This window comes from Schistocerca cancellata, chromosome 3 (assembly GCF_023864275.1).
Source record: "Schistocerca cancellata isolate TAMUIC-IGC-003103 chromosome 3, iqSchCanc2.1, whole genome shotgun sequence".
NCBI lineage: Eukaryota > Metazoa > Arthropoda > Insecta > Orthoptera > Acrididae > Schistocerca > Schistocerca cancellata.
The window spans coordinates 868,592,682-868,832,613 of NC_064628.1; the positions used below are offsets into that span (position 1 = coordinate 868,592,682).

The following is a 239,932-nucleotide window of genomic DNA, read 5'->3' on the forward strand; positions in this document are numbered from 1 at the left end:
CCCATGTTGGCCATGCCCACTGAGCTAATCCCAGTGGGCATGTCCCTGGCACCGGGCTGGCCCAGAATAGTGAATCGCTGCAGTACTATACTAATAGAATTATCATATCTTATCCTACGTCTAACCTAATACTAAATCCTACAGTCACGTCCGGTAAGTATGTGAATCAGTTAGAATGTGCACCCCCCCCCCTCCTAATTCTAGACGTGCCGGATCCCAGCCATGCAGCGGCTGGCCAAGTCCACGCCCCATGTTGGCCATGCCCACCGAGCTAATCCCAGTGGGCATGTCCCTGGCACCGGGCTGGCCCAGAATAGTGAATCGCTGCAGTACTATACTAATAGAATTATCATATCTTATCCTACGTCTAACCTAATACTAAATCCTACAGTCTCGTCCGGTAAGTATGTGAATCAGTTAGAATGTGCACCCCCCCCCCCTCCTAATCCTAGACGTGCCGGATCCCAGCCATGCAGCGGCTGGCCAAGTCCACGCCCCATGTTGGCCATGCCCACCGAGCTAATCCCAGTGGGCATGTCCCTGGCACCGGGCTGGCCCAGAATAGTGAATCGCTGCAGTACTATACTAATAGAATTATCATATCTTATCCTACGTCTAACCTAATACTAAATCCTACAGTCACGTCCGGTAAGTATGTGAATCAGTTAGAATGTGCACCCCCCCCCTCCTAATCCTAGACGTCCCGGATCCCAGCCATGCAGCGGCTGGCCAAGTCCACGCCCCATGTTGGCCATGCCCACCGAGCTAATCCCAGTGGGCATGTCCCTGGCACCGGGCTGGCCCAGAATACTGAATCGCTGCAGTACCATACTAATAGAATTATCATATCTTATCCTACGTCTAACCTAATACTAAATCCTACAGTCACGTCCGGTAAGTATGTGAATCAGTTAGAATGCGCACCCCCCCCCCCTAATCCTAGACGTGCCGGATCCCAGCCATGCAGCGGCTGGCCAAGTCCACGCCCCATGTTGGCCGTGCCCACCGAGCTAATCCCAGTGGGCATGTCCCTGGCACCGGGCTGGCCCAGAATAGTGAATCGCTGCAGTACTATACTAATAGAATTATCATATCTTATCCTACGTCTAACCTAATACTAAATCCTACAGTCACGTCCGGTAAGTATGTGAATCAGTTAGAATGTGCACCCCCCCCCTCCTAATCCTAGACGTGCCGGATCCCTGCCATGCAGCGGCTGGCCAAGTCCACGCCCCATGTTGGCCATGCCCACCGAGCTAATCCCAGTGGGCATGTCCCTGGCACCGGGCTGGCCCAGAATAGTGAATCGCTGCAGTACTATACTAATAGAATTATCATATCTTATCCTACGTCTAACCTAATACTAAATCCTACAGTCACGTCCGGTAAGTATGTGAATCAGTTAGAATGTGCACCCCCCCCCCTCCTAATCCTAGACGTGCCGGATCCTAGCCATGCAGCGGCTGGCCAAGTCCACGCCCCATGTTGGCCATGCCCACCGAGCTAATCCCAGTGGGCATGTCCCTGGCACCGGGCTGGCCCAGAATAGTGAATCGCTGCAGTACTATACTAATAGAATTATCATATCTTATCCTACGTCTAACCTAATACTAAATCCTACAGTCACGTCCGGCAAGCATGTGAATCAGTTAGAATGCGCACCCCCCCCCCCCTAATCCTAGACGTGCCGGATCCCAGCCATGCAGCGGCTGGCCAAGTCCACGCCCCATGTTGGCCATGCCCACCGAGCTAATCCCAGTGGGCATGTCCCTGGCACCGGGCTGGCCCAGAATAGCGAATCGCTGCAGTACTATACTAATAGAATTATCATATCTTATCCTACGTCTAACCTAATACTAAATCCTACAGTCACGTCCGGTAAGTATGTGAATCAGTTAGAATGTGCACCCCCCCCCCCTCCTAATCCTAGACGTGCCGGATCCCAGCCATGCAGCGGCTGGCCAAGTCCACGCCCCATGTTGGCCATGCCCACCGAGCTAATCCCAGTGGGCATGTCCCTGGCACCGGGCTGGCCCAGAATAGTGAATCGCTGCAGTACTATACTAATAGAATTATCATATCTTATCCTACGTCTAACCTAATACTAAATCCTACAGTCACGTCCGGTAAGTATGTGAATCAGTTAGAATGCGCACCCCCCCCCTAATCCTAGACGTGCCGGATCCCAGCCATGCAGCGGCTGGCCAAGTCCACGCCCCATGTTGGCCGTGCCCACCGAGCTAATCCCAGTGGGCATGTCCCTGGCACCGGGCTGGCCCAGAATAGTGAATCGCTGCAGTACTATACTAATAGAATTATCATATCTTATCCTACGTCTAACCTAATACTAAATCATACAGTCACGTCCGGTAAGTATGTGAATCAGTTAGAATGTGCACCCCCCCCCCCTAATCCTAGACGTGCCGGATCCCAGCCATGCAGCGGCTGGCCAAGTCCACGCCCCATGTTGGCCATGCCCACCGAGCTAATCCCAGTGGGCATGTCCCTGGCACCGGGCTGGCCCAGAATAGTGAATCGCTGCAGTACTATACTAATAGAATGATCATATCTTATCCTACGTCTAACCTAATACTAAATCCTACAGTCACGTCCGGTAAGTATGTGAATCAGTTAGAATGTGCACCCCCCCCCTCCTAATCCTAGACGTGCCGGATCCCAGCCATGCAGCGGCTGGCCAAGTCCACGCCCCATGTTGGCCATGCCCACCGAGCTAATCCCAGTGGGCATGTCCCTGGCACCGGGCTGGCCCAGAATAGTGAATCGCTGCAGTACTATACTAATAGAATTATCATATCTTATCCTACGTCTAACCTAATACTAAATCCTACAGTCACGTCCGGTAAGTATGTGAATCAGTTAGAATGCGCAACCCCCCCCCCTAATCCTAGACGTGCCGGATCCCAGCCATGCAGCGGCTGGCCAACTCCACGCCCCATGTTGGCCATGCCCACCGAGCTAATCCCAGTGGGCATGTCCCTGGCACCGGGCTGGCCCAGAATAGTGAATCGCTGCAGTACTATACTAATAGAATTATCATATCTTATCCTACGTCTAACCTAATACTAAATCCTACAGTCACGTCCGGTAAGTATGTGAATCAGTTAGAATGTGCACCCCCCCCCTCCTAATTCTAGACGTGCCGGATCCCAGCCATGCAGCGGCTGGCCAAGTCCACGCCCCATGTTGGCCATGCCCACCGAGCTAATCCCAGTGGGCATGTCCCTGGCACCGGGCTGGCCCAGAATAGTGAATCGCTGCAGTACTATACTAATAGAATTATCATATCTTATCCTACGTCTAACCTAATACTAAATCCTACAGTCTCGTCCGGTAAGTATGTGAATCAGTTAGAATGTGCACCCCCCCCCCTCCTAATCCTAGACGTGCCGGATCCCAGCCATGCAGCGGCTGGCCAAGTCCACGCCCCATGTTGGCCATGCCCACCGAGCTAATCCCAGTGGGCATGTCCCTGGCACCGGGCTGGCCCAGAATAGTGAATCGCTGCAGTACTATACTAATAGAATTATCATATCTTATCCTACGTCTAACCTAATACTAAATCCTACAGTCACGTCCGGTAAGTATGTGAATCAGTTAGAATGTGCACCCCCCCCCCTCCTAATCCTAGACGTCCCGGATCCCAGCCATGCAGCGGCTGGCCAAGTCCACGCCCCATGTTGGCCATGCCCACCGAGCTAATCCCAGTGGGCATGTCCCTGGCACCGGGCTGGCCCAGAATAGTGAATCGCTGCAGTACTATACTAATAGAATTATCATATCTTATCCTACGTCTAACCTAATACTAAATCCTACAGTCACGTCCGGTAAGTATGTGAATCAGTTAGAATGCGCACCCCCCCCCCCCTAATCCTAGACGTGCCGGATCCCAGCCATGCAGCGGCTGGCCAAGTCCACGCCCCATGTTGGCCGTGCCCACCGAGCTAATCCCAGTGGGCATGTCCCTGGCACCGGGCTGGCCCAGAATAGTGAATCGCTGCAGTACTATACTAATAGAATTATCATATCTTATCCTACGTCTAACCTAATACTAAATCCTACAGTCACGTCCGGTAAGTATGTGAATCAGTTAGAATGTGCACCCCCCCCCCTCCTAATCCTAGACGTGCCGGATCCCTGCCATGCAGCGGCTGGCCAAGTCCACGCCCCATGTTGGCCATGCCCACCGAGCTAATCCCAGTGGGCATGTCCCTGGCACCGGGCTGGCCCAGAATAGTGAATCGCTGCAGTACTATACTAATAGAATTATCATATCTTATCCTACGTCTAACCTAATACTAAATCCTACAGTCACGTCCGGTAAGTATGTGAATCAGTTAGAATGTGCACCCCCCCCCCTCCTAATCCTAGACGTGCCGGATCCCAGCCATGCAGCGGCTGGCCAAGTCCACGCCCCATGTTGGCCATGCCCACCGAGCTAATCCCAGTGGGCATGTCCCTGGCACCGGGCTGGCCCAGAATAGTGAATCGCTGCAGTACTATACTAATAGAATTATCATATCTTATCCTACGTCTAACCTAATACTAAATCCTACAGTCACGTCCGGCAAGCATGTGAATCAGTTAGAATGCGCACCCCCCCCCCCTAATCCTAGACGTGCTGGATCCCAGCCATGCAGCGGCTGGCCAAGTCCACGCCCCATGTTGGCCATGCCCACCGAGCTAATCCCAGTGGGCATGTCCCTGGCACCGGGCTGGCCCAGAATAGCGAATCGCTGCAGTACTATACTAATAGAATTATCATATCTTATCCTACGTCTAACCTAATACTAAATCCTACAGTCACGTCCGGTAAGTATGTGAATCAGTTAGAATGTGCACCCCCCCCCCCTCCTAATCCTAGACGTGCCGGATCCCAGCCATGCAGCGGCTGGCCAAGTCCACGCCCCATGTTGGCCATGCCCACCGAGCTAATCCCAGTGGGCATGTCCCTGGCACCGGGCTGGCCCAGAATAGTGAATCGCTGCAGTACTATACTAATAGAATTATCATATCTTATCCTACGTCTAACCTAATACTAAATCCTACAGTCACGTCCGGTAAGTATGTGAATCAGTTAGAATGTGCACCCCCCCCCCTCCTAATCCTAGACGTGCCGGATCCCAGCCATGCAGCGGCTGGCCAAGTCCACGCCCCATGTTGGCCATGCCCACCGAGCTAATCCCAGTGGGCATGTCCCTGGCACCGGGCTGGCCCAGAATAGTGAATCGCTGCAGTACTATACTAATAGAATTATCATATCTTATCCTACGTCTAACCTAATACTAAATCCTACAGTCACGTCCGGTAAGTATGTGAATCAGTTAGAATGCGCACCCCCCCCCCCTAATCCTAGACGTGCCGGATCCCAGCCATGCAGCGGCTGGCCAAGTCCACGCCCCATGTTGGCCATGCCCACCGAGCTAATCCCAGTGGGCATGTCCCTGGCACCGGGCTGGCCCAGCATAGTGAATCGCTGCAGTACTATACTAATAGAATTATCATATCTTATCCTACGTCTAACCTAATACTAAATCCTACAGTCACGTCCGGTAAGTATGTGAATCAGTTAGAATGTGCACCCCCCCCTCCTAATCCTAGACGTGCCGGATCCCAGCCATGCAGCAGCTGGCCAAGTCCACGCCCCATGTTGGCCATGCCCACCGAGCTAATCCCAGTGGGCATGTCCCTGGCACCGGGCTGGCCCAGAATAGTGAATCGCTGCAGTACTATACTAATAGAATTATCATATCTTATCCTACGTCTAACCTAATACTAAATCCTACAGTCACGTCCGGTAAGTATGTGAATCAGTTACAATGCGCACCCCCCCCCCCCTAATCCTAGACGTGCCGGATCCCAGCCATGCAGCGGCTGGCCAAGTCCACGCCCCATGTTGGCCATGCCCACCGAGCTAATCCCAGTGGGCATGTCCCTGGCACCGGGCTGGCCCAGAATAGTGAATCGCTGCAGTACTATACTAATAGAATTATCATATCTTATCCTACGTCTAACCTAATACTAAATCCTACAGTCACGTCCGGTAAGTATGTGAATCAGTTAGAATGTGCACCCCCCCTCCTAATCCTAGACGTGCCGGATCCCAGCCATGCAGCGGCTGGCCAAGTCCACGCCCCATGTTGGCCATGCCCACCGAGCTAATCCCAGTGGGCATGTCCCTGGCACCGGGCTGGCCCAGAATAGTGAATCGCTGCAGTACTATACTAATAGAATTATCATATCTTCTCCTACGTCTAACCTAATACTAAATCCTACAGTCACGTCCGGTAAGTATGTGAATCAGTTAGAATGTGCACCCCCCCCTCCTAATCCTAGACGTGCCGGATCCCAGCCATGCAGCGGCTGGCCAAGTCCACGCCCCATGTTGGCCATGCCCACCGAGCTAATCCCAGTGGGCATGTCCCTGGCACCGGGCTGGCCCAGAATAGTGAATCGCTGCAGTACTATACTAATAGAATTATCATATCTTATCCTACGTCTAACCTAATACTAAATCCTACAGTCACGTCTGGTAAGTATGTTAATCAGTTAGAATGCGCACCCCCCCCCCCCTAATCCTAGACGTGCCGGATCCCAGCCATGCAGCGGCTGGCCAAGTCCACGCCCCATGTTGGCCGTGCCCACCGAGCTAATCCCAGTGGGCATGTCCCTGGCACCGGGCTGGCCCAGAATAGTGAATCGCTGCAGTACTATACTAATAGAATTATCATATCTTATCCTACGTCTAACCTAATACTAAATCATACAGTCACGTCCGGTAAGTGTATAAATCAGTTAGAATGTGCACCCTCTCCCCTAATCCTAGACGTGCCGGATCCCAGCCATGCAGCGGCTGGCCAAGACCACGCTCCAGCGGAACAGGACAGGTGTACGGAGTCCAAATTAGGTATGATCTATTAATGGTTGTTCTTTAGGAATTCTTTTATAACTTTGCTTGATATTTCATTAGGAAGTTTATTCAAGATTTGGAAATGGACCTCTTGCCTGAGCAGGTGGTACGTGTCGCAATTTGGTAGGTGTTGTCTTAATTGTGCCGCTACATCGTCGAAGAGGTGTTACTCATACACCACATGGTCCAGGGTGCCTGGTGTGGCCCAACAGTCACACGTTGGTGTAGCCTGCTTCCCAAACTGGCATATGTATGCCAGGCAGGGTCCATGTCCACTAAGGAAGTGCAGCAGTCCTCTTGATGGCTTGAAGTGTTTTAGCTCTAATCGCTCCTCCCCCCACGTGAATCCCCATTAGTTCTATTATTTTGTCCCTCTTCTCCTTTTTTACCCAATACCACGCCGCCTGTTTCCTAACCTTTATATCAAGAGGACGAAGTCCCATTAATACTGATAGTGCTCTACCCGGAGTTGTCCTACAAGCCCCTACAGAATATAGAAGCATATTTCGCTGCACTCTTTTTACGGCCATAGCAGGCATGACCCTTGTAAGCCTGTGAGCCAAGACTCCTGACCCCTGTCCTACAATTGATGTCAGAATTGTGGTAAAGTTTTATTGATTCTGGTGGCAGGTGGAATCGTTTATACCAATCCAAATCAAATTATTGAGCGTTTCTAGATATCTTTGATTCATGGTGTCAGTATGTGACTTCTCATCAACGACTACACCTAAGTATCAGACCTCATGGTGTCGAAGAACTGGTGAGGCATCTATTCTTACTGTCGGGTTTCTGACAAGTTGTTCCTTTAGTAGTAAGTATGTGGACTTGCTTGGTGGAATTTTCATTTTGATAGTATGGCACCATGTAGTCAGGATAGATATGGCCTTGCAATTTTTGGTTCTAAATCTTCACGGGTATGACCGCCAACGAGCAAGAGGTTATCTGTGTAGGCTGTGCCCTCCAGCACATCATCGCTGTTCTGCAGGTTATCTAAGAGGGGTTCCATGTTAATGTCCCAAAAGAGTGGCCCCAGGACAGAGCCTGTGGACATCCCTTTGTAATCTTTTTACTGATTGTCCCGTTAGGGAAAGATGGCCAGACCTCCCTATCCTCACAATAGCTCCTAAGACAGCCGTATAGCGCCTCTGGACACTCTTTCTCCCACAGGTGGGAGAAGAGCGAAGGCCACCACAGATTGTCAAAGGTGCCACTGATATCCATCATGATGCCGACAACGTATTTAAGCGGGGCTGAGTCACAGACCTCCGTGGCAAGGGCGATGGCTTCAGACGCCAATCTCCCCAATCGAAAACCGAACTGTCACTCATCCCACACAGTACGCAGTGTGCTGCCGGTCTGTCTGCCAGCAACCACTCAAAAAGGTTCCCCAGCAGGTCCAGTAAACTAATGGGCCTGTACGATTCAGCTTTCTTTGGATCTTTATCTGGATATTTTTTGATTATCACTATGCTGGATTTTTTCCAAATGGGGGAGGGGGAATTTCCTGAGCCTCAAGCACTCATTGTATAACTTAGTGAGAGGTGCCACCAGCTGGGTGGCCAGAAATTGCAACACCTCTGCTGTGATACCATCGGGGCAAGGAGCTTTGCCCTTCTTAAGGGACTTTATCTGAGCAGCCACCTCCTCTTCAGAGAAGGGATATACCATATTATTGTTCCTATAGTCCTCTTGGTCTCCTCTTCTAATTCGCTGTTGCACTTCAGTCATCTTACTCCCTATCGTGAGGCAACAAGACCCGAAGGAGGACCTCAGCAGTCTCCTGCCAAGTTTCCATCACTTGGCCCCCATGCCTTGCGGTAGACAACACCATGGGTGATCTTATCTTTTCCCAGACTAACTTGTATGGGATGCCCCATGGGTCTGTAGCTAATTGGCTTTGAACATACATATTTCTCCCAGCTTTCTAGCCTGACTGCCCTTAACTCCTGTTGGAACTGTTCTTTTGCCTCCCTGTATATTTGCAGCCAACATTGCTTTTCTTCCCAGACCTCACTTCGCGGGTAGTATCCTCGCCCTCCTTACAGAATGGCGCATCTGTCCCAATTTGGCTGACCATGGTGACAGGGAAGCCGCAACGGTTCTCCTCCTGGTTGGTATGGCTGCTTTCACTGCCTTGATGACTGCTTTCACCAGCTCCTCAGAGTATTCCTCCAAATTCTCATCACCTTCTGGCAATGTCGGTATGTCACAGTCCCTCGTCAAGCAGTCCCAATCAGTCCTGTTATAGTTGAGCTGTGTCTCCCACCCCATGTCCCAGCAATACTCCGTGTCTCCTAGTGAAAATGTAATGAGATTGTGGTCGCTGGTTGTGATTTTATTCCAGACCATCCAATCTCTTACCTTGGTTACGAGATTAGGTTTCACCAAGGTACCTTCACCCCCACCACCTGTTTAGGTAGAGGGGTGCCCATGCTTATTGGCGACCATTAGTTATAATGCCATGTGGTCTCTTCGGCGTTTTCTGCTCGATCATCTCGGGTGCCTCTGAACCACAGGGGGGATTTCGCATTTATATCAGCTGTGACGATACATCTGCGCCCCCTCAACGCCGTGATCACTAGTGTTAATTTGTCTAGGAATTCATCAATTCCCCACCATACTGGAAGTACATGTTTATAATGTACAGAACTCCAACAGGTGACCGTAGTTCCACGGCGTTGCAGTGGTCATCATAGAACTGTGCAAGGACCGTAGCTCTCAGTGCTCTATTGGTAATCAGAACAGCAGCTCTTGGTTCCACTTCACTGTGGATTACCTGCCAGTTGGCTGCTGCGAAGGGGATTCGCCCAGCTTGGGAGTAAGGCTCCTGCAAACAGAGCACATCCAGTCTCTTCTCCTCCACCACTCTTTGGAGTTCCTGCATGACTAACTTACTATTTTGTGAGTTCATCTGTCCTATGTTTAAATGGCTCACGTGAAAAATATGTTCGAATGTGTGATTCTGGCCAGTTTTTGCTCCAGTCGGGCGCTAGATTCCCATTTGTCATGACAGATTGATTATACAATTCATCTAAATCAAATTTCTCGTTTCGTCTTTCGAAAACTTTCTTAACTAAGTCTCATAGGGCTCCAAAGTTGGTGAGGAGAGTATTCGTCATTAACTGTATTCTGTCCACAACCTCCATTACCGAGAAGGTGACGTCCCTACCGTACTCATGACCAACACACACCACATGTCTCAGAGCTGTAGTGAGGACAGCTGCCTCCACCAGGCACGCTAATTGTATTGCATATTCTAGGTTTTGGTGTACCCTTTTGGGGTCTACACCCAAACCTCTCTGGGTAGATGGATTTATAGATGAATTCATACTGCTCACAGTGTTAACCTGCACTTTACTGATCGTATCATTATGTTTTATCATCGGGAGACTTCCTACCACAGGATTCCCTTTCGCTCGTTCTAGATCTTCAAGTGACCTTAGTCTCCGATTTGAGGGAGAGGGAGCAACTGTCTGACCAGAAGGGTCCGTTTGCACACATGCATCTTTCATTTTCATTCTTTCAGTTTGTGTCTTGGTGAATCTTTGTATAAATTCTCTGAACCTGCTGGCCCTTAGTGCATCCCTCAAACTTTTGCTCGGGAACTTTCTTTTAGGCTTCCTGTATACAGGTATGGCCTCAACCATAATCAGTTCTTGCAATGAGCCTTTGCTCTAGCATCCTGTAGGTAGGGCAGCTTCTCTTTCCTCTCTGTGTGCATAGGATACATATCCCAGTTCTGCTGCAGGTTTTTCTTGTGTGAATTTCGGCCCCACACCTTGAGCAAGCCAGCTTTCGTTCGCAATGTTTATGAACATTATTCAAGTCGCCACAACTGTGGCACCGGGGAACTACTAAATAGTCCCTAACGTTAATCGCATGGAAACCCATGGAAACTCTACCCATAGTGGTAAGCCTGCGCCACATATTCCCCGAGAACTCGGCAACGTGATGCACGACATCATGTTCCTAGGGTCTAGTTTTGAAGCGCAATTTGAATTCATTTTTGAAAGTTTCTAAACTGATATCCTCAAAATTTTGCTGATGGATTGATTCATATATGTCGTTTTCGTTTATTGCAGTGGGTACATCACATAGAATTACAAGAGGGTTCCACTTTTTGGGCAGTGCACTTTTAATCACTTTATTTAGTTTTGAATTATTGAGAATTTTGTTTCTATCCTCTTCAGTGGCGACATCCACTACAACAACATTTTTAATAACCTTGACCTTGTTGATATTTATTTTGTCCATTGCAGGGTTCACAGTTGTGGTGAAGATCTCCTGCACCTTTCTAATACCTCAGGAAGACCCTGTTTGCTTCGTGTGGCGATGTGACTTGCAGCTGTGCCTTGCAAGCTATTAGTCCTAGCTATGAGGTGTAATAAAGATTCTATCTCTAAACGTTTCTCAGACGCCAGAGTTTTCTCATACAATGGAGGTGGTGAGGGATGTGGTTTACTGGCCTATTTGCAGTATTGGTGGACACGAAAACATATAAATTTTTGTTACACGTGGCTCTACACACAATGCCCAGTTCACGACTCCACTGTGTATATGCATTCCTTTAGACTATTGCCCCAGCCCAAGACTCCTGCTGGCGCCGTGGCAGGTAGCATAGCATTGTTTTGCTGGAGACCTGTCTTGATGAGGGTCTGCCCTGTCTGTCCTGTAGGGCTGTGATCCTGCCCAGCAAGATTTGGCTAAGGGATGGGCTCGCCGCCAGTTACTTTCAACTCCCAACAAGCCATTTCTATGAGCTAAGAATCCTAAAAATACCTTATGCTTTTAGTGCCTCTCCTGGGCTTGTGATCATATCGGTCGGTCTCTAGACGACTGGAAAACCGTGGTCTGGTTAGATGCATCTCGATTTCAGTTGATAAGATCTGATGGTATGGTTAGAGGGTGGCACAGCCCTCATGAAGCCTTAGACCCAACTTGTCAACAAGGCACTGTGCAATCTAGTGCGGGTTCCATAATGGTGTGGGCTGTGTTTACATATCATACACTGGGTCCTCTCATCCACCTGCAGCGATCATTGACTGGAAATGGTTATGTTGAGCTACTTCATTTGCACCTATTCATCGACTTCTTATTTCGAAAAAGCCATGGACTTTTTAGGAATGACAGTGCGCCTTGTCACAGGCTACAGTTTTTCGTGAGTGGTCTGAAGAATGAACTGGATAACTTGAGAGAAAGATTTGACCACCCAGATCGCCCAACACGAAACCCATCGAAAGTTTATGGTACATAATCGAGAGATCAGTTCGTGCATTGAATCCTACATCGGGAACACTTTTGCAATTATGGACAGCTATAGTTGCAGTATGGCTCAGTATATCTGCAGGGGACTTCCAACAACTTCTTGAGTCCATGCAACGTCGATATGCTGCACTATGCCGGGCAAAAGCAGTCCGACGCTATATTCGGAGGTGTCCCAGGATTTTTGCCACCTCAGTGTAAATTGGATTATTGTGTCGATCAACAAACTCATCCTCAGGTTTACGCCAAAGTTTTAGAGACATTCTCATCTCGCAAATAGATATGATAATAAATACTTTCATGATCCAACAACTGACTCTGATCAATTACAGTTTTTTAAGACTTGAGAGTGAGAAAACAGCTTGCGAAACAACATTAAAAGGCTTCTCTGGAAGCCATGTAGAACAAATAGTTTGCACGTCCACTCATGGTGAAAATCTATTCGATACAATGGTAACAAACAGAGCTGACCTCTTTGAGGATGTTCACGTTGAAGCTAGTAACATTGGCCATGAGACTGCTATAGCAACGATGACACCAAAGGACAAAGGGTAACTAAAACAAGTAGAGAGGTTATTATGTTCAATAAGGAGGCAGTAGTGCAGTATCTCTGCAACGAATCTTAAACGTATAAAGGAGTTGTAGCTGAAGTTTAATTGACGAAGTACTGGGTAGAAATGTACCTCATAGTGGAACTCGTGATGAGAGGGACGCACCGTGTTATACTTTCACTGTAAAGCAACTTCTGCATAGTAGGTGAAAAATAAAGCATATTGCTACAGATAAAGAGAAGTCATATGAAACAAGCTGTGCTGTTACAAGATCAATGAATATGTTCTTCAGCAGCAAATTATACTCACAACACCCTAAGAAATTGTTGTCATGTACAGGGTGGTCCATTCATCGTGACCGGGCCAGATATCTCACGAAATAAGCGTCAAATGAAAAAACTACAAAGAACGAAACTTGTCTAGCTTGAAGGGGGAAACCAGATCGCGCTATGGTTGGCCCGCTAGATGGCGCTGCCATAGGTCAAACAGATATCAACTGCGTTTTTTAAAATAGGAACCCCCATTTTTTATTACATATTCGTGTAGTACGTAAAGAAATATGAATGTTTTAGTTGGACCACTTTTTCGCTTTGTGACAGATGACGCTGTAATAGTCTCAAACGTATAAGTACGTGGTATCACGTCACATTCCGCCAGTGCGGACGGTATTTGCTTCGTGATACATTACCCGTGTTAAATTGGACCGTTTAGCAATTTCGGAAAAGGTCGATACCGTGTTGATGTACACTCCTGGAAATTGAAATAAGAACACCGTGAATTCATTGTCCCAGGAAGGGGAAACTTTATTGACACATTCCTGGGGTCAGATACATCACATGATCACACTGACAGAACCACAGGCACATAGACACAGGCAACAGAGCATGCACAATGTCGGCACTAGTACAGTGTATATCCACCTTTCGCAGCAATGCAGGCTGCTATTCTCCCATGGAGACGATCGTAGAGATGCTGGATGTAGTCCTGTGGAACGGCTTGCCATGCCATTTCCACCTGGCGCCTCAGTTGGACCAGCGTTCGTGCTGGACGTGCAGACCGCGTGAGACGACGCTTCATCCAGTCCCAAACATGCTCAATGGGGGACAGATCCAGAGATCTTGCTGGGCAGGGTAGTTGACTTACACCTTCTAGAGCACGTTGGGTGGCACGGGATACATGCGGACGTGCATTGTCCTGTTGGAACAGGAAGTTCCCTTGCCGGTCTAGGAATGGTAGAACGATGGGTTCGATGACGGTTTGGATGTACCGTGCACTATTCAGTGTCCCCTCGACGATCACCAGTGGTGTACGGCCAGTGTAGGAGATCGCTCCCCACACCATGATGCCGGGTGTTGGCCCTGTGTGCCTCGGTCGTATGCAGTCCTGATTGTGGCGCTCACCTGCACGGCGCCAAACACGCATACGACCATCATTGGCACCAAGGCAGAAGCGACTCTCATCGCTGAAGACGACACGTCTCCATTCGTCCCTCCATTCACGCCTGTCGCGACACCACTGGAGGCGGGCTGCACGATGTTGGGGCGTGAGCGGAAGACGGCCTAACGGTGTGCGGGACCGTAGTCCAGACGGTTGCGAATGGTCCTCGCCGATACCCCAGGAGCAACAGTGTCCCTAATTTGCTGGGAAGTGGCGGTGCGGTCCCCTACGGCACTGCGTAGGATCCTACGGTCTTGGCGTGCATCCGTGCGTCGCTGCGGTCCGGTCCCAGGTCGACGGGCACGTGCACCTTCCGCCGACCACTGGCGACAACATCGATGTACTGTGGAGACCTCACGCCCCACGTGTTGAGCAATTCGGCGGTACGTCCACCCGGCCTCCCGCATGCCCACTATACGCCCTCGCTCAAAGTCCGTCAACTGCACATACGGTTCACGTCCACGCTGTCGCGGCATGCTACCAGTGTTAAAGACTGCGATGGAGCTCCGTATGCCACGGCAAACTGGCTGACACTGACGGCGGCGGTGCACAAATGCTGCGCAGCTAGCGCCATTCGACGGCCAACACCGCGGTTCCTGGTGTGTCCGCTGTGCCGTGCGTGTGATCATTGCTTGTACAGCCCTCTCGCAGTGTCCGGAGCAAGTATGGTGGGTCTGACACACCGGTGTCAATGTGTTCTTTTTTCCATTTCCAGGAGTGTATGTGTATTGTGATCAAAATGCCCAACGGGCGTGTGGTATGTATGCTGCTCGGTATCCTGGGCGACATCATCCAAATGCCCGGACCGTTCACCGGATAGTTACGTTATTTAAGGAAACAGGAAGTGTTCAGCCACATATGAAACGTCAACCACGATCTGCAACAAATGATGATGCCCAAGTAGGTGTTTTAGGTGCTGTCGCGGCTAATCCGCACATCAGTAGCAGACAAACTGCGCGAGAATCGGGAATCTCAAAAACGTTGGTGTTGAGAATGCTACATCAACATCGATTGCACCCGTACCATATTTCTGTGCACCAGGAATTGCATGGTGACGACTTTGAACGTCGTGTACAGTTCTGCCACTGGGCACAAGAGAAATTACGGGACGATGACAGATTTTTTGCACGCGAAGCGTTATTCAACAAGAGCGGTAACGTAAACCGGCATGATATGCCGGTATGGAATCTCGTATCAGATTCTACCCAAGCGTCTACCGCTTATTTTCGACGTAAACGTGCATGTGGCAGGTAGCAGCACTAGCAATGGAGGGTATATAAAGTCTGTCGCGCTGGGAGGGGGGGGGGGAGGGGGCGGTTCGCGGAAAACAGTGCAGTCAGTCATACAATGTAGGCTTTCACGGCCGGTGTTTTAAATTTCCACGTAATGTTTCGTCTCCATCTGCGGGAGACGTCTTCTGAGGTCGTCCGGCTACTGCCACTGAGGCTCCAGGTATTCTCGCATTTATAGAGCGCATAGAGGGCACCACCATTCGTCACGTGATGCCGACGGTATGCTTATCTTTGGAAGGCGTCATCATTCTCGATTAAGAGTAATCGATTGTCATTCTGCTGACGCAACGTCGACATCCATATTTTGTCCAACTTCAAAACTTCCTCTCTTCTATTAAAATAATTATGGTGTTTGTGAATCTCTATTGCTTCACTATACATGCGCGCATGATAATGGGATGTTCGTGCTAGAACGCTTGTCTCACTAAATTTAATATCGTGGTTCCCATCTCGAAAAACATGCTCAGATGCGTCCTAAGCGACAGTTTCTTTTATGTTCGGCTAAGCGGATGTTTACACTTCTTTTCGTTGTTCCAATATATACTTGTTCACAACTGCATGGAATTTTGTATACCCCAGGTGTTGCTAGGGGGTGTCGGGCGTCTTTTGCAGTTCTTAAATATTGCTTAATCTTCTAGGTGGGTCTGAAGATTGTTTCGATCCCATGCCTGGCCAGAACTTCCCGATACGGTCTGTGACTTTATTAATGAACGGTAGGAACACTTTTCCAGTAGATGACCTTTGTTGCTCTTGACTTCTGGTTTCTTTTCTTCTTTGATGGAGCGCTCGATCAATTTCCTTTCTGGTATATCCGTTTTTCATGAAGGCTGACCGTAAGAGATTTAATTCATCTTGCAAGTAAGCTGGCTCACAGATTTTGTTGTCTCTGTCCACCAAGGTTTTCATGACACCTCTTTTTTGCTTAGGATGATGGTTTGATTCGGCTCTGAGCACTATAGGACTCAACTGCTGAGGTCATAGGTCCCCTAGAACTTAGAACTACTTAAACCTAACCAACCTAAGGACAACACACACATCCATGCCCGAGGCAGGATTCGAACCTGCGACCGTAGCGGTCGCGCGGTTCCAGACTGTAGCACCAGGACCGCTCGGCCACCAGCGGCCGGCTTGGTTTGATTCCTTGTGGAGGTATCGATCCGTGTGAGTGTTCTTTCTATATACCTTGTGGCCCAGCGTCCCATCCACCCTTTTAATTACCGACACATCCAGAAAATTGAGTTGACCGTTGCTCTTTTTCTCCGTCGTAAACTGTACCTTCGGGTTAATGCTGTTCAGATGCACCAAGAAGACATCCAACTCTTCTTCACCATGAGTGCACACTACAAATGTGTCATCAACATAGCGGTACCATTTAGCAGGCTTTTTACTGGCAGTCTGCAGCGCTCGCTGTTCCAAGATCTCCATAAATAAATTGGCAACAGCTGGGCTGAGAGGGCTTCCCATCGCCACCCCGTCGATCTGTTCGTAAAACTCGTTGTTATACTGGAAATAAGTTGTCGTCAGGCAGTGTTTAAATAAAGTCACTATGTCAGTCGGGAAAATATCTGCTATATATGAAATAGGTTCGTTTACAGGCATCATGGTAAACAATGTCACTACATCGAAGCTCACAAGAATATCACCTGGACTGACGTTAATCTCCCTCAGTTTTTCAATAAAATGCGCCGAGTTTTTAATGTAACTGTCCGTTCCGCCAATGTATGGTTGCAGCAAGCAGGCGAGATATCTGGCCACCTCTTGTGTTGGAGATCCTATGGCATTCACAATCGGTCTCATCTGGACCTGTGGTTCATGTGCCTTTGGGCGTCCTTATAGTCTGGGTGGATAAGCTTCCGTTTTGCAGAGTTGTTTTTTATCATCCGAAGAAAGAGAAGATTGTTTTACCAGTTGATTGGTATTTCTCAAAATTTTGGTTATAGGATCCTTCAGAAGCTTTGTATACGTAGTGGGTCCACAAGGTCACTAATCTTCTTGTGACAATCTTCGGTGTTCAGGAAAACCGTAGTATTTCCTTTATCAGCTACAAGTACAATAATAGTCTTATGCGCATTGGTCTCCCTCAGTGCCACCTGAGGCAACATTGCTGGTAGGTGTTTTCGCTTGGCGTAATCTTCTGGCTGTTTCAGTCCCGATTTCATCCGCGGAATGCGATGATAACAAACGGATTCCTGCCTCCACATTCGCTACAATGTCCTCCGTAGGAACCTTTAGTGGTGTGACTTACGGTCAGCCTTCATGAAAAACGGATATACCAGCAAGGAAACTGATCGAGCTCTCAATCAAGGAAGAAAAGAAGCCAGAAGTCAAGAGCAACAACGGTCAACTAATGGAAAAGTGTTTCTACCGTTCATTAATAAAGTCACGGACCGTATCAGGAAAGTTCGGGCCAGGTATGGGATCGAAACAATCTTCAGATCCATCAAGAAGATTAAGCAATATTTAAGAACTGCAAAAGACGCCCCTTTTTTTAAAAGATGGATGACTGAAATCATCGCAGTATTTTTTTAAAATGGCTAGAGAAAAATACCAGTAATAAATAATTCAAGATTGCTACAAAGCAGATAATATTTCTATAAAACAATTAAAGTAATTAACTCACTTAAAGCTTGGTAACCACAAACAGTAGCACATAAGATTTATTTCAGACGGGTAATTAACGTGAGTTTCATCGCAGAACGTCCGGCTGAGAAATAGTTTGCTCTTTGATGGATGGATACAGTCCAGGGTAGGCAGTGATACCTGTGAAAAGTGAACTGGAAGAGGGAATGTTTGTTAGAGTATTGCTTGCGTAAAGAATAAACGAGGTCTTATCCGAAATAATAGGTAATACACTGGTCAAACAAAAGTCAATCACTCAATATTTCATAGCTGTAATAGCTTGCGAACTGAGTAGACATGATACTCCAGTGAGTAAGAAAAGGGCTCGGTGATTTAGTCTGTGTTGAGACAGTGTTAAAAGCGAGCTAGAGAACTGTGAAGGTGGCAGCAGCTGGAGGCCGCTGCGACTGTCGTTTCAGTGCCGCAAGTTTTTTGTGGGTTTGCGACGGGTATCAAGCAGACAGAGCCGCGCGGAAACGCTCTTAGCAGTGTCTCGCGCTAAACGTGGAATAAAAGGCAACGTTATTTAACGAAGGAACATATTCTAAAGCGTTGCAAAGAGAAGTGCCAGCTATTGCGCAAACGATAAAGGAAACCGCTCCAATTAATTCTCAAAATTCGGTCTCAGGTGGGAGGTGGGAACACATAATGTTCCCAGGAACACTGTCGAAAAATGATTGTTTTGGTGGTCGAATAGTCACTGTATGGGGAGGCATAACGTTGCATGGGCGAACTGACCACTTATTTACTCATCGTGTAGAAAAAAATAAATAAATAAAAAGCCAAACAAACCCACGAGGTTTACGTGGAGACACACAACATGAAAACGAACACATATTCCATGTCAGTGAACTGCACTGTACTAAAGAGGAGCATCTATGTGTAATAGAACGTTGTTGTCGTTGTTGTTGTCTGGACTCCAAAGACTCCGATGCACCACTCCATGCTATTCTATGCTGTGCAAGCCTCTTCATCTCAGAGTACCTACTGCAACCTAAATTCTTCTGAATCAGCTTAGTGTATTCATATCTTGATGTCCCTCTTCGATTTTCACCCTCCACGCTTTCGTCCAATACTAAATTGGTGATCCCTTGATGCCTCAGATTGTGTCCTACCAACCGATCCCACAAATTTCTCTTCTCCGCATTTCTATTCAGTACCTCCTCATTATTTACGTGACCTACCCATCTAATCTTCAGCATTCTTCTGTAGCACAACGTTTCGAAAGCTTCTATTATCTTCTAGTCTAAACTGTTTATCGTCCATATTTCACTTCCATACATGGCTACACTCCATAAAAATACTTTCAGAATAGACTTCCTGACATTTAAGTCTATACTCAGTGTCAACAAATTTCTCTTCCTCAGAAACGGTTTCCTTGCCATCGCCAGTCTACATTTTATATCCTCTCTACTTCGAACGTCATCAGTTATCTTGCTTCCCAAATAGCAAAAATCATCTACAGCATTGAGTGTCCCATTTCCTAATCTAATTCCCTCAGCGTCACCCGATTTAATTCGATTGCGTTTCATTATCCTCGTTTTGCTTTTGTTGATGTTCATGTTGTATCCTTCTTTGAAGTCACTGTCCATTCCGTTAAACTGCTCTTCCATGTCCTTTTCTGTCTCTGACAGAATTACAATGTCACCATGGATTTTAATACCTACTCCGAATTTTTCTTTTGTTTCCTTTACTGCTTGCTCACTATACAGATTGAATAACATAGGGGGCAGGCTCACTCCCTTCGCAACCACTGCTTCCCTTTCATGCCCCTCGACTCTTATAACTGCCATCTGGTTTCTGTACAAATTGTAAACGGCCTTTCACTCCCACTATTTCATCCCTGCCACCTTCAGAATTTGAAAGAGAGTATTCGCTTCAACATTGTCAAAAGCTTTCTCTAAATCTACAACTGTTGCAAACGTTAAGTCTGCCTTCCCTAACCTATCGCCTAAGATACGTCGGAGGGTCAGTATTGCCTCGCATCTTCCTACATTTCTACGGAATCCAAACTGATCTTCTCCGAAATCGGCTTCTACTAGTTTTTCCATTCATCTGTAAGAATATATATTAGTATTTTGCAACCGTGATTTATTAAACTGATAGTTCGGTAATTTTCACACCTGTCACCACCTGCTTTCTTTGGAATTGGAATTATTATATTCCTCTTGAAGTCTGAGGGTATTTCGCCTGTCTCATTGCTCACCAAATAGAAGAGTTTTGTCTTGGCTGGCTCTCCCAAGGCTATCAGTCTACTCCATGGGCCTTGTTTTGACTTAGGTCTTCCAGTGCTCTGTCACATTCTTCACGCAATATCATATCTCCCATCTCATCTTCATTTATGTTTTCTTCTATTTCCATAATATTGTCCTCAAGTACATCGCCCTTGTATAGACCCTCTATATACTCCTTCTACGTTTCTGCTTTCCCTTCTTTGCTTAGGACTGATTTTCCACCTGAGCTCTTAATATTCATACAGGTGATTCTCTTTTCTCCAAAGATCTCTTTAATTTTACTGTAGGTGTCATCTGTCTTACCCCTAGTGATATATTCGTCTAAGTTGTTACATTTGTCCTCTAGCCATTGCTGCTTAGCTATTTTGCACTTCCAGTCGATTTCACTTCTGTACTCCCTTTCGCCCACTTCAGTTTTTGCATTTTCATAATTTCTTCTTTTATCAATTAAATCAAATCCTTTTGTTTTACCCAAGAATTTCTCCTAGCTCTCGTCCTTTTACCTATTTGATTCTCTGTTGCCATCACTATTTCATCTCTCAAAGCTACCTATTCGTCCTCTATTGTATTCCTTTCCCCTGTTCTTGTCAGTCGTTCCTTAATGCTCCCTCTGAAACTCACTACAACCTCTGGTTCTTTCAGTTCATTCAGGTCCCATCTCCTTACATTCCTACCTTTCTGCAGTTTCTTTAGCTTTTAATCTACAGTTCATAACCAATAAATTGTGGTCAGAGTTCACATCTGCCGTGGAAATGTCTTAAAATTTAAAAATTGGTTCCTAAATCTCTGTCTTACAATTATATAACCTATTCAGTGTCTCCAGGCCTCTTTCACATATACAACTTTCTTTCATGATTCTTAAACCAAGTGTTAGCTATGATGTTATGCTCTGTGCAAAATTCTACCTGGTGGCTTCCTCTTTCATTCCTTACACCCATTCCATATTCACCTACTACTTTTCCATCTCTTCCTTTTCCTACTATCGAATTCCAGTCACCTGTGAATATTAAATTTTCGTCTCCCTTAATTACCTGAATAATTCCCATTATCGTATCATACATTTCTTCAATCTCTTCATCATCTGCGGAGATAGTTAGCATATAAACTTGTACTACCGTGGTGGATGTGTCTATCTTGGCTGCAATAATGCGTTTACTATGCTGTTCATAGTAGCTTACCTGTGTTCCTATTTTTTATTCATTATTAAAATTACACCTGCATTACCTCTATCTGATTTTGTATTTACAAACCTGTATTCATCTGTCCAGAAGGCCTGTTCCTCTTGCCACCGAACTCGACTAATTCCCACTATATCTGACTTTAATCTATTCGTTTTTATTCTCAAATTTTGTAATCGACCTGCCCGATTAAGGCATCTGACATTCCACGCTCCGATGCGTAGAACGCTAGTTTCGTTTCTCCTGATAACGTTAGAGATGAATTATGGAAGAAGAATTGGCCACTAAAGATCCTTTAAAATAAAGCGAAACGCATGTGGCATAAATAAGACATTTATTAGAGTAACAAAAAGCGGTCTGCGTATATTCTGTATTACTAAAATACTGCGACTTCGGATGGGAGCCTTAAAAATAAAATGAGACACCATATATCTGACGTCACATATAGCATGTGGCAATAAGAGTTGGGGTTGTTACAATACTGAGCGAGGAAATTAAGAGAGATACTTACATTGACTAAAACGATTTAAACGATATACGTAAGGAGGAACATGAGACAATCAATGTACACGTGCATATTTTTTCTTGCTTGTTTAGCGAACATTGGAATTTTTTTGAGTTTTTAATCGCGTGATTGTCAGAAGACAAAGTTTCCAATGCCCTGTCACACTGAAGATTCCATTTTCCTACACAATGTTTCTATGACAGCAATTAGACTTGGGGAGATAATGAGGTTGATGACCTTAGACGTGCTATCTGCCTGAACTTCGAAAGCGAGTGTAACTGTTACGATCGAAACATAAATAATATGATTGTCCTACCACACACACACACACACACACGCGCGTGACCTTAAATATCACTGCCTGCTGCTATCATCAGGGCACAGTTCAACCAAACAGACGAAAATAAGTCGACTCTGCAGTTATGGTCATCGTTATTACAGCGAACGAAACCTGAATACCAAGCAACGACAGGTCTCTCCATATTACATTGCACACTGTGTACGGTGGAAAAACAAAGTAGTTAACAAAGGAGTGAGAAAAGTAGCAACGACGCTCTGGCAATGGCAAAACGTTGTTGAAAAATGTCTTAGTTGAATACGATTATTCTGCATTGAGTAAAGCAGCGTGTATTTTACTCGGGAAAATAAAGATGTCAAAGCAATTGCTCAAAAACTTTCTCGCACATGCTTGCCTTCGAATATAGGTATAGTTTCTCTGTCGACTTATCTAGTGCCCCAAAATTGAGAACACGCGAGCTGGATAACAAAGCGATTAGACAAGACCAATGTAGAATGAGATTTTCACTCTGCAGCGGAGTGTGCCCTGATATGAAACTTCCTGGCAGATTAAAACTGTGTGCCCGAGCGAGACTCGAACTCGGGACCTTTGCCTTTCGCGGGCAAGTGCTCTACCAACTGAGCTACCGAAGCACGACTCACGCCCGGTACTCACAGCTTTACTTCTGCCAGTACCTCGTCTCCTACCTTCCAAACTTTACAGAAGCTCTCCTCGCCCGGTACTCACAGCTTTACTTCTGCCAGTACCTCGTGTCCTACCTTCCAAACTTTACAGAAGCTCTCCTCGCAGGAGAGCTTCTGTAAAGTTTGGAAGGTAGGAGACGAGGTACTGGCAGAAGTAAAGCTGTGAGTACCGGGCATGACTCGTGCTTCGGTAGCTCAGTTGGTAGAGCACTTGCCCGCGAAAGGCAAAGGTCCCGACTTCGAGTCTCGGTCGGGCACGCAGTTTTAATCTGCCAGGAAGTTTCAAGACCAATGTAAACCACAATACATTTAGTACAAAAATGTGACTAAATCACATAATTGGAAAACTTACGTACACGGAGACACATATTTAAAAAAAAAATTACATCAGAAGACGAAAAATGACCCATATAAGAACAAGGGAGTTAACAGAAGAGCTAGCTAGCTACCCGTAATCAGCAAGCAACATATTCATGCACTGCTAGTCAATACTACACGACTACTGCCCTGTGGATGTTTGAGTTATTAATCACATAAAGCCAACAACAACTGGATAGTTCGTGGTTGGCTCTCGAGAATGAGATAATGAAATTGCTCCATTTTTTTCGACTGTGCTCTTGGTTTCAGAGTGCGCCAGCGTTTTATTGTTATTTAATTGTACGTTACTTCAAATGATCTGGAGTACGTACTACGACCCCACGGAGTGACTTCACCACCATTATACCAACTGCTCGTGGGGGGCGACCAAGTCGATAGTCGATGGAGTGAACAGGAATCGTATCTTATTAGCTCATAATGTGACAAAAGTTAAGATGATATAAAGTGCAGATTAACAATAAAAAAAGAACTTCCAAGAAAAAGAAAAAATGTTTACATTGAATATAATTTTAACTGTTAGCATATTGTCTCCTGAAGGTCTTTTTTTCCTTTAATGCAGTCTTGTTTGGAAGTAAATCGCGTACAATGGACGGTTCTGATAAGAAGGAAACAGACATTCTTTAAAATGCTGAAGATTTTGGGCTCTGATAAGAACGAAACAAAGATACTTTAGAATGCTGAAGATTTGGGAAGCAGATAGGATATCTAGCAGTACTGAATCGAATAGGGGATAAATAAATTTGTGGTACAACTCGGCTAAAAGGAGTGATAAGTTAATGTTACTCATCCTAAAGCGTAAGTGGATGGTTAAGTTTTCAATTGAGGGAAGCGCAGGGGTAGGGGTTAAAGTGCCTAGGGGCAAGGGGGGAGGTGGCAAGGTTTGACTACGGGGAACAGGTTCAATTGGGTTTGGGTTCTAGTCGTTATGCAGAGATAAGAGCGTGCAAAAGACATGTGACGAGAGCTGCCTCGAATCAGTATATGGACGGCAGATCACAACAGATTATGTTGATTAAAAGTGTAATCATTAAGCTGCTTGCATTGAATGACAGACCGTAAGGTTTTTTGTGTATACCATTTAACACGAGTTATGTTATTATCTGGTTTCAGATTTTAGTCTGCTACGATGAGGCGGTAAGTTCCTATGGCAACAAACTGCTGATATCATCGGCCCCTAGGCTTACACACTACTTAATCTAACTTAAACTAACGTACGCTAAGGACAACACACACACCGATGCCCAAGGGAGGACTCGAATTTCCGATGGTGGGAGCTGCGCGAACCGTGGCAAGACGCCTCACAGCACTTGGCTACCCCGTGCAGATAGTCTGCTATGCTCTCACAGGCTAGCCATACTATAGCTATGAGGTTGCTTCCTGCCTTCAAGTAGTTAATACAGACCACACTGACCTTTTATAAACACACTGACGGATACCACAACACAAAAAAAGAATAATGTTTGTAGAGTAATGAAATTTCGGGAATACATTCGCCTAGGTAACGCATTTGAGCGATTAACATTGCAAGATTACAGGTTAATGTAAGTGAAAGAAAATATGTTGTAAGTGTGAAATGCTGGTCCATTAATAATCAGTGTAACTGCCAGAATGCTGAATTCAAGAATGCAAAAGTGCATGCATTGTGTTGTACAGGTGCCGGATGTCAGTTTGTGTGATCGAGTTCTACGCTTACTGCGCTTGGTTAGTCAGTACAGGGACTGTTAATGCTCTTTGTGGATGACGCTCGAGTTGTCGTCCGATGACGTCTCATACGTGCCTCGATTGGAGACAGATCTGGTGATCGAGCAGGCCATGACAACGTGTCGGCACTCCGTAGGGCCACTTTTGTTAGAGCAGCGGTATATGGGTGAGCATTATCCTGTTGGAAAACACCCCCTGGAATGCTGTTCATGAATCGCAGCCCAGCAAGTCGAATTACCAGACTGATGGACAAATTTGCAGTCATGGTGCGTGGGATAGTCACGAGAGCGTTCCTACTGTCATCCGAAACCACACCCCGCTCTTTCTCGTGACCACCAATGTCAGCAGTCGGGTACAGGAGCCACATTCCTGCCAAGTCGTTCTGAAATACCGCAGGAGGAACATCCAGCTACTCGCAGTCCTATTAGACGACCACCCTCCATTGCCAGCAATGGAGGGTGAAGCTTTGACAATGCCAGCCACTCGTGCTGGCGAAACATCAGAAAAATCATTAGATGAACGTCGGCCGAAGAACCCGAGACAGAAGCCAATAGGCAGTTTGTCATGATGTTCTTTACTGGAAATGCTCAATATATCCACCGACATTCCTCAGCAATAGCTGTAGTCGAGGAATAATGTTGTGAACAGCACTGTAAAGCATGTCCGGAGTTGTGGTGAGGCATTGGCGTCGGATGTTGTCTTTCAGCATCCCTAGAGATGTCGGTCGATCACGATACACTTGCGACTTCAGGTAACCCCAAAGCCAATAATCGCACGGACTGAGGTCTGGGGACCTGAGAGGCCAAACATGACGAATGTGGCGGCTGAGCACACGATCATCACCAGACGACGCGCGCAAGATATCTTTCACGCGTCTAGCAGTATGGTGTGGAGCTCCATCCTGCATAAACATCGTACGTTCCAGCAGGTGTTTATCAGCCAGGCTGGGGATGATGCGATTCTGTAACATATCGGCGTACCTCTCACCCATCACGGTAGCAGTTACAAAACCAGAATCACGCATTTCCTCGAATAAAAAAGGCACGATAACGGTAGATGTGGTAAATCCAACCCATACCGTGACTTTCTCGTCGTGCAATGGAGTTTCTACGACCGTTCTAGGATTTTAGGTAGCCCAAATTCTTCAGTTGTGGGCGTTGACAGACCGTCGGAGCGTGAAATGAGCTTCGTCGGTCCACGACACGTTACTCAACCAATCGTCATCTCCCGCCATCTTTTGAAACGCCCACACCGCAAATGCCACGTAACAGTTCATGATGCCGATGGATTTTGTACGGATAGCATCGGAGGGTACGCATAGGTGCCAACCAAACAGTAGTGTGTGGAATGCCGGTGCACGAGCACTGACTTGCCCGTGCATAGACGAACCCGCTACAGTCTCCATTTCTTCCTGAACTGTCTCAGCAGCATTACGCCTTGTGCTCGGTCGGTCACTACGGGGTCTATCGTCTAAACAACCCATGGCTTCGAACTTCCAAATCATTCTCGCCACAGCTGCATTTGTCAGCGGACCTTTACCCGTTCGAATCCCCTTCCTATGGCGATGGGATCGTAACGCTCAATTAGCACATTCCCCATTCTGATCATACAGCTTCACTAAAAGCGCCTTTTCAGGTAACGTCAACATGCTGCGACTGATGGCGCATCTGATTCTCTCTCTCATTACAGCTCCTTTTATACACAATTGTCATCCGCAGTCACTGACGTTTTGCCGTCCAGCGCCATCTGTCGGACATTTTGTGAACTTTTTTTTTGTTTTAATAAAACACCATGTCGTTACAAGCATGTGTGTCAATTTTTACCTCTCTATCTACATTTCCGTGGTTTATTGAGTTTTCAAATTTATACTGACTTTTTGATCACCCGGTATAAGATGTCGGGCCTGGTAATAAAACGTGAAGATGGGAACCGACAAGTCACAAGACGGAATCCCTATTGGGCCTTGAAATCTGTCAGTCTGCCTTTAATCTAACCTTCACCTCTCAACGATGTGAAGAGTGACCAGAAACAACACGTTGTTCAGTTGGCCAGCTGGTGGCTGGCTGTAAAGTCCAAGACGTTTGCTTGAACACCTCAGTCTTCATTCTGTTAATGTACGAAGATGAGCTTATATAATCAGTGCAATACGTACGTTGATTTATATAATAGTTCTTTTATGTTTTTTTGCTGATATACTTTTGTTCTCATACTCATGTAGTATCATTCTATGATATGACACGATATAATATGCATTTGATCAAGATTCAGTAAAACGTACTGCAAAAGGTATTTTATATTCTGTGGTATAGTCCATGGATACGTAAAATTGCATTACACCGTTTTGAAACGTCCCCTTTGAAAAATTATGAATTACTGTGCTGGTAAACTTTTACTTTATTTGATACAAAGACGGCTGAGTAAAATTTAACGTACTCAGACTCTCTTTACTTATTCTGATCATCACTAAACTGACACACAATATTTTTTTAGCGCAACGCAATCTGACTTTCAATAATCCCTTCAAAAGAATGGCCGTGACTGACAATAACCTATACCTTTCATGAATTACTTGCCTCACAAAAATCTTCGTTACTCGAACAACTGCAATACGACGAGCGCCAATACTGCCAGCTAAATAAAATATTCTAACTACTGAAGGCATTAACTACTGATAGGCATAGTTAGCAAATCGATGATTTTGATAGTTTTGTGACATCCAATTAAACAAATTTCCTTTTTGTGACGACCACACGTCCAGATCGTCCGCTCAAAACTCTGGCATCTCTCTCTCCACATCCACCACTGCTGGTGGCTCACCTCCAACTGCACAACGCTATGCGCTGTTCACATCCAACTGCCCAACACTAAAGAAGCGAATATTCCAACAATGCCAATTAACCACAAACTGCACACAGCACAGTCAGTGATATTCATACAGAGCGCTACGTGGCGTTACCAACATAAAAATCTAAACAGCCTACTTACACCTTTACATCTTTTATGTCGTCTCAATGTCTCTGTAGAGCTGTAGCATGGGAAACAAAGAGAGGATGTTGTTTGGTGGCCTGTATACTCTTTCTATGGCACGAATTGCACACATAAATTAACTGGGTTCTATATTCACAAGAATGGAAAGTTTACTTAACTCAAGATAGTTGTGGTACAAGCTCTTCTGTATAGTCCGCATTAGCCTTACTGCTGGTGATGGACAAAGTCTTCTACGTTCACAATTATTGTCGCTATGTGCTTCCTGTCTCTGAGTTCACAGCAGAGCTAACTGCTACTGTTATTCCCTCTGGGCTGCGACTGATGACACTGGAACTTACTCTGTGCAACAGACTCGAACAGACTGCAACTAACTGGCGCTTCGGTCCACAGCGGCTATCTAAATGCTAGCGGCTGAGAGGACGTTGGCGGCGCGTTTCCTGTGAGTCCGTTGTTGGCCTTTGTCGATCTTCTCACAACCTCTTTGCCGCATGGTTTGCTGGCGCCAGCTTACAGCAACAGAACATGTGCTCACAGTTTGCTGGAAGGCGTTAATCTATGCTTCACATATCGGACAATGACAACGTAGTTTACTGAAACTGGTCATCACAATAAATGATGTAAAATAGCAATCTTGACTGTCTGAAGTTGTAATTCTGTTTCTACATCTCCATCCCTTACAGCTTATTTTCTACAGATCTTCTATGATCCCATCTACCCACCTGGTTCTTATTCTACACTGTCCTCTTTGACCCTCTGGATTTCCATCTTATGTTCTCTTAGTATCACTCACTCATACGATCTACCTGCCCATCTCAGTCTGGCTGATTTCACTATTCTTCTAATAGGTGGATCTGTATGTACAGTGCACAGCTCATTTTACCTCCTCCTTCCTCTTCCTCTTTCACAGGTTGGGCTAATGATTCCTCAAAGTACCTTTCTCTCAAATGCATCTAGCAATCCAATATCTTTTGATGCCAATACCAAGTTTCCAAGAATTATGTAAGCACTGGTCTTGTAAGTCTTTCATAAATGGTTGATTTGTTGACACGAGCTAAGAGCCTCAACGAAAACAGTTTTCTAGTGTATAATAAACTTTCTTTTCTGTTTTTTCTCTATTTAACTTCATATGAGGTGTTATTCGAGTGGGTGACTGTCGATCCCAGATATTTAAACTGTTCCACTCTCAAAAGTATAACCGCCCAAAGTTGCTGAGGGTGGCATATCCTCATTACCTGCATTCCCAGCAGACATATATTTTTTTTGCTGCTGGTTGACATTCAGTCCATTATTTCTAGTGGCTTCCTCAAGTGCGATGAATGTGTTCTCCATTGCTTTCCGAGATCTTGCAACTATATCTATGTCATCCGCCTGTGAGAGTTCTATAAAAGCTTATGCCACTGCTCAGTAGCTTTGCATTCCTCATACCCTTCTCCCAGGCAACATTATAAAGAAGACACGTCAGAACATTTCCTTGCCGTACATCATTTTGTATATCTGGTAGATCAGACTCCATTCCTCCCATTCTTATACTACTCTGCACCTCACTCATTGTCATTCTCACGAGCCTTTACAATTATCCAGGACTTCCTCATTCAATCAAGGCATTTTTCAGTTGTTGTCTGCCTATGCTATCAAACGCTATTTTGTAGTCAGTGAAGAAGTTATGCGCGCCAGCCCGGAATTCGATTGTCTTACCTAAAATTGAAAGAAATACAGTAGAAGAAGAATGGGTAGCTCTGCGGGATGAAGTAGTGAAGGCAGCAAAGGATCAAGTAGGTAAAAAGACGAGGGCTAGTAGAAATCCTTGGGTATCAGAAGAAATATTGAATTTAACTGATGAAAGGAGAAAATATAAAAATGCAGTAAATGAAACAGGCAAAAAGGAATACAAACGTCTCAAAAATGAGATCTACAGGAAGTGCAAAATGGCTAAGCAGGGATGGCTAGAGGACAAATGTAAGGATGTAGAGGCTTATCTCACTAGAGGTAAGATAGATACTGCCTACAGGAAAATTAAAGAGACCTTTGGAGAAAAGAGAACCACTTGTATGAATATCAAGACCTCAGATGGAGAACCAGTTTTAAGCAAAGAAGGGAAAGCAGAAAGGTGGAAGGAGTGTATAGAAGGTGTATATAAGGGCGATGTACTTGAGGACAATATTATGGAAATGCAAGAGGATGTAGATGAAGATGAAATGGGAGATACGATACTGCGTGAAGAGTTTGACAGAGCACTGAAAGACCTGAGTCGAAACAAGGCCCGGGGAGTAGACAACATTCCATTAGAACTACTGACGGCCTTGGGAGAGCCAGTCCTGACAAAACTCTACCATCTGATGAGCAAGATGTATGAGACAGGCGAAGTACCCTCAGACTTCAAGAAGAATATAATAATTCCTATCCCAAAGAAAGCAGGTGTTGACAGATGTGAAAATTACCGAACTATCCGTTTAATAAACCACGGCTGCAAAATACTAACACGAATTCTTTACAGACGCATGGAAAAACTGGTAGAAGCTGACTTTAGGGAAGATCAGTTTGGATTCCGTAGAAATATTCGAACACGTGAGGCAATACTGACCTTACGACTTATCTTAGAAAATAGATTAAGTAAAGGCAAACCTACGTTTCTAGCATTTGTAGACTTGGAGAAAGCTTTTGACGATGTTGACTGGAATACTCTCTTTCAAATTCTAAAGGTGGCAGGGGTAAAATACAGGGAGCGAAAGGCTATTTACAATTTGTACAGAAACCAGATGGCAGTTATAAGAGTCGAGGGGCACGAAAGGGTAGCAGTGGTTGGGAAGGGAGTGAGACAGGGTTGTAGCCTCTCCCCGATGTTATCAATCTGTATATTGAGCAAGCAGTAAAGGAAACAAAAGAAAAGTTCGGAGTAGGCATTAAAATCCATGGAGAAGAAATAAAAATTTTGAGGTTCGCCGATGGCATTGTAATTCTGTCAGAGACAGCAAGGGACTTGGAAGAGCAGTTGAACGGAATGGACAGTGTCTTGAAAGGAGGATATAAGATGAACATCAACAAAAGCAAAACGAGGATAATGGAATGTAGTCTAATTAAATCGGGTGATGCTGAGGGAATTAGATTAGAAAATGAGACACTTAAAGTAGTAAAGGAGTTTCGCTATTTGGGGAGAAAAATAAGAGATGATGGTCGAATTAGAGAGGATATAAAATGTAGACTGGCGATGGCAAGGAAACCGTTTCTGAAGAAGAGAAATTTGTTGACACTGAGTATAGACTTAAATGTCAGGAAGTCTTTTCTGAAAGTATTTTTATGGAGTGTAGCGATGTATGGAAGCGAAACATGGACGATAAATAGTTTGGACAAGAAGAGAATAGAAGATTTCGAAATGTGGTGCTACAGAAGAATGCTGAAGATTAGATGTGTAGATCCCATAACTAATGAGGAGGTGTTGAATAGGATTGGGGTGAAGAGAAGTTTGTGGTACAACTTGACTAGAGGAAGGGATCGGTTGGTCGGACAGGTTCTGAGGCATCAAGGGATCACCAATTTAGTATTGGAGGGCAGCGTGGAGGGTAAAAATCGTAGAGGGAGACGAAGAGATGAATACACCAAGCAGATTCAGAAGGATGTAGGTTGCAGTAGGTACTGGGAGATGAAGAAGCTTGCACAGGATAGAGTAGCATGGAGAGCTGCATCAAACCAGTCTCAGGACTGAAGACCACAACAACAACAACAATTCCTAAAATTTGCCTTTACCCTCCACCAGTCTTGGTTACATATATGTAGCTTAAGGTTTATGAGGATGTTACTGGTCTCTATCCTGTGCTAGTTAACAATTTCCCACTGCTATACATTTTTACAAGCCGTGCAGAGCGCTGAGGAATAACAGGAACTGTTGTAGAAATACCATCTTCGCCAATTTGTCGCTATCATATCGCGCAAGGTAAGAAAGGCAGCTAATAACAATTAGAATAAAACAAGAAAAGAAGCCAAGGAAGAGAAACTTCCACTAGTACACTTATTGTTCGTTAAGGGCGTCAGTGGACGGCTATGTAAAGTCCTCCGCCAATGAGGCTTCAAACCAATTTTCTGCAGCAGCCACAGGTACCACCAAGGATGCAGTGAACGGAGTTGCCTGCAAAGGTGAGACAGAGAGGCCGTTCTGCACATGAGTAACACAACATGAACTGTGCGAACAGCACAGCACAATAAATCGGCGGGAGGTCCGCCGCTCGTGGTCTCGCGGTAGCGTTCTCGCTTCCCGGGTTCGATTCCCGGCGGGGTCAGGGATTTTCACCTGCCTCGAGATGACTGGATGTTTGTGTTGTCCCCATCATTTCATCATCATCCAGGAAAGTGGCGCAATTGGACTGAGCAAAGATTGGGTAATTGTACGGGCGCTGATAACCACGCTGTTGAGCGCCCCACAAACCAAACATCATCATCATCACAATAAATCGGCGATAGCGGAACACCACCGCCACTGTGGACAACCTATCATGTTCCAGGAAAGCCGTGTGCTGGCGAGAGAGTCGTGGACGCGCCAACCCAAAATACAAAATGCGACTGAAATTGCGAGCCTTAAGCAGCCTGACAACATTAATGGAGAGGACGGCTACAAACTTGCGATGTCCTGGCTGGCGGGAATCACAGTCCGACGGACCGCGAGAATTGGGGGGACAGAAGCCTCGTCAGGCGACAACCTAAAGCAGGCACTACCAGTTTTTGGTGACCCGCGGGCTTGATTCGTAATACTTCCTTAAGCTCGCGGGAAACCTCATCACGTGACGCGTCAGCAGCGCTCCTAGCGCATAAAGTTAAACCTATAGCGTCCGTTACGTGAATGTTTATGGGGTAACACACCAATGTCAATGGCAGCTCTTTATCGACACGACAACAAATTATGAATGAAAACGGGCGTTTTTGAGAGTAGATTCATTTTATGTTCACATCATCTTCAGCTGTTTATTTACGTGTTGTGAATATTGCATCTTTATTTACATTTTACAGTAGCTGGCTTAAAAAGAGCCGTTCTTCGTTGTCAACAATTACAATGTTCTAACATGTCCGTAAAGGACAGAATTATTTACTAAAGTTAATACGAGAAAGAATAAAATAACAAATTAGGATAATGACAGAGGCAATCCTTGTTGACAAGCAATTAAGAGTTACTTTGCGAATTTCTTCGGCGGACGGCATTGAAACCAATCGACGGATCCAGCCCGCGGGTCACTGGTTATCACCCGTGGCCTAAAGAAACGGACAGAGGGACTGCGTTTCTGTGCCCGCCAAGAAGAAAATATGCCAGGCTCTGATTTGCATACAATGCCAATCATTGACAAGCCGGAAAGTCCACGAATAGCTTCTTTCCTCAGTTCTCGCTTTCTTCATAACAAGCCTGTTATATTCTAAGGCCAAAACAGTTTCACAAATTGGTGTATTGAGAACGACTGTCGGCCATAAATACGGCCACCTTCCGTCCTGCAAAACTAGTTTCGCACTGAGGAAGGCCGTCGTAGCACAGTCGAAACTTCGTTTTTATTATTTATATAATTCAAGCTACTTCATACAATGATGCAATTCAGTACCCAGAGGAGTTTTAACCATTAGAATTTTCATGTTTGACCACCAATGTAGCGTGAATGGATTGTGATAAGATTGACCTTATACTCGATCCTTCACAACATTCTGCAAAGGAAATATGTTTTTATATCTGTATGTATTTTCATCATATACCGTTAAATAAAGGTGCTTCGTACATGTAGAACAACCCTTTTAAAACAAACAGAAATCGGTTGGATAAACATAAATTTAAAGCCAAGTAGTAGGTGATAGGAGATGGGGAAATCCCGCGGAACTTTGCTACGAGGGTAAGCTTTTTCTACCTCTGATCAATCGCGAAATAGAACCCACAGTGAAAATAAAAAAAAAATGATTTATTTCCAACACTTAATTATATTTTGCAGCTACATATATACATAGTCGCTGCTCCAGCTTACACATTTGTCGTTGCGTTGAACCAATTTTCCAACATCCTCTTCGCCGGCCGCGGTGGTCTAGCGGTTCTAGGGGCGCAGTCCGGAACCGCGCGACTGCTACGGTCGCAGGTTCGAATCCTGCCTCGGGCATGGATGTGTGCGATGTCCTTAGGTTAGTTAGGTTTAAGTAGTTCTAAGTTCTAGGGGACTGATGACCACAGATGTTAAGTCCCATAGTGCTCAGAGCCATTTGAACCATTTTGAACCAACATCCTCGTCTTAGAAACCAGCCGTCTGTGCTTTCCGCTAATTTCTTAAACTGCTCTTCACCTTGTCTGTGCCAAAATGTTTTCTTCATAGCCATCCATTCATATGAGCGAAGGTACGAAAATCGGAGGGAGCCAAATCCGGGCTGTACGTGTATGATCAAGCACTTTCCATCGAAAACGCTGCAGGACCGTCTTGGTTGCACCTACAGTGCGCCGCCGAGAATTGTCCTGAGGATGCAAACGCATGACAGTTACGTTATGTGGGCTGAATCAAATAAGGCGAAACCCTTTCAACAGCCACACTGTTGTTGTGGGCATCTTTACTTGCTCACCGCGCATTCAGAAATGAAAAGTGTGAAGTGATGCGATACACGAGCAAGCTAGAGACACGGCGCATTGTCAAACCGTCATTCTAGATGCGCCAGCTACCTGCCAAGGGTACTTCCTGTGAGGGCTGACTTCTGACCTGCACTTGTGGTTCTGTTTGCCCAGTTCAGTAACATTAATGTAAGCTAAATAACCCTCTTTTACAGAGCGGACAACTGCGAGACGTGCCGAGAGTCAATGCATACAAACTGGACTTTATGTACAACTTTTACAAACAAAAGTAGAGTCACCAAATGTAACATCTTCAGGTTTACTTCAGAATAACCGAAATAAGCTTGTAGTAAAGAAGAAGAATCACTAATTAAGCAATTTGCAAGTTACCTAGAATTATTCACTGCGAAATGTCATATAATGACGTGTTCCATGCTGCGGACCCGACTGAAAATAAGAGTCAAAGACGTTGTGGGAGGCAGCAACAAAGATGTGGAGCAACGTCGACTCCCTTGCCATGGCCAGCTGCGATAGGTTTCTTGCTTGAGGATCCATGAAGCAAACAATCCCCTCTACATCTACATCTACATCCATACTCCGCAAGCCAGCTGTCGGTGTGTGGCGGAGGGTACCTATCGGTTCTCCCTTCTATTCCAGTACTCGTATTGGTCGTGGGAAGAAAGACTGTCGGTATGCCTCTGTGTGGGCTCTAATCTGTCTGATTGTATCATCATGGTCACTTCGCGAGATATACGTAGGAGAAGTATTATACTGCTTGACTCCTCGGTGAAGGTATGTTCTCGAAACTTCAACAAAAGCCCGTACCGAGCTACTGAGCGTCTCTCTTGCAGAGTCTTCCACTGGAGTTTATCTATCATCTCCGTAACGCTTTCGCGATTACTAAATGATCCTGTAACGAAGCGCGTTGCTCTCCGTTGAATCTTCTCTCTCTTCTATCAACACTATCCGGTACGGATCCCACACCGGTGAGCAGTATTCAAGCAGTGGGCGAACAAATATACTGTAACCTACTTCCTTTGTTTTCGGATTGCATTTCCTTAGGATTTTTCCAATGAATCTCAGTCTGGCATCTCCTTTACCGAAGATTAATTTTATATGGTCACTCCATTTTAAATCACTCCTAATGCCTACTCCCACATAATTTATGGAACTAACTGCTTCCAGTTGCTGACCTGCTATATTGTAGCTAAATGATCTTTCATTCTATGTATTCGCAGCACATTACACTTGTCTACATTGAGATTAAATTGCCATTTCCTGCACCATGCGCCAATTCGTTGCAGATTCTCCTGCATTTCAGTACAATTTTCCATTGTTACAACCTCTCGATATACTACAGCATCATCCGCAAAAAGTCCGCCCCCGGTAGCTGATTGGTCAGCGCGACAGACTGTCAATCCTAAGGGCCCAGGTTCGATTCCCGGCTGAGTCGGAGATTTTCTCTATTCAGGGACTGGGTGTTGTGTTGTCCTAATCATCATCATTTCATCCCCATCGACGCGCAAGTCGCCGAAGTGGCGTCAAATCGAACGACTTGCACCAGGCGAGCCGTCTACCCGACGGGAGGCCCTCGTCACACGACATTTTATTTCATCCGCAAAAAGCCTCAGTGAACTTCCGATGTTATCCACAAGGTCATTTATATATATTGTGAATAACAAAGGTCCTACGACACTCCGCTGCGGCACACCTGAAATCACTCTTACTTTTGAAGACTTCTCTCCATTGAGAATGACAGGCTGCGTTCTGTTATCTAGGAACTCTTCAATCCAATCACAAAATTGGTCTGATAGTCCATATGCTCTTACTTTGTTCATTAAACGATGCGGTATGGAGATGCGTGTGGTCAGCACATCACTCTCGCGGCCGTTTCGCAGACTTTCCACAGTGTGAAGCCGCTATGGAGGCCACTGGTCTCCGTTAGGGCATTTCGTAGTTCATCAATGGAGGTGACGCGTCTATGCGGATTTTCTGCTTCATCGTTATATAACTGGAGGGTTAATCTACTGTCCATATACTGACGTTCAACTTTCGACAGGAAACGTTGGTCTCACTGACATTGAAATGAGGCATTCCAGAGGCGATATTGCGTTGTTAGGAACTCGCTAGAAGCTGTTTTTAGATATGACTCTCCTTGACTCTGACCTACGAGTACTCCGCAGATGCTATTTGTGACTCGTTGCATAACGCTTACATTATGAGTATACAGGCTTAAAGCTGTTTGAAGGACAGAGAGTGCCACTAAAACAAACAGAACAAGGGAGATCATATCTCTGACAAACACAGCGACCGCTCTCTCGTTCTTGCTGTATCACCTCCAGCTATCGCCGGCTCAGAGCCCTCTCAGCCCACTTGCCAATCTCAGTCACGTGGTACATTATCAGCTTCGAGGCTGTTGTCTCACCCTGGGACCTAAATATGTTGCCTCTACTTCGCTTCAAATTACCACAATACCTTTCCTGAATGGAAAGAAGCCAGGCCGAAGAAGGCATTATTGGTGAGAGTAATAAAGGGCTCTAAGGGACTAGGGGAGAGAAAAAAAAATCCGTGGCGCAGCCTTCTGATTGTTGCATGTTCAAATCACGCCGAGGTCACAACTAAATTTTCGTTTACGGAAGCCATAGACGATTGTGCCACATTAATGAGATATCAAACGATTACAAAAACGGACGAACAGATCCTCCACGAGAGAGGTAGGGTGTACATAAGGAATCACCCGATTTACAAAAATCGTAACTGTTATGTTGTTTGAGATATGTGCGTGAACAACGTACGGTTGTAAGTAGGCTGTTTAGGTTTTTATGTCGGTAACGCCACGTAGAGCTCTATATGAAATTCACTGACTGTTCTGTGTGCAGTCTGTGGCTGGTTGGACTCATTGTTGAAATATTCGCTTGTGTAGTGTTGGGCAGTTGGATGTGAACAGCGCATAGCGTTGCGCAGTTGGAGGTGAGCCGCCAACAGTGGTGGATGTGGGGAGAGAGGTGGCAGAGTTTTGAGAGCGGACGATCGGGATGTGTGTCCGTCAGAAAAAGGAAATTTGAAAGACTGGATGTCATGAACTGATATATATGAGGTAAGTGATTCATGAAAGGTATAGGTTATTGTTAGTCAGGGCCATTCTTTTGTAGGGATGATTGAAAGTCAGGTTGCGTTGCGCTAAAAAAAAATATTGTGTGTCAGTTTGGAGGTGAGCCGCCAACAGTGGTGGATGTGGGGAGAGAGGTGGCAGAGTTTTGAGAGCGGACGATCGGGATGTGTGTCCGTCAGAAAAAGGAAATTTGAAAGACTGGATGTCATGAACTGATATATATGAGGTAAGTGATTCATGAAAGGTATAGGTTATTGTTAGTCAGGGCCATTCTTTTGTAGGGATGATTGAAAGTCAGGTTGCGTTGCGCTAAAAAAAAATATTGTGTGTCAGTTTAGTGATGATCAGAATAAGTAAAGAGAGAAATGTCTGAGTACGTTCAGTTTTGCTCAGCTGTTTGAAAATCAAATAACGTAAGAGATTTATCAGCACAGTCATTGATAATTTTTCAAAGGGGACGTTTCACAGTAGAAAAGCGAAAACTCTCGAGTTTTACATGATCCAACATGAAGTTGTACAAAATGGGAGGGACTCTCCAAAATGTACTGTGTTTTGTGCAATTTCACGGGAAAAGGTGTATAGTTCATTTTTCTTTGCCGAGATCACTGTTACATGGCGTACATATCTCGACATGCTTTAGAACTTCGGACTTCATTTTCCAACAGGATTGGGTACAGTCACACTGGCATCTGGAAGTGCAGGAAATTTTAAATCAAAGGATTACCGAACGATGGATCTTTCTCACTGGACTAAATGATTCGGCCTTCAGTACTGGCTTCCAAGGTCACCGGATCTGAGTGTATGTGATTATTTCTTGTGGGGGTTTATAAAAGACTCTATTTATGTACCTCCGTTGGTGGCTCATGTCGGGACCAATGACGTGTGTCGCTTTGGATCGGAGGAGATTCTCTCTGGTTTCGAGAGGTTAGCGGAAATCGTAAAGACTGCCAATCTTGCTGGCGAGATTAAGGCGGAGCTCACCATCTGCAGCATCGTCGATAGAATCGATTGTGGCTCTTTGGTGCAGAGCCGAGAGGAGGGTCTGAAGCAGAGGCTCAGGCGGTTCTGTAGGCTGCAGATTCCTTAACTTGCGCCATCGGGTTTTGGGTCTCCTGGTTCCGCTTCACAGATCAGGAGTCCACTATACATACGAAGCGGTACACCGGTAGCAGGGGCTGTATGGAAGGGACTGGGCGGTTTTTTGGGTTAGAGGATCTCAGGAAACCACAGGAAGGGCGTCCGTCTAAAAGGGAGTTGGTAAAACACAGTAAGGTAGTTGCAGAGACCATCGGTATTGTAAATTGTCATAGCTGTGTTGGGAAAGAACCAGAGTTCCAAGCCCTAGTAGAAAGCACTGAAGTTCAAATAGTTGTAGGTGTGGAAAGCTGGATAAAGCTGGAAATAAGTTCAGCCGAAGTTTTTTCAAACGACCTAACAGTGTTCAGAAAGAATAGATTAAGTACTTTTGGTGGAAGAGCATTTATTGCTGTCAGAAGTAGTTTACCTTGTAGCAAAATTGAAGTAGGTAGTTCGTGCGACCCCCGACTCAGAACATATAGTTGCTGAACAGTTTAAAGAAAACTTGAGTTTCATTTCAAATAGGTACCCCAATCATACAATTATAATAGGTAGTGACTTCAATCTACCCTCGATATGCTGGAAAAATTAGACGTTTAAAGCCAGCGGCAGGCAGAAAACGTCATCCGAAATTGTACTGAATGCTTTCTCAGAAAATATTTTGAACAATTAGTAAATGAGACCACTCGAAGCATAAATGGTTGCGAAAGCAGGCCTGACCTCTTAGCAACAAATAATCCTGGACAAATAGGGATTATCATGACGGATACAGGGATTACCGACCAGCTGCTAGGCTGAATACCGTAACACCCTCAGTCATCAAAAAGAAACGCAAAGCTAATAAAAATGCTCTTAACGCCTTTTTAAGAGACTGTCTCAAACTCCTTCCGTTCTGATCACATAAGCGTAGGAAAGGTGTGGAATGATTTAAAAAAAGGCAGTGTCGAGTGCAATTGAGAGACATATACCAAAGAAATTAATAAGTGATGGTACTGATCCTCCATGGTACACAAAAAGGGTCAGATCGCTATTGCAGAAGCAACGAAAAAAGCATCCTCAATTTAAAAGAACGCAAAATCGCCAATATTGGCAAAGTTTTGCAGAAGCTCGAAAGACAGCGCGTACTTCAATGCGAGATGCTTTTAATAATTTCCACAACGAAACTCTGTCTCGTAATATGGCAGAAAACCCAAAGAGATTCTGGTCATACATAAAGCACAACAGAAGTAAGACGCAATCAATACCTTCACTGCGCGATAACAACGGCGAAGTCACTGATGATAGTGTCATCAAAGGAGAGTTATTAAACAAGGTTTTCCGAAACTCCTTCACCAAAGAAGACGAAGTAAATATTCCTGATTCCAATCCAGAACAACTGTCCAGGTGAGAAACATAAAAGTAGATATCGTCGGTGTAGCAATGGCAAGGCCTCCGGTCCAAATTGTATTCCAGTCAGGTTTCTTTATGAGTATGCTGATACAGTACAATAGCTCCACATTTATATACAACCGCTCGCTCACAGAAAGATCCACACCTAAAGACTGGAAAATTGCTCAAGTCACACCAATACTCAAAAATGGAAGTAGGAGGAGTGCGCTGAATTATAGGGGCATACTAACGTCGATTTCCAGTAGAGTTTTGGAACATATACTATGTTCGAACATTATGAATTACCTCGAAGAAAACGATTTATTGACACACAGTCAGCACGGATTCAGAAAATACTGTTCTTGCGAAACACAACTAGCTCTTTATACTCATGAAGTAATGCGTGCTATCGATGGGGGATGTCAAATTGATTCCATATTTTTAGATTTCCAGAAGGCTTTCGTCACCGTTCCTCACAAGCGTCCTCTAACCAAACTGCGTTCCTATGGAATATCGCCTCAGTTGTGCGTCTGGATTCTTGATTTCCTGTCAGAAAGGTCACAGTTCGTAGTAATAGGCGGAAAGTCATCGAGTAAAACAGAAGTAATATACAGCGTTTCCCAAGGAAGTGTTATAGGCCCTCTATTGTTCCTGATCTGAACGACATAGGCGACAATCTGAGTAGCCGTCTTAGATTGTTTGCAGATGATGCTGTCAAATGGCTCTGAGCACTATGGGACTTAACATCTGAGGTCATTAGTCCCCTAGAACTTAGAACTACTTAAACCTAACTAACCTAAGGACATCACACACATCCATGCCCGAGGCAGGATTCGAACCTGCGACCGTAGCGGTCGCGCGGTTCCAGACTGAAGCGCCTAGGGCCTCTCGGTCACACCGGCCGGCAATGATACCGTCATTTACCGTCTTGTAAAGTCATCAGATGACTCGTATTGTATTATTGTGAAATATGGGAGATAGTGCCACAGATATGATACGTGAATTGGAGTGGCAATCATTAAAACAAAGGCTTTTTACGTTGCGACGGGATCTTCTCATGAAATTTCAAACACCAATTTCCTCCTACGATTGCGAAAACATTCTATAAGAGAAATCAGGGCTTGCACAGAAAAATTTAAGTGCTCGTTCTTACCGCGCGCCGTTCGTGAGTGGAATGGTAGAGAGCCAGCTTGAAGGTGATTCATTTAACACTCTGTCAGGCACTTTACTGTGAATAGCAGAGTAATCACATAGATGTAGATGCATATATAACCAACAACCACCAATGAACTGAGACGTCACGCAATAACAACTGTGGAAGCTGTAACTCAAGACATGCTCGCTGTGGGAGTAATCTGAATACCGCATTTGCATACGCTATGCGTCTCAAGGGGGGGGGGGGGGGCATATTGAACACCTATGGAAATGTATGAAAAAAACTTTTTCAGTTTCCCCTTCATCAAAAAACAAAATGCATTGTATATGTGGAACGCCCTGCTAAACCCGCAGGACAGGACAGGTTGGAATTGTGGAAAGGGGCCAAAATGAGCTGCTGTCAGTTACACTAGAACACATATAACTTTATTTATTTGACCAAACGCTACAGTACAAATTCTTGAACTTAGTTATCGGATGAATACGCCACACTGTCTTATGCCTTAAGGACACAATCACTTCAATTAAAAAATAAACGGCTAAAAGCCATTAACTCATAATTCAGACGCCAAAAGAATATTTAAAAGGCAGAAGGCCTCACGTTAAGTAAGTTCTATAACTTGGCTGAAGTCCCCAAAATCTAACACTTGAAAAGCAACAATCCTAATTTAAAGACGGTTGAAGGCCGTTGATTTAAGACTAAAAGTAAAATTAAATAAAAAACACAAGGCAGAAGGCCTTATCTTCAATTAGGCTGAAGGTCCCAAACAGTCTGATGCTTGAAATACAAAGATCCTTAATTTAAAAACGGCTGAAGGCCCCATGACTTGAAACACCACTAAAAACAAAATTGCCGGCCGGTGTGGCCAAGCGGTTCTAGGCGCTACAGTTTGGAATAGCGCGACTGCTGCGGTCGCAGGTTTGAATCCTGCCTGAGGCATGGATGTGTGTGATGTCCTTAGGTTAGTTAGGTTTAAGTAGTTCTAAGTTCTAGGGGACTGATGACCTCAGATGTTGAGTTCCATAGTGCTCAGAGCCACCTGAACCATTTGAAAAACAAAATTCAAAACCATCGGCTATGAGCCATACAAATACACACAACAGAAAATAAGAAAAGACAGTGCAGCTAACGACGCTCAGAAGTGTCGGTGGTCGGACAGCACTTTAAATACTACCGATCACTTGGGTGAGACAGGCAGTCGGCCCAACCATTCTCGATCCGACGACAACCCAACCAACAGACACTCAATGGACCTACTGACAAGATAACTTCTGCTCCACCCGACCAGCATACAACAGGGAGTTCAATGCAAAACGTAAAAGGCATGGACGCCTACAACCAAGGAAGCTGTGAAACTAAACACCATGCTGGACAGCGACAACACGCTGAGGAAAGGACACTGCGTGAATTTGCGTCAACGGCCAGGGCAGGTAACCGGAACGTTAACGACCGCAAGGCAGAAAATTACGCTGGTGCACTTCAATCGCAAATAACCAAATACAGTTAGACTTCGCAAACTCGAACACACACGTTGTTGCTCGCAGGAATGTCCCAACAGCCAACAATGAGAACCAGATGGCACAATGTGAACAGTCTTGACTTGCTGATAAATTAAATCCAAACTCAACTTTCGTGTCCAGGGTCAGTGAGCCACGGGCCTCGTAGCAATGGGAACAGCCCCACACACTCCGACACTGCGTAGAGACCCCCAGCGGGCCCGGCCACACCACGCCCCGCAGACATTTCCTCGCTGTTCCACGCCAACCGACCGACTGCCTTACATCAGCACGGAGACAGCACTAAAATAGCTGAGTAGTCGACATCGCAAGCTACACACAGTTCCACGAACACTTGCACGAAGGACTAGACAATACTAATGGCAGCGACTGTACAATAACAAGGACGAGTCACGAGTCGGCACACGCAAGCAACCCATGAGAGATCGCCGGCCAACGTACACGTCGTCTGACAAGACGACCGACCGACGACCAACCAAGGTGGTCCGCACTCAACTGATATCTATCGGCAACTGTCGGGGGAGTCATGGCTGTCCAGACCTCACTGCAGCCGCGACCGAAGTCAAACACTGCCAGGTCCCAGGTGCACTGCTAGCGCCTCCCAACTCACTGGCAGGCCCAAACTAACTCCGAACACACGACAACCGGGAAGTAATAGCAGCAGCAAAGATACAACGCCAGGGCTTATATTGATAACCAGTGACACCAGTAATTGAATTAACATAACGAGGTGGTAGTACAGTAAAAACAGGATGTCTAATGAGATATGGCACGAACACGAGCCAGGCATGGCTCAGTATGTTTATTAGTTTCAGAAATATAGACGTGCCAAATTGGACGATTCTTTTTGATACATCCTGTATATTTACTAACTGCGAACAGTGAATCCCACCACTTAGAGATCTACGAATGGATTCCCCACGAATCAGTGTTAGACATCATTTTGTACGTAGTCTATACGGACGACTTTGATGCTACACCACACATAAACAAAAACTACTACGTAGATGACACCGCAGTCTTACGTAAAAGCCGATCGTCCGTCGACATAGAGGTCACTTGAGAAGGTAATCACAGGCTGTTACTCAACACCGACTGTAGGATGCTTGCTGAGATTTCGAAAAGTAGGCAACAGACTGACGAGTGGGTTTCGATAAACCAAAATGCTAGGGACTCGTACTCACCAAGAGACGGTCACAAGAAGCTGAACAAGTAAGGCTGTTAGACGTTACAGTTCAACGGACATAACAAGCAAATACGAAGCGCTGACCATTACCGGGGCAAACACTTGTAAGCATCTGCGAATCCAGAGGTGACCGTTCAGCCTAAAGCGAGAGGTGCACAGTTTGCTGCTGTGACTACACGTGGAGCAGCTTCTATCCTTCCAATGTGACTCAGCATCTCTTTTCTACGCTGGCTATTGTCCACTGTTTTCATCAAACAGAGGTGCCCCATGATGGACAAGTAGTACCCATGATGAACGGTAGGAGGATGAATTCTCTCAGTTATTAACGCGTTGATGTGACACATTGCGGCGCCACTCCACCTTTTGGACATTATTATTTAAACAGACATCAGTAGGAGTCGTACCTCTGACGGAAACATTCAATCAGGTACGTATTATAATTCAATTTGACCGTTTAAGATTCTTTTCAGGAGGGAGCATCACAGCAGATTTGAATTATATACAGGGTGAGTCACCTAACGTTACCGCTGGATATATTTCGTAAACCACATAAAATACTGACGAATCGATTCCACAGACCGACGTGAGGAGAGGGGCTAGTGTAATTGGTTAATACAAACCATAAAAAATGCACGAAGTATGTTTTTTAACACAAACCTACGTTTTTTTTAAATGGAACCCCGTTAGTTTTGTTAGCACATCTGAACATATAAACAAATGCGTAATCAGTGCCGTTTGTTGCATTGTAAAATGTTAATTACATCCGGAGATATTGTAATCTAAAGTTGACGCTTGAAACATTGTCCTCACTTCACTGCAGGGGCCCAAACAGCTGCAACATACATCGCGTTTTTACAGAATGATCTTCCAACGTTGCTCGAAAGTGTTCCGCTGGAAACGCGTCGACGTATGTGGTATCAGCATGATGCTGCACCTGCACATTCCGCAATTAACACTAGGCTGACCCTTGGCAGGATGTTCGACGGGCGTTTCATAGGACGTGGAGGACGCATAAATTGGCCGGCCCGTTCTCCTGATCTTACACCTCTGGACTTCTTTCTGTGGGGTACGTTAAAGGAGAATGTGTACTGTGATGTGCCTACAACCCCAAGGGATATGAAACAACGTATTGTGGCAGCCTGCGGCGACGTTACACCAGATGTACTGCGGCGTGTACGACATTCATTACGCCAGAGATTGTAGTTGTGTGCAGCAAATGATGGCCACCACATTGAACATCTATTGGCCTGACATGTCGGGACACACTCTATTCCACTCCGTAATTGAAAACGGAAACCACGTGTGTACTTCTACCTCACCCCTCATGGTAATGTACATGTGCGTCAGTGAAAAAGACCAATAAAAAGGTGTTAGCATGTGGACGTAATGTGCTGTTCCAGTCTCTTCTGTACCTAAGGATCATCACCGTTCCCTTTGGATCCCTACGTAATTCGGTGCTCTCCGATACACGAGATCGAACAGCGGAGGAGTGGTACTCAAGCGTCAACTTTAGGTTACAATATCTCCGGATGTAATTAACATTTTACAATGCAACAAACGGCAATGATTACGTATTTGTTTATATGTTCAGATGTGCCAACAAAACTAACGAGGTTCCATTTAAAAAAACGTAGGTTTGTGTTAAAAAACATACTTCCGTGCATTTTTTATGGTTTGGAGTAACCAATTACACAAGCCCCTCTCCTCACGTTCGGTCTGTGGAATCGATTCGTCAGTATTTGATGTGGTTTACGAAATATATCCAGCGGTAACGTTAGGTGACTCACCCTGTATATGCAGACTGAGACGATGAATGGAAGGCCGGCATTCGAACCCGGTCTCCTGCTCAGCAGCCAGATACCCTGATCACTGTGCCACCCTGGCTGGTGAGTAGACCCACGTTCAAATCTTGCTCTTAGTACAAGCTTTCATCCGTAGGCTCAGTCTGCATACATACATCATAGATGTCTCAGACTTGAGAAGATCTCTGGAACCATATAGTTTCACTTGATTCAGTGACTTGGTTAAGTTAACTTCCTGCAAGCTCGGATGTAGAGAGAGACTTGCGTAACCTAAGTTTCATAAAAGTTTGGTGGCTTTTCAAAAGTTGACATCTGGGATATTATCGGTGCTCTTGCCTTTAACTATCGATTACCGATTCTCTTCGAACTCCAATTATACCAGTATTCCCAACGAAACTCAGTCATACAAAAATTAACCTCCTCCTCTGGAAATCAAGTGCAAACTCCATCTACCATCGCCATACAGACACTCACTTTAGAAATCTTGATGGTTGAATAAATTACTTCTCGCTTTCAACGGTGTGTCTCATTAGAACGTCGTCTTTACAATAATGTCGATGTTGATCAATGTCCATGCATTTATTGTATTTGCATCACGCCGACAGGATCTTGTAACGCGCCGTGGCCTTCACCTGGTGGACAATAGCGTTCAACTCTCTGATTGGCGGCTGCGCCAAAGACACTGCCGTCGACGTGTTCGCTCTCCTACAACATGAAACAGACACAAAGTAAACCCTTTATACACTGCTCCAATTTTACAAGCACACAAGTAACATTAACAATAATCTTTCTAAATTGTACCACACGCCCGCGGAATACATACATGATACGGTTACCAGCAAACTGGAACATGGTGGAGCTGTCTTGGTATTTAGTTACACCACAACTTCTTAGTGTTAGCCTCAAATCATTTCCTCTGACCTCCTGCACATCACTTTTAACTGAAATACTTGTATGGGAATGTGAAGCATTACTTGAAGAATAACATTTCTTTTTAATGTATAAATTACTTTAAAATAATTTTCTTTTACTAACCCTCCATCTCTCGTGCAGATGACACTCGTCATCCACATGACTTTCGCGCTCAATTATGTCTGACAGGGCAGAATTGAGATCGCGCCATTTTCAGTGCCTTTCTGTTAACTCTCCAGCAGTTAGCTCCAATCATTGTTGGCTTTCAGTTACGAAAGATACATTGTTTATGAAACATTATTACAGTCTGGAGGACACCAGTCATCCGCGCGAGCTCTGCTGCCACAATCTGAAACAAAGTAAGTCTGTATTACTTTATTGCTTTCCTAGATTCAACTGATCTTTCATTTGCGTAAATTTGTACTTATTGAAACTGATTGCAGTTACCTTCCGTGTTACCTAGTATTCTCTTTATTTTTAGATTGTGGGAGAAATGTCAAAAGCAAAATAACCACGGACATAGTAGAGATCCTAATGTATGGTTGGAATGGTCCAATGAGCTGAGTGGTGAAGATGCTCACAGTGATAGCGCTGACTTAGAGACTGAGGACTGTCTTCATGAAAGTGGTCATGATTCAGGAACAGAACAAGAAGTGCCAGAGAATGATGAATATGAGTCACAGGAAGAGGTAACTCAAGAGGATGTATTCCTTTTAGGGAAAGATAGAATAACTAAATGGAGGAAAAATAAAAATTCTACCATTGATAGAAGCAGATCTTGTAATATTATTACGCATTTGTCTGGACCAAAAAATCAAGCTCGTATAAAAAAGACAGAAATAGAAATTCTGAATTTGTTCTTGGATGAAAACATAATAAGCATTATCGCAACATGCACTAATATATCCATCAGTGAATCTCATGGTTAACTTCTCTAGGGAAAGGGACGCGATAGAGATCAGAGCTTTCATTGGTTCGTTATATCTGTATGAGATGTTCTAGGTAGAGTATATCGAAATTGTGGGATAACTCAAAGGGAAACGGACTTGAATCATGTTATTTATGCACAAGTGAAAACCGATTCAGGTTTCTGTTGAGATGTCATAGGTCTGATATTATCCGGGATAGAGGTGTTCGCAGAGAAACTGACAAGTTGGTTCCTATCAGAGAGGTACTTGAACTAATCACGAACAATTCCCCAAAATATTTTTCATCTAGTGAATATCTTACTGTTGACGAACAGCTTTTGACATTTAAAGGAAACTCCCCATTCCATTGAGGCAATATATCCATAGGAAACCAGCAAAGTATGGGTTAAAATTGTTTGCTTTGGTTGATATAAAAACAGCTTACACTTTGAATTTACAACCGCACGTCGGTAAGCAACCAGAGGGACCATGTAATGCCAGTAATTCAGCTGAAAATATTGTTCTTCGAATGGTCGAACTGTTTCAAACGTTAGAATATATTATACTGTGTACGAATATTAAATGTATTATATTTTGATTTAATAAAAAATTATGAAATCAGTCATAAAGACCGTTCAGAGAATACAAATAGACCGCTTGCTTTATGGATGACACCTGTCATCCGTGCGAGTGACCATGTCACCAATTTTCGCGCGAGTAATGGAGGGTTTAAAAAAGTATCTTAAGTTATCTAAGAAAAATGTAATAAAACGTCTATTAACTAATTCAGATCAACGATATCATAGAAATCAATTTGTGGTTAAAACAAATTGGAGAAACTGTACTTTCATATCTTTAAAACACGGTGGGATGCTACTAACACGGACACAAAGTCTACAACCAATGCACACGTAGCAAATCTGTGAGAGATCTCCGGTGGAAATTGCCGCTGATAATACTGGGCTGTGCTACGGGAACTGATTGTTAGAGTGTGGCTTTAAGTGACTGTTAGAATTTAAACCAGTTGTCTGTACTCGAGTGACACTGTAGATAGGACAAAACGTTCGTGCGCACACAGATATTAGTTTACTGTGAAGTGAAAACATTAAATAATGAGCTGTTGTAGCAGCAAAAAGAACTAACTTAGTTTGAATATGTGGTTTGTGAAGCCACGGACACGAGTGAATGCGACCTCTGGATCTGTGTGCAGCAACAGATCCCACGCCTACATATCGTGGTCACATTAATTAACTGCGAACTCATTTTACGTCAGTATACGATTTGACAGTAATATTTATGTTGGCAGCTTAGTGCTTTAGAATCATTGCCATACAGTTGATACTGCTGTTTCATCTCTCCATAATCAAACGTGGACGTCGAAGGCAACACTCAAGGTAGCTAGACATATAAGGAAGGCCAGTCCGGCAGTGTCCGCGAACAATTTACCCACAGTACCCTTCGCGCTGTGACCTCACTGAGTGTTGAGCATTGAGTACGGCAGCAGTGTGTTGAATAGAAATACGAGTAATTGTGCAGCTGCAAACTGTAAAAATTATGGAACTAAGACTAGTGGTATAGTGTGTCATCGTTTTCCCAAGAACTCCCTACAAAGGAAATGGATATCTCGGTGAAAGCGAGCTGACGAAATTAGTGTTATTAATGCCCGTATCTGCTCCATTCATTTTCTTCCTGAGAATTACGAGCGGGATTTGATGAACGAACTCCTGGGGTTGCCGCAAAAGAAGAAACTTAAAACAAATGCAGTTCCATCTCAACATTTACCCAAGTGGCACAGAGATTTACGTACTGCTGAAAACAGCACTGAACCTGACAATGAGGTAAGCAAGCTGCTGTATTATACTGATCAATTAGATTAAGATACTAATTCATTTAATTTTTATCTTCTCAAATGAGTTATCATTTTAGTACTAATTATTAATCATAAGCGAAACAATTAACAGGCTTTTCTGTTCCTGTAGGATGCTCGTGAGCGAGCTCTACATTATCAGAAGAGAGATGTGCGCAAGAGAGCAATTAATACCTTGCAGTCTGTGTCCCCCAAGGAAAAGGAAACTGGACCAAGACACAAATACAGTGCCCATTTGTGAACTCTCTGATTTGAAAGCGAAGGGCGAAGTAATAAAAAGACTGAAATCAGAAATAGAAGTTCTTATAAGAAAAATGTCGTGCTTGAAAGTATCCTTAAAAAGTGTGAAGCATCCCTGAAGAAAGCCAATACTGTTAGACGCGCCTTATTAAAGAAGACAAAATTAAGTACTACAGTGAAAGAAAGTGTCGTAAAGAAAAATACACTATTATTTTAACACAACAGTATGCCATCTTAGGCAATGTATAACACTTAAAACACTTGGTAAAGGCACTTTGAAGCCGAAATCATGATTACGTAAGTGTAAATGTAACACTATAAATAAACAACAGTCTAATGGTGGTACTGACTTTAAAGAAATATGCTATGACTGTGTCTCCACATTATGAAAAAGTTATTAAGTGTGTAAATTCCCATAAAGCAAGAAAATTAACTGCTCACCATTTGTTATAAAGTCAAATGAAGGAACTCTTAACAAAAAAGAAAAAAGGAAGATTTGTTTTCTTGTCAGTAATTCAATATGTACCAACTTATAAGATCAGACTACATGTACATCTATGTAAATTATTGTTTTCACTTTCCACATACATAAAAGAAGTTGCCATTAGATTTGTGCATACCAGATATTTGAAAGTAAGCGTAACTACTTATAGTACAATTAATAATCAGACATCGAAATCAAAAACCTTTTTTCTCAAATGGACTAAATTTAATAAACATTTCCTAAGGTTTTGTCAAATCATTGAAGGCAAGCCTTCAAGGGGGCGTTGAAGTATTACTTGAAAAATCTCAACTCTTTTTATGTATAAATTGTTTCAAAGTAATTTTATTGTGCGAAAATGGTTGAAATGGCTCTAAGCACTATGGGACTTAGCGTCGAGGCCATCAGTCCCCTAGACTTAGAACTACTTAAACCTAACTAACCTAAGGACATGACACACATCCATGCCCGAGGCGGGATTCGAACCTGTGACAGTAGCAGCAGTGTGGTTCCGGACTGAAGCGCCTAGAACCGCTCGACCACAGCGGTCGGCTGTATTGTGCGAATGTGCGCTCCCTTGTTAAAGAAATATTTCAAGTTGTCTATGAAAAATGAAATAAATCGTGTATGAAATGTAAATTCAGATCTGCTACATAGCATAAACCAGCCTGTGACTGAAATGAAACTCCTCTGTGTAAACTGAATTTTCCCCACTTCTCTTGTCACCATATAACTGAAATGAAATGATCGTATGGCATTGCTGACCGGGAGGCCCCATGAGGGTAAGTTCGGCCGCCGTATTGCAAGTCCTTTTTAGTTGACGCCACTTCGGCGACTTGCGAGTCAATGATGATGAAGAACACACAACACCCAGTCATCACGAGGCAGAGAAAATCCCTGACCCCGCCGGGAATCGAACCCAGGACCCTGTGCGCGGGAAGTGAGAACGCCACCGCAAGACCACGAGCTGCGGACTCCATTGACCCGAGCAGACATATTTTGTGTAAGTGTCTCTGTAGTATATATAGATTTGATTTTTAATTAAATATGTTATAATGGGTTATATTCTTTTTATAATTTATAGCTAATAGTTATCGATGCAATTATTTAATTGTACATGAATTGTGGTTTTTTTGTTACTTGATTCAGAAAAACTACCGGAAACCGCGAGCTCAGCATATCATGGCGTAGAGACGCAATGTACCGAGAGCAATTCACCTTCAGTCATTGATTTCAGTCTGCTATAAGCAAAGCGCGTCCCTGAGATTATCTGTGGATCATTTAACAGTGACTCGCGATTATTCTGAGGAGGTGGAAATTATCTATGACCTGGCCATTGTCTCCGAACTCTGTATCTGCTGCTCTCGCTTCTGTCAGATAGGTCTAAGAAAAGTGAGGGTGGTGTTAAATTACTACGGGTCGTAAATGGTAAAAGCTTCTGGATTCAGTTTTGTTATGAAGTCATTGCATTCATTTTAGTTGCGTATGAAATGCAGTTTGAAGAATGCGCGCCACCATCAATAATGACCGTTGTTGCATTGCTCAATGAGAAGGAAATTAAATTCGTTTAACAAGTTGATTTTTTACACATTTTGCTACTTTATTCAAATACCAGAGCAAAACGCTTCGAATGTGATGATTAGGCATGCGGTTACATGCCCTGCCCATTGTAATTGGTGTCTTTCTGGTTGCGTGTGCTTCTTCAAGGATGCTGACACTTGTGTGTCTCTCTTGTCATGTTATACGCAAATCTCGATCAGGCATCTCTGGTGATACTGTTCTATTTTTTGAGGTGCTGTCTGTATCATGCCAAGTACTCAGATCCATAAAGCAGGCTGGGAGTTAAAATTGCACTGTACACCAGGATCTTTGCTGAAGCATTGAGATCGTGGTTGTCAAGTTCAAAAATGGTTCAAATGGCTCTGAGCACTATGGGACTCAACATCTTAGGTCATAAGTCCCCTAGAACTTAGAACTACTTAAACCTAACTAACCTAAGGACATCACACACACCCATGCCCGAGGCAGGATTCGAACCTGCGACCGGAGCAGTCCCGCGGTTCCGGACTGCAGCGCCAGAACCGCTAGACCACCGCGGCCGGCCGGTCAAGTACTCGAGATGTTAGTATGGCATAGGATGCTCCAGCAGGACTGATTCTTGTTTTGTCAATTGACGGTGGAGGAGGGAGAAAGGAAAGCAAAGGGAAGAAACTGTTGGTGTCAGCTGCATCAGTACTTTATGCGGAATCCGCGGCGACGAGTGAAAATGTGCGCCAGAGAGGGATCCGAAACTGGGATCTCCTGCTTACGAGGCAGTTGTTTAACCACTACACCATCCCAACCTGGGGTAAACGTGGGTAGGCCGTGCGGCGTGCTCGGATAGTCTGATAACCACTGTGTCCAGGTGGTGCAGTGGTTAACCCAACTGCCTGGTAAGCAAGAGATCTTGGGTTCGATCCTGGCCTGCATACATTTTCACTCATCGCCGCTGATTGTGCATAAATTATCGATGCAGCTCACATCAATAGCTCCTTTCCTTTCTCTCCCCCCCTCTCCCCCCCATCTTCAATTTACATAATACGTATCACAGCTGCAGATTCCGTGTGATGTCTGTTCTTTCGGAAATGTCCGAAGAACAGTCCGCCCCCGGTAGCTGAGTGGTCAGCGCGACAGGATGTCAATCGTAAGAGCCCGTTTTCGATACCCAGCTGCGTCGGAGATTTTCTCCGCTCAGGGACTGGGTGTTGTGTTGTCCTGATCATCGTCATTTCATCCCCATCGACGCGCAAGTCGCCAAAGTGGCATCAAATCGAAAGACTTGCACCCGGCGAACGGTCTACCCGACGAGAGGCCCTAGTCACATGAACAGGCACAACGCATTCGTATAACTATTAATTCTGTACTGAATCTCTGAATCTAGGTTTACATTTCACCGGAGGATGCTGTCAAGGTGCGAAAAGGTGTTAACTACTTGAAGAGTCACACTATCGACGGTGACACTGATATTTTTTGTCCTTCCTAGGTGATGTTTGGTGAAGAATCGGTGTTTTGCTGGTATTCAGTTTGAGAGTAATCTCTGCTGCCGAGAAGGCAATCAGAATTAACACTAGATATTTTTCGGACTGAGCTACAGCTGCATTATTATCAGGTATTAACTGATGGCCAGGTGAGGTAATGTGGGAGAAGACCTCCCAAATACTGGGCACTCACTACCCCCTATTATTGTTGTTGTAATTTGTCCTTCAGTCTTGTTTGCTGCAGGTCTCCACACTGGTCTATCCTAAGCAAGCCTCTTCATCTCTGTCTAGCTCCTGCTGCATTTACTCAAGCGTTCTTATCCTCCTACAAATTTCACCCCTCACAGTGGCTTCCATTGCCAAATTTAAGATTTTTTGTTGCCTCAGTGTGTGTCCTATCAATCGACCCCTCTTTTGATCAAATTGTGCCAAAGAAACTGGTATAGGCACGCCTGTTCAAATACAGAGATATGCAAACAGGCAGAATACGGCGCTACGGTCGGCAACGCCTATATCAGATAACAAGTGTCTGGCGCAGTTGTTAGATCGGTTACTGCTACTAAAATGGCAGGTTATCAAAATTTAAGTGAGTGTGAACGTGATGTTATAGCCGGCGCATAAGCGATGGGGGACAGCCTCTCCGAGGTAGCGACGAAGTGGCGATTTTCCCGTACGACCATTTCCCGAGTGTACCGCGAATATCAGGAATCCGTTAAAAAATCAAATCACCGACATCACTGCGGCCCGAAAAAGATCCTGCAAGAACGGGACCAACGACGACTGAAGAGAATCGCTTAATGTGACAGTTGTGCAACCCTTCCACAAATTGCTAGAGATTTCAATGCTGGGCTATCAACAAGTGTCACCGTGCATATCATTCAACGAAACATCATCGATATGGGCTTTCGGAGCCGAAGGCTCACTCGTGTAGCCTCAATGACTGCAATACACAAAGCTTTACACCCCGCCTGGGCCCATTAACACTGACACTGGACTATTGCTGACTGGAAACATGTTGTCTGGTCGGACGAGTCTCATTTCAAATTGTATCGAGCAGGTGGACGTATAGGAGCGTGGAGACAACCTCATGAATCCATGGACCCTGCATGTCAGCAGGGAACTGTTCAAGCTGGTGCAGTCTCTGTGGATAATGGTGAAGGGCGTGTGCAGTTGGAGTGATATGGGACCCCTAATACGACGACTCTGGCAGGTAACACGTATGTAAGCATCCCGTCTGATCACCTGCATCCATTCATGTCCATTGTGCATTCCGACGGACGTGGACAATTCCGGCAGGACAATGCGACACCTCACACGTCCGGAATTGCTCCAGGGACACTCCTCTGTGTTACTTCCGCTGGCTACCAAACTCCCCAGACATGAATGTTATTGAACATATCTGGGATTCCTTGCAAAGTGCTGTTCATAAGAGATCTCCACCCCCTCGTACTCTTACAGATCTATGGACAGCCCTGTGGGATTCATGGTGTCAGTTCCCCTCCAGCACTACTTCAGCCATTAGCCGAGTCCGTGCCACGTCGTGTTGCTGCACGTCTGAGTGCTCACTGGGACCCTACACGATATTAAGCAGGTGTATCAGTATCTTTGGCTCTTCAGTGCATACATATCTTTTTCTCGATTCCACCTACAAGTAAACCTACCCAACGGGTACACTTCGATTTTGATCAGCTTTGAATATGTTGTAATATAGAGCAAAAGAAGAGACACATATTTCTTTATAGGTGCCAATACTGTCAAGGAGGGATCCACCAGCTTGAAAAAAATTGAGTTTAATATTTGTCAATGAATACCGTTGAAACGGTAACATATATAAAGATTTTCAATGGCTTTTAAGGTATGTCACTACAGTACACCCAATTTGTCAGAAAAGGTCACTTTTTTCAAAATACCCTCCTCATCACTAACTTGTTCTTCATTTTGACGTTCGACTAATAGCAAAACGTATAGCATCGTTAGTATCAAATTCAATCATATATGATGAAGTGGTATTCTGAAGACTCATTTGTCAGAAATAAGCTAGACATATCTCCATATTGCTGAACGCGCGCCCGAAATGTGTTTGTTTCAGTGTGTACTGTCTTGTTGGCTTGTTTAATAAGTCCCCCCTAGGTAAATAAGTTCTGAATGTGTATTTTTTTGTACTTTGTTTTATATATTTCTATTTTTATTTTATGAAATATAAAATATCTTTAGTTGTATTTGTGTTTTCTTTTACATTTAGTGTATTTCGCTCTTTTGAAGTTTAAGATATAATTATGTTAAATTTGAAATTGTTTGTATGTTGTTGTAACACTGTTGTGAATTTGTACAATAATGAGGAAGCACACATTGTTTGGGTCAAAACAATGCTGCATTCTATTTCTGACTGCTATCATGAAACTTCAACTTTCCAATGTGCTTGGAGGGCAAAATCAAAGTACATTCAGCATTTTTTTTTTCCAATCCGAACAATCTGTTTCAATGGTATTCATCCGGAAATATTAACCGCAAGGTTTTTGAAGGCGATGTTTCATCCCTTGAACGGCCGTATGGGCACGTTTGAAAAGTATGTATGTATCTTTCCTTTGCTCCACTGCAACATATTCGAAACCGATCAAAATATAAGTCCATCCCTTGGGTAGGTTTACTTCTTAGTATCTCCTAGTTATTTATCGGATTTACTCATCTTATCTTCAAAAGCTTCTGTAGCCTTCCTGACTGAATTGTTCATAGTCCACGTTTTACTTTCGTACAAGGCCCCTACAGATAATTAGTTTCAGTATGTCTATCTCTTAAATCTGTTTGATGTTAACAAATTTCTTTTTACAGAAATACATTTCTTACTATTGCCAGCACGCATTTTATATGCACTCTCTTGCATCCTGCATTAACCTGAAAAAAAAAGAAGGGTTGCATTTACCCGTGTGACATCGCTAACCTCTCTCATGCGTGTCTTACCACGAAATACTTTTCGTGGAAAGTCGATTTCTACATTTCAACGCAGAATTTCACGTGCCCCATTCGTTAGAATGGTCTCAAATTACTCTAGTGCGATATTCGTTTTATCGATATGTATTACAGCACTACTCAGTCGCTGCTGGACTATGATTATTGTTCGTTTATACAGGGTGCAGTTAAATTCCCTATACAGACTTTGAGTACAGGTTCCTTACACCAAAACAAAAAACAAATATCTAGTAAATATGAGCCGTAAATGCATACCTTAAGACTTTTGACCATTTGTTCATATTCCATACTGTAAAACATGCTCTTTGCTTCCATATTTTGGGAGGAGATAATATGTAACAAACCAAGAAAAAAATGCCCACTAAACATCGACTCTAAAATGCGTACTGTAAGATCTATGATCTCTTGCTCATGGCCGCGCCTGGTAGCCGCGCGGTTTAAGGATCCTTGTCACGGTTCATGCCGCTCACCCCGTTGGAGGCTCGAGTCCTCCCACAGGCATGGGTGTGTGTGTGTGTGTGTGTGTGTGTGTGTTGTCCATAGCATAAGTTAATTTAAGTTAGATTAAGTGGTGTGTAGGCTTAGGGACAGAAGACCTCTGCAGTTTGCTCCCTAAGACCTTACCACAGATTGCCAATTTTTTCTTGCTCATGTTCGCTATTGTGAAACACATCTCTTCTATTGAACAAGTGCTGATAGCACTTAAAGTATGAAATTTAGACCTCAAGTTTACAGGACTTTTTTTCTTGTTTTGGTCCATACTACCTGCTTCCAAAACAAGAGCTTACAATAGAAGAGATATTTCATACTATCGAAGATGAACAGGTACACATAGCTCTAATGACATTTGTTTCTTGTTTTAGCGTAAGAAACCAGTCCCCAAGGCCTCTAAAGGGGATTTAGTTACGCCCTGCATATTTCTAATACTCTCTCGATACCATCTAGTTCGAAACGAAATCTATGTCGTCGCTTTCGGCCTCAACTTTTCTCCGAAAACGTAGTGTCCTAAACAGCTTCGGAGGCATTACCAAGAGTGGCTCTCGACTAGCCTACCGAAAGTAGTCGAAATCGGAGAGTCGCAGCGTGTGTGTTCTCTTTGTTGGCCTCATTGTAGCACCAGATTGCCTCTGTTAAAACTACAATTAGTATTATGGGCAGAAGTGAAATCTGCTTTAAAGCGTGAGACTTAATACGATCGTCAAACTTGAGCGTAGGATCTTCAGAAGCCGCTGCGATTTGGAGTCCTGTCTATGGACGACAAGGAGTGATGAGGTTACGTAAGCAAACTATTTGCTTCACAAGTCGTTGATTATCGCGGCTACCTGGCAGCTGTAGCTTATGCAGTCTGCGACCCTGAAACTTGCCAATGGTGTTAGCATTCAGCCTCCAGCGCGACAGCGCGAGATAGATTACGTGCCAAAGACCTTGGCTGTAGGAGTCTTCATTTCGACTCTTCAAGAGGCGTCACATCTCGAAAATCACTTGGTCGTCATTCTTGCAATGGCAGCCACGCAGTGGTTTCTTCATCCGAGGAAAGAGGAAGAAGTCACTGGCTGTCATGTCAGGACAATACGAGGCAACTTTATAGTCCAAAGAATCGGCCTGTGTAACTGCTTCCTGTGCCCTGTGGCGTTACTAAGAGACCGCACCTGCTCGTATTAGTCACATTTAACCTACAAATTTATGGTATATGCAGGACGTCGCCAGAAATGAAAGTGGCAGGATAAGCGTTTAAAAAAATTAGTATTTAAGGTGCGAGTCGGATGAGGCACGAGCGATTTATGTTGAAGTACTTTGGAGGCAGTGATTAGTGTACCGGAAACAGTACAGAATGGTAAACCGAGGGTCGTGGGGTGGGGTCCCTCCGCGGAAAGTATTTTTTATTTTTTATATTTTCAACTTTAAAGTTTCTTATAGAGCAAAAAAAAAAACACAAATAATGCACAATATAATGTGTGTATTAATATTTTCATAAAAGGCATGGAAGGACAGGCAAAAGAAAATTTGGGATTGCAAATAACGAGGTCTGTTCAAAAAATTCCGGAACATTCGTAATTTCGCGCCAATAGTGTGTTGGAGCGAAATGCGGTTGGCGCACACGTCTGTGTTTAAAGTGTATCTGCCGGAAGGTTGGAGCAACGCGTCTACATTAAACTTTAGGTGAAATTGGTCCGCACCTCGTGGTCTTGCGGTAGCGTTCTCGCTTCCCGCGCACGGGGTGCCGGGTTCGATTCCCGGGTCAGGGATTTTCTCTCTCTCGTTATACTGGATGTTGTGTGTTCATCATCATTTCATCATCTTTGACTTGCAAGTCGCCGAAGTGGCGTCAACTAAAAAGGACTTGCAATACGGCGGCTTAACTTCCCCGCAAGGAGCCTCCCGGCCAACAATGCCATACGATCATTTCATTTTTTTTACGTGAAACTAAGAAAAACATTTACAAGCACACATCAAACGATGCAGGTAGCCTGCGGTGACAAGTGTTTAAGCCATACTCGATATTGCGAATGGTTCACACTGTTTACAAATGGCCGGACGGAATTTAAAGGTAACCCCCGTTCAGGATGCCCTTTAGATGTCTACCGACGACGCTCATGTCAGGAACGGACACGAAATGGCGCGTGCCAATCGAAAACTGACTGTCTGAGAGAGTGCAGAAGGATGTAACATTTCAGTTGGAGTCCGCAGCTCGTGGTCGTGCGGTAGCGTTCTCGCTTCCCGCGCCCGGGTTCGATTCCCGGAGGGGTCAGGGAATGTTGTGTGATGTCCTTAGGTTAGTTAGGTTTAAGTAGTTCTAAGTTCTAGGGGGACTGATGACCATAGCTGTTAAGTTCCATAGTGCTCAGAGCCATTTGAACCATTTGATTTCAGTTGGATCATGTCATGAAATCCTGACACAGTATCTTAGAATGCATCGTATTTCCGCCAAGACCGCCCCCCGGCTCATGAGTCAAGACTAGAAAGACCCTGGCCTCGCCATCTGTGAAGAGCTTTTTGATCGCGCAAGGGGGAACGAGATATTCCTCCAGAGAATCATAACTTGCGATGAGACGAGGGTCTACGGTTATGCTGTTGAGACCAAGGTTCAATCTTCTCTGTGAGCCGGGGAATGTTCTCCAAGACTAAAAATAGCTCGTCAGGTCAGGTCAAATGTCAAAGCCATGCTGATTGTTTTGTATGACTCTGAAGCATTAGTTCATCACGAATTCGTGCCGCAGGGACAAACTGTTAAACGCTGGTACTATTGAGACGTACTGCGACATCTGCGAGAAAAAATGAGAAGGAAACGGCCTGAAATGTGGCGAGATAATTCAGGATCTTGCATCACGATAGCGCACCCGTACATTCATCTCTGTTGGTGCGTGACTGTCGCACAAAAAATGAAATCACTGTGCTGCCTCATACTCAGTACTGTCCAGACATGGACCCTGCGGACTTTTTTCTTTATTTCCAAACTTGAAAACCCTGTTGAAAGGACGAAGATACGCAACGTTAGACGAGACAAAATTCGCAGAGTGTGCTTTGCGCGATCCAGCAAGAGGCGTACGAAGCCTGCTTCCGGAAGTGGAAACGGCGTTGGCAGCGGTGTATTAATTGTGGAGGAGAGTATTTGGAAATAGACCATGCACAATAAATAGAAGGTAAGCGAAGAAAAATTTTGTGGACAAAGTTCCGAAATTTTTTCAACCGACCTCGTACATGGCAAGGAGTGGATTGTGAGGCGATTCGTATATAAAATTAGGAACTTTTGTCACTTTAAAATTGAAGATTTACACCTACTGGGGAGATATTCATCGTGAAAACAGTGTAAGCAGTACAGGGTGTCCCTGATTACATAAATTGATAACTCAGGCTAGAAGTAAGATACAAATATGAAACTTGTGTCGAATTGTTTACAAACTATCAAAGTTTTTTTTCTGCTTTAGGTGCGCAGTACGTAAGTAGTGGATGACGTGCAGTGCCCAAGAAGCCATGTTAACCAATCAGGAGAAGGCACAGTGTATCCTGTGGTAACATGAGACACGATCAGCAACCACAGTGCAGAGACACTTCCAGACAACATTTGGAAGGAATCCACCTGCTGTCAAGAGCATTAAAGCCTGGTATGAGAGGTTCAAGAACACAGGATCGGTTGCTGACCTTGCGAGGTCTGGTCGACCGAGAACCTCAGCAGACAGGGTGGAAGCTGTAAGGCAATCCTTTCTGCGAAGCCCGAAGAAATCGGCGCGCAGGGCCTCAGGTGAATTACAGATGCCAAACAGCTCTCTCCATGACATATTACAAACGTTTATTGTTTTGTGCATACAAAGTGTAAATCGTTCAGGCCCAATGACAGTACACGTCGATATGACTTTGCGGTCGAAATGCTATCACGTATTGAGGACGATGATGGTTATCTCAGACGAATTGCCTTTCCGACGAAGCGACCTTTTTTGTCAGTGGGGTAGTGAATCGCCATAATGTGCGTATTTATGGTTCACAACCCCCTGGCGAGGTCTTGGAGTGCACCAGAGACAGTCCAAAGGTGAATGTTTGGTGCGCGTTATTTCACGATCGAATTATCGGGCCATTCTACTTCGCTGAGGCTACCATCACATCTGCAGTGTATCTGGACATGTTGCAACTGTATGCTGTTCCTCAGCTGCTTCGGTATCACCCCGATGTCTTGTTTCAGTAAGACGGTGCACCGCCTCATTGAGGTTTGGACGTCCGTGCCTATCTCGATATGACTTTTCCTGGGCGATGGATTGGTCGTGATGTGCCAACGGTTTGGCCCCCACGCTCTCCTGAGATAACCCCATTAGACTTCTTTTTATGGGGTTATGTCAAGGACGAGGTCTATCGAACACGTGTATCAGATCTTGAAACCCTGCGGCAACGGATAACCACAGTCGTTGAATCGATCCCTCCAGTGATGTTGACTAATGTGTGGACGGAAATTAAATATCGCCTAGATGTGCTACGTGCTACCAAGGGTGCTCATGTGGAAGTTTACTGATGTGTGAAAAAAACTTTGATTGTTTGTAAACAATTAGACGCCAGTTTCATATTTGTATCTTACTTCTAGCCTGAGTTATCAATTTAAGTAATCAGGGAAAGACTTTTCGGACACCCTGTAATTTTCTCGGGATCTTGCTGAGTATTTATAATTACGTGCATCTTTTGAAGCGTCTATATAAAAAAACAATATTCTCACTGTGTTCTAACAATATTATCGAAGAATTCACGTTTTTCGATCGAGAGTCAGCAAGCGAATGAGCTCCGCAGCCATACCAAGCGTCGTCCCAACCGACCGATGGCGCGATTTTACCCGTGCCTCAAAACCTACTGCTCGTGTGCACCTGCCCGGAGCACCTCGAAGGTCACGATGAAACTAACGGAATACGGAGTCCTACACGTATTAATTACAGCACCTTCTTGGAAAATTATCTGCAGAGGCCTCCTCGACATTCCAAGTACAATCCTTTCTCGGACATTTACTTATAATCCCAAGTTTTCCATTGCCCTTCGTTCTCACATCTTTTACGAAAATACTAGTTTAGTGCCCGCTGCTTCGTTCACATACACTGTATGGTCTGCACAGATTTTTTTCGTTTTTCTTTAATCGAATTTGTCTGTCGTGCACAAATTGCAAGACCTTCTAACCTTTTCACGCTAATTAAAGCCATGGGAAGCATGGTCTTTCCCGAATGTACTTCTGACCAAAAAGCGAGTCTGATAGCTTGAATTTACGATTTTTGTTATGACTTTTTCATTCTTGAGGTGATATTACCGTAGAAAGTTTCATCCCCTAACACATAATTCCTTACATCGAACCGTGAAGTGAAATATCAGTTTTCATAGATTTAACTTTACCAAAATGATAAGTATAAATAATTTCTTAAAATTTTTCGTCCCCTATTTCACGCCTTTCGGGGTTGGATTTCATAAAACACTGAAACATTTTTTTAAATTTCTAACACACAAACCAAATACACATTTTCGTACATTTAGCTTTGAAAACGCTTTCATAACGAGATAGTTTCGTAATACTTTTTATCCCATATTTCACTCCCCTAAGTGCTTGGATTTTCAACAACACTGAAACACATAATTTTTTTTGTTTCCAGCCGAGAAGTGAAATACGAATTAACTATGTAGGTTTAAAAAAATCTTTCAGTAGTTCTTCATTGATGACTTATTTTTTTAAAAAAAACTTTCTGCTACTATTTTACCCACTTAGAGTTTGAATTTTCGAACATGCTGAAACACGTATTTCTTTAAATTTCTGACTGAGAAACCAAAAACCAATTTTCGTAGTTCTAGGTTATAAATTGCCTCAATAGCGATACTTTTAAAAAAAAAGCTTTTAATTCCCTATTTCATCTTCTTAAGGGTGAAATTTCGAAAAAAGATCTTAAACGATGCCTATAGTATAATATTTACGCCCTCTCCACATTTCAGCTTTCTATCCTTAGCGCTTTTGGGCTGGACAATGATGGGTCAGTCAGTCAGCACATTGCCTTTCATACATAGAGATTGATAAATACAATTTACTGAGCAATATCACGGTTTATTTGTAGTGCAACATAAAAAATTGGACCAAAAAAAGTTTCCCCGTAGGAAGTCGATCTCACGATCCTCGTATAACACTTCAGTATTCTTTCTGCAGACTACGCTAACATTAATGGCACCTATATCGCCCGGCCGCGTCAAATTAGCTATTTTTTCTCTAATCGCTTTCCCGTCTGGCGCTCCCACTTCCGTCACTTTTTTTTGGCCAAGCCCTACGTATACCATAAATATGGACTAAATGGCGAGGAACAGTTTGCCGCTTACGAGCAGAATCTGTCAGCACTGGAAATTCCAGAAAACATTCATCATCACCTGAGACAGTGCGTCTGTGCCTTTTGCGGCTGTGATCCATCCCTAACTTTACAGTTGCACTTACTACATTGCTTCTCTGTCTCGGGGTTGTAATGACACAACCAGCACTTCTCTACAGAGATCAAGTGGCTCAAGAATTCATTCGCATTGGCCTGACACAGCCGAAACATTTCCGCTGCTGCCTGCGCAGGGTGCGCTTTTTGAATGGGTCCGAGCAGTCGCGGAATCCACCGACCTTTCTAGTGTTTATACTTTCGTGCAAGACGTTGATAACTAATCAACTGTTGCTTTTCACATTTTACGCTGTCGCCCCGATTGTGACACTGTGATATTTCAGCACCAGAAACTCCACATCTCTCGTGATTTCAGAGCTTCCACACCCCCTTCTCTCGTGATCCCCGTTTATTTACAGACTGATGGTCTGTCGCTTTATTAATTGTCATTTAGACATGTTTGACTACAGGGGAAGCGTCTCCTCCACATAAACACCGTGTCGTTTAATGTTGCCTTGCTACCTACACTTTCACCAGCTCAGCATGAATTGCTGCGGCGTTGTTCCCCTTCAAATACAGAAAACTAGTTATCCACTCTATCACAGGTGTGTAGCATTTGTTTTGGCTCCCTTAGCGCCGAGCAGTGGTACTGTGACGCGGGTAATTAATTGTGTACCACGACAACAGCCACGTACCTGCAAGAAATTGATTACTTAGCTTTACATTTAGAGATGATAATTAAGATATTATGACTGCTCCTATTATGTGTACGCTACCAATAGACTGCCACGCACGAACAGTATGGTGCTCCTCAAATTTATTTGTCGCATTCTTGGGCCAAGAAAAATTTCATGAGCTGTTGGAAATTGCTGTCGAAATAGGTTTGGCAACTGAAATGTTCTGTTCCAAATAATTCACTTTAATACATTTATTTTCGAAAGAAACCTCTCTGAAAGTAACATGCCAAACTTGAACGAGCGAAATAGAGCACAAAAGCAGGAATTACGGCGCATCAACATTTCAACTTCTCGTCATAGAGAGAATAATCACAATTTCGCTGATACGGAATTTCAACAATAATTTCAGTTGGTAACACTTGTTTCTGCAGTGAGCACGTACGATAATGGGGGTTTTCTCACGCATGAGATGGTAATTTCCAACCAAAAATTCTACTACTGCTCTCTCCTGTTCAACGAGCCTGCCTGAAGACCTAGTATTCACTCATTGCTACTAGACGCTGCCTCTAAGGTGAGATTCTGGCATTTGCTGTGCCTGAAAATACTCCTTCAATCACAGAAACCACTCGTGGACCCTCCAAACGAGAAAAATATTTTCCAGTAGAATTTATTTCTCTTCATGAGGTCTCCGTTATTTCCTCTGTGAATGTGCATTTTTCATTGTCAGATACCTACCGCTTCAATAGCAAAATTTTTCGCTCAGTTCCTTCCGTTCCTAGTGAAAAGTCGAAGATGCTTTGAGAAGGTAGTGAATCCCAACGTCAACTATATATGTAGTGCATTTATTCATCGAACTTGCCTATCAAAGTATTACAAAAGATATAACCTTGTTAAAAATAATTCCGTGATGAAACTATGATGGAACCCTGTTCGTTTTTAGAGCCTATAAAATTTATTTCACACGTGAGGCGGCAATTACTACCACTGATGTAGACCTAATCATTAATACGAAAGTGGCGTAACAAAAGAAACAGAGTAGTGTGTCTTTGTGTGTAACTGGCAGTCATCAATAGGTTTCACGCTGTTGCGAAAATAATGCCACGTACATTTAAAGTACGCTAGAATGCTGCATTGTAACACGAGCTTCAATACAAGATGCAGAAAGAACATACAGGTATCTAACAAAAGTGGAAAGTTTCAGTAGACACGAAAAACTTCCTAACTAGTTTGAAGCACAGATTTTGCACATGAAATTTTTCTACAACTTTTCAGTCGTATTTTGTCACAATTCTGAAAGGAAGATTACTCCGAAATGTGACGTATCAGGCAGTCATTGTTCATTATATATACTGTCTATTGTATGTATCCCTTTTTGCAAAGTATGACTTTCACAATCATAGAAATATTAGAAATTGTAATGAAATATACAGTAAACTGTCAGGAAAAGCTTTTATAATATTATTTCACATTATAGAATTAACAAGTAAGCAAAACTAATAAGAATCTTCAGAAAAACATATGAACAGAGTAATTACGAGCAATTTTTTTTTCATCCTCTGTCTTTTTCTGTGTATGTTGTGGGCCGCTCCTCTTCATAAGCTCACGGTATTTCTCCACAGTACGTATTCTGTCGCTCCTGTCGAAAAACTCATTGTATCCTGCAGGAATAGTAAATTTTCTACGATTATTGGAACACTGCCAGTGATATATGCTTTCTTGTAAGGAAGACTCGGAGGGATATCGTAACATTTAAGAGAAAATGTGTGCTTGGCTGTTCCATCAATATAATCAGAAACAACTACCTTCCCTTCCATATTTTATTCGTATTTAATATGCTTCCACTTGGGCGGTTGATAAGTAATATTATTTTCCTTAGGGCTAACTCTTCACGCTGTTTCATCTGAAAGACACATTTTTATAGTGCCTCGTCCACCATTTCTTGAAAGCTAGAATACCATGTGAACTCACCATTATGATGACGACACATCCAGACACACCGCTCCTCTTCATAAGCTCACGGTATTTCTCCACAGTACGTATTCTGTCGCTCCTCCTCATGAGCCGTTTAACAGCTTCGAAGTCCCGGTCTACATCTACATCTACATCTACATTTATACTCCGCAAGCCACCCAACGGTGTGTGGCGGAGGGCACTTTACGTGCCACTGTCATTACCTCCCTTTCCTGTTCCAGTCGCGTATGGTTCGCGGGAAGAACGACTGTCTGAAAGCCTCCGTACGCGCTCTAATCTCTCTAATTTTACATTCGTGATCTCCTCGGGAGGTATAAGTAGGGGGAAGCAATACATTCGATACCTCATCCAGAAACGCATCCTCTCGAAACCTGGCGATGCAGAGTGCCTCTCTTGCAGAGTCTGCCACTTGAGTTTGTTAAACATCTCCATAACGCTATCACGGTTACCAAATAACCCTGTGACGAAACGCGCCGCTCTTCTTTGGATCTTTTCTATCTCCTCCGTCATCCCGATCTGGTACGGATCCCACACTGATGAGCAATACTCAAGTATAGGTCGAACGAGTGTTTTGTAAGCCACCTCCTTTGTTGATGGACTCTCCCAATGAATCTCAACCTGGTACCCGCCTTACCAACAATTAATTTTATATGATCATTCCACTTCAAATCGTTCCGCACGCATACTCCCAGATATTTTACAGAAGTAACTGCTACCAATGTTTGTTCCGCTATCATATAATCATACAATAAAGGATCCTTCTTTCTATGTATTCGCAATACATTACATTTGTCTATGTTAAGGGTCAGTTGCCACTCCCTGCACCAAGTGCCTATCCGCTGCAGATCTTCCTGCATTTCGCTACAATTTTCTAATGCTGCAACATCTCTGTATACTACAGCATCATCCGCGAAAAGCCGCACGGAACTTCCGACTCTATCTACTAGGTCATTTATACACTCCTGGAAATGGAAAAAAGAACACATTGACACCGGTGTGTCAGACCCACCATACTTGCTCCGGACACTGCGAGAGGGCTGTACAAGCAATGATCACACGCACGGCACAGCGGACACACCAGGAACCGCGGTGTTGGCCGTCGAATGGCGCTAGCTGCGCAGCATTTGTGGACCGCCGCCGTCAGTGTCAGCCAGTTTGCCGTGGCATACGGAGCTCCATCGCAGTCTTTTAACACTGGTAGCATGCCGCGACAGCGTGGACGTGAACCGTATGTGCAGTTGACGGACTTTGAGCGAGGGCGTATAGTGGGCATGCGGGAGGCCGGGTGGACGTACCGCCGAATTGCTCAACACGTGGGGCGTGAGGTCTCCACAGTACATCGATGTTATCGCCAGTGGTCGGCGGAAGGTGCACGTGCCGTCGACCTGGGACCGGACCGCAGCGACGCACGGATGCACGCCAAGACCGTAGGATCCTACGCAGTGCCGTAGGGGACCGCACTGCCACTTCCCAGCAAATTAGGGACACTGTTGCTCCTGGGGTATCGGCGAGGACCATTCGCAACCGTCTCCATGAAGCTGGGCTACGGTCCCGCACACCGTTAGGCCGTCTTCCGCTCACGCCCCAACATCGTGCAGCCCGTCTCCAGTGGTGTCGCGACAGGCGTGAATGGAGGGACGAATGGAGACGTGTCGTCTTCAGTGATGAGAGTCGCTTCTGCCTTGGTGCCAATGATGGTCGTATGCGTGTTTGGCGCCGTGCAGGTGAGCGACCGAGGCACACAGGGCCAACACCCGGCATCATGGTGTGGGGAGCGATCTCCTACACTGGCCGTACACCACTGGTGATCGTCGAGGCGACACTGAATAGTGCACGGTACATCCAAACCGTCATCGAACCCATCGTTCTACCATTCCTAGACCGGCAAGGGAACTTGCTGTTCCAACAGGACAATGCACGTCCGCATGTATCCCGTGCCACCCAACGTGCCCTAGAAGGTGTAAGTCAACTACCCTGGCCAGCAAGATCTCCGGATCTGTCCCCCATTGAGCATGTTTGGGACTGGATGAAGCGTCGTCTCACGCGGTCTGCACGTCCAGCACGAACGCTGGTCCAACTGAGGCGCCAGGTGGAAATTGCATGGCAAGCCGTTCCACAGGACTACATCCACAATCTCTACGATCGTCTCCATGGGAGAATAGCAGCCTGCATTGCTGCGAAAGGTGGATATACACTGTACTAGTGCCGACCTTGTGCATGCTCTGTTGCCTGTGTCTATGTGGCTGTGGTTCTGTCAGTGTGATCATGTGATGTATCTGACCCCAGGAATGTGTCAATAAAGTTTCCCCTTCCTGGGACAATGCATTCACGGTGTTCTTATTTCAATTTCCAGGAGTGTATATATTGTGAAAAGCAATGGTCCCATAACACTCCCCTGTGGCACGCCAGAGGTTACTTTAACGTCTGTAGACGTCTCTCCATTGATAACAACATTCTGTGTTCTGTTTGCTAAAAACTCTTCAATCCAGCCACACAGCTGGTCTGATATTCCGTAGGCTCTTACTTTGTTTATCAGGCGACAGTGCGGAACTGTATCGAACGCCTTCCGGAAGTCAAGAAAAATAGCATCTACCTGGGAGCCTGTATCTAATATTTTCTGGGTCTCATGAACAAATAAAGCGAGTTGGGTCTCACACGATCGCTGTTTCCGGAATCCATGTTGATTCCTACGTAGTAGATTCTGGGTTTCCAAAAACGACATGATACTCGAGCAAAAGGAATGTCCTCAGGGCAGAAAGGAATGTCCTCATGCCGGGAAAGAGTAGGTTATAGTTTTTAATGTATCATTGTCAACCACATGAAGCTTTAAACAAATCAGTGTATGATTTCTGTTTTCTCGAGGACATGCGCCAGTGAACAATTTTAGATGCTGCACATTTATTGCTATCAACTTGAAGAGTTCCCTTGGCCGTTCCTTCATTGTAAACATACACTGTCGCATGGCCGGTCTTCGTAGGTTGTCTATGAAAAACATTGTGTCATGCTATTTTATATATTTCGTGCTACTGCTCGTGGATAATAGCAATCAAGTTACTTTACTTAAAAGAACCAGTAAACTAAATGATATGACCCTGTCGGCTGGGTACAGACTCTCTAACCACAAGAGTGAACGACCTTCTAACGTACCTGACTACGTTTAAAATTTTTCAAGTAAGATTCATAGGTTTTGGGTTGCTCTGTAATCACTCACACGCTTGTGAATTATAGCCTCATAGATGTAAAAGTAGTGCACTCCGATAATTACGCAATATGGGTTACACCTACCCATATTTAAATCAAACCCTAAACAGTTGTAGTAAGCATTTAGGACTTACTTTGAATACTATATTAGTAACCCGTTAACCTAAAGGTGTGCTTAAGAAAGTTCACTTCACTTTGCAAAAGTTCGTAATGTTATTAATGAGAAAACTATGGAAAGTATAGGCTGCTATTCACCATATAGTGGAAATGTTGAGTCGCAGACAAGCACAACGAAAAGAACTGCTAAACGAATACGCTTTCGATCAAAAAGCCTTCTTCTGAATTAGACAACACACACACACACACACACACACACACACACACACACACACATCCACGCAAATGCAACTCTGTGCCTGTCTACGACTCAACGTTTGCGCTATATGGTGAGTATCAATCTATCCTTTTCATAACATTCTCATTATTCCATCCCGGATTTGCCATTGTTAGATGTTGCTAATGTTTAGGTATCTGTGGGTTGCTAATAGGCAGAAATATTTATTTACTTTTACTCAATAACGGAACTCTAATATTCTGAGGACCATGCCCCCAAGTTTACAATCTTTTTCTCTAATATTGCCTACGATCGAGATATCATTAAGCAGACGGTCTTTTAAAATACATCACTAACGCGAGCAAAGATGTTAGGATTTGGGTGCTTCTTGCTATGAAGCTAGCGACATTGACTATTTCTTAACAGTTGTTACTATTTTCCAACAAAATGATATCAAATTAAATCTCTGGCTAGAAATTAGCATTGTTGACGGTCGCATTATCTAGATATTTGTTTGTGTGATTCCTCTCCAAAAAAATTTAATAATTCACTTAACAATTACGTCAACCATAGACGTTACAACTGATTACTGTTTCTATTTCGGTTTTATCAGAACCCGTAGTTTCAACTAAACATTTCTTTAATTTTTATTAATGAAGAGCAAACTAATATTTTCTGTTTACTTCTGTTCCTATTAGATTCTTTTCCAATTAACTACTTTTCATCTTTTGTTAGTAAATATAACTTGTCTTTTCTGTATATGAGAGTGACTTCTTTTTTTTTTTTTTGTTAATGATCTTCACTTTAAAATTATCTTTAATTCCTTTTTTCACATGAAACTTTCTCAGTTTCAAAGGTAGTGTTGAAAGGAATAAACGTACACAGCTTTTCAGTTTACGTATGAGCGTGAATTACATTCGTCGTAATATTTCCAAGTGTACGATATCGTCAGTCGTGATTCTCATTTAATGGGTCCAGTGGGCGGAACGTTACTAAAACTCAAAATTATGGATATCAGTAGAGTGTAAACAGTTTGGCAGTGGTACTGTACACCTGAGTTTCGCAAAATTAACCACATTAGGGCCTGTGTTTACTGAAGCTAGTGACGCATTCACTGCTCACTACAAATGCACGCCAATGTGCAGCTATTGAGACGATACCTTGCTCAATTCTCCACAAACCACCAATTAATGGGATAATGTCTTGCGTGTACCAGACTGTTGGGCGTTACCCTTACAGAACCACTAGGTTCTCAGCTGGAACTCGATCGGTACTACGCCGATCAAAGCCGTTTCCTCGACGTACTAACTTTCGCCACAATGCTGGTCACAATAACCACTATCAATGAACCATGCGAAACGAATTTCACTATAAAATATTATCTTACACTGACCAAGATCTCGGCAAGATTTTCCAGCTTGTCGTAAATATCTCTTCAACCACTTCTATCCTCCGCGGTATCTAAAATTATTCCTGCAAGCGCAACATATTTCGACCAATAAAGCACTAATGCATTAACGGTAAAATACCGTCCGATGATCAAGACTTCAGCTTTAGAACCCAACCACAACCGTATGGTTGGCTGTGCGTCGTATTTTCTTTGCCACTATGTGGGTTAGTTGGCAGTGGTCGTGATCCCGAACGACAGCATCGCGCGTGCCTCTTCTTGCTTCTAAATTTAACAACAAAATATAAGACACACATATTAATAACAAAAAAAGCAGGACACCCCAAGATCCATTACCGTGGACAGATCCGTGGACAGATCGATTTGTCTGCGTTGAGGCGACGTCTTGAGCTACTCACAATTACGGTCAATCCTTTTGACACGTTACTGCGTGAAGGCCATCATCTTTCTTACATAAAATTGTATATCTTGAATTGGGGTGGTTGGTAGAGGAAGGTTTTGCATGAATTCGTAACACAGTGCTAAGTTGTGCTTGTCAAATTCTAGGTCTTTCTGGAGACTCATTTCTAATTACTTTTGCTTCATGAACAAGTAACATCGACATTCCTTACTTTGCAGAAAGGGAACAGTGGTGATAAATATGTCCATTCCGAATCTTTCATGATAACCAACAGCCAGTGGAATCACGTTCCAGTGAATATATGTTTTAATTACACTCCAGCTGTTGGCTGATGCAAACAAACGAAAATTTCAAATTATGTTAGAAGTGCCCTTTCTGCATCTTGTTGCGGCGGAACTGAATAAATTTATTGAACGTTCATCGTATAGCAACACTGTCAGTCCCGACTGCTCTTTGTTGGCTTCAAATTTTATTAACGTTTCCATTACTGAGCCGAAATTCCGTTACTCGCACCACTTAGATCTCGCGCAAAGCTGCGTATGTAGTGTGTGTGTGTGTGTGTGTGTGTGTGTGTGTGTGTGTGTGCATTTCTAAGTGACCAAACTGCTGAGGTCATCGGTCCCTAGACTTACACACTACTTAAACTTAAGCTAAGGACAACACACTCATCCATGCCCGAAGGCGGACTCGCACCTCCTGCGGAAGGGTCCGCGCAATCACGTGACATGGCGCCTAAAACAGCGCGGCCACTCCGCGTGGCATAGGTACGTATGTACAGTGCGGAGACCTACCAAGGGGGGTTCAATAAATAAGGCAACAATTTTTTTTGTCAGCAGTTTGGTTTTATTCAGGGTTCCAATACAAATATTATTCCGCACTCTTTGGCTACAAAACCCTGTTTTTCAACATAATTTCCGTTCAGTGCGACGGCCTTACGCTACCTTATTGGGAGAGCCTGCGTGCCCTGGTGGTACCGCTCTACTGAGCGACGTCAGAGTCAACGACGAACTGCATCAATGACCTACACATTATCCACGTACTGCTTCCCACACAATGCATCCATGTTTGGAGGGCCGGTCGCAGTGACCGAGCGGTTCTAGGTGCTTCAGTCTGGAACCGCGCTACCGCTACTGTCGCAGGTTCTAATCCTGCCTCGGGTATGGATGTGTGTGATGTCCTTAGGTTAGTTGGGTTTAAGTAGTTCTAAGTTCTGAGGGACTGATGACCTCAGATGTTAAGTCCCATAGTGCTCAGAACCATTTCAACCATCTTTGGGCCAAACACATGGAAGTGGGAAGGTGAGAGATCCGGGCTGCAGGGTGCATGAGGAAAAAAGTCTAGTGAAGTTTTGTGCGTTCCTTTCGGTTGCGCAGACGTGTATGAGGCAATGCGTTGTCATGGAGAAGGAGAAGCTTTGTATTTTTGTGGCGACGAACACGCTCAAGTCGTTTTTTCAGTTTCCTGATGGAAGAACAATACACTTGAGAGTTGACCGTTGTTCCATGAGGGAGAACATCAAACAGAATAATCCCTTCAGAGTCCCACAAGACCGTCGCCGACTGAGGGTGCCGCTTTGAAATTTTGCTTCAGAGGAGAGGTAGTGTCGCTCCACTCCATAAATTGCCGTTTTGTATCCGGTTCGAAGTGATGAACCCATGTTTCCTCTCCTGTGACGATGTTCGACAAAAGCTTGTCGCGATCAACCTCGTGATGCGCCAGCACTTCTCCACATATGGTCCTACGTTGGACGTTATAGTCTTCTGTTACATGGCGATGTATCCAGTGAACGCACACCTTTGAATACCCAAACTGGTGGACGCGTAAGTCGGCGCTACCAACAGAGACGTCCAGTTGAGCAGCTAGGTGGTTGATCGTGGTCCGTCGGTCACGTCGAATGAGCGTGTACGCACGTTCCAACATTGGTGCTTTCGTTCGCTGCCAGGTCTTCGTAGACATTCTGCAAGTGCCTATGAATAACTGCGATGCTCTGGTTTTCCGTCAAAATAAAATCAATGACGGCTCTCTGCTTGGAGCTCACCTCTTACACAGACGCCATTTTGCAGGCTACATATAGCGCTGCTATCTATAGGAACTTCATGAAACCACAGAGGCTGAACTGGGAATATTCTACGATGACCCACAACAAACTCCTCATTTTTTCAACTGAAACTGGCGGAGAGAAAAGTGTTGTTTTACCTATTAGACACCCTTCGTAAATGGCGAATGGTATGAGAATTATCGTTTCTGTAAACGAAGCGGGTTCAAAAGTTTATTAATATCAGCGTTCCTGTACGACCGTGCTCGGGGGTCTACGATCGCGGTTGCAGCTGTAGCAAGAGCTCCAGTGTTACTGTAGTTCCCGGTTCGACGAAAACACAGGTATAATGCTGAAGACCGGTCGAAATTTTCTGGGTCCTCTTCAGTCCCTCACCCCATACGGCTTTTCTCTTTCTACAAGGGCGACGGTCTTGCGTTCAGAACGTGTTTCCTCCGTAACCGAAAAACGTCACGCAGTCAGTGGGAACGGCTAAGCAAATATACTGAAGCGCCAGAGAGACTGGTATAGGTATGCGTGTTCAAATAGAGACATGTCTAAACAGGCAGAATGCGGCGCTGCGATTGGCAACGGCTATAATACAACAAGCGTCTGGCGCAATTGCCAGATCGGTTACTGCTGCTACAATGGCAGGTTATCAAGATTTAAATGAGTTTGGTGTTATAGTCGGCACGCGAGCGTTGGGATACAGCATTTCCTAGGTGGCGGTGAAGTGGGGATTTTCCTTATCGACCATTTCACGAGTGTACCGTGGATATCAGGAATCCGGTAAAACATCAAATCTCCGACATCGCTCCGGCCAGAAAAAGAACTTGGAAGAATGAGACCAACACTTACGAGTATCGTTCAGCGTGACCAAAGGCCAACTCTTCCGTAAATTGTTGTGGTTTTCAATGCTGTGCCATCTATAAGCGTCAGCGTGCGAACCATTCAACGAAACATCATCGGTATGGGTGGTCCCCACGTGTTGATCTCACCGCGGACCTCTAGACTGAGCCACACACAACTGATTTCATCAAAGTGTACGGGCCTGAAGATGGCGTTGACGCAACACCGAAACTAGTAGCGAAGTAAATAAAAAAATCTTTAGTACAACTGGAGGAATTTCATTTTAATAAAAATATATAACTAAGCTGATATCGGCCAATGATCCCTTGAGTGAAAATGCACACAAAACTGAGACTCTTACGGCAGTCGGTGAGATAACGTATGTAATGGCCACTGGCAGCCCGCTGGCAGCTAATATATTTAATTGCTTCGTCTCTTACAATGAATTCTATTCAGACGCTACTGTTTTAGAGACGCTGAAACTCGTCAGATATTAGGTCACTTGAGGAAATATTAACTGAATAACGTGATGTTTAAGCTGTCGCCTCGCTGGGCACAGGTGTGTTTCTTCCCAATCTGATGGCTGCTACTCGATTCCTGGCGGTATCGGTGACGCAGCGCACTTGGCGACATCGACTACCGCATAGCGCAATCCCACAAATTCCTTGTTTTCCGACGTCCATTTAATCTGCAAGCTGGAAAGCCACTTTAAGATGAGTTTGGAGGCAGATAACCAAAATAATCACGAGCACATTGTTAAAACTGCTTATAGTCAGTTCAAAAATTCAGTATTGCCCAGTCAACAATTGTATTAATTCATTTGGACACTCCACGTGGAGTGTTCCCAAACGTAAGGTCTCCTTTTTTTTATAAGTACATAGACCTGTTTACTTCTACAATGATTTACATCAGTTTACAGCTTGAACATTTAGCTATTTTTCGACTTAATCACCATTTCTGTCGATGCATTTTTGTAGACGCTGTGGCGGTATTTGTATGCCCATGTCATACCAGCTAGCCGCCATGCTGTTCAGGAAGTTATGAACCTCTTCTTTCACCTCGTCGTCGGAGATGAATCGCTTTCCGTCCAAATGTTCTTTTAACCTAGGGAACAGGTGATAGTCCCAATCGCCAAGTCAGGACTATAGGGTGGGAGGGTGATGATGTTCCACTGAAACTGTTGCAGGAGAGCAACGGTTTGCCGAGCGATGTGTGAGCGAGCGTTGTCATGGAGAATGTGTACGCCCTTGCTCAACATTCCTCTTCTCCGGTTCTGAATTGCCCGTTTGAGTTTTTTCAGAGACTCACAGTACCTGTCAGCGTTAATTGTGGTCCCAGCAATTCAGCTCCGACGACGAGGTGAAAGAAGAGGTTCATAACTTTCTGAACAGCATGGCGGCGAGCTGGTATGACATGGGCATACAAAAACTGCCACAGCGTCTACAAAAATGTATCGACAGAAATGGTGATTAAGTCGAAAAATAGCTAAATGTTCAAGCTGTAAACTGATGTACACCATTGTAGAAATAAACAGGTCTATGTAATTATAAAATAATAGGAGACCTTACTTTTGGGCCGGCCGGAGTGGCCTAGCTGTTCTAGGGACTACAGTCTGGAACCGCGCGACCGCTACGGTCGCAGGTTCGAATCCTGTGTCGGGCATGGATGTGTGTGATGTCCTTAGGATAGTTAGGTTTAAGTAGTTCTAAGTTCTAGGGGACTGATGACCTCAGAAGTTAAGTCCCATAGTGCTCAGAGCCATTTGAACCATTTTTGAACCTTACTTTTGGGATTACCCTCGTACCTATTGAACGAGATGTTGAAGCCAACTGCGTGTACTTTTGATCGAGTTCCATAACGTATTACAGTCTTCATACTATTACCACGAGTCAGTTCACTGTTTTGCGTTGCAAGTGCGTGAACAGTGTCCTTGCCGTGAGCGTCCCATCCGATGTATGAAACTGCTTTAGAAAGTGCGCACAATTGAAACTCCGCTCTCACCCCTCAATCGAGGCACGTACATCGTCTTGAATTGCTAAAAACGTTTGTCCTTCGACTCGCGCTCGTGACCGAACTCTTTTGCAATCTAACACATCTTCCCCACATCCGGCACAAGTGTGACGTTCTACCAGCTTTGCTAAGCCGTCGGTTGGTGGGTTTGGGAGACAGCGAGGTCATCGGCCCCACCGGATTACAGAAGGATGGGGAAGGAATTCGGCCGTACCCTTTTGAAGGAGCCATCCCTGCATTTGCCTGAAGCGATGTAGGGAAATCACGGAAAGCCTGGTGTTGGTTGTTTCATATACCTTGCCGGAATGTCTTCCACACATTTGCTTCCATTTGGTTTGGTATTTTTCCTGCATAAATGTGATTTACCTAGAAGTCTTTACCGTCTTTCTATAATTTACCTTTTATATTCCTTACTTTTGTTCTCTTTTCATATGTAACAGTAAGACAAATTACTTCAAACAATCAAATGGGCTCCCCTTTTGTCTCCCCCAATCAGTGAGATCCCTGAAGCATTGTCTTATTAGGTCGTTTAGCCGGCCGCTGTGACAGAGCGGTTCTAGGCGCTTCAGACCGTAACCGCGCACCTGCTACGGTCGCAGGTTCGAATCCTGCCTTGGGCATGGATGTGTGTGATGTCCTTAGGTTAGTTAGGTTTAAGTAGTTCTAAGTCTACGGGACTGATGACCTCAGATGTTAAGTCCCATAGTGTTTAGAGCCATCTGTACCATTAGGTCGTTTCGCAGACAACACAGCATCACTTGGCTTATGCACCACAACATTGCGCAGCGTATCACCATCATAAACAAATCAGCTTCTTTTCTTCGTATAAAAAGACCACTGCTTGTCAGTCAATTCCTTAATGACGATGAGATGGCCGGTCGCGGTGGTCGAGCGCTTCTAGGCGCTCAGTCCGGAACCGCGCGACTGCTACGGTCGCTGGTTCGAATCCTGCTCCGGGCATGGATGTGTGTGAGGTCCTTATGTTAGTTATGTTTAAGTAGGTCTAAGTTCTAGGGGACTGATGACCCCAGATTTTTTTTTTTTTTTTTTTTTTTTTTTTTTTACGATGAGATGATTTTCGAGGCGGAACGGTTGCTGTACAGTAAAATGAAAATGCAGACTTCTAGAACCAAGGTCTCCGCCGAGTCACCCACCGTTGGGAATAACGAGTCCCATTGGAAGGTGTAGACTGTAGAGGAGGACTGACACTATTACAAACTTTCATAGTCGTAGTTTAGCTTTTAGAGATGGTAACTGTAACTTTATGTCTGACTGTAGTACAGGAAGGTTCATACAACGGTCTTACCTTGACAATATTACGTAACACGAATTTATACATTTGTTTTCCACTAATGTTGATAATTGTCACATCCCTTACATGACTGAAATACGGACTCATAAACAAAAGATAAGAAGATGATGAAACGTAGAGCGCGAAATATGGCCGATGTTAAGAGCATTTGTTATAGACAACGATATGTGTTATCAACATCGAACAAACAGTATTAAAGTACTAGTGGCTCATCTGTTTAGAGATGGTCTCGTTATTGCCTTATCGTTTTAGACTGGTGACACTCTTTAGCCATTACAAACGAGATAAGTTAGTGTCAGATAAGTACCGTGAAAGTGCAAACATACACATGATATTCTGTCAGTAAAAACATCTTTATAAGCGCTTCTAACTTTTCTTCTTTACTGTGAACTCGCATATTTCTTGCGACAGTTGTAATACCCACACATGTTTTTCTGTGTCTTTCCTTCATTTCTCCAGGCAGAGAAGTGCAGTCACTATTTTCATTTTTAACGTTGTTCAGCAGAGAGATATTGAAACGTCCCCTTAGGAAAATTATACATGACTGTGCTTAAACTAACACACAATATTTTTTAGCGCAACGCAATCTGACTTTCAAAAATCCCTACAAAAGAATGGCCCTGACTAACATTAACCTATACCTTTCACAAATCACTTACCTCACAAAAATCTTCGTTACTCGAACTACTGCAATACGGCGAGCGCCACTACTGCCAGCTAAATAAAAGATTCAAACTACTGAAGGCACTAACTACTGATAGGCATAGTTAGCAAATGAAAGATTGTAATAGAGAACAAACTATGTATTTACCTTAATAGTCATCAAAAGTCATAATATATACAGCAGCTCATGACATCCATTTTTACAAATTTCAAATCTGCGCCATTTCTCTCCCCACATCCACCACTGCTGGCGGCTCACCTCCAACTGCGCAACGCTACGCGCTGTTCACATCCAGCTGCCGCTCCCCAACACTACAATGGCAGACAACAATGCAAACTAGCCACAGACTGCACACAGCACAGCTAGTGATTTTCATACAGAGCGCTACGTAACGTTGCCAATAAGAAAACATAAACAGGCTACTTACAATATTACAAACACAAAAGTTGATCTCAAAGTATGTAAAAGAAGGATAATTAAAAAGAAACAAATTAGTTTAAGAACAGCTCTTGTCTGGTGACGTACCACACAACTGTTCGTTGCACCACTGGTGTTGCAATCTGCATTTTGTCCTTGCTAACGTTGTGGTGGGCACTTAGCAAGTCCGCTAGAGCAAACCCATACACGGAGGTGACAAAAGTCATGGAAAGACTCCTAATGTCGTGTCGGGGCGCCTTCTGCCGCAACTCGACGTGGCGTGGACTCAACAAGTCAGTGGAATACTGAGCCATCCTGTCTCTATAGCCGCCCGTAATTCCGAATGTGCAGCCATTGCAGAATTTTGGGCACGAACTGACCTCTCGATTACGTCCCATAAATGTTCGATGGGATTCATGGCGGACGATCTGGGTTGCCAAATCATTCTCTCGAATCGCCCAGAATGTTCTCCAATGGTTCAAATGGCTCTGAGCACTATGGGACTTAACATCTGAGGTCATCAGTCCCCTAGAACTTAGAACTACTTAAACCTAACTAACCTAAGGACATCACACACATCCATGCCCGAGGCAGGATTCGAACCTGCGACTATAGCGGTCACGCGGTTCCAGACTGAAGCGCCTAGAGCCGCTCGGCCACACCGGCCGGATGTTCTCCAAACGAATCGCAAACAAGTAGGGCCTTGTGACATGGCGCATTGTCATCCATAAAAAATTCCATCCTTGTTTGAGAATATGAAACCCTAGAATGACTGAAAATACTCTCAAAGTAGCCGAACATAAGCATTTCCTGTCAATGATCGGTTCAGATGGACCAGAGGACCCAGTCCATTTCATGTAAACACAGACGGCCCCATTCTGGAGCGACAATCAGCTTTCACGTCGCCTTGTTGACAACTTGGGTCCATAGCGTCCTGGGGTCTGCGCCACATTCGAATCCTAACATCAGCCCACGAGAGGCGCTCAAAACGATGGCGTGCTATTTGCAAAGGAACTCGTCTACTGCCATAACCCATTAACGCCAAATTTCGTCGTACTGTCCCAGTTGTGGGGCAACCACTAGTGGTCTGGCGCAAAGTGCCCATTTCACTTTATTAAGCATTAATGACTAAAGTCCTCTTTTGACATAACTGGTACTAGGAGCAGCGTACAGGTCGTCAGGGCATCGCATTAATAACAGCGCTTTGCAGCAAACCCATACATTCAATTAACAAATGAGTATTGTCAACTTATTGAAGGCGTACAAAGTGCTACAAAGTGTTACGATACACGCAAGAGATTTCGGTTTCGCACCAAGCATGTCAGTGACAGGACATACTCTGCTCGTGTTCAGAAGTGAGAGTCGACAATAGAATACATTCAGGTACTGTTCATATACACTGTAGAGCCAAAGAAACTGATACATCTGCCTAATACCGTGTAGGACCACCGCGAGCACGCAGAAGTGCAGCAACATGACGTGGCATGAACACGACTAATGTCTGAAGAAGTGCTGGAGGGAATTGACACTATGAATGATGCAGGGCTGTCCATAAATCCGTAAGAGTCCGAGGGGTTGGAGATGTCTCCTGAAAAGCACGTTGCAAGGCATCCCAGATATGCTCAATACTGTTCATGTCTGGGGAGGCTGGTGGCCAGCGGAAGTGTTTAAACTCAGAAGAGTGTTCCTGGAACCACTCTGTAGCACGTGTGGAGTGTCGCATTGTCCTGCTGGAATTGACGAAGTCCGTGGGAACGCACAATGGACATGAGTGGATGCAGGTGATCAGACAGGATGTTTACGTACGTGTCACCTGTTAGAGTCGTATCTAGACGTATGAGTGGTCCCGTATCGCTCCAACTGCACACGCACACACCATTACAGAGCCTCCACCAGCTTGAACAATCTCCTGCCAAAATGCAGGGTCCATGGATTCACAAGGTTGTCTCCATACCCGTACACGTCCATCCGCCCGATACAGTTAGAAACGAGACTTGTCCGACCAGGCAACATGTTTCCAGTCATCAACAGTCCAATGTCGGTGTTAACGGGTCCAGGTGAGGCGTAAAGTTTGTGTCATGCAGTCATCAGGGGTACACGAGTGGACCTTCGGCTCCGAAAGCCCGTATAGCTGATGTTTCGTTGAATGGTTCACATACAGAAACTTGTTGATGGCCCAGCATTAAAATTTGCACCAATTTGCGGAAAATTTGCACCTCTGTCACTTTGAACGATTCTCTTCAGTCGTCATTGGTCCCGTTCTTGCACGATCTTTTTCCGGTCATGGCGATGTCGGAGACTTGATGTTTACTGGATTCCTGATATTCAGGGTCGTGAAATCGTCGTACGGGAAAATCCCCACTTCATCCCCACCTCGGAGATGATGTGTTCCATCGCTCGTGCGCCGACTATAACACCACGTTCAAACTCACTCACATCTTGATAACCTGCCCTTGCAGCAGTAGTAACCAGTCCAACAGCTGTACCAGACGCTTGTTGTCTTATACAGGCATTGCCGATCGCAGCGTCGTATTCTTCCTGTTTATGTATCTCTGTATTTGAATATGCATGCCAATACCAGTTTCTTTGGCACATCTGTGTACAATATTTAGCTCTACCATGCTCTCGATACTTATTAATTTTGGGAAAGGAGTTATTTCATTATACTAAACTGTTACTATTTTAGAGTGTTTGCAAATAAATGCATTTTAATGGTATCCCAGGACTTATTTCACAGAAACTAGTTTCCTGCACCACTAATTAGAATCACAGGTCGCCTGCCTCCCTCTTCTGTAGAATCCAGTGCGCTACCAGACGTTGTAAGGGGTCCACTTGTACGTGGAGCTCGATTTTTTAATATATTTCGTGAAAAATGACATGTAATGCTCCACTGAACCAAAGATGTTGCCCGAGCGGCAGAAATGATTGTAAGTAGGAGCACGCGGAGTGCAAAGTCAGTTACAGTTGCGTTCTGTTAAAGGTAGGATGTAAGACTTTAAGCTAATGGGTAGCTATGAGAATTTAGCTGTTGCTGAATACACTAGTTATCAAAATGCTGTCTCTTGTCAGTATGCCCATACATTTCGTTATCGGAATCAAATCTTTTATTTCTTTTGTTATGGAATGGGCGGGATTGCTAGTTGTAACCGAATGAGTTGTTACCTTGATTGCTGTTGTTAAAGTTCTTATTGACAAATGAGTAATCCGATTGGTGAATTTCTAATAATTGTAATAAGTCCCCTGAAAGCTGAAATGCTTTTCTTTTGCTGTCCAGTGAGAAGGGAAACTCGTAATGAGTGCGGAAGTTTTGAGATGCATAATTGTGTGAGTACACATGGGCTATATGGTACGGTCAGGTACTGGCTTTTTTGGACCATATACACAAAAAACTGGGCGATAGTGGGTGAAACGCCCGATAAACCCGCTGGGCAGAACATGTAATTAGGATTTTCGAAAGGGCCAAATAAGGTTGGGGTCAGTTTCACCTTCTAATTGTAATTTATTGTTATTTAATAGCACATTTACAACTAAAGCGGCACATAGCTGAACCTTTACCAAATGCAACTCTTTCACGGCTGAAGGCATCCAAACAAGAAATCTTAAAAATCAACAAGATAAAAATGCAGTTAAAATCGCAAATAAAATAATAAAAAGAAATATCACAGCTAGCTGGACATCCTCAAGGTAAAGTAGATAGAACAAACATATGCAAGGTGCAATAGAAATGGCTGAAGGCCACAATTAAATTTCAAAAATTTAAAATATATTACTATGGTCTTTTAAAGGCAGAAGGCCGCAATGTTTAAGCTTGAAAGATAATTTTAAGAATAAGGTTGCAAGGCTGAAAGCCCACAATTAATTTTCCAATTTTTTTTTGAAAAAAATACCATAAGCCTTAAATTCTAAATAGCTGAAAACAGATAAGCAAACACCAGTGGGGAAGACAGTAAAGACAACTGCACTCAGAAGCCGCAAGGGAGGTCGGTCTGCCCTCGTTCACTTAGGTGAGACAAGTGGTGAGCCCAACTACACTTGATCCCTCGGAACCCAACCAGGGGACAGCCACGGACCGATCGACACAACGACTTGCTTGCCATCAATCAGTACATGAGGACTCAAACACCAAAGGTTACGAACGTGATAATCCACAATGATGTATGTATTAGCTGTCAAAATTACACACCATGTTGGACAGTGACAACAGATGAGGAAAGGATGCTGCCTGTAATTACGTTAGTGGCCAGGGCAGCAGGTAACCGGAACACTAACGGCCACAAGTCAGAAAATTCAGCAGGTGCATTTGAATTTGAAATACGGTAATATAGTTAACTTCACCCGAAAGAACACTGCCTGAATTTATGTCAGTGGCCAGGGCAGGTAACCAGAACCCTAATGGCCACAAAGCAGAAAATTCCGCTGGTGCACTCGAATTGTAGTCAACCAATATAGTTAATTGCTCCGCATGATGGCTAAATTTCAGCAATAGAAACACTCGGTGTTGCTCACCGGAAAACGTCCCCAACAGCGAACCACCGAAACGACTCACCACAACATGAATGGATGTGGCTTGGTTAGTTGAAACCACTACTCAACTTCGACGTTCTGGGTCGGTGAACCACGAAGCTCATAGCGATCGGACAGCTCCACACACGCTCCGACACTGCGCAGGGACCGCCAGCAGACCCAGCCAACTTCACCGCGTGGAGATAACTTCCCTGGTCCGCAGCAGCTGACCAACTCCCTTCACAATGCCGAGACAACATCTAAAATAGTCTTCAGTGGAAACAAAGCCAACTACACACACAACCTTGAAACGTCCCCTTTCAACAATTATACAAGACTGTGCTTAAACTGACACACAATATTTTTAGCGCAACGCAATCTGACTTTCAGAAATCCCTACAAAAGAATGGCCCTGACTAACATTAACCTATACCTTTCACAAATCACTTACCTCACCAAAAATCTTCCTTACTCGAACTACTGCAATACAGCGAGCGCCACTACTGTCAGCTAAATAAAAGATTCAAACTACGGAAGGCACTAACTACTGGTAGGGATAGTTAGCAAATGAAAGATTTTAATAGAGAACAAACAATGTATTTACCTTAATATCATCAAAAGTCATAATATATGTAATTTCAAAACTCCGCCATTTCCTTCCACACATCCACCACTGCTGGCGGCTCACCTCTAACTGCGCAACGCTACGCGCTGTTCACATCCAGCTGCCGCTGCCCAACACTACAATGGCAGACAACAATGCAAACTAGCCACAGATTGCACACAGCACAGCCAGTGATTTTCATATAGAGCGCTACGTAACGTTGCCAATAAGAAAACATAAACAGCCTACTTACAACCTGACAGAAACTTGCACGAGGACCTGATCGATACAACAGCAACTAAGCACGTGCGAAGACAGATCGGGAGTCAATGCACACACACATATCCGACTCATGAACGATCGGCGAGCCAAAAAGCTTCCGCCGGTAGGACGACCGACCGACGACCCACCAAGACCATGGTCTGGCTCAAGTGAGGTGTGGCGGCAATGGTCGGGCGAGCCATGTCGACACAGACCTCCCTGCTCCAACCCGACTGCATTAGTGCCGCATTGCAACTCACTGACTGGGAGGTCCGGACTGCGCTCCAGATGTGTTCCAACTGACTGGCAGACCCAAACTCTCTTATGTCAGGCAACGACCAGGAAGCAAAGATACTACCATAGGGGATACATCGATATGTGCTGCTAGTGCCGCTGATGGTCAGGGAAAGCAGCAACTCATTGACAGCAGTAATTTAAATTAACATAGTAGGTGGAAGTACGTTAAAAACAGGGTGTAAGATACATGATGGTGGGGACACGAGCCACGCGTGGAGCAGTGGGAAAACTGGATTGTTCCAAATTGGGTAAACTCATGTCTCGCTGAGTCGTTTCCAATCAATACGCAGATAGAAATGCATTTTGGAACTCTTTGATGGAGTGACATTGCTTTGCTATGGGTCTCATATGCGTCAAAGGTTCGCCCTCTAAAAAGCTACAGTCGAGCTTGTGTGTCACTGACCAGTTTGGTGGCAGCGAAAATGACAATTGGTGCACACTGTCAAGTGGATGCAGATCTGTGAGGTTATTTCTAAATACCTTGAATTTCTTTACAGATAGGAAATGTTTATTGTCGAACCCTTTGCGTTGTAGATTTTGAGAGGGTTCAGTGGCGTAGAAGCACTGATTGTGAGATGACTGGCTTGTATCAAAGTCACGCACTCTTTGTAGTCTGCTCATATTACTGTGAGGCTGAAAAGTAGGTGACTGTTGCTGTTGCACGTTAGTTTGAAACATGAAGAAAATTTTCTGATATTGTCTACTTCCTGACGTAAACTGTTGACTTTCCTATGTAGTGTTATGTGCACCAAGCTGGTTTAATGTTTGCTGCATGGACTGATATTCTTGAGATTCAGTAAATGGAATGGTAGCTGTGTTGTCAGATTTATTTTCGGTTTGATTTTCAAGTGTTTCTAATCTTTCTGATAGCTCATCACATCTTTCCGTGAATGTAAGCATGTGTATGGAACTGTTTGAATCTAAAGCGTCTACTTGCTTCTGTAGCTTACGTGTAGTTTTGTTGGGGTCCTGCACCAGTTCTAATTGTTCAAGACGGGAGTTTAATGACTTAATGTCATCTGTACACTTTCCTTCAACTTTCTGGATTCGTGAGTCAACAGTGTTTTGAAATCAGTTACGTTCGCCTGTATTTGGTTCTGTGATTGTTTTACTCTGTTAACCTCGTCTGTAACGGAATTTATACTAGCGTCAACATGGGTTGTAAGACTAGTGAGCAACTGCTGTTTTTTAATTATTATTTATTGTTATTTCACTCCCCAAAAGGGGTGGGCTGGCAGCAGCACAATACGCCATTCAGCCAAGAGAGAAAAGGACACATGACAGAGAATGGTATAAAGTGATGAAAAAGAAGCAAGAACAAAAAATAGATAAGTATAAACTGTAGATTTAAAAACAACATAGACGAGAGCCACACATACATGCGAAGAATGAACAATGTGAGTCGACACAAAAAACAAAGAAACACCAGTGGGAACACAAACGAATGATGCTGGCGACACTATTGGTGCTGGTGGAACGTAGCACTGCACATGGCACTGGAGTAACACAGACACCAAAACGAAAACGTTAAAAATCACTACACCGAAGGAGACCTACCACTGGGTGAATGGAGGAGGGGAGGGAGAAAAGGGAGGGGGGAGAGACGGTAGGGGGAAAACCAGGAGAGGGTAGGAGGGGGTCACTGGAGGTGTGAAGGAAAGGAGCTAGAAGCCTGGGGGCAGCGAAAAGGAGAAAGAAGATGTTCGGCAATGGAAAAGGCGAAAGAAAGGAAGGGTAAGAAGGAGGGAGGCAAATGCTGTTCTACTTCCTGTATTTGTAGACCCTACTGCTAATACTGTAACAACTGATTGTTTTAGTCAGTGTGTTTACGGAGAAAGTCTTGGTATCGCTTTCCTGAGGTCTCAGTGTGAACTTTAAGACGTGCATCTAATCGAGCGTCTTGTTGATCATTTCTTTCATTAACTGATTGGATTTCTCCAGAATGAGATTTTCGCTCTGCGCTGATATGAAACTTCCTGGCAGATTAAAACTGAGTGCCGGACCGAGACTCGAACTCGGGACCTTTGCCTTTCTCAAGCAAGTGGTCTACCAACTGAGCTACCCAAGCACGACTCACGCCCCGTCCTCACAGCTTTACTTCTGCCAGTATCTCGTCTCCTACCTTCCAAACTTTACAGAAGCTTTCCTGCGAACCGTGCAGAACTAGCACTCCTGAAAGAAAGGATATTGCGGAGACATGGCTTAGCCACAGCCTGGGGGATGTTTCCAGAATGAGATTTTCACTCTGCAGCGGAGTGTATGCCGATATGAAACTTCCTGGCAGATTAAAACTGTGTGCCAGACCGAGACTCGAACTCGGGACCTTTGCCTTTCGCGGGCGTGAGTCGTGCTTGGGTAGCTCAGTTGGTAGAGCACTTGCTGGACTGTGTAAAACTGTCAAACGAAATGTGTCGCGAGGCTACGACGATGTAGCTCTGGACAGACGACATTGTAGTTACTGTGTTCTGGAAAGTATTGTGCTCGCTGTGACTATGCCTTGTGCATTTTACAGACTTTATAATTTCAATGCATATTCGCGCCGTCGCTGATTACCGTGTGGATGAACCGTTAATTGTGCTACAGGCGTATAGTAACTGTTTATTATGAGTCAGCTTATTACCGCCAACAGTGGCGAGGTAGCGGGCGCGTTATTCGCTTGGTAGAGGAACACACCGTAATTACACGATCGAAATAACTTTAAAACCCTCTGTTGAACTGTGTTACTTCAGCGTTGTCCAAGAGAGACATAATAAACCCCTGAATGTTGGCAACAACTGTAACAACGTCCAACTATACGGTGGTCTATAAAAACCCACTGATGAAATCGTCGCCGAGTGGAACGTAAAATTCCATGTGAGATAATTCATCTGCAGCATCTATACACGACAGAACTGATTTCAACACGCCGTCTGCAACGATAACCTGCAGACGACATTGCTCCTTACTGCCTGCACCGTAACAGATAAGGATAGCTGCGCCGGCCGCTGTGGATGAGCGGTTCTAGGCGCTTCAGTCTGGAACCGCGCGACCGCCACGGTCGCAGGTTCGAATCCTGCCTCGGGCATGGATGTGTTTGATGTCCTTAGGTTAGTTAGGTTTAAGTAGTTCTAAGTTCTAGGGGAGTGATGACCTCAGATGTTAAGTCCCATAGCGCTCAGAGCCATTTGAACCATATAGATTGTTGACCTCCATTAATGTAGTTATTTCCAATCTTATGCCTATTTCTTTCATTCATAATTTTAGCGCTGTTGTCATTGGCTGCTATTTTAAGTATCTTTTGGTGAGTGTGAAACATGTTTGCACCATGATTTCTTATAGTGAATTTAATGTGCAATCATATAGGCATTGTATCTGTTCAGAATGTGGCGTCTGCCATTAAGTTGAATACGTCAGCCCATGACAACAAAGCTGCTTACACCTGACTGGTGCAATATACTCAGTTGCGAGTGTCAGACTAAGCATTGTGTGTTAGAAATAAATGCCTTTTGCCACATCATCATAGCCATATATCCATACTGTTGTACCGTAGTTAACTGTGTATGCAGAGATAAATATTAACAAAACTGTCAAACTTTTGTTAGTAGAAATCAGAGTGTGTTTCTTTTCGCACATCAGATTTGCAACGAGGATGGACTCAGTGTTTAATGGTAGTTTGGCGAAAATTTACAAGCAGTGTTGAGTCACGATCACTACATATGGCTTGATTCAGAACTGAACTAGATAACATAGCAGGATAGATCTTAATTTTGTTAGCCGTGTCTAGCTGGATCACTACAAGTTCATCACAAATATAAGACTTTTCTTAGGATTTTTGGCAGGTTAGAGAAAACGAAAATAAATATTTTTATACAAAATCTTTTTTTTCGAATGCCACACGCACTTTTACACACAGAAAACAAATTGGTTCAAATGGCTCTGAGCACTATGGGACTGAACATCTGCGGTCATCAGTCCCTAGAACTTAGAACTAATTAAACCTAACTAACCTAAGGACATCACACACATCCATGCCCGAGGCAGAATTCGAACCTGCGACCGTAGTGGTCACGCGGTTCCAGACTGAAGCGCCTAGAACCGCACGGCCACACCGGCCGGCCACACAGTAAACACTCCTTTCTTCATTTTTGCTGGGTATAGCTTGTTTTTTTAACTTGTCTGGACATTATTATATGTAAGCTGCAGTGCCGAAGCGCTGTGTGGTATTTCACGAAGCAGAACACTACGTCACCAACACATAAACGCAGGCATCTCGCCATTCCTCGCGCTCCTAGCCTCACTTGCAAGTGATATATATTCGGAGAGAAGAAAAAACTGGCTCTGAGCACTATGGGACTTAACATCTGAGGTCATCAGTCCCCTAGAATTTAGAACAACTTAAACCTAAATAACCTAAGAACATCATACACATCCACGCCCGAGACAGGACTCGAACCTGCGGCCGTAGCGGTCGCGTGGTTCCAAACTGAATCGGAGAGAAGATCACAGTATTTGGAATGCAGACTGGTGTAGACGACTGTTACTTTTCGGATGTGAACATAACACTAGAGTTAGCTGGTATTTTTAATAAACGATGATGTGTGACTACCTAATATCAAAACACAGCTTCTGTATGGAAGGAGACTGCCAGGGAAGCAGCAATGTGACTGTGGACCACAACCAGATCGTTGGGACTGGCTGCTTAATGTGGTTGACCTCCACCTGTCGAGTAAAGTATACAACTAATCTTGTACGTCACATGACAATCCCGACAGAGAACAAAGCTATTGGTAACTATCTTACAGATTTTCTAAAGTATCCAAACATGTAACTGTGAGAAACTTTCACGTCTTCCTTGGCTAAAGACCATTGTACGGAATGTGGTAACTACACAGGAATCAGCTTCTTGAATGTAACGTGCAAGGTGCTGTCCATCATTATCAAAAATGGTTCAAATGGCTCTGAGCTCTATGGGACTCAACACCTAAGGTCATCAGTCCCTTAGAACTTAGAACTACTTAAACCTAATTAACCTAAGGACATCACACAACACCCAGTCATCACGAGGCAGAGAAAATCCCTGACCCCGCCGGGAATGTCCATCATTATCCTCGGAAAATTGCAACCATTCATAGAGAACAACATACAGGAGTACCAAGCTGGCTTTCGACCAAACCGATCGACAATAGATCACATTTTCACACTAAGACAATTGCTTGAAAAACACTGGGAATATGATAAAGATATCTACAGCCTGTTTGTCGATTTTCAGTGTGCATATGACAGCATCCACAGGAATAGCCCATACAATGCAATGCGTGACTTCAGAATACCTAAGAACCTAGTGAGAATGGTGCAAGCTTGTATGGAAGGGTCAAAGACAGCAGAAGTTTCCGATGAGCCATATCAGAAACATTCGAGACTGAGACAGGCCTCAGACAAGGGGATGATCTCTGACGTGTTCTGTTCTTAGAGAAAGTAATAAAAGAGTGTAGGCAGCAGGAGTGGGCTGGAGTAGAGATGGACAGTAACTTCAACTGTCTCGCATACGCAGATGGCGTAGTACTATTAAGTGAATCAAAGCATGAGTTGAAAGAAATGTACCAGAAAATGGACAATTATGCACAGAAGGTAGGGCTCAAAGAGAATCGAGACAAAACAGAGTTCATGCAATTAGGAAGAAGACAAGAGCAGGAAGAATTTCTTGAGATAGATGGCAAGAGGTTCAAGAGAGTACACCTGTTCAGATACTCAGGATCTTGGTTTACCACGGACAACAACATAAAAATGGACATCAAGGAAAGAATAGCAGTGGGAATGAAATGCATGCACTCCCTCAGAGAGACGCTCGCTGGCCGCTGTGGCCGACCGGTTCTAGGCGCTTCAGTCCGGAACTGCGCAACCGCTACGGTCGCAGGTTCGAATCCTGCCTCGGGGATGGATGTGTGCGATGTCCTTAGGTTAGTTAGGTTTAAGTAGTTCTAAGTTATAGGGGACTGATGACCTCAGATGTTAAGTCGAATAGTGCTCAGAGCCATTTGAACCATTTTTAGAGAGACGCTAGGCTCTAATTCGATCTCAGTGAACACTAAGATGAAAATCTACAACACAGTGATATGTCCAGCAGTAATGTACAGTTGATAGACATGGAGCATGACTAAACGAGAAAGGGAAAAACTATTAATATTTGAAAGAAGAGCAACGAGGAAGATACTGGGACCAGTTTTATATAACAGAGAATGGAGGAGGAGGAAAAACGAGGAACTCTACCTTCTGATGCGAGAACCAACTATCCTACAGAAGATAAAGAGCAAAAGAATACAATGGGTGGGCCATGTAGCCCGAATGCCAGATGGAAAACAGGCGAAGATGGCACTAGCGGGGAAACCAAACATTAAACGCCCCATTGGACGACCGAGGCAACGCTGGATGGACGACCTGGCGAAGGACCTAGCAGCCCTGGGAATTGAAGACACCTGGAGGACCCGGGCACAAAACAGGAAGGAATGGAGGCAGTCTGGGGAAGCAGCACGTGGTCTGCAGGGCCTGTGATCGCTGAATATATCTATTACCAGGCTCGAGCTACAGAATGGATCATGTGTTTCATTCTGTTCAAGACTGTTTAAGTGTATCAGATACCAACAAAGAGTATTCACAATATGCTCCACTCTACTCTTTGCCAGTTGCTTCCATGTGGCATCAACGAATAACTTACGGAACAGTTGCTATATGGCGTTTAAAAATATTCTGCAACTTTGTCTAGTGGGGTAATACGAATACACGAAAATTGACTGGCGTATAATTAAGTCTTGTAGACACTCAAGAGCAAGAAAAACTTATTAACTGTGTTCCGTCTGCATGCAGTTCTAATTATTTACCTGTAAACTATGTGGAGATTCTTAACACGGAGTCCAACAAAGACGATATGTGTGTTGTACAGAAGTGCTATACTGAATCAGGAGAAACATATCTCTCTCAGTCTAGTACCGTATTCTCCACAGTACTATCAATATAGATATTGCCAAGTTAGCATTGGTTGCTATCAAAATCGTTAAGAAAAAGAGTTGGTGTATCACACAGACTTCAACGATTCCCCATTACAGAAATTACAAATCTAAGTGCAGTTAATGTGCGATGCACACGAAAAAGACAACTGGACATCAAGGCTCAAAGTCAAAAAAGAAAAACTGGAGTATATGGCAAAAAACAGTTGCCATAAAGGAAAAATATAAACTGCAACTGGGAAAAGAAGTTACTACAGATTTGCAGACAAGGTTTACTGATGGCGTTAAGCACACTAATGGAGAAATCTGGCTACGACTGGATGTTAGCATTTACTGTAAACAGCAAGAGTAAACGGTTATATGTTAAGAGTTCTGGCTGAAAATGACGGACGAGAGTATGTTTACTACGTTAAAGGATACACGGAAAATCTGTTTATAAGACTCCATTACCACCTGCATAAAAGGGGTTGTTACATTGTATCTAAATGCGGTGGACTGGATATTGTGCACCTGCAACGGAACAATTGACTGCAGACTGAAAAACCAAGGGAATAACGGAATGACGGTTACTCGTTTGCTCAAGAATGTGGAGCAGAGGAGTTGGTAGCGTACACACAGGAAGACTGCGTGCTGTGACAATAGTGTTATGGAGGAAATAAGAGGTAAAATAAGACTCCTCTAATGCTCTCGGCTAGAAGACTTGCAGGAAGGAACGGAACTAATGGTTAAAGCCACAAAACTGATATTGTATAGGACAAAAATTAGATGCATATTAGAATTCGAAAACACAGATACCTTCTCTGTACTTGTCAAGTTACTGGCTGGAGAAAGAATTACAAGGTTCCGATGTAGATTTCTGTTAACTGTCCATTAAAATTAAGTTGGATGTTATTAAAACTACACCAAGCATGAATAAACAGTTGTTTTCTTTGTTTAAATGTACATATGTAGAGTTTAATAAAGATCTTTTACACACACACACATATATAATTCTGTATTCTTAATATACAAGCGTCACTCCAAAAGAAATGCACACTATTTTTTTTTAAGTCCATCTTTTATTCTACATATTTGAAAGTTATGCAGAGTGTAGATACATCCTTTAGGAACAATATTTTCATTTCTCCACATAATTTCCATCCCTCTCAACTGCCTTACACCATCTTGGAACCAGCGCCTGTATACCGGCACGGTAAAATTCTGGATGAGCCTGTTGGAGCCACTGTTTGGCAGTGTGCACAAGTTTGGCAGTGTGCACAAGGGAGTCATCATCTTCAAACCTTGTTCCACGAAGAGAGTCTTTCAGTTTCCCAAAGAGATGATAGTTTTTTGACTGACATGTGGCCGTCCATTGTCGTGCAACAGCAAAACATCCTGCTTTTGGCGATGTGGTCGAACACGACTCTGACAAGGTTGAAGTTTCTTCAGTGTCGTCACATACACATCATAATTTATAGTCGTTCCACTTGGCATGATGTCCACAAGCAATAGTCCTTCGAAGTCGAAAAACACTGTAGCCATAACTTTTTCAGCAGAAGGTGTAGTTTTGAATTTTTTTTTCCTTGGGTGAATTTGCATGATGCCACTCCATTGATTGCCTCTTCACCTCTGGTGAAAAATGATGGAGCCATGTTTCATAACCTGTCCCAATTCCTCCAAGAAATTCATCTCCAATATTAGCGTACTGTTCCAAAAGATCGCTGCATACCGTTTTTCTTGTTTCTTTGTGAGCCACTGTCAACATCCTGGGAACCCACCTGGTACAAACTTTTTTAACGGTAACACTTTGAGTATTCTGCAAACACTTCCTTCCCCTATCCCAACTTAGCGTGACAATTTGTTCACTGTGATGTGTCTGTCAGCAGTCACCAATTCGTTAACTCTCTGCACATTGTCTGTAGTGTGTGCAGTACGAGGCCTGCCGCTGTGAGAACAATCCTCAATATTGTCGTGCCCGCTTTCGTCACGTAACCTGATTGCCCACCTACTAACTGTACTGCAATCGACAGCAGCATCTCCATACACCTTTTTCAACCTCTTGTGGATGTTTCCCACTGTCTCGTTTTCACAGCACACGAATTCTATGACAGCACGTTGCTTCTGACGAACGTCATGCGTAGCAGCCATCTTGAAGGCATGCTGTGACGGCGCCACTCACGGGAACAGCTTGAACTAAGCTTGAAAACAAGCGGGAAGGATGTATCTACACACTGTAAAACTTTCACACATGCAGAATGAAAACTATATTTTTACAAAAAGAGTGTGCATTTATTTTGGAGTGACCCTCATATATATATTCTGTATTCCTACCAAAAATCTTAAAAATCCTGGGAAGGAAGAAGTTATTGCAAATGCGCAAGCACAGTTTACATATTGCTTTAAACACAGGGAGATATTAGCATTTACTGTAAGCAGCAATGGTAAGTAGCCATACATTGAAGTACTGTTCGAAAATGTCCTAATCGCGATCGTTTACTGCATTCAGGTACGCACGAAGAAAATCTGTTGATAAAGCGCCATTCGCATCATGGTCTGCTTGTACGTTGTACTCCTAGCAACATAACAGCCATTTGCAGAGTTAAGAACCAAACGAATAACAGATTTTATCGGTAATTCGTATGCAAACAAAAAATTTGACCTAAAGTTCAATATTATTATGCAACGTTTGAAGTGGAAGAGGTCCACAGCAGCCCGCTTTCATATTAAAATTGGGGTCTTCTCTGCATACAGTAAAATGCCAATCTGTGTGTGGTGTTTAACAGAGTTTTGCAGTTTATCGACTTTTTAATAAGCCCCTAACAACGGTTATTGTCCTACAAATATGACAAAAACTGAAAATGGAGCACATCGAAGTGGAGAAACCAAAAACTAGAGTGTAAACCATAGGCAACTGCCATAAAGGAACGGAGAGCGGTCGTTAATATTAGGCTGATGCATAAGTTCGTAAGGTTTTTGTTTTGCAGCTTAGTATTCCGGTTGCTATGGGTTTATTTATCGATTGTCATTTTTTATTTGTAGTTCACTGTTGCTATTTGAGTTTAGACATTGTCGTTTTACCATCTGGGGATAGTGAGTAGAAGTGTGGATGCTAGAAAATGGAGTGTTAAGTGGAGAAATCGGAACATTTCCGCCATATTCTTCCGTTTGAGTTCAACACAGGAGTGGCAGCAGCGAAGGCGGCCAGAAACATTTTCACCACGTATCGGAACACCACTGGGCAGAGCACGACGACAACTGTTTCTTTCGTTTTAAGGAGAATCGTTTTGACATAAGTGATTCCACATGTCTGGGAAGCCCTTCGTGGTTTGATGAAGATCATATAAACGCATTAATCCACAATGATCAAAGTCCGTGTACTCGAGAACTGGCAAATGTGATTGACTGTGATCATAAACATAGCCAAAGCCTTGCAGACAAACAAAAATTACGCGAAGCGAAATGTAGTGTGAGGAGGGCTATGTGCAAGGCGTTCAGTGAATTCGAAAGTAAAGTTCTATGTACTGATTTGGCAGAAAATACTAAGAAATTTTGGCCTTATTTCAAAGCGGTAGGCGGATCAAAACAAAATGTCCAGACACTCTGTGACCAAAATGGTACTGAAACAGAGGATGACAGACTAAAGGCCGAAATACTAAATGTCTTTTTCCCAAGGTGTTTCACAAAGGAAGACTGCACTGTAGTTCCTACTCTAGATTGTCGCACAGATGACAAAATGGTAGATATCGAAATAGATGACAGAGGGATAGAAAAACAATTAAAATCGCTCAAAAGAGGAAAGGCCGCTGGACCTGATGGGATACCAGTTCGATATTACACAGAATACGCGAAGGAACTTGCCCCCCTTCTTACAGCGGTGTACCGTAGGACTCTAGAAGAGCGTAGCGTTCCAAAAGATTGGAAAAGTTTTCAAGAAGGGACGTCGAACAGATGTGCAGAACTATAGACCTATATCTCTAACGTCGATCAGTTGTAAAATTTTGGAACACGTATTATGTTCGAGTATAATGACTTTACTGGAGACTAGAAATCTACTCTGTAGGAATCAGCATGGGTTTCGAAAAAGACAATCGTGTGAAACCCAGCTCGCGCTATTCGTCCACGAGACTCAGAGGTCCATAGACACGGGTTCCCAGGTAGATGCCGTGTTTCTTGACTTCCGCAAGGCGTTCGATACAGTTCCCCACATTCGTTTAACGAACAAAGTAAGAGCTTATGGACTAGCAGACCAATTGTGTGATTCTATTGACGAGTTCGTAGATAACAGAACGCAGCATGTCATTCTCAATGGAGCGAAGTCTTCCGAAGTAAGAGTGATTTCAGGTGTGCCGCAGGGGAGTGTCGTAGGACCGTTGCTATTCACAATATATATAATTCCCTCAGCATCACCCAACTTAATTCGACTACATTCCATTATCCTCGTTTTGCTTTTGTTCATGTTCATCTTATATCCTCCTTTCAAGACACTGTTCTTTTCGTTCAACTGCTCTTCCACGTCCTGACATAATTACGATGTCATCGACGAACCTCAAAGTTTTTATTTCTTCTCCATGGATTTTAATACCTATTCCGAATTTTTCTTTTGTTTCCTTTACTTCTTGCTCAATATACAGATTGAATAATACCGGGATAGGCTACAACCCTGTCTCACTCTCTTCCCAACCACTGCTTCACTTTCATGTCCCTCGACTCTTATAACTGCCATCTGCTTTCTGTACAAATTGTAAATAGCCTTTCGCTCCCTGTATTTTACCTCTGCCACCTTTAGAATTTGAAAGATAGTATTCCAGTCAACATTGTCAAAAGCTTTCTCTAAGTCTACAAATACTAGAAACGTAGGTTTGCCTTTCCTTAATCTTTCTTCTAAGATAAGTCGTAAGGTCAGAATTGCCTCTCGTGTTCCAATATTTCTACGGAATCCAAACTGATCTTCCCCGAGGTCGGCTTCTACCAGTTTTTCCATTCGTCTGTAAAGAATTCGCGTTAGTATTTTGCATCCGTGACTTATTAAACTGATTGTTCGGTAATTTTCACATCTGCCAGTACCTGCTTTCTTTAGGTTGGAATTATTATATTCTTCTTGAAGTCTGAGGGCATTTCGCCTGTCTCATACATCTTGCTCACCAGGTGGTAGTTTTTTTGTCAGGACTGGCTCTCCCAAGGCCGTCAGCAGTTCCAATGGAATGTTGTCTACTCCCGGGGCCTTGCTTCGCCTTAGGTCTTTCAGTGCTCCATCAAACTCTTCATGCAGTATCGTATCTCCCATTTCATCTTCATCTACATCCTCTACCATTTCCATGATATTGTCCTCAAGTATATTGCCCTTGTATAAACCCTCTATATACTCCTTCCACCTTTCTGCTTTCCCTTTTTTGCTTAGAACTGGGTTTCCATCTGAGCTCTTGATATTCATACAAGTGATTCTCTTTTCTCGAAAGGTCTCTTTTATTTTCCTGTTGGCAGTATGTATCTTACCCCTAGTGAGATAAGCCTCTACATCCTTACATTTGTCCTCTAGCCATCCCTGCTTAGCCATTTTGCACTTCCTGTGGATCTCATTTTTGAGACGTTTTATTCCTTTTTGCCTGCTTCATTTACTGCATTTTTATATTTTCTCCTTTCATCAATTAAATTCAATATTTCTTCTGTTACCCAAGGATTTCTACTAGCCCTCGTCTTTTTACCTACTAGATCCTCTTCTGCCTTCACTACTTCATCTCTCAAAGCTACCCAAAATTAATCGTCGTTAAAGCAGATGCCAGACTGAGATTCATTGGAAGAATCCTAAGGAAATTCAGTCCGAAAACAAAGGAAGTAGGTTACAGTCATTTGTTCGCCCACTGCTTGAATACTGCTCACCGGTGTGGGATCCGTACCAGATAGGATTGATAGAAGAGATAGAGAAGACCCAACGGAGAACAGCGCGTTTCGTTACAGGATCATTTAGCAGTCGCGAAAGCGTTACGGAGATGATAGATAAACTCCAGTGGAAGACTCTGCAAGAGAGACGCTCAGTAGCTCGGTATGGGATTTTGTTGAATTTTCGAGAACATACCTTGACCGAGGAGTCAACCAGTATACTGCTCCCTCCTACGTATATCTCGCGAGGAGGCCATGAGGATAAAATCAGAGAGATTAGAGCCCACATAGAGGCATACCGACAATCTTTCTTCCCACATACAATACGAGACTGGAATAGAAGGGAGAACCGATAGAGGTACTCAAGGTACCCTCCCCCACACACCGTCAGGTGGCTTTCAGAGTATGGATGTAGATGTAGATTCCACCATCGTGCGGCATTTGTATGCAATGGGGAAGGGTGAAAAATCAAGACAATCAGCGCGTGGCAATACGTGTACCTCTGCTTGCTCGTCTTAAATTGGCTCGTGATCAACACCAACCACTTCTGTGCTGCATCGTTACCAGTTACGAGAAATTGTGCCTTCATGCTAACACAAGAAATAGAAATTAACGGTTGAGCTCAAAAAAAGACACCAACTCCCCGTACAAAGATCTGCGCGCATCCACTGTGCATCTGGTTCAACAGCGACGGTGTGGCCTACCAGGAATTGCTTCCTCAAAGTGTAACCATCACTAATGACATTTGCACTGAGGAGAAAAAAAGCGATGTGATAGCGATATGCACAGATAAAGATGGGGACAGTGTCGCGTACACAACATATATAAGGGCACTGCGTAGGTACAGCTGTCATTTGTACGCTGGTGATTCGTATAAAAAGTTTTCCGACGTCAACACTACCGCACGACGGAAGTTAACAGACTTTGAATGATGAATGATAGTTGGAACTAGACGTATGTCAAGCATTAGCTCTCAGTGCAGAAAATGCAGTGGCCGACGACCTTCACTTAACGACCGAGAGCAGTGGCGTTTGCATAGAGTTGTCGGTGCTAACAGACAAGCAACCCTGCCAGAAATAACCGTATAAATCAATGTGGGATGTATGAGGAACTTGTGTTTTAAGTGTAGGGGTGCCATAACGATGCAATTTTCATCTCCCACAGTCTTATACACTGAAGCGCCAAAGAAACTGATATAGACATGCGATATTTAAACAGGCAGAATACGGCGCTGCGATCGGCAGCGCCCATATAGAACAACAAGTGTTGTTAGATCGCTTATCGCTGCTACAGCGGCAGGTTATCAAGATGTGAGTTTGAACTTGCTGTTATTGTGGGCGCACGACCGGTGGGACACAGCACCTCCGAGATGGCGATGAGGTAGGGATTTTCCTTTACTACCATTTCACGAGTCTACCGTTAATTTCAGGGATCCGGTAAAACATCAAATCTCCGACATAGCTCCGGCCGGAAAAAAATCCTGCAAGAACGAGACCAAGACTGAAGACAATTGTTCAACGTGACAGAAGTGCAAATTGCTGCAGATTTCAATGCTGCAACATCAACAAGTTACGGTATGCACACCATTCAACAAAACATCATCGATATGGGCTTTCGGAGCCGAAGGCCCACTCTTGTACCCTCTGTGATTGCACGACGCAAAGTTTTACGGCTCGCCTGGGCTCGTCAACACCGACACTAGACTGTTGACGACTGGAAACATGTTGCCTGGTCGGACGAGTCTCGTTTCAAATTGTATCGAGCGGATATACGTCCACGGACATGGAGACAACCTCATGAATCCATGGACCGTGCATGTCAGCAGGGGACTATTCATGCTGGAGGAGGCTCTGTAATGGTCTGGGGCATGTGCAGTTGGAGTAATATGGGACCCCTGATACGTGTAGATACGACTCTGACAGGTGACACGTACATATGCGTCCTGTCTGATCACCTGCATCCATTCATGTCCATTGTGCATTCCGACAGACTTGGGCAATCCCAGCAGGACAATGAGATGTCCAGAATTGTTTCAGAGTGGCTCCAGGAACACCCTTCTGAGTTTAAAAACTTCCGCTGGCTGCCAGTGTGTCCAGACATGAAAATTATTGCGCGTATCTGGGATGCCTTGCAATGTGGTATTCAGAAGAGATCTCCACACCCTCGTACTTTTACTGATTTATGGACAGTCCTGCAGGATTCACGCTGTCAGTTCCCTCCAACACTACTTCAGACATTAGTAGAGTCCATGCCACGTCGTGTTGCTGCACGTCTGCGTTCCCGCGGGGACCTCACACGATATTAGGAAGATGTAGCAGTTTCTTTGGCTCTTCAGTGTAAGAGTAACTAATCATTTTTCTTATCTATGTAGATGAAAACATTACTCCTTAAATCTTGCGCAATACTGCCAGGTAAATGTAATGCGCCCACGAATGTATGTGTGTACAGAAGTTCAAATGGAAAGTTACTCATCTTACTATTACGATTATGCCATTAATTTAATGCATAGGTAACTAAAACACGTCGCACAATATTCGCAGTATCAGAACCTGTAAGAGAAATCCTCAAGTGAACAGCATTGTTTTGTCAGCTAATTCGGTTTTAAGTTAACAAACACGTCTCGAGTAGTTCAACTTCTTCGTTGCTTGTTTAGTACAACGAGAAGCCAACTGTGGACTTAACGCTTCACCATCAATTCACTGTCATTAAACTTTGAAAAAACCCACTATATGCAGTTCAGAATCCGTAAGAGATTTCCTTCCAGCATGCGTATAAAACGTGAAGACGTACATGTCCCTGACGTTGACACTGCTAATCTCTGGAATTACAACTCGGTAATAAATTTAGTTGGGAAGGGCATACCACAGAATTGCTGAAGCGCCTAGTGTGTCTGTATTTGAAGAGTGAATTATGTCAGATGTAAGAGATATAAATACAAAAAAAAACTTGCATACTGTGCTTATTTTCATTGGTGTGAGGCGTCCTGTCACGGTTGGCGCGGCTCCCCCCGTCGGAGTCGGAGGTTCGAGTCCTCCCTCGAGCATGGGTGTGGGTGTTGTCCTTAGCATAAGTTAGTTTCAGTTAGATTAAGTAGTGTGTGAACTTACGAGACCAATGACCTCAGCAGTTTGGTCCCATAAGATATTACCACAAATTTCCAAATTATTATGTCATATGCGATCGTATGACTCGTCAAACCGGGCAAAAGGTTTTAGATTGCAAAAGTGTGTAATAAGACTCATTTGTGGTGTAAGTTCAAGAACGTTATACAGAAACCTGTTCAAGGAACTGGGTATTTTAACCACTGTTTCTCAGTATATTTATTGCTTAGTGAAATTTGTTGTAAGTAATACGTCTCTATTTCCACCCTGTGGTGTAGTACATAGTATCAGCACTAGGAATAAGAACAATCTACATGAAGACCTAAAATCACTAGCGCTGGTCCAAAAAGCGGTCCACTGTTCAAAAATACACATTTTCAAAAACTGACAGCAATCATTAAAAACTTGGTTTCAAATAAAGCATAGTTTAACCAAAGTTTGATAGACTTTTGATAGGCAACTCTTTCTCCTCTATAGATGAATATCTTAACAGGGGCCGTTCTGACAGCTTAAGTAAAAATGTCTGAAATGTCTGATAGCTTTCAGTTTTGACAGCACTTGGTCACAACAGTATGTAAAAGCGTACAACTATGTTTCATTCGGACTGTATTAATTCTCTAAATATTAGTAGCTCCAGTTTACTGTAACGTATTCACGTAGTTTGACAATCTCCTGACTAATGGTCAGGGAAGTGAGTATTACATTCAAATGTTTTGTGTTATAGCTCTGACTTTTTCACACCAACGAGAATCATCTCATTTTTGGGTCTGTGGAAAAAAAATGAATTTAATCTAATTTAATCAAGATTCTACACTAAGCAGTATCTGCTAAGCCAATAAATATCTGCAAATAAAAAAATGATAGCGCAGAAGAAACAATAGTGCTAACTTCATCGATGAATTTGTTGCATAACTCAGTTTACGTATTTAACACTCGTACGAGTATGCAACTGAGGAGACATTTATAGGTTTTTTAAATGGTATAACTAATTATTTGCTGCACGCAGATGTTCGCTCGAAAGCTGGTAAGCACACTGTTTCGAAGGATACTGTTTCGATTCTCGGTCGCCAGGTGGCAGCTGGAGTACTGTAGTACAGAGGTGGTAGAGAGCCTATATGCAGGAACCGTAAGCGGTGAGACAGGAGAGCCGAATGATGTTTTTTCCTTTCAATTTATTGTCTTTCAGGCAGTCCGCCTTCAACCATCTCAACAGTGTGATGTCAGTTATGACGATACGAGCGTAAAGACAACACAGGACTCAGTCCCCGAGCGGAGAAAATCCTCGGCCCGGCCGGTAATGGAACCCGTGTCCGTTCGCTTAGCAATCTGCCGCTCTGACCGTGAAGCTAGCCTGGCGGACAAAAATGACGTTAACAAGTTGCTCGCTGCCAGTAGAGTGACGCGAGTGTGAAGCAAAAGTACTTCCGACAAGAAATACCACATGCATAATCGGTATGCATGCAACAGCATGTGTACATAATACGTTCCGTACGTTCCGAAACGCCGCACATAAAAAGGTGGTTTTCCGGTGCTCATGTCTCTATTGGTGATAAAAAGGGAGGGTAAAGCGTTTTGGATAGCCCTTTGGCTAAGGACCTTTCGTCTATCCAGCAGAAGGATCGTCTTAGAGTGAAACGTCCCCTTTGAACAATTTATACAAGACTGTGCTTAACCTGACAGACTGTGCTTCACCTGACACACAATATTATTTAGCGCAACGCAATCTGACTTTCAAAAAATCCCTACAAAAAAATGGCCCTGACTAACATTAACCTATACCTTTCACAAATCACTTACCTCACAAAAATCTTCATTACTGGAACTACTGCAATACAGCGAGCGCCACTACTGCCAGCTAAATAAAAGATTCAAACTATGGAAGGCACTAACTACTGATAGGGATAGTTAGCAAATGAAAGATGTTAATAGAGAACAAACAATGTATTTACCTTAATATTCATAATTGACATCCAGTATTACAAATTATCAAAACTCCGCCATCTCTCTCTCCCCACATCCACCACTGCTGGCGGCTCACCTCCAACTGCGCAACGTTACGCGCTGTTCACATCCAGCTGCCGCTGCCCAACACTACAATGGCAGACAACAATGCAAACTAGCCACAGACTGCACACAGCACAGCCAGTGATTTTCGTACAGAGCGCTACGTAACGTTGCCAATAAGAAAACATAAACAGCCTACTTACATAGCCCCCATGCTCCCCACAAAAAATTTTACAAAATATTTTTGGGCAGTGGCCAATAATGATTTGAAAAATTTTTTCATAATTACAATAACAAAGATATCAAATGCACACACTTATTTATACAATGTTGGTCAAAAGCTAAAATTTTCTCACAGTCCATAAAGACACTCCTGATCATTCATCACAGTAAAACTGCCGTTTCTTTTATCAAAGTCTGAGCAGTAAAAGACAATGCACACGGAAGTAATGGATGTCCATGCAGTCTTGAAGAAGTAGTGTTGTCCTTCCAACAGAAAGATAGTGCTGACTCTTGACATGCAGACAGGTAATGGGCCACAACAGAGCAAACCCACAGCAGAGTCATTCGACGTTTTGAAGAATATTGGTAGGTAGGTCATCACAGAGCAGACCCACTGCAGTCCTGGTAGAGAGCATTGGTGGGCCACCAGAGGTGCAGACCCACTGTAGTCCTTGTAGAGATTGTGGACAGGCCCACTGTAGTCCTGGTAGAGATTGTGGTATTGGTTGTCCATCAAAGATGCAGACCCACTGTAGTCCTTGTAGAGACGGCCAGCAGCCATCTGTTGTGACTGTGCGGGTGCACAATCACCAGTGAAGAGTCTTGCAGTTAATATAACAAGTCCATAACCACCACTTGTGCACTCACAAAGTTTTTTGAATTGTCCTTAGAACCAGCAATGCTGTTATCCAGTCTCTTGCTGAATTATTAACACACGTGCAAACACTAACAGTCCCTACTTCTCACATATTGTCCATATACTATGACCAACAGAAAAGTGTGCAGTGAAATGAATGCTTACAAGTTAATAACATGATGAACTGGTGTCAATTACAATTATATAACATAAGAATACAATTACAAAGATACAAAATATATCATTAAAAACATAACAATACAGATAACATTTGTAGTACAGGCTTTACAACAGAATAGAAATAAACATATACATCAGTGTTACAGGAATTATGACATGAGTACATACATAAAAGATCAGAATAACTTGCGAAACATCAACTTCACATATGAGCAACAAAACAGAACAGATAAATAATGTCTAAGCATATTAACAAGGTAAATAACATATTATTAATGCCAATTATATTCGAGGATAACAGTATTCCTCATCATAGTGAATGTAGCTTAGTATTAGAAGAAAAAAAATTCTATGAAACTACACAGAGACAGGAAGAAAACAAATACACAAGGGTACACAAACACATAGTGGGATAACACAAAAGGAAAGGACAGGGTTTGTTTCATTGCAGAATTTTGCAAACAAAACTTTCTTTGCTTCTTGGAGATCTCCCTTCATTCATCATTATTCCCAAAAAGTCCTATCTATACCTCCTTCCTGTATTCTATTCACATCCTCTGTTAAAAATAGTTTTTCTCCACTGTACACTACTTTTTTTTGCCAAACCTTTTTCGTATAGCTTCTCAATGCATTTCTTCTAATTCGTCATAACTCATTGTCTTATAGGCTACCCCCTCTTAAGCTAACTTAAATCTACTGAGCTCAGATGCTAAACTAAGGGACGAGGCAATGCAGCAGCACATAACAAATTAACACAAACAGCAATGCAAAAAAATTGAAATTTCAAAGCAAGCTACAGTAAATCTAAATTACCAAGCAATGCAACATTACAACTAATATGAGCCAATGTGCAGCAACAAGAAAACTAAATCCGTAGTAAAACTGGCTTAACAGCGTAATACAAAGTCAAATTCTGTAACATTATGCCTGGCAAACAGCTGCAGCAAATGCACTTATATCTAAACATGACAAAGCTCAAGCAGAAAAAATATTACACTAAAATGGCCATGTCTAATACCTATGTCACATCTTAACACTAGAGTGTTGCATCACGAGAACTTACACTAGCAGATAAGTTACCAAATCGTAAAGAAATTATTTATGCAATTCCTGTGAAGGGAAATGTCTATTTATGTGCCCTCGTTTTCTTGTAAGTAGATCATAAATTTCTTATTGACCGGATCTGTAGGCATAAAATAACTATATTAGTACATATATCAAATTTTATTTTAACCAATGCTGCAGTGCAGCTAGGAACTAGATATTAAAGGAAATGAGCAAATATGTACAGAGGACGGCATGAAACATCATTCATTAGCCATATGGCATTTCATAATGCAGTAAAAATTCCCTCAATTCTAGAGAAAGACGCTTGTCATAATCAGGTGTGCAGATGTAAGTATCTTTCCAAGTAATGAGGATGTCGCATTTGCAATGTTTTCTCTAAAGGAATGTCAACAGCGAGGTTAATGTCTCTTTTTTTTCTCCACCTCTGCCTCTGAAATGCACATCCTAATGGCTTTTTCTCAGGCGTCTGTCGCGCAGCTGGGTGCACACGACGCATTACGTGCTGGTGGTCACTTAACTTTCTTACGGAAATATTTACGACAGCAGTTTCCGCTACAGTGACAGTCTCATATAAAAATTTCACAGGTCGAGAATTTACGTTGCAAATGTGTAGAAACAAAATCTTATGAATATAACATGTCCAAAAATTTTCGCTGGCATTGTGATACATTCACGCATTTACCTACATTTCATAACTCTTAAAGTACGATTCTTGATTTCCAACATCCTTTTTCACAAGTCAAGAGTCCCTAACTTCTATTCATTATTCATATACATATAAACACGTAATCACATTCCTCATATATGGTAGCATCATCTTATTGACATAAACATACCTCAACAGCATAATACACATCGTCGTCATAATAATAACATCATAACACCTCAGTCAAATCTCAAAAACGTCGTAGCTTTCTGCAATAATTTCAAAACCTAAGGAAAATTCTCTGCTCATTTCAGTAGTGTCATCTACCTCAAACGTACTTTAAAAATCATGATCCCATACCAAATACATCATTCAAAGCTCTCATAGTATCACAATGGTTCCGAAAAAATATGAACAGTTCACAAAGTACAGACAAAATACAATTTCATAAGTGTGAAGTTACCCAACTGTGTAATTGCGTAAACATCTGTCACTGACGTAATAAAAAAGTTTTTCTCTCTCAGTTAAATAATCGGATAGCTGTGTAATTTATGTGTTAGAGAAATATGGTACCGATGTGTTAAATTGTATAAGCATTATACCATATTAGCTAGGGCTCCTTGTGCTTGCCACACACATGGTACACAAAGTAGGCGTGTACCCCCCTGAGGATTATTGTAATTATACCTTCAGGTGTTAGAGATTACAAGAATGGAATGAAATGTATTACGGAAAACCTTTGTATCATTGTATTTCAAATATCTTTGAAAATAAATGTTTTTAGTACAAAATTAATCACTCAAATACGTGTCCTGTAGCGCTAAATATGCGTCTTGCTGTAAGATAATCTCTGTGGAAGTGTCGTAGTTATCGTCCTCCAAAAGCTAAGTTCTGCAGAAGCCAGTGTACTTACCTCATGATAAACAAAGGTGAAACGCTTTGCGTATAGATATCTTACTTATTACGCTTATTGCCGTGATGATGAAAGTACTGTGCTGTAACGTATTGTTGTGCTATGTAAAAGGCTGTCTCCTTGTAGCTATACCACAAAAGTTACTGATAAAACATGTTTTGCTTTCCAGAAGAATTCAGAAAAACTGTGCAGATATAAAACAGATACACCGCAAAAGCAACACTGTAAATTGTGTCACACATTAGTAGTGTCGTAATATAACCGTGTAGCTGTCAAAGAAACCAAATACTAAGTCATCTTTAATCTCACAGAAAGTACTTTAAATCCCAAATGTATTTTCCAGTAAACCAAAATTTTGCATTAAAATCTCATTAGCAGTACTGGTAAATGTTCTAATCGTGCAACTAACAAGCAAGAATGTACACACACAATAACACTGTGTCGTCTGTTCGCAATCACAATGCAGTGGTAATTACTGTCTAAATATGTACCCTAGGTTCTAGACTGGATAGTTAACTTCAAAACATAGTTGCATGATAATAGTTTCTAAGTGTGACAATGCATACTAGAAATGTGAAGCGAAACGTTTTATGGCAAAGACAAAGTTAAAAAGCAGATTATCTTTCAATAAACGGTTTTACATGTGAAATGTGGTGTAAACCTTTTGCTCTCCTCAGTACGCAGAGTTTCAACTTGAATGCAATTATCATGCGGTATTCGTCCGTAAAGACTACGGGAATTTTGCTCAAGGTTAGCGTCTATGTTATTTTTCTCTGAGCCAGCCGGCGCACGCGGGTGCCTGCGGTGTGAGTCATTGTCTGCTACCTATTTGTTGGCGCGCACCGTTATTGGGATTTGGAGACCTGGGCCCTGCCCTGTTTAAATCCCGCCAGTTCTGATGAAATTCACGTCTGTCGTTACGATCACATCGTCTGTCGTCATGTCGGTAGTTCCTGTAGTTTCTTTCTTGTCGGTTAAGTGGTGGAGAATTTCTTCCTGTATTATCACTGCACGGTGAACTGTTGCGTCTGAAGTTATTCTGTCTCCCGTGATAATAATAGTTCTGGTTGCCATATTGTCTGTTTCTATGATTCTCTCTGTGATAGTCATTACCGCGGAGAGGTGATCTTTCCCTGTAATTATTACTCTGCCAACGGTTGTCATACGGGTGGTGTCTGTTTTGGTCACGATTTGTGTTGTGAGAATAGCCTTGTCGTGTCCAGTTATTGTTTCTGTCGTCACGGAATTGTGACGGATGTGACCTGTAGTAATTGTTTTCCTGTTTTCGCATCCCGTGACTGTCAGTGTCAATTTCTAGTTCTTGTAACAGTCCCTGAAAAGTTTCAATGTCGTCTTTGCAACGTCCTGCTAAAATAATATGCCGTAAATGTTCAGGTAATTTGATTAAGCAAATGCGGATGAGTTCTGAGGGGCTGTATGGGTTTGACAGGTACTGATTCTTGTGCAACATGTCTTCAAAATATTTCACAAGACTGGAAAATTCAGATTGTTCAAAGTGTTTCATCATCATGATGCTATGTTTTACTTGGTCTTGTGTAGCTTGAGACCAATACGCTGAGAGGAAGGCATGATAAAATTCTCCTTCACTGTGACAATCGTGAATGACTGATCGCATTCTTACAGCTGGTTCATTCTCCAAGTAGCCACACATAAATTCTAATCTGTGCTCCAATGACCAGTTAGGAGGAAAACAATGAGAGAATTGATGGAGCCACGCTTGTGGATGAATGTCGTTGGCAGAATTCTTAAACGTTTTGAATTTACGTGTAGTAATGAACAGCTTATAGTCAAAATCATCGTGTCGGCGAGTAGCATATCGGTCATTGTTACGCCGTGTCGGCGGTTCCATCTCAAAATTCGGTGTACCTTGCCAATTTCTTTCATAATTACCGAAATGCCCTGTGTTATTATTTTGTGGCTTTTGTGTATGTCTAAGTTCCTCTTCCCGTGTTGGAGCGCGAGTGTCCTCTGAAATACATAATTCTTGTATTACCTGTGTCAGCTGATCTTGTACTTCCCGGATTTCTCTTTGGTGTTGCGTATTAATTTGATTCAGATTTTGTTTCAGTTTCCTAATTTGTTCGCACTATTCTGTGTCATTAAAGACTACCGGTTTTGTGTCATTCAGATTATCATCTACCTTCGTAGATAAGTTAGTGACCTGATCCGAAAGTTCGGCTACTTTCTCTGATAATGAACTAATTTCCTCCATGTGTCTTTCTGAACCAAATTTTCAGAGTATCTACTGTGTCCTTTAAGTTTTCCTGAGTTTTTGCAAGTTGCGTAACTGAATCGGAAGATGCAACTGAGTCCATTTCAGCTTGCAAAGTCTCATGATTTTCATGAACAATAGTTTGCAGTTCTTTTATGGCTGCTTCGTGATTTTGTAATGCATTTTCATGCCGCGAAAAAATAGGCTGAAAATGCTCACAAATTTGTGTTTTTACGTCATTACAGACTTTTTGACATTTCGATTCAATGTTATGTATCTCAGTAGTTAAATCTTCACGTGTTTGTTCAAGTGTGGTGTCTAACTTTTGAAGATTTTGTTCCATTGTGACTAACTTTTGAAGATTTTGTTCCATTGTGTCTAACTTCTGAAGATTTTGTTCCATTGTGTCTAACTTCTGAAGCTTTTGCTGTGTTTGTCTCTGATTTTGTTCCATTGTGTCTAACTTTTGAAGATTTTGTCCCATTTGTTTCTGATTTTGTTCAAGCGTTGTGTCTAACTTTTGTAGCCTTTGTCCCATTTGTTGCATTAACTGTAATAACAATGTACTGGTGTCTGAAACATGTTCCTCAGTGCTTTTCGGCAGTGAATTTGCACCGGCAACATTCACATTTTGACTCATTTGAGAAAACGGTGAGGACGCAAAACCTGAATCTACAGTATTTGCAAAATTGTGTCCTATCATTTCGGATTCCTGAGGCGAGCTGTTGCCGACCGATCGATCGATAATGCTTCCCTGTTCACTACCTGTTTCACTGCCTACGCCATTGTTTGACGCCCGCTCCATTTTCCTATGCACAATTACCAAATTACTACTTTGAATATTAGTTAATTCATTACATGGTGGGGCCAACACACTGCTTTCGTCTTCACTGTCATTTCTCAGTTTACTTTGGAGCCGAGTGTTACGTTTTTCACACGCCATTATTGTCACAATATTTCACACGATAACACAGAAAAGCACAATTTGAATAGCAAAAATAAGAGAACACATTAACATAGCACTGAAAATAATATGTAGTTAATTACAAGCGCAGCTGCGAAATACTTGGTGCAAATCTACATGCATGCCACAACTGTTTTACAGTACAACAATGAAAGACTGCAACTACAAAGGAGATTCTCTACAATTACACGCTAGCAATAAACAAAAGCTACACTAAATACACAAACTACAAGAAAAAATCAGAAGATTCCAGTGAGGTATCCTAGGCTAAGGGTCGACATATGAAACGTCCCCTTTGAACAAATTATACAAGACTGTGCTTCACCTGACACACAATATTATTTAGCGCAACGCAATCTGACTTTCAAAAAATCCCTACAAAAAAATGGCCCTGACTAACATTAACCTATACCTTTCACAAATCACTTACCTCACAAAAATCTTCATTACTGGATCTACTGCAATACAGCGAGCGCCACTACTGCCAGCTAAATAAAAGATTCAAACTATGGAAGGCACTAACTACTGATAGGGATAGTTAGCAAATGAAAGATGTTAATAGAGAACAAACAATGTATTTACCTTAATATTCATAATTGACATCCAGTATTACAAATTATCAAAGCTCCGCCATCTCTCTCTGCCCACATCCACCACTGCTGGCGGCTCACCTCCAACTGCGCAACGTTACGCGCTGTTCACATCCAGCTGCCGCTGCCCAACACTACAATGGCAGACAACAATGCAAACTAGCCACAGACTGCACACAGCACAGCCAGTGATTTTCGTACAGAGCGCTACGTAACGTTGCCAATAAGAAAACATAAACAGCCTACTTACAAGAGTCATTATACTACAGTATAGGGTCAAAGTACGAATATTACACAGTTCTTCCTGCTTACGCAAATGGAGCAAAGCGGTTGGTTCGCATGCCAAAATTATTTGGAATTTTTAAAGTTGCTGAGGAAGGTCAAATGCGACAGCTGGTACACCACTTTTCAGTCAGAGTCTTTTAAATAAACAGGAACATATTAGCATTTCTTTTTTTTTTTGTGCTCGATTGGAGCATTTTTCCGCTGGTGGACTTACCCGCGGTTTCTGTCTTAAGAGTCTTACCTGTCGTCAGATCAAGAAACACGCATGCTACAGAATTGGAAGTTATGTTACATTTCGCGTACTTGTAGACAAATGTTTAGGATTACAGAATAGACTTGATTATGATGTTGTACTCTGTGGATAATTTATGCCACCACTCACTACAATACGGAACTTAGAATTCAAATTACATTTCTTCTGCGAAACATTGGTTCGTTGCTGGCTATCTACAAAACTGGATTTTTACTCCAATCAATAAAAATTCAGTAAATGAATCCCAATCACAAACAGATATTATCTATTACGAAATTCATCTACAGAGTAGGAGCAGTTGATTATGAATTATTTCAATTTGTTTTTAAAATTTTACTAACGAGCTATTTTAAAAGTGCAGGAGAACTGGTAGATTAATTGTGCTATGAGGCTGTTGTTAGCATGGCTGTTTTTTCCAGTAGTTGCCTGCATGGACATCAGATTTTTTTCCATGAGTGCTGTCTGCGTCTAGAGCTATAGCTACAACTTCACTCTGCAAGTCACTTTCCGGTGTATAGCGGAGTGTATCTGTGGCATCTCTCACCCCTTCCCCTTTTCCGTGTTACGTTCGCAAATGGTTCAAATGACTCTGAGCACTATGGGACTTAACATCTGAGGTCATCAGTCCCCTAAAACTTAGAACTACTTAAACCTAACTAACCTAAGGACATCACACATCCACGCCCGAGGCAGGATTCGAACCTGCGACCGTATTTTCGCAAATGATGCGTGGAAGAACGACAGTATGTAAGACTATGTGTAGAATTATCCCACAATTTTATTCCATACAACACTGGAAAAAATAAATGAATGGAATTTAACTCAACTTTCTGATGCTTGCATCCACAGAATTAACAGTTACAAGTGGAGCAAGTATTGCGGAAATTAAGCGACATAGAAGTTCTATAACGTGTGATTTCCAATTCTAGTTGTGATAAATATTCACACTTAGCAATTATGAACATTCAGTTTAAGTAATACACTCTGTTGTTCTTGTTGAGAACATAGTTTGCTTGCTACGTAACTGAACGAACTGAGTTTTCCTAAGTGACAGGCGATTTTTCAGGATATTTCATTTACTGTTGTATTCGCCTTGATCGTCATGCTAGATTCATCAGAGCAAAGCACTCTCTCTACTTTCGCCGATTAGAATGGAATGTCATTAATGTATAACAAGAACATGACGTTGCTACCAATACGACATGGATAATGTTCTTTGGAATTTCCTTGTCGGCAGTTTGTCCGTAATTCTACAAAAAATCAACAATATCTGCTGGAGGATCGCGATGAACACTATACCGACTACTAGTATTCTAAATTTCGATGGACGACATGTCAGGCGAACCCGCAGTCCTTGAAAAAGGACTGCACATTCCTTTCCACTTGTGGCGTGCAAAAACTAGAAAAACTGGTTTTCTTGTGGCATGTCACATTGCGAAAGAGAGCAGTACGTTTGCCGACGCTGAGTTCTTCAAGAAACGTAGACTTGATGTTGATCCAGTCGTCTGTCAAGACAACAAAACAACTTTTCAAAGTATCAGCTTATTGCGAAGAATATCACACGCCGAAAAGAGGACATAGACCCCAACTTGTATTAACAGTTGCTGAGGAAATGTGATGAAAGTAGAAATATGGTTACCACTGAACAACTTTATTTTTATCCATGATGTCAATCACGACTAAGGCACAAACCAGGAAATGCTTGCAGTAGAGCCAATGAAAGGTGCCGCAACAGAAGGTGTGCTTCTTTAAGTTAAGGGTTGCATCAACAACCCTGCCTTTCCACTGTTAAAGTTGAGGAGCGTTACCATTGGCAGGTCTTCGAATTTAATTGGTATGGATGATGGTATTCTGAGCAGAATTCAGCAAACTCCTTGTAAATATGTCACGATCAGGAATCCACGTTTATCCGCTGTATTATGTACCAGGAAGCACTGTCATGGACTATGTTGTGGGTATTGTAATATAACTTATGGATGTTATTAAAGCAAGAGGGTTACACTATCGACATTTTTTCTTGTTTTTGGAAGAAACTGCAGCCGATCATAAAGGCTCATTTTCGTTGACTCATTTCGGGAAAAGTTGTCAAACGAGTGTAGAAAGTGCGAGACTATATTGCTCCGTTTTTGAGAATGAAGGAGGAGAGAAATACTTTATCAGAATCTTTTTTTTTGTTTCGAACAGTGTACGTACTTTGCTTCGTCGATATCATAGACCATTTGAGTAAGCTGAATGTGATTATGGAAGGCAAATCAACCACAGTGAACAAAAAAATCACGCACTTCTTAGAAGACATCAACCTAATACTGTGTAACTCTGCCTCCAGACATTGACAATGGCTCCAACTGGGCGAAGAGAGTTGGCAAGTTTCTTCTGGTATGCCGTAACAAAGTGAAGCCAATCATAGTTGGTTAGACAACGTAGGGACAGTACAGTTTAAGGAGTCTCCAGCGGGTGTCCGTAGTGTGAGCAGCTACGATGAGCAAAACTGTGTTTCATATTTTAAGTTATCTGGAGCAAATTGTGTTTCAATCAAAGAACAAATACAACAGAGGCCAACCGTATGAGGCAGTGCAGTTGCTAAAAACCGGACCTCATTTTCAGAAGCATCTGTGTTTGTGGAGCTATGCTCAGCAACTGCGGATTTTTCCAGCTATCGATTTTTAACGTTCCGTTGATGTTGTGCACAGCGGTCGGAAACGGTACCGATAGATTTTCCGATTTAATTGCTTCCGCACTCATAAGGGGTGTTATAAATCACAGGGATCCTGAGGCCGAGAATGTCCTTGACAGGGCGTAGCATATCCTTTAGCTTCTTAGGAGATCGGAAAATAGGTCTTGTACCCAGTATTCTTAGCACTTGCGTTATTTTGCTGGATGTAGCGACACAGAAAGGAAGGAATACAACTATTGGTTCATTACTTGAATGTTCAACATTTTCATGTCACCTTTTCTTAGATTAAGCTGACATCACATAACGTGAACCATAGGCGTTCTTTCGAAACACATACTTCGGTTGATTACTTTCGGGATCCAAGCGGTCCCCTGTCAGAGACAGTTTTTGCTCCGTGTACCAATGTATTTAAAACTGCTCGCCTCTGGACTGGATGATGAAAAGTCCGGCCGCTAAGATATAAATCGGTGTGTGTCGCTTGCGGTACAATGAGTGGTCGAGACATTCGTCCGACTTTCGTTGTACCAAAACATCTAAAAATGTCAGCCTTCCTTCTTTGTCTAGGCAGTGTAATGGATGTTCGGGTGCACGCTGCTCATACGTTCAAGGAAGTACTCAAGAGCTTCTAACCCATGCTGGCCAGACGTGTCTTCAACATAGCGATAAAACTAAGTCGGGTGAAGGGGAGCTAAATTAATTGCATGTTGCTCAAAATATACCGTAAAAAAAAATTGGCACTGCTGGAGACAACGGAGAACCTATAGCCATTCCGTCGCTCATTTCATAAAATTTACCTCTATGTGAGAAGTAGATGTTCATCATAACACATGGGAACAACTTCATCGTTTCAGAAGGAAAATGCTCTGCCAACAGTTTCAACGTGTCTTCCAGAGAAACTTCTGTAAATAGTGAGACCATATCCAGACTGACTAAAATATCGTTTGGTTCAACTGTAATCTGTTTAATTTTCTCAGTCATATGGTGCTCGCAGCGGCCAACAGAAGCTGTTTATGGGCTACAGAGGGCCACAACGACAGATGTTTAGACACTCATTTGCTCCTGACGGAGACGATGGAGGTTATCGTCGAAAGCTCGAGGTTTTACCCTCAACTGACACGGCAAGAATACAGAGAATGTTTTATACGATAGCAAAACACAATAATACAGCTGTGTGTCATGCACTTTGTTGTAAAAATAACTAGTGCTGTTATTATGTTGTTTTTATTCCACAGATAATTCTTTTTAGTTTCAGCTCCCATGGAATGCAGGTCGACACGTGTCTTCAGGTAAGCGGGTGTGTATAAATGCTCGTGTATTCTCAGTTTGAGGTGTACTGCGGCTGCTGCACGTGCTGGGACAGGATACCGCAGCAGACCCTCCAACTTGCCGCGCCTCACCGCACTTCCCGCCAGTGGCTGCACTTCCTCTCCCCACAGACCGCACCGTCCGCAAACTGCGGTCCAGTCCAATGTCACGCGCCAGATAGGCTCGCTGTTTTGCGTGGCCCGTCGACCTGCTAAGACTTTCATTTTACTGGACAGCAGTGACCACTTGCGTTCCGGTACTCTAAGACAGGCCACCGGCGGAAAAATGGTTCAAATGGCTCTACGCACTATGGGACTTAACTTCTGAGGTCATCAGTCCCCTAGAACTTAGAACTACTTAAACCTAACTAACCTAAGGACATCACACACATCCATGCCCGAGGCAGGATTCGAACCTGCGACCGTAGCTGTCGCGCGGTTCCAGACTGTAGCGCCTAGAACCGCTCGGCCACTCCGGCCCTACCGGTGGCAACTGGCCTGGTGTTCATGAGGACGGCGATTCAAACACGTGTCCGACCATCCTTATTTATATTTTCCGCGGATTTCCTCTATCGCTAAAGAGAGCATTTTTCTAGCAGACGTATCAAGTTGAAATTTATATCACATACAAAGGCGTATGGCATCTTGACGGCATAATACGCGTTAGCTTCTAAGTCAATACAGTCAAAAGCTACAGCCATTTATGTCCCGCATTTTGACACTCGCAAAGTCACTCATAAAAAACTACAGGGTACTCCTCTTGACCCAGAATCATGAAATTCGGCCAGGATCGAGCTCTAACAGTACTGGAAAAGGAAAAATTCCGAGAATTGTTAATTTGTAATTTTTTTATGATTTGTTGTCCGACTGTCTGTCCGTCTGTTGAGACTCGTTTTTCTTAGCAACGGTGTAATATTAGTAATAGCTTAAATAAACTTACATTCGATAATCTAACCATGCAGGCTCACAAAAGCCATACAATTTGTGTAAAAATTTCTTAGATCGTCGCTGAGCAGCGACCACCTGATATTTCAAAGAATATCGCACGCGCCACGGCGCAGAATACGAATTGTTCATAAATTCTATCGATAGAGATATTTTGTGTTTCTTATTTTTTGACAGCTGAAGAATTGTAATCCTTTTCTGTCACCACAGTCGTGATATTTTTTAAAGACGGCGGACGCGTATATGGCGTGGTCCGCAATCACTAATTAGTTATTATAAAATATTACTATTGTGCAGTGCTTTGTAAGAATTTATGTGTGCAGCTAAGATGAAATGTCGAAAATGTTAAAGGGCTTTGTTTAAAGAAACAGTCAGCAAGATATAAAATTGAAATGTACGGAGCCTATTGTTAGCAATACTAAGGTAATTAAATTGGTTATTGTGCTCTCAAATGCTGTAGTGCCTGCTTATTACTTAAAGTATTTCTGTGCTATCCATCTCCTATTAATAGCAACAGAACTAACGGAGTTTTCATAGTTCTCTTACAGCTACCAGGGACCGACTGCATGTCGGCAAACGTTGTAGTTAAGGCAGAAGGCGCATTGCTGTTTGTTTACCTTGTTTGTGATTTAAATCCAACTTCTTTTAATGTATGGTGTAGTATAGCAAAGAAAATTTCCAGCTCTGTCTGGTCCCTTAGGTTTCTCTGTTCGTAGTTGCTATGTCTCATATACGGTCGTGACTGTACATGATCACGACACAAATAAATGAAGTGGCAATGCGAACTCTGTTCTTAATCTTCTGCAAACGATTTCAGGTGACATATAAACTATCACATACAGTACTTAAGTTTTTGAAAAGTCTTTGCTCTTCTCGCCAAGAAGTGGTGCAAAACTCACAACAGATTCCTGAATCTTCACAAGAGAATAACAAATTAATCAAAATATAATTTTTTTTTAAAAAAGAAAAGAAAAAGAACACCACAACGGGTAGACGTATCAACTTGAAATCTATGTCACATACCAAGGTCTGCAGTCCCTTGGCAACGTAAGAATCGTAAGCTTCTAACTCAATATAGTCAAACGAAACGGCCATTTATTTCGCATATTTCGATACTCGCAAACTCACTCATTAAAATCTCAAGGGCACCTACCGTTGATCTGGAATCACCAAATTTGGCCAGAAGCAAGGTTTCACAGTACAAGTAAAGGAAGGAAGTAGAAAATTGTTAATCTGTTATCGTATCACACGGAAAAAAAATATTTCTTTGTCATTTGTTATCCGACTTCAATCTTAAAATTACGGCAGTCTTGTAGGTCTTGGAATTCCCAGAACCCTTATCTTGCCAGTCTCATTGTCAATAAAAAGTAAAAATCGAAATCCTCGATTCCAGGGACGGCTGTACTGTCAATATACACAATTAAGGTTGTACTGTGAGTCCTATTCACGCCTGGCCAAATTTTTTCTTCTATTGTGTAAATTTCGTCCTTCTTCTGTCCGATACTGTTGGTTGACATGCTTCGCTTTATTTAACGGCACTCTCCAGCGTTCGAGTTTCTCTTTATAGTTGTTTCTATACTCTAAAACAAAGGGAAGATCCGTTGACCAGAAATAACCATATAACATTATAGGTGATGCAACCACATCTGAAAAACTTGTACATAATGTGACGGACAATCAAACAATTTAAAATCATAGATGGTAAAATAGTCTATATTAATCTGAGTGAAAGTCCAAATCTGCAGTAGCTGTTTATTGTATTTTCGCTGTGTGACGACCAGTTTCATACCCTGGATGAATGTCTTCAGATCACATCTGCATACAGAGTGAAACTGCATAAGTAATAGCGCTAATAGTCAGCATAGCCTACCGAACAAAGTAGACAGTAAAGCGATGTACCCACAAAGCTAATACTTCATGTGCCACAACTTCCAAGGAGCAAGTGCGCATAAAGACATGTCATTTTTCGGTAAAACCTTGGATGAAACGGCAGATAGGCATCCGACCCGAACCGTGTACGATCAGTAACACGTCTCCAAAACACAGCCAAAAGACGAGCCCGGACAGCACATAACAATCCACGTTTGACAGGATGAAACCTATGAGCACAAAACGTTGCAGAATTAAAACACAACACTCGTTGTCGGCAGAGTATAAAAGGGGAGAAACCTACCATTGTCAAAATCCGCGGAGGTAACAAAGAATTAAGACACGTAATCCTTGTGAGTCTCGGCATACTAAAATATATCGGCAGGCGTTGAATAGAACTGTACGTCACAGCGCTAGCCACACACTGAAAACTGTGAAGCCAAGCACGCGCCAACTCAACGCGTTGAAGAACGGGACGTCTAGCGGTACAAACCAAATTAAAGGACACGTAAGCTGAAAATCGCAGTTACCAAAGTGGATCTCAGTGATAGATAACAATCCAGTACAAGAGACAGAAAGTATTAACAATTACACTTATGAGAAGTAAGGAGCACTTTACTTACAGCTAAGGAAACTGAACTACCTGTTTACATCCACGACAAGATAGTAGAACGCGACTGAAGTCCTAGTCCTTGATGGCAAAATGTATTAAACCAATAAAAAATATTAAAAAGTGTATGTAAGAAATATAAAAATAAATAATATTAATAGATATAAAAAACAAAATATCTAAAAAAATGTTCAAATGTGTGTGAAATCTTATGGGACTTAACTGCTAAGGTCATCAGTCCCTAAGCTTACACACTACTTAACCTAAATTATCCTAAGGACAAACACCGACACCCATGTCCAAGGGAGGACTCGAACCTCCGCCGGGATCAGCCGCACAGTCCCTGACTGTAGCGCCGAAGACCGCTCGGCTAATCCCGCGCGGCAAAATATCTAAAAGGCTGCTAAGTAATGCTACACAAAGTTAAAGAAAAAATCGATCCCCATCATTTTTTAAACAGTTCAAATGTGGAGATGAATTACTAATCATGCATGGTACGGACCGGATACCCATCTGCCGTTTCATCCAAGGTTTAACCGAGGAGCGACATGTCTTTATGCACACTTCCAACTTGGAAACCGTGGCATATGAAGTATTAGTGTTGTGAGTACTTCGATTTACCGTCTGCTTTGTTCGGCAGGTTATGTTGACTATTGGCGCATTTACTTATGTAGTTTCGTTCTATATGTAGATATGACATGAAGATATACCTCGAGGTATGAAATCGGTCGTCATATAGTGAAAACAGCTATAGCGGATTTGGTCTTCCAATCGGTTTATTATAGACTATTTTACCATTTATGATTTTAAATTGTTTCGTTGTCCTTCACATTATGTACAGACTAAACAGTGCCTTGAAAACAGCTAACAAAATGACCATCAGCAAAAGGAAAACGAGGATAATGAAATGTAGTCAAATTAAGTAAGGTGATTTAGAAAGGAAAGACTAAAACTAGCACATAAGTTTTTATATTTAGGCAGCAACCAGAGAGCACCAAAAAGCGGTGTGGCCGTAGAAAGGAAGGCACTTCTGTAAAAGAGAACATTTTTACCACTGCATAGAAATGTAAGTGCTAGGAAATTTCTCTAAAGATACCTGTCTGGAATGTAGATGCTACTGTAGAATGATGAAGATTAGATGGGTAAATCGAGTAACTAATGAGGAGACACTGACCTGAATTGGGGAAAAAAGAAATTTATGAATGACTTGACAGAAAGAAGATACCAGTTGATAGGACATATCCTAAGCCATTAACATCTCTCCAGTTTGCAAATTCAGGGAAGTGTGGAGGGTAAAAGCAGTAAGCAGGTTCAAACGGATATACGTTGCAGTAATTATACTGAAATGAAGAGGCTTTCACAGAAGAGATAGGCATGATGAGCTGCGTCATAGCAGTCTTCGGATTGGAGACGTCGACGACGAGAACTATGATCCAGAGTATGTCGTTCTTTCAACTCACTCAGTTTTACGTCTGTAACTACTTCGTTTTGCTCTCTAGAATTGTCTCTGACTTCCAAACGTGAGTCAGGAAGATTTTTACCGTCGTGATGCCTTTCGTACCAAGTACGTGGCCGAATACGTTCATTTGTTCCTGATGATACCTTTCCCATCTCGCTAAACCGTACATTATGCTTTGTGATCGTCCGTACTCATTATTTCTAAATGATTCCTAATAATTATCTTCTTATTCTGTATTTGAGATTATTAAGCCCTCTGCTTGAATCTGATCGTTTCTGATGCGTACCCTACCCAGGTATGTCGCCTCTTTACCCGCCGGCCGGAATGGCCGTGCGGTTCTAGGCGCTACAGTCTGGAGCCGAGCGTCCGCTCCGGTCGCAGGTTCGAATCCTGCCTCGGGCATAGATGTGGGTGATGTCCTTAGGTTGGTTAGGTTTAATTAGTTCTAAGTTCTAGGCGACTGATGACCTCAGAAGTTGAGTCGCATAGTACTCAGAGCCATTGAGCCTCTTTACCCCGTGTGCCAATGTTTTCTTATTATAAATGCCGAGTGTTTAAAAATCGTTACTTGTTTCTATAGGAGGTAGTAATGAACAAAAATAGAACAAAAGTTCCTATAATCATATGTTCGGCCACCAGTATCTGTTGAGATATGTGCCAATTAGTGTTTTCGTTCTCATCTATCTAGTACATAGAAGTGGACGCTGTAGGCGTAGCTGCATGCGGTTACCACGCATCCTGGTGCACACACTTTATCAACACGTAAACATCACTGCAGACATTCGGATTTACGTTACGAGATGTTTGATATCGGTGCCATCAAATGGTTCAAATGGCTCTAGGCACTATGGGACTTAAATCTGAGGTCATCAGACGCCTAGAACTTATAACTACTTAAACCTCACATCCACTCTCGAGGCAGGGTTCGAACCTGCGACCGTAGCAGCAGCGCAGTTCCGGACTGAAGCGCCTAGAACCGCTTGGCCACAACGGCCGGCTCCGTGCCATCATTGGCGATGATGTGGTTGAAATGGCTCTGAGCACTATGGGACTCAACATCTTAGGTCATAAGTCCCCTAGAACTTAGAATTACTTAAACCTAACCTAAGGACACTACACACACCCATGCCCGAGGCAGGATTCGAACCTGCGACCGCGGTTCCGGACTGCAGCGCCAGAACCGCTAGACCACCGCGGCCGGCCGATGATGTGGCGCAGACGAATAGCGAAACTCTGCATGACACGCTGATGTATCGGAACAACGATGCTGACGATGACCTCCTGAATGGCTATTTTCAGCTCAGTAATGGTTTTGATGTTATAGCTATAAACCTTGTTTTTAATATAGGCCCACAGAAAGGAGTCGCATGTGTTCAGATCCGGAGAATATGGTGGCCAATCGAGGCCCATGCCAGTGGTCTCTGGGTACCCCAGAACCAGAAGGCGGTCCCAGGGTGCTCCTCCAAGAATCAGACACTCTCCTGCTTCAATGGTGTCGAGCTCCGTCTTGCATGAACCACATCTTGTCGAAATCAGGGTCACTTCGGATAATGGAGATGAAATCATCTTCCAAAGCCTTCAAGTACCGTTTGGTAGTCTCCATGCCATCAAGTAAAATCGCACAGATTATTCCATGACTGCACATTTCACACCACACAGTCACTCGTTGAGGATGAAGAGACTTCTCGAGCGCGAAACACGGATTCTCAGTGAAACACGTATGTATTCAGTACCAGCGATGGCGAGCCATGAGAGAATCTCTGACCAGAGAGTTATTTATCGTTGCTAGTCTGCGCTTGACCGCGCGAGAGTTCAGTTGTAAGTGGCACTCTGTCTGCAGTAGTCAGTCAGTACAGTAGTGTGTGAGGAGTCGGCGGGGGTCGACATGGGTCTCTGGTCACGATTCAGGACGAGGTATATTGTTAAATAAGGTAATGAAGCAGCATTGCGCTCAGCTAATAATGTATTGTAATTGTAATTAATTTGTTCAAGAAATGCCCCAATAATAATTCTGTTTTCAAAGCAATCGTTATTAAAAAGAAAAAAAATTATTACAATTGAATGTTCATTTCTCAATTTTTGTGTCGAGTTTACATTGGGCCATTATTTTTCAATATTTTTGTAGCGAAGGTACAGTCGCTTTTATTTCAATTTAAAGATGTTTTGTGGGAGCTCAACAACATTTGGGCCATTATTATTCAGTAATCTTGTGGGGAAATAACTTTTGGCACGTTTTCATTATCATAGACTTTCCTTTTATTTTTTGCTGGGAAATCACATTTGTCTCTATTCACATTAACATTTGTATTGTCTTGTAAGAATTTGCTGGGAGGTTACGTTTAACACGATTCCCATTAACATTTAATTATTGTCATTATTTTTCAAAATTTTTGCTGGGAGGTTACATCAGTCCCCAAAATGCGCCAATTTTCCTTATTGACGAACCCGTCCAAATGAAAGTGGGCTTCGTCGCTAAACCAAACCATGCATGCGCATACTAATTCCCATCATGTCCCGCTGCCAACCGTGGAGTTTGAATGTCCTAACGCAAACCGTTCAGAAGTTATGATTTTATTTCATATGAGAGTTGTCCAGAAAATAATGCACTGCAATTTTTTTCTCTATTGAACGTAATGAGAATTACACACACGAAAGAATGGTGTTTTATCTACACACCCTATTTTTCCACGTAATCTCCATACCGTTCTTTGGCCTTCCTCCAGCGCTAAACAAGGGCATGTATGCCCTGTCGGTACCAATTCTTGCCTTGGTGACGGAGCCAGCGCTGTGTGAATCACCTCCTCTTCGTCCCCAAAATGTCTTCTACCATTTGCATCCTTTATTGGCCCAAAGAAGTAGAAGTCCGACGATGATAGGTCAAGGCTGTAGGGTGACAGCTATGGATGGTCTCCCTGACCGCTGCAAATCGTGGAGCTCCGCAGAACCGCCTTCTGATGATCTCACCCTCCGTGCCCAGCGACTAACTGCACTTCTGTCGACGATAGATGCTCCATAAACTCTGTACAAGCGATTGTGAATTTTCCCCGCAGTTTCATTCTCTGCAGGGAGAAATTCAGTGACGGCACGTTGCTGGTAACGTACATCACCTGCAGACGCCATTTTGTAACTGTTCTGCAGCTATCTGTCGGAAGATCCGGAAATTTGGCGCGCTCACTCAGAAGACTTTTAAATAATACGTACGTAACGTTTTGCATTCGTGCCATTGTTTTCGGCTGAGGAAAAACAAATGCGGTACAATACTCTCTGGGCAACCCTCGTAGTTCAATAACTGTCACCATGTGCATTCTTCAGCCCTTCTTCGTAATGAACCACGTGCTCTTTCAGACACACCTGGCTCCATGCGTATTGCGTCACATACATCGGTCACACGCTTCTGTAATAGTCAATAGATCGCGCATTCACCAGTTCCTTAGTCTCCATAGCCAGAGGAATTTCACGGATGCAGGAGCGGCGAAAGATGAGGCCATGCTACCGAAGCTCTGCGACCAAAAGTAGCCCATGAAACGTTGTGGTGAGGTTCTGTTGCACGATTCGAAGGAAGTGGAATGGTACCCCAACGTGCATAAACCACATTCTTGGTGTTACTGCGAGGCTGGTGTTCTCCAAGTGCACTGATAACTAATCGCATAGAAATCGATTATACACGGCCCTTGCTAATCTGTTTGGTAAAGTGTATGGCCCTATTAGTCCGTCACTAAAAATTCCTGTCCGCAGCGAAGGGATCCTGATGCTTCAGTTCCATAATTGCTCGAGGATTTGTATCTGCCCGCATGCGTACGTTCTGGTAATTACAGTGCCATATCTTGTGAATCCTGCCTTATCTGTATAAAATGCATGGTGTGAACTACGGATCTCAACAGATATTGGTTTCAGAGGATATAAGAACAGCAACTTTTCTTCTAATTTTGACCAGTCGTGCCTATGTAGCAATGTGAGACACTGTTTTTTTCTTTTTGTTTTTGATCACCCATTATAGAAGGCCTCGTCCAGGCAAATTGTGTGTGAGTGCTGTCCAAAGGACACTTTGTTTCTTACTGCTCCTCATATACAGCTAGTCCACAAAGTATTTGAATAACATGCAGCGTTGATTTCACATTCTTAGCGCTGTTCATGAAGGTGTAAGTCAGTTTTGCACATTCTGAGAAACTGAACATTTTCTGTAACATTATACAGAAAAAAAACCAGGAAAGCCTTCGTAAAGGAATACTGACCGTAATAAGGGATACTATTAAAACTGGAGCAAAAATTAAGCACAGTTGTATTAATACTATCATTATAACTATTTATAAATTGCATGAATTCAGTTTGAATTAACACAAAAATACATCTTCAGGTAATGAAAAACCACGTGATGAACGTGAGGTATGTTTGGTAACAAGTCTAACACGTCCTTTTTCTGCAAATTACTGACTATTCGTATTTCACCGTATAATGGTTCCTGCCTTATACTGTTGAGCTTGGTGTTCGTCCAAGGTGATGTTTCTTGTAATGTATCTTCATAGGTCCTGATCTATACGGCAGTCACTGAATTCGTTGCCAAGATAATGGATACTTTAATTCGTTAGTTTTACACGTAATTACTGCCTTCTCGAAAGCTACCGTCGATAAAAATTCTTCTTGCTTCATCTGTAGTACAGTAAATGGCTGCTTTCTTCCTGACTGAGCAATGTTTTTATACCAGTCAGACTGTTTAGATAGTTCTTCCTTTTGCCTGGAGTTCCACACAAACAAAATCATCATCGTTTGACAGATACGAGTGTCCACTTGTCATAAAAGTATGATGAAGAACATTCATTTGAAGTAGTGGATATCTCATATGTCTCAAACAGGGAAATATCATTTTAAAATATCTATTTTGTCCAGTCCAGGCATCATTGAACATTATTGTGTCTTTTGTTGTTGTAAGCACCTCCTTTATATGTTTCACCATTCATGATGCCGTCTCCTGAGATTCTCTCAAGGATACAGTTTCGCCCTCTACATACATGAAAGTAGAGTCCGCCGCCGGTAGCTGAAGGGTCAGCGCGACAGAATTTCAATACTAAGGGCCCAGATTCGATTTCCGGCTGGGTCGGAGATTTTCTCCGTTCAGGGACTGGGTGTTGTGTTGTCCTGATCATCATCATTGCATCCCCATCGACGCGTAAGTCGCCGAAGTGGTGTCAGATCGAAAGACTTGCACCCGGAGAACGCTCTACCCGACGGGAGGCCCTACTCACACGACATATTATTTTATGAAAGTAGAGTCAGTTGTGAGGTCGTGACAGCCAAGACTATAACGATATAAATTGTGTTTACAATGTGCTACTTGTTGAATCCTGCCTCGTTGTCAAAGCTGGGGTGTGTATGAAACCTGCTTCTCGGATGGCTAGACAACAACTCAGGCAAATCCTACTAATGAGTTTTATTACGAAAAGTACATGATAATAATTAACTTTGTGCTAAACAGGTGTGTCGCAAGCAAAGGGCGACAAACAAAGTAAACAATGTTCTTCAGTATACAGGGTGGTCCATTGTTAGTGACCGGGCCAAATATCTCACTAAATAAGCACCAAACGAAAAACTACAAAAAACGAAACTTGTCTACCTTGAAGGGGGAAACCAGATGGCGCTATGGTTGGCCCGCTAGATGGCGCTGCTATAGGTCAAACGGATATCAACTGCGCTTTTTAAAATAGGAACCCCCATTTTTATAACATATTCGTGTAGTACGTAAAGAAATATGAATGTTTTAGTTGGACCACTTTTTCACTTTGTGATAAATGGCGCTGTAATAGTCACAAACGTATAAGTACGTGGTATCGCGTAATATTCCGCCAGTACGGACGGTTTTTGATTCGTGATACATTATCCGCGTTAAAACGGACCGTTTACCAATTGCGGAAAAGGTCGATATCGTGTTGATGTTTGGCTGTTGTGATCAAAATGCCCAACGGGCGTGTTCTATGTATGCTGCTCGGTATCCTGGACGACATCATCCAAGTGTCCGGACCGTTCGCCGGACAGTTATGTTATTTAAGGAAACAGGAAGTGTTCAGCCACATGTGAAACGTCGACCACAACCTGCAACAAATGATGATGCCCAAGTAGGCGTTTTAGCTGCTGCCGCGGCTAATCAGCACAACAGTAGCAGACAAATTGCGCGAGAATCGGAAATATCAAAAACGTCGGTGTTGAGAGGAATGTCGTTACACGTATTGCCAAATGCATTGAGGTTGACGGACATCATTTTGAGCATTTATTGCATTAATGTGGTATTTGCAGGTAATCACGCTGTAACAGCATGCGTTCTCAGAAATTATAAGTTCACAAACGTACATGTATCACATTGGAACAAACGAAATAAAATGATCAAACGTACCTACGTTCTGTATTTTAATTTAAAAAACCGACCTGTTAGCAATTGTTCGTCTAAAATTGTGAGCCATATGTTTGAGCCTATTATATCGCCATCTATCACAAAGCGGAAAAAGTGGTCCAACTAAAACATTCATATTTCTTTACGTCCTACACGAACATGTAATAGAAAATGGGAGTTCCTATTTAAAAAAAACGCAGTTGGTATCCGTTTGACCTATGGCAGCGCCATGTAGCGGGCCAACCATAGCGCCATCTGGTTTCCCCCTTCAAGCTAGATAAGTTTCGTTCTTTTTAGTCTTTTAGTTTGATGCTTATTTAGTGAGACATTTGGCGCGATCACGATCAATGGACCACCCTGTATACAATTCCTAAATCGCTGAAGTGTCTAATCTTGATGCTGCTGTAGAAGTGGGCCGCGACCAGTCGGCGCTGCGCTTGTGTCCTCTTCGCTTAGAGGCCACTCCCAATGCGTTGTCGTCCTGGAGAGCGGGTCGGTCAGCGTGCAGTTGGTTGACGTCTTCTTCACAGCCCTCTTTGCTCTCTCGTTTCCGAGTGGCGTGCCGGTGCTTGACTTTACGCCGTAATACTACTAACCGTGTTAACTTTGAAAATGCCAGGGCGTTTCCCGTATCAAATGTAAAAGCATAAACATTTTGGAGTTACAATTTGATAATTCCTTACACACTCTCATCGAATATCGTGCAGATGCAGCTCTCCTTGGATGTAATTCATGTTACACTCCTAATTTTGTTTCACTGCATTTTACTGCAAGTCGGACTTACTTACTCATAACATGCATCTTGCTAACCAATTCGCGGTATAACCTGTGGTGCCATCTGTGATACTACTGTGCGTACAAAGAAGAGTACAGTTCCTACTACACGACATAGAACGTAATTTATTTTCGTCCAAATATGGTTTACACCATTACGCGATAAAGCCTTCATGCTAAATGAAGATCACGCAGTTTTTTTCGTTTTTCTTTAAAGTTGAAATTGTGAGTCCTATTGTGCGAGGTGATTCCTACAAACGTTCGGTCTGCATCTTAGTTGACCAATAAGACCTTTCATTACACAAATAATTTGCACTTTGCAGTGGAATGTAAGCTGATTTGAAACTTTCTGGTACATTAAAGCTGTGGCGGAACGTTGCTCTAATTCAGAATGCTTGCCTTTCGTCAACAATAGCTCAACCGGCTGAGCTGTGCAGGCACGTCCCAGGACCCACCATCACAGTTACACTTCCGCCCGTACGTCTCTCCAAACTCCGCTGTAGAGTGAAAATTCGTTCTGGAAACAATCCCCCATGCTGTGCTCAAGCCATGTCTCCGCAATAACCTTTCTTCCAGGGAAGTACGGCGTGGTATGAAGGAGAACTGGTATGTTTGGAAGGTATGTCGTGAGGTACTGGCGGAAGTAAAGCTGTGAGGGTGGGTCTTGAGTCGCGCTTGGGGTAAAGCACTTGCCCGCGATAAGGAAAAGTTCCAGCACACAGATTTTATCTCCCAGAAAGTTTCGGGTCATTCCTTTGTCTGACAGGCAGCTTGATGTCGAATTGTTGCAAGAATTCTTATAGAAACCTGACCTGTAGGTTTGTGTTAGAGTATCTCTGATACTTTTCTAGATCGACAGTTTTTTCTACTAGGATGTTTATCAACGCTTGTCTGCTTCTCAGATCATCGACTTTTTTGGTCTATGAAAGAGGTTTTCTTCCTTAGGCTGTCAAGTTTAATTAATCTTTTGATATTAGGGAGGCATTCAGGATTGAATCCCGCTGCTCTGTTTTCATCTTCGTAATCTACAAGCCTTGGATCGAGTTGTGTTTGAGCTCTGATCAACAGTGTTTCAAATCAGTGCTGTGTATTATACACAACAGCCCATTGTTCTTCGTCTCTTATTGCTTATTGCTATGTCTGTATCTGAGTAATCTAAGTGTAGAGTATGTCTATTGTTTGTGTATTGCCCGCAGAAAAAGACAGTGTGTTCTGGGGAACCTCCTACCCCACATGTGCATGTAGGTGTCTGCCTCAGACTCACGCGGTTTAAGTGCGTGGGATAAGGTCCGTGTCCGGTTAAGAAATGCACAGTCGTGCTCAAAAGTATCCGAACGACCTGAATTGCATTTCGCCTGATTCGCATGCAACCCACATAACGCAGCTGTCTAGCAGGTCCTCTAATCGCTCCTTGGTACAGTCGTTTGACTATTCAAAATGGCTCCAACAAGTCACCACTAGAAGACTCGGCTCTGTATCGCAATAATTCAAGATGTAAAGTAATACCACGATACTACAAATATCAGGGAACACCTTATCACAGATAAGACTGTCCTTAAGGCTTGTAAGCTCACATTTATTGCAATAAATGACATACCTGAAATGTTACCACTCATTATTACGTCAGATAGGTAATGCACGTAGTAAGTTCGTCGTATTCATGATTTCCTCTTCAAAATAACATACCATACTTGTTATTTAACACAAAATGACATTAAGAATTTAAGTTATTCACGAGCAGATAGTTGAGAATATGTATGAACTTCAAATGACACGACGAACCGTCTCGTTCTGCATTTGGATTCAAACCCAGGTCACGCAGACTAAGATTTCGTGACTGACGGAAACTAACAGTCATTCCTGACTAGGCATACAGAGAGTGATATACCTCGATTTTAGACAGTATCAGTTAGCAAATATCAACTTAAAATTACATAACGTAAACATTTTTAACGGACGCGAATTCCTACCCAGCATCTATTGTCCCTGTTAACGAACTACGAGAGATGTTAAATATTGCTTCTTCGCATGTAACTTACTTGAAAAGCCGTAATGTAAAGCTTTGTGTTGGACAGTGATTCGAACCCAGAACCTAATCGGATTGTTATCGAAGCACAATCAACTGTAACATATAGGATTTTCTCGGCAGTAGCTAGATGTTTTAACTGAAATGACGAGACGAAACATTAATTTTTTTCCTTCCCAGGGCTCCAACACGGAACCTATCGCTGTTATTTATTAGAGAAAACGAACGTTAAATATGGTTTTGTTACAACAGCAGCGACATGTGAGCATGTTTGAACTAGAAATAATATGACGAAGAGTTCAATGCTGACTGGGAATCGAACCCCACACATACCGTTGTTGACTACACTCAAAGAGACGTCAGCTACAGAATTTTTCTCCACCAGCAGCTCGGAATAACATCCTTGAACTTAGAGTCATCTCTCAAATAGTTCAGTGCCTCACTGGGAGTCAAAAACGTCAGATATCGTTACTGTTACAACGAATGAAGAAATTGATATTTGAGCTATATTCGTGGACGATAAAGAACAACGATAGGTGTGCGGTTCGATTGTCGCTCAGGCACAAAAATTTGTATTCTTATTTTAGATTCAAACACCTAGTAGCTGGTAAGAAAAACCGATACGTAACATTTGATTTTACTTAGTTAACAATCCGATTAGGTGTTGGGATCGTACCTCCGTCACAGAACTTCACATTATGCACTTCATCTTTAAATGCATACACACTTTGTTACTTCTGAATGGAGGTAAATCAGACATCTTTCGTGGTTAGTTAACAAGGATGAAAGGGTCTTGATAGGAGTCCCGGTTTATTACAAAAACTGTCATCTTTTATTTTCAAGTTTAGATTTGGTGCTTGATATTGGCGAAAATTTCGGTAATTCATGACTCTTCACGGCTAGTCAGCAATATGATTGATTAGATTAGATTAGATTAATACTTGTTCCACAGATCATGAATATGATACTTCGTAATGATGTGGAACGTGTTATTTTAATAAAAAATTTCTTTACATACCGGTATTCAATTTCTTTACAACAATTTATTACCCTCTCTCTCATTCTTCTTTATATTTATTTCTCTCTCTCTCTCTCTCTTTATCACACACACACACACACACACATTCTTTTTTTATTTTTATTGGTTTGGTGTGCTCGACTATCGGCGAGGCACGAAAACATCCGTGAATGAATTTCTTAGGTTTGAGTACAGTTACGAAAGAAATATAAAAACAACTATGAGAGTTACTGATTTGTGATGCTTAGTTTGCAGTCAGTTCTATTATTAGTAACTACGCTCCAGTCCCTAAACCTGGTTACAGAAGTGCGAATCAGACGCATTACCTATTCCACGCCGTTGCAGCCGCGTCTTTGAAAGGCCAGCTGTGGTCACTTCCCAGCCCGCTGTAGGATCACATCGGTTCGTCTTCTTCCTGCTAGTACTGTAACTGAGATTTGGCAACAAGGCAAGGTATATTTGGCAACTCTGTGATCGACGAGTTACTTCCTCGTGTGCACGGAATTAAGCCTCAAAGTTCACTTGATTTTTCCTGTCATTTCCATTGAATATTCTGACTCATTAACGCTTCAGATGTAACAAAAGATTGTAAATTTACGGTTTTCAGCCCAGGAAAGTCGTTGCATGTGTAAATCGCAATTAAACTCGTCCTTCAAATAGCGGTTTACGAGTTCTACACCCTATTGGCCTCGTAAGAGAAATGCGCCACACATACCTCTTTGCTAGCTCTGTGGTGACGTGCTGACCTCTAAGAAAGCGTCTGTTATGGTTCGAGGTTCCAGTCTCGCTGAATTTGACGTTTTTTATCCCTTCTGTGAAAGAGCTACAAGCAGTCAGATCAAACATCGATAAGGAAATCGCAAGAAAATACTTTCAGCTCATAGTGCAATGGTGAAAAACTTACAATGCTGCACAACAGGTAACGTCTCGTTCCGCTGCTGACAAGCAAATTATGGGTCTCTAGGAATACATAACTTTATTTATGAAATGCCACATTTGCATACCTGTTGAGTATGACACAGCATACCAATTAAACACAGACCCAATCGAAATGTAAGTGAGTAGTATTTTACTAATTCGTGCCGATAGAGGCACGCTTGCGTACAGATACTCAGTTTTATCTAAACCGACTTTCGTCGTAAGGTTATCGTGGGTAGCTTTATTTCATTTCTTTTGATACAGTGCACAATTTTCGTAAGGTTTCTTTTAGTGTTGTTAAAACAATACTAAACATGAGAGAGAAATTAATCATCAACGATATATGCGAATTCACTGATGTGATCTATAACAGGCTGAAATCGCATATGCAGTTTATTGATTACATGCACGTAGAAAACTTGTTCTGAGTTAAAGCTGTCAAGCAAGGTTTGAAGAAAAATAAAATGCCACTACCAGACGACAGATAATGTAGAAAATACTTTTCTGACTACTTTGGCATGATGCGCTCTCCCCATACGTAACACAAAAGCTTCGAGATGCATCTGCTGCCTGGCTGTCTATTAAACCTGAAAAGAACAAAATGTCGCAGAAGTTAGCCCTTTTTCCACATGTGGCTATTTTGTGTTGAGAAGTGAAGGAAATTATGTTCAAAGTTCCATTAAATTGGTAAGTGCAGCAGACAGCAGAATTGCGTAGTAAAAAATGTAGCAGTGAATGAATTGGAACTCGCTACATCTTATCTACAGTGCGTGACACTTACCGTGACGCTACTAGCTGTCATCTACCTAACAGCACCTGTAGAAGTTATAGTCCCTGTAGAACTTCCGCATTCCACAGTGCTGTGACATAATGCATATGGCCGGATCTAGACTTCTGAGAGACAGAGAGTTACAGATTTTCTTTTGCAATGCACGACGTTTTCAACAAACAGATAGCGCAATAGAGTAGCTCAAATGGAAAGGAACACTTCCTCTTTAAATTTCTGCATCCTACACTGTTGGCAGAAAATCCTATATGTCACAGTTGATTGTGCTTCGATAACAATCCGATTAGGTTCTGGGTTCGAATCACTGTCCAATACTAAGCTTTACATTACGGCTTTTCAAGTAAGTTACTTGCGAAGAACCAATATTTAACATCTCTCGTAGTTCGTTAACAGGGACAATAGATGCTGGGTAGGAATTCGCGTCCGTTAAAAATGTTTACGTTATGTAATTTAAAGTTGATATTTGCTAACTGATACTGTCTAAAATCGAGGTATATCACTCTCTGTATGCCTAGTCAGGAATGACTGTTAGTTTCCGTCAGTCACGAAATCTTAGTCTGCGTGACCTGGGTTTGAATCCAAATGCAGAACGAGACGGTTCGTCGTGTCATTTGAAGTTCATACATATTCTCAACTATCTGCTCGTGAATAACTTAAATTTTTAATGTCATTTTGTGTTAAATAACAAGTATGGTATGTTACTTTGAAGAGGAAATCATGAATACGACGAACTTACTACGTGCATTACCTATCTGACGTAATAATGAGTGGTAACATTTCAGGTATGTCATTTATTGCAATAAATGTGAGCTTACAAGCCTTTAGGACAGTCTTATCTGTGATAAGGTGTTCCCTGATATTTGTAGTATCGTGGTATTACTTTACATCTTGAATTATTGCGATACAGAGCCGTGTCTTCTAGTGGTGACTTGTTGGAGCCATTTTGAATAGTCAAACGACTGTACCAAGGAGCGATTAGAGGACCTGCTAGACAGCTGCGTTATGTGGGTTGCATGCGAATCAGGCGAAATGCAATTCAGGTCGTTCGGATACTTTTGAGCATGACTGTAGCATACCGCGGATGGGATCGATTTGTCTCATTCTCAACCGCTCCCTTATGTCAGGGAGGAAGTCGTGCAGTCTATGTGCCTTATCACTTACATCCCACTCACCTTGCCATGTATCCAAACGCCAACTTTTAAGGTGACGTATCGTCTCTATGGGCGCACCGGTTATTGTGTGTACCTTATCTAGTCTCCCCACCTTTAACCAGTACCTTGCAGCTCTGCATTTGATCGTGATATCTATGGGGCATATTCCGAGCACCACACACAGTGCATCCGCTGAGGTGGTTCCGAAGGCTCCAGATAGCCTAAGTAGGACACTTCTCTGCCCTCGTCTGACGGATGCTTTGTTGGTGACCACTTTCAGTCTATGTGCCCACGTGCTAGCTGCAAAGCTGAGTACTGATTCGAAGAGCACACAGTGGTATGTACGTATGACTGGTAGAGGTAGTCTGTACTGTTTTGAATTTAGCCTCACCAGTTTGTGGAGTATTTTTTCTGCTTTGTCTGTTGTTAGCCTTATGTGTTCGTGGAAATTCAATTTTTCGTCTATGTGTACCCCAAGATAGCGCGTAATGCGTTCTCGTTTGATGTTTGTATCCCCAAATTTAACCGAAGGATTCCTTTGGAGTGATCCTTTCAGTAAAGTGTATGTTTTTTTTTTTTTCGGCTATCCTGAGTTTGTTGTTTGTAGTAATCCACTGGCTTTCTCTTCTAACTGGGCTCTGTTGTTTGCAGTGACTAGAACTAATAAGTCATCTGCGTAGGGGACAATTTCGTCTGACCTGTCATCCCCATCCAGAAGTTTTAGGAGGGGTTCGATTGTTATGTCCCAGAAGATGGGGCCGCAGATCGATCCTTGAGGACAGCGTTTGGTAATTCTTTTAATTACTTTCCGGCTGGCCATCTGCCATTCGACTACTCGGTCTTTACAGTAGTCTAGAAAACTGTTGTACAGTGATTGCGTTACCTCCAGATGTCTTAGCCTCTGAAACAGTGCGGGCCACCAGAGATTATCAAATGCTCCGGCAATGTCAATCATTATTGCCATGGCGTATTTCTGTTTTGTGGTGTTAACTATGTGCAGGGCCTGGTTGATGGCATCATTTATTGATCTGCCAGATCTGAAGCCGAACTGGTGTTGGCTCATACCCCTGAGAGCTCCGTGTGTTTGCAGGCGCTTACACAGTAGCTTCTCCTGAATCTTTGCTAGTGTATTTATTAGGCATATTGGCCTGTAAGTCTTTGGATCTGAAGGGTCCCTGTCCGCTGATTTCTTAATAATGACTGCTTTGGAGGTTTTCCATACTGTAGGTACCCTGCCCAGCCGTAAGGCATCGTTCAGTAACGTTGTTAGGAAAGGGGCGATCTGCGGTGCTAGTTTTTTCAGTGTTTCCGAGTGGATACCATCTGGTCCAGGTACTTTTTTGTTTTTGAGCTCTGAGATTGCTAGCGCAACCTCTTCTTGCGCAAAAGGACAGGTGACAGTTGCAGTGTTGTATGGTGTGTGTAGGTTTTTCTCTTAGTGTTGCATGATGTTGTGTGCCTGTATCGATAACGTCGTCAGGGAGCAGTTTATACAGCAAAAACTCCGCTGTATTCCTCCATCCCCTCGTCATCGTGCCGTCATCCTGCCTTAGCGTTCCCAGGGCTAGTGGGGTTTTTATCTTCTCTGTCAGTATGGTTCCCCCCATATATTTTTCTCTGTTTGTGTTGTTACAAATAGCTCCCATTGTTGTCTACGCGTGTTGTATGAGGTCTATCTATATAAGCCTTGTGCATGCCTATATGCTTCAAATCTTATTCGTCTGTCCCTATCTGCTATCGCCCTTTGATATAATTTTCGTTTGCGTCTTGCGTCTTGTTTGAGTCTCGTTAAGTTCATTGGTCCATGGTACTGGTGAGCAATTTGTGTTCTTTGCTGTCGTTATTGAAGTGTTTTGTGCATGTTGTATCACCTGTGTTAACTTGTGTGCTCTATAATCGATACTTCCATTGATGTTTCCTAGATCGTGTCGTTGGATAATTTTCGTTAATTTGTTCCAGTCTGCTTTGTGCAACAGCAAGTCTGGTGTGTGATTTGGTCATTGTGTTCTGAGTGTGAGTTAGTGTGTATGTTATCACATTATGATCACTACTGGTTATGTTGTCGTGTACAGTCCAGTTTGTTACGTATGCCATTGCTTGGTAGCGTGAAGTCAACATTACTGCTCGTACCATCGAACCCTGCATATGTTGGGACTAGTGCAGCAGGGGATACAACCCGTCGGCTTTGAACAATGACGTCACAAGTCGCCAGAGAGCATGTATTACAGAGATGAAAGAGCTGAGGAGAATGTTGAGAAACAAAGGAATGCGAGAGAGATAAACATTGATCTTGTCAAAAGCATAAGTGTTTTTTGACTTAAAAAAAAAATCTCACGAGATAGAATAAACTGATCCTACTTTATTAAGCAATATCTTGTCAAAAGCCGAGAAGCGATTCTTCTTAATGTTCTAGCTCCCTTCAGTACGTAATAAGTGTTTTTTGACTTTCTAAAAAAAAAAAATCTCACGAGATAGAATAAACTGATCCTACTTTATTAAGCAGCTCCCTTCAGTACCTAATAAGTGTTTTTTGGCTTTTTAAAAAAAAATCTCACGAGATAGAATAAACTGATCCTACTTTATTAAGCAATATCTTGTCAAAAGCCGAGAAGCGATTCTTCTTGATGTTCTAGCTCCCTTCAGTACGTAATAAGTGTTTTTTGACTTTTTAAAAAAAAAATCTCACGAGATAGAATAAACTGATCCTACTTTATTAAGCAGCTCCCTTCAGTACCTAATAAGTGTTTTTTGGCTTTTAAAAAAAAAATCTCACGAGATAGAATAAACTGATCCTACTTTATTCCAATATCAAGCGGTCGCTTTTAGATTTACATTCAATTATTTTAATGATAGTGCTTATTAGAACACAGAACTGCTTTATTATCTATGCCTCGAAGTGAAGACATTACGATCTATGACTAAGGAATGACGTCATTGTTCAAAGCCGAAGAGTTGTATCCCCTGCTGCACTAGACCCCATATGTTGGTATAGGTCCTTCCGTATTCATTACATGTAATTGTGTTTCTTGTATTAGATCGGTGATTATGCGTCCTCTGTCATCTGTTCCAGAGGGTCGATCTGGAATTAATGTCAGCACTTATCACAAATTTTTTGCCTCTGGCATACATTACTAGGTCTCTGATGTAGACTGCGTACGGCTGTATTTGATGGCTGTATTGGGCGTACATGGATACAATAACCCATGTGACGTTCCCGTTAGTTATCTCTATGGTAACCAAGTGTTGATTGCATAACTGTGTTACCTTAATTATGTTATAAGTTCTATTTAGAATTACTATTGCAGCCTTACAGTCATTGCAGCCTGTTATTGTGGTAGCATGTTTTGGTAGACATATCAGTTGCCCGTTTCTATTATAAGGTTCTTGTAAGCACATGATGTCTGCCTGCAGGTCTTGTGCTATTTTAGGGATTTCCGCGCTGACTGTCATACTGTTTTTTGTATTTTATTGTAAGATACTCATTTTTTGTCTATGTGTTCTGGGCGTTTTACGTGTACAAAACATTTACTGCCAGTCTGTGAGTAATCAAAATATGTTCGTCCGTGTGCTCTTACATGATCTATATATATTTTGTCCAAGTCGAAAGATTCTGACCTGCGCAGGCAGATCTGGAGCATGAGATCGAGCAGCGGCTCTGCTGATGTAGGAATATTTTCTGTCTTTATGATGATTCTGTCTGTTTGCTCAGTTGCTGGAAAACAGAGAGAATCTCCCTTTGGATGACACAATCTAAGTAGCATCCGCTGCGCTGTCTGCAGTATCTCTTAAAAGTAAGTTAAGTTCTAAATTATCATAATTAGGTGCAGCTGCCTTGCTGTTGGTGCTGGTTTCTGTTGCGGTCTCTTGAGGTGGTACTAGATGGATTGTGGTTTGGTGTTGGCCGCTGATTGGGGGACACTTTAAGACCTCTTTGGGATGTCACACGGTTACTTTTCGTTTTGTCACACGCTTCTTTATCGCTGTTTGCCTTCACTCGTTTTTCACTGATGTTGGTGGTGCTTGCTGGCGTGGTGTCGGCGATGGTGGTGATTTGTATGGGACTGACTGTATGTGTTATGTTGTCTTTGTTTGTGTTTGGAGTGGAGGTTGTTGCTAGACTCACGTTGACATCGTTGCAAATGTCACATGTCTCTCCCTCAGATTTGTCCTCATCTAATTGGTCTACTTTTATAAGTCTGGGTCCGGTAGTTTTGAGTTTTGTATTGGTCTGTGGCCTCAGTGTTTCGATGTGTTTTGATTCAGGGACTGCGTGCCTGTCTGTTCCTTTTTCCCGGGGTGAAGAGTGCACCTCGAGACAAATTTGACTGGTTTGATGTACTATTCACATTTACGTGTGTCGTAGGGTTTTCCATGTGATGATGATTCTGGTTTGTGTTCATCCTGTGTATGTGTGGTGTGATGTACTTCGGCTGGGAGAAATTGTGAGTGTGTATATCGGTTTTGTTTGTACATTTTCTTGTGCACAATATATGTAAGCTCATCTTCCAACTCATCTATCCTCTGCGTTAATGTTATTTGGAAGTTTATCCAGTGGTGTAATTGTCTTTTAATTTGCTTCGCCACCTCGTAGTGGATGGAGCCACAGATTGTCATGTCATCTATATTGGCTGGTTGGTTGGTTGTTTGGTTTGGGGAAGGAGACCAGACAGCGAGGTCATCGGTCTCATCGGATTAGGGAAGGACGGGGAAGGAAGTCGGCCGTGCCCTTTGAAAGAAACCATCCCTGCATTTTCCTGGAGCGATTTAGGGAAATCACGGAAAACCTAAATCAGGATGGTCGGACGCGGGATTGAACCGTCGTCCTCCCGAATGCGAGTCCAGTGTCTAACCACTGCGCCACCTCGCTCGGTCATGTCATCTATATATTCTATCGTATTAATGCAGCTATCCTGTAACGTCGTTGAGTGTGTTAGGGGCGGGATGTGTTCATTATCGACGTAGTTCTCCGGCAGAAGATGCATTTGTCTTCTCCAGGAAATTGCTCTTTGGTAGCTTCTCTGTAATGTTGACGGTTTGGCGGTGATTTGTATTTATGTGTTTTGGGTGACTGGCTTTTGGCGTTCGCGTTTCTTGTGTGTGTGCTGATTTTAGCTGCCATAGTCTATACTGTCCAGGAGCCGGTCATGCAACTGTTTATATGTCTGACAATCACCTCCTTTTGGTTTATTGCAGACGCGGCCTCTGTGTTTGCAGGGGATACAGACGCAAACCGCGGACCTGCACTCACTGCGCTTGTGTCCTTGGTTGCCGCACTTGGCACACGTGACGTCGGCTTTTCTGCAGGCTTTAGTCGTATGTCCTAAGTCGCAACACTTAAAACACTGGTTTACTACTGTATAGTCTTTCACAGAAAGTGATTCGAAGTCTATGTAGACTCTCTGTCTTCTTGTAAGGACTCTGTAGAGGTGTGGGCTGACCTCCAGTATCTGGTGACTGAAACCCCTTCCCTTAGGCCCTGTTTTGAATCTTCTTTTGACCTCCCTGTCGAAGTCTTCTTTCGTGGCGCCACCGCTTAGATTCTGCTCGGAAAGGCTTTCTAGAAACTCTTTGTCGGTAAGTGTATCTGGCACATGATATACTGCCACGAGTGGTTTGTGTTTTCGCGGTCCTTCACAGACAATGGTGTGCAGGTCTTTAGTCTTTTCTATTATTTTTCGACAATCCTCCTGTGTTTCCGTTTCTACTATAACTGCAGTCTGTGTGGTTCTGATTGATTTTATATGTATATTCTCTTTCCTGGGAGTTATATTCTTGGTGATGGTTTGTCGAACAGCTTTGGCATCTTGATTTTCTGTTGATTTGATATAGAGGGTTGTGGCCTGTTTTGTTTTAGCCTGTTCTATTCTTCGAGCCTCTATAGTTAAGGCGGCAGCATATGTCAGTGTCTGTGCTTGTGTCTGTGCTTGATGTGTGACTTTATTAGTTAGTTCTCTTATTTTTTGCTGCAAGTCTTGGTTCGCTACACTAAATTTCCTATTTTCGTGCTCTAATTTCTCAGCCTTCTCTTGCAAAGTTTGTATTTTTAAGTCTTTGACTGGATTCGAGGCTCTCTGAAAAACGAAAATTGTAAGATGTACGACCTGTTTCAACATCAGGTAACAGATCTATAATTTGGCAATAAATAAATAAAAATAAAAATGAAAAATAAATGCCTGTACCTGCTTATAGCGCTTGTGAAGGCCTACTATGCGAGCGATAACAGCCCAACTGCGGCTCAAAGGAAGTTTGCAACCGAGTTCAACCTGAAGATCCGATCCAAGTGTGCCAACAATCAAGAATTTGATTCAAAAGTTTGAGAGAATGGGTAGTGTTCGTGATGACAGTGTTGGTAATGTCGGTCGTCCAAAAAGGATGAAAATACCTGAAAATATCAAGACGACATGTGCTGTGTTTCAAACCAGCCCAAGGAAGTCGATCAAACGGGCTGCACAACAGGTGAGAATCAACCGGGAGACATTGCGACAAACTGTTGTTGAAGACCTGCATCTCTTCCCACACAAAATTCAAACCCATCAGCTATTCAGCCCCAGGGCCATGGAACAGCGGTTGTGTTTCGCCAACACTTTGTCCACAGAACTGACGAACAGGACTTTGATGTGAATATGGTTTGGTGTAGCCATGAAGCCCACATTCAGATTCGTCAATACGCAAAATTGGCGCATTTGGGGGACTGACAATCCGCATTTCGCAATCGAGAGGTCTCTCCATCTTCAATGGGTGACTATGTGGTGTGTAATGTGCAATAAATAATTGGTGCGATATTCCTTGATGCATGGTGACTACCGAATGGTAAGTGAAACTTTTGGAAGATGATTTCATCCCCATTATCTTAAGCGACTCTGATTTCGACAAGATGTTGTTCATTCAAGCCGGAGTTCGACCCCCTCGAAGCAGGAGAGTGCATGATATACTGGAGGAGCACTTTGTGGGCCGCATTCTGACTCTAGGGTACCCAAAGGCCACTGGCATGGGCCTCGATTGGGCACCATATTTTCCAGATCTGAAAACATGCGACTCCTTTTTGTGGGGCAGTAACCTCAAAACCATTGCTGAGCTGAAAAAAGCCATTCAGGAGGTCATTGACAGCGCATGGTTCGACACTTTAGCGGGTCATACAGAATTTTGCTACCGTTTGCATCACATCATCGCCAATGATAGCAGGCATATCAAACATGTCATAACCTAAATCAGAATATCTGCAGTGACGATACATGTTGAATAAAGTGTATGATCGCTGTTATTCGTAACGAATTTATGTCTTCTTTCACATCGTTCAATAATTGTCACCTTGTATATCTGTGTAATTAATGACTTCCATGCAGACCTGCACGGATTACGGAAACATAGATGAAGCGAAACTCAACTTGTTCTTTTTTTCACGGAATATCCAGAAAGCCATGGATTAACACAATTAGGTAGATACAGTAGTTCGTGTCCTCCGAAAAGAAACCAAGTATTGCTAACAAAGGTACGATTATATTGAGTTCGAACAAAATTTGAGACTAGACTAAAGATTCACTTGGTAGGGAGGCTGTAAGATGTTATAATGGATGGAAAGTTATCGAAAACCGTGGAACTAACTTAGCGTGTTCCAGGTAAGTGAGCTTTATTTTCATATTGTATATTAATGGACTAGTAGAAAAGATTAATAGTAATCTCAGGAGTTTTGCAGTCCATGCAGTTACCTATAATGAAGTACAACCTGAAAAATGCCGCACAAATATCAAGTCAGTTCTTGAAAAGATTTTAAAGTTGTTACCAAAATTGACGACATGTTTTTAAACGTTCAGAAATGCAAAACGGTGCTCTTCAAAAAATGCAGGAAAGTCGTGTCCTTTTAGTACAACATCATTTATTCACATTCCAATACCTGCATGGAACGATTTGTAGGGATATGAAATGCAAAAAAAAAAATGGTTCAAATGGCTCTGAGCACTATGCGACTTAACTTCTGAGATCATCAGTCGCCTAGAACTTAGAACTAATTAAACCTAACTAACCTAAGGACATCACACACATCCATGCCCGCGGCAGGATTCGAACCTGCGACCGTAGCGGTCGCTCTGTTCCAGACTGTAGCGCCTAGAACAGCGCGGCCACTCCGGCCGACCTATGAAATGCAACGATCATATAGGGTCAGTCGTAGAGAACGCAGGTGACAGGCTTCGACTCGTTCGCAGGATGCTTGTAAAGTGTGCGTCCCATGTTAGAATATTGATTAAGTGTGTGGAACCCATACGAAACACAACTAAGAGGGCACTTCCAATGTATCCAGAGAAGAGCGACACTAATGGTTACATTTCTTGGTGCAATAATTTACCAAAAGCCGTATGTATTGTAGAAATTTATTTTACGAACTTCTTACGTGCTACCAGTTTCGGCATTACATTGATGCCATCTTCAGGCCCCACACGTCACAGTTGTAAAATCGCTATACACGGAAGGAGCCATATAACTGGATCTGTGAATCAAATCGCTATGCAACAGCTCTTGGTGGTATAGCGATTTGATTCACAGATCCAGTTATATGGCCCCTTCCGTGTATAGCGATTTTACGACTGTGACGTGTGGGGCCTGAAGATAGCATCAATGTAATGCTGAAACTGGTAGCACGTAAGAAGCTCGTAAAATAAATTTCTACAATACATACGGTTTTTGGTAAATTATTGCATCAAGAAATACATGCCAGCTGTTGTCCCACGGTCGATAACGGATCAACAAAGACTAATGGTTACAGGTTTCTCCGACACGCTGAAGGGTGTCACGGAAATATTGAAAAATTGGGCGACTTTTGAAGATAGACAATATTATCCCTCGGAAGCCTAGCTACAAAGTGCCATGAAAAGGATCTAGAGATTTTCTTCATGTTCCTACGCATTTCTCCAGTAGCGACCATCAAGGCAAAATCCGACTAATCACAGAGCTGACAGAGGAATTTAAGCAGTGATTGTTCGCGCGTTCCATACGCGTGAAGAACGGTAAGTAATCATCTGATACCATGTTACGTACGCTCTGCCATGCTATCCATAGTAGTTTGCAAGGCGTGTATGTGGATGTAGATCTATATGTAAATGTTACTGCGGTTTTTTTGGCATTGGTATTAGTTTATTTCCTCAGAATTTCAGGGGATTAAAGAGAAAGTACGAGAGACGTTCAATAAGCAGTACAACACTTTTTTTGAGCTGGATCATTTTATTCAGTATTCCAGTACACCACATTATTCCCCATTCTTTTGGCTACAAAACTCAGTTTTTCAACATAATCTCTGTTCAATGCGATGGCCTCACGCCACCTTACTGGGAGGGCAAGTATGCCAGCATGGTACCACTCCACTAGTCGTTGTCGGGGCCAACGTATTGTTGCACAAATAACCTCCCCATCAGGCATGTACTGCTTCCCGCGGATTACATCCTTCATTGGGCCAGATGGAAGTCTGAAGGGGCGAGATCCGGGCTTTAGTGTGGATGAGGAAGGACAGCGCCAATAAAGTTGTGAGTTCCTCTCGGATTTGCAGACTTATGTGAGGCCTTCGGTTGTGATGGAGAAGGAGTGGTTCGTTTGGATTTTTGTAGCGAGTTTTGAAGTTCTAGTGAAGTGTATGAGTTTTTTCACCAGTGGTTTGTTGGGGTCTTCCCATCACAGTTTTCGTTTTCTAGTCCGCAGGAATGTGGTAATTGCTTCTCGGTCGGGCCGTTTCATTCACACCTTGATTGGGTGATTTAGGGTCGGTGTCGTGTGTCTCTCTGGTTCAGAGTCTGTACAGACACCGCCTTTGCTGCATCTTCTGGTTCTGAGTAACTCGGGGAGGTGGCGGCTTGTAATGGAAGTTTTGGGGCTGATCTGCTATGGCCCTGTAGACCACCAGTAACTATTCATCCTATTGTGATTTGGGCCCCTTTACACGAGTCACTCCCTTACCGAGCTAAGGATTTTTTTTTTAAGGAATTGCCTTTAATGAAGGTTTGTGTGCTGACTTATTCATATTTATCTTGTAAGAAAGATAAGTTACGTAACTGGCGAGAGACAACTAATTTTGCTTAGTACAAGCTAGCTACTTAAAGTTTTTTCTTGGAATTGTTCCCTTATTGATATAAAAAGTTTAAAATCTTCTTATTGTTAACGTCAAACCTTGCAATACCCTTTACATAGAGCGTTTTCTTTAAAGAGTTTTTTTACTGTTGTCTTATATATATATATATACTGCTGGAAATGGAAAAAAGAACACATTGACACCGGTGTGTCAGACCCACCATACTTGCTCCGGACACTGCGAGAGGGCTGTACAAGCAATGATCACACGCATGGCACAGCGGACACACCAGGAACCGCGGTGTTGGCCGTCGAATGGCGCTAGCTGCGCAGCATTTGTGCACCGCCGCCGTCAGTGTCAGCCAGTTTGCCGTGGCATACGGAGCTCCATCGCAGTCTTTAACACTGGTAGCATGCCGCGACAGCGTGGACGTGAACCGTATGAGCAGTTGACGGACTTTGAGCGAGGGCGTATAGTGGGCATGCGGGAGGCCGGGTGGACGTACCGCCGAATTGCTCAACACGTGGGGCGTGAGGTCTCCACAGTACATCGATGTTGTCGCCAGTGGTCGGCGGAAGGTGCACGTGCCCGTCGACCTGGGACCGGACCGCAGCGACGCACGGACGCACGCCAAGACCGTAGGATCCTACGCAGTGCCGTAGGGGACCGCTCCGCCACTTCCCAGCAAATTAGGGACACTGTTGCTCCTGGGGTATTGGCGAGGACCATTCGCAACCGTCTCCATGAAGCTGGGCTACGGTCCCGCACACCGTTAGGCCGTCTTCCGCTCACGCCCCAACATCGTGCAGCCCGCCTCCAGTGGTGTCGCGACAGGCGTGAATGGAGGGACGAATGGAGACGTGTCGTCTTCAGCGATGAGAGTCGCTTCTGCCTTGGTGCCAATGATGGTCGTATGCGTGTTTGGCGCCGTGCAGGTGAGCGCCACAATCAGGACTGCATACGACCGAGGCACACAGGGCCAACACCCGGCATCATGGTGTGGGGAGCGATCTCCTACACTGGCCGTACACCACTGGTGATCGTCGAGGGGACACTGAATAGTGCACGGTACATCCAAACCGTCATCTAACCCATCGTTCTACCATTCCTAGACCGGCAAGGGAACTTGCTGTTCCAACAGGACAATGCACGTCCGCATGTATCCCGTGCCACCCAGCGTGCTCTAGAAGGTGTAAGTCAACTACCCTGGCCAGCACGATCTCCGGATCTGTCCCCCATTGAGCATGTTTGGGACTGGATGAAGCGTCGTCTCACGCGGTCTGCACGTCCAGCACGAACGCTGGTCCAACTGAGGCGCCAGGTGGAAATGGCATGGCAAGCCGTTCCACAGGACTACATCCAGCATCTCTACGATCGTCTCCATGGAAGAATAGCAGCCTGCATTGCTGCGAAAGGTGGATATACACTGTACTAGTGCCGACATTGTGCATGCTCTGTTGCCTGTGTCTATGTGCCTGTGGTTCTGTCAGTGTGATCATGTGATGTATCTGACCCCAGGAATGTGTCAATAAAGTTTCCCCTTCCTGGGACAATGAATTCACGGTGTTCTTATTTCAATTTCTAGGAGTGTATATATATATATATATCAAGTTTAAAATCTTATTATTGGGATGTTGTTAACGTCCTACCTTGCATCTCCTTTTCATAAAGAGAATTTGTTAGCTATTGGAAATTGTTTTCGAAACTGTTTTCTTTAAAAAAATGCCTGACTTAAAAATTTATTATTAAGTCTTTTAAAATAAAAAAAGGTATCTTTAGCAGTGTGTATTATTTCACCAGCACCTCCCGGCCCCTACTTCCACGATAACGTTTTTTGAATAACAGGTGTACTTAAGTTGTTGTTTGTGAATCGCCCTAATTGACGGTTCAGCACCGTGAGGAAGAATATCAAACAGAATAAGTTCTCCAGAATCCAAGTGGGGTTTTCCCATGACTTTACTGGATGAGGGTGCGACTTTGAACTTTTTCCTTTGGAAAAGAAGTGGTGTGGCGTCACTCCACGGATTGCCGTTCTGTTTCCGGTTCGAAGTGATGAACCCATGTTTCATCGCCTGTGACGATGTTCAACAAAGAATTATCACGATTAGCCTCGTAACGCGCAAGCAACTCCTTCGTTGCTCTTTATGGCCTTCTGTTAGCCAGCAGGGAACCCAGTGGACACACACACCTTTGAGTACCCCGGCTGGTGGACGCGTGTGTCAGCACTGCCAACAGAGACATCCAGCTGAGCAGCGAGGCGTTTGTGATCCGCCCGTTACATCGAGTGAGAGTGTCCACACGTTCCAACATAGCAGGATTCACAGCTGAGAGCGACCAGCCGACATGCAGGGGATCGGACAATATTGCGCGACTTTGCTGGGACGATGAGAGACACCTCGCCCAACGACTCACCGTGGTTTTGTTCACCGCCAGGCTTCTGTAGTCAGTCTGCGAGCGCCTATGAATATTTGTGATTCTCTCGTTTTCCACCAATAGAAGCTTAGTGACAGCTCTCTGCTTCGAACGCGCCTCCATTAAAGACGTCATTTTAAGCAGTATGTATAGCGCTGCCACCCATCGGAACTTCATGAAATTCTATTTGCAGAAGAGGGAATATTCCACGACGGCCTACAAGAAATTTCCTATTTTTAACCGGTATTGGCAGAGAAAAAAAAAGTGTTGTATTACTTACTGAACTCCCTCGTAATTTATACACTTCGCCCCACGATAAGACAGTTGCGTAACAAGAGTGGCGCATTGTCAGAAGAGAGCACATGTCCTGTGTGCGGTGCGGTTAACAGGTACATCATCGTGTGGGAGCGACGTATTCCAGCGTCGAAGTGCGCCGGACAGTACCATTCTAGTGCGCAAAACGTCTCAATTGCGCACAGATTCGCCGTGAAATTCAGACGGTGTATAGTGCGATGTTGCCAACAGTTTGACCAAGGCCGCAGACGTGCATGGCGTTGACTGGGAAGGAACGCCGTAGACGTACACCACAGCCGATGATGTGCAGGCAACTGAGGAACTGATGCGCAGAAATCACAGATTTTGGACGATGAGGACGTCCAAACAACGGTTCTCTAATGGCCTCTTGACCAAGGAACGGAATTCCATCGTCGAAGAACGGAACGACTAGTACAGAGCTTGGATCGTTGTTTGCAGAGATGCTGACTATTTCATGTCTCTGTGTCACTTTGAAACGTAGCAGAGCATTCAGTAACAGTTACTTGTCCGTTTTGAAGTCTCCTCGTACACATATTTTGAGACATGAAGTGTTCCCCCGCAGGACATTTAAATTACCTTAGTACTTACAGTTGTTGGTTTGTGATTCAGAAAATGCTTCTATGTTTACAATAATGTTCGGGTCTTATGCAGACACTAGGCGTACACAGTACAGGTTTCCAGTTCATTGCACGTCACAGTAATGCAATTCACCGTAACTAACCTTTCCTCCTGCATACTGAACATGGCTTTGCTGTAGGGTTGGCCGAAGGACCATAGTATCTGTAGAGGGTGACATTGGTGTGGGGGTGTTAGGGTGGGTAGGGATAGAGGGTGTGCAGTCGCTGTGATGCTGTCACAGTGGCGAGGTGGCGAGACTGAGCCACGTATCGTTCAGAATAGTCCTTTGCCTACTTCCGCCAGTTCCCTGTAAGATTTACATCGTGCTGGCTACAGAGCAGTCGAAAAACCTGGAGTCAAAATTTGAATAAAATGCTTCTAAGCGTGTGACCTCGTTGTATGTGAAAAAAACACCAACGTTTCCGATCCTGTTCCAGGCAGTCTTCATAAGTCATCCTGATGAATTATGCATCGCAGCTGCAACGTTAACGGTTTTATCACAATAAATTACTTTATATTGTGGGCAGCCGCGCACAAATTTCCACTTTTTCAATGAAATGATCCGCAGTGGCTGTAAAATACTTTTATTCAAAGTCACAGCAAGTTTCACGTCAACTGAAGACGCATCCTCAGGTTATCTGTTCAAAAATTAATAAAGAAAAACGTTTTTACAAGTAATTCTTAACAATAGTCTGAAGACTAAAGGGATACTGAAGAATTGTGTCGTACAGCAGTACCTGAAAAACACTTACAGGATCCTGTTTAATAACCAGTGCAGGTCATTTCATTCAACTTATAACAGGGTCACACACCCAGAAGCATTTTATTTAAAATGGATTCTGGTTGCGAAAGTCTACGCCCTGAACTCATAGTCTAAACTTCAATTATTCCTTTTTTTATTGTATGTGCTGTCTACATTTCTTGTTTGTATTTGATAAGGTGCCAGAAGTACACTTTATTTCAGATCGTCCCAGGGCATTAAACGCAATGCTTATACAAAGACACTGAATGTCGTACAAGAGGCGCTGAAGGACGCTGCATCAAAGCAAATATTAATATCTTATCTAAAACATCACGTTTCGACATGGCCACAGTATGATCTTCGATTAGTAAATGATATCGTGAAGTTTTAGATACTCGTCAAGTGTTTTTGTTCAACTCATCGGCGTTTTCGTTTGGTCATAAGGGGCGAATTTGTCACTTTTAATTTTCTTCATAAACTGTTCCATCTTACGGAATTCATCAAAGATGAGCCAATTAGAAAAAGGAATGGTATCTGTCCAACTTCTTTTCTTAATTGTTATTTCAATGTCCTGGTCCCTTGTGGGTAGGGGTGGATTGGCAGCGGTAAAATATCACACTCTTCAGGTAATTCAGACGTGTTCTTTCATATTATCCTCCAGCCAGCAATCTTCACGAACTGATTCAGATGGCCAGAAATTCTTCAGGGTGACATTCAGAGGCTGTTTGTTTGCTTCTATCCCTCGACAAATACCGGGTGGTTGTAATGAAACTGACGGTATTGCGAGTGCTCCACTGCAGGCTGTATACATCACAGGACGCTGAAACATCGCACCTTGCATCATTAACTGCTGCGCTCGTGGCGTACTGGTTTAATAAAAAGAAAAACAAGTTTCGCTTTCTGCCACTAGGTGAAAATACGTTTTGACTTCAGTATGATGTTTGTAGCTTGGCAAAACAAGCTGATTTCTTTTGAAGTGACAGTTGGTGTAAAAGTTTAAGAAGATTGAAGTTTTTCGTCTGAAAAGTAATGATTATTGAGGTGGAAGACCGTGCTCTGCTGCTGAACGGCAATAATAGCAGCTCTGTATTCTGGGATCATCGCCAACAGAAACAGCTACAAAGGGGACCCATGTCAATAAATGGGTCAACGATCAAGAAAGTTGGAGAAACAGATCAGTTAGATGGTAGAGCAGTGAGAGGGAGGCGGCTCATTCCCATGCCAGTTGTTGATCAAATTGCTGTAGCCGACCGTGCAACACATGCCTCACACTCTGCAGCCAGTGTTCGAGGTCTTCGTAGTCAAGAGCTCAAAAGATTTTGCGGCGCATTTTACACTGGTATCCCTCCAAGATTCAGAATGTGCACCAAATGAAGCCCCAGGATAGGCTACAACGCCGTGGCTTTGCCTTTACACTTCGTTTTTTACCACGAATGGAAATGGATGTCCGCAGCTCGTGGTCGTGCGGTAGCGTTCTCGCTTCCCACGCCCGGGTTCCCGGGTTCGATTCCCGGCGGGGTCAGGGATTTTCTCTGCCTCGTGATGACTGAGTGTTGTGTGATGTCCTTAGGTTAGTTAGGTTTAAGTAGTTCTAGGGGACTGATGACCATAGATGTTAAGTCACATAGTGCTCAGAGCCAGTTGAAACTTTTTTTTTTTTTTGTAAATGGATGACATGTGGTCGGGGAATATTGTTTGGATGGATAGGGCACATTTTACTCTGCATAGTGCCATGAAAGCACAGAATTGTCGCACATGGCAATCTACTCCGTCACATGTTGTGCAGGAACATCCACTGCGCACAGCTTATGTGAGGTTTCACAAGTTCCTTCATTCTCGGTCCATTTTTCTTCGAGGAGATGACACCACGAGGGCCTGTTGTGTGTACGGTGATATCTGCACGTTATAAGGAGCCCCTCACGCAAAACGTGACTCCAGCTTTGCAAAACCGCAACTATGTCCACACCACTATTTTCGTACGGGAGGGGCGACACCACATTTCATTTGCCAGGTGACGACGTAATCATCTCTAGGCAATTTCAAGATGTGTGACGTTTAAATTTCCCGATCTAAATCCGTCTGGTTTCTGGCTGTCAGGATATCTGAAAGGTCGTGTCTATGAGGGATATATCCGGATTTTTATTGATCTGAATCCACAGCATACTTAGAGAGCCTGTATACAGAGATAGTGGCCATAGGTGAAGTTGCCCGTGATTGGTTGGTTAGCTTTGGCAGAAAAATGGCGCCAAACGTCTCTCGCGCTTCCTATGTTCGCCGTGGTTTTGAGTTGAATTGAAGTTCAGAGGACATTTGGAAACGATTGTAACGTTGTTGTTTTATTTTTCTATGAAAGAGGTGCTGATAGACAATAAAGCGGTTTAAAAGCTGTGAGCTGTCTGGGGAAGTTAACCTTGCATTACTGAGCAACTGTTTCACCAGGTATCTAGTCTACCTTACCAAATTCCCAACCAGACTAACATTAATTGTAATCTTTTAATCGTCATACGACAACCGGTGATATATATATATATATATATATATATATATATATATATATATATAAAGAGAATTTAAATAAAAAGAAATAAATCAGTTTATATTTTGAAATTTATTTTAACATTGATCATTGAAATTTCAGCATATTAAACGTGAGTCATAACTAAGCTGGTGCCTTCTTTAGGACTGTGAAAATGTGAGTTTGTAATCTTACGGAACATATAAAATATGGAGCCAAGATTGGGAGACTGCATACAACACTGCATTCATAAAATAACACACGAAGAACGTTGAAACATATGCAAGAGGAAATTAACCACAACCAACCGATTCAATTTTCACGCATAGAAATTACGTTCGTAGCACAATCCTGTCCGTCATGTAATTACCACACACTGGTATACTAAATTCATACTAACTCCCTGTGAAATCTTCCCGAAAAGAGTAGCTGCGGGCTACTTTGATGATTACACCACATGCTTCACGTGGTCAACTTGGTTTACACAAAGAGTGTAACTCCACAATAAATTTCGATAATTAAAATAAATTAGATCGAAAAGCAATTTACAAAAGAAAAACCTCAAACTGGTTACTATCGTCTTACTATTAACCTGATGGGTCAAACAATTGTATAAGCACGTGGTACTGGTCTCACAAAGTACACCCCACGTGGGTTGAACATAAAGAAAAGTTGCTATGTTGAAAAATATTGTCAAGACGAGACGTTATAATTTCACGCACATTCGCATTTAAGATTGATGATCTTAGTTAGAGTTACTGATCAACACGTGGTTCCACTTTACTCACAAAGTAGTGACAAAGTAACTACTGGAAGATATTCTGAACTTCACACTCGAAATACACTGCTTTCCAATTTAAGGTAACATTAGATATTTTAGAGCTAAACCTGAAATAAAGGTGATTAAATTTTCAGTTAGGCTGAACTTAAGAAATCCATTGTCCTATGGACTTAGCAGACATGCGCTTAGCTGGAGATCTTACCACTTCAGACGCTCGCCACGGACAGACTGACCTGGTCCCTTCCCGAGGGTGGCTCACAAATACAAACGGAAGTGGCCAGAGGGGTAGCTTTCTATACCAACATGACAAGGGACGGACAGGATTGTACTAAGGATAGAAACCTCTTTGCTTTTAGAAAGAGTAGCTACCTGTTCCGACGTTGGTCCTACTGTTCTCTAGCAGACAGGCTTGTCTGCTACCCTCAAGCATGCAACTAGAAATACATTTGCTCATTCATCCTCTCACACAGAAGGGAAGGGGGATGACAGTATCTTATCATATACAGTATACAAAAGAAAGCGGATGTAGGTTCCGTATGAGACTGTGTGACATGAATTACATAGAAACTGTGTTTTAAAGTGTAGTAGTGTGACAGATCGTTCTTGTTTATGTGTAAAAGTAACACATTCCACTGCTCAGTCTCCTCCCAGATAGTCAGAAACGCCACAGTAAATTTAGAAGAGGAATTTACGCCGTAAATGGCAACAGATTTAAGAAATTAACATGAAAGGAATCCAACAGAGACCTTTCACGATTAGAAGGTATTTGAATTATTGAGACACTTGTTATGCGTTGTGCATGTTAGCATTTCCACGCAATGAAGAAAGACGAAAGCAGTGGGCAGTTGCAGTCAACAGGGCGGACATAAATCAAACAGGAGCCTTGTGGAAACCAACCAAGTACTCTTATCTATGCGAAGTAAGTCGTTTTTGCTTCTTACTTCATATAAAACAACTTGCAATATACATAGTTAAATTTGAAAAGAAACCTGTGAACTGGCTGTGTGAAAATTATTATAACACATTATTCTTATAAACAAAGGCATTTAACGAATGATTTCGCCATATTGTCTTGTGCTTTTGATTCGGTGAGTATGTACTCCACTACTGGTCATTCAAAAGTCCCGCCCGCAGTTTGGCAGAAAAATGGCCGCCGTATCGTCCGGTTGGCCACTCTCTCCCTATACAGGCTCTCTAACCATACTCTGTTTATAGCGCTGTATTCTCGCCTGGTGGCAGAAAGTGGAACTATTACTTTCTTTCAGCTCGCTGACCTAGCGGACTGATTAATGAACGCACCTATGAGGTTTCAGCGTGCTGCAGTGTATACCGCCTGCACTGCTGCATTCAGGACTCTCCCAGCTTACGTATAACCACTCGGTACAGGGCTGTGTGTTTGTTCCATCAAACTGATGACGATCGATATCGGCACCGAATGGAATAAGAGTTTAATTAGTTAGTACATATTATGTGATGAACCTCTACATCAATGTTGTGGCTCGCAAGTGGGTGTCTAGATTTCGATAGCCTGTCCTCTGTCACTTATCACTTCTTTCAAGTATGGCAATAATTTTTATATGTGAAAATCGCCCGATTCGTATTGTTTCGACTGACATACTATACTGTACGTTTCTCTATAACTGGCTGACTGAATCAGTTCAAAAGCTGGAGGAATAGAAGAGTCCGATAGGGGCACGTCAAGGAAAGCACTGCAGCTTCCAAACCGGGCTTCAGCTTGTAGACAGCTTTATAATATGTGCTACTGAACACCAGAAAGGTGTTCCTCTACTAATTTCACGATGTGCACTCCACTTAAGACGAAACTTTCCGTTCACTTGCCAGTTAGCAGAATAAAATTATGAGCAGATATCAACGTGGTTTTGTGCAGAGACAATACACAATATCTTACTTAGCTCGCAAATCCGAGGTGACATACAGCGTCTTCTCTTCATGATTGGTCAAAGATATAACAGTATTGGTTGAGTATAACGCAATTTATAATTATTTCTTGAGACAACCAATACCACGCTAGGCCGTTTTGTTGTTCGTTTTGCGCCAATAATTCGGTAACTGTCACTAGAGCTGCTTGCACTCCCCTATTCAGGAGACACCGGCTTGCACGCTTGATTATACTCTTCATTTTCACCGTTGGTCCGTATCTTCTCGTGGAATAAATCTGCGTCACAAGTCTCTACGTTTTATTGTAAATTTATTTGTCGGGTAACTTCTAGTTGATGCCTTTTTTGTAACAAGAGTCTAGAAATCACGTAATGACTGAGTGTAATTTTCTCTCTTGTTCTGCCAAGGCTTCCTTCAATGAGGAACCTGCCATGATTTCTACAGTACTTCTTTACATTTTACATTGTGCCTTTTCTCTCTTAAAACTGGTTATTTTAGAAGTGACGATTAAATTGATTTCACTGTGTGTGTGTGTGTGTGTGTGTGTGTGTGTGTGTGTGTGTGTTTGTGTGATAGAGGATAGAGAAAGAGGGAGACTCATCTTGGTGTGTATATGATAGAGACAGAGAGAGAGAGAGAGAGAGAGAGAGAGAGAGAGAGAGAGAGGAAGATTCATCTTGATTTTTTAAGGTACTGATAAGCTTTAACTCGTGCTGAATTTACAGGGTGTTTAAAAAATGACCGGTATATTTGAAACGGCAATAAAAACTAAACGATCAGCGATATAAATACACCGTTTGTTGCAATATGCTTCGGACAACAGTACATTTTCAGGCGGACAAACTTTCGAAATTACAGTAGTTACAATTTTCAACAACAGATGGCGCTGCAAGTGATGTGAAAGATATAGAAGACAACGCAGTCTGTGGGTGCGCTATTCTGTACGTCGTCTTTCTGCTGTAAGCGTGTGCTGTTCACAACGTACAAGTGTGCTGTAGACAACATGGTTTATTCCTTAGAACAGAGGATTTTTCTGGTGTTGGAATTCCACCGCCTAGAACACAGTGTTGTTGTAACAAGACGAAGTTTTCAACGGAGGTTTAATGTAACCAAAGGACCGAAAAGCGATACAATAAAGGATCTGTTTGAAAAATTTCAACGGACTGGGAACGTGACGGATGAACGTGCTGGAAAGGTAGGGCGACCGCGTACGGCAACCACAGAGGGCAACGCGCAGCTAGTGCAGCAGGTGATCCTACAGCGGCCTCGGGTTTCCGTTCGCCGTGTTGCAGCTGCGGTCCAAATGACGCCAACGTCCACGTATCGTCTCATGCGCCAGAGTTTACACCTCCATCCATACAAAATTCAAACGCGGCAACCCCTCAGCGCCGCTACTATTGCTGCACGAGAGACATTCGCTAACGATATAGTGCACAGGATTGATGACGGCGATATGCATGTGGGCAGCATTTGGTTTACTGACGAAGCTTATTTTTACCTGGACGGCTTCGTCAATAAACAGAACTGGCCCATATGGGGAACCGAAAAGCCCCATGTTGCAGTCCCATCGTCCCTGCATCCTCAAAAAGTACTGGGCTGGGCCGCCATTTCTTCCAAAGGAATCATTGGCCCATTTTTCAGATCCGAAACGATTACTGCATCACGCTATCTGGACACTCTTCGTGAATTTGTGGCTGTACAAACTGCCTTAGACGACACTGCGAACACCTCGTGGTTTATGCAAGATGGTGCCCGGCCACATCGCACGGCCGACGTCTTTAATTTCCTGAATGAATATTTCGATGATCGTGTGATTGCTTTGGGCTATCCGAAACATACAGGAGGCGGCGTGGATTGGCCTCCCTATTCGCCAGACATGAACCCCTGTGACTTCTTTCTGTGGGGACACTTGAAAGACCAGGTGTACCGCCAGAATCCAGAAACAATTGAACAGCTGAAGCAGTACATCTCATCTGCATGTGAAGCCATTCCGCCAGACACGTTGTCAAAGGTTTCGGGTAATTTCATTCATATTATTGCTACGCATGGTGGATATGTGGAAAATATCGTACTATAGAGTTTCCCAGACCGCAGCGCCATCTGTTGTTGAAAATTGTAACTACTGTAATTTCGAAAGTTTGTCTGCCTGAAAATGTACTGTTGTCCCAAGCATATTGCAACAAACGGTGTATTTCTATCGCTGCTCGTTTAGTTTTTATTGCCGTTTCAAATATACCGGTCATTTTTGAAACACCCTGTGTTTGAACCACACTCGTCTCGATCTTCGTATGAGTGCTTAAGACCATGACGTCGTCTACGCAACGTTCATCATCATCATCTTCGAAGACTTACTCACATTCAGTGTCAGAATTACAAATAAAAAGCCGTACAAAACTAATCTCTGTACACAGCGTGATTTTTTCCACCGTGTACAAACTCTTGAGCGTGATCGATGAGAGGATGCGTAACAAAAAAGTTCTAATGAACTTATGTCCGGAAATGCCTGCTTTCCATGCTAGAGACTATTTATTCATTCATACTTTGTTACAGAGACTGCGGTCTAGTACGCACTATACGATGCTGCCACAGCTACAGTATGCATGGTTTCCTCATAGAGGATGGTACTGTTCCTCGTGCCCTAACGACCTCTCCAGCCATAGTAGTTGGTAATGTTTGTCCGATTCACTTCTTTTGCTGACTCACCTTGTGGTGGATGCAATCCAGCCTTGTACACAATGGTTCCGTATTCGAATCGAGAGCTTGAGGACATGCTGTTTGCTTACGGAAAGGCAAATGGCAACGAGCGGCGGGCAGCTTTAACTCGTGCTGAATTTATCAGGAGACCTCTACCCGCCGACAACAACAATACCATTCAATGTTTGCAAAAATGTTTCGCCGGTTGTCTGAGACAGGGTCGTTTCAGGAAGCAGGGAATCACGGAGGACGTACGTGACATGTTCGGTCACCAGACCAGGAGGAAAATGTGGCACTGCGAAAGGCGACCGCCGTGTCAGCACCAGGGAGCTGGCCCGCCAGTACAGGGTAAGCCACACGACCGTGTGGAACATTCCGCTTGACAATTGTTACTACCTTTATCGCTTACAGTGTGTGCAGGGCTTACTAGCGACAGACTTTTCACTAACCAAACATGATTCCGGGATTTCTGTCATTCATCCTATTCACAGATAAGGCCATCTTTACGCGGAGTGGTATCTTCGATTTTCTGAACAATCATCTGTGGGATAGTATGCAGAAACCCTTGGTATGGTGACAGCGAATCATCAGCACCGGTGCAGATGGAATGTGTGGTTCAAATTGGTGCAAATGGCTCTGAGCACTATGGGACTCAGCATCTGAAGTCATCAGTCCCCTAGAACTTAGAACTACAGGGTTATTACAAATGATTGAAGCGATTTCACAGCTCTACAATAACTTTATTATTTAAGATATTTTCAAAATGCTTTGCACACACACACAAAAACTCAAAAAGTTTTTTTAGGCATTCACAAATGTTCGATATGTGCCCCTTTAGTGATTCGGCAGACATCAAGCCGATAATCAACGTCCTCGCACACTCGGCGCAGCATGTCCCCATCAATGAGTTCGAAAGCATCGTTGATGCGAGCTCGCAGTGCTGGCACGTTTCTTGGTAGAGGAGGTTTAAACACTGAATCTTTCACATAACCCCACAGAAAGAAATCGCACGGGGTTAAGTCGGGAGAGCGTGGAGGCCATGACATGAATTGCTGATCATGATCTCCACCACGATCGATCCATCGGTTTTCCAATCTCCTGTTTAAGAAATGCCGAACATCATGATGGAAGTGCGGTGGAGCACCATCCTGTTGAAAGATGAAGTCGGCGCTGTCGGTCTCCAGTTGTGGCATGAGCCAATTTTCCGCGGGCTACGCGTGAAACTTGCCCGCACGCGTTCAACCGTTTCTTCGCTCACTGCAAGCCGTCCCGTTGATTTCCCCTTACAGAGGCATCCAGAAGCTTTAAACTGCGCATAACATCGCCGAATGGAGTTGGCAGTTGGTGGATCTTTGTTGAACTTCGTCCTGAAGTGTCGTTGCACTGTTATGACTGACTGATGTGAGTGCATTTCAAGCACGACATACGCTTTCTTGGCTCCTGTCGCCATTTTGTCTCACTGCGCTCTCAAGCGCTCTGACGGCAGAAACCTGAAGTGCGGCTTCAGCCGAACAAAACTTTATGAGTTTTTCTACGTATCTGTAGTGTGTCGTGACCATATGTCAATGAATGGAGCTACAGTGAATTTATGAAATCGCTTCAATCATTTGTAATAGCCCTGTACGTAAACTTAACTAACCCAAGGACATCACACACATCCATGCCCGAGGTAGGATTAGAACCTGCTACCGTAGCGGTCGCGCGGTTCCAGACTGAAGCGCCTAGAACCGCTCGGCCACACCGGCCGGCGGAATGTGTGCGCTGGGAGAATTGGTAGCCGTATTTTGGGGTGTCCTAACAGGCCGGAACTACCGACGTTTCTTGCTGGTGATTTTGCGTCCCTTGCTGGAAGAAGTGCTATTGATGATTCTAAGGGCTATGTGGCTGCTACATTGTGGTGCTCCAGCCCACTTCGCCGTTAACGGTTGGGCGCATCTCAATCGTGTCTTCCCTGGTCGATGCATCGGACGAGGGGGTTCGGTTGCATGGCCTGCTCGTTCACCGGATCTCAACCCCGTGTGACTTATGGTTATGGGGCCATACCAAAAGTATTGCGTATGCAGAGCCCATTCCGGATGTGGAGACACTGGAGCAGCGTTATTCGTGCTGCCTTTGACACTGTTCGGATGCAGTCTGGCCGATGTGAACGTGTGAGACAGGACGTGTTACGGCGCGTAAACGTATGTGTTGAGGCGCATGGAAACCACTATCAACACATACTGTAACTGTGGCTGCCTCCGTACAACGCTTATTAGACCGCAATCTCTGTAACAATGATGGCTGAATAAATGGTCTCTTAGCATGGAAGCCATGCATTTCCGGACGTAAGTTAATTAGACCTTTTCTGTTCCGTATCCTCTCAGAGATTGTACACAGTGGGAAAAAGTCACCCTCTATAGGAGGCAATGTCCCGATTGACTTAGTCAATGACTCATTATCACCCAGCCCAAGCCGCTAAGGATACGAATTTAAAATTTGTAGAGGTTGTTGATCTTATACTGTAGGCGTCGCTTAAGAAAGTAGTTTTGCAAATTCCACCCCTAAGAGGGTGAAATAGGGCATGAAACGTTTTTTGAAAATATATCGTTCGTAAGGCAATCTTGAAACTAGACCTACGAATATTGGTATTTGGTTTCTCGGTCAGAAACAAAGAAATAGGTGTTTCAGCATTTTGGCAAATTTACCCTTATGGGGCTGAAATAGTGAAGGTTTTTTAAAAAGTAAATCATTATTAAAGAACCGCTAAAATATTTTGAAGCTACATCTATAAAATTGGTATTTCATTTCTCGCACACAAATTAAAAAAAAAATGTGTTTCACTGTTTTTTGAAATTCAATTCCTATGGGGGTGAAATAGGAATTTTCTTGGAAATATTTCATTATGCTACCTGTTCTGAAGCTAAATCTATGAGAATTTGTATTTGGCTTCACTGTTAGAAGTAAAAAAACCGCGTTTGGTTGTTTTTGGAAACTGAACCCCTAAGGGGGTGAAATGGGGGGGGGGTTAAACTTTCTATGGAAATATTTTATTGTAAAAGAATTTTTAAAGCTAAATGTTAGAAAACTGTGATTTTGCTTCTTGCTTAGAAACGAAAAAAATTTGTTTCAATGTTTTTGGAAATGCAACTCGTAAGAATGTCAAATATTTTCTTATATTAAAAAAATTGTAAAACTAAATCTGTGAAAATTGGTGTTTCTCTTTATGATGAGATATAAAGAAATATATGTTAGGGGATGAAAGTCTCTACGGAAATATCATCACAGGAATGTAAAGAGCATGCTTAATAAAATCCGTGGCCTCCAGCTTCCAGAATCTCTTGTTGGTAAGAAGTACATTCCCAAAAGACCATACTTGAATGGCCTTAATTAATGTGAACGGTTTGGAAGGTGTTGCAATTTGTGAAAAACATAAAAATTCGAATAAAGAATAGAAAAAAGTGCAGACTATAGGGTTGACGCAGCGAAACAGCAGGTGCTAAGCTTGTGGAGTTAAACATTTTTGTAATGGTGTTTCTGGGAACATCGTTTTTGTCACACAGGGTGGGTAAAATGAAACTGGCCAGGAGAATATTTCATGCAGTTGGGCAACCAACCTCAATCGTCCATACCTGGCTGTGAATGTTGTATTTTGGGTTGCCTGTCTTAAAGTGCATGAAATAGTTTATTTTATTTTGGCTTCACCGTACATCACTCTTGAGTTACTGTATGCTGTTTTGAAGGAGAGTATTTCGGTATTTCGAATTACGGTGATTAATCCATAATCTTCTTCTAGTGAAGTTCTTTCAGTTGATTCGGGAATCCATGTGTGTCTTAAACCAGGAAATATTCAGTTAATTTTCTCTTTTCTGTTATTTAATCTTCTTCGATTCACAAGAGCGGTTGAGCTGTGTGCAGTCACACTTATATCTAATCTCTAGCCATAGAATTAAAAACTATATAAATATAAAAGTTATTTGATTGCATTAAAACTATGTTATGTTACAATCGTTTATGAGTGAACATATTAATGATCTCCTCTGAGTAATTCTCAAAAGATAAACGCCACTTTTCTTAATTGACTACGTAAATAACACTGACATCTTCCACGGGTGACTGGTGTGATAAACGCCACTTTTCTTACTTGATTACGTAAATAACGCTGATGTCATCCACGGGTGACTGGCGTTATTTGCGATAAAGGTAGGGCACGAGCTGACTGTCAGGAAATGCGGATGGATGAGCAATGAGTTTTATAAATTTTGAGAGTGAAATAATCAGGACATCACGAATGTTTTTTGTGGTAGAGTTTTGGGAAAGAATGTAGAATAAAAATGACGAGGATGAGGAGCCTAGAGCAAGAAGATCCACAGGAAGGATAGGCAGAAATATCGGGGATCCCAACAAAATGTCCAGATACTCTGTGACCAAAATGGTACTGAAACAGAGGATGACAGACTAAAGGCCGAAATACTAAATGTCTTTCTCCAAAGCTGTTTCACAGAGGAAGACAGCACTGTAGTTCCTTCTCTAGGTTGTCGCACAGATGACAAAATGGCAGATATCGAAATAGACGACAGAGGGATAGAAAAACAATTAAAATCGCTCAAAAGAGGAAAGGCCGCTGGACCTGATGGGATACCAGTTCGATTTTACACATACGCGAAGTAACTTGCCCCCCCCCCCCCCTTCCTGCAGTGGTGTAAAGTCGGTCTCTAGAAGAGCGTAGCGTTCCAAAGGATTGGAAAAGGGCATAGGTCATCCCCGTTTTCAAGAAGGGACGTCGAACAGATGTGCAGAACTATAGACCTATATCTCTAATGTCGATCACTTGTAGAATTTTGGAACACGTATTATTTTCGAGTATAATGACTTTTCTGGAGACTAGAAATCTACTCTGTAGGAATCAACATGGGTTTCGAAAAAGACGATCGTGTGAAACCCACTTCGCGCTATTCGTCCACGAGACTCAGAGGGCCATAGACACGGGTTCCCAGGTAGATGCCGTGTATCTTGACTTCCGCAAGACGTTCGATACAGTTCCCCACAGTCGTTTAATGAACAAAGTAAGAGCATATTGACTACCAGACCAATTGTGTGATTGGATTGAAGAGTTCCTAGATAACAGAACGCAGCATGTCATTCTCAATGGAGAGAAGTCTCCAGAAGTAAGGGTGATTTCAGATGTGCCGCAGGGGAGTGTCGTAGGACCGTTGCTATTCACAATATACATAAATGACCTTGTGGATAACATCGGAAGTTCACTGAGGCTTTTTGCGGATGATGCTGTAGTATATCGAGAGGTTGTAACAATGGAAAATTGCAATGCAGGAGGATCTGCTGCGAATTGACGCATGGTGCAGGGAATGGCAATTGAATCTCAATGTAGACAAGTGTAATGTGCTGCGAATACATAGAAGGAAAGATCCTTTATCATTTAGCTACAATATAGCAGGTCAGCTACTGGGAGCAGTTAATTCCATAAATTATCTGGGAGTAGGCATTAGGAGTGATTTAAAATGGAATGACCATATAAAATTAATCATCGGTAAAGCAGATGCCAGACTCTGATTCATTGGAAGAATCCTAAGCAAATGCAATCCGAAAACAAAGGACGTAGGTTACAGTACACTTGTTCGCCAACTGCTTGAATCTTGATCATCGGTGTGGGATGCGTACCAGATAGGGTTGATAGAATACATAGAGAAGATCCAACGGAGAACAGCGTGCTTCGTTACAGGATCATTTAGTAATCGCGAAAGCGTTACAGACATGATAGATAAACTCCAGTGGGAGACTCTGCAAGAGAGACGCTCGGTAGCTCGGCACGAGCTTTTGTTGAAGTTTCGAGAACATACCTTCACCGAGGAGTCAAGCAGTATATTGCTCCCTCCTAAGTATAACTCGCGAAGAGACCATGAGGATAAAATCAGAGAGATTAGAGCCCACACTGAGGCATATCGACAATCTTTCTTTCCACGAACAATACGAGACTGGAATAGAAGTACCCTATACCACACACCGTCAGCTGGCTTGCGGAGTATGGATGTAGATGTAGGTGGTTTGCGGAGTATGGATGTAGATGTAGATGTAGTGTCGTTGTCATAGAATATGGTGAGGGTGTATGCGTAAGTTTCTGGGGACGTGCTGCTACGAGCGCGTCGTGCACAAGAGTAGTCGAGCGGGGACGAAACGATTTAGTTGGTGTCGAGCTTCTGTCAAGTGTAGGGAATTCGAAAGTGGTTAGTGTGGAAGTGGAGAGGGAAACGAGCTACTAAGCTGATAAGTATATGCCTACGGAAGGTGAAGCGAGTGGTATTAGAGAATTAGGAGGGAGCGAAACACTCCAGCGAAACCGGCTAGGAGAGGAGAAGTTGGATCAGGGCTTTGTAGATGTTTAGTACGGCACACAAAAGCCTCTCTCCATGTTCTGCCGGTTATCAGTTGTACTCTGTAGTGGGGTTTCGGTATTACTGTTAATAACAGGGTCTGCTTTGTTAGTTTTTGGTCGAGCGGTAGTCCCAGATATTTAAATGCGTTATCTAATTAGATAGAGTATATGAAAATGTCGAGGCAGAAGTTACGGGAGCTACCTCCGTCTTGCATTATTAGACTTGCAGCATCTAACACATCGTCGTCGCCATGCTGTGCAACGAAGCGTGGTATGACAGCAAGTCTTATATAGCTCATTCCCGAAGCCTCCTGGAGAGCAGAGGGTAGAGAGCCCCCCTAGAGGAGCTCTGGGAACTCCACGGGCGAGGCTCGGCCCTTGTGACACACCCACACCGAGCCGGAAGTGGCGTCTCGCAGAACGTGCATCACACCCTCCGCCATCTGCTCAGGGCTGCAACAGACAGGATAGCTCTGGAACATTCTCACACGTGACCGAAGTATTGTTGTTTCTTGTCCATTCATTTCTTTCGATTTTCTGAGTAACACTTTGTAAAATCACAAAAATGGTTCAAATGGCTCTGAGCACTATGGGACTTAACTTCTGTGGTCATCAGTCCCCTAGAACTTAGAACTACTTAAACCTAACTAACCTAAGGACATCACACACATCCATGCCCGAGGCAGGATTCAAACCTGCGACCGTAGCAGTCCCGCGGTTCCGGACTGCGCGCCTAGAACCACTAGATCACCGTGGCCGGCTGTAAAATCACAATAGGTGTCGTTACATGATTACAAAAATGAGTGATCCAACTAATTAATCTCGGCCCTAACAACCGCATGCCTGTAGAAGCGATATGGGTCTACATTTTTTTTTTAATTCTTATGTGCACGTCCTGTGTCCTGCTTTCCGTTTTTCACCCTTCCTGAAAGCGTGTGATCAAGTGTGATTGATTTGAATGCAGTAGCAGACGAACCAGAGAAGTGGTGGGTATCTTACTCTTCTACCAACCTAAACGGTTTCGCTGGAAGGCAGAGAGCAGGAACAGGAGGGCTTGGCCAAAGATGAGCAAAGCAAAACGTTTTCCTAGCAGAGGTTGGTCATCGGCCTCCCCCACCACCTCGGGCGGTTCGGAGAGAGCTCCGAGCGACGGTTACAGGTGGAGTTGTTCTTAAGACAAGTAAGCGACCAAACGTTCCCTCAGAACGTCTGTGTCGAAAAAGGGACAAAAGGTATTTCAATCTGTTAATAATAATTCGTTAATCTCAACAGTTTCTTCTCGTAGCCATTTTTTGAATTACCATTTAGGTTCTGGTTACAATTTTTGGTTCAGTTAATCAGTATTATAGTAGTGTGGTTTCCGTTAGGCGCGACCACGCGGTCTATAGATTCAAAGCGCAGCCCAAGCCTTAAAAGTTACTGTCTGCACATATTATTTTATTTGTGCGGGACATTTTAAATTATCAATAAGACTGTACCGAGCGTATATTCGGCAAGATGAATCGATTTGATTCCAAGCGCTTCACCCAAAAGATATGCAGCCACCAAAATCCTGCTCAATGCCAGCCGCGAGGTGCATACAATTCTTCCCACCAATTAATGCTGTCGAGATTTTGTTGCCGTGTGACTTAGCGCATGTGAATGTCTGTGGTACAAACTTGAGCAGTGACCACGTGCTCCCCAGATTTTCCCGCCTCACAGGACTCTACAGATTAAGGGCAACGTGGCTCGTTATTCTCGTGTGAGAAAGCCATAGGATCGTATATAAATGTACCAGGAATGTTTTGGCCATCTATTAAATACAAAAAGATTTATGTTAACGTGCGAAATATTAGTCAAAAATAAATATTTTATCATCTGAAGCTATTTCCGTGATAGTTAATTTACACTCCTGGAAATGGAAAAAAGAACACATTGACACCGGTGTGTCAGACCCACCATACTTGCTCCGGACACTGCGAGAGGGCTGTACAAGCAATGATCACACGCACGGCACAGCGGACACACCAGGAACCGCGGTGTTGGCCGTCGAATGGCGCTAGCTGCGCAGCATTTGTGCACCGCCGCCGTCAGTGTCAGCCAGTTTGCCGTGGCATACGGAGCTCCATCGCAGTCTTTAACACTGGTAACATGCCGCGACAGCGTGGACGTGAACCGTATGTGCAGTTGACGGACTTTGAGCGAGGGCATATAGTGGGCATGCGGGAGGCCGGGTGGACGTACCGCCGAATTGCTCAACACGTGGGGCGTGAGGTCTCCACAGTACATCGATGTTGTCGCCAGTGGTCGGCGGAAGGTGCACGGGCTCGTCGACCTGGGACCGGACCGCAGCGACGCACGGATGCACGCCAAGACCGTAGGATCCTACGCAGTGCCATAGGGGACCGCACCGCCACTTCCCAGCAAATTAGGGACACTGTTGCTCCTGGGGTATCGGCGAGGACCATTCGCAACCGTCTCCATGAAGCTGGGCTACGGTCCCGCACACCGTTAGGCCGTCTTCCGCTCACGCCCCAACATCGTGCAGCCCGCCTCCAGTGGTGTCGCGACAGGCGTGAATGGAGGGACGAATGGAGACGTGTCGTCTTCAGCGATGAGAGTCGCTTCTGCCTTGGTGCCAATGATGGTCGTATGCGTGTTTGGCGCCGTGCAGGTGAGCGCCACAATCAGGACTGCATACGACCGAGGCACACAGGGCCAACACCCGGCATCATGGTGTGGGGAGCGATCTCCTACACTGGCCGTACACCACTGGTGATCGTCGAGGGGACACTGAATAGTGCACGGTACATCCAAACCGTCATCGAACCCATCGTTCTACCATTCCTAGACCGGCAAGGGAACTTGCTGTTCCAACAGGACAATGCACGTCCGCATGTATCCCGTGCCACCCAACGTGCTCTAGAAGGTGTAAGTCAACTACCCTGGCCAGCAAGATCTCCGGATCTGTCCCCCATTGAGCATGTTTGGGACTGGATGAAGCGTCATCTCACGCGGTCTGCACGTCCAGCACGAACGCTGGTCCAACTGAGGCGCCAGGTGGAAATGGCATGGCAAGCCGTTCCACAGGACTACATCCAGCATCTCTACGATCGTCTCCATGGGAGAATAGCAGCCTGCATTGCTGCGAAAGGTGGATATACACTGTACTAGTGCCGACATTGTGCATGCTCTGTTGCCTGTGTCTATGTGCCTGTGGTTCTGTCAGTGTGATCATGTGATGTATCTGACCCCAGGAATGTGTCAATAAAGTTTCCCCTTCCTGGGACAATGAATTCACGGTGTTCTTATTTCAATTTCCTGGAGTGTATTTTCAATGCATCTGAAAATAGTGCACATTTGTAGCATTGATGACTACGCTCCTAAAATCCAAATTGCTTGGCTCAAGTGTAGCTAACTGTACGTAGCTTTCTCTGATTGCCCCATAGAATACCATTACGTTATCTGTTGCGACCTTAATAAATTCAGTCAGTGAAGGAGTTGTTCCTAAAATTTAGATGGGCCCAAATCTATTTCAGAGAAAGTTACGTGACAAAGAAAAAGAGCGAATGTGAACAGGATATGCCATCATAGCAGGCTGGAACAAAATAAATAATAATAATAATCAAAAGGAGCTCCTGTTAGTGAACGTACGTAACCCTCCTTAGGCTGCCACTCAATGAATAGTAAGATGCCAGTGGTGAGTTACAACTTGCTCCCAGGACTTCACAATCTTTTGATATTTTCAAAGATGCCAAAAGTCACGGGAAACCTAACAACCTACCAATATCGTGTTGGACCTCCTTTTGCCCAGCGTAGTGCAGCAACTAGGGTGCTATGGACTCAACAAGTCATTGGGAAGTCCCCTGCAGAAATATTGAGCAATGCTGCCTCTATAGCCGTCCATAATTGCGAAGGTGTTACCGGCGCAGGATTTTGTGCTCGAACTAACTTCTCGATTACGTCCCATAAATGTTCGGTTGGATCCATGTCAGGCGCTCTGGCTGGCCAAATTAATCGCTCTAACTGTCCAGAATCCAGTCTCGAACAGTTGTGCCCAGTTGACACGCCGCATTGCCACCCACAAAAATTCCATCGTTGTTTGGATTAGTGGCTGCAAATGGTTTGCAAGTGGCTTAACTATTTCCAGTCAATGATCGGTTCAGCTGGACCAGAGGACACAGTCCATTCCACATAAAAATAGCTCACACCACCACCAAATTGCACAGTGCCTTGTTGCCAACTTGCGTCCATGCCTTCGTGGTGTCTGCACTACTGCTGAACCCTGCCATCAGCTCTTATCAAAGGAAATCGGGACTGATCTGTCCAAGCCACGGTTTTCCAGTCGTCTCCACGAGCCTGGGAGAACCACTGCAGGCGGTGTACTGATGTTAGCAAAGGCACTCAAGTCGATTATCTGCTGCCATAGAATGTCTGCTGCCATAGCCCGTTGACGCCAAATTTTGCCGCTGCATCCTAACGGATATGTTCGTCGTAAGTCCAACATGATTTTTTCGCGCAGTGGTGCTTGTCTGTTAGCACTGACAACTCTACGCAAACGCCGCTGCTCTCGGCCGTTAACTGAAGGCCGTCGGCAACTACGTTGTCCGTGGTGAGAAGTAATTCTTGAAATATGGTATTCTTGGCCCATTCTACACTCTGTGGATCTCGGCATATTGGACGTCCCATGCGTCTAGAGCCAACGACCACTCCGTGTTTTAAGTCTCTTCAAAAAATGGCCCTGAGCACTTCGGGACTTAACATCTGAGGTCATCAGTCCCCTAGAACTTAGAACTACTTCAGCCTAACTAGCCTAAGGACATCACACACATCCATGCCCGAGGCAGGATTCGAACCTGCGACCGTAGCAGTCGCGCGGTTCCAGACTGAAGCGCCTAGAACCGCTCGGCCAGACCGGCCGGCCACACCCCGTCATGACGATCATGTTCGCTTATGGACATGGTAATTTTCAGTAAGATAATACGCCGTATCACATGCCAAGAGTATGGAAAACCTCCAAAGCAGTCATTATTAAGAAATCAGCGGACAGGGATCCTTCAGATCCAAAGACTTACAGGCCAATATGCCTAATAAACACCCTAGCAAAGATTCAGGAGAAGCTACTGTGTAAGCGCCTGCAAACACACAGAGCTCTCAGGGGTATGAGCCAACACCAGTTCGGCTTCAGATCTGGCAGATCAATAGATCATGCCATCAACTAGGCCCTGCACATAGTTAACACCACAAAACAGAAATACGCCATGGCAATAATGATTGACATTGCCGGAGCATTTGATAATCTTTGGTGGCCAGTACTGTTTCAGAGGCTAAGACATCTGGAGGTACCGCAATCACTGTACAACAGTTTTCTGGACTACTGTAAAGACCGAGTAGTCGAATGGCAGATGGACAGTCGGAAAGTAATTAAAAGAATTACCAAAGGCTGTCCTCAAGGGTCGATCTGCGGCCCCATCTTCTGGGACATAACAATCGAACCCCTCCTACAACTTCTGGATGGGGATGATAGGTCAGACGGAATTGTCGCCTACGCAGATGACCTATTAGTTGTAGTCACTGCAAACAACAGAGCCCAGTTAGAAGAGAAAGCCAGTGGATTACTACAAACAATTACTCAGTGGTGTCACAACAACAAACTCAGGATAGCCGAAAACAAAACAACATACACTTTACTGAAAGGATCACTCCAAAGGAATCCTTCGGTTAAAATTGGGGACACAAACATCAAACGAGCACGCATCACGCGCTATCTTGGGGTACACATAGATGAAAAATTAAATTTCCACGAACACATAAGGCTAACAACAGACAAAGCAGAAAAAATACTCCACAAACTGGTGAGGCTAAATTCAAAACAGTACAGACTACCTCTACCAGTCATACGTACATACCACTGTGCGCTCTTCGAATCAGTACTCAGCTTTGCAGCTAGCACGTGGGCACATAGACTGGACGTGGTCACCAACAAAGCATCCGTCAGACGAGGGCAGAGAAGTGTCCTACTAAGGCTACCTGGAGCCTTCGGTACCACCTCAGCGGATGCACTGTGTGTGGTGCTCGGAATATGCCCCATAGATATCACGATCAAATACAGAGCTGCAAGGTACTGGTTAAAGGTGGGGAGACTAGATAAGGTGCACACAATAACTGGTGTGCACATAGAGACGATACGTCACCTTAAAAGTTGGCGTTTGGATACATGGCAAGGTGAGTGGGATGTAAGTGATAAGGGACGTAGACTGCACGACTTTCTCCCTGACATAAGGGAGCGGTTGAGAATGAGACATATCGATCCCAGCCGCGGTATGGTACATTTCTTAACCGGGCACGGATCTTATCCCACGCACTTAAACCGCGTGAGTCTGAGGCAGACACCTACATGCACATGCGGGGAAGAAGGTTCCCCAGAACACACTGTCTTTTTCTGCGGGCAATACGCGAACAATAGACATACACTACACTTAGATTACACAGATACAGACATAGATATATACACAGCAATAAGAGACGAAGAACAATGGGCACAATTAAACGCACTGACAAACAGTATTTCAAAAACAACACATGAAGAGTATATGCGGTCACGACATCACAGACATGCCTATGTGCAGCGTAACAGAAATCTCCAGAGGATGGACAGCGATACCCACAGCGACAGCGAAAATAGTGACAATGAGGAGGAACAGGAGGAGGAAGCTGAGATGTGAATGTAAATAAGCAAATTGCTGGCAATCTAGCCAAGAAAACACCAAATGCTGTATATGGGTGCGCACCTAATGTAGTTAATACATAGAATTAGTAACAAATAGGATAAGAAAAATTATTTATCTACTAATAACCATTTGCGTGTGTCTGTGTGACTGGCGGTCAACGGCTCGATGAAATCATTCCGAGGTATTCATCGTCAGTCACACTCGGTGATGGTACTAACAAATCTCTCATCTATCCTATCTTCTTTTTATATTCTTCTTAAAAACTACAAAATTTTATTTATATTTCAACCTCAAATTATTGTTATTTTGAATCATTCTTTGTAAATGTTGTAGATAAAACAAAATGAAAGAAAACTGTAAAAAGATGAAAATCGAAAATTGTAAGATGTACGACCTGTTTTAAACATCAGGTAACAGGTCTATAATTTGGCAATAAATAAATAAAATAAATAAAATAAATGCCAAGAGTGTGATGGAGTGTTATGAGGAACACACTGGCGAGTTCCAATCCATGTTCTGGTTCCCCAACTCGCCAGATTTGAAACTGGTAGAACGCCTCTCGGATCCCTCCCCGGAATGTACGGGAATTAGGTGTGTGTACAGATGTGGTGCCGACTCCCTCCAGTGAAGTACCGGTGCCTCATTGCTCCCATGCCACGAGGCGTCGCAGCTGTTATCCGTGCTAAAGGTGGACACGCCGGTTATTAGGTAGGTGATGATACCGTTCTGGCTGATCAGTGTACATGAGTGTTAACTTTAAGATGTTCTTGGCCTTTTCATCCCAGATCTCGTATTGTACGAAGTTGCAACTAAGAGATATAGAATATTCGAGCGTATAAGACTTTTTTTTTTTTTTTTGGTCATCAGTCTACTGACTGGTTTGATGCGGCCCGCTACGGATTCCTTTCCTGTGCTAACCTCTTCATCTCAGAGTAGCAATTGCAACCTACGTCCTCAATTATTTGCTTGACGTATTCCAATCTCTGTCTTCCTCTACAGTTTTTACCCTCTACAGCTCCCTCTACTACCATGGAAGTCATTCCTTCATGTCTTAGCAGATGTCCTATCGTCCTGTCCCTTCTCCTTATCAGTGTTTTCCACATATTCCTTTCCTCTCCGATTCTGCGTAGAACCTCCTCATTCCTTACCTTATCAGTCCACCTAATTTTCAACATTCGTCTACAGCACCACATCTCAAATGCTTCGATTCTCTTCTGTTCCGGTTTCCCCACAGTCCACGTTTCACTACCATACAATGCTGTAGTCCAGACGTACATCCTCAGAAATTTCTTCCTCAAATTAAGGCCAGTATTTGATATTAGTAGACTTCTCTTGGCTAGAAATGCCTTTTTTGCCATAGCGAGTCTGCTTTTGATGTCCACCTTGCTCCGTCCGTCATTGGTTATTTTACTGCCTAGGTAGCAGAATTCCTTAACTTCATTGACTTCGTGACCATCAATCCTGATGTTAAGTTTCTCGCTGTTCTCATTTCTACTACTTCTCATTACTTTTGTCTTTCTCCGATTTACTCTCAAACCATACTGTGTACTCATTAGACTGTTCATTCCGTTCAGCAGATCATTTAATTCTTCTTCACTTTCACTCACGATAGAAATGTCATCAGCGAATCGTATCATTGATATCCTTTCACCTTGTATTTTAATTCCACTCCTGAACCTTTTTTTTATTTCCATCATTGCTTCCTCGATGTACAGATTGAAGAGTAGGGGCGAAAGGCTACAGCCTTGTCTTACACCCTTCTTAATACGAGCACTTCGTTCTTGATCGTCCACTCTTATTATTCCCTCTTGGTTGTTGTACATATTGTATATGACCCGTCTCTCCCTGTCGCTTACCCCTACTTTTTTCAGAATCTCGAGCAGCTTCCACCATTTTGTATTGTCGAACGCTTTTTCCAGGTCGACAAATCCTATGAAAGTGTCTTGATTTTTCTTTAGCCTTGCTTCTATTATTATCCGTAACGTCAGAATTGCCTCTCTCGTCCCTTTACTTTTCCTAAAGCCTAACTGATCATCACCTAGCGCATTCTCAATTTTCTTTTCCATTCTTCTGTATATTATTCTTGTAAGCAGCTTCGATGCATGAGCTGTTAAGCTGATTGTGCGATAATTCTCGCACTTGTCAGCCCTTGCCGTCTTCGGAATTGTGTGGATGATGCTTTTCCGAAAGTCAGATGGTATATCGCCAGCCTCATATATTCTACACACCAACGTGAATAGTCGTTTTGTTGCCACTTCCCCCAATTATTTTAGAAATTCTGATGGAATGTTATCTACCCCTTCTGCCTTATTTGACCGTAAGTCCTCCAAAGCTCTTTTAAAATAAGACTTATACTGATCATTTAAGTGCTGCTGACTAATGTTAATTATAAAAGTTTATCTCACGCATATTTTGTTTTACATCTCACTAAGATTAAACTGTCTAAAGTTCAAATATTTCTTTATTTCCGGCATATTTGGTCACGAAAATTGCCTTCAGGCTGTTCCTTTCGGTCTGTCACGAGCATCGTCAGATCTGTTGGAACATATCCTAATACAACAAAGCCAGAGTGGCATCGTCAATAAATACAAAACAAAATTATCACGGGTATTGTCGAACAGAACACAGTTTGCAGTGAACAGTACCGCCGGTCGCATTAAGTGGCTAATTCACACAGCACTATTAGTGTGGTGTTACCGCAAGGCACCACACTTGGCTAGGTTGCAGGCTTCAAATCGGCCGCGGTCCGTCAGTACACATCGGACCCGAGAGTCGCCGCTGTCGACGCTAGCAGACCGAGCGCCGCCACTCGGCTGGTCTCACGAGACAAGCTGGCGCACTGGCCAGTTCTACAGCCGACTTTAATAGGAATGGTTCACTAGTTATAGCTTCAGAGATCTCATTTGCAGAGACTCTAGTTAGCATAGCCTTCAGCTAAGTCAGTAGCTACGACCTAGCCAGGCGCCACATACAGTTTATGCATTGACAATTAATCTATAGGTGTGAAGCAATCAGTATTGTAAAGCAGTATTCGCAGTTCAGTCTATAACTGCACTTGTAAATATTATTGTACAAAGTCAAGATAGACGTTCGTCGCTGATGCTGAATTAAAGCTAAGTATGTAATGGTGTTCCTGTCTACTAACTTCTAATCACCTAAGATGTTCCAGATACAACCCGTCAAGTGTAGTTCATTGATCCTCACGTCAGCCTACGTGACCAACGCGTGCAATTAATGGCTACCCCTCGTGATCAGACCAAGAGTCAAATTGCGTGACTCAGCCGGGTCACCCTTTTTCCATTAGGCCTATAGTTTCGCCTTAGTTCTGTTCGACGATGGTCATTTAAAGTTTGTTTGGCGGCCTCTGCTGCCGTGCACTTCCAGTCTCCGCACTGCCCCTTATGAACGCGGCTGATATATTCCATTTGCATATCGCTGCCCACTGACGGGACATCGTCGTCGCTAATTGGACAAACTGACGTGCTAGGAATCAACTGGTGTACTGAGAAGCAGAACAGACAAGAAGGAGGTGCACAGGTAAATTCACTGGGCAGGATAGGTGGGCACTTTTTGTCCACGTCACTAAATTCCGTGACTGCTACTTTGCATCTTCAAATTCTTCTGCCTGATGATTAAAAATGGACGGCCAGATGATGAATCTGTGACTCACGAAATGCCTGATTGTTGCATAGTTTGTACTGTGTGCTGAACAAATACAGGTCGTCCCAGACATTTTGCGTAAAACTTCGAATGGCTGTAGAAGGTGTCATGAGGAACAAATCGAGAATAGGAACCCGTGTCTGGGAACGTCATCCAACAACACTACAGAGCTTCGAAGTTATAGGCGCCGACCCCTGACTGTAGGTCACCCCTTCGGCAGCAAAAGAGACTTTGCAGGCAGAACGTCTCGCAATATTGTTTGTTTTTCGGTGATCACGACTGATTGCCACCACCGCCAGTGGAGGAGATGAAGTTAGTTGCTGCGATGACAGGCCTTGTCTCCTGTGAATGAGATGCTCTGTTGCCTCTGTGGATCACCATTTTGGACACAGGTTTCCATCTGCAGTTTATTTTTCTCCTGGAAGCCTGTACAACTTCCAGCGTTTCTCGGCATACAGGAGAAAAATAAACTGCAGATGGAAACCAGTGGTCGAAGATGTCATCCACCAAGGCAACAAAGCATCGCATTCGTAAGAGACAAGACCTGTCTATACAGAAGCTGGCTACGTCTTTCCCACTGGCGATCGTGGCAATCGTTCTCGATCACTGAGTAACAAACTACCTTCCGAGATGTTCCGTCTACCATTCGTCAGCGTAAAAACTCACGTTTGATGCGGGAAGAGTGGCGTAGTGGCACGCGCCGGTGAGTATAACTTGAGCCCTCTGTACTCCCTGGCCGTACCCTCTGGATGGGGCAAGGAGAACAGAGAAGAGGCTGCTCACCTGGAGACTCCGAACTGCTGGACCAGGGAGTAGAACTGCTCCGCCTGCCAGGCCTCGGGCAAGTACCTGCCCATGTTCTCCAGCAGCGGCGTATCACAGGGCCCGGGGCACACCGCCACCACCGTCACACCTGTCTTCTCCGTGTGCTCTGCTGCCTGCAATACACCAGTGCAACTGAGTATGGACAATTTGGCACCATGTGAGGGAGTTTGTTAGGTGGAGTAAGCGAAACGATATCCGGAAACCAGACTATACACCACCTGTAAGGAAAAAATAAACTCACGAAAAACATGGTGGGACGTCAATGTACACTATGTGATCAAAAGTATCCTGACACCACCAAAAAATATGTTTTTCATGTTAGGTGTTTTGTGCTGCCATCTACTGCCAGGTACTCCGTATCAGCGACGTCAGTAGTCATTAGACATCGTGAGAGAGCAGAATGGGGCGCTCCGAGGAAATCACAGACTTCGAACGTGGTCAGATGATTTGGTGTCACTTGTGACGTACATCTGTACGCGAGATTTCCACACCCATAAACATCCCTGGGTCCACTGTTTCCGATGTGATAGTGAAGTGGCAACGTACAGCACAAGAGCCTAAAGTCCGACTCGTTTGTTGACTGACGGAGACCGCCGACAGTTGAAGAAGGTTGTAACGGGTAATAGGCAGACATCTACCCCGATCATCACACAGGAATTCCAAACTGCATCAAGATCCACTGCAAGTACTACGACAGTTAGGCGGAAGGTGAGAAAACTTGGATTTCATGGTCGAGCTGTTGCACATAAGCCACACATGACGCCAGTAAATGCCAAACGACGCCTCGCGTGGTGCAAGAGGCGTAAACATTGGACGGTTGAACAGTGGAAAAACGTTGTGTGGAGTGACGAATCACGGTACACAAGATGGCGATCGGATGGCAGGGTGTGCGTATGGTGAAGGCCCGGTGAACCTCATCTGCCAGCGTGTGTAGTGCCAACAGTAAAATTCGGAAGCGGTGGCGTTACGGTGTGGTCGTGATTTTCATCGAGGTGGCTTGCACCCGATGTTGTTGTGCGTGAAACTATCACAGCACAGGCCTCCATTGATGTTTTAAGCACCTTCTTGCTTCCCACTGTTGAAGAGCAGTTCGGGGATGGCGATTGCATGCTTCAACACGATCGAGCACTTGTTCATAATGCACGGCCTGTGGCGGAGTGGCTACTTGACAATAACATCCCTGTAATGGACTGGCCTCCACAGAGTCCTGACCTGAATCCTACAGAACACCGCTGGGATGTTTTGGAACGCCGACATCGCGCCAGGCCTCACCGACCGACATCGACATCTGTCCTCAGTGCAGCACTCAGTGAACAATGGGCAGCCATTCCAAAAGGAAACCTTCCAGCTCCTGATTAAACGTATGCCTGTGAGAGCGAAAGCTGTCATCAAGGCTAAGGGTAGGCCAACACCATACTGAATTCCAGCATTACCAATGGAGGGAGCGACGAACTTGTATGTCATTTTCAGCCAGGTGTCCAGATAGTTTTGATCAAATAGTGTATCTTATTGTCGTCCTAGGGAGGGGTTCGTCAGCGTGCTATAGGCTGACGTCGTGTCGCAGCCCTCTCTGCTCTTCCATTCTTGATGGTCGTGAAGGCCCTTGTCATTACGCCGGAACATGTTGAGTGATCACTGTGAAGGATGCCATGTACTCGTACGAGACAGCGCTGACAGCACCTGACACAGTTTGATGCGGGCCTCATAGTGGGTCTTCGTTTGGCCGTTTTGTGGAATCGTGCAATATTGAGATATGTGGTGCATTTGGAAGTGGTAGTTGCCAGATTCTGGACTGCATTGGAACGTGACAGCAAGCAGTCTGGTGATGAAGGATCCGATCGATCACATCTGTCGGTCATAAGAGAGGATCGTCTTAATGTGCTTCAAGCACGTAGTAAGCCCTTCACACCTGTGACGTTATTTCACTTCTGAAGACCAACGCTATAAACAAATCGGCGGTATTGACATCGGTACACCCATGGCACCATGGTGTGCAACTTATGCATGGGCCCTCTGGAGGAACCTTTCCTATCCATCCATTCAACACCATACGAGAACAAGCAATGGACTCCCTGTAACAATCTATGTCATCCCGCACAATTGGAAGGAAATAAGCAGCAGCTGGACCAGGGAATTACCGCCCCATGCTACCATTAACACAACAACAGAAACAGCTACATCTGGAGAAGTGCTGTAAGAGGGAAGTATGGACTATTGATGAATGGCACTGCATTGTGTTTGACGATGAATCACGGTTGTGTAGTACTCTGAATGACCAACGAAGGTTAGCAGGGCGGCGACCTTGGAAGTGGTTCCATTCTTCCAATGTTTTCGAGAGACACAGTGGTGTTATTCCTGCCAACATGGGGTTTGCAGCCATCGGGAATTGACGTCCCAGATGATCCCACATCTTTCGAAGAGGGGCAGACCTATAGATCTTTCTGTCCACAGCATTACCTCAACATCACGCACACAGTTTGTAGAGATAGGTACTGTGTTTGGCATTGTTCTGTTGATAAATGGCGCCACAATACAGTCGCATTAGAGGTAACACATGAGGACGAAGGATGTCCACAATGCACTGTTGTGCTGTCAGAGTTCCCTCAATCGCTAGCAGCAATGACCAGAAGTTATGCTGGTAGTGATAGAGGGAACTCTGACAGCACAACAGTGCTTTGTGGACATCCTTCGTCCTCACGTGTTACGTCATTTATCTGTATTGCCATTTATCTGTATTGTGGTGCCATTTATCAAACTTCCTGTCAGATTAAAACTGTGCCGGACCGAGGCTCGAACTAGGGACCTTTGCCTTTCGCGGGCAAGTGCTCTACCATCTGAGCTACCCAAGCACGACTCACGACCCGTCCTCACAGCTTTACATCCGCCAGTACCTCGTCTCCTACCTTCCAAACTTTACAGAAGCTCTGCTGCGAACCTTGCAGGGCCAGCGGAAGTGCAGCTGTGAGGACGGGTCGTAAGTCGTACTTGGGTAGCTCAGATGGTAGAGCACTTGCCTGCGAAAGGCAAAGGTCCCGAGTTCGAGTCTCGGTCCGGCACACAGTTTTAATCTGCCAGGAAGTTTCAAAAATTTTGAAGCTTGCCAATGACAAGGGATGGATAGTGTCATGAAAACAGATTATAAGACATACCTCCATGATATATAGTTACTGTGCAGAAGCTTCGAAAGAAAGAGGCACTAGCGCACTACAGGTGTAAAACAAAACGTGAGACTGTAGATAGCGGAATAATGAATGAAACGCGTTTGGCTGTCAAGAGCGAAATGCGAGAAAACTCCAATGACGAATTTACCTTTCACAAAATAAGAACAAATTTTGGTCATATGTAAAGACTATTAATGTCACCAAAATTACTGTCCAGACACTCATGGACTAGACAGGAAATGAAACTGAGGTTAAAAAAGCAAAAGTAGAAACATTGAACTCTGCTTTCAAATGTTCCTTTACAATGCAAAATGCACTGTTATAATGCCAATTTAATTCTCGAACTACTGCAAAGATTAGTAACATAGATAATAGCGTTTGTGGTGTTGAGAAACAGTTGAAATCGCTAAAATTTAGCAAAGTTCCATGGTCCGTTCGGATGGCTTTAATACTCTATGTCGAATTTGTGGCTGAGTTTCCTCTTTTAACGTTAATCTATCACAGATCTTCGAACAAAGAACTATGTTCAGTAGCTGGAAGAAAGCGCAGCTCACGCCTCTCTACAAGAACGGCAGCTGAAGTGAAACACAAAGCTATTATCCAGTATCACTGACATTCATTTTTGAAGAATCTTAGGACGTATTCTGGACTCTAACGTAATGAAGTATCTCGAAGAGAATCACCTCCCCCACGCAAAGCAGCATGGATTACGAAAGTATTGGTCACGTGAAACCCAACACGCTACTGACCAAGTGAGTCACATTTATGTTGTGTTACTTGATTCCCAAAATGGATTTGACTCAGTACGACACATATGCTTATCGAAAGCACAGCCATATGGATAATGAAGTGAGATTTGTGACTGGATTGAGGATTTCTGGTGGGAAACAGCACCTTATTTTGGAGAGACAGTTATCGACATACGCGGAAACAGCTTCGGGCGTGTCCCTGGGAAGTGCGTTGTGACCCTAGCTTTTCGTACTTTATGTTAATGACATTACACACAGTATTAATAATACCCTCAGACTATTCGACGGCGCTCGACCGCTAGGGTCTCAGGTTCGAATCCTGCCTCGGGCACGGATGTGTGTGATGTCCTTAGGTTAGTTAGGTTTAAGTAGTTCTAAGTTCTAGGGGACTGATGACCTCAGATGTTGTCCCATAGTGCTCAGAGCCATTTGAACCATTTGAACTATTCGCCGGTGGTGCAACTATCTGCCGGACGCTGTGGCCGAGCGGTTGTAGGCGCTTCACTCCTGAACCGCGCTGCTACTACGGTCGGAGGTTCGAATCCTGCCGTGGGCATGGATGTGTGTGATATCCTTAGGTTAGTTAGCTTTAAGTAGTTCTAAATCTAGGGGACCTCAGTTATTAAGTCCCGTAGTGCTTAGAGGCATTTGAACCATCTTTGCAACTATCTATAATGAAGTACAGACTGAAAACAGCTGCACAAATATACTTTCAGATCTTCATAAGATTCCAATGCGGTACAAAAAATGCCTACTAGCATAAAATGTTCGTAAATGTAAAATTTTGCACTTCACAAATAAAGAAACGTGGTATCCAAAGGCTCCAATGTCAATTAATTCCAGGGATGATAGTACACTACTTGCCATTAAAATTGCTACACCCAGAAGAAATGCAGATGATAAACGGGTATTCATTGGACAAATATATTATACTAGAACTGACATGTGATTACATTTTCATGCAATTTGGCTGCATAGATCCTGAGAAATCAGTACCCAGAACAACCACCTCTGGCCATAATAACGGCCTCGATACGCCTGGGCATTGAGTCAAACAGAGCTTGGATGGCGTGTACAGGTACAGCTGCACATGCAGCTTCAACACAATACCACATTTCATCAAGAATAGTGATTGGCGTATGGCGTATTGTGACGAGCCAGTTGCTCGGCCACCATTGACCAGACTTTTTCAGTTGGCGAGGGCACCAGTCGAGCATTTTCTGTATCCAGAAAGGCCCGTACAGGACCTGCAACATGCGGTCGTGCATTATCCTGCTGAAATGTAGGGTTTTGCAGGGATCCCCTCCGCCACACACTGTCAGGTGGCTTGCGGAGTATGGATGTAGATGTAGATGTAGATGTAGATCGAATGAAGGGTAGAGCCACGGGTCGTAATACATCTGAAATGTAACTTCCACTGTTCAAAGTGCTGTCAATGCGAACAAGAGGTGACCGAGACGTGTAACCAATGGCACCCCATACCATCACGCCGGCTGATACGCCAGTACGGCGATGACGAATACACGCTTCCAATGTGCGTTCACCGCGATGTCGCCAAACACGGATGCGACCTTCATGATGCTGTAAACAGAACCTGGATTCATCCGAAAAAATGACGTTTTCCCATTCGTGGGCACAGGTTCGTCGTTGAGTACATCATCTCACGCGCTCCTGTCTGTGAGACAGCGTCAAGAGTAACCGCAGCCACGGTCTCCGAGCTGATAGTCCTTGCTGCTGCAAACGTCGTCGAACTGTTCGTGCAGATGATTGTTGTCTTGCAAACGTCCCCATCTGTTGACTCAGGGATCGAGACGTGGCTGCACGATCCGTTACAGCCATGCGGATAAGATGCGTGTCATCTAGACTGCTAGTGATACGAGGCCGTTGGGATCCAGCACGAATTTCCGTATTACTCCCCTGAGCCCACTGATTCCAAACTCTGCTGACAGTCATTGGATCTCGACCAATGCGAGCAGCAATGTCGCGATACGATAAACCGCAATCGCGATAGACTACAATCCAACCTTTATCAAAGTCGGAAACGTGATGGTACGCGTTTCTCTTCCTTACACGAGGCATCACAAAAACGTTTCACCAGGCAACGCCGGTCAACTGCTGTTCGTGTATGAGAAATCGGTTAGAAAATTTCCTCATATCAGCACATTGTAGGTGTTGCCACCGGCGCCAACCTTGTGTGAATGCTCTGAAAAGCTAATCATTTGCATATCACAGCATCTTCTTCCCGTCTGTTAAATTTCGCGTATGTAGTACGTCATCTTCGTGGTGTAGCAATTTTAATGGCCAGTAGTGTATAATGGGCGATCTAAAAGTTTCAGTCCGAAGGCCGCACAACCTAAAATCGGTATGCCAACCAAGCAAACTCGCCGTGAGCATTGGGTCAATTATTCTATCGATGCACCAGGTTGAAGATATGACTCCGGTAAAACCCTGCATCCTGCTATGTGGAGGAGTCAGGTACTGCCGCGTGCACATCCTCGTCCGACAGGAATAGTCGATCCTTCAGGGACTTTTTTAGGGTCCCAGAGGCGTGATAATCGCATGAGGGGGTGCCAGGACTATAGGGCAGGTACTCAAGTGTCTCCCATTTGAGTTGCCGTAGCTTCCGCATTACGACATTTGCGACATGGGGAAATTCAACAAAATCCTTAGGGATCACAATTACAAATAACCTAAATTGGAACGATTACATAGATAATATTGTGGGTAGAGCAAACCAAAGACTGCGATTCATTGGCAGAACACTTAGAAGGTGCAACAGGTCTACCTAAAAGTCTGCTTACACTACGCTTGTCCGCCCTATTCTGGAGTACTGCTGTGCGGTGTGGGATCCGCGTTGGGTGGGGCTGACGGATGACATCGAAAAAGTAAAAAGAAGGGCAGCTCGTTTTGTATTATCGCGAAATAGAGAAGATAGTGTCACAGCCATGATACGTGAATTGGAGTTGCAATCATTAAAACAAAGGCGTTTTTCGTTGCGACGGGAGCTTCTCATGAAAATTCAATCACCAGCTTTCTCCTTCGATTGCGAAAACATTCTGTTGGTACCCACCTACATAGAGAGATATGATCATCACGATAAAATAAGAGAATTCAGGGCTTGCACGGAAAAAATTAAGTGCTCGTTTTTCCCGTGTGTCGTTCGAGAGTGGAACGGTAGAGAGACAGCATGAAGGTGGTTCATTGAACCCTCTGCCAGGCACTTTGTTGTGAATAGCTGAGTAATCACGTAGATGTAGAGGCATGAAACTTGGCGCACCGTTCCACAGCGGCATGCTGCCCCATACATGTTGTTCACTTTCCGATGGATGTCTACCGATATTTGTCCTTCGGAAACCAAGAAAAGGATAACAGCCCGTTGGTCCTGTTTGGACGCATTTGCTAATAACGTCAACGTAGTTCAATTTACCGCCTTTACTGCACCCACGACGGAAGGACGCGAATGCCACACTAATTCCTTACCTACATCGCAGTCGCGATACGTTGCATACGCGCTGCAGCAGCCCTTCAAAGGAAACTTTTTGGTTATTTTGTGACAAGACGTTGTATTTCAATCTACTGGAATTTCTGCTTTACTGAAACGACGCGTAGGTCGGAAACAGGCGGATGAATCGGTACCACAAACGAAACTACGAATTTTAATACAGCGAAATGGGTAGGTGTTCAAGTACACCTGTCCCACTAGTCTGAGCTAGAAGACAGCTTCCGTTGAGATGTGTCTTGGCCAGCTCATGAAACCTTCTTTTCGTCATCAGTCTTCTGACTGACATAATGCGACCCGTCACGAAATCCTCTCCTGTGCCAGTCTCATCATCTCAAAGTAGCATTGGCAAGCTACGTCCTGAATTATTCGCTCGATGTTCTCCAATTTTTGTCTTCCTCTACAGATTTTGCTCTCTCAGCTCCCTCTGGCACCACGGAAGTTATTCCCTGATGTTTTAACAGATGTCTTAGCATCCTGTCCCTTCTCCTTGTCAGTGTCTTCCATACATTCCTTCCCGCTCCGATTCTACGCTGAACCTCCTCATTCCTTACCTTATCAGTCCACGTAATTTTCAACATTCGTCTTTAGCACCACATCTCAAATGTTTCTATTTTCTTCTGTTCCGGTTCTATCACAGCCCATGTTTCGCTGCCATACAAGTAAGGCCTACACTAGTAGATTTCCCTTTCCAGGAATGCTCTTTCTACCAGTGCTAGTCTGCTTCTTATGTCTTCTTCCTCCGTCTGTCGTGGGTTATTTCGCTGCCTAAGTAGCAGAATTCTTTAACTTCTTTAACTTAATAGAATTCTTTAAATTCATCAAACAGGAATGCGGGTAAGCTACTATGAACAACATAGTGAACGCATTATTGTAGCCAAGATAGACAGGAAGCCTATACCCACGACAGTACTCCACGTTTATATGCCAACTAGCTCCGCAGATGATGATGAGATTGAAGTAACTGTACGAGGTGCATTCAAGTACTAAGGCCTCCGAATTTTTTTCTCCAGACTGGAAAGAGATAGAAACATGCGCATTGTTTTAAAATGTGGCTGTGTTCATTGTCAATACGTCCCAGAGATGGCAGCACCGTACGGCTGATGGAATTTTACCGCCTGCGGCGAGAATGAGAACTGTTTTAAATACTTAAAATGGCGACGTTTTCCTTACTTGAACAGCGTGCAATCATTCGTTTTCTGAATTTGCGTGGTGTGAAATCAATTTAAATTCATCGACAGTTGAAGGAGACGTGTGGTGATGGAGTTATGGATGTGTCGAAAGTGCGTTCTTGGGTGCGACAGTTTAATGAAGGCAGAACATCTTGTGACAACAAACCGAAACAACCTCGGGCTCGCACAAGCCGGTCTGACGACATGATCGAGAAAGTGGAGAGAATTGTTTTGGGGGATCGCCGAATGACTGTTGAACAGATCGCCTCCAGAGTTGGCATTTCTGTGGGTTCTGTGCACACAATCCTGCATGACGACCTGAAAATACGAAAAGTGTCATCCAGGTGGGTGCCACGAATGCTGACGGACGACCACGCGGCTGCCCGTGTGGCATGTTGCCGAGCAATGTTGACGCGCAACGACAGCATAAATGGGACTTGCTTTTCGTCGGTTGTGACAATGGATGAGACATGGATGCCATTTTTCAATCCAGAAACAAAGCGCCAGTCAGCTCAATGGAAGCACACAGATTCACCGCTACCAACAAAATTTCGGGTAACCGCCAGTGCTGAAAAAATGAAGGTGTCCATGTTCTGGGACAGCGAGGGCGTAATCCTTACCCATTGCGTTCCAAAGAGCACTACGGTAACAGGTGCATCCTACGAAAATGTTTTGAAGAACAAATTACTTCCTGCACTGTAACAAAAACGTCCGGGAAGGGCTGCGCGTGTGCTGTTTCACCAAGACAACGCACCCGCACATCGAGCTAACGTTACGCAACAGTTTCTTCGTGATAACAACTTTGAAGTGATTCCTCACGCTCCCTACTCACCTGACCTGGCTCCTAGTGACTTTTGGCTTTTTCCAACAATGAAAGACACTCTCCGTGGCCGTACATTCACCAGCCGTGCTGCTATTGCCTCAGCGATTTTCCAGTGGTCAAAACAGACTCCTAAAGAAGCCTTCGCCGCTGCCATGAAATCATGGCGTCAGCGTTGTGAAAAATGTGTACGTGTGCAGGGCGATTACGTCGAGAAGTAACGCCAATTTCATCGATTTCGGGTGAGTAGTTAATTAGAAAAAAAAATCGGAGGCCTTAGAACTTGAATGCAGTTCGTATGACGAGATGAAAGAAATTACTCAGGTAGTTAAGGGAGACGATAAATTAGTTGTGATGGGAGACTGGAATTCGATAGTAGGAAAGGAAGTGAAGGAAAAATAGTAAGTGAATATGGTCTGGGGGAAAGGAATAAAAGAGGAAGCCGCCTGGTAGAGTTTTGCACAGAGAGTAATTTATTAATCGCTGACACTTGGTTGAAGTATCCTAAAAGAAGGTTGTATGCGTGGAAGAGACCTGGAGAAAGTTCAGACTGATTATATAACGGTAGTACAGAGATTGAGGAACGAGATTTTAAATTCTACGGCATTTCCAGTGGCAGATGTGGACACTGACCACAATTTTTCGGTATGAATTGTAGACTGAAACTGGAAAAATTGGAAAAGGGTAGATGTTGCTGAAAATTTCAGAGAGAGCAACGGTTGACTTGCACAGGGAAAAGAAATAGAGTAAATACGAATGGGTAGCTTCAAGAGATGAACAGTGAAGGCAGCCGAGGATCAGATAGTTAAAAAGGCAAGGCCTGGTATATCCTTGGATAACACAAGAGATATTAAATTTAATTGATGAAAAGAGAAAATAGAGAAATGCAGCAAGCGAATCAGGCGACAGGGAGTACAAACGTTTAAAAAATCAAAATGACAGGAAGTGAAAAATGGGAAGCAGGAATGGCTACAGGACAAATGTCAGGATTTAGAGCATATTTATCGAGGGGAAAGACATATACCGCCTACAGGAAAATTAAAGAGCCCTTTGAAGAAAAGAGAAGCAACTATTTGAATAACAAGAGTTCAGATGGAAAACCAGTCCTAAGCAAAGAAGGGAAAGCTGAAAGGTGGAAGGAGTATATAGAGGGTCTATCCAAGGAGGATGTTCTTGGGGGCAATATTATAGAAATGAAAGTGGACGTAGATGGAGATGAGATTGAGATGTCATACTATGAGAAGAAATTGACAGATCGCTGAAAGACCTAAGTCGAAACAACGCCCTGGCTGTAGACGATATTCCGTCAGAACTAGTGATAGCCTTGAGAGAGCCACCCATGACAAAACTCTTCCATCTAGTGTGCAAGATGTTACGATACAAGCGGAATACCCTCTCACTTCAAGAAGAATATAATAATTCTAATTCTAATGAAAGAAGTTGATGGCAAGTATAAAAATTACCTAACTATCAGTTTAATAAGTCACAGCTGCAAAATACGAGGGCTGTTCAGAAAGTAAGCTCCGATTGATCGCGAAATGGAAACGACTATGATAATCCGATAAAGCTTTGCACAGATGTGTTGGGCAGTGTCTCTAGTATGACCCTAGATAGCATCACGTCGCTCCTCTCATTTCTGAGCTCACAGTGATCGCGTAAAGATGTCTAGAGAATAATGTCTCCCGCCAAGTACGAGGTCCTGGTGAGAAATTTCGCCTGAAGCTATGCAGCCAACATTACATAACTGTCGTGCAGTTTCTTCTACAAGGCAATATTCTCAGCCGCATTCTGAAGGGGCAATGAAGATGCTCCTGCATCGTTTTCAATTGGAAATGTTTGACTACCCACAATACAGCCCGTAATTGACTCCCCCTGCGTTTCATTTCTGTTCACATGAACCGCTGGCTATGAATACAACATTTTGGCACAGAAAACGAGCTGTAGGCCAGCGTAGAGAATTGGCGGAAAGCACTGGCGGCTGTCTTTTATGATGAGGGTATTGGAAAGTTGGTACAACGCTACGACAAATGTCTTAGTCAGAACGGCAACTACGTAGAGAAGTAGCTGGATGGTGTAGCCAACTGTTAAAAATAAAACATTTCTAATTTTCACTGTGGTTCCCATTTCGCGATCAATCGGAGCTTACTTTCTGAACAGCCCTCGTACTAACACGAATCCTGTACAGAAGAATGGAAAAACCCGTAATAGCTGACACTGGCGAAGATCAGTTTGGATTCCGGAGAAATGTAATAACACCGACTCTGCCACTTATCTTAGAATTTAAGTTCAGCAAAGACAAACCTACATTTATCGCATTTGTAGACTTGGCGAAGGCTTTTGATGGTGTAGTCTGGAATACTCTCTTTGAAGTTCTGAAGGCAGCAGGGGTAAAACAAAGGGAGCGAAAGGCTATTTACAACGGCCGTTATAACAGCCAACGGGCATGAAAGGGAAGCAGCGGTTGAGAAGGGAGTGAGACATGGTTGTACCCTATCCCTGATGTTATTGAATCAGTACACTGAACAAGCAGTGAAGGAAATCAGAGAAAAATTTGGAGTAGGAATGAAAGTTCAAGGAAAAGAAATAAAAACTTTTAGGTTTGTCGATGACACTGTAATTCTGTCAGAAACAGCACAGGACTTCGAAGAGCAGTTGAACGGAATGGACAATGTCTTGAAAGGAGGATATAAAATAACAGCAAAAAATGCAAAACAACAGTAGTGGAATGTAGTAGAACTATGTTAGGTGATGCTGGGGAAATTAGATTTGGAAACGACACACTTAAAGCACTAGGTGCGTTTTGCTATTTGGGCAGCAAACTAACTACTGATGGCCGAAGTAGAGACGATGTAAAAAGTAGACTGCCAATGGCAAGAAAAGCATTTCTGAAGAAGGCAAATTTATTAACATCGAATATAGATATAAGTGTTAGGAATTATTTTCTGAAAGGATTTGTCTGGAGTGTATGGAAGTGAAACAGTTTAGACAAGAAGAGAGTAGAAGCTTTTGAAATGTGATGCTACAAAAGTATGTTGAAGATTAGATGGGTAGATCAGCAATTAATAAGGAGGTACTGAATAGAAGTGGGGAGAAAGGAAATTTGTGGCACAAATTGACCAAAAGAAGGGATCAGTGGATAGGACACGTTTCGAGGTGTCAAATGTTCACCAATTTAGTACTCGAGGGAAGTGTGTGTGTGTGTGGGTGGGGGGGGGGAGGGTGAAAACCGTAGAGGGAGAGCAAGAGATGAATACAGTAACAACATCTACATTATGATCACCAATCCTGATGTTAAGTTTCTTATTTCATTTCTGCTACTTCTCATTACTTTCGTCTTTCTTCGATTTACTCTCTGTCCGTATTCTGTACTCATTAGACCATTTTATTCTGTAGATCCTGTAATTATTCTTCACTTTCACCGAGGAGAACAATGTAATCAGCGAATCGTATTAGTGATATCCTTTCACCTTGAATTTTAATTCCACTCCTGAACCTCTCTTTTATTTTCGTCATTGCTTCTTCGATGTACAGATTGAACAGTCGGGGCGAACGACTACATCCCCGTCTTACACCCTTTTTAATCCGATCACTTCGTTCTTGGTCTTCTACTATTATTATTATTCCCTCTTGGTTCTTGTACATGTTGTATATTATACTTCTCTCCATATAGCTAACCCCAATTTTCCTCAGAATTTCGAATATCTTCCACCATTCATTATTGTCGAACGCTTTCCCCAAGTCGACAAATCCTATGAACGTGTCCTGATTTTTCTTTAGTCTTGCTTCCAGTATCAATAGCAACGCCAGAACTGCCTCTCTAGTGCCTTTACCTTTCCTAAAGCCAAACTGATCGTCATCTAACACATCTTCAATTTTCTTTTCCATTCTTCTGTATGTTATTCTTGTCATCAACTTGTGGATGCATGAGCTGTTAAGTTCATTGTACGATAATCCTTGCACTTGTCAGTTCTTGCAGCCTTCGTAATTGTGTAGACGATAGTCAGAGTCAGTCATCCCGACAATTATTTCTTCCCCGCTTTCTTCACATTTTTAATGCAGTCATTTCGTCTTAGCTTCCCTGCACTTGCCGGCCGCGGTGGTTTAGCGGTTCTAGGCGCGCAGTCCGGAACCGTGCGACTGATACGGTCGCAGGTTCGAATCCTGCCTCGGGCATGGATGTGTGTGATGTCCTTAGGTTAGTTAGGTTTAAGTAGTTCTAAGTTCTAGGGGACTGATGACCACAGATGTTAAGTCCCATAGTGCTCAGAGCCATTTGAACCATTTTTGCCTGCACTTTCTGTTTATTTCATTCCTCAGCGACTTATATTTCTGTATTCATGAATTTCCCTGGACATTTTGGTACTTTTTTCATTCATCGATCGTCTGAAGCATTTCTTCTTTTACCCATGGTTTCTTTGCAGTTATCTTCTTTGTACCTATGTTTTTATTGCCAACTTCTGTGAAAGCTCGTATTAGAGATGCCCATTTCTCTTCAACTGAGCAGCGTACTGAGCTATTCCTTATTGCAGTATCTATAGCCTCCGAGAACTTCAAAAGTGTCTTTTCATCCCTTAGTACTCCCGTATCCCACTTTTTCTCACTTGATTCGTCCTGACTAGTCACCTAAACTTCAGCTTACTGTTCATCACTACTACATTGTGACCTGAGTCTATATCTTCTCCTAGGTACGCCTTACAGTGCAGTATCAGATAACAGAATCTTTGACCATGATGTAATCTAACTGAAACCTTCCCGTATCTCCCGGCCTTTTCCAGTGCACCTCCTCGTCTTGTTATTCTTTAACGGAGTATTCGGTATTACTGGCTCACATTTATTGGAGAACTCAATTAGCCTCTCTCCTGCCTCATTCCTAGTACCAAGCCCATATTCTCCCGTAAGCCTTTCTTTCATTCCTTCTCGTAGAACCGCTTTCCAGTCCTCCATGGTTATTTGATTTTCATCTCCCTTTATGTACTGAATTCTTCGTTCAATATCCTCATATATTTTCTCTACCTCTTCACCTTCAGCTTGCGACGTCGGCATATATACCTGAACTATCGTTGTGGATGTTGGTTTAGTGTCGATTCTGATAATAAAAACCCTGTCACTGAACTGTTCACAGTAACACACTCTCTGCCCTAGTTTCCTACCCATAATGAGAATCCTACTCCCGTTATACCATTTTCTACTGCTGTTGATATTACCCTATATTCATATGACCAGAAATCCTTGTCTTCTTTCCATTTCACTTCATTAACAGCTACTATATCTAGATTGAGCCTTTTCATTTCTCTTTTCAGATTTTCTATCTACCCTACCAAGTTCACAACGCTGACATTAAACGCTCTGAGTCGTAGAACGTTATCTTTTCGTTGGTTATTCAATCTTTTTCTCATGGTCACCTCCGCCCTGGCAGTCCCCTCCCGGAGACCCGAATGGTGGACTATTCCGGAGGCTTTTGCCAATGGAGAGAGCATCATGATACTTTTTTCAGTTATGGGCCACATGTCCTGTGGATACACGCTATGTGTATAAATACAGTGGTTTCCATTGCCTTCTGCATCCTCATGCCGTTGATCATTGCTGATTCTTCCGCTTTTAGGAGCAGTTTCTCACCGCAACGGTAACAGAGTGCCCTGAACCTCTGTCTGCTCCTCCGCCCTCTTTGAAAGGGCTGTTGACAGAATGAGGGTAATTTCTTCGTCCGGAAGTCTTCGGTCGCCAGTGCTGATGATTTTTATTCAAGATTTACGCGGTGATGGGGTTCGAACCCGGGACCGAAGGCATTTTGATTACTAATCAGAGACGCTACCCCTAGAGAAGGGGTGCATGAAATCGACAACCACCGTGAAACACCAAGAAGATGTGAAGAAGCATTAAAGGTCATCAGAGATATTGGTTGATACTGTATCAACGAGCCAAAATTGCAATCAGTCGGCTGATTCAAATTTGTGGATATACAATTTGTTGAGATGTGAAATGGATCACGTAGATTGAGTAGTAGGTGAAACGGGTGGTAGAGTTTGTTTCACTGGTAGAATACTAGGGAAATGCAATCGGTCTGCTAATGAAATTAAACGCAAAACACTCGTGCAAAACACCGTAGAATATTGCTCAAGTGTATAGCACCCATATCGCATAGTAGTAATAGAGGATATTGAAAGTGTACAATGAAGGGCAGGCACGAATGATCTCAATTTTGTTTGAGCCGTAGGAGAGTGTTACGGGGATGCTGAAAGAAATGAAGTGGCAAATGATTGGTAATAGATGCAACTATCCAATGAAATTCTGTTTCTGTGTGGATTCATAGCCTCTAAATAATTTGAATAACTGAAAACATGGTGCATGACAGGCTGTATACTAATGTTTCTTATTTAATTTGTGTGATAACTAATTTCGACTTTGCGTCATTTTCTAGTACATGGCTGTCATCATTTTCCGTACATCACATGTTACATTGTCTAAGTGTCGGATTCATCTTACAAATATGTGTCCACACGCCATAATCCAAAATGAATCCAGATTATGATGATACATCGTCACATGTCACGTAGCAGAATCCCTCTCACACTGGGTGACGTCAGGAGGGCTGAGGCTGAAACGTGTGACCCACCTCAGCAGTGACAAAAAAAATGGTTCAAATGGCTCTGAGCACTATGGGACTTAACTTCTAAGGTCATCAGTCCCCTAGAACTTAGAACTATTTAAGCCTAACTAACCTAAGGACATCACACACATCCATGCCCGAGGCAGGGTTCGAACCTGCGACCGTAGCGGCCGCGCGGTTCCAGCAGTGACATTTAGACCAAACATGCCAACGAATATCCAAGAATATTACAGCGGCCAGGGTGGAGCAAAACGTTTTTTATCCAAGAACAGATTCTGATTTCACAGGTGTGTAACGAAATGCACTTTGGAATAAACTGCGTCTGTTTTTGTCATCTGTTTTATTTTTGTTTCATACTTTTTTTAAAGTTTTATGAAGTATATTCCTTCGTTCCCTATTCCCCTTGAATGTAAGCCCAAATAAACTGCCTGACAAAAAAAAAGTGATCCTGTCAGAAGATATAGCCGGACGTCAATGTAACTTTGTAGATGCACACACACCATCGACGGATATGTAAATGATTAAGAGTTGCAGCTCTTTGTGTCAGGTGGAACGGCCACCAGAGTGCATTAGCGTTGTTCGTGTTTAGTGCTGTTACCACACCCGGCAGGGCATGTAAGGGGCGTAAACAGCATGGTATTTTCAATTCCGATGTTTCTTGTTTGGGAAAGCAAATAAAAGTGTCATTAATGAATATCTTCATAGCTCCAAGCATTCACCGCGGGGCACAAAGATATTGAGCATCTTTGGTCGGAATTTAAAGGTATTGTCCACCATGTGCTAGGGGAGTATGTGCCTAGCCAAAGTATAGGGGAGGGAAAGGATCCATCTTGGTACAACAAACATATTAGGAAGTTTCTGATAAAGCACAGAATTTTGCACAGTCGTTTTAAACGTAGTCACCTCCCCGCTGACAAATAGAAATTATGCGAAATGAAAGCTGTTGTGGGTTGGCAAGAGAGCCAACCCGGTATACTAGAGGAAGCCGAAAGGCACGCGTTTTAGCTCACGCAGGCTGGCGTGAGGTCTGGAACAGGACAAGGAAATTAGACTTTAGCAAAAAACGTACGTAGGTGCTGGAATACTTAACTTTAATCCATAAATGGTGAACATCGCTCCTGGCGGTACATTATTCATAATCTCAATAGTAACTGGTACTGGCGCCTTGCTAGGTCGTAGCAAATGACGTAGCTGAAGGCTATGCTAACTATCGTCTTGGCAATTGAGAGCGTATTTTGTCAGTGAACCATCGCTAGCAAAGTCGGTTGTACCAATGGGCGAGTGCTAGGAAGTCTCTCTAGACCTGCCGTGTGGTGGCGCTCTGTCTGCAATCACTGATAGTGGCGACACGCGGGTCCGACGTATACTAACGGACCGCGGTCGATTTAAAGGCTACCACCTAGCAAGTGTGGTGTCTGGTGGTGACACCACAAAAGCAGCTGTCAGAAGGACAATGAGAGACTCTTTTAACGAATCTGAAAGTAATATTTTATTCGCAGATTCTAAAAATAACCCCAAAAAATTTTGGTCGTACGTAAAATCTATGAACGCTACAAATAATTCAATACCTTCTCTTGCTGACAGTATGGGTAATGTAACTGATGATGAAAAACATCGTTTACGATAGAGGACTGCAGCACCATTCCCCCTTCCAATTATCGAACAAACGAAAGGATGGTTGACATAGTGTTTAGTGTATCTGGGATTGTAAAAAAGTTAAGATCCTTAGACACCAGAAAGGCATCTGGCTGAGACGATATCCCCGTGAGATTTTATGTTGACTATGCTACAAATATAGCACCATTCTTATCCATCATCTATCAGAGATCACTGGAACTAACTTTAGGTTAGATGGCCTTGGGCAAGTACAGAAAGGGCAACAGCCTCAACGGGTGCGGGGCAAAGTCAGGACATGCGGGGACCAAGCAGCAATCGGTATTGTAATTGTAAACTGTCGAAGCTGCGTTGGTAAAGTACCGGAACTTCAAGCGCTGATAGAAAGCACTGAAGCTGAAGTCGTTGTAGGTACAGAAAGCTGGCTGAAGCCAGAGATAAATTCTGACGAAATTTTTACAAAGGTACAGACGGTGTTTAGAAAGGATAGATTGCATGCAACCGGTGGTTAAGTGTTCGTCGCTGTTAGTTGTAGTTTATCCTGTAGTGAAGTAGAAGTGGATAGTTCCTGTGAATTATTATGGGTGGAGGTTACACTCAACAACCGAGCTAGGTTAATAATTGGCTCCTTTTACCGACCTCCCGACTCAGCAGCATTAGTGGCAGAACAACTGAGAGAAAATTTCGAATACATTTCACATAAATTTTCTCAGCATGTTATAGTCTTAGGTGGAGATTTGAATTTACCAGATATAGACTGGGACACTCAGATGTTTAGGACGGGTGGTAGGGACAGAGCATCGAGTGACATTATACTGAGTGGACTATCCGAAAATTACCTCGAGCAATTCAACAGAGAACCGACTCATGGAGATAACATCTTGGACCTACTGATAACAAACAGACCCGAACTTTTCGACTCTGTAAGCGCAGAACAGGGAATCAGTGATCATAAGGTCGTTGCAGCATCCCTGAATATGGAAGTAAATAGGAATATAAAAAAAGGGAGGAAGGTTTATCTGTTTAGCAAGAGTAATAGAAGGCAGATTTCAGACTACCTAACAGATCAAAACGAAAATTTCTGTTCCGACACGGACAATGTTGAGTGTTTGTGGAAAAAGTTCAAGGCAATCGTAAAATGCGTTTTAGAAAGGTACGTGCCGAGTAAAACTGTGAGGGACGGGAAAAACCCACCGCGGTACAACAAGAAAGTTATGAAACTACTGCGAAAGCAAAGAGAGCTTCACTCAAAGTTTAAACGCAGCCAAAACCTCTCAGACAAACAGAAGCTAAACGATGTCAAAGTTAGCGTAAGGAGGGCTATGCGTGAAGCGTTCAGTGAATTCGAAAGTAAAATTCTATGTACCGACTTGACAGAAAATCCTAGGAAGTTCCGGTCTTACGTTAAATCAGTAAGTGGATCGAAACAGCATATCCAGACACTCCGGGATGATGAAGGCATTGAAACAGAGGATGACACGCGTAAAGCTGAAATACTAAACACCTTTTTCCAAAGCAGTTTCACAGAGGAAGACCGCACTGCAGTTCCTTCTCTATATCCTCGCACAAACGAAAAAATGTCTGACATCGAAATAAGTGTCCAAGGAATAGAAAAGCAACTGGAATCACTCAACAGAGGAAAGTCCACTGGACCTGACGGGATACCAGTTCGATTCTACACAGAGTACGCGAAAGAACTTGCCCCCCTTCTAACAGCCGTGTACCGCAAGTCTCTAGAGGAACGGAAGGTTCCAAATGATTGGAAAAGAGCACAGGTAGTCCCAGTCTTCAAGAAGGGTCGTCGAGCAGATGCGCAAAACTATAGACGTCGATCCGTTGTAGAATTTTAGAACATGTTTTTTGCTCGAGTATCATGTCGTTTTTGGAAACCCAGAATCTACTATGTAGGAATCAACATGGATTCCGGAAACAGCGATCGTGTGAGACCCAACTCGCTTTATTTGTTCATGAGACCCAGAAAATATTAGATACAGGCTCCCAGGTAGATTCTATTTTCCTTGACTTCCGGAAGGCGTTCGATACGGTTCCGCATTGTCGCCTGATAAACAAAGTAAGAGCCTACGGAATATCAGACCAGCTGTGTGGCTGGATTGAAGAGTTTTTAGCAAACAGAACACAGCGTGTTGTTATCAATGGAGAGACGTCTACAGACGTTAAAGTAACCTCTGGCGTGCCACAGGGGAGTGTTATGGGACCATTGCTTTTCACAATATATATATAAATGACCTAGTAGATAGTGTCGGAAGTTCCATGCGGCTTTTCGCGGATGATGCTGTAATATACAGAGAAGTTGCAGCATTAGAAAATTGTAGCGAAATGCAGGATGATCTGCAGCGGATAGGCACTTGGTGCAGGGAGTGGCAACTGGCCCTTAACATAGACAAATGTAATGTATTCCGAATACATAGAAAGAAGGATCATTTATTGTATGATTATATGATAGCAGAACAAACACTGGTAGCAGTTACTTCTGTAAAATATCTGGAAGTATGCGTGCGGAACGACTTGAAGTGGAATGATCATATAAAATTAATTGTTGGTAAGGTACCAGGTTGAGATTCGTTGGGAGAGTCCTTAGAAAATGTAGTCCATCAACAAAGGAGGTGGCTTACAAAACACTCGTTCGACCTATACTTGAGTATTGCGCATCAGTGTGGGATCCGTACCAGATCGGGTTGACGGAGGAGATAGAGAAGATCCAAAGAAGAGCGGCGCGTTTCGTCACAGGGTTATTTGGTAACCGTGATAGCGTTACGGAGATGTTTAACAAACTCAAGTGGCAGACTCTGCAAGAGAGGCGCTCTGCATCGCGGTGTAGCTTGCTCGCCAGGTTTCGAGTGGGTGCGTTCCTGGATGAGGTATCGAATATATTGCTTCCCCCTAGTTATACCTCCCGAGGAGATCACGAATGTAAAATTAGAGAGATTAGAGCGTGCACGGAGGCTTTCAGACAGTCGTTCTTCCCGCGAACCATACGCGACTGGAACAGGAAAGGGAGGTAATGACAGTGGCACGTAAAGTGCCCTCCGCCACACACCGTTGGGTGGCTTGCGGAGTATAAATGTATATGTAGATGTAGAACGGCGGAAAGTTCCACTGGACTGGAAGAAGGTCCAGGTCACAGCAATCTATAAAAAGGGTAGAAAATCGGATGCACATAATTACCGGCCAATTTCACTGACATCGATTTGTTGTATAATCATGGAACATATTTTGTGTTCAGACATAATGACCTTTCTAGACTCTGAGAAGCTCATCTGCAGAAACCAGCACGGTTTTAGGAAACAGCGGTCATGCGAGACACAGCTGGCCCTCTTTGTGCATGGTATACAACAGGCTCTAGATACCGGCTCCCAGGTTGATGCCATATTTCTCGACTTTCGAAAGGCGTTCGACTTAGTTCCGCACTGTCGCTTGCTACAAAAAGTGCGCGCGTAAGGTCTATCCAATGACATATGCGGTTGGATAGAAAGTTTTCTAACAGACAGGGAGCAGTATGTCGTCCTGAACGGGTAACTTCAACAGAAACAAGAGTAACTTCAGGTGTGCCCCAGAGTAGCGTAATAGGTCCTCTGCTTTTTACGATTTACATAAACGATCTGGTTGATGGTACTGACAGCGGCCTAAGACTGTTTGCCGATGATGCTGTAGTCTACAGGAAAGTAGTATCACATGAAAGTTGTGAACAAATCAATGAGGATTTGCAGAAAATAAATACGTGGTGTAATGACTGGCAGTTATCTCTCAATATTAGTAAGTGTAACCTACTGCGTATAACAAGGCGAAAATCCCCACTAATATATGAGTACAAAATAAATGATCAGTCTTTGGAAGCGGTAATATCGGTCGAGTATCTGGGTGTGACTATTCGAAATGATCTCAAATGGAATGATCAGATTACACAAGTAACGGGTAAGGCGAACTCTAGATTGCGGTTTACTGGTAGAATCCTGAAGCGATGCAGTCCTTCAACAAAGGAAATAGCTTACAATACGTTAGTTCGTCCAGTCTTAGAGTATTGTTCGTCTGTATGGGACCCTTACCAGTTGGATCTGATTCAAGAGATTGAGAAGGTCCAAAGAAGAGCGGCAAGATTCGTGACTGGTACATTTAGCCATCACGGAAGTTTGAAGTGGGACACACTTGCAGATAGACGACGCGCTAAACAGAAGGGGCTGCTCACTAAATTCCGAAATCCAATCTTCACCGAGGATGCAGAGCATATATTATTACCACCAACTTTCAGATCGCGTGATGATCATCATTCAAAGATAAGGGAAGTAAGAGCTCGTACTGAGGCGTTCAGACAGTCGTTTTTCCATCGCGCGATCCGCGAGTAGAACAGAGGGGAGGGGGGGGGGGGGGAATATGACTTTGGCGTGAATTGTGCCCTCCACCACACACCGCTTGGTGGCTGGCGGAGTATATATGTAGATGTAGACTGCATGGAAACTTGAGGGTCGACCGTGGCTGAACACTGCATGGGATGATCGCTCTATTGTGCACCAGTCGCATCGTAATCCCTCACACTTCCGCCTGCTATCCGAGGACAAGTAATGAGCACTCTCAAACATCTGTGTCATAACATACCACTAGCCATTGATAGCAGCAACCGGACCGGGGAATCACAGTCCCTTGTGTACTCTGCCGTCAACACCTCAACACAAATAGCTGCGTTTGGAGAGGCGCCGTAACTGGGATACATGGACTGCTGATGAACGGCGTCGCATTTTTTTAAGCGGTGAATCGCAGTGCCGCTCTGCCCCGGATGACCATCGTCAGCTTGTATGGTGGATATCTGAGGAGAAGACCCACTCTCCAACGTTCTGAACAGAGACAGCGTTGTTACTCCAGGCGTTATGTTGCAAGGAACCGTATGGTATGACCTCTGGTCAAGACTGAACTCTGATGGCATAACGGTACCTCATGGGGATACTACCTCGTCATGTGTTATCTGTCATATAACCATATCGTGTGCCATTTTGCAACAAAACAGTGCTTATTCACACACGGCACGTATCTCTATGAACTAGCTGTGTGAAGCTTAGGTGCCCCCATGGCCAGCAAGATCCACAGATCCGTCACCAATAGAACACGTGTGAGATCAGCTCGGATGTCATATACATCCCAATGCCACACACCAGGTTATCAAGGACCATTTACAACATTTACAACAGTCGTGGACCAGCTTGCACCAGGTGAGGGTACAAAGGCTTTATGGCACCCTTTCCGACTGGATCAGTCCAAGCAATTAGGCCAACGTCGTACCGATCTGTGGGTTCGCACTGGCAAGTTCTTTGTGAAAGTGGCTCAATTTTGTAACGACGTAAGTAGCGCCAATATCCTCTCGACCCGTGAAGTTTCATTTCCTCGCCCACCCCCCGCTCTCCCTCCCCCTCCCGGGTGCTTCATTTTTTCTTGGGCGGTGTACGTCCGCAGACGTGCAAGTAGGACAAAAGTACTTTTATTTACAATGGTGTCCAGAAGTTAAAGACGAAAGTAACTTCGCATGATGTGTCATTGCCAAGTAACAAAGCTCGATGAAGTTTGGACCATATACAGAAGTATGTGATAAAGATGTGATAGACGATAATTACACAGAAGTCGTCGCGATTCGTGATGGTCCGCTGGGCGTTACAAAAGGTGATACATGGTCCTCAATATTCTGTGTGATGACTGAGGTCGGCAGGGTATGTTCCATTATATTCGACGATGTTCCTGGATTCATTAGGTGTTCCCATCTCTCTCCATATGGGGATACGTACAGCCTTCTCGAATATGGTAGTTTTGAGGGTCTAGGTGTTGCGCTGTGGGGAGGCATAATGTTGCAAAGGCTTACTGATCTCCAGTTTTGAGCAGATCAGTCACCGTTATTGTGAGACTGTACTCTTTCCCCGTGAGAGCCTTTTTAGGGTTCATGGTGATACATGGTGATACATGGTCCTCAATATTCTGTGTGATGACTGAGGTCGGCAGGGTATGTTCCATTATATTCGACGATGTTCCTGGATTCATTAGGTGTTCCCATCTCTCTCCATATGGGGATACGTACAGCCTTCTCGAATATGGTAGTTTTGAGGGTCTAGGTGTTGCGCTGTGGGGAGGCATAATGTTGCAAAGGCTTACTGATCTCCAGTTTTGAGCAGATCAGTCACCGTTATTGTGAGACTGTACTCTTTCCCCGTGAGAGCCTTTTTAGGGTTCATGGTGATACATGGTGATACATGGTCCTCAATATTCTGTGTGATGACTGAGGTCGGCAGGGTATGTTCCATTATATTCGACGATGTTCCTGGATTCATTAGGTGTTCCCATCTCTCTCCATATGGGGATACGTACAGCCTTCTCGAATATGGTAGTTTTGAGGGTCTAGGTGTTGCGCTGTGGGGAGGCATAATGTTGCAAAGGCTTACTGATCTCCAGTTTTGAGCAGATCAGTCACCGTTATTGTGAGACTGTACTCTTTCCCCGTGAGAGCCTTTTTAGGGTTCATCCGGCCCTGGCTTCATTTTTATGAATGACAATGCGCGGTTGCTTCGAACTGCGCCGGTGGAGGAGCTGTTGGAACGAGAGTATATTCGGCGAATGGATTGGACTACCCGTTCCCCCGACTTGAATCCCATTAAGCACTTGTCGGATGCGATGGGGAGATGTAAGGCAGCAATTCTGCATGCACCAAGGTCAATCCAATCGTGCTGTTCGAGGAACGGAACGAGTTACACTGAAGAGCCAAAGAAACTGGTACACTTGCCTAATGTCGTGTAGGGTCCCCGAGAACATGCAGAAGTGCCGCTGCAGGACGTGGCATGGACTAGACTATTGTCTGAAATGGTGCTGGAGGGAACTGACACCATGAATCCTGCAGGGCTGCCCATAAATCCGTAAAAGTAAGAGGGGGTGGAGATCTCTTCTGAAGAGCACGTTGCAAGGCATCCCAGATATGCTCAATAATGTCTGGGGAGTTTGGTGGCCAGCGGAAGTGTTTAAACTCATAAGAGTGTTTCTGGAGCACTGTGTAACAATTCTGGACGTGTGGAGCGTCGCATGGTCCTAGTGGAATTGCCCAAATCCGTCGGAATGCACAATGGACATTAATGGATACAGGTGATGCTTACGTACGTATCACCATCCAGACATATCAGGGGACCTATACCACTCCAACTTCACCCGCCCCACACCATTACAGAGACTCCACCAGCTTGAACAGTACCCTGCTGACACGCAGGGTCCATGGATTCATGAGGTCTCCTTACCTGTACACGTCCATCTGCTCGATACAATTTGAAGCGAGACTCGTACCACCAGGCAACATGTTTCTAGTCATCAACAGTCCAATGTCGGTGTTGATGATCCAACATTCATGATTCAAATGCCTCTGAGCACTATGGGACTTAACTTCTGAGGTTATCAGTCCCCTACAACTTAGAACTACTTAAACCTAACTAACCTAAGGACATCACACACATCCATGTCCGAGGTAGGATTCCAACCTGCGACCGTAGTGGTCGCGCGGTTCGAGATGTAGCGCCTAGAACCCCTCGGCTACCACGGCCGGCTATCCAACATTCATCAAGGTATGATACTCGGCAATGAGCGTCATCCGAAAGTTACTTTCATTCTTAAGATTTGCGGACCAGTGTGGTTGATATCCTATGAAAAATGAGCGACATTCGTAGAAAGTGTAAAATTGGTCGAGAGATACTTTGCTTTAAACATTCTATTACTAAAGTGAATGACGACGAGAAAATGCGAGAATATTAAAGGAAAAAAGTAATGTATCACACTCCGTACGTAATGCCTTTACTGTATATTTTGTAGTTAAACTCAGTGACCAGTACAAGTGCTGGTCGCAGCATGCCAGTTGAAAAACTGGCCCAGTTTACTAAGCGACAAAAAAATTTACTTCAGTCAGTGTGCTTGTCTATATCACGCCATTTCAGAAGCAGAGCGCGGTTGTCCCAAAGGCAGGAAGGTGTCCAACTACTGTAAACAACCGGGCTTCGGGCGAACCGTGCTCTGTTTCTATAGCCTGTGTCATATGGACCAGTACTCTGACTCCAACCACCGTAGGTGCGTTTTACCGGCCCTGGTCTACATTTGATAATGACTACACAGCGCAAACTATAAAGTAGTGAAGAATATAAAATACGAGTAAAAGGTATACCGGTGTTTACTTATCATGCAATTTTGAATAACATGGTTCAAATGGCTCTGAGCACTATGGGACTTAACTGCTGAGGTCATCAGTCCCCTAGAACTTAGAACTACTTAAACCTAACTAACCTAAGGACATCACACACATCCATGCCCGAGGCAGGATTCGAACCTGCGACCGTAGCGGTCGCGCGGTTCCTGGCTGTAGCTCCTAGAACCGCTCGGCCACCCCGACCGGCTAATTTTGAATAGATGCGTTTATGTTTGATATTTTGTTTTGTTTTCTTTGGCCTCCAGAGTTTATACTCTATTTGGCTTTCGAGAATACATGTTGACACAGAATACATAATTGTACAAAGAAAATACAAAATATCATATTTACAGAAACTTCAATTTGTAATTATTTGCTTTCAAACCATAGAGCTCCTTTATAAATTATCTAAGCCTTTTAAAGAATTGGAATTCTTTTTAAGGTAACTAATTTTTGCAGAATATTGAAATTCAGAACTAAATATCTTAAGAGGTTGGAATTTTGAAGTTTTATTATTATCGTTGTGAGTTTTTTTAATAGTCGGATTTTTTAAATCACTTCAGCCCCTATGGTGGACACCAGTGGATAAACTGTGGTCGCAGCAAGTAAAGGTCGGCCACTTGTACGCATCTCTCTTTCAGAATACATTGCTGATCTTCTCTCGAGAGTCTGTTACAGCTGACTGCGCACGGGGCAGTTACACCATCGCTACAGATGACGATGATACGTGAGAAGACCCGCTATATTCTGCTGTTCTTACTATACTGAAAGAAAGTTCAGTTCAACTGTATCAGTTAAACGAACCCAACCCGCCACTCCTAAGCCGTCTGTCTGCCACGAAGGTTGGTTTAACCCACGCAGCTGGTTGTTCCAGCCCGCCTGTGTGCAACCAGAAGAAAACGTTCGTATGTAAATGAGCATTATCGAGGATGATGGGTGCACGTTTTTTTTAAAGGGTGAAGCTGTTAGTGTGAAGTAGGAATAGATGGAGGAGGCAGTGAGTATAGAAACTGATGGCTTCAGGAACCGTAGGCAATCGCAACAGTGGGGAAAATCCACTGGTGAAACTGACATAAAGGAGCAGAATCCTGTCGAAAAGCAATTAGACTGCCAATGTTCTCTCTATCTCGGCAATATGATATAGTTCAGTTTCACCAACTGCGACATGGTCGCGTATACAAACAGTGATCCAATACTGTCAAATGTTTTTATGCCAGTCTTTGATGACAATATGAATTCTTTAGACGATGACCGGTTTCAGTCCGTAAAATCTGAGGGTGGTCATTACGGACTGAAACCGGTCATTGTCTAAAGAATTCATATTGTCATCAAAGACTGGAATAAAAAACATTTGATATAGTTCAGGTCTATGGTGGATGCAATAGAATTTTTGTATGGTGTGGTAAGGGATTCTTCGTATGCTTGCAATTATAAGTCCAGGCGAACAAAATGGACCTACTGATAGTTGAGTTTGTGGAAGTCTATCGTTCTCGTGGACGTAGGACAGTGGCTGATGAGATAAATATAGAAAACGAACCGCCGCGACCGTAACATCAAAGAAATTTATTTCAAAAGACTAGTTTCGGTAGAACAGGTATGCCGTCTTCAGGTCGACTATAAACCAAAAGATTACTTGGCTTATGTATCGTATAACTACACTGCTGACCACCCAAAATGCAACAGCAACAAGGACCAGAGATATTACAGCCAAACTGATTAGGAGATAACGCGTTGTACAAAGATCGCACGATTGAAAATACAGTCCCATGTGAAGTGAAGGAAAAAATGAAATCAGTATTGAATGATGCCACCATTGCTGGCTATAGCCGCTGCTAAACGCTTCGGCATTGAACAAAAGAGCCTCTGAATGTGTCGGTGGGTATATCAGTCCATGAAACTTCCTGGCAGATTAAAACTGTGTGCCGGACCGAGACTCGAACTCGGGACCGTTGCCTTTCGGGGGCAAGTGCTCTACCAACTGAGCTACCCAAGCACGACTCACGCCCCCTCCTCACAGTCTAACTTCTGCCAGTACCTCGTCTCCTACCTTCCAAACTTAACAGAAGCTCTTCTGCGAACCTTGCAGAAGTAGCACTCCTGAAAGAAAGGATATTGCGGAGACATGGCTTAGCCACAGCCTGGGGGATGTTTCTCATTCCGGATATCAGTCCATGCTGCTTCCACATATTGCCAAAGTTGATCTGATGTAGCAGTGGGTGATGTATCCTGACCAGACATTTTCCATAGGCGAGAGAACAGGGAGTCTGAGGCAGCAAGTCAATCCGATGGGCGACGGAGAGGTCTTGAACACAGTGTGCCACATGTAGTCGCGCATTAACCTTTTACAATATGGCCGTTTGCCAGCTCCGAAGGTAAGGGAGGACAACAGGCTCCACCACTTCAGAGATTTCAGAGATGTAAAGGTGGCAGGTTTGTGTACTGGCAGTGCGTACTAGAGGGGTGTAGGAGCGGAATCCAACACCATCCCAAACCATAATACTAGGTGCAAGAAAGGTGTGGCGATACATCAGACAGATCCACACTGTCTCACTGCGGTGTCTCCAGTCTCTAATCCGGCCATCGTGTTGGTGCAGGCAGAACCTGATTCGTCGGTAAAAACAGTGTCGTTCCATTCGGTTTTCCATGTCTGTCATTCATGGTACCATTAGTGGCACAACCTCCTGAGGCGTTGTATTGTACTATATTGTATTGTTCGTGAACGGGGGCCTAGAAACGACGGAGAGGCTCCGCCCCCAAAGCAGCCGCAGTGGTCCACAACCCCACGACGACTACCGCAGTCCACTTCACCGCTCAGGCGCCCTACATCGAACCTCTCTTTCAGGGTTATTGTGCGGTTCGACCCCCGGTGGACACCCCCCCCCCTCCCCCAGGGAACGTCTCACACCAGACGAGTGTAGCCTCTATGTTTCCGTGGTAGAGTAATGGTGGTGTACGCTACGTGGAGAACTTGTTTGCGCAGCAATCGCCGACATAGTGTAGTTGAGGCGGAATAAGGGAAACCAGCCAGCATTCGCCGAGGCAGATGGAAAACCGCCTAAAAACCATCCACAGACTGGCCGGCTCCCCGAACCTCGACACAAGTCCGCCGGGCGGATTGGTGCTCGGGATCAGACGCTCCTTCCCACTCCGGAAAGCCGTGCGTTAGAACGCACGGATAACCAGACGGGCCCTGTTGCGTTGACTCACTGGTGTACGCAGTCCATTCAGCTACAGACGACGTCGAATAGTAGCCGTGGACACTGCTTGTTACGCAACAGATCAAGCTTGTTGTGACATAGTTCGTGGCGTGGCAGACCAATCCACCACTGCCATGCGCACAATATGCCTGTTATCGTGCGTAGCGGTGCCACGAGGTGTGTGTTGTTGGTCCCGTCGGTCCGTCGTTCCCTCCTGCATCCAGCGATTACAGATCCGGATCACAGTTGCTCGGTTCCGTCCGACACGATCACCGGTTTCTCTGCAAGATAATCCGCAATCTCTATAGGCAACTATTCTTTCTCGGTCGAATTCCGAAACATACTCGAAAGACGCTCGCTGTCTTCTAAGACGCATACTGGAACTGTTTACGCAAAACAAAAGCGCGAAGAAACAATTCCAGTACGTCCATATGGCAGTTTGTTCCCCATAAATATAGCGCTTGCAGGTGGCGCTGTTGGCGCCAGTTATGTGCGCCAGCGCCGAAATGCTAATCGTGTGCGTCTCTAGTCACAGCAAACGCATGCTTTGAATTTCACCTGATACAATATGCGTTAGATGAGTATGTGCCAAATAAGATGGTAAGAGATGGAAAAGAGCCACGGAGATGATAGATAAACTCCAGTGGAAGACTCTGCAGGAGAGACGCTCAGTAGCTCGGTACGGGCTTTTGTTGAAGTTTCGAGAACATACCTTCACCGAGGAGTCAAGCAGTATATTGCTCCCTCCTACGTATATCTCGCGAAGAGACCATGAGGATAAAATCAGAGAGATTAGAGCCCACACAGAGGCATACCGACAATCTTTCTCTCCACGGACAATACGAGACTGGAATAGAAGGGAGAACCGATAGAGGTACTCAAGGTACCCTCCGCCACACACCGTCAGGTGGATTGTGGAGTATGGATGTAGATGTAGATTTGAATGCTTGCTTCAGGGTGTTGCATTTTGGGTACACAGCAGTGCAATATTACACTGATCAGTCAGAACATTATTATCAGTTACCTGATAGCCAGTATCCGCACCATTGGCACAGACGACAGCGGTGATGCATCATGGCAAGGAAGCAATGAAGCTTTGGTCGGCCGCGCGGGGTTAGCCGAGCGGTCTAGGGAGCTTTAGTAATGGACGGTGCGGCTGGTCCCGGCGGAGGTTCGAGTCCTCCCTCGGGCATGGGGGATCCTTAGGATAATTTAGGTTAAGTAGTGTGTAAGCTTAGGGCCTGATGACCTAAGCAGTTAAGTCCCATAAGATTTCACACACATCTGAACAACAATTTTAAATCTTGGTCGCTTGAGGGAGTTGGCACCACACCTGCATACACAAGCCACCTAATTCCAGTAAATTCCGGAGAGGCAGACGACGAGCTCTGACGATACATTTCATCACATCCCAGATGTGTTTGACAGGGTTCGGATCAGGCGAGTTGGAGGGCCTAACATCAGCTGGATCTGGTCACTCCATCACACTTCTGGCCTTGTGACATGGCTTATAATCTTGTGAAAAAATGCCGTTGTCGTCAGGAAACACGATCATCGTGGAAGGGTGTACGCGATCTGCAACCAGTCTACAACACTCCTTGGTCGTCAAGGTGCCTTGGATGAGCTCCACTGGACCCAAGGATGCTAACGTGAATGTTCCACAGAGCATAATGCAGTTGCCGCCAGTTTGTCTTCAACCTGCAGTACATGCGTCAGGGAGCTTTTCCCCGGAAGACGACTGATTTGCGCCCTCCCATTAGCACGATGAAGAAGGTGTCAGGATTCACCAGACCGTGCAGCGCTCTGCCACTGCGCAAATGTGCAGTGCCGATGGTCACGTGCTCATTTCAGTCGTAGTTGCCGATTTTGTGGTGTTAGCATTAGTACATGCATGGCTCATCTGCTGCAGGGCCCATCATTGGGCTCCACCCAGCTTTAAAGTCTGATGTTAGTACTGCCTCAGTCCGCAACCTGTCCTGTTTTATCAGTCTGCCCAGCCTACAATGTGCGACATCTGTAATGAGGGGTAGCCATCCAACTCCATGATGTTTGGACTTGGTGTTCACCTTGGTTTCTCCATGTGTTGAAGACGCTCACCACAGCACTCATAGAACACCTAATAAGTCGTACGGTTTCCTAAATGCTTATCCCGAGTCTCTATAGTGTCCCCGGTGAAATAATAAGAGAAGACTTAAAAAACAGCATTTTTAAAGAAGAGACATTTAAAAATTGAATAATAAGTGGACACCAGCCGCTCAGCCGAACATACATTTTTCTCATGTATCCGTATTATAATAATTTCTCTGTGTAAGTTTCGAGGGCAAAGAAATATAACAAAATGATCTAAAGAGACGACAAGATACGCTCTTTTGTTAATTTTTTAGTCGTCTTTACTTCTTCTCTTGTCTTGGTTGCGTGTAGATGGACATCTTGCGAGTGCTGGCACATGTAAGCATATTTGTACTAATTAAGCAGATAATATATTGATTTAATATTATTGTTCACTTTTAATTTGGAAGAGGTGATCCCGATTTCACGTCCGCTTTCCTTGAATTAAGCTGCATTCAAGTAATTTACAGTGCAGCAATCGCAGCGGGCGAAGCAGCCAACTACGTCATTACGTGGCGATATTAACTTATAAAAATTAGCGGAAGCGAAAAACTCGCTCGCTATTAACATAATATACATTTTTCTCCACAGCCGTCAGACGTTGCAGAAAATACGTAGCTTTAAGCTTCTTATTTTCAGTATCACAGCCGAAAGCCAGAGCCAGGACTCCGACTACAATGCAATGGTGAACGTAGGCAAGAAAAAATATTCTCGGGCGTGTGTGGACCGCAATTGTAATTAATAACTAAAGATTTTTTGCTTTAAAGTGAACAGACAAACCGAGAAAATTAATATGAGAAGTTTATTCCCTTGTTCAACTTATATGCTCGTGCTTTAAGATTCAGCGAGTCTAACGTTCATTAACGTAACAAATCATTTCCACTGAAGATTAATATTGTTAAAAAAGAGAACTTCACAAAAGCATGTAATTGTAAATCAAAATTGAATGAAATATGATTTTGATTAAGGCGCACGACGTAAGTCGGCAACAATCACCAGTACCAATCAATTTCTGTAGTAAATAATAAATTAAATTACGACGGCCGACGGACGCGAGATGTGCTCGCTATCACAGTCTGCCCTCGGTCAGACAGATAGATTACGCACCTTCCTCGTTCTACACATAGAGAGCACGCTCACTTATGCTACATGCACTATGCGTGTGTCTGTCTAGCAGTCATTCCTCGTCAGGTGATGCTGCTATCGCTTGGCCGGCCTTATATCGATAGTAGGGAGGTGCCCGTAATGTTCTGGCTGATAAGTTTATATGGTGGTTTTTTTTTCTTTTTCGTTTTTTTTTTTTTTTTCATCAGTCTACTGACTGGTTTGATGAGGCCCGCCACGAATTCCTTTCCTGTGCTAACCTCTTCATCTCAGAGTAGGACTTGCAACCTACGTCCTCAATTATTTGCTTGACGTATTACAATCTCTGTTAGATAATACGTGGGGCCAAGGAATGCCAGTAGTCTATTAGTTTACAGTGGACCTAAAGATGACGTAAGTGTTGGACTCGAAAGTAGTCCTTTGAAACAAATTTCTTTGACGGTATGGCTGTGGTATTTCATTTCTTTTACTTACGGTTGATGTTCGCTACACGAGAGCCCCGTCCATTCAGCATGCCTCCTTCCTCCGTCACTGTGGTAAGATAGCGCTTACGGAGTCTAACAGACCATCTGTCGCAGGAAGATACACTACTGGCCATTAAAATTGCTACACCAAGAAGAAATGCAGATGATAAACGGGTATTCATTGGACAAATATATTATACTAGAACTGACATGTGATTACATTTTCACGCAATTTGAGTGCATAGATCCTGAGAAATCAGTACCCAGAACAACCACCTCTGGCCGTAATAACGGTCTTGATACGTCTGGGCATTGAGTCAAACAGAGCTCGGATGGCGTGTAGAGGTACAGCTGCCCATGCAGCTTCAACACGATACCACAGTTCATCAAGAATAGTCACTGGCGTATTGTGACATGCCAGTTGCTCTGCCACCATTGACCAGACGTTTTCAATTGGTGAGAGATGTGGAGAATATGCTGGCCAGAGCAGCAGTCGAACATTATCTGTATCCAGAAAGCCCCGTACAGTACCTGCAACATGCGGTCGTGCATTATCCTGCTGAAATGTAGAGTTTCGCAGGGAACGAATGAGGGGTAGAGCCACGGGTCGGAACACATCTGAAATGTAGCGTCCACTGTTCAAAGTGCCGTCAATGCGAACAAGAGGTGACCGAGACGTGTAACCAATGGCACCCCATACCATCACGCCGGGTGATACGCCAGTATGGCGACGACGAATACACGCTTCCAATGTGCGTTCACCGCGATGTCGCCAAACACGGATGAGACCATTATGATGCTGTAAACAGAACCTGGATTCATCCGAAAAATGACGTTTTGCAGTCGTGCACCCATGTTCGTCGTTGAGTACACCATCGCAGGCGGTCCTGTCTGTGATGCAGCGTCAAGGGTAACCGCAGCCACGGTCTCCGAGCTGATAGTCCGCCGCTGCAAACGTCGTCGAACTGTTCGTGCAGATGGTTGTTGTCTTGCAAACGTCCCCACCTGTTGACTCAGGGATCGAGTCGTGGCTGCACGATCCGTTACAGCGATGCAGATAAGATGCCTGTCATCTCGACTGCTAGTGATACGAGGTCGTTGGGATCCAGCACGGCGCTCCGTATTACCCTCCTGAAGCCACCGATCCCATATTCTGCTAACAGTCATTGGATCTCGACCAACGCGAGCAGCAATGTCGCGATACGATAAACCGCCATCTCGATAGGCTCCAATCCGACCTTTATCAAAGTCGGAAACGTGATGGTACGCATTTCTCCTCCTTACACGAGGCATCACAACAACGTTTCACCAGGCAACGCCGGTCAACTGCTGTTTGTGTATGATAAATCGGTTGGAAACTTTCCTCATGTCAGCACGTTGTAGGTGTCGCTACCGGCGCCAACCTTGTGTGAATGCTCTGAAAAGCTAATCGTTTGCATATGACGGCATCTTCTTCCTGTCGGTTAAATTTCACGTCTGTAGCAGGTGATCTTCGTGGTGCAGCAGTTTTAATGGCCAGTAGTGTAGTTAGACTGTCGTGGCGGGCACTGAGTCACTGACCCCATAGCAGCGTGTGAGCGCGACGACGGCGTGCTTCGTGGCGGTGTAGACGGGGGCGCAGCAGAAGGCGGCCAGCGCGGCCACCGACGCCACGTTGAGCACACGCGCGCCCCTGGTGGCCAGCCGCAGACCCAGCAGCGTGCCGCCCACCACGCCCTTCTGCAACACACCGCACGCCACTTTTGTTCACTCTTACCCGTACATCGTGGATAATATTACGGTACTTCCAAATGGTGGCATTTACACAGGCTGTCCACAGAAGAGAACCGGTGTCACTAACCAGGTTTCTCGGGAAGAATATTATTGTGACGGTGGCGGTGGTGATGGTGGCGGTGGTGGTCCTGCTGGTTGGGCGGGGAGAGGGGTGATCGGAGAGAGGATAGAATGGTGACGCCGCTGCATTAACAAACATTTGACAAATTCGCACGATCCTATATTCTTGGGGTGACGCTACAGTTGACGAAACGCTAATTGGCTTTAGAAGACGCAAATGTATCTTACATCTAAACCGGCGAAGTTGGGCCTGAAACTTCACTGCCCCACCGATTCCAGGAGTAATTATGCCTTCAACACCTATCTCTACTGTGGAAAAGGTAGCGAGCAAGACTTTCCACAGACAAGAAGAAATACCTCGTCCCCACCCAGAGCTCAGATGGAAACCCAGTTGTAAGCAAAGAAGGGAAAGCAGAAAGGTGGAAGGAGTATATAGAGGATCTATACAAGGGCGATGTACTTGAGGACAATATTATGGAAATGGAAGAGGATGTAGATGAAGATGAAATGGGAGATATGATAGTGCGTGAAGAGTTTGACAGAGCATTGTTACACCTAAGTCGAAACAAGGCCCCGGGAGTAGACAACATTCCTTTAGAACTGCTGACGGCCTTGGGAGAACCAGTGCTGACAAAACTCTACCATCTGGTGAGCAAGATGTATGAGACAGGTGAAATACCCTCAGACTTCAAGAAGAATATAATAATTCCAATCCCAAAGAAAGCAGATGTTGACAGGTCAGTTTGGATTCCGTAGAAATATTCGAACACGTGAGGCAATACTGACCTTACGAATTATCTTAGAAGAAAGATTAAGGAAAGGCAAACCTACGTTTCTAGCATTTGTAGACTTAGAGAAACCTTTTGACAATAATTACTGGAATATTCTCTTTCAAATTCTAAAGGTGGCAGGGGTAAAATACAGGGAGCGAAAGGCTATTTACAATTTGTACAAAAACCAGATGGCAGTTACAAGAGTCGAGGGACATGAAAGGGAAGCAGTGGTTGGGAAAGGAGTGAGACAGGGTTGTAGCCTCTCCCCGATGTTATTCAATCTGCATATTGAGCAAGCAGTAAAGGAAACAAAAGAAACATTCGGAGTGGGTATTAAATTCCATGGAGAAGAAATAAAAACTTAATGGCTCGCTGATGACATTGTCATTCTGTCAGAGACAGCAAAGGACTTGGAAGAGCAGTTCAACGGAATGGACAGTGCCTTGAAAGGAGGATATAAGATGAACATCAACAAAAGCAAAATGAGGATAATGGAATGTAGTCGAATTAAGTCGGGTGATGCTGAGGGAATTAGATTAGGAAATGAGACACTTAAAGTAGTAAAGGAGTTTTGTTATTTGGGGAGCAAAATAACTGATGATGGTCGAAGTAGAGAGGATATAAAATGTCGACTGGCAATGGCAAGGAAAGCGTTTCTGAAGAAAAGAAATTTGTTAACATCGAGTATAGATTTAAGTGTCAGGAAGTCGTTTCTGAAAGTATTTGTATGGAGTGTAGCCATGTATGGAAGTGAAACATGGACGATAAATAGTTTGGACAAGAAGAGAATAGAAGCTTTCGAAATGTGGTGCTACAGAAGAATGCTGAAGATTGGATGGGTAGATCACATAACTAATGAGGAGGTATTGAACAGAATTGGAGAGAAGAGGAGTTTGTGGCACAACTTGACAAGAAGAAGGGACCGGTTGATAGGACATGTTCTGAGGCATCAAGGGATCACAAATTTAGCATTGGAGAGCAGCGCGGAGGGTAAAAATCGTAGAGGGAGACAAAGAGATGAATACATTAAGCAGATTCAGAAGGATGTAGGTTGCGGTAAGTACTGGGAGATGAAAAAGCTTGCACAGGATAGAGTAGCATGAAGAACTGCATCAAACCAGTCTCAGGACTGAAGACCACAACAACAACAACCCAGGCTGTCCTCAAATCGTGCAAACCAATAGCACATAGTAACCGATACATTACCGGTGGTAGCTGGCATTTGACAATCGAACTTGCAGACGTGCTGCGGAAAAATGGTTTGACCGTAATGGGAACAATGCGAAAGAACCAAAAAGACACTCCAGTTTTTTTTCTAGCCTTCCCGTGGACGTGAAGTTGGAACAACGCTGTAAGAATTTATCAAACCCATCACCCTGAGTTCCCACGTGCCTAAGAAAGGAAGAGCAGTAATGCTTATAGTAAAAATGCATCACTCCATAGAAGGTGATGTGGAAAGTCAGAAAGCTGTAATTATAGCCCACTATCATAACACAAAGGGTGCTATTGATACTGTAGATTGGAAGAGTGCTAAATATTGTTGAAGTCACAGTACCGCATGGCTGTGTATTTCCGTATTCTTGACATGAGTGTTATCTATGATACACTGTTCATCAGTCATTCAAGGAAAGAACTGTACTTACAAGGATGAACTTCATAAAAGCTCTTTGAAAAGAACTGATCAAATCAATAATCAACAAACACCACGAGAACTGAGATTTTCTATCGCTCGAGTTCTAGGAGCTGAGGTACGTCTCAACGAAGATCTGGAAAAGGACTAACTACAAAGGGAAGGAAGGGAAACATGTCGCATTTGTCCACCAAAAAAGAAGAGGAAGACAAGCTATTTGTGTCGCAAGTGCAGGGTCCCAATTTGATTGGAATGCTCAAGTAAGGTGTGTCCACAGTGCGTGTAACGTGACGCGAAATGTGCCCACTTTCAATAGTGTAGATTTTTTATGTGTAACTCACTGTTAAGCATACTCATTAATTTTAGCACTGATGGTACCTTTTCAATATTAACCTGCAACAACCAAGTTTCAAGTAAGGAACTACACTTAAATATTTTGATATGTGTCCATCACTGGAATTTTCTATGTGAATTTAGAGTGCAATAAGAATAGGATTTTTCCATAGCACCGAAACAGTATGTTACTATTTATACGATGGTCACTCCAAAAGAAATGCACACTATTTTTTTTTAAATCCATCTTTTATTCTACATATTTCAAAGTTTTACAGTGTGTAGACACATCCTTTAGGAACAATATTTTCATTTCTTCACATAATTTCCATCCCTCTCAACTGCCATACGCAATCTTGGGACCAGCGCCTGTATACCCTCACGGTAAAATTCTGGACCAATCTGTTGGAGCCACTGTTTAGCAGCGTGCACAAGGAAGCCATCATCTTAAAACCTTGTTCCACGAAGAGAGTCTTCCAGTTTCACAAAGAGATGACAGTCACATGGAGCCAGATCAGGACTGTAAGGCGGGTTTTTCAGTGTTGTCCATCCGAGTTTTGTGATCGCTTCCATGGTTTTTTGACTGACATGTGGCCGAGCATTGTCGTGCAACAGCACAACATCCCTGCTTTTGCCGATGTGCTCGAACACGACTCAGTCGAGCTTGAAGTTACTTCATTGTCGTCACATATGCATCAGGATTTATGGTGGTTCCTTGGTTTTTGAATTTTTTTTTCTTGGGTAAATTTGCATGGTGCCACTCCATTGATTGCCTCTTCGTCTCAGGTGAAAAATGATGGATCCATGTTTCATCACCTGTCACAATTCTTCCACGACATTCTTCTCCACCATTCTCGTTCTGTTCCAAAAGTTCGCTGCATGCCGTTTTTCTTGTTTCTTTGTGAGCCACTGTCAGCATCCTGGGAACCCACCTGGCACAAACCTTTTTTAACGCCAACACTTTCAGTATTCTGCAAACACTTCTTTCCCCTATCCCAACGTAGCATGACAATTTGTTCACTGTGATGCGTCTGTCAGCAATCACCAATTCGTTAACTCTCTGCACATTGTCTGGAGTGTGTGCAGTACGAGGCCTGCCGCTGCGAGGACAATCCTCAATATTGCCGTGCCCGCTTTCGTCACGTAACCTGCTTGCCCACCGACTAACTGCACTGCGATCGACAGCAGCATCTCCATACACCTTTTTCAACGTCTTATGGATGTTTCCCACTGTCTCGTTTTCACAGTACAGGAATTCTATGACAGCACATTGCTTCTGACGAACGTCAAGTGTAGCAGCCATCCTGAAGCCATGCTGTTACGGCGACACTCACGGGAAAAGGTTGAACTAAGTTTGAAAACAAGCGGGAAGGATGTATCTACACACTGCAAAACTTTCACATACGCAGAATGAAAACTGTATTTTTACAAAAATAGTGTACATATCTTTTGGAGTGACCCTCGTATGCCGGCCGAAGTGGCCGTGCGGTTCTAGGCGCTGCAGTCTGGAACCGCGAGACCACTACGGTGGCAGGTTCGAATCCTGCCTCGGGCATGGATGTGTGTGATGTCTTTAGGTTAGTGAGGTTTAACTAGTTCTACGTTCTAGGGGACTAATGACCTCAGAAGTTGAGTCCCATAGTGCTCAGAGCCATTTGAACCATTTTTTTTTTACCCTCGTATATAATTGAAGAAAAAGTATGTAGTACTAAATGCAAAAAGTAGCGATAGATGGTGGTCTTGAAGTATTTTTCCCGCCGCCTGACCGCACGATTCTAGCTGCGTGACAAGTACTCACGACTGTGGTTGCGGATTGAGCAAATCAATAACACGTTGGTCTCTCTCTGCCCCTTATGCAGGCAGTTATTCGGCTTGGTCATGATTGATACAGTTGTTGGATGTCCTCCTGAGGGATATCGTGCCAAATTCTGCCAGACTGGCGCGTTAAAGCATCAAAGTCCCGAGCTGGTTGGAGTGTTCTGCCGATAACGCTCCAAAGATTCTCAACGGGAAGAGTTCCAGCGAACTTACTGGTCACGGCAGGGTTTTACGAGCACGAGCACCAGCACGAGAAACTCTCGTCACGCGCGGTCATTACCTTGCTGAGATACAGAGGGGTCCAAAAAATGTATCCACTGTTTAAAAGTCCATAACTGGTAAACTAATTGAGGCAGTTGTCGCATCTTTGGTAGTGTAATGATTTGTAGTTCCGGCAATCGCCACACACGCGTTGTATTGCGTTGTTTTTTTGTTTTGTCAGATGACAGTCACCAGATAGTCAGTGTTATGTTATTAGTTGCACCTAGTTACACGAGTAAATATGGCTGGCGCAAGGCTTACATTCGATGAAAGGAAGCCAGTTTTGAAGTGGTATTTTAAGTATGAAAACATTAATGTGGTTCACCGGCAATGGCGAAATGAGCATCAAACAGAGCCACCGACATCATTAACGATTCGTCGCATTCGAGACAAATTTGAAGCCGAAGGCTGTGTTAAAGATGTACACAAACAATGATCTGGACGACCTGTAACAGTAACAATCCAGCTAACTCTCGTCGCGTGTTACAATTCACTCGTTCACCACAGAAGTCTGTGAGACAGTGTGCCCGTGAAACTAGAGTGAGTCGGCGAATTTTGAAGACAGCAAAGTGGAAGTGCTACATCTACACGCAATGAACGAGGACGACCAAGATCGTAGAATGGAGTACTGCGCGTGGTTTACTAACATGGTGCGCAACGATGAAGAATTTGCAGAGATGATCGTGTGGTCTGATGAGGCACAGTTCAAACTCAATGGTACAGTAAATCGCCACAATTGCGTCTACTGGGCCGCCGAAAATCCGAACGTCCATGTAGACAAAGCCTTGAATTTGCCAGGAGTAAATGTATGGTGTGGGTTGTCTTACCGGGGCTTGATTGGGCCATTCTTCTTTGATGGAACAGTTACCGGTGAGTCGTACCTTCAGAAGCTTCAGACATCCATTTTACCTGCCGTTCGAGACTTGTATGGAGACGGAGGAGTTTACTTTCAACAAGATAGATCCCCAGCCCACTACCAAAATCGTGTTATGGTGTATCTCGACGAAAATCTACCAAGAAGATGGATAGGCCGTAGAGGTGCTGTGGAACATTCACCAGGTTCCCCAGACCTCTCCTCTGGACTGTTCCCTGTGCGGAACACTAAAGGACATCGTTTATCGGCAAAATCCACGCACATTGGATGAACTTCGAGAATCCATCGTACATTTATGTGCAAACATCCAACTGAACACGTTGCAGTCAGTAGTTCGTGCTGCAGTTCGGCGGCATCGTTTGTGTGTGGATGTTAATGGTGACAATTTCGAACACCTACAGTGATACCTCTAAGTTGGACTTTAAGCTACACTTTCACCAAAAATGAGACAACTCTGTCAATTAGTTTGCAAGTCATGGACTTTTAAACAGTGAATACATTTTTTGGACCCCTTCGGTGTAAGCTTAGGATGGCTTGCCATGAAGGACAACAAAACGGGGCGTAGAATATCGTCGACGTACCGCTGTACTGTAAGGGTGCCGCGGATGACAACCAGGGCGATCCTGCTTTGAAAAGAAATGGCACCACTGACCATCACTCCTCGATGGCAGTATGGCGACATTCAGGTTGGTATCCGACCACTGTCCGGGACGTCCCCAGACTCGTCTTTGGCCTGGAATCTCATTGGCTGGAATAGAATTGTCTTCAGTGATGAGCCCCACCTCGAACTGAGCTCCGATGACCAGCAAAGACCTCTCCAGAGGCGCGTTGGACAACGGTGGAACAGGTTTCAGTGCGAACTATCAGGCCAATCCATTCGCCGAACATCCTCTTGTTCCAAGGGCTCCACCACCGGGTTGCACGATGCAGTCGCGCACTGTCATCCATAAAAATGAAGTTAGGGCCGAATGCACCCCAGAAAAGACGCACATTGTGGAGTAGTCGTACGGTGTCACAATAACGTTGACCAGTGAGTGTACCGTGTTCAAAAATTTGTGGGTCAATATGCCCAGGTAAAATGATGCCACTCCACACCTGGACTACCAAAAAGATGATATTCGACAATGTTCCTGGGTGCATCGCCGTATGTTGACACTTCCAGCATTGTTGAACAGGATCGTTTTGGTGGTCGAGCTGTTATGGTGAGCGTGTGGGTGGTGGGTGGGGGTGGAGGGGAGGGGGAATGACATAATCTTGCATGGGCGTAATTGGACAACAAACTTTAGATCATGACACAGCCATGGGTCAACGTTTTTGTGACACTGTATTCCTTCCGGATAGCGTCTTTTCAAGGGTGCATTTGACCCTAAACTCATTTCTTCAACTGCGCTGGTGGAGAAACCACCTATACACCTGTCTTCTGCGTGTGCTCTGCTGCCTGCAATACACCAGTGCAACTGATTATGGACAATTTGGCACCATGTGTCCTACCATAGGAGCAATGTTGTCGCAAGTGATAGCACATCCTGGTGTTAAGAACCATCACACACCCTAGTAAGCCGGCCGGAGTGGCCGTGCGGTTCTAGGCGCTACAGTCTGGAGCCGAGAGACCGCTACGGTCGCAGGTTCGCATCCTGCCTCGGGCATGGATGTGTGTGATGTTCTTAGCTTAGTTAGGTTTAATTAGTTCTAAGTTCTAGGCGACTGATGACCTCAGAAGTTAAGTCGCATAGTGTTCGGAGCCATTTGAACCATTTGAACACCCTAGTATTAAGAATCATGTCCCGCCTTTGGTAATGTCCTGCGGACCACCACAAATCGCGATGACTCCAACGTAATAATTGACTTTTAACAAAAGTGTCATTTTGTTGTACTATACCGTAGCAGTTCTTCGTATGTATGCTCCAAATTTCATCGAGCCATGTTACTTGGCAGTGACACATTATGCGAAAGTTATTTTCCTCCTTAAGTGTATAGTCACTGTCACATAACACAAAATTCTAAGTTAATTCTAGTTGCGATGTCACCCGTGGTCTAGGGGTTAAAAAAGAGAAGGTGCGTGATTACACAGGAGAGGAATTCGTGGGGGCCGCATTAAACCATTCAGAAGACTGATGTCAAAAAAAAAAAATATGAGGCTGGAAGGAACTAGTCTCCAGGCAAAGTAATTCCATTATATACAGTACTTATTGATACTTTGTTTTGTGGCATTACATCTCCTAAATTGGTTGACTGAATGATATCTTTAAATACATTTTGTGTAGACGCCAAACGTCACATAAGAAAGAGTTAATTTTTATTTTTGTGAAATCCAAAGACATGTAAGTTTACAACAGTGTGTAATCAAGCTGGATGACAAGTGCCACTTCGTTTGGTTGTTCCCAAAATAAATGTTAAACTATGAAGAAATGTTTTATTTATTAATATTTACCTCGTATATAGCTAGGAAACCTGACAACTCAAGTGAACTTCGAGATCAAACACCTGGAATCAGCTGCAGTCATCAAAGTCATCATATCTCACAGATGACGTCCACAAGGTGGTTTTTTGGAGTACATTTGCTACACTGAACGTCGGCTCAAACTCATTAATCGGTCCCAAGCGTAGGTAACAATGCAAGGGCGGAAATAGAAAACTCACCAAATTAATATCGATCTCTCGTTGCCACTCGACATCATTTCCGACACCGGCGTTATTTATGACGATGTCCAACCCATTGAAAGTCCCCTTCGCCATCTCAAATGCGTCTGTAACAGAAGAAATAACAGTTAAAAATAGCTGACGAAAAGAGAGAAGGTGCGTCACTGTTGTGGTATCACAGTGGGAATGAAAGTTCGCTTGCAGTAATGATGGAGAAGAGGTCGGGCACCAAAGAAAGCTGCTTCATGCAAGTGAAATGAATCTTAACACTCTCAGAGAATTAACCTTATAGATGCCTACATCTATGTTTAGATGTTTTTCAGTTACTGGGCACAAAACTGAGGAAGGTGGGAGACATAAAATGTAGACTGATAGTAGCAACATAAGATTATCTAAGAAAGAGAAACATGATAACATGGAATGTAAATCTAAATATTAAGAAGTAGGAGAGAGTTGCCTATATTTTACCGGCTCCTAATTTGTACCAATGCTATAAAATTCGTAACTCTTGTATTTAGTGATGTCAGCGTGAGCTTCTCGGAGCTCCATGCGTTTAGCGGTCAGCATTGATTACGTTTTAGTTTTGAGAATTACTGTTATAAGGTAAGTGGCAACATAATGTTTCATTTATTGGTGAAAATACAGGAGCTAATATTAGTTTTTAGACAGTCATGAATGTACGCTGAAGAGTCAAAGAAACTGATACACTTACCTAATATCGTGTTGGGCCCCTGCGAGCGGGCAGAAGTGCCGCAACACGACGTGGCGTGGACTCGTTTAATGCCTGAAGCAGTGATGGAGGAAACTGAGATCATGAATCCTGCAGGACTGTCCACAAATTAAATCCGTAAGAGTACGAGTGTGTGTGGGGGGGGGGGGGGGAGTGGAGAGCGGGGCGGTGAGAGATCTGTTCTAAACGGCACGTTGCAAGGCATCCCATATATGCTCCATAATGTTCGTGTTTTGGGGAGTTTGGTGGCCAGCGGAAGTGTTGAAACTCAGGAGAATGTTCCTGGCACCACTCTGTAGCAATTCTGTACGTATGGAGTGTCGCATTGTCCTGCTGGAATTGCCCAAGTTCGTCGGAATGCACAATGGACATGAGTGGATGCAGGTGATCAGACAGGATGCTTACGTACGTGTCTCATGTCAGAGTCGCATCTATACCCTATCCGGGGTCCCATATCACTCCTACTGCACACGCCCCACACCGTTATAGAGAGCCTCCCCCAGTTTGAATAGCCCCTGCTGACATGCAGGGTCCATGGATTCATGAGGTTTCCATATCCGTACACGTCCATCCACTCGATACAATCTGAAACAAGACTAGTCCGGCCAGGCAACACGTTTCCAGTCATCAACAATCCATTGTCGATGTCGGCGGGTCCAGGCGATGCGTAAAACTTTGTTTAGTGCAGTCACCAAGGTTACACTAGTGGACCTTCGGCCCATATGGATGATGTTTCGTCTAATGGTTCGCAACCTGACACTTGTTGATGGCCCAGCAGTTGCAATTCTGTCACGTTGAACGATTCTCTTCAGTCGTCGTTGGTCCCGTTCTTGCAGGACCTTTTCCGGCCGCAGCGGTCAGAGATTTGATGTTTTATCGGATTGCTGATATTCAGGGTACGCTCGTGAAATGGTCGTAGGGAAAATCCCCACTTCATCGCTACCTCGGAGATGCTGTGTCCCATCGCTCGTGCCCCGACTATAATACTACGTTCAAGCTCACTGGAAACTTGATAACCTGCCAGACCTAACAACTGCGCAAGACACTTGTAGTCACATATAGGCGTTGCCGACCACAGCGCCGTATTCTGCCTGTTTACCTATCTCTGTATTTGAATACGCATGCGTATACCAGTTTTATTAGCGCTTCAGCGTATTTTCCTTGTGGTTAGTTTGTAGGAAATTTAGAAAGATGAACTTGCGGCGTAGCCTGTAAAGTATGGCTATAAGTTTCCGATATTGTACTTGTGCAATTTGAAAAACTTGGTCGAATATGGTAGCTTTGAGATTTAAAAAAAATGGATTTAGCTTTATTAGTGCGGCATAATATTTAGAAATGATGTGTTGAATTTTCTGGTGTGTTCTTTATCCTAAGTTATGAATTCAAAATAATTATTTTGTGTATTATGGCAACAACAAGATGTTATGGAATGTGGAGCACAGACGAAATGCATCTAGCTGTAAGGGTATTTCTAAGAGGGAATCACGGATTAAATATAAAATGTGCATAAGCCAACAGTTAAGATATATGTTGAAAATGAAAATGAAAATTCAAACTGTGATGTAAAAATTTTTGAACGCAAATAATTGTTTTACAACAAAGCTGAAAACCAATTGGAAGATCATATTCTGAAATTGGAAGAGATGATGTTCGGTTTAAACATGTCGAAGTTGAATGGAATGAATGATGAGGTACATAAAATGCAAAATGTGGACTCATACAAGGTGTGCAGGGACCAGCCGCACCGTCCATGACTGCAGCGTCTTAGACCGCACGGCTAATCCCGCGTGGCCTGCCTATGACGTATGTGCAGAATAAGTAAATTCGTCATTAATCTGATGCTGCAATTTGAATGGCCACTGGTGTACGCTATCCCCAACTGTATTATTTTTGAAACGCCATTACTCACGTAATGCATACTTGTTAGGAAACAGAAACAAAACTGATTCCTGAATGAACTAGAAACATACTACCCAAATTAATGAGGGGAACATCTGTATCAAAGTCCGGTATGTTAAATCTGTGTCGGTACATACGCTACCTGTGGTCTTATTGCTTGGGTTGAGATCTTCGCTTTCAGTGTAGGCAGCCATTAAAATCATTCGCCATCGATTGGCTGTGTTATGTATTAGTGTCAGGTGACCCCTCATACAAAAACTCTGGAGGGAAAGCAAGTCTTGAATATACTAAGCAGGTTGGAATGGATACAACTGCAGAGATGAAGAAGCTTCCACAGGTTATATTAGACAGCATATGGAGGAAGCGTGCATGCAAGAGCATCAACACATTACAGAAGAAAGTAAAAGCTTCTGCAGTGGGCTGTTACGCAATGAGATGAACCCCAGAGTGGTGTGAAAGTATAGGGTCACAGAGTCTGAGATGTTACACGGTCGCCAAATCGACAAAGATTTCTTTCCCAGCATACAATGGCTCGCTACGTCACGATGTACGAAACTGCGTCTTCGGCATATGTGTTGTGTGTGGGTGAGTGCAGTGGAAAGGCCAGAAGAGGACAACTCACCCTGGAGGCGCGCGAAGTCTGTGACGTCAGCGTGCAGGAAGATGGCGCTGCCGTCGCCTGCTGCGGCCCTCAGCCCCTGCACGAGGCGGCTACCCGCAGCAGCATCCACGTCCACCACCGCCACCTGTTCACAGCGGCCACTTTCAACTCCGACTCTTCCCTACCTCCCAGAAGCACCTGCCTTCCCATACGCACTGCCAAAAAAATTTCAAATACCCAGAAAAGCTACTTATAGCCAGTGTCATAATCATTAGCACTCCATTCTGAGCTACATAAAACGATACATTACATGCCAATGCTCAGAAGAATGGAAAGAATTCCATTTAAAAGATGTTAAGTCATATGCCACCGTTGTATGAGAGATCCCAAGAGGTTGGTTCAGCTACCTAGTCAAAAAGGATTCCTTCCCTTGTAGATATGTAAAAGTTTTCCAATATGTGTGGTTGTTATAGACAGGTAATTGTAATGGATTTGTGTGTAGTGTTGTCTTACATTTGGGTCAGCAGTTCAGAGTTCCCATCCAGCTGATGAATCACCATCAACAATGTTACATGTCCTTACTTCATGAGACAGTGCCGTAGACACTGGCGAGCAGATTGATGCCGTATTCCTGGACTTCAGGAAGGCATTTGATACGGTTCCGCACTTACGTTTAGTGAAAAAAATACGAGCTTACGGAATATCGGACCAGGTTTGTGATTGGATTCAGGATTTCCTAGAAGAAAGAACACAACATGTCATTCTTAACGGTTCAAAATCTGCAGATGTAGAGGTAATTTCGGGAGTACCGCAAGGAAGCGTGATAGGACCTTTATTGTTTACAATATACATAAATGACTTAGTTGACAACATCGGTAGCTCCGTGAGGCTATTTGCAGATGACACGGTTGTCTACAAGAAAGTAGCAACATCAGAAGACTCGTACGTACTCCAGGAAGACCTGCAGAGGATTAATGCATGGTGCGACAGCTGGCAGCTTTCCCTAAACGTAGATAAATGTAATATAATGCGCATACATAGGGGCAGAAATCCATTCCAGTACGATTATGCCATAGGTGGTAAATCATTGGAAGCGGTAACGACCGTAAAATACTTAGGAGTTACTATCCGGAGCGATCTGAAGTGGAATGATCACATAAAATAAATAGTGGGAAAAGCAGGCGCCAGGTTGAGATTCATAGGAAGAATTCTAAGAAAATGTGACTCATCGACGAAAGAAGTAGCTTACAAAACGCTTGTTCGTCCGATTCTTGAGTATTGCTCATCAGTATGGGACCCTTACCAGGTTGGATTGATAGAAGAGATAGACATGATCCAGCGAAAAGCAGCGCGATTCGTCATGGGGACATTTAGTCAGCGCGAGAGCGTTACGGAGATGCTGAACAAGCTCCAGTGGCGGACACTTCAAGAAAGGCGTTACGCAATACGGAGAGGTTTATTATCGAAATTACGAGAGAGCACATTCCGGGAAGAGATGGGCAACATATTACTACCGCCCACATATATCTCGCGTAATGATCACAACGAAAAGATCCGAGAAATTAGAGCAAATACGGAGACTTACAAGCAGTCGTTCTTCCCACGCACAATTCGTGAATGGAACAGGGAAGGGGGGATCAGATAGTGGTACAATAAGTACCCTCCACCACACACCGTAAGGTGGCTCGCGGAGTATAGATGTAGATGTAGATGTAGAACTGAGAGGTTTGGAATTTAATCCATTGGCGCAAAGTCTGGTGATGAGGAGCGTTACACCACCATCTATTCTCCCCTTGTCAGCCTAATACTAGCAGTGAAAATTTCATCCATCGTCCACCAGCAGGATTCAAACTAGGGCATCTCCCGGTTGAGAGTCACCATGCGTTAGTGACTTAGGACATGGAAGTGGGACACTGTGGTACTGACTACCTATGATAGAAATATTTTTGTATAGACGTTTGTACACAAAGAAAATAAAACTAAAATAATAGTTTTTGCAGTAGGTGGACACACTGGATGGATAAATACCAAACGTGCACAAGCGAGACATCTAGGAATGAACGAATTTTGCTATTTTGTAAATAACGCGAATAAAGAATGAAAAATCAAGAATGACATATTGGAAAAACTTGCAGAAAGACTTGTAAAAATGTAAACATTGAGACTAGAAACATGTCCATACAAAATTATGTTTGAAGCACATCACTCTGGATAAGTGCAAAATATGCATAAAGGAGTAGACAGAAAAGAAACGATGAGACGCTTTTGAAACGTGATGGTACAGCGGACTGTAGAAGGGCATATGGACTGGCCTACCAAGGAATAAAGATGCAACAATCAATGACAAAAAAAGTCTAGTAAAGCACACAAGTAGATGAAGAGAGAATGGATGGCTTATTATAAATGACTTTGTACGCCTTATCACACACCTTTGTGAAATTATCGTCAGAGTCAGGTATTCGCAGTACCGTGTCACAACCTGTATCCTTAGTGACATAACCTGCTGGAGCCCCTCCTGCGTGACTGTCTCACATTAGGTGCAATGTACACAATTTTACAAGCGGCTATCTGCTTCTCGTACCACAGGAATCATGAATATGTAACAGATAATACCGCGTTGTTCTAGCGCTCAACTCTATTTCTCAGTCTCACTTGACAGCTTCATTGAACGTTCTATTGCAATGTGTCAATAAATGGGTCCTAAGATGGAGCCCTGTGGGCATCTCTTTTGGATAGAAAAGCTTAAATGACGGAAGACGGTAAGAACCGCAAGGCAGGTCTAGATACTAGTACGTGAGGCAGATCGTCGATGACGTGGGAACCAAGGGTTACGCTTAATTGAAGAAGATAATTGGCAAACGACAGGTACGCAGAGTTACATCAGATTGACAACACTGGTAGCTGGGTAACATGCCGTCACGTTCCGCGATCACTTCTCACGCTTCACAGTTATACACCTTGCTCGTCTCAAGCCCATAGTGACTTTCTAAATATCAGAAGACATGTAATTTTTCCTCACTGGTACATTTGTTAGCCTGTGAAGCCTGATCGTCAATAGTAGTACACTCCTATCCAGTTATTTACGTTGAAAAACATTTGTTTCTTTAAGTATGTGTAAATAAACGATGCACAACGATATTTCAGCTATGGTGGCAATTTTGGACTCTTTGCAGTGATCTGACTGTGGCGCTGACTTCCTGTTACACCCATAATTAATCTCGATGAATGAATGTAGCATTCACTGTTATCCATCGCTGCCAGTCGGACACTGGATGGCATTCTGCACCGTTTCATTTGCTATCACTGGTCCTCCTTCATGCAGGATTATCCCATTTTTGCGCAAATCAGTTGCGTAGGCATTGGGTTTATATTTTTAGTAGATACCTAAATAGTATTTCGGAAAGTGTCTGCTATTCACAATAAAGTGCCTGGCAGAGAGTTCAGTGAACCACCTTCAAACCATTTCTCTACCGTTCCACACTCGAACGGCGCACGGGAAAAACGAGCATTTACATTTTTCTGTGCGAGCCCTGATGTCTCTTATTTTATCGTGATGATCATTTCTCCCTATGTAGGTGGGTGCCAACAGAATGGTTTCGCAATCGGAGGAGAACACTGGTGATTGAAATTTCATAAGAAGATCCTGTCGCAACGATATCTCCTTTGTTTTAATAATTGCCACTCCGATTCACGTATCCTGTCTGTGACACTGTCGTCCCTATTTCGCGATAATAAAAGACGAGCTGCCATTCTTTGAACTTTTTCGATTGTCATCCGTCAGTCCCACCTGATACGGATCTCACACCGCACAGCAATACTCTAGAATAGGTTGTTCTGCCAATGAATCGCAGCCTTTGGTTTGCTCTACCCACAACATTATCTACGTGATCGTTCCAATTTAGGTTATTTGTAATTGTAATTCCTAAGTATTTAGTTGAATTTGCAGCCTTCAGGTTTGTGTGACTTACAGCGTAATCGAAATTTAGCGGATATCTTTTAGTACTCACATGAATAACTTCACAATTTTCTTTGTTCATGGTCAACTGACACTTTTCGCAACATAGGAATATCTTATCTAACGCATTTTGCAATTCGTTTTGGTCATTTAATGACTTTACAAGACGGTAAATGACAGCATCATCTGAAAAATAACCTCGAAGGCCATACAGATTGTCTCGAATGTCATTAATATAGATCAAGAACAATAGAGGGTCTATAACATTTCCTTGGGGAACGCCAGATGTTACTTCCCTTGTTTTCGATGACTTTCCGTCTATTATTACGAACTGTGATCTTTCTGGCAGGAAATCACGGATCCAGTCGCGCAACTGAGGCGTTATTCCATAGGCACGCAGTTTGGGTAGAAGGTACTAGGAAGGAACGGTGTCGAAAGCCTTCTGGAAATCTAAAAATATGGAATCAATTTGACATCCCATCGATAGCACTCATTACTTCAGGAGTATAAAGAGCTAGTTGTGTTTCGCAAGAACGATATTTTCTGAATCTGTGATGATTATGTGTCAACAAATCGTTTTCTTCGAGGTAATTCATAATGTTCGCATACAGTATGTGTTCCAAAACAATACTGCAAATACGCTAGTGATATGAGCCTGTAATTCAGCGGATTACTCCTGTTTCCCTTTTTGGGTATTGGTATGATTTGAGAAATTTTCCAGTATTTAGGTACGGATCTTTCTATGAGCGATCGGTTGTAGATAATTGCTAAATATGGAGCTTTTTTATCAGCATTGTCTCAAAGGAACCTGATCGCTATAAAATGTGGACCGGAGGGCTTGCCTTTATTAAGAGATTTAAGCTGCTTTGCTACACCAACGATATCTGCTTCTATGTTTCCCATCTTGGCAGTTGTTATTGATTGGAGTTCAGGAATATTTACTTCGTCTTCTTTGGTGAAGGAGTTTCGGAAAACCGTGTTTAATAACTCAGCTTTAGTGGCATTGTCATCAGTGACTTCACCGTTGTTATCGCGCACTGAAGGTATTGATTGCGTCTTGCCACTGGTTTGCTTCATATATGACCAGAACCTCTTTGGGTTTACTGCCAGATTCCGAGACAGAGTTTCAGTGTGGAAACTATTAAAAGCATCTCGCACTGAAGTATGCGCTATATTTCGAACTTCCTCAAAACTTTGCAAATCTTGGGAATTTGAAATTTGGCATGATTTCTTCGTTGCTTCTGCAACAGCGATCTGCCCCGTTTTGTGTACCATGGGGGATCAGTACCGTCACTTATTAATTTATGTGGTATATATATATAAACTACCGTCGATACTATCTCTTTGAAATCATTCCACATCTTTTCTACTCTTACATGATCAGAACGGAAGGAGTGGAGACTGTCTCTTAAAAAGGTGTTGAGATAATTTTTATCGGGTTTTTTAAATAGATGTACTTTGCGTTTCTTTTTGATGACTCAGGGTGTTACGGTATTCAGCCTAGCAGCAACTGCCTTGTGGTCTCTAATCCCTGTATCCGTCATGATACTGCCTATTTGTCTAGGATTATTTCTTGCTAAGAGGTCAAGTATGCTTTGAGTGGGCTCATGAACTAATTGTTCAAAACAATTTTCTCAGAAAACATTCAATACAATTTCGGATGACGTTTTATGCCTGCCGCCGGCATAAAGTGAGTACTTAGTGACTTCCACCAAACTTTAAACATAATTTCAAACACAGCCTAGACTTTTCCTCGCTTGCATGCTTAAGGTCAAATATTTGACACATTTGTAGTCGTAGGCTTCTGCTGCCATTGTCACATTCAATAAATTTTTTCTGGGTTTGTGATCGTATTGTCAATATATACAAGGTGAGTCACTAACTATTGCGATCTAGGATAACTCCAAAAGTATGATAGTAGCTGAAAAGTTTATGGGACAAATGTTGCATGGGACAACGGGGGCCATAATACGACCTTGGTTTTTTGGTGCAAGGTGGGGTCGCTTCGGAGATATGACGGTCGACTTTTTTTTTTAGTGAGATGCTATAGTTTGGTACTTATTTTTTTATAGCGGCGATCAGGCGAATCCAATTATGTGTAACAGTAAAGTCTTTGAAGCTCAACGAAGGTCACAAAGGTGGCATGAACGTCCATTTACATAAGGTGCTCGAAGTGTTGCAATCTTCTTTTCGTGGATTGAGTGGTATTCCTTATCACTTCGGCACTTATCGAAGCACATGCTCTGACAATTCTCTCTCGTATATCGTACAAATACTAAATATTCGCCGAAAGCGGCGTATCCAGCTAGCGTGCCCTTGACATGTAAACACCATTCGACGGTTTCGCAATACAACACTAATAGGAACGATAAGGCTAGAATCGTCGAATGAAGCGAATTTGAATAATGTGTTCCTTCGAGAAAGAAGTCGATATGCTTCTCATTTACGGAGAATGCCATCGAAATTCAGTGAAAGCTAGAGACTTATACGCTGAAAGATATCCTCAACGTACTTACCTTACATGTCGTACATTTAAATATGTGTATTATAAATTGAGAACAACTGGATCTTTAATGCATCAGAAACATATCCAGCAGAGGAAAGTTACTAACATGGAACGGAAATTGGCTCAACTTCAGATTCAGAGGGATAACACATTTATTAATTTGATTTTATTTACTTAGAAGGCTACATTCACGAACCATGGAAATGTTAATTTGCGTAACATGCATTACTGGGCAACTGCAATTCCATGTTTCCAGGAGCGAATAGCACACCAAAAACTGTGGTCGGTGAATGTATTGCGTGGGATTCTGGAGGACAGAATTATAGGCCCCTAATTCATCGAAGGAAATCTTAATGGTAAGAAGCACACCACATTCCTGCAAGAAACATTAGATCTGTTATTGGAAGAAATACCTTTAGGAACAAGGAACACAATATGGTATCAACACGATGGGTGACCGGCACATTTTTCGCTGGTGGCTAGAAATGAGCTGCACAGACAATTCCCAAATCGTTAGATTGGACGCGGAGGAGATGTGTTGTGGCCGCCTCGTTCGTCAGACTTCGACACCTCTGGATTTTTTCTTGTGGGGATTCGTAAAAGACATTGTTTATAAAGACGTCCCAACTACACCTGAAGATATGCGAGAAAATTGTCAGAGCATGTGCTTCGATAACTGCCGATGTGATCAGGAATACCACTCAATCCATGATAAGAATACTGCAGCACTGCACTGATACCAATGGTCATCACTTCGAGCACGTTCTGTAAATGGACGTTCATGCCACCTTTGTGACCTTCGTTGACCTTCAAAGACCTTACCTTTAAACATCAATGGATTCGTCTCGATAGCCGCCATCAGACAATAAGTAACAAACTATAGCATCCAATTAAAAAAAAAAAAACGAAGTTGACCTTCATATCTCTGAAGCGATCCGACCTGGAAACAGAAAACCAAGGTCGTATTGTGGCCCCCGTTGTCCCATGAAACATTTGTCCCATAAACTTTTCAGCTACTATCATGCTTTCGGAGCTATTGTTGATGGCAATAGTTAGTGACTCACCCTGTATAAAATGACAGACGTTTCGGACCCTATTGCAAGCGACCTTCTTCAGGGTGTTTTTTTTTACTGTAAACATCCGTAGTTTTATATACAGGGTGCAAATTTTAAGTTGACAAACCCGAATAACTCGAAAAATAAGCTTCACACGAAAAAATGTATAGAATCCAAAGATGATCATATTCGAGGGGGACATCTGCTTGTGCTAATATTTGCTCGCCACCCCAGCCCCCTGGGGTAGGGCGGGAGGCAACTTTAAAATTTCAAATGGGAACTCCCATTTTTTATTGCAGAATCAGATCCTGCATAAAAAAACTACGCACATTTTGTCATAAACATTTGTTTTTATTCTTGGTAGTTGGCGCTGTAATTCAAGAAAATCCATGTTCTTATTTTTGCGTGGAAAATGGTAACAGATAAATAAAAAATACTTATTTGAGAGACAAACAAAACTTATCCGAATCTGCGGAAAAAATTAATATGTGGGTCAACATTTGTAAAACTGTAATTCCTCTCTCTCAGACCACTATGGGGAGAGAGGGTGAGTTTTAGTGTTAGCGAATCAAACTTTACGAAGTAAATAAATATTTTTTTATTTATCCGTAACCATTTGCCACGCAAAAATGATAACATGGATTTTCTTGAATTACAGCGCCAACTACCAAGAATCAAAAGAAATGTTTAAGACAAAATGTACGTAGTTTTTATGTAGAATCTGATTCTGCAATAAAAAATGGGGGTTACCATTTGAAATTTTAAAGTATCCTCCCGCTCCACCCCCAGCAGATGTCCCCCTCGAAAGCAATCAACTTTGGAGTCTACAGATTTTTTCGTGTGAAGCTTATTTTACGAGTTATTCCGGTTTGTCAACTTAAAATTTACATCCTGCATATTGACAATGTGGTCACAAACCAAGAAAAAGTTTACTGAATGTGACACATTTGTACAATAATTTTTCGACTGGAGTAGTTTCGTACCTAGCAGATTGATTCTTTAAAAGAAACGGGTGTTTAGTGGTATTTTCTACTCAGCACAGTGTTTAAGGATTTAGTGGAAACCATACATTGTCTACACTATCTGGGCACTACTTCGTTTCTGATTTAAAAAGGACGCAGTGTGATGGTCAGTGTAGCCAGTGTGCAGCTGGTAGTACGTAGGCAATAGGAGAGCAGGGACTGGCTGGTTTCAAGCGCTCTTATCTTGTGGCCGCAAAACTTACGTCTTTGAGGTCACCATCGAAGTCTCATTCCAGTGCGACAGAAAAACATATACAGGGCGTCTCTCTCAAGATTCGCCGGGCACATTTTCTCCGACTGCTACGGTCGCAGGTTCGAATCCTGCCTCGGGAATGGGTGTGTGTGATGTCCTTAGGTTAGTTAGGTTTAAGTAGTTCTAAGATCTAGGGGACTGATGACCACAGATGTTAAGTCCCATAGTGCTCAAAGCCATTTGTTGAGTCCTATAGTACTCAGAGCCATTTGAGAGAGCACATTTTCTCTGTTGTTTCATCAGATATTTGGAATGTGCAGCGCCAGCCCGTGTTGACTGTCTCAGTCAAGCGTGCAGCACCGCTGAGTCTCTGCTGGGGCACTGGTCATTCTTCCTGTTTTACTGACCCCGTTAATATATATCGGTAAAACGAATATGGCACTAGACTAATGTGGGACCGCTCTATCGAGTGTGCAGATAAAATTTCACTTTGAAGCGCATTGTGTTCGTAAAGAGAATGAAACCGACGCTTTTTGTCGACTCGAGGCGTCGCATGAAAGACGTGATGAGCAGTATTTCTTTGGGTCGATTCCAGCTACACGTTCCAGTGCGAAATTCCAAATATCTGACACACTGACAACTCAAGTGTGACAAGTGTATACTTGACGACTCATAAGAGAGACTCCCTGTGTACAATGGCTGAAACGGAAAATGTTACACCGTGCACATCTTGCTCGAGCACTACCAAACTGATACTCTAGTATTTCCAGGCTTGAGGAATGTGATGATTATAATGTCATACTTACACGAGCTTATTTTTAAGTTTACTGCTGACACAGTACACAGACAATAGAGACTTTCAAGCCGTTAAGCCGGAGGTAACTGGAACAGTGACTCGAATTGTCTGTTGTTCATAGATGAACCCCGCCACAGTTTGTGGCGGGCAAATCGACGCCAACATCTTCGTAGACGACCTGGTGGGAGGCCACAGGCAGTGGTATCCTAGGGGCCCATTCCTCTTCAGTTCCCAGAATCACGATGTACGAAACAGTTGCATGTGACAGCAGGACTAATGTGGCAATTGCTGAAGGGAGGTATCGCCCGCTAGATTGTGCCAAGAATGGTAAACCGTGTTTTGATACCTTTCACGACGATAATACCAAAGGGCATATTCCAGCTAGATAAATCAAGACCCCTACACTGCACCTCACACCACAAACGCCTTAAGGAGAGTAACTGGTCAAAAAGTGACATTTTCAGATTATTATCTCTTAATAATATTTGATCCATCTTGAAAAACGTGATGCATCATTTGTCGATTAATTTCCATTGTAAGAATAGTTTTTATTTTTCAAAGGTAATAGTGCAAGTGTAAAGAAATCCAGTCATTCTGCACTGACTTCCTTAAGTATCTCCATCCCCGGAACTGTTCCATCTTGGAGGCTACGGTTTTCAGCTATTTATTCTCTGAATTAATGTTAATGTTCGTGTTAAGAGGCTGGATGCAGTGTGTGATCAGAAATGGCTGTATGGCACATGCATATTGCGGAGAAAGACTCTAAATGGTAAAGGTAGACTTACAGACAAAAACATTGATGAACTCCAGCAGTATTGTGGAATGGCAATACGAAACAATACACATGACCCCAAGGGATAAAAGAGCAGTGTGGGCTACATTCTTCCACAAATTATTCACTGACTATACACCTACACATAGTCTTTGCCCAACTGGTGCTGATTCATGTTGCAAGTACCGCAAAGATCAGGCAGCGGGTACAGAGGAACAATTTAGGCACAAAGTAGCATACCATCTGCAGTGGTGGAAGCTACTAAACCAATATATAGAGTGTTAGCTCATTCTGACCTTCTTTTCAAATGTCTCCTTGGTCGATCGCAAAACCCGAATGAGTCTATCGGGAATGTCATTCGGGCCGGCATACCAAAAACGTCTTTGCAGGAATGAAAACTCTATGCTTGGGTGTTTGTGACGCTGTGATAGTGTTTAATGATAGTAATAAGCGAAGAAATAGGGTACTAGAGCAACTTGTTATCACTTCAGGAGCCAACACACTGCACGCCTTCCAACGAATGGATCGGCTTAGCTTCATGAAATCCCAGCGTGTAGCAGAGAATATGACTAAAGAAGCAAGAGGCAGGAAAAGAAAGAACCTTTTAGGTTTGCAGGATGATCAAGAACAGGATCCACATAATGCTGATTATGGGCCTGGTTGTTTCTAGGAGCTGCCATGCCTCCATATGTGAGTTAATATCAAATGATACGTTTAAACTTGCTTTAGTGAAACTGACTTTTTCAAAAATATTTGACCGATTGTCTCGAGAACTATTACAGATGTGTATTTCTAATTTTGCACTATGTTACTCCTAGTATATTGCTGCTGCTGAACCACCAAAACATTTCTACCTGTAACCGTTTTTTACTTACAGGAACAAAAGTGGATTTAAAAAAAATTGAACACAAATATTAAAAAATCGTAACTAACTAATTATTTGTCTATATATTACGATTCTGGTTCAGTAATCAGAAAAGGACTGAAACCATACTTCCCAAAAATTTCAGATCTCTCTCTGTCAAAGGTTCTGAGATAATGGTCATGTACATTGCAAATTTAACATTGTAGGTATAGGATGCACGTGCTCCCCTTAAGCAACGAACGGACCTTCGACTGGCCTACCCAGCCCCTTGACTTGTCACCCAGTGAGCATATGTACGATGGATGTAAGCCACACTGCGTCTCTCTCAGGCGTAGCACGAAATTCGTCAATGCGGCATTCAGATGCTATGTTGTTCCATGCCACAATAAATACAAGACTGTATTCGTGTCTGTGGGGGTGACACCTCATACTGATGACGGTGGACATTAGTTCCGAATGGAATGAAAGATTAATCATTTATGTGATAAACATCTCCACAAAGTCGGATCAATGTCGAACTGGTGCTTCATTGTATACCATACTTCCTTCAGTGTATTTCCATGAAAAAAAAATGAAAAAAGAAGTCGGTGTATCAATTCAGCACCTATAAACGTTAAAAATTAGTTGCGTGTGTCAGAAAATACGCTTCATTTTCCGCTCTAAATTTTACGACATCCGCACCTCGGTATACACACAGGAAAGCGGAAAATAGAGTGCCCAAAGGGAAGAAAGGTACAAAAGCGAAACTTTGCAAATAAGTACAGTGAGATTCAATGGAGAATGATCCAAGGCTGGTGCTAATGCAAATGCCCACAGATCTTACAGTGGCGCTGCATTCAGGCAAGGGACCCTATTTAAGGCCGGTATTACACTATCATATTTCTTTGTCAAAGTTGATATGTCAAATATTTATGTCAAAGAAATTTGTTGGTGTAATAGGGAACTTTGTCAAATATCGCCTGTCGTCAAATAAATATGATCAAATCTAGGGCCTCGCTGTAGATCTGATCCCAAAAGCCGCTTGTCTTCTGTTTACTATAATGTGAAATGTGACCACGTGGAGCGCTAGCACCGCTGCAGCGTTCTGTCACCAGTCGTGTGTAAACATGGCTGCGAAGTTTGTAAGTAGGCTGTTTATGTTTTCTTTATGTTAATAGGCTGTTTATGTTTTCTTTATGTAAGTAGGCTGTTTATGTTTTCTTTATGTAAGTAGGCTGTTTATGTTTTCTTATTGGTAACGTTACGTAGCGCTCTATATGAAAATCACTGGCTGTGCTGTGTGCAGTCTGTGGCTAGTTTGCATTGTTGTCTGCCATTGTAGTGTTGGGCAGCGGCAGCTGGATGTGAACAGCGCGTAGCGTTGCGCAGTTAGAGGTGAGCCGCCAGCAATGGTGGATGTGAGGAGAGAGATGGCGGAGTTTTGAAATTACATATATTATGACTTGTGAAGATATTAAGGTAAATACAGTGTTTGTTCTCTATTAAAATCTTTCATTTGCTAACTATCCCTATCAGTAGTTAGTGACTTCCGTAGTTTGAATCTTTTATTTAGCTGGCAGTAGTGGCGCTCGCTGTATTGCAGTAGTTCCAGTAACGAAGATTTTTGTGAGGTAAGTGATTTGTGAAAGGTAAAGGTTAATATTAGTCAGGGCCATTCTTTTGTAGGGATTATTGGAAGTCAGATTGCGTTGCGCTAAAAATATTGTGTGTCAGGTTAAGCACAGTCATGTAAAATTGTTCTAAGGGGACGTTTCAAGTTTAATTTGTGTTTGCCGTCGACTACAAAATTAATCGAAATGTATGAATCTGATGAGGTGCTTTTCAACGTGAGGCACCCTGAATACAAAAATAGATTAAGAAGACTTGAGAGCCACAAAAATATTGCGGAGGTCTTTAGCCGTGAGATACGGCCCGGCTGCATGGCTGACGAGATGAAAAAGAAAATTAATCGCCTCCGCTCAAGCTACTCTCACGAGAAAGTAAAAGTACGTATCGACATACTTATTTCATTAATTCAAAAAGTCTCTCCGCAGTGCCGCATGATTGTCAGCCGCGTGTGCTGTATGCCACAGCGAATATACCAAAATGAAACTCAGAGAAACACAAGTTATTAACTTATTGAATATTCATTTTTACTTACAAATTTTCACATTAAATGTTGAAAGTGTCCCCCCTATTGTTGAATACACATTTCATTTCGTGTAATCATGTTTCCAAACACAAGCAGTAACATTTCTTTTGCAACAGAAGCAGTGAAAGTGGATATTGCAGTTTTCAATTCATCGATGGATTTTGGACTGTTTTTATAGACAATTGCTTTCGCTGCACCCAGAAGAAAAATTCAGGCGATCGTGGAGGGCAAAGTCCATGTGAACTTATGCGACCACCAAAAACATCACTAAGCAGTGACAATACAACGCGAGCTATAGGCATGATGCACCATCTTGTTGAAAATAACCGTTCAGTATTTCACTTAACACAAGTTCTCCTATGAACGGGTACAGAATATCACTGCAGTATCGTTGTGCGTTTATTGTTTCGTTGAAAAATATGGGATCCACAATCCGACGTCTAGAAGTTGCAATCCAAACTCCTATATTTTCACAGAATGAAGTGGTTCCTCATGAATGCACAATAGACTTGCAGTACTCCACATACGAGAATTTTGCGAGTTCATGTATCCGGATAAATGAAACCACGCCTCATCAGTGAAAAACGTTTCATTAAGAATATCCCTTCCATTGTGTTGAACGAAATTTTTGAACCATTGACAATAATGCAGTCTCTTGCCATGATCAGTATTTTTCAGTTCTTGCACGACTGTCACTTTGTACCGGAAAAGTTCTATTTTTTCCTTACAGCTGTGTGGGCCGTTCCGACACTAACATCGATTTCCTGGGCGAGTTTCCTTACTGACTTGTTTGGACTTATGGACATTTTATTGGAAATATCGAGTAGTTTATCCTCAGACAAAACGCTAGGACGACCACTTCTCGGTGCATCTGTCTCTGAACCCGTACTTCGAAATTTGTTAATCAAATTTCGCACGGTATCTCGATGTGGGAGTGTTGTCTCCAGGAAAACTGAATTAAATGTTTGACGAACTGAAACTGTGTATTTACCGCCAGCTATGACCATTTGTCCGACTAAAAACACATGTTCTTCAGTGATTAGCTTTTTAATAGTGACAAAAAGGAAACAAACGAACAAAGGAACTAAACTTAAACGTTAACGTTAACACGTAACGACACGAGGCAACGATACTACTGACGTTGGCTGAGATAAACGAAACAGTGGAATGCTGGAAGAGTCCACTTGAAGGGAAATCACCCAGGCAGGCGAACAACCATACGGCACTGCGGAGTTTTTGAACACCCGTATGTTCTGAGCTCTCCAGTCTTCTTAATGTGTTTTTTTTTTTACTCAGGATGCCTCACATTGTAAAGCGGCTCATCAGCTTCATACATTTCTATTAATTTTGAAGTTGTGGGACACAAAATGTAATTATTACTTCGATCTACAATAAAAATAGTTCTCAATGCACATACAGTGTATTGAACATTTATTTACTTTCAGATATTGGTCCTTTAGTGCTTTATAATTTGCTTCCCACGTTTCAGGTATTATTTTAGTTAATGCGCACTGTGGTATTGGAGTGCTGTACTGTAAGCTAGAATAACTCTCTCCTGTAGCAAGAAAGCAGAGTGTTACGGTGTGGCTGTCTTCTGCAGATACAGCAGTTCTTAAGTGAGTATTGTGCTTTGTGATATGACGAGATACTTCACTGAGCAAATACTGAAGTGTATGCTCATCCAGTCTTAAGTAATTTCTGTAGGACTTGACGTCCTCCACTAGAAGCTCACGTAACAAATTTTGTGTAATGCTTTTACCGTCTCGTAAAATCCACGGCTTCACCCACGTACATTTCTATTTTTCCCCCGCTTCTCTTCCAAATGCGCAGAGAGTGCAATTGTGGTACATGCAACTGCTGCTCATAATAACAAGTTGTTGTCAGCCATCTTGAACTTTGACGAAAAATATGACAATAGTGTAGTATCCCTGTTTAGCGCCACATCAAATATCTTTGTCAAACAAATTTGAAGAATATTTGATCATATACTTGATCAAATCTTTGTGAAAGGAGTATGATAGTACCTGGTGAACGAGTCATACACGTGACGACCACACCCTGACTCAAGGAGTATGGTAGTAGACGCAGAATGCCAGCTAGATGTGTTAGACGACATTTCTTACAGTTAAGCCAGTTTTGGAGGGGGCAACCATCGGCATGAGAATCGCACGCTGGTCGACACGGAATATGGCTCGCCAGTTCGATCGTTCGGACGATGTGGGAGCAGTGAAAACGAGATGGCATCCATGTGCGACGCACCACGTCTTTAGCGATTAGAAAGACGATAAGGCGAGAGGACCGAAGAGTCTTGTGGCAAGCGATCAGGGATCTTACAGTGACTGGCATCATCATACAAGCAGATGTACGAGTGCCAGTTGTTCCGCAAACCGTTTCCAGACGCGTTGCGAATTTGCAGTACAATCGCTCTTGCTGTACACTGCCGTTAACACTCAGACATCGAAGACTCCGCCTGCAGTGGTGCCAAACCGGAATGGCGTAGACTACCATAGACTGGCAAAATGTGGTGTTTAGCCATCAATCCCCATTCGTTTCGGGGATGGATGATAACAATATACGGGAGTTCAGGCCGCCTGGTTTCACCCACTCTGTGGCGCGCCAAATTGCCCACTAGGAAACGATAACCGAACCTCTCAAGCTGCAGTATGTGGAACCTCAACGGGTCAGCGTTATGCTGATGCCGTTCTTCGACCCCATGTGGGATCTTCATTTTGGGGTTAATTGAATCTCTATATGGTACGTTCAATGAATTTTATTTCTATTCGATGCTCTCCTCTATTTTACATGTTCCTGTGTGTTCCAGATATATTTGGATTGGCCTATCTTAACTACCTCGCCCTATATACAGGGTAGCCCATTTATCTTGACATTTTTGCCACAAGCGAAATAAAAAGTGTCAAGTAAATGTTGTTTGTTACCAAGGGACTATAGCCAGCATGTAACTTCGTCTGTTACGAAGATCTAAATAGCGAACTACAGTTTTATTCGCCTACGCACTTCCTCTTCTCAAGCCCTGTTCAAAAACTTATCACTGTGCACCATTCACGTAGACAAGACGTTGTTAAAAATGTACGAGGGTGGTTTGAAAAGTTCTCGGAATCACCACGAGAGGTCAGCGCTAGCGCAACGAGTTGTTCACGTGATATTCATGGGACTGTTGCCAGTAAACACATGCCACGTCAGTGCTCTTGGAAGTAGCTGTGGCGCTGACGTGGCTCTGTTGTTCCCGCGTAGTGATTTGCCAAGATGGAAAAGATCGAGATCCGAGCAGTGATTAAGTACTTCGTAAAGAAAGATATGAAAGCAAAGGACATTCATGACGATCTCTGGGGTGACTCTGCTCCTTCATATTCAACTGTTGCCAAGTGGACAAATGAATTTAAATTTGATCGAGAGAGCTTAGATGATGATCCGCACAGTGGTGGGCCAAGATGTGTCACTACTCCAGAAATCATTGCAAAAGTGCACAAAATGGTCATGGAGGGACGCCGATTCAAAGTGCGTGAATTTGCTCAGCTTGCCATCTGAAAGGGTATATCACATTTTAACTGAAGAATTAGAAATTAAAAAATTATCTACAAGATGGGTGCCGTGACTCTTGACGCTGGATCAAAAACGCATGATAATGGACTTATTGGAACAATGTTTGGTCCGTTTTAGGAGAAACGAACAAGATTTTTTGTGCCGGTTTGTGACCACAGATGAATCTTGGGTGCACTACTATACCCCAGAGACAAAACAAGTCAAAGCAGTGGAAACATGCTGATTCTTCGCCACCAAAGAAAACAAAGACAATTCCTTCGGCGGGAAAGTGTTCTGGGCAAAAATGGCTCTGAGCACTATGGGACTTAACATCTGTGGTCATCAGTCCCCTAGAACTTAGAACTACTTAAACCTAACTAACCTAAGGACATCACACACATCCATGCCCGAGGCAGGATTCGAACCTGCGACCGTAGCAATCGCACGGTTCCGGACTGAGCGCCTAGAACCGCTAGACCACCGCGGCCGGCCAAAGTGTTCTGGGATGCAAAGCGGATTCTGTTTGTAGATTATCTCCCCACTGGGCAAACAATTACTGGAGAATACTATGTTAACCTCCTGGACAAATACCAACAAAAGATACGCGAAAAAAGGCCAGGTTTAGCAAAGAAGGAAGTCATCTTCCATGATAATGCGCGCCCGCACACATGCGCCTTCGCCATGGCAAAATTACACGAACTAAAGTATGAATTGTCGCCACAACCGCCTTATTCACCTGCACATTTCAGTAATGTAAGCACTTTTTTTCTATTCCGTTCCGAGAACTTTTCAAACCACCATCGTAGCATAAAATTTGACTTTGACTCTCGTGTACTAGCGAACAGTGCAGGCACCTGGCATAGCCTAACTCGTCCCACCTGACGTAGTTCACACCAAAACAAATGAAAACATAAGGAAGCATCATATCGAGCGTTCAACGGACCCTCTTCAGTTGAATGGTTGTATGAGTACAGTATACATACACCAACAGAGAAAAATTGAAAATGCTAGTTATCTGTGGAGAAAGTAAGTTACCAGAACAGTAATTGCTGTCATGCTTTCTTATTTACAATACGGGTGCATCTAAAACAGTACTGCAGCACTTTTAAATGATATGTTGAGTACTATATAGTCCTTATTTATTTACATAAACCTTAAAACGAAGACGATTGACTGACTGGTGTGCAATTTTCTTGTGTTTGTATTTATTTACCGTGAACTCCAGCAAGTCGGCGTGTTACGTTACCCCGGGACGCCTACACCTTAATTGTGTGCGAGTACAAGAGAGTCAAAATCAAATGTAGTGCTACTTTTTAATAACGTAGTGTTTCCGTGAATGGTTCACTGTGATAAGTTTTTGAACAGATCGTGACGAGATGAAGTGACTTACCAAATAAAAATTATAGGGTGCTATTTGAAAAATACGTACCGCTGTTCGTTTCTTAGTAACGAACCAAGTTAGAAGAGAAGCAACCGTGCTGGTTAATGTCCTTCCGGTAGCTAAACATTTGCGTCATATAATATTAATAGCTCATCAGAAACTAGTAAGTTCAGATTTACGCGAACGGCTGCCTGCCATTCTGCTCGCCGGTATTCTAATACCATATCAGGAAACAGTTAAGAACTTGGATGTTACTTTGGATGAGCATCTCAACAGGGCAGAGAATACAGTCGTAGTGTGCCAGAAGACGTCCGCTTGTCTCTATGCTCTCAAAAGTTTCGGAGCGTGTTTCCACAGGACGTGAAACGCCAGCTCGTGCAAGCACTCGTTCTACCGAACCTCCACTATTGTGATGTGATTCAACAAGGCAGGAGTAGTGAAAACAAAGACGGCTAGAACTAACCATGAATGCCTGTGTGCGTTACACCTGCAACATTCGCCGATATGCTCATGTTAGTGCTTCATACTCCCAACTAGGGTGGCTGTGGGCGGACAAATTTACGTCACTACCACACTATGTCTACTTCCCCAGCTCCTCGTCGCGCAAGCACCCCAGTACAATGTTTCAGAGATTAAGCAGCTTTGATGCCATCATAATAGAAACACGGGGTCACTATTGTTTGGTATCCTAACTGTGCCCACTCACAAAACAAAAACTTTTTCAAACTCATTCTCAGTTGCCGCTGTCCGCCTCTGGAACAAACTGCCCCTTACCTTGTGCGAAATTCAATCCCCTGCTGCTTTTAAGAAGAAGTTGAAGCATTTCCTGCTATCATCCTCAAAACGTTTCCCACAAAATTAATGTACAAGGCTACTCCTCCCCACTGTCAAATAGCAAAGCTAGCGTCTCCTATCTTGCTCCTTTCTCTTCTTCCTCTTCATCTATCTCCATTAGCCACACAATCGTCTTTTCCCTTATATTTCCTTAACTGTGTTTCATCATGTCCCTATTCTTCTTCTCCCTTCACCATCAGTTTCCCTCATACCCACTGCTGCTAGCACTCCTATCTAAAATCTGTCTTCATCATAATTTCTAATTATAGCAGTACTTATCATCTACGAATATAAACTGTATGTGTACGTATTTTTCCAAGTTTACTTTTGCAATTGTTTATTTCACTTCACTAGATGTAGTTTAACACGCTTATTAAAACGCATGAAAGCAAAATACGTAGAATGCGTGGTTAGATGTAAGAGAGGGACTGATGGCCCTAATATTACCAGGTTAAATAAATCAATAATAAATAAAAAATGAAATTTTTTTTTTGCTTTTGGTAAAAAAAGTTATTTATTATGGTCAGCATAAAAGGGACATCCTGTATTCATCTACATCTACATCTACATCCATACTCCGCAAGCCACCTGACGGTGTGTGGCGGAGGGTACCTTGAGTACCTCTATCGGTTCTCCCTTCTATTCCAGTCTCGTATTGTTCGTGGAAAGAAGGATTGTCGGTATGCCTCTGTGTGGGCTCTAATCTCTCTGATTTTATCCTCATGGTCTCTTCGCGAGATATACGTAGGAGGGAGCAATATACTGCTTGACTCTTCGGTGAAGGTATGTTCTCGAAACTTTGACAAAAGCCCGTACCGAGCTACTGAGCGTCTCTCCTGCAGTCTTCCACTGGAGTTTATCTATCATCTCCGTAACGCTTTCGCGATTACTAAATGATCCTGTAACGAAGCGCGCTGCTCTCCGTTAGATCTTCTCTCTCTCTTCTATCAAACCCATCTGGTACGGATCCCACACTGCTGAGCAGTATTCAAGCAGCGGGCGAACAAGCGTACTGTAACCTACTTCCTTTGTTTTCGGATTGCATTTCCTTAGGATTCTTCCAATGAATCTCAGTCTGGCATCTGCTTTACCGACGATCAACATTATATGATCATTCCATTTTAAATCACTCCTAATGCGTACTCCCAGATAATTTATGGTATTAACTGCTTCCAGTTGCTGACCTGCTATTTTGTAGCTAAATGATAAAGGATCTATCTTTCTGTGTATTCGCAGCACATTACACTTGTCTACATTGAGATTCAATTGCCATTCCCTGCACCATGCGTCAATTCGCTGCAGATCCTCCTGCATTTCAGTACAATTTTCCATTGTTACAACCTCTCGATACACCACAGCATCATCTGTAAAAAGCCTCAGTGAACTTCCGATGTCATTCACCAGGTCATTTATGTATATTGTGAACAGCAACGGTCCCATGACACTCCCCTGCGGCACACCTGAAATCACTCTTACTTCGGAAGACTTCTCTCCATTGAGAATGACATGCTGCGTCCTGTTATCTAGGAACTCCTCAATCCAATCACACAATTGGTCTGATAGTCCATATGCTCTTACTTTGTTCATTAAACGACTGTGGGAAACTGTATCGAACGCCTTGCGGAAGTCAAGAAACACGGCATCTACCTGTGAACCCGTGTCTATGGCCCTCTGAGTCTCGTGGAGGAATAGCGCGAGCTGGGTTTCACGTCTTTTTCGAAACCCATGCTGATTCCTACAGAGTAGATTTCTTGTCTCCAGAAAAGTCATTATACTCGAACACAATACGTCTTCCAAAATTCTACAACTGATCGACGTTAGAGATATAGGTCTATAGTTCTGCACATCTGCTCGACGTCCCTTGTTGAAAAGGGGGTTGACCTGTATTTACGGTACATAGAGCTGTTAACAAAGGACATCTTTGTCTAACTCCTCCATTTATGTCAGCAAGTCGTTTACCAGGAATAACGTACTTTAAATAATTTATTGCGTCACTGACCACATGGCACACATATGAATACGGTAAGAGAGACATATCCTGGCTGCTGCCGTGGAGAATGAAAACCAGAGTCGCTGGTTGGTGCCGTACCTTGGCCCCTGCCGAGACCAGCGCCTTGGAGACGGCAGCACCCAAGCCGGCTGCACCGCCTGTAACCAGCGCCGCCTTGCCGCGTGGCTCCAGCCTGTAACACCGGCAATCAGCAGACTGTGAGTAACAGCAACCACGCTACCTGCTGTCGACATCACATATTAACTACTAGCAACAGCATGACTAGTGGTATCGGCAATGATTGTGAAGGAAGAAACGAAGATTGGGGTTTAACGAACACCACCTAGATACAAAACCAAACAGGGCGGCTGAGAGCCAAGACTCGGCCCAGGGCAAGATGCGTAATTGGGCCCCATCTAAATGTATAGCAACCAATTTCATTGTTATTTTAAAGAAGGTTTGACATTATTTACAGACAACACAGTTTAGGGAATGTTGGAGATACACAAAGAACACTCACTGATTTTAATTTTAAAAACCAACAGCCTCAGTTGCAAAGTTTATCTATATTTACCTTGGTTTCAGTCGGGATAACCCAACCTTCTTCAGAATAAAAGTAACTACCGTTTGTCCATAGTGGACATCGTCAAGCTAAAACTAAATATCCATAAATTATCGTCAGACTGTAAAAACGTACCCGGCCGGTGTGGCCGAGCGGTTCTAGGCGCTTCAGTCTGGAACCACGCGACCGCTACGGTCGCAGGTTCGAATCCTGCCTCGGGCATGGATGTGTGTGATGTCACTAGGTTAGTTAGGTTTAAGTAGTTCTAAGTTCTAGGGGACTGATGACCTCAGATGTTAAGTCCCATAGTGCTTAGAGCCATTTGAACCATTTTTTGTAAAAACTTATCTGAAACTGTCTCGGTCCCACTTCGCGACCGCGATGCGGCAGCCACGAGCGCTGTACTGGAACTGACCGTAGCGTCATGAGGCCCGCCTAGGCGGACACAATACGTTGCGCCTGCGCATAAACTGTATGACTGTTACTTGTTAGGACAAGACGTGAACTTAACTCCTGATCTTGAGTTAAATTAAAGGTATAGCTGAGGAAAAGGGCGTGTATGTTAACCTGTGCAGAACGTACTTAGGCCGACTGTCTTAACATTTATGAAGTATTTGTTGGTCCTGATATGAGGAAGACATCACGTGCGTACAACGTATGGCCTGTCTAGGAAACTTTTGTGCTTAAGCACGAAGTTTAACCACCTAAATAGAACTTAGGATTTGGAAGGATAATATAAAGCCAACATCGTCATCATTAAGACTAGGTCTACAAACTTTTTGAG

At 43.6% G+C, this 239,932-nt stretch overlaps 1 protein-coding gene across 1 annotated transcript; it reads right to left on the minus strand.

Moving 5' to 3' along the window:
* Positions 1–46,415: 46,415 nt before the first annotated feature.
* LOC126176621 (15-hydroxyprostaglandin dehydrogenase [NAD(+)]-like) lies at positions 46,416–239,574 on the minus strand. The gene is made up of 7 exons (XM_049923781.1): positions 239,564–239,574; positions 238,686–238,779; positions 217,568–217,691; positions 214,317–214,423; positions 205,715–205,873; positions 171,411–171,565; positions 46,416–46,527 (listed from the first exon to the last, which is right to left on the minus strand). Exons 1-7 carry the CDS (start codon positions 239,572–239,574, stop codon positions 46,416–46,418), a joined length of 762 nt encoding a protein of 253 aa, XP_049779738.1.
* Between the last annotated feature and the right edge of the window lie 358 nt (positions 239,575–239,932).

Excerpts from the sequence above, each read along its gene's own strand:
- LOC126176621 (XM_049923781.1), bottom strand. Across the intron at positions 217,692-238,685 it reads TGGTCTCGGCAGGGGCCAAG|GTGGCGGTGGTGGACGTGGA; the intron begins GTACGGCACCAA and ends CGCTGTGAACAG. Across the intron at positions 46,528-171,410 it reads CAGCAGTTCGGAGTCTCCAG|GAGAGCGAACACGTCGACGG; the intron begins GTGAGCAGCCTC and ends TTCATGTTGTAG.